Raw genomic sequence first — 277,098 nt, 5'->3', positions numbered from 1 at the left:
CTAATCCAAAATTATTTTTGTATGTACATTAGATTTTTATCATCGTACAAATTAAACAAAAGAGAAAAATGTAGTACACATCTTAAAACATAACCAACCAACAGATATTAATTTTTAATAAAATATTAGTTTTTGTTTTTGCCGGTTGACTTTCTCTTCCGTTGATTTTGGTGACAAGTTTTAGCTCCGGTTGATCTCTTCTGGAATCTGTTCTACATCTTGTTGAACTAGAACGCGACTCCGTTGATGATCAAGTTAATGAGGACTTACTAAAATTTAAGAAGCATTCAGTTTCAGACTCAGAAACCACGTACCTTGACCTGGGGTTTCAAGCCCCTTTAAAGCTTATCCCTTGTGACAACTTTCTCTCACAAGAATCTAATCTCAACTCAAAACATTCCTAACAAGAAACCTTTTTGTTCAAGGGCGCCTTCTCTCGAGGTGCTATAAAGAAATTTTATCTCTAAGGAGAACATAAAATAATAACAGAACAACCACCTGTCAGCAGGGCACCATCTTAGACGCCACCAACAGGGAGATATTCTACTTACGTGGACACCTTACTCATGATACAACGTTATCTTTTATATCTTTTACTACTCATGTACCTTAATCTCCGCATGCCCTAAATACACGAACTTAGGTTAAAGTATGTTTACGTAACTTAACTATTATGTGTCCTAACATGTACCTCTAAGTTAAAAAATGGCTTTTACTAATAGCCCTACATCAACATATAAAAGGTTATTTTAATTACGCTTCAACGGGCTTACCAACAAAACGAGACCCAATCACATGACCCACTTTACTAGCTCAAGAGTCAAACTGACCTGTCTATACCATACACCGAGTCCCAACCAACCACCTGTGCAGTACAGTTTTAAAAAGAAATTTAGTTTTCAAAACCAAATCTCATAAAAACAATTGTATGTTTAATAAATAAGGGTACAATAAGTAAATTGTATAAAAAAAAGTTAAGAGGAGAATATGTTTATACATAAGTATAGATATATAAGAAAATTATGGTAGTATATTTGAAGTTGGGTTTTGAAGGTGACAGTCAGAGGGTTTAGAATTAGAATTTATATACTGAGGGGGTTTTAGGATAGCAAGGGGATGCGTATAGTGGTTATCTGAATGTGAAGATGTTGGTTAAAATGCAAACAAATTGGTTTGTCCCTGTTGCAGTCCCATTCCCAGTGCCACACAAGCTTGAGGGTTGTTTTGTGATGAGTAAGTGCGTGCTATCCACGCATCCTCCCACGCCATTTGAAGTGGGTAATGATAAACCGAGAAGAAGAAGATCAAATTGGCGTTGTGGTTGTGGTTCGGAGGAGGAGGCACAGGCACAGAGACAGGGTCTCTCTGAATCTGAATCTGAATCTGAATCCAAACGGGAATGGGAAGTGCAGGAAGCTCGCAGGGCGATTTCAAGTTATCTGGGAGAATTGGGAGTGACAGAGGAGGAATCGTTGTCCATCGCGTGGAATTGCCCGGGGTATGTGAAGATGTTGATGGAAGGTGTGAGGGATTTGGATGAGTGGGGGTGGGAGGCAGATAAAGAATTTGCAGGGTTGAGCTTCAAGGACAAGATTCTTCGTGTTGCCGCTCAAAAGGGAGACAAGGGGAAAATTGCCTACTTAGAGACTCTTGGTCTCACTATCTCTTGGTCTATCAACGTCGCCGGATATCTCTCCGCTCACACCCTCCCCTCTCTCATACACAAGGTTACACGCATCAAACAACTCTTCTTTTCTCCCGTTGATAACGATAACGATCACTACCCTTCGTTGCTCATTAGAAACATTCGCCTCACGATGCGCCACTTGTCTATTTCAATTGACGAAGACTTGCAACGCACTTTCTCCTTTTTCGAAAAGCTTCAAGCAAAGCCTGGTGGCCTAAACATCTTAGCTTCCCCAGATTCCGCTTTCTGTTTCTTAATCCAATCCTTCCCTCGTCTCCTTCACTTATCCGTAGACAACCACTTAACACACATACTTGATTCTCTCCACAATTTTGGAATTCCCACATCTCGCATCTCAAACATAGTACTGGCTTTTCCTCCTCTTCTCTTCTGGAATCTTCAACTCCTTCAAGCTAGACTCCTCACCTTCAAGCAGGTACCAACCTACCGTCCCTTCCATCTATTCTCCGTTACCTCTTTGCCTTATAATTTATTCCACACATCATGTTAATCTCAGTTTCTACCTTTTGAATTAATATATTAATATTATGTTATTGTCTAGATTAACGTGGCTGATCAAGATTATGCCAAGTTGCTGCTAAAATATCCTTGGCTTCTGTCGACAAGTTTTCAAGAAAATTATGCGGAGCTCCTTTCTTTTTCGTATTCTATCAAGGTACCATTTTGTTCTGTCATGATTACTTGTATCCATTTGATTTCGGATGCATATGTAACTTTAGTTATCATCACTGAAAGGAAACTAAGGACATTTATTTGAATTATTGTTTTTCAATAATTTACATGAAAACATATTCTATAGTGAAATGGAACTAATTATATTTAAATAGTTCAACAACCTTCCATACCACCCTGAATGAGGAATTTATAGAAGGACTGAACTAATAATAGAAGGCTTCAATATAGGTTCCAAAGACACAGATAGACCGTGCAATTGAAAGCCACCCTCATCTATTAAGCTGTTCAACTAGCAAGCTGGAGTTGATGGTAGATCAGTTTGCTAAACTTGGAGTTCGGAATAAAAAGTTAAATCAGGTTATTGCTAGAAGTCCTCAACTACTACTACGGAAGCCCAAAGACTTTCTACAGGTATTTATTTTTAGCTTCAATCAAGTGTTTAATTTGTAACAAATGACATAATGAGAGAAGTGAGAGAATAGGGCAAAGGAATTCCCCACTTTGAAGTGCTTTAAAAAGTATAAGGAGTGGAAAGTTGCATCAACTTTTCCTGAACAACATCATAGGTAGGAATAGTAGAACTAGAGAATATAATTACAAATGACTTCAAGGTTTAGTGAAAGTCTATCAAGAGAAAGTACCATTAAAAATTGATCGCATTTTTAGTAAAATGTATTTGCATCAATAATAAGGGGCATAAGAGTAGAATATTCTGCAATCAAGTTGTTGAGCCCCTAGACAGTCTATGAACCATTGGATGGTCTGATGACCAGGATATCATATGTTGTGCTTATGTTCTTATGTTTTGATGATAACAAAAACTGATTGGATGACTTGTATATTGAAAGATTTGAGCAATGTTCCTTTGAGCAAGGAAAGGAAAACATAACTGACTCAACAACAACAATCATCTAAACCTACTAAATGTTCCTTTGCCCATTCCTTTGAGTAATTTTTCTGTCAGATAGCTTGTCAATTAGCTGATGTGTTTATGAAAGGACTACCTATGAAGATTTTCCATGACCTTCCATGACCTTATTGCCAAGTTCGAAATAATAGATTTCCAATTTCTATTCTCTAGCCTGAAGTGATGTGTTGTAATGTACCCACTAATTGCTTTATAATTATTGTAATTATTAGAAATTAATTAGGATAATTGTTTGTTACTACAAGTCTTTTTAGGAAAGTATTTAAGCTGTTTAGTCTATATAATGCTTCACCCTGTCCAGTTCTATAGAAAATAATGTTCAGAAATTTTCTATTCAAATCTCTTGCTCGTTGTTGTCTGCAGATTGTTACGTTGTTTCAAAATATGGATTTAGATAAAGAAACTATTGGAAGAATACTTGCCCGCTGCCCTGAAATTTTTGCTTCCAGCATTAAAAGAACTTTAGAAAGGAAGATTGAATTCCTTTGTAGGGTTGGCGTTCGTAAGACTTTCCTTCCTGGGGTTATCAGAAAGTATCCTGAATTACTTGTTTCTGACATTGACAAAACTTTACTGCAAAGGTATTGCTCTGACTAATCTATTTTATATATTTTGTACCGTTGTTTCAGTATCATATTTGTTTACTCTTACCCAACTAACGTTTATACATTTACTATGCACCTTGTGTCATTTTCCAGCAGCAAGTATATTCTATTTCAAAATAATTGTGGTGCGTTAGATTTTTTAATGATATAACGATGATATTGTTCTGACGCAAGTTTCAGTTTTGTCTGATGAAAAATAAAAGAAAATAATGATTTCCTAATTGCTTCAACTGTATCATGACCACTCCATAAATGTCACATTTCATCAGCAAAAACGTGAAAATGAACCTGCTTCTCACCTAGTGATTGAGGTGTCATTTTTATTTATAAAACTCAAATAAAACCCGACATCTGAGCAAGTCTGACATCTTAGGTTCCAACTATCATATGTGTCATCACATGAAAGATAACATAAAACAAAAAAAAAGATACAAACAATGTCATTTTGTTTATTATCTAGTAATTTTATCTGTTGATGTTTGCAGGATAATGTACTTGATGAAGTCAGGTCTTTCAGAGGAAGACATTGCATTTATGGTACGTACATTTTCTCCTCTTCTTGGGTACAGTATAGAGGGGGTTCTTAAGCCAAAAATAGAATTCCTTGTGAACTCAATGGAGAGGCCAGTAAGAGATGTGGTGAGTTACCCTCGGTATTTTAGCTATTCACTAGAGAAGAAGATAAAGCCAAGATATTGGGTGTTGAAAAGAAGGGACATCAAATGTAGCTTAAAGGAGATGCTGGGAAAAAATGATGAAGAATTTGCTGCTGAATTTATGGGTATTGGAAGGATGCCCGTCTCTCCTCCCGTGTAATGAAGCCTGTGAATATCAATAGTTGTATTGTAATTTTAGGTTTCCCTTGCAGCCAAGCTTAGCACGTTAGATTTTTGGGTGTTCCTTGTAATTATTTTCAAAGAGATAGAAATTCTTTCAATTACGAAAAAAAGTATTTTTTTTAACAAAAAATTGAACATCAAATGAGAAATTGATGCATAATTAGTCTAATTACGATTATATCATCCATGCAAGGTGCTACGGACTAGCTCTATTCATCAATCTTGCATTCAAGAATGAACATCATTTACCATTGAAGGGTTATGAGTTGATTTGTAAGTAAACTCGCGTTTTTGAGTAAACTCACGCAAACTCGCGAGTTGGATACTGAACATATTAAGTTTAGGGTTAGAGATTTTTAAATTAGATTGAGATTTTGCGTTGGATACTGAACGTATTAAGTTTAGGGTTAGAGATTTTTAAATTAGATTGAGATTTTTTTAGCTGGTTGGGTTTGAGAATTTTTGAACAGATTGTGGGCAAATTAAGATTTTTGGTAGATTAGGGATTTTCTGACAGATTGAAAATTTTGGGGTAAATTTAGATTTTTGACAGATTGTTTAAGAATTTTTTTATTTAGTGGGATTAAAAAAAAATTTGTATGAAGAGTCTACAAGTTGGATTTACAGAACTTGCTTGTATGATTTATTGATAAAAAACAAATCTTCTGAATGATCATCATTGAAAAGACAACGTTACGACTAACAATCTATGGTTCGAGATGGGCACATGTTAAATTCTTTGGGGCACGTGGCTATGATTATTTTAGTTTGATATCTCACCCATTTCTTGAAAAGGCTCTTCTTACTCCACCAATACTGTCTTCATGCATATCTGCGTAGTCTTAGAAAAAGACTAAATTGCCTGTAAGATTTTTAGATTAAAGAATTTAAAAGTATATTTTAAATTATATAATTCAAAATCCGAATACTTTCTTATTTAATACTTTCTTCAAATACAAGGAAGTAGGCAGATTAGTCGAGTAAAATAAGCTGCTCAGAATATTTACCTGTGCATGTTTTTAAGTGATTAGTTGAATTTTGATAAAATTAAAGGCAGATTTTTTTTAGAGAAATGAGCTTGGTTTAAAGTATCACAAACTAAACGAAGACATTGTTTTCAAATAAATATAGGATGTCAAAATCATAGTTGTAATTCTTATTACATAACATACTATTCATTTTATTTTAAAAATATTCCAAGATAATTTTTTTATTTAAAATGATATATTTTTCCTGTTTCCTTTCCCTCAAATTTCTCAATCTTTTCTATGTCACCGGTAAGAATTGAACTCCTTATATATAGTTTACAACCTAAGATGTTAGAGCTAAGTTATTGCAAAAATAAATAATAGCTACCACAATAAATAGGAGCTATATAAAATTGAATGTTGAGTTGTTTGTAAAGTATAAATAACTTAAAAATAAAAACAAAAAAGTTTTCAACATTATGTAGTTTGATTGATTTGATAAAAAAATAAGGAAAGAATAAAGATAAATAGAAATATGTGAGAAATAAATAAAAAAAGTCCTATTCTTCTCTTCTCTCCTATACCAAATAACCAATATAATTTCTCCTTACCTCCTTTCTAACAAACAAGGGCTAAATGATGACCACACAATTGTCGTCAACTCATTTTATGGAATTAAACTATAAATTAAATATTATAAATAATATAATGATTGTTTAACTATATATCTTATAAAATCTTTGAACCACTTAATCTTCTTTCTTTATCCTAACCAACATTGAAAAAATTAAGCTTGTAAAAAGAAACTTGAATAAACTATCATCATTACAAGTGTAATGATAGTTTTCAAGCTCTGTTAGGAATCAAAGAGCAATTTTCTCAGTTGCTGACATTAGACGTTTGGCATCCCTACAATCTTGTAACTGCATCTAAGAAAGTCAAATTGCGAAAGCCATTGTCAGTGATTTAAACTGTAAAACATGAAAACAGCGTTAGTCTTGGGTGCCCGAATAACTAATCTTTAACCCGATACCAAAAGAATATTCTGATAAACGACTATAAAGAATGAAATTCCAAGAACCCCATTGCTTTATATTCTCATGTTGCAATGCCAACGTACAATACATCTCCATAATTTAGGAATCACCCTCACTAATTTGTAGAAGCACACAAATGATATGGACTCTAATGTTAATTCAATTCTTTAGGTAAGGGAGAGAAGGGGTGAGGAGTGTTGGCATCAAAAGTAATAAACGTCTCCGTTACAAGCAATAATCACGGTGGTTTCCAATGAGGATTGGTTTTAGCCAGGATATCAAATAGAAGTAGAAAGCATCTGATGAACCAGAATTCCTCAAATAAATTACTTAAATTTGAGAAACTTAAATAATCCACCGGAACAAAAGGGTAAATAAGTAGTATAATGCATTCAGTTTTTCCTTTTTTTTCGCCCTCAAAGATAAAACATAAACAAAATTTCTTTCATTTACAGAAATCTGTGGCTATTTGTACAGGTAGTTATTATCCCTCGTTGCATGAAATCACTTAAAGTTTCAGTTTTTTCCACATTAATGAACAAATGAAAATTCACTCACCATTACAACATGGATGGGAAATCATCAAATGTGGACAGCAAAATATCTTCACCCAATGTAAGTCAAGGTGGTGATCACAACAAGAACCATGAAAAGCCTCAACCTTAGTCCTCAGAGCAAAATTGTTCCTTCCTTAATCCCAGGCTCATTGATTTGATCTTGCTGAAAAAGTGTTTCAAATTCAGGAGAAGATGCAACAAAAACAAATAGCTTTCATTCACAATCTGAAACATGGCTCTATAACAGATCATATAAGAAAACCAAAAAAGTTTTGATAGAATTTTTTGCCATTAATTGTTGTTATTATTGACTCTAGGTTTGGGCAACACCGGTTTTGGGTGTCTGAAAGAATGGGGAGTTTAATGATGCCAGCAAACCGACCTCAAACGGAGGTAGTTTGCCAAGGCAAACTAATGCAAGACAACCCTTCGCGAAGGGGATCCGTGAACAGGCCCATGGGATGTGGTCTTTTAATAATAACTTTAATTCAAGACTAGGTATGTTGGATGCTTGAGGAAAAAATAATACAAAAGCGAGAAGGATCCGTTTATTGTAAAGATAAAAAGGCAACAAGACACAAGACGGATAATAAAAACTGAAACAAAGGAAATAAGAAAATCTTCTACAAATCTCAACAGGACACAAACCGTTTCCACTGGATTTTACTTATCCAATAATAGACCGTGAAGTTTAAAACAAACATAAATATCATATGCATGCTTCCCATATGAGCCATGTAATATAATCACAGGGAATAGAATTGAAAAGCTAACATCTGAGAAAGACAATGCAATCAACCTGCACCTCCATAGCCACAATTAGGCTTTAACATCTTCCAATCTTTTCTAACGTCTTTGGAGGAACATTATATAAATAAATCACCTTCAAACATATGCAAGTACGGAAGAGAAACCTATGCAAGATATAGTTTAACCAAATTAGTCCTCAATAGGACTTTTAGATGAAAACTGATAATCATCTAATTACACAATGAGACAAATCTTGACACAACGAGGGAATTCTTAAAATTTGGATGTGTCTAACTCCCCTAAAAGCTAGCTTATAGAATAAGAATTGCCCTCTATTTATATATGCTATCCAAGCAATATCTCTACTTTATGTGGGACTCGGGTTTTCCCCAATAGCAATATGATCAGCTGTTGGGATTTGACTAGAGATAGAAACATACCCTAGCAGAATAACATCTGTTATCAAGGATATAGAGTATTACTTTCTTGGCATCCTTGTAATCATTCAACTTAAAGATAAATCATACAAACTAGTCAAAGCAGAAGTTTACCACTTTTTGTCTTAGACGGCTTGATACTCCTACTAGCAACAGATGAGGAAAGGGGCCTTTTTGCCGAAACTTTTGACAATGTGTCGTCATCCTTCTTTGCAGATATCAAAGATGAGTAAAGAATAGCATCTACAGCTTCACGCTGCTGTTTCCTTTTTGAAACTTCATCAACTTTATTTTTAGTAGAAGCAGTACCTTGATCAACCGCATCTCTCTCTTTGTAACAGCCTTTCATTGAGGAAACAGAAATTTCAGTGGAACTGCTCCTAGTCCCTCCAGAATGCATAGTTGGTCTTTTTGACGCCTTGTGCCCACCACCTGCCTCTTCCGCTGGAAAGTCTAAATTGTTCCTTGATTGTTGAAATTTTAATTGTCTTTTACCCAATGCTTTCTTTCCCATGCTAATTTTCGATTTGTCTTTGCCTTCTCTTCCCCCATCACAAATCGGATGACCTGACATTGCAAGCATGTCACTGCAGGAGCTTCTGCTTTCATATTTTGCAACCGGATATCCCATATCCTTAGTATTGGAGAAATGCTCATCTTCAGATTTCCTTCCCTTACATGGAGCATATTTTCCCAAAACTGAAGAAGTATTCTCATCCCCGTTACCCTTATTCCTGTCCCAGACTTCAGAGGCAACACATTTCTTTTTCCTCTCAACAGTATCCTTTCCATGAACCAAAATTTTGTTTACAGTCTGGTCACTTTCCTTAACCCTCTTCTCATGCTCCAGTGGTCTTGCATGATTATCAGAATTTTCAACAAAGCAATTATTTTTATCTGTTTTGAACATTGAATGATATGGCATCCTAGCCCTCATTATCAGGTTTCTTTCTTTAGCATCCTTCACAAGAGCAGCCCAGTTCTGGTTAGTCTGTAGAGTTCTAGCATTACCCAAAATCCAAAGTGATAACTTGGCCCTTGTCAAGGCAACATTCATCCGTCTTACATCAGCAACAAATCCAATAGAGTTTGAGTTTATTTCGGAAGCAATAATACCTGAATGAGCTGCTCTTACAGTAGAAAGTAACAATATGTCCACCTCCCTACCTTGAAAACCATCCACAGTGTTAAATTCAATATCCGCTACACTCAAAGGTCCAAATGCATTAAGAATACGAGATCGCAAAAGAGAAAGTTGAGACTTGTATGGAGTAATCACACCAATTCTTCCACCAACAAATTCAGCAGGGTACCTTAAGAGACATTCGTAGTTTTGTAAGCAAGCATCATGATAAGCAGAGAAGTAAGAGAAACAGAAAGTAAATTTAACCTTTTCTTGAAAAACTTTAGTACTTCAACCGCAGCATCAGCTTCATGTTCATTACAAAGTGACATTACACCAGAACTTTTCCCCCGAACCTCCTGGCCATCAATGATATCATAAAACACATATGGCCCAAGACCACTGATTTGATGAAATGGTGCTGATTTGTTAGACATTTGGCTACCATTCAGTAATTTGTTGTCATAGAAATGCAATGATGGGAACTTGCAAATCTCTGGATGCATTCTATACTGCCATTGTGAGAAAAAAATCATAAAGGAATTCAGCTTTAAATCATAAAACATGGCAATGTAAACATATAACACTCCATGCCTACCAAAAAACAAATAGAGAGGATTGCTTGTAATTGCGTGATTTGTAGACACATGAGTACTCTTAGTTATAATGAAGAAGAAATACGAATAAAGAATAAAATCAATACCTAATAATGGAAAATATTTGATAAGATATTACCCTATCAAATCATATAATATCTCCTATTTAATGTAATCAAAATCATACTTTTAATGCTACCCTTCAAGTTGGAACATATATGTCACATGAACAAAGTTTCTTACATGCACTATCAACACATCATAGGTGTGGGATACTATTCCTGATTTCATTTCCTATGAGCTTTTATAGGGATAGATATCATTGTTTGTTACATACGCTATCAACACATCATAGGTTGTTGTTCCAGTTGTCATTGTTTGTTATCTATCTACACACATTTCTATCCTAAGAGTAGCTTCTATAAATGCTCCCACTGCTTCATGTTTTCATGGGTTGACATGATGAAAAACTCCATTTAGAATTAATCTTCTTCTAAGATGGTATCCAGAGCTCTTAAAGAAATCTGTGGCATGGAATGAAGCATGGAACTAACAGTTTCTAAAGTATACTTTACTCATCTAGGAGCAAACTATGTACCTGTTCAGTAAGCATAATAACAGGATGCCCAGCCTTTTGTAACCGTTCAAACATGCTACACTCATAAAGAAATTTACTAGCAACATTTGAGAGGACAGTTGCAGGAAGCTGCTTTGGGTCACCAACCTTGAATAAATTACAAAAGTCAGTGTTACTATTTACCCTACATCAGTATAAGTTTAAAAGCTTTTGGTTAGTACTCTTACCATAATGCATTTGGTTCCACTTGACTTTAAAAGCTGAAGAGGAATCAAAGTAGCTGGCTCAAGAGCCTATAGCAAGAAAAATAAATAAGAAGGTAAATATAGTTAACTAGAGGATTACAGACAAATTATTTATAGCAGAACTAAGATATATATACTTGGGCAGCTTCATCAATTACAACAGCATCGAAGAGGGTATGTTCAGATGGACTCCCAAACTTGGAGTTTAACATTCTCTCAGAGCATACCCCATAAAGATCCCCACCACATCCACTTAAAGTAGTTACCACTATTTCAGCTTCCTTTAGTATAGCCTTCCGTAGCTTATTCCTAAGAGCCTTGATTTCTTCATTGGCTTTCTTTTCCTGAGTCTGAACATTACAAAGATCTTTATATATTTGTCTTTTTTTATCATACAGTTTCCGTAGCTTCATTTCAATTTCTGTCTCTGACATTTCCTTCTCGTTTGTCATATGAGAGTCATTATACAGATGACTTTTAACATTAGAATTCTGATCCCTTGAGTCAGCACGCTTGGCTTCATAAAACCTAATAGAATCAACTAGTTTCTCTAATTTAGACCGCAGCATGGCTGATGAATCTACCCCCAAATCACTATTCACAACATTTGAATGCATCCTCTCCTCAGCTACACGTTGATCAACTAACGTATCAATAAAGAATGGCAGTGAATTTGAATGAACTGTTTTTGCATTTCCAACCCTCACGAGATAAGGCTTGTACATTTTCCCATTACTGCCATAAAGACCATGGCTAGAAATTCTTGCCACCAACTCATCCACTGCAGCGTTAGATTGAGCACAGATAAGCACTCTTTGTCTCACATAATTTCCAAAAGATGTTGATGAATTTTGCATATCATTGCCCAACTGTCTAGCCAACGCTGCATCCTGCCATGCTCTTGCAATGGCAGCATTCTGACTAACCTTCGGTCTTGAATAGGTAGAAGAAGAATTTTGGTACAAGTTTTCATCAAAAGGATTTTTTAGACAATTCATCTTCGGTTGAGAAACTAGAAGAGCACTGACAATTGCAACAATAGTTCGAGTCTTCCCAGTTCCTGTATTTACATAAGCATACATGCAAATTAACAATTTAAAGAGCTTAAGTAGAAAAATGACAAGATCTTCATGGTTTAGAGATAGCTCGAGGTGGATGAATTACCTGGAGGACCCTGAATAAGACATAATTCAACAGTCTTTTTTGCTTTGGCCCTTCCAATAGCAACACTTATTGCTTGAAGTTGACAGACATTAAATGTTGACCTCAGAGTTTGCCGCAATGACTGGCACAAATTATTTAGATCTACTTCTTTACATTCGTCGAAACAAAATGAATTGCTGACAGGATTCAAAATGAGAGGAAGTAAAGGAATGTCTTTTATTGATGACAATGCATGAAATTCTCGCATTTGTGGGGTAATACTCATTATACGGCAAGCATGCCATTTACTTCGTTCAGTGAGATTCCGTCTAGCTTGATTTAATCGTAAAGAACCATTTTGAAAATACAATTTGATGAGAATAATACTTGACCCTCTTTTATTGTCTTTCTCACGCCTTTCAACCTGCAAAAACACAGATGGCTTTAACATGACATTGATTTGTCTGCACCTCTTCAGGTGGCATTGAGGTGCATAAGTGGCTTGAGGTTAGCTTTTGTCAAACTGAGGAACCAGCACAAATTTTGCTCAACAAAAAGGTAACCCAACGCAAAGCAACTTTAAAATTAATTTGAACAGTTGGCAGGCTTCCAGAATCAACTTTACATGTCATGAATTCTATTTGCCACTAAAACAAGATAAAAAAAATCTGATAAAGGTTGAAAAAGGAGCAAATTAAGATATTAGCAGGAAAATTCTGAGTTAAACCAACTTATCTATTGGCTTGCAATTTTCAACATGGTCAATTATAGAATAAGCAATCAATTATCAGCAAAAAGGACAACAGGCTTACCAATCAAGGACTCACAAATCTTCATACAAGATAAACTTCTCAACAAAACACAATATGACATTTAAGTGGATAAATATGCTAATGATATTATTGAAAATTTTGTACAAGACACTAGGAATAAGCTTGTTTGAGTTGGTTGAAAATAAGGAGAAGAGCCAAATTCGTAGAGATTGAGAGGTTTTAAACTTTTTTTCACGCTGAGTTAAGATAGAAGTGGCAAAAATATGAGTTGGACAACAAAGGTGTTACATTATGCTTTCAAGTTTAGTATGAAGTGGTTTTCCTTAACTTTCAATCTTCACATTTTCCACCCACTCAAGCATGCATAGCTTAAAACAATTAATTGTAGGACATTGTAGATATTGGAGAAAAATATTTAGATGATAGCAATCACACAAGGATAAAAGTATACCTTTCCAACCATATGAACATCTTGAGAAGATTTTTTAGGAGGATCTTTTGTTAGCAAAAGAAAGTCATTTTCTGAAAAGCTCCTACTTTTTGAAGCGCCATCATCATGGACAAAGCGTACAATATGGAAATCATCAATTCTCTCGATTGACATCACAGAAAGGACTCCATAAAACATCTCCTCCCATGAAGACATTTCAAGAAAAGAATTTTGTAGCTGTGCTTTGAACTCCTCCAAAACTAATGGCTGAAATATCTCAACATACTGTTCAGGAGATTGAAAACATACAGGAACTTCCTTTAATTTGTTAACAATTTGGTTTTCATCTTTTCTTGTGGATGACAATCCAATTGTTGCAAAATAATTTATCTCAAGAATAGCTTTATACCAATCATCCAACCTAGGTGGCCTGAATCTTTTCATTGGGTCTTCCAATTTACGAAGACAACCAGATCTGTTTTCAAAAGGTGTTTTGAGTTGAATAACTTGTCTTTTCAAAATTGTAGGCTTTGGTACATGCAACTGGACACGTCCCACAGATTTCAATGCAGTCTCTAGAGGGTCATCTTCTGCATCCTGATCACTTAACATTTTGCTACAAGTACTTGACACAGTGTCAACAGTTTTGGGAGCCATGCCACCACAAGCTTTATTCAAATTTTTAGCACTGGCAGCTTCATCCAAAAGCTTTGTCAAATTCCCCAAATCCTTTGATTTTGAACTTGCTTCTTTCCTACAACTGCCTGGGGCTTTTGAATCAATAAATGAAGTCACCACAGGCTTATCATGTAAATTACCAGAACTGGCCTTTTTCTGGAAGGTCTCCTTGGTTTTTTTCAAAGTTTTCATGAATGAAACATTCTGGCTTGCATGGTCGGAAGCTGGTAAACTATTACCAAAATCATGGGGCATAATATTGCCATCAGAAACATGGTGAACATCCTCACCAAATGATAAAATGTCCTTCTTGGAAGAAACTTTTGGTTCCACTTCATCATCTGAAAGAATAATTACACTGTCAGTGCTTTTGTTGCCAGTCACTATTTTAGAGTCCAGATTTTGTAACTCTATATACTCCATAGATGAAGAATGAACATCTGAAGAAAAACAGTCCTTCTCAAATGACAATCTTTCAGATACCAATGATTCAGAGTTCAGATTTGCCTCCTTCAAATTGTGAGATCCTTCTCTAGATAAAGAAACGGACAGGCGTGACACTTGTTCTGTCAATTCTTCCAAAGTATAACCATCTAAATTGACAATGCATAACATTAGTAAAATATATTGATGTCATAGAACTCACCAAATCATGGAAGGGAAATTGAGTACAGAAATTAAACTCACCCTTCAAAATAAGATTTTCTATGGTAATGATTGTTGAAAGTGAAGTTTTATCACAAGAAGCTTTGAACTGATTCAGTATATAAGTAACAGCACGCTTCCAATATAAAATTACAACTTTATCTGATGACTTCCCCCATTCCATAAGATCATAAAGCCACTTGAAATTCAATTTATTTTGTACAAGCATTGTGAGATCCCCAAGCTCTTTATCACCAGATAGACAAAGTTTATCGACAAGAACAGGGAGAATCTCCAGTAACCGTACACAAGTCATCTGAAAAACAAAGAATTATATTGTTGAAAGTTGTGTGTACACTTATTTAAACTTCAATTTTAAATAAAACTCTAGAATATTTAGGTAGCAAAGAAAAAACAAGAAACTATTGTTGACAGTTGTTAGGAAATTTATTTTAAATTTCAACTTAGGACTCTAGAATATTTAGGTAGTTAAGATCAAGATTGGATTATTAAAATCTCATTTGATTCTCCTTTATATTCTCCCTTGTTTATTTTGTAATCACTAATCAAGGCAGTTAGGCTTTCTCCTGGCAATCTTTGTCCATATAACTCATGTAATTTTGATCAATCAATATAAAGAAAAATTATTCTATTCTCCTAAAATTACATGGTACCAGAGTTTTAGCTCTAATCATGAGTTGGCCTACCAATTTACAATTCCTTTTACTACAGAACAATTAGAGCACTGTTATTAGTTAGGCCCAAACTAAAATTCTAGGACTTTTCAACTAAAATGGCAGTTAATTTATCCTCCTCTCTACACAAATAAGATATTTCCTTTTCTATTGCTCCTTTTTAGTACCAAACAGAATTCCAAAGCTCCATGGATCACTGATTCTAGAGCTACAAGCCACTTGAAAAATTGCTCAAAAAGAGTTCTCCGCATAAAGTCTTTCCACACAGGTTTACATAAATAAAAGGATCAGAATTGCAAATGGTACCTTTTCTACATAGCAACTGTTGGTTCCATTCCTATGTCTAAATCTCTAGCTCTCTGTAATGTCCTTCATATCCCAAATGTGTCATTTAATACTGTGTCAATTTAATTGACAAATAACTTATAGGCTATTTTTCACTCCTCTACTTGCAAATTTAAGGAGTTGAGTTTGAGGAGGATGATTAACAGTGCTAAGGAGGTTGGTGGACTCTTTCTCTGATAATGTTCATTTTTACAGAGAACTCTGGAAATATCTCAATCCAGTCTTTTCATTAAGATAAAAAAATAATGCCACAGAATTGAAGGATGGGTTATCGAACTTTTTGTACTTGAAATGAAACATTTATTTCCTGCACCTTTTAAAAATGAAAATCTTTGGCTCACACCCACCTTCAGTTGTAGAGCAGGGTTTGCATGGTGTATTGAATACACCTTGGACTAGTTACAAGTTAGTTTAGTATTTCAGACTAGCAAGTGACAACTAGATCTAACTGTTTCAGTTCCTTGTAAAGCAAGCTACAGAATGCTATAAATTCTCTAATGTAACAAAATCACCCAATAATTATGAAAAACACTTTTCTCTCTCTCATTTTCTAGTATTCTAACCAAAAATAATTACAAAGAGTAAAGGAAAATAAGGAAAAGCTAAATTAAACACAAATGTGATTTTTAACCTCAATTTTGATACTTGCATAAAAAAATAGAGTATCAAATAATTATTAAACTAGCAGTGTTCATTAATAAAATTTGGATAATAAAAATATATTCATTACAAGCTACTTTAAGCTTAAGTTTGATAACAACAAACAAACAAAATCCCAAAACTGCATGTTGTTAAATGATAAAAAACTATAGAAGTACTATGCTAAATGATATTTTAAATAACAAAGTATTTCAAACAAACTGAACAAAGCAATAGCCAGGGAAACAAAGACAGGATAATACCTGGCAAAGCGTGTAATCAATGAAGTTTTTTCCATTCACCAAGCACCTACAGAAAATATGCCATGCCATTTCACATAGCAAGCATCCAAATTGTTCCTTTGTTCTTTGTTCAACATTGACAGCATTTTTAACAACATTCTCAGGCACAGAACTGGAAGCTGGCTGCTTTAAAAACCCACCCTGTGATGAGAAGTTTGGCATTTTTAAGTCACTATGTGTATTTTCTGGCAACTCTGGAGCAAGTAGATCCTCATCTTTGAGTAGTTTGCATAAAAGAAACCAAAAATGATGTAGAGTATGAAACTTCAACAAAACAGAACCCAGTTGCACCTACATAGATACACGATGGGATTAGTAAAATGGAATACAAAAGGGAAACAGTCAAGACAAAATTCATTTTACACCAACTCAATATTTCACAGGCATGAAGAAGCATGTCCGCAAAATCAGAACACCAAATTCATTGGACACAGAACAAACTTGTAGTCCCAGTCAATAGGCTTAACACAGACAGGATTCTGTTGCAATTAAGTTGACTTTTGCAGTTGCCTGGTGCATTTGATTAAAGGAGATTCTATAAAGAACTAAGCCACTAACATTCCTCCTGCTTGAGGTGTCAATATGCCAGTATTATTAGATATAATATTCTTTTGTTAATAGTCTGTTAAGTTTCTGTCAGCTATAACTGTGTAACATACTGCCGAGTATCAGTCATCAGTAGTATATGGATACCTGTACGTTACATTCTCCATTAGTAATCCTTTATATAAGTTTCAGAATCCCTTTTCTGTTTTGTCTATCTCAAAACTCTACTCTGTGGTCACACACATTTTCAACACAAATGACACTTCCCAGATACTTCTCAATATATGTCCAAGAAATATATTATTTCTAGTCAGCTCAAAGACTAGAACCAACAACACCTTTATACAACTTGAATACTTAAGCTAACACTTCCATAGTGATATACACTTAACGGACACTACTGTTTGTGTGTGTATCCAATTATTTTAACATTCAAAATACACATATTATACATAATGAAAGCATAGTAGTCAAAAGAATATAATAACAGAGGATGCCACAAAAAGCTATAAAAGGATAGTAAATAGTATAATGACCACTATTACGTTACAACAGTTGTCTTATTATATAACAAAAAACTATGTATTAATATTTTTCTCTTAAATATTATAATATACTTCATGGTTTTATAATAGCATAATCCATGATTATTTACAGAAAAATAAACAGCAACAAAGCCCCTTCCCAATTGTAGTACCGTTTAGGGGTGGAGAGCTCCTAATTTGGGGTGCAGGCCAAACACCCACTCACACCCTACAAAAAAACAAAACCCTAGCCTCTTTATCTTTATCCTATCAACTACCAACCCCTATCTCCATTATCTTCTTTCAGAAAAACAATTTGTTATTGCTACTGCAACTCTAGAATAGGGCAGAAAAACCTGACTATACCCCAAAGTTAACACCTCTGCCTTGCAGAAGTTGCAGAACGTTTTTCCCTTCCAAGAAAACTATAAAAACTAAACACCTCAGCAAAGTGATAACTCCACATGTTATTGGCTACAGAAACAGCTACAAAATGTACCATGACTACCACAACAACTCTTTGAGGAGAAATAGAGCACCACTCAACTCCACCACCTTGTGATAATGGCACTATGACACAATAGAGAACTATGAATAAATTATCAAAAGTAATGACTTTGTTATTTTTGTGTGAAGCTAGTTATCATAAAACTTAGAACATTGTTTTGAAAAGGAAACGTTACTGGTCTATAAAGATACAACTCCTCTTTTTGTTTTGAGATTTTTTTAGAGAGGCAAGATGCTTACATTTTTAAAGTAATGTCTCTTCGTACTTTTGGAGAGATTTGCAAATATACAAATCTTAGTTATCTATATAGATATTGTATTATGTTACTCGTTTAATTTTATTTGAGTATCTCTCTTTTTAAATACACACACATACACAATGTCTCAACTGCTACGGAACCATGTTGGAGTATCCACATCTGTGTCTAGGAATCTCTCAACTTCATAGGAGAAGAATGCCCTTGAAGGGCATATATTTGGCCCACAGTAAAAACTACTACAAGTGTTACAGTTTCTCTCTAGGGGACCACTAATGGTTATCTTAAGGGAATTTAGGATCAGGTATGCAGAGAGAATAGATTGCACTGTTTCTGTTTTCAGCCATTTCACTCCTGTTTTAGAGGATCCTTATCCCTCCCCTAAATCATACTTCTCCACTGACATTTCCTTACTCACAAACACACAAAGCAACAAAGGGCAGACACTAACAACATTATTATCAAGAAAACATTTGCAAAAATTATTACCAGTTTCATAGCATGCTTGAGGCCCAGAATAGTTGCATACAATGAGGGTTTTTGAGAACAAAGAAATTTCAATCCACTTGAAAGACCCCGGGTATCTGAAACTTGTTCTAACATAGATTTTCCAAATTGTCTAATGTCCTGAATGGGAAAAACAAAATAAGAAAAAAAAAATAGAATATTCATCACATTCTAACAAGGGTAAACATGAGCTTCAAGTTGTAGGAAAATGTTACATCATTTGGATCTAAAAGTGAAAGGATTAAGCTTTCACTCATCAATGGTTCCCATGTCCACTGACTTCGAAGTTCTCCATGTCGTATCTGAACTAAAAAATGTGCAGTTAACCTGATGTGCAACTCCAGATAATTAGTCAAGAAATTAAAAATTGGCTTTTAACTTAGAACCAGAAAATGCTCAAACTTTATTACATAACGTAAATATAAGGTGAAGATGGCGTTAGGAACCTAATAAATGTTCTTAATAAAGGATAAGACATAGTCAACACTTCAACTGAGTTTTTTGATTTGTTTCCATCTCCACCATCATCAGATCCAGTCGGAACCTTCCACCCAAATGAAGAGGAAATTTCTGGAGCATAAGATGAAAGGAAAGATCTGTTTGGAAACATCATTTCTGCATTATCCTCGTATTCTACCAAAGGAAAACGAGATCGTGCCCAGAAAACAGCTTTGGAAAATGAAATTGGAAGGATTGAGGGATTAATATCAACCAAAACATCAACCCATAACATTGGAATGCATATCCATTCTCGGCAATCTTGAGAAGTTATTCCACTTTGAACTTTGAAGTGACTCCAAGAACTACTACTATCCTTCTCTTTGCTGTCTGGAAAAGTTGGCAGACAAATATCATCATTTTCATCATCCAACTCAATGACGTCTGTAATGCCACGCTCAGTGCTCGGAGTTGTGCAGCAATTCAGCACTGAATACATTAATGCAGTAGCATCTGAAACTATGATGGTCTGTATAAGGTCAAATGCAGGTTGCCTCAAAGAACTGTGGAGCGAGGAGTCCTTCAGAGATGACACAAGGGCAGGCCCCCTGTCCAATACAAATATTGAGAAGTGATCAGGTAACTACACTGATGAATAAAACATCACTCCAAGTACTAGGGTACTACCTCTGGTCTTGTAAAAGATATACACTGATTTCTCATGAAAATTAATGCCTTTTTTGGGATATTAATAATATAAGTCACACTATAAAATATTTATACAATTATGAGTTATGTCATTAAATATAATCAGCACTTTAACCCTTTAATTCTAGGTATTTTTTTAATACAATTTAAAGTAATATTATTAATTAAAATTAGTCAACTTAACTACTTTATTGGTTTTGATAAGTTAGGTATTTGTTTCTTATATATAAGACCAGAAGTGGTATATCATAAATACATAGCTTTGCATTGAACCTCATTCATATTAAATGTTGTAAATAAAGGTTTCTTAGAATTAAAATATCTTCGTGATCTCATTATTCAGATAAAATATCATTAGAATCTTCATATTTACTCATGCATATTTTGTTTCCTTATTATAGAGAGATTGAACAAATCAAACAGTTGTAAGAGGGAAAAAGCTGAATGGATTTTAGCTAAGTTGTTGAATTAAATTAATAGAGCTTCTAGAGATTTTGATATCATCATGTACCAGAAAATAGCAAAATGAGATTGATGTTTATAAATAAAGAGTGATGAGTCACATTTAGTGCCCAAAAGACAAAACTGAAGGAGTGTGAATTTCAATCTCTCAAACCATTGTCTGGTTGCTTGTTTGTTCAACTTACAAACAAGAGATCCCAAGTTCAAATCCAATAGGTTGGGTCATATAAATTGATTCTTCAAGTAGACCATTCAAACAAAACATTATTTACAAATTACATCTAGCTGAAATAATTTCCACCCATGTAAAAGAGCAAGAGTAAGAATAACTCTGAATTTTACCACTAGAGAAATGGTTTCGTGAAAATCAAAATTGTGCACTTCATGAAAACCCTTAGCCACCAACCTCGCTCTGTATTTGCATCCAATAACTTGTCTATGAGGAGTAAAGAAACTAAATCCCATGTATTTTGCTTCAAAACTTGATACATTGCATCAAGACAATTAGCTTAGCATCCTCAAGTGCTTTCTTAGTTGTTTTAGCTTCTAAACGAGTAAGGAACAAGGAAGGATTAATTTTGAACTGATGAATACCAAATTTGGACTGAGTCTGCAAGGGAGGGGCATTGACAACTGGAACTCGATTGGGGACAAAAGCAGACTCAGAAGCAGATAGATCAGGGGTGATAGGTGGTGTGTTGGAAGGTTCAGGTGTGACAGAAGGTACAAGTTAAGGAGTCAGGGAATTGTTAAGTGGTGTAAGATTGGTTTAAACTAAAGTAACAATTAAGATCATAGACAGAATTAGGCACAGTAGGAAAAAGATCAGCATAAAGAAAACAATGTTCACTAAACAGAACATTTTTTATATATATATTTTTCCAGTGGATGAATGACATTTATAGCCCTTGTGTGTGAGAGAGTACCCTAAGAACAAACATTCCTCATATATAAAATCAAGCTTGTGAAAGTGATAAAGTCTTAGTAGTTTAAAGCAAGCACGTCCAAAAGCTTTGAGGAAATGAAAGTCATGATTATTATTCAAAACAATAGTATAAGAAATGGCAAACTTAAGAGAAGTTGCAGGCAACCTGTTAATAAGATATACAGCAGTTGTAAAAGCATAATCCTAAAATTGTAAATGAAGATAAACACGATCCAGCAAGATGAGACTCAAATCAACAATGTGTCGATGTTTTCTTTCAGTTACAAGAGTACAAATCTAACTTGTCTCACTCTAGAGTGAGTCTAATGATGAAAATAAGAGTGAATCTTGCACCACACTTAATAGGAATAAGTTGAACTAAGAACACAACCAAGCACTAAACTTGACAAAGATGATTTAAGTCATGTGAGAAGCAGTTAATGTTGCTTTCCCCAAGCTAGAAACGCTGGATTGATGTGATTTACGTCACGAACAATTCCAAAATAGAAAAACGCAAGTGAATAGAAAGAGAAACAGTTCGATCTTCTGTCACTGCTGCTAGAAAGATTTATCATCAAGCTTTTTGGTGATTTGATGAGAAAATGTAGCCAAAAGCCACTGGAAATGAAGAAGTTTCACCATCAAAACTTGTGCCGGAAGCCATGAAAAAGGGATCAAGAAACTTTGGATACCATGTAGAGAAAATTCACTTTACCTTAATTATGTAAAAGTGTAAAATGATACAAAAGATATTGAGTCTCTCTTTGCATAAAACTATATATACGCATAGCTAAGTTACAAATTAGTTGTTTTGTAACTGTACAAGACAGTTATACTAACCATACAAGAAACTAATTATTGTAATTGCCCAACAAACACAATTACAATTACAAAAACAGAAACCAACAATTGTATTTGTCTAACATATACAATTACTGACCAAAGATAAACTGAAAAGTAGCCTACACTAAGAAATTCATACAATGTGGAGGATTAGACTTACATGAGGAAAACATGCACACCCAAAGACCTTGAGAAATTAATAATGTTGATTCTTTTGAAAGATGGTGGGATAAGGAATGGAACGGTTATGGGAAATGGAGGATAATATGCTTACTAGGTATGAACGGCATGATCAAAATAAGTGAGGGCATAACTTTGTTTGAGATGATAGAGTGAGACCCATTTCAATATTTAACAATGCTTGCACTCAACAACTTTGTTTGGGTGATGCACATGGGCCTGTGGGGTCAAATAAGTCTACGAACAATGCCAAAATCATTACAATAGTGCCTAAAAGGCTTAAATCCAATGCCCAGTTTGTTTTTAAGTGCTTTGATTGGTTTGTTCAATTGTAGATAAATGAGTGATTTGACTTGTTTAAAGATGGAAATTATTTCAGACTTATATTTGACAAAGTAGATACTCAAGCTAATAAACTCTTACAAGTTGCGAACTCTAGCATTTGATGAGTGTTGAGTCAGCTCAACACTTATACACGAGTATAGACAACTGTATAATACCAAGTACAAACTCAATGAATTTCATTTCAACACACAAAAAAGAAGGGGTTCTGACTTCATACCACGTATGTGCACACTCTAAGGGAGGACAAGGCGGGTTCATCTTGTAACCTCGGTGTACAATAAGAAGTGCTATCTGCAAAGACGATCATATATATATAGCATTATAGCAATGGTAATAAGCCAAAACAACTTGCAGTATCAATTATAAAAGCCAAACAGGACATTTTTTATGTGCATCCGTCATGCAAAAATCTAAATGTAATAACCTGACAAGCCAATTTTCTTGTTAGAACGCTGAAGTTACTGCTCACTGGCACTTGATGGAGCAAAAAATAGAGAAAATACCTACGCTGCTTTTCAAGCTCTCCATCTTGCAAAGCTTCAAGAGACTGTAACATGGGATGAAGTATCTCAATAATAATGTCAATACAAGAACAACCCTCCTTCTCCCAATACACATACAACAAAGAAACAAATCAAATCACCATCCATACATGCCTGTAGAAAAGGTTGGAATAGACCAAAAATATCATTATGGATTTTTTCATTGCGAGTATGGAAGCATTGACCAATTAGAGTGTTGCGCATTACACTTGGAGACAATGTAGACCTTAACCAAAGCTTACAACCTCAAACCAAACCAAAACAACAAAACAAAAAGTCAGCAAAAGAAATATAAATGAATTAAAAAAACATGGAAATGGAAAGGAAAAATGGCATACCAAGCATTTCGAAGAGGAGTCTCAAGCAAGCAACAGCATGTGAAAATTCAAGTGAATCACCACTAATATGATTGAGTACAATATCAACAAAAAAGGGATAGCGTTCCAATATCCCTTCTTCAAAAGTTGAAGGATCCAAGAAGCCAAGCCTTCACAAAGCATACATAATGATGTAGCATGTAAATATTAGTAAGGAACATACTGAGATAAAGATTGATGTTAACAAATTCAAAACACACTTCTTACAGTGATTTGATACCAATCCATAAAGACACACGATCCAATTGAGTTCTTGGTGTTGAGGTCTCCAAAGCCACCGGCAAAGCATCTGCCTCTAAACAGCCAATAAATTTCTTAAGCAATGGCTGCAAAGGTTCCAAGTCTGTTGCTCTCCTACATATAAGCAAACATAGATTGTATCAAAAAGGAAAAAAAGGCTTTTGAATATCACACGCCAGAAAACTCAATGTGAACATGGTGATGAAGAAAAGATAAGTAAAGAGGTTCATATCTATGATTTCAATGGTGTTATGGCAATGACCATATGCTACTATGTGTTCCATGTCTTTCTCTATAACAGAACAGCTTTGTTTTGAGACAAGATAAAGATATTCATATGTAATTTTAGGAGGAATTTATAAATACAGAGAATTTGCTCTTACAAAACCCAAGTTCAATGGAGCATCATCGACTTAAACATGAAATCACAATCAGTGAAACTGAAGAACTTTCAGACCAACCAACAATAAGTACCTGAGTTTTCCCATTGATCCTGCTAAGCGATATCCAACCGAACGAACACTTCTCTTGAAAAATAGTAATGCATAAACTCCCTGGAAGAAAATGGGTTCACCATTGAACTAACTGTAAAAGAGAATCTTCTAGCAGAAATACACACCAGAGTACCACAAATAAAACATACCGGAAATTGTTGATGCCCAGACAAAGCCAGCTCATGCTTATTATCAATAGCTTCAACAAACAACTCAAACTCAGTGAATAGAGGCTCAAAATCTAAGAGGATTGGGAACATCAATACCTGTGTCAAATGATGAATGGGGGAAAATAAGCTGATAAACTCTAAACCTCAAATTAGAAAATCCATTCATAAAGACAGTGGAATGAAACTAAGTATAACTACTGCCACATAAAATATCATGAAGAGATAACTATTTTAGCAACAAATAAAACTCACCATTTCCCAGTACAAAAATAATCAATTTGCACTTCCCCATGAGATTTTCAATTGATCTAGTAGTGAAATTTTAAATACAGAAAAAAGATATGTAATAACATACCATGGAAAACAGAAAACATATTTAGATGAAAAATACAGTCAACATATTTCTTGTACTAATTCAGAGGCAAAAAAAAAATATTTATTTATAAAGAGAAATCATAAGATGCGAGCCCAATAAATAAAATGTAAAATATTATATAAATCATAAGTACCTAGAAAACACACCTCATACAAAACATTAACAACTTCTGTATTATCACAGGCAGGATCATACTTTTCCCCTGCTATTTTTGTATTGACATCTCTCAGGTGTAATGTCACCCTTTCACAATCAAGCTTCTGTAAGACATCGAGAAGAGGACCAACAGAGCTAGACTCATACTCCATGTTATACATGTCTTGGGCTTGATGATGCTGAGAAATGCATTGCAGGCACAGTCTCATTTCATCAGAGATTCTCTTCCATAACAGCCTCAGAGGTGAATCTTGACAATCATTTTTGAAGTAATTGTAAAAAGTCTCCAAAAGGGGTCCCATTATATCCCAAAAGCCACACCAAATGTGACTTCCACCAGGCAAACAAATTAGAAAATTATATGCATCTGTAAACCTGGCAATAATAGCAGTTATTATGGAAACTACACCAAGGCTCATCGGATATGAAACCAGCTACGCAACACTGCCTCAGTAACAACATAACTAGTTTTCTTTTTCATGTAGAAGAAAAGAATAACATAATCTGAATAATCACTTATTCTTGAGATACTCACACAAGTATGACTGACGATTATGTTTCATATAATCAATAATTTATTTGCATACTTGTTCTTTAAACTCACCGTGTTTATCGAGTGCTTATACTGAGGACATGAGGAATGTGTATAATGCATAAGAAACAGACAGAGTAAACATCTGTTTTAAGTATTATCACTCTAAACTTATTTTGCTTCAGCAACAAGTCAAAATAATTCCCATTAAAAATAAAGTTGAAATTCAAGGGGAGCTAAAGTTCGGCATTGCAATTCCATTATTATTAAAACGAAGAGGCAATTGTTGACTATAAGTTGGATTCATTCCGGCGCTGAAAATAAAAAGGGAGGAAATAGCGATAACCATTGTTGTTTGAGGAGGTGGAGGTTACGACACTTGGAGGGATCAACATCACCGTCATCGTCGTTCTCCTCTTCTTCCCCGATGCCTCTCCACCGGTCCAGTAGCTCCCGCCTAGCAGCAAGTTTGTTCGCCGTAGCCATTGATTTGTTAGGGTTTATCCTGCAGATTTACATGAACATGAAGATTATGATGATGGTGTCTATCATCCTAATTTTAAAAATGGACTGCAAAATATTAGGGTGAGGGCACGGTTTTTAATCTTCACTTACTCCATCCCATTCCTTCGTAATTGAATTGTGTATTTTTCTCATTTTTTTCGATGGTTGAATTATTATTTTTCTTATTCAAAAGAGATATTAATTTTATTTTATACTGCTTTGAAAGTTTTAAGTCTCAGCTAAAAACAAACTACCTAGTCCCTTTTCATGGTGAATTTTTTAGTTTAATTATTGAAAAACAGTTAAAAGAAGTATAAAAAAATAATTTATAAATTAGTTGATAGGTGATCTCATTCGATTATAACAACCAAAAAAAACATATAACAGAAGACTCATATTCGTTAAAATATATCATATTTAAATTAAATTTTGCATACAATTTGTGTCATAAATAACATTATAGATGTAATAACAAAAATACTTATGTATAATTAAAAAAACAAGGTTGTACATAGTTTAAAGATTCTTAGTCATTATCTTTAAGAGCTTTCTTATTCATTGCTCGAGAGGTACGTCAAAGGGTTGTTTTACTACATTGGGGTTACCACAAAGGAAGTCATAACAACTATCCAATACATCTTCATCTTGTATGTTTATTTGCAGTAATATTTCCCAAATATCATATTCAGAGTATTGGAAAAGGTTAGTACGACAAAGTGTGAGTCTGTTCACGAAATATTTTATTACGTTATTATTTTGCAACTACATGTCGTTTGTTATATTGCAAATTTTCTTCCACATCAGTAGTCACTCATTGCGATGATAAAGAACCTACCTCTGATGACATCTTGTTGGTCAACAATATAACATAACCTATCGATTTGAGTGTTGCCCCTCCCAAGGATATCAGTGAATCCCTCAAACCATGTATTAAGCCTTTCAAATTGTGCATCAATGACGTTCCCTATGGGGTTTTCTTTTTTAACCCATGTAAAAAGAAGTGTCACCTGATGGTTGAGATGGCGCCGATGGGGTGTCAAAGTGGAAGCAAAGTTGTATGAATCGACATCAAAATTCCCTTATAATCGATTATGACTACTCCAACATCGATTGTTCATTCAAAATTAGTTGACAATCGATTTTGCTTTGTGTTAAAGACATGGATAGTTGATAGTCTTGTTGTTGTAATCAAATCAGTTTTTAAATGTTTAACATCTTAACCATGAATTCTTACCTCAATACACACACAAATCAACACCAAACCACCACAGAGGAAGCAACACATCAAGCACCATTTCAACAATAACCCAATTGCACTTTCACTTCACCACGAAACTCACACCATTGACAAACACATAACTCACACACCTTACTCAGCAAGCTCACCGTATTTGTGAGCGTGTAATAAACCTTCAGCTAGATTTTTTGTTCTTCTGCATGCACAGGCTCAGGAATCTTCATTATGCATGAACAAACATTCACGCGACTTTTGAAAATACAAGAGTAACAAAGTAAAAACCAGTCCATCTACTTGACTTTCTTTGTAAATCATGGTACACACACGAATATGACTAAATACGGTTTCTTTGCATTTCCATGTCCCTAAATCTACAACAATATTCGATGGATACAAACACAAAATCGATGTCATTCCATCTAGGTGAATAACACATGTAAGTATTATTTTTTTAACCCCTTACAACTTACAATTGCAAACCCTCTTTTTGAATTTTTTATCATATATATAACATGTTTAGTCTTAATTGGTAGACTCAAAAGATTAAATATGTTAATTAGAAAAGATTAATTATGAAATTTGGAAGTAATTTTTTTGCATAAAAAAACTAAAAACTTATAAATTGTATAATAAAAAAGTTATTTTTGACTTCCAACAATGTGGAAGTAATTTTTGCATGAAAAATGCTTTTGAATTGCACAATATGAAAGTTGTTTTTTCATTAAAAAAGTTTTTTTATTGTGTAATTGGAAGTGTTTTTTGGTTTCCACAATTCAAAAGTCTTTATTTTTTAATAATTTTTTTTTTAAATTGTATAATTTGAAAATCAGTATTAGTACTAGAATTGCAATGGGATATGTTGTCTTATTCATAAGTGGAGAATACATGAGAAGTAGAAAATGTAGAATCAAAAGAAAACATCACCAGAAGAACAACGACAAAAAAGAAGAAGAAGGAAGGACCAGTGCTGACGATATAACAAGGTATGATAGAGGCTAAGAATATTTTTACCTCTTACCATTATATGGGTATAAAAATAAATACCATTTTTTTATTATACATGACTAGTTTAGTTTATGAGAGCTCTATCATGACTTCTCTTAATTTATGATTTGATTTGTGTTATTTTACATTAAGTTATTTAAAAAATATTAATATTTTTTAAAGAATGTATCGTTTTTAATTTATTTATTTAGAATGCCCAAGCTTAATTAATTGATGGACTATATATATAATCATAATTGAAAATTGTGCATAATCAATTTTAATTTCAAATTCTTTATATGTATACTCTTAATAATAATTTTCCAAATATTATTTCTGTATAAATGAATATACTTTGGAGAAAGATCACCTACCATGATCAGGAATAGTTGCTTTAGATAAAATAATCCATTAGAATCAAACTAAAATAGATAAACAGAGAGAGATGAATGAAAAAAACAACTAAAACTGTTAATAATAACTTGATTCTTTAAAAAATTATTCATCTTTTTAAATGTATTTCACTTTATTTTAATTTAAAATTACTTAAATATAAAAAATTAATGTAATAAATTGCGTTAATTTCTTAAAGACAAATACTTCCTACACCCGATCTATTTTAACCTCCACCCAACATATTTTTTTATTTTTCAAAAATATCCTTAATTCTGGATATAAAAATCTGGAATTGAAAATAATATATTTCAGAAAAATAAATTTGAAAGTGATTATTGAGTTTTGAAAATAAAAATCCAGAAAAAAAATTAAAATTCTATTTCGGACAAAAAAAATCTGAAATTAAAAATAATATATTTCGAAAAAAAAAATCTGAAAAATAAATTATTGTATTTTAGAAATGAAAATCTGGAAAAAGAAATGAAAAAATCCATTCTGGATAAAAGAATCAGTAATATAAAATTTCGTTAAAAAAATAAATTCAAAACACATATTTCAATTTTTTTTTTTAAAGAACAGTTTCATTTTTTCGCTGAAATTGGGTGCAGTGATATGGTGCACTAAGCAATTGCATTTTTTAAATATAATATCCAAACTTTTATAAGTATTGTTCGTACTGGTGTCCTAACACATGTATCGTTAGGCATCACTAATAAGAAGTTTGATAGGACCAAAAATAAGTCACAAATTAAGGTTGTTCCATACAATTTCATATTTATTAATATTTTACGAATTTGCAATTATTTAATTTTTTTTAGTAAAAACAAAATAATCAATGATAAATTTGATTCGAGTTTGAGTGAGGTGTGTGTGTGTAATTTTTAGAACCATACAATGTAGGATAGTGCTTTATGAATTGCAACGAGATCGTTGTTGGTGTTGTTGAAAGTGGAAGTGAAATTAAGCGGTGAGGGTGTTGATGAGAAGTCAGTAGTCTGAATCAAAATTGAAAGCAGATGTTATATTGTTGGCAGAGTTTGGGCATTGTGCCAATTTCACAACCCCAATCACTGTTTTCTTTTTCACAAACACATGGTAGGTTCGCGAGGCAGAGGGTTCCTTGTTCACTGCTTCAGGAAATGTCCGTGGCGGAACCATCCTCACAATACAAGTATCAACAACAGAACTACTATACAAATACAAGTAAGAATCCCGGTGTCGGAGGGGATGATAATGGCGGAGACGAAGAAGACGGAATTTCGAAAATACGAGTGCCGAGACAGAAACACATCCCTGTTTCCAAGTCCCAACTCGTGGATGCCATTCTCTCTGTCATGTTTAACCAACCTCAAGATGATGCTCATCACTTTCGCCTTCTCACCTCGTAAGTCTCACATCTTTATCTTTATCTGCTTCTGCATGCATCTCATTTCATTCTCTTAACTCCAGGTTCTGTGTTTCTTCACTCTTTGTTTTTCAACAGATGCTTAGACTCTATACTTCACGTTGAGCACAAAAGCATTTTAGAGGAGATGCGTTCCGATTATCAACTTATCAATTCACTCCAAACACGCGGTTCTCTTACACAACTTGTGAATAATACCAAGGATTCGGACATGCTTACCGATGACAATGACATTACTTCAATTCAGGAGGACGCCAACCTCTATGACTACCAGCAGGATCAGCGGGAAAAGCCTGTGCTCCCTTACCCTGCTCTGGACCTCACCGCTCTTTTACGATCTCTCGACGTAGCAGCTACCAAGAAAGATTATGATAGTGGCTCCAGGTTTGTCTCAACACACACGCCATTATCATTATGCTCCTTTCCAATTAGTATGGGCTAAATATTTCACTTAATTTAATTCAATTCATCATCTATAGATCAAAATACAATGAAAAACCGTACTACCAAGTTCTGCTGTGTATAGTTTAAAATTACCGAGTACAGACATCATTAATGATGATAAAACCTCTCAGTAGGATGACAGGTTGGAAAGGATAAGTACTACATGTCTCTCAAATGACTCATTTTTTGTTTTTCTAATCCTATTTTTCCCCTGAAATGAGTTGGGTTCATTCTAATTTCTAATTAGGTGCCTTAGATCCTTCATTGGCAGACTAAATCAGAAATTTCATACACAGAAGGACAAATACAAACTTGAGAAGATTAGAAGTATGTTCTAAGATATTCTTTTTCTATAATAAGTTAACTTAATGAGGTAATCTTAAAGGCCGGGCTAGGTGTCTTTAAACAATAATAGATGTTTTCTGTAGCTAGGTTTCCATTTTGTTCAAAATGGTGATTGACACATTATTCAAAATTTGTTGACAGGGTTACCATTGCTACTCGTTTCCAACATGCTTTCATGAAGCTTCTTTCAGATGCACAGTTTGAAGAACTATCAGCTAGGGACCTGATGTTAACGTCTGCATTGAACACAGACTATCTCCTTACCTTGCCAATATATGTTGATTGGAAAAGAGCATACGAGTCTAATGCCATAATATTTAGGTAATTCCAGACGCAGTATTTCTGCATGGTTGTTATTTCATATTGAATTTTATATCAAATTTCAAATAATTATTCTTAAATACTTTATGCGCATATATATTATCATTTTGGCTTATTAAAGGATTAGATGAAACATTGCTATGCAATGCTAGCGATCTCTAAATGATAGTTTCAAAATAAATGCTTCATACAATTAAGTGAATTTCCTTCTGCATGATTGATTCCTGATTAGCTAAATAATATACTTAACTTCTGTTTGCTTCATGCTTTTTAATAGTTGCATAGTTACATTCTTCTCATCTTCTTTAGGATCCCAGGTCAAGGGTTGATTTCTGCATTTTTTTTATAGATTTTCTTCAAGCTCTAACGGCCCCTTGCATGAGGAGTTGTGTTAGAAATATTATATAAAATATTCATTTGTTTTCTCCAAATAACTTAAGCTTTTGAGGTAGTTGATTCGTGACATTATTAATATTTTTGAGTGTGCATTGCCTACCTTATGTTTCTAATTGGTCACCAAAAGCTTAAGGATGAAAATGGGATTGGGCGGGTGTAGGTTTAACTATACCTTCCTCGTCGCCAAAGTGAAAAGTCATTCATATATGTTGTCAATATTCAACGGGTATGGAAGGAAATATGCTATCAAGAATTCAATGCCAAAAAGACAAAGTTTTTTTTCTTTTCATTGACAAATAATAATGAAGAAATTATAATTGTGTTGGGATCCCACATCTATAATAGGGGCAAAATATAAATTGACATATTTCTTGTGTTATTTAACAGTAATGTATTGTATTTTTTTATTGTAGGCGTGGTTATGCAACAGAGAAGCAGAAGGGCTTATTAATTGTTGAAAAGTTGGATTACCTACAGTCTAAGATTCTGCGAAGGACCTTCTTTGTTATATCAAAACCACTAACAAAACTTGGCTCCTGGATCAGTGAGGTTAAATTTTGGTGGTAGTTCCTTCATTTACCTTTTTCTATTTGTGTGCAGATATACAGATTCATGGCATTTTTCAGGCATAGGAAAGGGCAGATTCTTTACATAATTTCATGCATAAGTATCTCATTGTTCTTGTATATATACATATTTCAGAAGATGAATCAAACATGGCTTAAATACCCCTTTTGTCAGTAATCTTAGTTTGATATTTAAATGATTAGCAAACAAGAGGTTAGGCAAGGAAATTCAGACTCATAAGGTAAAATAACTTTGAAGACTAAGAAAAATATAACATATGTAGTTATATCAGAAATATCACCCAAAGACATTGTCTTTATATTCATCCACTCAATTCAATTAATCTAGGAGCACAGTTTTTTATCTTCTTATATGTAGAATATGTCCAGGCAAACTAGACACAATAGAAGTATTTTTACGCATTATGTGCTCCATTATTGTATCTGTTGACTTTGGTACAATAAAATGTTAATCTATAGTTAGAGTAAAAAATGGAGATTATGGAAAAACTGATTTCTATACTTCAATACATGCTTCGCATATAACATTTGACTATTTGATGTTTGGAATTCATAACACAAATGTTATAAGAGAGAATTTAGGGAATTCAGAAACATATTTGTGTTTAGGTAATAGATTAGTCCAATTTCAGAAGGATTAGTTAAATAAGCTACCTTGTAATAAATCATCACACACTTTTTCTGACATTCATGCTTCTTGAATTGGGAAAAAATATGTTCATCAGGTTTCTTGAATCATAATTCTCTAGTGTATCAACCTTCAAAGACCCTTGTTCATATTAGAGCTTTTTCCATGTGGTAATTTCGTTCTCCATGTATGCATGCAATGGTTTTTATTTTCAGGATAGAATAGAAGTTGCATTTTAAGGTTGACTGTTGCCTTTTATGGTTATGAGGGCCATAAATAGTCTACTCTTGATTTTTTTCTTAACTGCACAAAATATAAAATATTTTGACATGGTTTATCTGTGAAATGTGTTTAATCAATTTAATCCTTGAGACCAATCTATCCATAAGAGTATGCCTTATGGTTACTTAAGTAATATATCTGGTTTAGTATTTTCATGTTTAGGGTTATGCATGAGATGATGACTATGTCTATCTGATCAAAATTATCTTTAAATTTTGTACCTTAAGTGTTAGGTATAAATAGTATAACATGTTTCTTCCTCTCTGCAGCTTTACAAAAATGCCAATCAGAGACATGAAATACAAAACTGGGCAGAAAGATTGAGGCTTTGGCTAAAGGAATTGTCAGTATTTAAGAAATCACTACTTTATAATGACCCTGCTTCAGATGAGCATATAGGTATAAATCAAGTACCAAATGCAGAACTTCCTATTTGGCTGGCAGCTCAGAGGGCAGTAGCTCGATATGAAGGGATTTTGTCACCAGTTGGTCCTCGTGAAAGGCTTTTGAGGAGAATGCTTTCTTGGATAGGACTTATCCCTCCTTTGCAAGAAACACGTTTTGAGGTTCACAACGATAATAATGCTCCTGAACCTTACCTTAGGTTTGCTCCACCAATCATCATTTTATTACAATCTGTTGCAAGTTCCTAGGTTTGCTCCACAAGTCATCTTTTTTATTACAATCTCTTTGCTAGTTGCTCCACTTATCGTAATGGAATAGATGGATATGAACTCCATAGATGACTTTTCTAGGACTCTAGATACTTACTCAAAATTACGTGAAGATACTCTCAAGTCTCAACAAGTCTTACATGAATGGAATAAGGTGCCACAAAGGAAAGACTTTTGATAAACCAGATATTCTCATGAGAAACCAAGTAACAAGTAACAACTTTAAAATAATTGAATTCATTCAACTCTTCACTTTTTGAGTACACAGGCTTTCCCGATATATTGGCAAAGTAGAGTTACCCATAATCTAACTTAAATCCGGGCTTTAAATACTACGGATATATCCAAGATTGTGTCATTGTAATAAAATAGAGAAAGGAAAAGATAATATATTGTCAATATCTTTAATGAACAGGTTCCTAATTAAAACTGTGAATATGTAGTTGGTAATTGATTATAATTTATTTTAAATGAGTTCATCAATTTATTGATCTAAATCTATGTTTAGTTTGCTAGTTTTAATTTAGGATAATTTAATTGAAGCATCATTGTTTGATATGACCAATCAAGAGATGTCTCCTTCCAGGCCTACTTTTTTATCAAGGATATCACTTAATGATATATGGAGACCTGCAACAAGAAAATACTGTGGAAATGATCCTTGGAAAATGTTGAAAACTTCCATTTCCATACTTTTCTCACAGTCAGTCCTGCAGGTACTCCCCATTGTGTACAATTCTTTGTAGAGCTTCACAAATGTGTATTTAGGAGAGCCATTCTTATTTGACCTATGTGTATTATTTATTTAAAGGCATGCCTTATATCTTTGACCTTCATGTCTTCAATGTTTCTTTCCTTTTGCATAAATTTTCTCAAAAGATTGGAGATAGATTATACATCTATTATTAGTTATAAATATAGCAGTGTCATGATTCTCCTAATGGTTGACATAATTTTTCACCTTTGTAGTCTGGTATTGACTTTATGTTCCTATGTGTAAGAGTTAATAAAGTTTTTTGCTGGCCTTGATTTTTTATCTGTTCATGATACTAATATGATTATGCTGGAAAATTGATCCAAATCCTACATGCTCTGAAAATAGGAGCCAGCATTTGAAGAATTAATTCTACTATATACCAAGGAAGTTGGCGAAACAAATGCTAATGATACAGCTTCCGTTTCATCATTGCAATTAAAGATCTATGAGAGAATTCCTATTCCAGATTTACCGGTAATCATTTTGCCTCTACAGGGACTGACAGGTCCCAGATGAGAAGACCCTTCTTAATGTTGTTCCTGTTGTAACTTTCTATTTCTATATTTATATTCTTTAGAGGATATTGAATTTATTTTCAGGTAATTTTCCCACACAAAAAGCTATCATTCCGTATCATAGACACAGTAAGAAATCGGCTAACATTCTTGCTCTTCATTTTAGAATTAGTTTTAAACTCATTTGAAGTTACATGTTGTGTGTTAAGTATTTTATATTCTTGTTCTGTATATGTTAAAATCGTGATGTAATTTCAGCTTCCTCTCTTTACTAATAATTTATACTAGTGCAAATATTTTTAAATCAGAGTCTGGCCTAATTTGATCAATTAGGATCTTGGCAATCCAGTTATAAAGAACTAAACCTTTCTAAATCAGAACTGATATATATATATATATATATATATATATATATATATATATGTTTGGTTCAACTTTCATGGTGTTAGTATTTATACTTCCTTAATGTATCTTTGGTTGAGATCAGTGCACTGGATAGATAGAGCTTCCATTCTTCATTGAAACAAATTTAATAATAATGGGGAGATAATTATGAGATCGTGAAGGTATCTGTTGGATATAGTTTAAATGGTTGTGAACTCAAGGGATTATGATAATCCAAAAAATAAGGAGTAATTAGTGTATATTTGTAATTATTAAGAGTGTTGTGTCCCTTTTTATAGGATCTGAGTTGTAGGTAATGTTAAGGAATTTATTATTTTTTATCTCCAAATTTTTAACCTGATAGCAACCCATCCGTTGTATATAATGTACCTTGGTTTCATAGTGAAGATACACGCAAAAATTGGTTATTCCCTAGCTGTAAAAGAAACATCATCACCTTGGAAAAAAACAATGAAAGCCCACCCAAGTCTGAAGATAACATAGAAACCCTTCTACCAAATACTGGGTCCAATTTTCAAGAATGGTGCCAATCGGTTCTCCTTGTTATCAAAGGGAAAGGGAAAATGAAGGGATCATGTTAATCCCAACAATAATGGTTGATTATTTGTATATTTGTTGTAATTATTTGGAGAATATTGTTTCCCTTTACAGGAATTGATTTGTAGCCAATGTTTAGGGATTTATTCTTTTTTTTTTATCTCCTTACAAGCTTGATAGCAGCCCATCTGTTATATATAATGTACCTCGGTTTCATAATGAAGATACACACATAAATTATCTCCAATCCTTTTATTTACAGTATCTCTACATTAATTTCCTTACCCTTGTAACGGTTAAATGTAAACTTGCAGGTGCGCTTGGATGTTGCCACAATTTTGGGACTTTTGGCATACTTCATAAACTACAAGTTTGAGAATGTCGTATCTTCCCCGTATGTACATTTCAGTTTCATAAGATAATATTCCTAAATATTTTGTTGCATCTCTATAGGTTATTTTTAATTATGTTTCTAAGTTCTTCATAGTTAAGCTTAACTCTCTCATGCTATAGAGGTTTTTCATTTTTTCCTGGACAAAGTGGATTAGCTCCTTGTATTCTTGAGTGTGTGGGCACGTGTCTATGTATAGATATATATTTATATATTTTCTCCTTTAGCAGTTGTTCAGGAAAATATTATCAAGCATGGTAATTTACTTCTCTAAGAAGGGATTAGGAATTCAAGGTGAGTTGAAAGTCTCACATTTTGTAGAGATGAGTAAGATGAAAAATATGAGTAGAAAGACCCACAAACCTATTTCCTTAAGGTTTTGGGTTGAAAGTGGTGTCTCGATCTCTTGTATGGATTTGTTCATGATTCATTGATGTCAAATCTCCTAGGTGTCTTGCCTCAAAGAACCAACAAAAACATTTTGAGCTGAGCCAACATTTTAAGAACATCTGTGAAGTATCTTACATGGACCATGGTGCATAATATATTAGGATAATTTAAATTATTTTGGGATAGTAATGTTACCTTATTATTAGTGATCTTATTTGGTTAGGAGTCTTATTTTATTCTTAGGAATCTTATTGTATCTTTAATTCAGAAAATTTTTTTCTAATAATTTGATTTGGAGAGCATTTTTTCTTAAATAGAACACATAAGGTCTGATGAAGGTAATTCCTAAACTACAACATATAATTTAGTTCCTAAAAATAAGATTAGATGATTCCCATACAACAAATACAAAATTTGATGGTTAACCTAACCGTAATATAGTATATACAATCAATTACAAAATTTGTCAATTAGCCTAACCTCTTATTATAGTATATAATATACTACTTATACAAGGATTTAGGAACCCTGAAACCAACAAACTAACACACAACACCTACTTTGCTACAAAAACCAAGTAACAAAAAGAGTTTGTATTCCTTCACAAACTTAAGCTAAACCATACACACCAAGGTAAATAAAATTACCCTAGAAGGAGCCCTCTCCTTTTCAAGTTGGAAAATTCTAGTGCATCATTGTAAAAACATAAGCTAAACCACCCCACTACAAGACGACCTATTTATTAGAACAAACTATATACTATTAGATACTTTTTGTATATGGGCTTGGGTTCATACCTATGTAGTGCTTTGTATGTATATATGTTCCTTAGCTATGCTAATTGAAATACTAGAGGATTCATATAAATGTATACCATTTCTCTCTTCATGGTATCTAGATCCTAGTCTAGTCCTTTGAATCGTGTCTTGGATTTTGTTTTTCCTTTAAATACCAATGTATTGTTTACACAACACACACCTAAGCATGCACGCAGACAAAGATCAAATTACATGGGTGTAACTTGTGACCAAATTTTACATCATCGATACCTTTATATAAAATGTTAATTTATCAATCCAACCATTAAATTATTATTTTATAACATTATGATTATTATCCTTGTCAAATTTTGTGAAATTTTAAATTATAGTAAAAAGGTGATTAAATGACTCTTATTTTAGCATATATTGAAAACTCTGTGTGTGTGTGTATATATATATATATATATATATATATATAAAAGAGACATCAAATAATATTATATTAATATAAAATTATGTGTATGTGATAATAATTTTCAATCTAATAGTAAGTTAAAAAAAAACATAATCTATATAAAAGTTGTGTAATCTGATCTCTCCCCTGTATAAAATGAATGAATTCTTTATGATCTAGAAACAGCTGATTTCTGCCTTCCACCAGTAACTTTCTAGCTTAAAAGTTACATCATTTGAAAACTGTTGGACCTCTGGTAATCGATATTTACTTTAACTTTTGTCAGATCAGCAATATTACTTGATGTTGTTGCCATAAGTGCTCTAATAATATATGGGAGTCGTGTGGTTCTTGGTTACAAACAGACATGGGATAGGTATCAGGTAATTAACATTCTCCTGTGCTATCAGAGATTGTGGTAGAACATTGTGAAAGCACAAATCTTTCTTTAAGATTCTGTGGAAAGGAAAATATCTGAACTGTCATGAATGTTATATTGCAGCTGTTAGTCAACAAGACACTCTATGAAAAAACATTGGCAAGTGGCTTTGGCTCAGTGCATTTTCTTCTAGATGCTTCTGAACAGCAGCAAGTGAGAAACTTCCTTTGTTGTGCTTTCTGTGCACCGCGTGGATAACATTGAAAAAATCAATTCTGCTGAATTATTATTTGATAAAGTGGTGCTCAATCTTTTTGGCTTTAATAAAATTATTTGAAGGTCTTGAACGATTTTCTTTGACAATTTTAAGGTGCAATCTCTTTCTAAACTATTGAATCATGTGAATGTTCTAGCATCAACTAGTCATCATGCTAGTTTTTCTTGCATCAACTGGTCCGGAAACATCTTAGAATCATGTAATGGTAAATTTGATAAACTGAAAATCATATCACGAAACACTTAGTAGAATTAATTCAAGTTTTGTAAATAGAAGCCATTATGAATCTATTTTGTGGTTTATGTTGTGAAATTGAACGCCTGAACAGTAGCCCCAGTCATAGTAAGTGGTCAGGGTTATGCACAGTATTTATATCGTAAAATGGGGACTGCCCTTCCAAAATAGGGTTTCTTCTTTAAAACCTCGTTGTTACGTATTTTGATCTTCATTGACATCAATCTCCCTAAACTTTATGCATACAATTGTGCAGTACAAGGAAGCTGTTTTGGCTTATGCCATCCTGCTCAAAGAAGAGAATGGTCAGGTTTGTCAATTGTTCCTCCTAATTAAGCTACTCTGCCTTCAATTGTCTGCAAATCCATCTTATGATATAGCATTCCAAGTGAAACATAAATCATGTGTAACATTCTTGGTTCCAGGTTATTTCTCGGCAAACTGTTGGAGAAAAATGTGAGAGATTCTTGTATGAAATGTTTAAAGTAAAGGTGATGCATATGTAGATAATTTTTTTTTGGGGGTTCTGCTCTCTATATTATAGTCTGTTAGTGCTGTTGATCATAATCATTGCATAATTAGCAGGTTGAAATGCCAATTGACAAGGCACTTAATACATTATTAAGGCTGGGCCTCGCAACTGAAACTTGTATTGATGGAAGGCGGGAATTGCTGGCTATTCCTTGTCTTAAGGCTTATGAGGCCCTTAAAGAACGATGGAATATTTTGCTCAGTTAAAACCTGCACGTCCCATAGAGTACTGGAAACGACCTTCGCAGTTTACCAATAAAGGCATTGTATATAGTAAGTACATAATCCCTCATTTTATCCGGTAATAGTTCTCTGTAGATATATATAGAAGTACTCCCAAACACCTAACGGTTGATAAAATCAAACAATGAGAGGTAATTTGTGAGTGACACATGTATTATAGGTGAGGAGTAGGAGTAAGTTGTTGTTGTTATTACGAAAGAGAATATCTATAAACAAAATGTATTTGAAATTCGCATTTTGTAGTGCTATTTTAAATGTGTTACAGAAAAAAAAATGGGAATGTAGTTCTTTTGGAAGACCTATTCTTCTTTATTGATAATATCATACTTTTATAATTAGAAAATTCAAAAAATAATTACAAAAGAGGCATTTTGGACTCTTATGAAACAATTATTTATTCCATAACTACTGAAACAATTTATAGTGTTCCAAGGTTTGAGAGTGTCCTGACCCAAGAATACGGCAACTTCTTACCTAATAAACTTTTTCCACCAAATTATCAAACTAAACTTTCTCCACCAAATTATAAACTAAATATCCTGTTTTAATCCAATCAATCTAAGATGGATTGCTTTACTATTCTTGGAAAACAACCAAGTTACATACACTCTTTACAGTATGCAACACATTAAAAAATATATAATTTCGTATAGAGCTCAAAATCTACTGCACACTTTAAACCTAGGCACAAAGTTCAATAATAATAATAATAATAAAATAAATGGGTACTATAATCTATTTATGAACTTTTATGGGTAACTTTTATGGATTTGGATTTTGATATTTAATTTTTCATTTTTCATGTTTTAATGTAATATATTATAATATCTTTTCATAAAATTTAAATATTATATATATAGATCGGAGTATTCTGAATATAATCGAAACAAGTAAATCAGTATTTATGTGACGTAATTAGGAATGTTGAGCGGGTAAATCAAGATTATTTACTCTGATATTGTTGCTAACGAGACCTTAAATGACCTTTACAAGGATGCGAAATGAAAGATTGAAAGGCACATTTTTTATTTGACAATTGTTTCCTGTACCCGATCAATTGTGACTGACATCCGACATTTTTTTAAAATTCTATTATGTCCTTGTCTTCTTCATTTTTTAAAATATTGAATGGTGAATGTGCTACGGATGAAAATATCCGGAATGCATGAAATGCGCTACGGATGAAAATATCTTAAAAACATGGAATGTGCTACGGATGAAAATATCCAGAATGCATGGAATGTGCTACGGATAAAAATATCCAGAAGACATGAAATGTGTTACGAATGAAAATATCCAGAATGCATAGAATGTGCTATGGATAAAAATATCCATAACTCAAACCATCAATTTCGGATATTATCCTATATCCAAAGTTGAATAAATATATCCGGTAGATACATATGACTTTGCCGGAACAGATGAGTTTCGGCAAACTGGGTTTATGCCCATTTTACCACGTTTTGAGCCTGTTCAAACAACTTCTGATCCGAGACCCAGCGTCAGACGCTACCAGCGCTAATGGACCACCAAACTGGCCAGCCTACTCGATCATGGGCCGAGCAGGCCCGGATGGTACAGGGATAAAATATAAAAAAAATGAGACTATATTATTAGGATCTATGTTTGAACCATGCAATTTATGGTTGATAATGACCTAGGTGTGTCTACTTGTAAAATTATGTCCATTACATGAGATGCAAAGGAGAAACCAGTTTTGGAGTATAATTAGATAGGGATAAGTTGCTGGGGCAATCAAGTACAATGGCTGAAAAAGATGCTTAAAATTTATGTATGATAATTCTCTTACTAAATTTCAACCTTTAGGGTATTGGGATTATAAGTTTTTGAGGTTGTAAACTTATCAATATTTAAGTTTATTATTTAATATTATTTTTTAAAATATTTAGGATAAAAATCAATAATAATATTTAATTAACAGTTCTAAAAATATAAAATATATTTTATTATTTTCATCTTTAGAGATAATTAAACACAGAAATTGATTAAAGAAGAATGCAGTGAGAGTTAAAAAGAGGGTGGGAAATATGACAGGAAGGAGTAATTAGGGTTTTGAATTGATTGTGAGAGGGAAATGATATGGAGTTGGTTGTGGAGAAGAAAGGGAATAATAGGGTGGAGATTAAGGCCAATGCAATGCCATTCATCTTCTTCTGCTTCGTGGTGTGGGCAGAGACAGAAGCAGAAAGTGAACAGCCAGAGCTTGAAGCGTACCGTCTCTAGATGTCCGTCTGATTTGATTGCCCTCTCCTTTTTCCTCTGGACAGCCCAACGCCGCCGCCACCACTTGCTTCCCCTGGATCACATCGTCACTGTGCTCCGTCGCCTCACTCACCGCTACAACACCGTCTCAGCCATTCTCTCTGAGCTGGACAGCATCGGATGCGCCTCTCTCAGAAACCCTAAATCTCAGTTGGTGTTGTTGAGGGTTTACTGGCGTGCAGGCATGTACGACATGGTTGTTGAAGCGTATGAGCAGATGCAAGGCGCCTACGGTTTTGTCCCCGACACCTTCGCTCGGAATTTGCTCATGGATGTTCTCTTCAGGACTGGGCACTCCCATGTAGCTCTCTCTCTCTCTCTCTTCGACCACACCCATCCCCCTAATTTCTTCACCTTCAACATTGCACTCTTTCATCTTTCCAACTTCAACTTGAAGAAGATGCACACCCACAACACTCTCCCTTACTTCTCTCCTATTCTCAGACTTATGCTCCGCGCCGGCTATTTTCCCTCCCCTCTCTCATTTCGGATGCTTCTCAATTCTTTCTGTAACATTAATGCACTACCGCAGGTTTATCAGCTCCTGGCACTCATCACTGTTCTTGGCATCAATTTCTCTGTCAATATTTGGACCATTCTCATCCATAGCTACTGTAAATTAGGCCACCTTCATCTTGCTACCAACCTCTTCCACAATATGATTCAAACCGGTTGTTCTCCTAATGTTGTAACATATACCACCTTATTTAAGGCTTTTATTCAATCAAACATGCTAACCCATGCTTTCCGTTTGTATAATGCCATGTTATCTACAGGCCAAATTCCGGATTTAGTTTTATCTAATGTATTAATTGATTGCCTTTCAAAGGCTGGAAGATGCCGTGATGCAATCCGAGTTTTTCTTAGTTTGTCCACCCGAAACATAAAACCTGATTCTTATACCTTTACTTCATTGTTATCTGCAATTTGTCGTTCCAGAATGTTTTATCTGTTACCCAAACTAGTTGTAGTCTCCAGACATATCGATACTGATTTAGTGTTCTGCAATGCTCTTTTAAGCTCTCTCACTAAGGCCGACGTTCCTTCTATTGCCATTGAATTCTATGACTACATGATTGATGTAGGTTTTGTGCCAGATAAATATACTTTTGCTGGATTGCTAAGCGCACTCTGTGCTGCGGGAAGAGTTGACGAAGCTGTTAATGTATACCATGTTGTTGTTATGAGTTCTCATGATATTGATGCTCACATACATACAGTAATAACAGGCGCGCTTATAAAGGTCGGAAAGTATCACAAGGCTGTCAATGTTACCAGATTAGCAGTAATGAATAGATATCCACTCGACAGTGTGGCATACTCAGTTGGCCTCTGTGCACTACTTAGAGATGGGAGAACTCAAGAGGCTTGCACATTGTATTACCGGATGAAGGGGAATGGTCTGAAACCTAGTGTTCATACCTATAATATGATGTTTTTCACTTTTTGTAAAGAAAGAGATTTCCTGATGATGAAACAGATACTACATGAGATGATTGAGTCAGGGATACAGTTGACTGACAGAAATTTCTTCAACTTATGTAAATATGGATGTAGATCGGATATATATCTTTCTGTTTCAAAATTGTTGGCTGAAATGAGAGATCTGACTTTGTTATCAGCCAAGGCATCACATGAATTAAACTTTGTTTGGCATGATGTTGGAGTACAAGCAAAGCATAAACATCAGGCTGAAGTTAATACAGAGTGGAACCCAATTCTATATTCATCCAGTTCTGAAGATCTGTCAGATGTAGCTGCTTCAGTTGGTTGAACACTCATGCTCACCACGTAGCCTACTTCTGCTTGACGGGTTCATTAAATTTCTATGCTATGAAATTCATTCTATCATACCCTGGTAATAGTTACTAATCTTATACCTTTTCTTTGTATTTTGTGTTGGGAGGGAGGGGGGATGGGTGTTATAATGTTCCAGCTATTAGTAGAGCACTTGTATCTTCTTGGAACTTATCGCAAACAGTGACAGATTTCAATAATATATTTGATTGGAACGCTACAGATTTGAATATTGCACTGTATACTTAATAATATCTTTTATAGCTAACTTCAAATTTTGTAATTTTGTTTCGCATCCCTGACTAGTAATCTTCTATGGTTATTTTGTCAACTAGGTTACACTTAAGAGAAGGAAGGTCCTTATTCCAGGCAAGTTTACCTGCCTTAGTGAGCATGGCCAACATGAAATCAATTGTTTCTCGCAGATAATTTGCACAAAAGAAATACTACTGGAAAGTAGTTGTATTGTTTATGGACCCAACGTTTTCCATGTGTGTTGTCTTGATATAAGCTGGAATGAGATAGTGAGAAAAAGGCCGGGGAAAGGTATAATTTTTCTAAATACATTATACATTGAGTTTTTTAATGGAAGCTTTCGTTATTATTTTCAATATCTGTGGAAACAAAGTGCACTGGCTGTATTTTTTATGCTTGCACTATCTTTTGTTACATAGTTGCAAGCTGTCACACTGTTCATATATGATCTTGCAAGGGATACCTTCAATATTACCGTATTCGTTGACATTTGTCTCTTTTTCAGGTACAGTCGGAATTTATTCGTGATGAATAAATTAGCGATTTCCTTTATTATCTTGGAAAAGGGACACGTATTATCGGAAAAAAGGAGAACACAAAGCTAGAAATTCTTGTTTCTGGCAAAAACTGAATGCTTTAGGAGAGATCCATCTTTTTTACTAGAATGGCGCCCACTTTAGGTCCTGCGCCATTTTTAAAAATGTGATGACACAAAAAGAAGGAGACGTTACATCAAATCTTGGACATGAAATATATAATGAAGATAATTGTCATGTGTTTATCACATGTTATTCTTTGAGTGAAATCGCATTTGTGAAGTAGTAGGAATGCGAGAATATAGTTTGATATCGTTGGACAGTGACCATATACCAAAAACAGGAATTTGACTAATCTTCGTTTTTATTTTAGTTTATTATGCACCCTTTTATGTTGTGTTTCACCGATTCTTTTCTATTTTATTATATTTTACTATTTTACTATTTTTTTATTATTTTAATAGCAATCCCTTCTGTTTTAAAGCATTATCTGACTGGGGTGGTTGATAACTAGAAATTTCACAAACCAACCCGAAAATTTTAATTAATTTGAATTTAATTTTTCTTAAATTAGGGTATTTATGATTTTGGTTAAGATATGTTTATTTATATTTTAGATTTGTTCAAAATTTTGATAAAGGTTGTTAAAGTTTATTTTATGATAGAATATATTAATGTAATTGTAAAACTTTAGTAATACACAGCTAATATTTAAAATGTGTGTTTTATATAATATATTTTAATATAAATTTTATGGATAAAATATAATATAATGCTACGGAAAATTTTATTTATCAAGTCAAAAAATTATTTTATTAAAATATAAATGTTTGAAAAACTATTAATTTTAAGAGTATATTACATTAAGATGGTTGAATGGATTTCGAATATAATCTAAATTCATCCTAAAATATATAGTCTACTTTTCTTTAAGACTGACTTAGTAGAATAAGTTGACCTCTACAAATAAGATACAAGCAAATTTAAAAATAATTTTAACAAAGAATAAACTTTAAATATAACAATTCTTTTATTTTCTTATCATATTATTATAATAGTTTAAATATAAAAAATTGACTTAAAAAATTAACATTTAATATTGAAAAAAGAAAAAAACAAGAACGGATAGAAAAGGATGGGGGATATGCAGAACATAAAAGGAACAGTAAGACAAAATAGAGAAAACAAACCCCGATAGAAATCCATGTATTTCTCACTAAAACTGAGTGATGTAATTGAGATCCATTCTTCTTGCCTAGAACATGAAATATCAACCTCCATAGGATGCTGCATGGAAGTTCTACTATAATTTGAGACAGAAAAACCCTTTATCTCATTCTTGAGGTCAAAACTTTGGATGCAGGACTAGCGATTTTCAAGTGCTCAACGGCATCAACTCCCAAAGTGTTGGGAACATTTTCGATTTGGATATTGTTCACACTTGACATGAGCTTGTGTATGTGACAGTATGTTAGCTTTAAAATTGTATTTAAAAAATGTCAATATCTTTTTTATTTCAATAGATTTCTTATAATGATTATAAAGTTATTAAAAAACAGTAATACGTGTATACTAAATTGCAAAGATATATGTAACACTCATGAGAGAAACACGAATGTAGGACACGGGGACACATATCTATATATTATATAATTATGAATTATATAAATTGATAATAAAAATTTACATGCACAAATATGTTCTAAATTATTTTTTGAAGAAGAAAAATGTTTTTCATAACTGGTTCAAAATGATTTGTTTCTTATTTTTATAATTATAATAAAAATTTATACAATAAATTTGAATTTTTAGAAAATTAATGTATTTTTTCTTTTTAAAATTGTATTAGAACCGTACTAGAATTGTCAGAAATCCAACAAATACTTTTTAAATTGGACACTTCACGGATACGTGTCCCACAAGTGTCATACGAGTGTTGGTGTCCGATATGAGTATCCGACATCGACATGCTATTTAAGAGAAGTGTCTAAGCTTAGAATGAATGTAACGTGGGATATATATTATGCATGTAAAATGTAAAGTATTTTTTCTGACATAAAAAATATTTTGCCAAAACTTTCTTCTTTTATGGAATCCTAAACTGAAACGAAAAGAGAGACTGGACCCTATTTACAAAATGATTAATACAAATTCTCTCCATGTTGAAAAAGGGCAAAAAAATGGGACAAAATCTGAAAGTCAATCCGAAGCAAGGTTGGGGAAGTAAAGAATGAGTAGCTAGCTAGATAGCTGATGGTTGGCACTTGCCAGGGAATACATATGACCGTTAGGTTGGTTACACCTAAAACTCATGCATGCCCTTAGGATTATTATAGTATTGTTTTATATGTAGTCCATGAAATGAGTTGAGAGAGGAAAGAAGAATGAAAGTGAATTGAAGAGTTTTGTTAAATTAATATGAATTTAGAGAGTGAGTCTCCAACATCATCACCTCCTACACCTCCCTCTCCACTTCCCATTAGTTTTGGACCAGGCAACAGGACATACTCCTTCTCAGTATCTTCCACTCCATCGCCACCTTTCTCTCTTGCTCCTTCATCCCACCCATCTCATGACAATCTTCCTCTTCTGCCCAAGACATTATTAGCCACTACTAATGTTCCTTATGTGTTTTCATTGGATCACCAAGAATTCAAATCCAAGACTACATGCCTCAAGGACTTGTAAGTCTTCCCTTCTCTTAATTTTATACACATTCATAACAAACAATCTTCATTTCAAAACATTAATTTTGTATTCTCTTCTGTTAAATACTGAGTTGAATCATCATGTTGTACTGAGAGTGGGGATGCTAAGCAATGCAAATTATTATTGGTGAGTATGAATCATGATAGTTTAGGATAATGTGCTTCCTTTTGTTCAAGACTAGCACAAGTAATACACATGGCAAATTATCTCTCTTGGACTGGTAGGTATTCAAACAGGTAGTTCTTTGTCATCTGCTAGTCAAAAGCAATTAGCTAGGTGTTTTCCTGCCATTCTTGATGGATGTAAGGCTGAAGATGACACTGATCATTTTTTTTCTCCCCTGGATAAGAACAGGTTGGAATGGTTTATACAAAGATGTTGCAGTTGCCGTGACAAACCTCATTGAATCTCCCAAATGACACAGAACAGCTCAAGGAATTATAAAAGCAGTATTCACCAGAATTTGTTCCTGGTCAGCACATGGTTATTATTTAGGGATTCAATTAAACTGTAAAGTTTCTACCTAGACACCATCTAACATGTCTGCCGAATCACCTTTACCATCGTTACTTTCCGTTTTGTTTTTGGAAAAATTTCATACGAATTCTGATACAATTGAACAATTAACAGATCAGTGGTTCTAGAGATATTATAAGTTGTCCCTCCCTTCTCCCAACTGTTTTGACGTTACTCGGTTCTCGTGTTGCTATAAAAAGCTCGTTTTCTCCCTCTAACAGCTATATTTTCACGAAAGGGACATTTTACTGGGTACACATCTAAAATGACACAGTAACTTCACGTATATTTCAATAAGAGAGTAAATTTAATTTTGCACAATTAAATATAAAAAGAAGTAATATATTTTTGAAATCTTTATTGTAAAAGCAATTTTGTATTTGATCCTAGCATAAAATTTATTCTGCAGTAACGAGGATACACACATCAACCACCACCCATGCTCAAAGCTTGTTTATTCTAACCGCGCTTGCTGATCACCTATTCTCCACAAACAGCGCACATAAAGTCAAAAGAAGATTTCGCAAAAAATTTGGTTTAAGGATCGGTCAAATATTACAATATGCAATTAGACTTTTATCATGGAAAGAGACCAATTCCATCATATGTCTGGGTTTGGTAATAAGAAAACTCAATGAACGACGATTTTGATTATCACCCCAACAAATAGTTTTGAATCAACCAGCCATTTTATGCTCTTCACACAAACTACTTTCTAAATTATATGTTTGCACAATTGTAATGCATTTATACAAGCCTGCCCTATAATTCTAATTAACCTGTCAACCTAACTGGACAAACCAGTTTCTTTTTTCAAGTTCAGTTTTACAGAATTAGAAACAATTTGGTAACCTAAAATATTATTAAAAGTTAGGTTCAGTTTTTGTGAACCACGTATCTAGAGCAACAGTGTTCGGTTCAGGGTTTCAAGCAAAATCATCCTTGCCTAGTCCTAATCACTGCTGATTTTGCTGTCTCTGTTGAGAGAAATTGGGGTGATTCTGTTGTGTGTTTTGAAGTGTCACCATTCCAGATTGAAGATTCTGAGCATTCGATGCCATGCTACCAAATGCTTGTGAGCCATGTTGCTGCTGCTGCTGCTGTATGGGCATCATACCACCGGGATTGCCACCTCCCATGTTAAACACTGCAAGTTAAACCTCACAGTGACGATTTAAGTAAAAACTCGCACACAAATAGATGGAATAAATGACACACCAGGTTCCACAACTAAACAATGAAAAAAATAAGGATATAGGATAAAGTTCATACTCTGATCACTCAACATTTGAGAAGTATGACTTCGCTGAGGGTTGTTTCCAGATAGTCCGAACTGAGGAAATAATAAATGTGGAGCAAAGTTTGAATATGTTATCCTCATGACTTGAAGTCAACCAAAAGCAAGTGGAGACAACTATTCATTCTATGCAGATGATGAAAAATCAGTAAATGCATATACAATTTATTTTATTCAAGAAAGCTGCCAACTGAAAGTGAGTCACAAGGAAATGATAGGGTATAAAGAGAAGCAGAAGTAGTTAGAATATTAATGAATTTTAGTTAATTGAGATTTAGTTATATATAAATAAAGGAAGAAGGATAGAAGAGAGGGAAATATGCGCATTTGTAATTTGAGCATTAGGTCTTTTTAAAAGGAGAAATTCTTTAATAACAGGAAAGAGTACTCTCTTATTTCTTGTTCCTTTCATCCTGCTTAATAAAGATATTTCTTTTCTTTCTTACTTTAATTCTTGGTTCCTGACAATTGGTCTAACTTGCCAGATATTGGTTCCGGACAGTTATAAGGGCATTAGGAGAAGGAAAAGTTAGATAAGATGGTTAGAATATTTCTGAGTTAGTGAGTTAGTTGAGGTGTAGCCAGGTATAAATAGGGGAAGAAAGTTATGAAAGAGGGAAACATGTTCATTTGTAAATTGAGCCTTAGCTCTTTGTGAAGGAGAAATCCTTTCTTTTTCTTTTCACTTCAATTATTGGTTCCTAACAGAGACTAGCCGATCTTATGTAAAATGAAAATCATGATAAAAAATTCCAAAATGCTAAAAGACAATAAAAGCTGCTAAAATAAATTTCATAATTTCGCAAATCAGAACAGCCCCTTAAAGTCATCAATCAGTTTCTATCATAGTTGCAATGATGTACTGATAGACATGAATCATCATGAAGTATAACATCAATGGATTGAGTCAAACAAAACACCGACTAAATTTTACGACAACTAAATAATAGAGTTCCAAACATCCCAGAACACCATAATTTATTGACTTCTTTTCTTGTTTCATTCTAAAAACTAATATACCCCAAATGCCGAAGGCTCTTTACAATGCAAAAGTATGGGGGAGGGTTATTGTAAACATGACCCACAAGACAACAAGGCACAATTTTACAGTAGCACCAATTGCCCTCTTCTTGTTTCATTCTAATCGGACAAAATTTACTTCAATAAAACCATCGAGACATATTGGGAATATCCAATAGGCAAAGAATAACAGACAAACCTGCATCCGAGGAAGAAGAGACTGCGAAGGTAATGTGCCAGAAATGTTTTGAATCTGAGATTATAAAGAAAAAGTCGTCATAGAAGTAATTGTTGAAGTAAGGCTCATTATCAGTAGGGGGAGCACAAAGAAAAATAGCAACAGTGAATCACCAAAGATCCAGAAAAGTAATATTTTCAAAATAGCAAGACAAGAAATCACTTCTCAAAAAACATAAATCATGTCCAGAAACACATTATTATATTTGATCCCAAAAGAGCTTTTTACTATGTTTAGAAAGCTCGACTTCAATTAAATTAAGGAATGACTCTCACCAACACTTTCAAGCTAAGGTTTCTAGCAGAATAGAAATGCTATTTTCTGTGGCTTTTCCAGGCCAAAGAATCTACACCATCAACAAAATTCTTGCTCACATCCCATTTTCCCCGCCCAAGAAGCCAACAAAAATCCCTGTGCCCAAGGGAAGCTCTAGCTCTACACAAATTACCCATAACATATTGTAAATTGTAATACAGAAATACAATAAGGTTATCTGTTTAACACAAAACAAACCATTTCATTTATACACATTTTTTTTATAAAAAAGAGTCATTTTAAAAAGAGAACAGAAGTGAGGATTTCATCAAAAACGCATCCCTTATTCGTAATTTCAGCATCTCTCTCATCCATCCTCTCTTTCGTTTTCTTTTCATCACACTGTCCCATTTTTTGTAGATCCTATTCTTTGAGTTCTGGTGGTATCTTAGAACCTTTTACCCATATTGCTTTTCTCTCCAGAAATTAAGTTATGGTGAATTATGGGTATAAGGATAGTGAAATGGGGAAGGAGGAGAGTTCTCACATCGTCAGGGTTGCCCATTTTGACTCTCTAAGGTTTACCCATAACTCGTAACTTGAAGAATAGGCTATTAGCATGTGTTAGCTTTGGTAGGATTATCCCTTGAGAGCTTTGAGCACCCGTTTTTTGGATTTTATGGTTGATGAACAAAGCTTCAAACAAATTTCTAAATATTTGGATATTTCTGTTGGTGTTCGGATGTGTTAATTTCTACCTCGCACAACACTGTTGGAATTGTTGGGAAGCATTTTGGTTCACTCTCAGTGATGAGTGGTTTAACAGTCAACATGGCCCACTTTAATATTTTTAGAAGTTATGGTTTAAATTATATTGTTGTATTCTAAGACTGGTTATGAAATAAAATTGGGAATAAATATACAAAAGAAATGAGATTCTATTAGGATCTATGTTAGAATCTTTATGTCACTAGCGGATGATAATAACCCAGGCTTGTATGATTCCGGAAGGAGAGGGCTATCCATTACAGGGAGCCACAACAAGGGAGATACCACCCTTGGAGGAGGGAGATATCATCAAGATGTAGCAGCCCCTGGTGATACTGAGACATGGATATATTTTAGCAGCTCCTGGTGCCCAGTCACGGCTTATTAGTTCGAGTCATGACATAACAATATATTGGTCAAACCACAGTCATATATAGAAGATATGCTTTGTTGTATAATAAATAACTAAATTTTGAAACAGTTAATAATGCTTAAGTGTTAAAGCATTTGAAAAGCCATACCTACTCTATACTGGCAGCAATGTACAATTCAAATAATCATATTGCATAATTACCATACCATTTGAGTATTAGGTGTTGTTTGAGCAGCACTGAATAGCGCACTGTTAGCAGGACCAGAAAACTGGCTTAATCGTGTCATTTGATTTCCTTGATTGAGTTGGTTTTGACCAATGCCATGCTGAACGTGTCCTGAAGACAGCTGCCTACCCGGAAATTGCTGATGCCCAAGTGGTTGAGAAAATTGCATCTGATGTCCATGCAACTGATGGCAACCAAAAAAAAAAAGAAAGATACAAAAAAATAACACTAATTTAAATTTTTACTTGGCCAATGAGTCCATGAGTGTATAATGTGTATTCATGGTGGTTAGACTACCCAAACAGTATGTACTCGAGCTTTTCTTATTTTTCTTTTATACTGACCACTCAAAATTTGCTAGTGTCCTGAAGCAAGCAAGCACACAGATAGATAGAAAACAGGGAACAATTTACTAGCCAAAGGACTGATTCCAGGTTAAACTGGTCTAGGTTTCAAAACTACGGTTTTCTCTATAAATAGGACAAAATTTGATACCAAAAGCAGCTCTTTAACACATGGAAAACTGAGAAGCTAGAGCACAAATAATTTTAGAACCATATGTATAATGTACTCGAACCAATGTTTAAGGTTAAATGAACGATGTATTCAGTCAGCGCAAAATTCACTGCTTGAAAATTTACCTGCCCCAGTCCTTGCATTGCAGATTGCCTGAGCTGTTGCTGCTGAGCAAGCATTTGCTGCTGCTGTTGTTGAGGTAACTGCATCAGTTTCTGGCGTTGCTGCTGTTGCTGCTGCACTTGGGGCTGCTGTTGTGGGGTTTGCTGCTGAGGGGATGGTGTATTCATGATATTTGTAGAAGACCTAGGTGAATTGGCATATGGGATGGGTGAAGGTGTTGTATTGTCAAAAGAAGTGGTGGCGGTTGGGGCGGAAGGAGAGGCTGCTGATCTTCCCAAAAGTTGTGATGCTGAGGTCTGTAACATGGGATTCTGGGGCATACTGTTGGATGAGAGAGGGGTATTCTTGATGTACATAGCTGGAAGTAGTAGTAAAAAAAGTGAGTTAGAGGGAGGAGAGAAAGAGAGTGATCATAAGGAATAGCATATAAAGCCTTAACTGTTAGTAACAGAAGATGCATCGTGAGAAGGAGGGTCATTGAGTCCTGGAAGTGCATCTGCCAAATGGATGGGAGGTGCGGTAGTGATCTGCCTCTGGTCAGGTGGAATGCGTAATCCCTCACCAGCATTGACAGCAGCGCGGAGTAGATTTTCCTGTTCTTGGATTTTGGCAGCCTGACCCTTGTCGAGAGTGGGAGCAATGGGGCCCTGACGAGTTCCGAAACAATAGGCTTTGCGTGTGTCGGCCAAGACCTTTTCAGCGCCTTCGCAGGCTGCGGCGATCATGTCGAGTCTGGCCTTCAGCTTCTCAATCTGAGTGGGAATTGGGAGGTTTTGGTTTTGCATACCAACCAGCAATTGCTCTCTCTTCGAGTTCTCCTCCGCCTCCATTTCGGGGAGTAGTTTGGAGGAAAGCATGACCGGGAGTATGGTGGCATTCTCCGCATTCACGTTCTTCGGATGAACCACGAAGGCCTTCGAAACCTTCTTCATGTCGTCCACGATGTTGAAAAGCTCCAGGTTCACCATCGAATACTGACCTAGAATGTCTTGCCATTTCGGCGTGGTGTTCGTGCGACCATAGGCCTCAAAATCTTCCAGAATACGAGATATGGCTTTGAACAGGCTGATGGCGCGGGTCTTCACCTGCTTCAGATTCAGCTGCTGCTGCACTGCCTGGTTCAGCCGATCTTCACCTTCCCCGCCTGCCGCCGCCGCCGCCGCCACCGCTGCTCCTCCTGTGCCCTCCATTCCGATCGCCTCAGACCGTCTTCTCTTGCACTACTCTTCCCCCTCTCTCTCTCTTCAATTATTTATATGTTGTATTTAAATTTATATTACTTTTTTAACCTCAATCGTTGTTTTTAATCAAAATCCATTTTAATTTTTTTATCAAATATATTGATAAAGATAAAAAATAATAATAAGCTTAAAATGATGGAGATTTTTAGAAACAAAATACTTACAGTGGTGTGTGGAAGAAAAAAAGTGAAAAAAATATAAAAACATAAAAATGAAATATTTATAATATGAGTTGGGCCTAGTATATTGGGTGAGTTGGGCTGCGATGGTCCAAACTTGAAAATAGGAAAGGAAAGAGAAGAGAAGGGAAAGGATTGGGGTTGGTTGGTTGGTTGGTTGGTTGATTGGTTGGTTTGTTTGTTTTGTAATGTTCATATCGTTCTTTCGTCAAAGTTAAAACTTGGATTTCGATTCATCTGATTCTGATCTAATCAATGAGATCAAAATTGGGGTTTGATTGCACTTGCACTTGCAGGGCTTTCTCTTTGGTGCTTATTACTATTAAGGTAAGGTAAGTCTTGTCTTTCTGTTTCTGCAATCAATCAATTACCTTAGCTCCAGTTACAGCTTCAGCTCTGTCTCTTCTTTATGCAATAATTCAAGAATTGTTATGATCCACAATCTTCTACTTATCAGATCTTGTTCTTATGGATATGGCTGTTTATGATTATAATATCATATATATATATATATATATATAGCAATAATCTACACTCTATCTTTCATGTAGATATGGCATCAATTGAGACATATATATGACGTTATTGACTGTTCTCCAATTAGGTTTAGAAGAACTTACCCTAACTATCTTTCGCCATTGCAAAATTCTAATTCTGTTGCTATTTCCTCTCCGTTTCTTTCTCAATAATTTGCAGGTTTCTTTCTTCCGTTGAAATGATCAGTAGTAATTATCCTTCTGCCAATGAGTCTCATTGCTTAATCCTGATTATACGTTTCCCGAAATGCAATTAGCGTCGAATGGCGACAAGGAAGAATGTTCAGAAAGCGAACCCATCTTGAATCACCACCATCTTCATTTGCAACCACCTGGAGAACCCTCCTTTTCCTGTGAAATTATTCCTATTTCTCCCAACCATGATGTCGATCATGATTTACAAAATGTTCGGGTTGATGAGACTTGTAATCTCGTAATTGCAGATCAGCCACAATGCCGAATATGCCTCGATATTGGAGGTCTCTCTCTCTATGTGTGTGTGTGTATCCTCATCATACTTCCACTTCTTCATATGCTTTCCCTGAATCTTCTTGATGATTTCACAACTTCAGATATTCTCTGGTTAACCAACTTGCATCTCGTATTACTTATCATCCAAATGATTTTTCAGGAGAAGATTTAATTGCCCCATGCCATTGCAAAGGTACGCAAAAGTACGTCCACAGATCATGTCTTGATAACTGGAGATCCACCAAGGTAAGTTCTTTTTCCTTCTTGGTGTCTCTTTTTGATCAAAATAATACTATTATCTGATTCAAATGCAGTAGAACTATCTATTTTCTATACGAATTTAGTGTCCATCCATTCTCTGTTCCTTCCGTTATCTGTGAAGATGTCCGGGTATACTTATGATCCTGTCATACTAACTGACTTTTCATTTTTGCTGTTTTAGGAGGGCTTCGCCTTTTCTCACTGTACAGAATGCAGAGCTGTCTTCATATTACGTGCAAATGTCCCACCAGATCGGTGGTGGTTGAGATTAAAATTTCAGTTCCTTGTTGCTAGGGATCATGCATTCATTTTCATAATTGTTCAACTGGTATGCTTATCTGTATATTGCAAAATTGGTACTCTGATGCCATAGTATTCGTAGTCATCTTTTGTTTCGTTTTGTGATCTGCAACTAGTTGCAATGATACTAGGAAGAAGTCCTAATTTTCCTCTCTGGTACAAATCATTTTATGAAAATTCAATTCAATTTATTTACTTGATTAGTAGTAGCACTGTAAGGAAGGAAACACCCCTAAGTAATTGAATGTTTTTAGGATCTCTAATTTCTTCCAGAAACATAACTGATAGATCTAGCATATTGCAAGCCTTTTAGTTCCGAAGGTGTAACAGTTTTTATAATACATGAGTGATTCCTATATCTGATAGCTTTCAGGGAAACCGAAACCTAGTTGGTTACTCTGGGTGAAGTGTCACAGTAGAAGACATGTTTTTGTTGATTCTAATATTAAATACCCCACCTAACCCAACCCAAATCTGTATGGAGTGAAAGTGTAAACGGAAGTAACGGAGCAGCAATTTGTCTTGGAGTTTTATGGCAGTTGATTTGATAGACTTTGAATATTCATGCCCATCGAAAGAGATTATTTGATGGAATACTGTTACTATGTATTTTAAATTTATTAAAAATATACACTTGAAAGATTATCTGTTACTTTACCTTTTCTAATTTTAACAGGTTGTTGCTTTCTTGGGAGTGCTTGTGTACAAATTTTATGGAGATGAACTGAGGGAAATGTTTGGTTATGAAGAACATCCATATGGATTTTATACAATGGCTGGTATATACCCATTGCTTACCCGCAAGAAATTTCATGGGCAATGTTTGTATCTTTTTCTTTCACTAGTGACTATTTCATGCTAGGATGTTTATTTCTTCATTAAATTGGTAAACTTAACGGTATATATGAACAGTGGTAACTATCTTAACCTAAAGACATTATTGTAAGCTGTGGGAAATTCATTGTAGTTCTTTGTTTTGCAGTTCTAGCCATTGTTTTGGTGGGATTGCTCTATGGCTTCTTCATAGCGATAATATGTGGCCAAAGAATCAATGAGCGCCACTACCACGTTCTTGCCAAACAAGAATTGACTAAGGTCTACATCCCGAGAACCAAAGTTTTTCATGTAAAACTAGTAATATTACTGCAACTAAACAAGTCTTTTAGTCTAAAGATATGTATTTTCGAGGAAATGCATCATTTAAATTTTTGTTCCTGATTACAATTGACTTTTATGATACAAGGAATATCCTTTATCCTTTATCCTTTAAAAGAAATTTTGTAGGCATTTAACTCTTCACTTTGTTCTTTACCTCTTCAATTTCAGGAATATGTTGTAGAAGATCGAGAACATGTAAAGAGTGTGCCTGAACTTGATCCGAGTCACGTGACGGAGCTAAGGATGTTGGGCCTGTACTAGTTGGTATAATATGCTTATCCCATTCTTTCTCTTTAAAATTTCAATTATTTTTTTAGATGTTAGGTTTGAAACGTCCCGGCTTCATCCTACCCATATCATCCTTATATGTTCTTAGAAAGTAAATGTCGCAAGCTTTCGGTTTCTATTTTCAATTTCATAATCTAATCTAAAAGGCCAATGTTAGTCGTCAAAATCATCCTTCATAAACATTCTTGTGCGTTATTATGTGTACATCCCCATTGTTGGAACCAATATTCTTTGTTCTTTGCTTACAGTATTCTCTAGAACTATTTTCATTGCATCATTACTGTCATAGGGAACCCTGTGTTTCTCTTCTAACTGCAAGATGCATCTTCTGCAGAGTAACGTTGAATTTGTTGTTATACAGGCTTGTCTCCATGGTTCCTTTCACACTTGTAGATCACATTGGTCTGTTTAGAGTGATCACCCACCAATATGGCTGTTTGGACAGTGTGCAGCCACATGGGTGTCGTTTGTCTCCAATACCCTTGTACTCTATTTTGATTCTTTATTTTTAATTTATGTCTTTACAGCAAACTTATGAAGAAATATGCTATAATTCAGCTAGAAAATTTGTGAATCAATGTTGTTTGGTGGAATGTAAAGGAAAAAGAGTGCAGATCCTATAAACCTGTATGTAGCTGCCGAATGGAGATGTTTGTACTTGTAACTTATAAGTCCCTGATGTAACCCACAATTCACCCTTATTTTGCAATCTTTTCTCTCAATTTTATACAAAATATTATAATCCAATGTAGATTTTTCCTGTCCAGGTTTTTAAACCTAATATCGTTCCGGGTATGTTTGGTTATCGTATTGCATTATGCCATAGAAAACTTTTATTTTATGCATTTTTCCTTGAAACTGACAGATATGGAAACATTTCATATTCGAAATATGTTCCTATATCAAATATCTGAAGTGTGAACATACCTACCCCAAAATCTAATGGATAAATGCGACAAACCATTTTTGAAAAGAAAGAAGACTGAAAAGAGATAAAATCAATTTCTCCTTAAATTATATAATAAATTGTTACTGTCCAAGTGGAATGAATAACGAGGGAGTTATAACTGGCTTCATCCATTCTTAGTAGAAATTTCGGCCAATTGGGTTCTTCATCATTGGTTGCAGTTTGTTTTGCTTCTTTTACTCATTTCAAGAGCTTCTTAAACTATTGTTTTACTCATTTTGAAAAGCTTCTCAAACATTTGATGTAAAAGAAAATTAGAGTTTCTTTATGAGATATAAGTGTAGAGTTTCTTTGGGAGTCATACAAATTTTAAGTCGCAAGGAAGTGTAGTGTAGGTTGATTTTTATGGAACTAAAGGAAGAAAAAAAATTAAACTAAACATAAATATTTATTTTGTGGCCAAAGTGAAAAAAACAAGTTTTTTTCCTAGTTAGACAACAAAATAGGTTGATCTCGAGACTTGTTTGTAAATCGATTAAGAAATAAGTTTTTTCGATACGTGAAATCGAATTCCAGATTCATTAGAACATGGATAAAACATTCTTGTTCTCTTGAACTTGTCACTCTATCTTCGTTATATTATTTTTTAGAGTAAAACATTCTTGTTCCTTCTAAAGCATACTAAAATTACGAACTTTTCATTCTAAAAGTGTTACCAATAACTTTATAACTTCATTCAAATATTTTTATCTTTCTTTGTATACTTAAAATACTTTATTTTTAAATTTGCAATGTTGATATTTGATTGTAAAATTTAAATTAGCTAATTACAATATAAAAAATCGTAACAAGAGAAAAATAATTTGTATAAATATTATTTCATTGAAACAAATTAAAGCATAATACTCGTATTTTAAGAAAAAACATATACTTTTTAAATTTTAAATTTTAAGTATTTTTTTTAAACAAGTGTTGTATTTTATTTCATTTGTAGTTTTTGTTTTACTACTTTATTCTTTTAATTCTATCACATTATCACATGCATCATGAGTGCAAGAATTAACAGAAAATGTTTTCAAGTGGCCTTAAGATTTTGAATATATAATTGATTAATAATTTAAGGGCATTTTGTATCCATAATAATTCTACCATACTAGAGTAGTTTGAAAAACAGTTTTTTTTATAAAAAAAAATTAGTATTGCATAATATTTATATTTCTAGTCTGTGCAAAACTGGAATTTTTACTAATACAGCCCTTACATTCACAATTAGACTGATACATTAATTTCAGTATATATGAATCTAAGATTAATCTTGATATCACTTTAAAACATGAGTTAACTCAATTCCATAACACCAAGATATAGGTAAGTGTTATTATCTAACTATATATTATATACTTTAACTATATAAATGAGACTTAATTTCTTTTCCAATAAGACAAATGGTTCATAATGTAAAAATAAAAGACACTGGTATGGTGCAAACTTCAATAACTTCTCTGTCATGCTATGAACCCATTGAAAAGAAAAATGAATTGCGAAATAATAAAGCATGCATATATCATTTTGTTGTTTGTACAATGCATGTCATCTCATCATACCGATTTGAGAACGGTGGACAGAAGAAGCAAAAGTAATTTAATAATCCTTTTTCCAAAACCACTAAACAGCTAAATATATACCATGCATGATATCTTTGAAAATTCAAACCCACTTAAAAAAACCACACCCATTGAAAAGAATGAACTCCTTAGGAATAATAATAAACGAATACGAATTTTCATTAGCTATACAACAAAGTAGGAGTTGAGGGTAGGAAAAAGAAAATGACTGATGTCAGTTGTAGTAGACCCATCACGCTTACCAATAACACTTACAAAAATACAAACTTGTAGCACCATATTTTTAGCTGTCGTAAGAAAATACTTCTTCAAAGAAGAATATCTAAGGTTTCTGCTACACTGGAATGACATCAATCTTTGATGTGTCTTCACATCTCAAAATAATACCCTCAAGGCTAACTGGAAATATACATTTAGCCCATTGGCATCCTGTCGTCAAAGGCTCGGAAGGAGGGACAATCATAAGTACATTGTCATTTCTTTGAACAACTCCCATCACACTAACTGTGCTACCTTCTTTGATGTACCTACAAAAGGAACAATGGAAGTCTCATAAGAATATCCTACCTACCTACCAAGGGTCCCCCCAACTTCAGAGCCTGATGTTGTCACCATTAGTACCATGATGCATAACATGAAACATGAATTATGAATGGACTACAATTAGTATATTACCAATCTGCAGATACGTCACACAAAGCAACAAGCTATAAAAAATAGCTGCTTTTCCCCCTCCTCAACAACTATTGAGAGGGATTTAACCTTAACAGCTTCCCGTTACACAAATACATAACCTGGAGATTTAAACTCTGGCGCAAGGGTAAGAGCTTTACCCTTCTTTTAATTGCATCATTCGATCATCACTTGACAGATTTCTGTTTCGCAACCACCGAAGGAACTCCGGAGACATATCTTTATTGTCAGGGCTAACATCAATTACAATAGAATCGTCAACATAAGGAGTCACTCTTGCACCATAGCCTGTTTTAACCAATGCTCTCAGTCCAGATTGGAAATCAGAAATGTAGAAGTCCACCACATGCCTCTGCATTATATAAATGTCAAGGTAAATATTAAAATACTCGAGATATAATAGATTAAGCCAAAAAAATTCCAAATGCTAGTATAGTACACACAAGAAAACAGTTAAATAGGTGACAAACTTCAATTGACCACATTTATATCTAAAACTTCCCAACACACACAATATTCCTATCACAACAGGCATGAAGTTATTCTTAGTGACAGTAAGAGAATACTTAGATAGTTAATAGCAGATAAAACCTTCAAAGCATGAGCCCAAAGTCCCCAACAAATTAACCGATCAAGAGCAAGGGGAAAAAGGCATTCTATGAATTGCTTACATGGAAAGTTAATAATAATAACTTTTCCCCTTTCAATAGCTTGAAGACTCATGGAACAACAAGCTCCCAAAAACCTTAACAAACCACTCTATATAAGTCATTTATAGGAGTAGTTTTACTACAATGTGATTGAAATAAATATAGAGATATATTGCAGGTTACAAATAAAAGGAGAGATTTCAAATTATGTCAACAGAATATATTATACCCTAGGAAGGAAAAAAATGAAAATGAACAAGCAAAAGAAGTTTCGAATAAACAAAACGTAATGTATCCATTCTGGTCAAGGTATCTCAAGAGTCTTCAAAGGTAATTTTCAATAAAATAGAAAACTGAAAACAGAAGATTTAACATATTGAAATTACCTCAGCTGCTCTGAGTCCCCATGTAAAACAGCGATGCTTTGGATTGGCTGCTTTTGAATCCCACTTTCGATATTCAAATAAGCTAGTAGAAGTATAGACACATCTAGGAACTTTTTGAAAGGATGACTCTAATGGAACATTACCACAGGTAACCACCTTCAAAATGAACAACAGACCATTGGCATTCCTCTCATATATATGTACGCACAACACCAATAACAACGACATAAACAACAGCCAGAACAGTACAATTACAGATTTTTTATTTTTATTTTTTATCGGCACAATACAATTACAGATGAGAGCCACCCGGAAACCATTCAATTCAAGTCACTGATATCCAATACAAAATAATCAGTCCCTTATCCGCATAGAGAAGGGTGGTTAGTTGTGGATGCAATCATGATTTTTGCATGGCTGTGCTTAATTAATCAATAGTATATACATGAATGTGTCAGTATTAATATACATACCCCAGAGACCTTCACAAATTGGCCATTCTTGGCAGTTCTAAGTTCAGCGTCAGGATAATGAGAAATGAAACCAACAACGGCTGTCCTCCCACAGCAACTATTCCAAGTGAATAATGCAGCAACAGCACCAAAAAGAACAATTACAACGACCAGGAGAATGGCATTGTGGACAGCTCCAAGAATAAAAGCACCAGCAATGAATCCCATAATGAAAATCAGAATTACAGACCACAATATTGGCTTTGGGAAGTTCCTCCTGAAGGAATATTGATCGTCTAGGCTAAGAGTGGTTGTGGCTGGATTGTGAGTTACGGAGCTATGTGATTTCATTGATCCTGTAAACTCTAAAGGACCAGATACCTTCCTTGGAGCCCCTGCTGAATTTAGAGGCCCAGATGTAATAAGACCAGTTGTAGGAAGAACAGGTGGAATCGGACCAGAGTTTTGGCGTGTAACTCCGCCAGACTGAGGTCCAGATGACTTCTTCACAGGCTCCCCATGTTTGTTCAGTGGACCAGAGTTGGTCTTTTTCATGGAGACAGAAGCCGACATGCCTCCAGAAGAAATGTTACCTGATGTGGTATAAACAGAACGAGGTGCAGTATTTGGCAAGATAGGTCCAGAATGTGAAGCAGCACCCACAAACGACCCAGTCCGTGAAGGAGCATTATTTAACTGACCAGATTTTCTAGATTTAGAACCATCCATTGGGATATCAAACATTTTGCCTAATTCTCCTGATTTCTTGATGTCTCCACCAGTGTAAGGCATAGCAACTGACCTCATTGTCGGAGTTCTTTCTTTCGGCTGCTCAGGCCGACCTGATACATACAGGCCATTGCTAAGCTGATGAGATGGGAATCCTCTCGAGCCCATCAAGACCTCTCTAAAGCAGCTGCAGGAGGCAACCGATACGAAACAACAGCAGTATACTGAAAAGCAGCAATCAAAGTAATACTGCAACAAAGTGAAATTGACAAGAGAATCAAAGCATAATTTTAGCCACAATTCCAGGTTTTAACGGGAAGATATGCACGCATTGATCTAGATAGAGAGCACATAAAGTATGGTAAACCGTGTATTGATTGCAATGCGCCCTAGGCCTAGAAGAAAAGTGAGAATAAGCACATACATTTGAAGAAATCAAGAGAAAAACATGAATTGGCGATTTTGTAGGAAATAATACTCTAATAAAACCCAATAAAAAAGTTGTGTGCAGTAGATAGAGTGCATTGCAGGGAGGAGTAGGAGGTATCTGAATCTTATCTATCTATGAAAGAAAGGGTAAAGGTGTGAGTGAGTTAGGTGAGGAAGTGATGAATGGAAAATTGAAGATCTCAACAGTCATTTCATTGAGGAGTGAGGGGAGATCCAATAATGATGAATTGAGAGAGTTGTTGGTGTTGCGTTGCAGTGATGGTGATAGTGATGAGATAGACGTAAACAAATGGAATCGAAAGCAGCATCAAAGTTCCATGCAATGCAGTGAAGGGTGAAGGAGATAGACGGATCGATGTAAAAAGTATGAAAGATGAAGATAAAGATAGAAGATTTGATGTACCTTGAAGCATGATTGATATTCACACACAGAAACACAGAAGACTCTCACAGAAACACAGAAGAAGAAACTCTCACAACACAGATCCCATCTTTCTCTTCTTCACTCCTACTGCTCCACTCTCTCACTGCTACCCTTATTCCTCTTTTCAAATTAAATACAAATTATATTATCAAAACCCAACGTTACATAACATAACCATCAAATGCCGCAAATCAAACACTCTTTTTATTTTATTTTATTTATTTGTTTCACAGATATTTCATTTTTTGCTAACAAAATTTGATGAAATGATAACTAAATTTGGAAAACATTGATTAACACAGAATAGATACGTAACCGTACTGTATTAATTAATTTAAATGTAATTTTTGCTTAAACCATAAGAAAAACACTCTCTAACCACATCCACCATATCCATACTTTACGTAAGGATTTCAAATTCCAATACACCATGCCAATTCAAATTAATAAATTTTAATAATTAAGCAACTGTGATGATTTATTATAAAACTAAAATAATTTATTATAATATTATAAATATACTTACACGTCAAGCCCAGCCCACGGAATCAGTTTCACCGCTTCCAATTCTGTAACTGTAACTCGGTTTTAGCTGGCTCCACCTCCACCACCTCCTCCACCTACAACCGCCTTTAATTATACTTTTTTTTTTCATTCATTTTTTTATATTCTACAATTCCATCAACACAGAGCACGTCTTCTTCAAATTTCATAATGTCAATTAAAATTTCTTTTAAAAATCAAAACTACACTTATTCCATAGCCAAAAAAGTTAGTATTTCTTTCATATTTCCCTTGTTCTTTTGCAATGTTTGGTACTGTGACATTTCTCACATTTTTAAATTCTTACAAGTAAAATTTTTATCTTTTTAATTTTCATACTTCGAAATTATACTTTTTAGACTTTATATATACTGCTTTTATTCTAGATTAACTAAGAAGTATTTTGAATATTGCGATGTCTGTGTAACTAGGAGGTTAATATTCACGGTGATATTACAAAAGAAAAAAATAAATATATATTTTTTAATGAGCAAATAATAAATATAAAAGAGATAAAGGGGATATTTCAACTTTTATACATAGAAGATATCGAACAACTATTTTAAACACTATTCGTTAAAAACAAACCTCTCAAATCGCACAAAGTTCAATGTTTTGCTGCCACATACAAGTAGTTGGGCTTTTTGTACCCAATCTGAAAAAGAGAAAAATACCCTTTTAATCTTGTTTTTTAACTAAGTTCACGACTCTACTTGAACTAGAGAGAAAATTTCACTTGCATCCACCTTTGCTTGGTTAAACACTATCCCAAATGTAAACTATCCCAAATGTACCAGATGATGAAAATTCACACTTTTTTCCACAACTTATTATCGTTTTTGCTAAACCAAACACAATAGAATTGTTCAAAGTGTTTCTTCAAAGCAAAATGATTTGCAGAACTGATCCAATCCAAATGTTGACAGAATACTTACAGTTTTGCGGATCTCTCCATAGTCATTTATAGTCCCGACCTGATTTCAAATATTAAAAAAATTGTAAAAATGGTATAAATTATTTTTTAAGTATAAAAATCAAAATGTTAGATTTATATAGTTATGTTTAATATATGAGTAGTTTTTTTTTTCATTTTAGTCTAGTTGCTTCCACCAGAATCCATGTCATTACAAAAATAATATATATATATATATGGTAATTAATTAGAGTATAATAGGTTTTTTGTGAATCTAAGAGCATCATAGTTTCGTAGTGTATGGTTGCTGCAATTATACTATTGATGTACGAAGCAAGCAAGTTTGCGTATCTTGAAAGACATCATTTGTTTCGAAAAAAAAAAGACATCATTTGTGTTTGTCGTTAGGTCTGTCTGTCGAATGGAGCCGATAGAGTAGCCATGAAAGCAAACAGTTATTTATTTATTTATTTGGGTGCAGTTCAAGTATGTTAATTGTTAAAGAAATATAAATCTAAACTAACTAAAATAAAATAAAAATATTGTCATTTTTCTTTTCCTTAAATAAAAATTATTAGTAAAAGTTAATTCTTAACTAATATTTTTCAAGCAATAACTACTAAAGCTTCCAAAATAAAATGTTTAGAATATAATTAATGAAAGACTAAATATTAATAATATACCTTTTTAAACACATACATAAATTGTTTAGTTTAAATTATTAAGATAAAAAGTAAAGAAGTATTTCAGGTTATTTTATATTTAATCAAATTAATTACATGCATGTTTGGATTATATATTTTATGCGTATATTTTCTTATGACAGCTAATTTATTAGCAAAGAGACAGATAAATAAATTCAGTATTCTATTTTTCAATCCCAAATTGATTCAGGAACGAGACATAGAACTCCACATTAACTGAAATTGTTAAAGATTGTAAAAAAAAATATAGATTTCACTTTTGATTTCATGACAAGTCTAACTAATAATTGGTACTGTTTATCATTATTTTTTAAAATTCTTTTCATTAATTGGTGTTATTGATATTTTTTTCTGAATTGTTTATTATATTTAGTGAGCAAAGAATATAACCCAAAAAGATACTCAGATTCACACCATGTATCACCAAGTATACATCATAAAGAATGTGAATTAATACATCCACTAGCTACATGTTGACCAACCAACCATGCTATAATTCTCCATCTGCGAAAAATTGATATGCCTCAACATCTTCTAAGCTAATATTGATGTAGTATTGCAGCAGATGAAGGTCTGATGTTGGCAATGTTGAGGATGCAATTCCTTACACAGTGTGTTCTAGCACCTTGTCATTGTGTTGAAAAATTGGCACTGTCATGAATGATTTCCTCCCATGTTATCACTTGTCTCACTACCATAGAGGTTATCCAACGGTTACAAAATCCGGTTTATAGAGTTCTGGATGTGATGGATAAAAAATTTATTATAAATTTTGTGGAACAAATTTGAGGCTCAAATATCTATCAAAACTCAGTAGACACAATGACAAATGTCTGGTATGAATTTCAAACCTAAATACCTAAGGAGTAAGGCGTAGTAAGTCTTAGACCGAGAGTGAACAAAGTTGGTTTTCCGAAAACAAAACGTCCTGGCTTCTCATCCCTGTATCTTCTTTTTTGTGATTTGTTTACTGACGTGCCTCCTTACCGGGGTGCAAACAACATACGAAAGTACTTGCTTGAATTTTTTTAGAATTTTTCATCACAATACAGACATAGAAAAAAATTGCAGAAAGTAGGACGAAATTTAACAACTTTCGGTAGAGGATAGCCTCGGTTTGCACAAAATTTCTGAAAAATTATCCCGAAATAGTTTTTTCTCTTGAAATTCAACGTAAGAATCTTGACTGAATTTGAGACAAACAGCGACAGATTTGAGGTTAAACAAATTTGTATTCACTTAGAAAAAGAATCAAATAGTTTCACACAAAAATGAACCTTGCTTTCAGCTCTGACACTGATGAATAAAAAATTTATTACAGATCTTGTGGGACGAATTTGGAGCTCAAATCTCAGCCAAAACTTAGTAGACACAATGACGAATGTAAGGCGTAGTAAGTCCCAGACCGAGAGTGAACAAAGTTGATTTTTCGAAAACAAAACGTTCTGGCTTTTCTTCCCTGTATCTTCTTTTTTGTGATTTGTTTACTGACGTGTCTCCTTACCTGGGTGCAAACAACATATGAAAGTACTTGCATGATTTATTTCAAAAAATTTCAACGCAATATGGACCAAGAAAAAATTGTAGAAAGTAGAGCGAAATTTCACAAGTTTCGGTAGAGGATAGCCTTGGTTTACATAAAATTTCTGAAAAATTCTCCCAAAATAGTTTTTTCCTGAAATTCCACGTAAGAATCTTGACTGAATTTGAAACAAAACGCGACAGATTTCAGGTCAAACGGATGAGTATTCACCTAGGAAAAAAATCAAACAGTTTCACACAAAAACAAACATTCCTTTAAGCCCTAACAGTGATGAATAAAAAATGTATTGCAAATCTTGTGAGAGGAATTTGGGGCTCAAATCTCATCCAAAACTCAGTAGACACAATGACGAATGTCTGGTATGAATTTCAGATCTAAATACCCAAGGAGTAAAGGGTAGTAGGTCCCAGACCGAGAGTAAACAAAGTTGGTTTTCCGAAAACAAAATGTCATGCCTTTTCTTTCCTGTATCTTCTTTTTTGGGATTTTTTTACTGACGTACCTCCTTACCAGGGTGCAAAGAACATATGAAAGTACTTACATGAATTTTTTCAGAATTTTGCAACGCAATACGAACCTAGGAAAAAATTGCAGAAAGTAGCCCGAAATTTCACAAGTTTCGGTAGAGGATAGCCTTGGTTTACACAAAATTTCTGAAAAATTCTCCCGAAATAGTTTTTTTCTTGAAATTGCACATAAGAATCTCGACTGAATTTGGGACAAAACGCAACAAATTTCAGGTCAAACGGATGAGTATTCACCTATGAAAAAAAAAATCAAACAGTTTCACACCAAAATGAACCTACCTTTAAGCCCTGACAGTGATGAATAAAACATTTATTGCAAATCTTTTTGGACGAATTTGTGGCTCAAATCTCAGCCAAAACTCAGTAGACAAAATGAAGAATGTCTGGTATGAATTTCAGACCTAAATACGCAAAGAATAAGGCGTAGTAAATCCCAGACTGAGAATGAACAAAGTTGTTTTCCGACTACAAAACGTCCTGGATTTTTTTCCCTGTATCTTCTTTTTTGTGATTTGTTTACCGACGTGCCTCCTTACCTGGGTGCAAGCAACATATGAAACTACTTGCATGAATTTTTTCAAAAATTTTCAACGCAATACGGACCCAGAAAAAAATTGCAGAAAGTAGGGCAAAATTTCACAAGTTTTGTTAGAGGATAGCCTTGGTTTGCACGTGAAAAATTCTCCCGAAATATTTTTTTTCCTGAAATTCCAGGTAAGAGTCTCGACTGAATTTTGGGACAAAACGCAACAAATGTCACGTCAAATGGACTAGTATTCACTTAGGAATAAAATCAAATAGTTTCACTCACAAACGAACTTTCATTTCAACCTTGTAGTGATGAATGAAAAATTTATTTTAAATCTTGCGGAACGAATTTGGGGCTCCAATCTCAGCCAAAACTAAATAAATACAATGACGAATGTTTGGTAAAAATTTCATACCAAAAGACCCAAGGAATAAGGCATAGTAAATCCCAAACCGAAAGTGAACAAAACCGATTTTCTGAAAATAAAATGTTCTTCCTTTTCGTCCCTATATCTCATTTTTGTGATTTCTTTATGGATGTGCTTCCTTAGATGAGTGTAAACAACATATTAAAGTACTTGATTGAATTATTTCGGAATTTTTCAACGCAATATGGATCCAGAATACAATTGTAGAAAGTAGGGCGAAATTTCACAAATTTTTGTAGAGGGATAGCCTTGGTTTGCAAAAAAAAAATTCAAAAATTCTCCCAAAATAATTTTTTGTTGAAGTTTCACGTAAGAATCTCAACAAAATTTGGGACAAAATGCGACAAATTTCACCTCAAACGGATGACTATTTACCTAGAAAAAAAATTAAATAGTTTTACACACAAACAAACCTTCCATTCAACTCTAACAATGATAAATAAAAAATTTATTTCAACTCTTGTGGGACTAATTCAGGGCTCAAATTCCAGAAAAAACTCAATACACACAATGAAGAATGTCTGTTAAAAATTTCATACCAAAAGACCAAGGGAATAAGGCGTAGTAAGTCTCAGTTCGAGAGTGAACAAAACCGGTTTTTCATAAACAAAATGTCCTTACTTTTCTTTCCTATATCTCCTCTTTGTGATTTGTTTATGGATGTGCCTCCTTAGCAGAGTGCAAACAACATATGAAAGTATTTTTGTGAATTTGTTCATAATTTTTTAACGCAATATGGACCCAGAATAAAATTGTAGAAAGTATGACGAAATTTCACAATTTTTGGTAGATGATAGCCTTTGTTTGCACAAAATTTTTGAAAAATTCTCCCAAAATAATTTTTTGTTGAAATTCCATGTAAGAATCTCGACTGAACCTAGGACAAACCCTGACAAATTTCACGTTAAACAGATGAGTATTCACATAGGAAAAAAATCAAACAGTTTTACATACAAACGAACCTTCCTTTCAACCCTGATAGTGATGAATAAAAAATTTATATCAAATATTGTTGGATGAATTTGGAACTCAAATCTCTGTCAAAACTCAATATCACAATGTCGAATGTCTGGTAAAAATTTTAGACCAAAAGACTCAAAAAAACAAGGCATAGTAAGTGTCAGACCGAGAGTAAACAAAATTGTATGCAACTCTTGATATGATGAGTTTAGAAATAAATATATATAATAAAAAATAAGTTTGAAATTAAATGATATAAAAAATATTAAAATAATAGTATTGAGAGTTATAATATAATTTTATAAAAAATGTGAGTTGTCAATGTATCATTACCCTTACCCTTAATCTGCCATACCATACTAGAGAGTACATGCATCCTATTCCTACACCTCATTCATCATAGTCAGTAAAGGGAATCATGTTCACTTCGACCTTTTCTTTCTCTCCAGATCTAGTATTATAGCTATTGATTGAGAAACTGTCCCTCATCATCTCACCAATAATCAAATTAAAATCTTTTAATGAAATGGAAATGTGCATACAAATTATCTTACTCCCAAGAATAGGTGATATAGCTTTTTTATCACACAAAAATTCAATACATGCATTGCTACTATATCATAAACAAATACATATCTTTAGTTTCACCACCAACTATGATAAATAAAAATGAGGCAACCAGAATTTTACAAACAAACTGTGATGAACAGAAACCGCTCTGTACACATTTGACCGTGAGTTGAATAGAAAAGTTCAACCCTTTTGGTGAATGCAAAAAGCCATAAGGGGCGAGTAGTTTTGGGGAACCGTGATTGTCTTGGAGCATAACAAATAAATGCACAGGTTGTTACTAACAGTAACAAGAATAAGCAAAGTGGTTTTTGTTGGAGACATAAGGAGAGAGAAAATTGGAGGCTGAAGCAGATGAAGCTGGAACCAGTATGCGTGTTTTTCCAGAACCTATTCTCTTTCCAACTACATTCGCGTAGAACAGGCCTGAAATTGCTGGTACGAACACATCACTCTCTGCACTAACATAAAAGTCAATCACTTTCTCAAATTCAGAATCTAGGAACTTTTTCTTCTTATCTGCTGGCATTATGGCTTCCTGCACCAACCAACAATCATCAAGGAGTTAATGTCTACTTCCAAGTAAAAAAAATGATTCTAATTTGAATGATAAGAGACAGAAACAACTTATCTCACCTTTGTATACGTCTTAGGGAACAAATCCTTGAGAGAATCAAGGCTGCTATCCCACCTTGATTCAGTCACATAAACTGTGGTATCCTTGTCAAAACCAATCTGCCTCAAAAATACTGCAATCTCTTGTGCATTGTAGCAGCTTTTCTCCCCATCGTTATCACTATTTTGGCAGCCCTTCTTATCCAGCATCTCAACCCTTAAGTCCACAGCTATGAACTTTCCGTCTGAATTTCGGCTTAAAGTTCTTAGTCTTTCAACAATTGAGTCAACCACTTCATGCATTTCTGGCTGCAACTCTAAACTTTCAAACATTGCTAAGCATGCTACAGAATCAGTGTCGCCTTTTTTCCCTGCCTTTCTCATGTTTATTGAAGGGAAGTAAGTTGCAAGTCTTACACTTCCCTTTGTTCGGTATATTGGCTCCACATGTTCAGCTATGTAATCTTCTGTAACCCGATTAGGGACTTTCACAGCAGCAATATTCCGTGTTGATATATGAGCAGGAAGATCCTTTACCACTCTGACTACCCCTTCCATGCTTTTCATGAACACATCAATATCATAAATGTCCTCAAAATTCCTGACATTTCAATTATATTAGTTAGGAACGTCTACACCATTACACTCAAAAGTAAACTAGACTGAATTGAGAATTGAGTTCAAGAGCTATTCATCAATGACATCTACAATTAAGTACGCTCAGATTGGCCCTTGTTTAATGGAGTGCAGGAAGCCATTTTCTATTTTACTTTTAGTCTACAACCACGTAAGGGTGAGGATGGGGGGCATCAAAATGAGTCACGAGTATTAACGAGTAAACCTTATAACAGTACAGATTATATGAGAAGTTTTCTCACCATGCTTTTCAATCATGTGGTTGATATATATCACAAACAGAAACCATCTACCTACACTTTTCCTTGTCATAATTACTTCCATCACTTGTACAATGTTTCTTAATAGTAAAAGAATCATTAATGCAAGATGTCTGGAGAACGACTAATAAAATAAACTAGCATCACTTATTTCAAGGACCAATGATCCAAAAGCCCAAGTTTTTAAGGGAAAGAACAAGGTTGGTTTCTGAGAAAATTTAGACCCTAATTACAGAAACAAAAAGGCAGGAAAAAAAAAATTTAGTCAGCAGTTGAGAAATAAGCCTAATTCACTTTCAGCTTATGGTTTAGAACAAAAGCTTACGCATATTGGTTGATATGATAACAAAAAATGATGATCAACATCAAACACAGGATGCAAGATGCAACATCGCAGACTCGTTTGAAAACAATATTGTCAAATTACTGAAGGAGGAGGGAACCCTATATAGTCTAAGCAAAGCAGAGGTTAAAATATGGACATGGGATTAAAATAAATGCTCTCATCCATAGAGAGACCTCTGCCAAGTATATAGTCTTCTATAGAATAAAATTTAGCACTAACCTCCTGTCACCAGGTTGGCTTCCTCTGATGTCAGGTATCACAAGCGTTGCCCCCAGACTTCTAGCAACAATCACTGCATCTGCTATCTGATAACCATCACTGGAATGTTAGAGAATAAGGAAATCAGGCATATCTATCAGGATCTGAGTACATTTTTTATTGATCATTTGAGTACATCTAAAGCTATGGGCAACAAATAAAGCACTGACGAATATAAATGTTAGCAACTAGCATCGACAGTCAGGAAGGGGGAAAAGAAGAGGCAAAGCAGTCATCACTTTTCGAAAGTGTTCAACTCTATACTTGACTTCAAGGATAAGTTCTAGATTGAACGCACAAAGAATCACATGCAGCGCAATCTACCAATAAGTTACATGAATAAAGATGACATAAATAACATTGTAGCAAAACATAGTAAAACTTCACATAATCATCATCAGTCCGGGCCATACATAAGCAACTTCTCAACAAGTTAACCATAATGATTGAATAAGTTACCTGAGAAATATGGTATTCCGGGCCATTGGTTAATGCAAAAGTAACAAATCCTTCAGTCCGCTCCACATCATCTGCCACCCATGACAACACAAGTGTCTAATATTTACTATTTGGTAGCATTTGTATGATACAAGTTCCTCAACACTTTTGTGAGTCTTAAAACAAAAACTTACCAGCAGATGGCTTAACCCAACACGGTTTTAGGTCATCCATGTCTCCCTTCCAAAGTCCTATATTCTTTCTCACATGAGTAGCATCAAACTTAGCATTCTCAAAGTTGGAATCCTCCGATCCTCCAGGTAGCTTTTCCTTGCAAAGTAAAAGTTAAAAAAATAAGAAATCAGTGTCTTTGAAAATGAGAAGAGTAAAAGTCGAAATAAGCCAGCTCTAGAAACTGGGCTGCTGCTGATGAGAAAAGGTAGAGAGATAGAGTAGATGGGAGAAGAGTGAAATAGAGATCAGAGAGTCTGGGATTTGGCCAGAGTTCATACTTTCTTTCAAAATTCTATCATTAGAGAACACTAATTGACTGCCAATAGGAATTGGAAGTTCAGATACTGAAATGTGGGCTAAATAGTTAACAATAGTTTGACAATCATTGCACAACACAAGTTTCTGTGATGGAATTGAAGAGAATGAATGAGTACAAAGCATTCGTGTGAGTGTTTAATTGAAAATTATCTATAAAACAATTAAGGTCTTCTCTCCAGGCTCAAGTTTGTGAGTGTAGTAAACAAGGGATCTATAAATAAGATATGTGGAAAAGAAAAATAGAAGGGTTATGTGTGTGTTGTGGTGTGAGTGAAGTGTGGAAATGGAAATGGAAATGGAAATGACAATGGCAATGGAAATGAACAAGTAATGGGGAAGGGAAAGAAAGATGTTAGAGAAGAAGGGGTTACTTGAAGTGAATCAAAATGGTCTCTTTTGATCATATTTCCAAGCATGACAAACATTGTGAGGGTGAGAGCAGCCGCAACCACTTGTCTCAAATCCACTCCCATGTCTTCTTTCTTCTCTCCTCTGTTTCAATCCCTCGCCTTTTTAACAAACCCTCTGAAAACAAAAAGGAACCTTGGAACAATGAGATGTGATGAGATGAAGTTGGAAGCTTGAGCACATGGAAGATAACAAAATTCACTCAACAAACACATACAAGTATGCTAATGCCTCATACCAACTTCCTCTTTCTAATTATTATTTATTAACAAAGCTTTCTACTTTTTACACCACCGACACTTCCTCTGCAAAAATCAAATCTTCTCCAACATCCTTACTCTTCCTCTCTCCACTGTCTCTTTTTTTTTTTCCTTCAAATATGTTTTTCTGATTCTTTTCAACCACTGCACAACTTTTGTTGACCCTTTAATTCTGCTTTCACTGTATTTTTAAAATATATGCATACAAACTAATTAATTAAATGTAGACATTATTGCATATAATTTCAAAAAATAAATCTTATTTTATTTTATACATGAATATTTTTATTTTAAATTTCTTCCTCCATGCATAATATATTTTATTTTTATAAAGATGTACTTTAATACCTATATTTCACATATTTACGCGTATAAATACCTATATTTATTTACAAATGTATTTTATAAGAGGCAAGAGATATTCATAATAGAAAACATTTTAACTTACATATGAAAAAGTTATATACTCGATGTTTTAAGTTATATTTACATTAAAATTGGTGGTTCAAACTGCATATTTATTTGTAAGTTATTTCTCTTTTATCACAGATAACGGAAGATTTAAAAAAAACACCTATTTAATTGATACAAAATCTAAATATATAAGTTTAATATAAATATATGCATGTTAACAATTTAAATATGAGATGATTATTTTTATTTGTATATGTGGTGTGGTTAGATGTGATGGTACAAAGATATTGGACATCACAACTTGTTCAGTCTAAAGTTTGAGCTATTTACAAAGACATCTCAACTTGTTCAGTCTAAAGTCTTAACCTTTAGTACATAGATTACTGAAGAGGTATTTGGTATTTGTTATTTTCATATTGGTAGGTAAAAGAAAGTGAGTTTGCTGCAAATCATAAAGAGCATTGTTTTTTTGTGTAAACAATGTGCAGTGAGTTATTGAGATTGACTACAACCTACAAACAACCACTGAGATGAAACAAACACATAATCATTCAATTGATTAGTGACTTAAGACCATGTTGCCTTTTTCTTTTACAAATATAAATATACCATACCATATTTAGAAAATAATTAATTTGTCTTTTATCATCACAACTAAGTTCTTTTATATATATATATGGGATGAGACCATACAATTGAACGATTTGAACAATTAATCTCGTATTTTTTTTATTAATTATTTTTTTTTATTTTTTTTTCTGGTATTTAGGTTTCGGCTCTCGGTTGGAAGTATATTTACAAAAGGTTCTTTAATCTTTAAGTAAGTATTCTATCAACGAAAACAATAAATATTATAATAAATAATGTATCTTTAGCTATTTAGGTGATTGTGATATGATGAACTCTTTTAGTGTTAGATCGTGATTATCATGCATACCATAATTAAAAGTGTATTAGTTAATTTTTTATACGATTTACCATGAGTTAATTATTTTTTTATGTTGATACTGAAATTTTGGGATTTTCGATTCTAGCCGGTACTCTGTATAAAAGTTGAAAACAAAATTATTTAATGTGAGAAGAATAAAATGTGATATCAAATGCTAAAATTTGTAGAGAAAAGTACACTCCACCCCTTCTTAATTAAAGTGAAGTTCAATTTTCAATCTTGATATGAAATTATTATAATTGAACATATAAAAAAAATAATTGTATACTTATAACCGCATAAATGCAACGATTTAGAGTGAAGAGATGGGATTAGATGGAATGTCCTAATATAATGCTTAATTGCTGTTTATTGTGACAGATTTGTGTTAAAATGTTGTGACAGATTTTCAATATATACAATCATAATGTGAAGAACACGAAATATAAACAAATAAACACTTAAACATCAATAAGTAAAAAGATTACACAAAAATAAGATACATAGCTCTTAAAATTTTAGAGAACAGGATATAATTATAGTAAATATATATGCACGCGTGTAATAAATTATAATGCTATTAAAATCTTAATCATTAATTTAAAATAGAAAGTTGCCTTAATTATATTTTACAGTTATCTATTTTATGAGAGCCAAGTCCACTTTATCTCTTCTGAAAACCAGTGATTCATGAGTTTAGAAGACTAAATTGAATAATCTCAACTATTAATAAAAAAAATTAAAACTTAAACTTTGATAAATTCACGATTTTATTATGAATATACAATATATAATTATTTGTGTTTTTCCTATTTAAACCGCTCAGTATATCATGTATTTCACATTATCTACATTATTATTCAAGTTTAATTAGTCTTAAATAATGATTATTAATGAAGATAATGGAGGGTGTAGGAAGGTAAGCAGTCAGATCAAATGATAATTTAGCAGAGCAGTAATTGTACTTATTATTATTATTTGTACTTATTATTATTATTATTATTTTTATTTGTACTTATTATTATTATTATTATTATTTTCATCATCGATGCAGCTTGTGTGTGCAAGGCTCTTGGATCTGTGGATGCCTTAAAGAACATTACTTTGATTCATCCAACATTCCAAATAAACCAAAATTAAGTTACCAAGGTAAGCAACGATACCACACACACCATAACCTATTTAGCAGCAAAGATTCAAATATAAAAAAAGTACAACACTGCTACCATTGTTGTTACTATTAAACATTAGCTAATTTTGCATTGGATTGGTGAGAGAAGGAGTAAAATGCATGCTGCAAAAGCTGTAGAAGCTGTAGCATGATGACAGATAGTTAGATACCCTTTGTGCTTCTTGTCTGTGGATTAGCATCTGATAATTGATTAATAACATCTCTGATTCTGGGTCTCTTGTGTGGATCATTCTCAGTACATCTCAAAGCAATCATAAGCACTTTGGTAACGTTTTCCATTATATGGGTATCTACACATTGGTCAGAAAGGAATGAATCAACAATTTGATGAATTTCTCCTGTTTCCCTCCACACAGACCTAACCCAATCCACCACAACACCACCCTCCAAGTACGAAGGATCTGCTACTGCCTTCTTTCTGGTTATCAGCTCAAGCAGAACAACCCCGTAACTGTACACATCAGACTCCCTACTATTTGTTGTTGTATAAGCATTCTCTGTCCATGTCACAAACAACCCAATGTAAACTTGTTACTTAATCCATAAGAACATTTATTGAATCTGATTTATGAGGGAAACAAAATATCCAATCAATAATGATGTACTAGACTTACCTGGAGCAATATAACCAATTGTACCCGGCACAAAAATGGAAGTATTTGAAGCAGAAGACTGTTCCAGAAGTTTGGCAATTCCAAAGTCAGCAATGTGAGGCTCCATATCAGAGTCCAGAAGTATATTGCTGGGCTTGATGTCTCTGTGCACTATGGGAGGGTCACAGTCATAGTGGAGATAAGCCAATCCATGAGCAATTCCAACAGCTATCTTATACCTGACATTCCACTCTAAGGTTGGTACTGGTGTCCTTTCATGCAAAACGTCATGGAGACTTCCATTTGCCATGTAGCTGTACAAAATTAGACCACACTCTTTTCTAATCCAAAATTCTTCCAACTTGACCAGATTTCTATGCCTAATTTTCCCAAGGGTCTGAATTTCTCTCACCATGCTCAAGTTCTTACCTTTGCTCGCAGCAAATCCTATCTTTTTCACAGCAAAAGCTTTGTCTGGACCCGTCAGAGCTTTATAAACAATTCCATGGGCTCCTCTACCAATAATATACCGATCATTCAGGTTTTCTGTAGCCTCCATGACTTTGTTAAGAAGGGATGAAGAACCCTGTTCAGTAGAGATATGGTTTTCCTGCTTAGCTGTTCTGCCAAAAACAACAATACAAAATACTCCCAGCAACAACAAAACAACAAATATGGCGCATCCAAGAGCTATCATCACAATTTTAACGTTACTGAAGCCTTTCTGTTCACTAGATTTGTCATCACATGATTTTATAGAGCTTCTTTCGGAGCAAGCCAGGCCATCTGAGGCTGAACATCTGATGCATAGGCCAGGATTGCCAAGGAATGATGACAAGGGAGAATTAAGCAACTTCATCAACGTCTTTGGTACAAGACCACGGAAAGAATTGTAAGAAATATTGAGTTCCACTAAGGAGATGAGTTCTCCAAGAACTTCTATGCTTCCTGTCAAATTGTTCTGAGACAGATCCAATGTTTGCAACATTTTCAGGTTCCTAATCTCTACAGGAATTTCACCTGTCAACAAATTTGAACTTAGATTCAAATCATAGATCACTTCCGGCATTGCTCCAACCGATATGGGAATTTTGCCTCCAAACAGATTGCCACCAAGTTGTAGCTCAGAAATCATTTTAAATTCCCACAGAAAAGATGGGAAGCCCCCACTGAAGTGATTCTCGCTCAAAATTAATGTGGTTAGCCTTGTCCAGTTCTGCAGACTTGATGGCAATGAACCATTTAGGAAATTGAACCCCACATCAAACCTGTCCATTTTGGTGCACTTTGATAGCTGAGAAGGCAAAGGACCTTCTAAGTTGTTGTGAGCGAGATTCAAAGTTCGAAGATTCACTAGGTTCCCTAGCTCTGAGGGTATGGGCCCTGTAAATTCGTTCATGGACAAAATCAAGTCTGTGATACGTCTGCAGTTTCCCAAACTTGATGGAATTGCTCCATGAATTTTGTTGTTGCCAATATCCATATAAACGAGATTTTGGCTGCTCTTAAAATGAGGAAGAGGCCCAGTAAAATTATTTTGTTTGAGGATTAATCTTGTAAGGGTTGTACAGCTCCCAAGATCAGAAGGTACACTACCTTGAAGTTGATTCATACCCAAAGTCAGGATCTTTAACTTCTTGCCAAAACACAGATTTGGTGGGATGTTGCCAGTGAATTTATTATTTGTGAAGTCCAATAGAACTAAACTGCTGTTAATTCCCAAGCTTTGAGGTATGACACCGGAAAACTGGTTGTTAAACAACGAGATGTTTTTCAGCTGCCTGAGTTCCGCAATCTCCAATGGCAATTCTCCAGAAAGACTATTATTATACAGATGCAGACTCTCAAGACCCTTAATCTTCCAGATGCTGAGTGGAATTTCACCACTCAATTGATTTGAAAACAATTCCAAGTCCACCAGTTTTCTCAGTTTTCCCAATTCACTTGGAATGTTTCCCTCAAGTCGATTGGAATACAGTTGTAACTCTGTCAGAGACTTGCAGTTTCCAATTTCTGGAGGTATTCTTCCAGATAAATGGTTTTCTGGAAGGTATAGAATAGAAAGCTTGGTGAGTAGACCAAAGGAGGGCGGAATATTCCCAACCAAATTGCAGCTCACAGCAACAAGTTGCGATAAACTACTACAGTTCCCCATGCTTGAGGGAAGGCCACCACTAAAGTCATTGAATGAGAGATCCAAAAATACTAAATTTTGACAACTACTGAAACCCAAAGAAATTGAACCCGTAAGTCTATTCCCGGCCACATCAAAATAAGCCAAATGATTGAGATTATTCAGACTCTGAGGCAGGATACCCTCCAACTCATTCCTATCCAAAAAGAATTCTTGTAATTTACTGCAATTCCCAGTGGATGAAGGAATTGTCCCAGACAAGTGGTTACTCTGAAGATACAACTGAAGGAGCTCAGACATGTTCCCAATACTGGTGGGGATGGACCCGTTTAAAATGTTATATGATAGATCAACCAAATGCAGTGTAGGGATTTGAGTCAAGGAATGTGGAATTTCACCAGATAGCTGATTATTAGCAAGGCTGAGAAACCGGAGGCTATGCAAGTTTTGTAATGAGTGAGGTATTTGGCCATTAAGGTTGTTGTCAGTCAGGTCTAAGTAGTGTAGGCGAGAAAGATTTCCAATTTCAGGACCCAATTGACCAGAAATCTGATAACCTGTGAGGTTAAGGTAGACGACATGGTGGGCATGGTCACATTGGACTCCTACCCAGGAGGAGCATGGAGTGGAGTCAGAGGCAAGCCAGGTGGTGGTCATGGAAGGAGGCAGAGATGCCCAACGGCGCATGAGTGACAACAGGGTGACCCCATCGGAGGTGAGTGCAGAGACAGCATAAAAGAACAAAGAAAAGAAAAAAGACCACCTCGTGAAGATGGTGGAATGCATTTTTAGATGTAGAGGAGCATAAAGGCCTAACCTTGGTGAAGCACTGCTGCCATGGGAAATGAACTATCACTCATGCTTGAATGTGGAATGTGGCAGGACAAGACAAAGGGTCATTTAATGTTGTCAGAAACAAATAAACGGTCTCTGTTGCATTCACATTAATGTACTGGTATGTAGGAGTTTGAACTATTGACTTGTGAACGAAAGAGAGAAAAGACAAGAACAAGAGTGGTGCATGCAAACAAACTAAGTGGATTGATATTCACATTCACCTACTCATATAATAACAGTGATAATAATATTCTTTTTTCATTAGGAATGATTTGTTTAACGTCCAAAAAGTAACCATTAAAATAATATAATAATATTTTAAAATAAAAATAAATTAAATATTATTAAAATATTAATTGATTGAAATGTCAAATGCATATTTTTTATTGTGTATCTGATTTTTATTATAAATATTAATATTTTATTGAGGGTATAAACTAAACAAGATTGTGACTGCATGTGGTGTGGGGGCAAAGTCTCTAGGGAGTGAGCCTTATATAAGGGAGAATACTACCTCTGCAAGATCTATTCAATCTGCAACAGCCAAGGAAACATTTGAGGGAGCAAGATGGCAGTGCAACACCTGCACTTTGTTAAATAAGGTACAATTTGTTATGGTTGTATGATAATGAAACTGATAGATTGTATAAAGCAGTTCTTGTTTTGATTTCATTTTATATTAAATTATGTATGTACAATGTTCTATGAATTCTGATGATTTGGTGTATTGCATGAGAAGCCTGTGGAACAGAGATTATGCAGAAAGATGTTTCCAAGTTCAAAGTTTGGTGTTGCAAATTTTGTACTCTAGAAAACAGGGTTGAGGTAGATAGATGCTTATGTTGTGGAGAATGGAGATATTCATAAATTTCGTGATGTAATCACAACATTTTACCATAATAATGCATCTACTGGTTGAAGTTTTGGTGAGAAATTGGAAAATAACATAAATTTGATTCTGCTTGAAAGAGTTAAATTATAATAAAATCAGTAGTAACGGCTATAATGTTTGTCACCGTCCTATTTATATTTTTTTTATGGTAAATTACACTTTATTTATAATACACAAAATAATAATATTATTTAGTTCGCTAGATAATACTAATATAATTAATTTTGATATGAAAATTTAAAAATTACTCACGCACGAATCAAATTATGAGTTTGAGGAATGTTGACGCGTGTCAATGTCGAAAAGTTTATCTATAAGCTTATATGTATCACAATCTCAATAATTTCGACTTTATCATTTTACTTATTTGCTTCTATCCAAAAACTTAGCATATCTCTCACTGCTCCTCATTAGTTTCTTTCAAACTCTATAACTTTCCAAAAATCAAAGCCACTATAAAAAAGTGTTTTTAAAAGAATTAGATTATATTCTTATCCTACAGAATTATAAATATTATCTTTTACAGTAAAAACTACGATTTCATTCAAGAATACAATGCCGTAATATTGACTTTTACGGAGAAGTTTCAATCGTCACATTCGATTTAAGAAACTGTTAATAATATCATATTATTGAGAGTCAAGCTTAAAAATAATTTTTTTTATCTTTTAGAACTTATTGATATTTATATTTAAAAATATTAATATCGTATTAGTATAAATTAAGGATTTTGAATAATGATAAGAAATAATATTTATTATTAAATTTGGTCAGTAATAACATCAATGTAAAGAAATCAAAGATAAGACTATTCTATATAAAGAAAAAAAAACAACTCATAATAATATAAATTCGTAGTTTATATCATACTCAAGTTGAGTATGAGAGTATCTTAATATCTTCTACTGGTGAAATATTTTCATTTTCTTAATATCCATAAAACTTGTAAAGATACTACCAATAGAATATTTTAGATTTGAAATTGAAATATTTTTTTTTAAAATATTTTTTGAAAAATAAAAGTATAATAGAATTTTAAGTTTTAAGAAAAAGAATATCTTAAATATAATTATTGATTTTAGTAATAGTATGTGTACAGGTTTAAAATGGAAACATCAAATCAAAAGAAAAGTGATTCCACTTTAGATTATTCTAACTCACACATCTGATAAGAATAGAAAGAAATCTCCTTTGATTTAGTTTATTTACGAAGTTAAAGAAAAGAAATAATAGGTTTAGTAAATTTAATTTTAAGGATGAAAAAATGAATGAATGATGTAATGAACAAGAGAAGACACGTGGAGGAGGAGGAGAAAGGAAGACATTGAGATTTGGCGAAGAGAGAGAAAGAGAGAGAAAGAGAGAGAGAGAGAGAGGAGATTTCGCAGAAGGTTCTTCGGAGGTGTGACTGCTGACTTGCCAGGCACAGCGTAGGTGCCGGCCATCGAACGCGAACAGGAAATGATTTGAACGGTGTCGTATCACATCGTCTTTGCCATTTCTGAGTTCGCTCCTTTGCTTCTTCTTCTTCTTCTTCTTCTTCTTCTTCACTCATCGCATCCCTAGATTCCACTTCTCTTCTCTTTTCTTCTCTGTGAGTGGACTCCTCTGCTTGCTGGATCTGTGCTCTCCTCTCCTGTGCTTAGCAGATGGGTCCGGCGGAGGAGAAGATAGAGCGCGATCCTTTCGACAACCTCGAGGATCCCGACCACACTGCCTTCGCCTCCTCCCCATCCGCCTCCAAAGTCCGTCCCTTCAATTTCGAGCCCACCGTTGTTGATTTCCGGAGCTCCTCCGCCTTCAACATTAGACGCATGAGCAGGAGTATATACTTTGTCTTAATCAAGGCCAAGATCAACATCTTGCTTCCCTTTGGTCCATTCGCCATTTTACTTCATTATCTCACCGGACACCATGGATGGGTCTTCTTCTTCACCTTATTGGGTATTGCTCCTTTGGCCGAACGTCTCGGTTATGCCACCGAGTAAGTCTCACTCCTCCACTCAAATCTATGCTAATCTCCTCTCTAATCCATCGCTAACACGCTCAATTTCCTAATCCTTGATCCAGGCAGCTTGCGTTCTTCACGGGACCAACAGGTATACATAGTTGTACCTTTTTTAGTAACTAGTCTTGTATGTATCATCTTACATTACCTTTTCACTATGTTCAATAACGCATCATGCTTTATGATCGATTAATGACATAAAACACTATTTGTTGAGAACGAGTAACGCATACCGTTAAAGTAACACCGTCCTTTATCGTATTAATTTATTCCTTTTCTGTGTAAGCCTTGCATCAAAGTACGTGTCGATTGAACTGACTTGTGTTGGTATTCGCAGTTGGGGGTCTGCTTAATGCCACATTTGGGAATGCAACTGAAATGATTATATCAATTTACGCATTGAAAAGCAATATGATAAGAGTTGTTCAGCAATCTTTGCTTGGTTCTATCCTGTCAAATATGCTTCTAGTTCTTGGCTGTGCTTTCTTTACCGGTGGCATTGCCCATTACCAAAAAGTACAGGTTTTTGATAAGGTACATTTCATGACCTTAGTGAAGATTAGTGCATGTAATTGTTTCTTCGTGTTTTGCTTCACATTGTAGTTTGCCTTTGCAACAGGCTGCTGCCGTTGTCAATTCTGGGTTACTCTTGATGGCTGTAATGGGAATCCTGTTTCCTGCTGTGCTTTACTTTACTCACTCAGAAGTTCATGAAGGGAAGTCAGTGTTGTCTCTATCAAGATTTAGCAGCTGCATAATGCTGGTGGCGTATGCAAGCTACCTTTTCTTTCAACTTGGAAGTCGGCAAAATGTTTATAGTCCAGTTAATGAGGTTAGTTCTTTTGCCCCATTTTTGTAAACTTTTTTTTGCTTTTCCTCTCATGTTTATGATTTATAATTATCATGACATGTACCATGTGATGTGGTTGGGGTGAAGCCCGTCTATGTTTTGCTATCATTGTCTTTCTCAAGGAGAATACGAGGCGTAGTGGCAATTAGATATTTTTAGTTTTCAACTATTTAAGGAGATAAATATGTATTTGGCTCGTGTTAGTTGTCACAACTATGGTCCTTTACTTAATTATCCAGTCATTGTCATTTCCCTGTGTTAATTAGTATTACACATATAACAGTCACCATTTTGCTAGTAGACCCTTATTATACATGTTAAAGTTTTAAAACCTTCAACATACATACGAGTTTGAGTTTAGTGGATGAAAGATATGTATACACGAGAAGAAAGAAAATTGTTTTTGTTTCAATTGCTAGACTCGAATATTTTATTTAATTAAGCATTTTACCAAAAGAGTGTGTGGAAAATATTTTCAAATATGAAGATCTGGGAAAGATGACTACATTGCCATGGTGTGAGGTATAGCTTCTCAGTCAAATTTTGGTGGACTCTCGAAGACCATGGAAACACAGCCACAACCATTATTTTTGTTTCATCAAAGCAGACTCTATCTAATTGGTGTGACCGAACTTCCTTTGCAACTTGCATGATGCAGTGGCAGAGCTTGTATAATAAAAAAAATTGGAAGTGTCAAATAAAAATAATAAGGTTTATAATGTTTAAATTAAATGAAACTGTTATGATAATATCATTCCTTATGGGTGGTGATTTTAAGCATTTCATTATACTATTCAAATATTAAATATTTTCTTAATCAATTTCTTTTTGTGTTATTAAAATATATTTTAATTTATTATTATTAATACTTCCCAATTTTTGTTTTTTATGACTTCTGTTTCTTTGTTTGCTACTGAATAAAAAAAATTAGAGAACTTATCTGCATCTTTTTCTTGTGAAAATTGTCGGAAATATTAAGTATTTTATGCAAAACAAAATTTGTATGAAAATAAGCAAAAGAAAATGTTATGAAATTTTCAACAAATTTAAGGAAATTAATTTTTACCCAAAAATCTTAGCAAAGTTTGCTCAAATTCTGTGTAGAAATAAATTGCGTGAAAAATCCACATGCAAGACATATTTACAGGTTTAAGTCACGTTATATAACCTTCGTATTCGACAAGGATACAAAGGTTTTGCAAAAAGTTAGTTTGACAAGGCAAAACAGTTAATGGTTTGAAAAGGTAATTAACTAATAAAATACTTAACGTGGGAAAAGTGTTATTAATGTTTAAAATCATTCATAAAGAATTAATGTTATCAAAAGATAAAATTTCCAGTAAAATATTAATGTAAAATTTTCTATAATAATAATAATAATCATAAGCAACTTCAATTAAAGTTTACCTGATGTTAATGTTATGCTCTATGTTCTTTCAATGACATAAAATTATTAATAATCTATAAAGCAGGAATATCTCTCTTGTTCAAAGTGTCAAATTGCGGACACCTTTTCTTTAAACACTTCTAGTTTGGTTTCAAATTAAAAAAACATTTTTTTGTTGGCTTTGACACTTGTATCTCTACACAACTCAGACACTTAGCCAACACCGGATTGCCAAACGGTAATGATTTTACAGAATATTCATTTTTTAACTTTTAGACAAGTCAACTTAAAATATAATAAAAAATAATAAAAATATTGTATCCCCTTTTTTTAGGCTTGTTGTCATAGGAAAAACATACTAGATTGGTTTGGTGAAGTGAAAATACCATCAATTTAGATCTAATACTTTATTATTGTATTAAAGTTTCTCTTTGTGCATTGTGCATGTGTATGCCGTTTCCTGGTGTCTGGTGTCCTATATTTTAGACTCTAGTGGCGTTAACTATTGATGTCCATGAAAGAGTTCGCGCCTTGTGTTTCATAGTTAATAATCAAGAAATAGACAACTTTAAAGAGCATTTGAGAATATTATGGAAATCTTATTAGTGTAAAAAGTTGGGGATGACTCCCCTGTCCAAGATCTGCTACTTTACCATGAAGGTGGCTTTGCATTTTGATAGATGTCAACTTGGAGCATTGTTTTGCTTGTATTAGAAAAGGAAAAAGCTTTCTTTTCTTTTATGTTTTCACCCCTCAGGTGGGGGTTTAAATTTTTTTTTTCTGAAGTTGATCAGAATATTGAATCATAACATATATTTCGAAATATCAAAGAATTTACGTCAGTATATTGGTTCCTATTGAATGCATTTTTCTATATCATTCAACAGTGCATTTAAACATAATCTTCTTACTTTATAATGTAGGAAGGAGATAGTGGTGAAAATTCTGATGAGGAAGAAGAGCTTGAATTAAGTCAGTGGGAGGCAATAGCCTGGCTTGCTATTTTGACAGCATGGGTATCTATATTGTCTGGATACCTTGTAGATGCCCTACAGGTATGGCTGTATCATTTCAGAACTTCTTGATCATTAATTTACTATGATTGTATATTCTCTTGGAATCCTGAGTTTGAGCCTTTATATTTTTTTTTTTCTTAATTATGCTTTCATTTTATTTGTTGATTTCTTTTGGCAAGGTGCTCTAATACAAGAGTTTGCAAGATGATTCCAAAAAGAGTCTTACCATGCAATATAAGGTCTTGATATTTGATGTTCATTTTTAGAGCCATAAATAGAAAACTAAGTTACTATTCCAAGAACGTGGTGACAGCTGAAGGGTGATAAGACCTTTAAGAAAAAATATTGCTGTAAGGTAATAGATAATGAAGGTATAATTTCATCTGAAAAAGATGTCTAATAAGCAATCTTGGGTGAATCAAAAGACTTGGACCAATAGATAATAATTCTTGGTGGTGGAATGCGAGTATTTAATAGAAGCTAAGAAACAAAATGGAGTGTTTAAAGTTCTTACACTCTTGCAACCACTAGTACTCAATAGCGGCATGAAGTGGCCACCCTTAAAACGGTTGTAGCAGCATAGTAGATAGCTAGATGACTCACATTGTAATTTTATACAAGTAGAGAAATATATATATATATATATTTGTGTGTGTGTGTGTAATTTCTACTTATTATAATTCTATTTATATATGATTATTGTCTCTATTGTATAATATATCCTTATTTGTTCTTTTTTTGAATATTACAAAGTATCTTATATTATTATAATAGTATAATGTATGATTAATAAAAAAAAGGAAAAAAAAAAATCCTCCCTAGCTGTATTATGTTTCAGGATAGAATGGCATATTTTGGGGGTGCCAGCCACTATCCATCCTCACACAACCAGTTTGCCCCGTCTGATGTTGTATAACTGAGGGTATTCGGTGGTCATGCAGGTTACAGAGTTTCTGCATGGCAAGTTCCTTATGTAAATCGGACATGATAGTGTATATAAGCATTGTAATTTTTCGGAAAAAAAAGAGGACAATGTCTTAGGTAAATCGGAGATGTACCTTAGGTTCTAACTATAAGTATATGTGATCATGTTGCAAAATGATGGAGAAGTTAATGAAGTAGATATCACCCTAGAGATACAACTTGGGTGATTAAATTGGAAGAAGATATTGAGGATTGTTTATGATTTCAAAGTACCTACCGAGCTCAAAACAAAGTTGTATTTATACTGCTATCCACTAATAAGATTTTAAATAATGGTGATATATAATACTGGCCTTGTAGCCTTAATTTGTACTAATCTAATTATATGGATCAAGTACTGTTACAAAATATCTATTTCCTGTCCTTGTTGACAGACAGAAACGCTGATATTCTTATTGTCTGTAAACTGTGTTATAAGTTGATTCATAAACTTATTGTGTTTCTGGTCTCTTACAGGGTGCATCTGAGTCATTAAATATGTCAGTGGCTTTTATTTCTGTCATCTTGCTTCCAATTGTAGGCAACGCGGCAGAACATGCCAGTGCCATAATGTTTGCCGTAAAGGACAAGCTTGTAAGTGCCTTTCAAAGCCTGCTCTTCATTCTTTGAATATTGTTGATCTGTTAACGGATTCAATCTCTCCTCAGGATATTACTATTGGAGTTGCCATTGGATCGTCTACACAGATATCTATGTTTGTGGTATGGCCTTGAACTGTTATTAAATGGTTATTTGGAGTATACATTTAGTGTATCCTTTTGTGAATAAACTATCCTGTTAAAAGAAATGGACTAGAGTTTATTATCTTTTTAAAATTAGTATATCATTGCACAAAGTTAATGATTCTTGTTCTCTTGAAAATTGCAGATTCCCTTCTGTGTGGTTGTTGGATGGTGCATGGGAAAAGAAATGGACTTGAATTTTCAACTCTTTGAGACTGCCACGCTTTTTATCACCGTGTTGGTAGTTGCATTTATGATGCAGGTATTGATTTCTTACCTCTAACTTGTGTTGGTAGTGGTTGTTAATGTTTCCCAACTTATAAGCAATTAATGGTCGGACGCTAGATCTCTTTTAAAGGTGTTTTAGTCAAGCCTATAATCCTATGTTTTAATTTATTGTAGAGTGAAAAAAATAAAAAGTGGCTGAAGAGAGAGTATGGAGATTTAGGAAATTCAGAATTAACACAATTCTTCGTCATTGTCTGATATAAAAAATAATTTGATTCTTGTCACTTTGTTATTGCTTACGAAATCTAATTAAAGAACTAGGCATCAGTAGTAACTTTGTGTGTATGAGTGAATGCCAAATTTTATAGCATTATGCACATCGGCACATGTATTAGATGTTACTAGTTGTATTACATAATAATTATTCAACTTGGTAGAGAGGAGAAACATTAATTATCTCTATCAAAACAGAAGAGAGAGACAGTAATGAGCTGCCAATTTAATCCAGAATTGACTATATCAATTCTTTTAAAGGCAGGTCTTGGTATCTTAGTTAAATGTTTAATAAACACAACCTGTAAATTTATTAAATTTGATGGGCATATTCTCGATTTACATCAATATGTGTTATTTGAATTGGGTTTCTCTACATTTGAAATTTGTTGTTATGGTAGATAACTGAGGCAAAAGGAAACAAGGAAAAGTCCATCTACTACAATAATAAGCTTAATTAACTCTTTGGTCCCATAATATAGGGTTGTTTTGATTTTGGTCCCTACTTTGTTTTTTGTATGGTTTTCGTCCTTAGTTTGTTTTGCTTGTAATGTGATGATAATGGGATTACATGACACATCTACAAAATTGTCAATTTAACATGTCATTATATGATGTCACCAGGGATTAAATTAAAAAGTGATATGTTTATAGGGACTAAACTAAAAGTTATTTTATTTGTGGGAACTAAAATTAAAAGTGAAATATTGATAGGGGCTAAAACAAAAAACATTACAAAGATTTTAAGCAAAAAAATAGCATATTTTTGAAAGAGTAAAATAAAAAGTGACATATTTACAAAATATATTTAAGTGTTACATTAAAAATATAGGTAATATTTTTGTTCTAACTCTAATAATTCGTTTGAAAATTATTAAATCAATAATTTGTAACATAAACATAATTTACCATTTTTTTCGTTTTCTTCAACTGTGATAATTTTTTATAACAAAAGTTCACTATAATAAACTACATGTGAATTTTTTTCTACTTAAAAAAAATAGTTTGTAATTATTAGTCTTTGTTAATGTCATTTTTTAGTTATTTGAAATAGAAGTATCAAAATAAGTCGATGAACTGGTTCTAAATGCTTGTAAATCAAGCAAAGTTAGAGAGAAAAAATTAAGGTTTAAATTGAATTGTGCAATTTTGTGTCTGAAATAATGTCTTAAAATTAAATTACTTTCTCTTCCCAAAAAAGAAAAGCAGATTTAAAATACTTGCAAACGGCATTCTCCACTATCAAAATTCTTGAACCTCTCACATTTGAAGACGCATAAAGCTCAAACATATTACTTTCCCCACACTTTGTGAAGAAGAAACAAGTTGCTGACCATAGAGAGGTGAACTTGTTGTCAACGATCCTATCCTTCATATAACACTTTCAAGCAACAACCCATCCATCTTTGAAATGAAACAAAATTGTGATTTTTTTTAGTCTCTAAATATATCATTTTTTATTTATTTTAGTCCTGGACGACATCATGTTGACGTGACACTTTTAAGGATGTCATAATTGTTGAGGTGATAATTTTGCTACGTGTGTTGTGTGATGACATCATGAGGATGTCATCAAAGTTATAGTTAATGGCAGGGAGTAAAAGAAAAATACCCTATATTATGGGGACTAAAATTTCAATATTTTATAAATGTGTGAATTTTAAGATGACATCAACAAAGAGAGAAAGATATCATTGGAATCCATGTCAGGCATCAGTTTTTCATTCCATTGTATGGAATGTTATTACTACTATCGTTAATGTGTTTGACAACCATTTTAATTTGTTTTTACTTGCAGGAAGGAACCTCAAATTATTTTAAAGGCTTGATGCTTGTGCTGTGTTATCTGATAGTTGCCGCCAGTTTTTTCGTACATGTAGACCCTAAAAGTGGTGAGTTACTTTGGAGTATACTGCATAGTTTCACAATAATTATATAACGAGGAAGAATCTAGATGAATTTCCTCTATTTCTCTTCTAAACTTCGCACAACAAGCTTGCTTAATTTGTTTTTTGACTTTTTTTTTACGTATTTGCCTACCTGTCTCTTCTCCTTCTCATTCTCCTTCTCAAGATACGTATATAGCTTGTTACATGATATGAACTTCTGGATATTGGGGCTCTGTCCCTTCCAGATTTATAACATGTCATCTTTCTGGTTAGAACATGTTATACCAAAAGTGGATTTGCCAGTTCCACAATTCTGCTAAACAGAGTAACTGTCGGACTTAAGTAAAATCCAGAATAGTATATAATATTTTTATTATCCGGTGTTCATTATTGCCTAATCAGTTTGAAATGATTTTCTTGAAAAGATAAAATTCTAGAATCATGGGGAATTTTTATTTCCAAAAGCTTTGGCCAAATAGAACTGCAGCCCCCCACCACACACACACCCCTACCCCACACCCACAAACAAATGTTAGCACTTGGAAATGTATCTTGAATTTTCCCTCTGCAAGCCCAAAGTCGTTGAACCCATATATTTTAGTGACATGACACATCATGTTGCTAATCGCAGTTTGTTTATCAGGTCCATTTAATGAATTGATCTTTGCAGAATATGCTCTGTATTGTTCTCAATTTTTAAGATCTTGGTAGAAGTAAGGGGGCCTCTCATTTGGTTAATACAGTATATCCTCTAGATATGATATTAGGATGTTCATTTTTTGGAGTTTCACACCAATCAATTTTGACTCTAGATCTAATCATGTTCAATCTGTGTAGCCATGATTGGTAGTTGTACATCAGGCTATTTGCTGATAAAAAAGCGAAACTTAGTTAGGATTATGTTTGGTTGTTTGTTTGACATATATGGTTAGGGCCTGGTCTAATGCTCTGTTTGTGGAATCTGGTACAGGTGATGACTAAATATTTAGAGTAGGTGTGGTAGTTGTCAATGTTCCACTTTCTGTACCCAAAACGTAGGAAGCATGGATTTCGAAAGGGTTCAAGAAAACCTTCGACCTGCTTTCAACATGACCCGGAAACCCCTGAAGTGATCACGAGCAATTTGTTGTACTGGAAATTTTCAGCCTTGTATTATATATTGAATTTTGAGAGTATGTTACCTGTATTATTTTCATAGTTTTAATTCATTCACCATAAAATCTTGTAGCCTGTGGGCTTTCATATCTCTAATGAATCACGTTGAAAGTAACAATCATTGTCAAGCTTTCTTTCTTTCATTTATTTGTTTGCAGTGTTCTTTTGACAATATTGAGGGGTTCATTTTTATCTTCAGTTTTTTGGAATTGGTATTGGAAATTTGAAATGTGAGTGAACTTTTCATATTTTATGTCAAATGTGTTCATATGAAATACAAATTTTATGTCAAATGTGTTCATATGAAATACAATGACAGAAATCTAGCACTGGGCCTGTGAAATGAAAAAAAGCAAGAAAAAGTTAGAGGAAAACTAAGGGGGAGGATGGAGATGGTAGCAGTTTGAGTAAGATGAATGAATGGAGGCACGGGAGGAAAAGACCGATGATGAAACCTGGATGCAGCTGCGTCTTCACTGGGAAAAGGATTTCTAAGGTTTCATTACCATTTTATTGACTTTTGAAAGCTTGCTGGGTGGTGGGTGGTAGTTGATGACGTTCAGTCCAAAAAGTCAGTAAAACTTAGACAATATTATTCTAACACCAGACAAGATAAAATTCAAAATAAAAACCTTAAATGCATTTAAAACAACATTACGAACCTATAACTCCTGAGGAGGTTATCTAGTGCTGTGGTATGCCTATTTTTATAGGTTAGACTTCCTCCAAAAAGATGTAAAAGACTGAATAATTCTCTGCTTGCATTTACTGTCAAAGTTTCTCATACATATAGAAAAACAGAAAATACCAAAACAGAAAACAGCGAAACAGTAAGGATGTGCCTCATCAGAAAAACAAATATGAGATTCTAATAACTTGGATAAAATATTATTCTGCCCTCTATTCCAATTCAGATTCTCAACCATTATTTCCTTTTGTTTTTAACAGTGCAGTTATAATCATTAAAATACATAGGCTTGGTGTTTTGTGTTTTGGGCCTGCTTCTTGATATTGGAGTGCTCATTGATGTTCATCATGATCTTCTGTTCCCTCCTCTTATGCATAACATGCTGCGCTTGATAATGGAACCATAACTTTTTAGAATTACTAATTTGAAAATTATGTTTATTGTAAATAATTAAAATATATTTAATTAATCAAAAACATTCTTCGAAATATTTGCATGTGTTTTTGCCCAAAATTTAAGCTTTCATGGGTTTAATATTTTTTTTATAAAATTACTTTATTAAAATTATTAAAACCTTATCATAAATATGACATTTGGCAATTTCTTTTATTGTGAAAACCCAATTACATTTTGAAGAGAATAAAAATGTTTTTGAATGAGTAAAAAGTACACGCTACATGGATTAAAACACTTGTTTATAAAGTGTATGGTTAAATATAATTTGCACCTCTTTTAAAAAAAAATAAAAAATTTGCAGATAGTTATCTTTTTTTACAGCCCTTTATGTATATTGTTATGTTTTCTGATAATAACTTGAATGATCTTTTTTTTAAAAATAATTCTTCTCACGGAATATAGTTGCATAACATGCAACCATTGAAATTAGTCCGAGTGAAGTGCAAGTGGGTTGATCTTGATATCTAACCAATTATGTAACATTCATTAATAAGCCAGCCACATGCATGGTCGACATATTTATAAAATGTTGATAAAATAATTACTGATAACGATTGCTTATTTATAAATAAAATATAGGAACACGAGTTTATTTAAATTTCGTAATTTCAAAATTAAAACTGAAATGATGTTGCTTAAAAAATATTTTGGTATTAGATTGTGAAAATGGTGTACAGAAGAAAATACGAAAGCAAGAGGGTGAAGGCTCTCAATAATCGGTGTTGCTTGTGTGTTGTTGAAGGTTGTTGGGGACATTGTATTGTATAATAACGAGAACGGATTCATTGATGTCACATCATTTTGATACAGCTGCAGGTGCTGCTAGCTTTGCTCGTAGATCCTTACGCAAGATTTTGCCTGATGGTGACTTGGGAATTGCATCAACGAAGAACACTGTGCTTATTCTTTTGTAAAACACCACCTGCACATTTCAGATAAACTACGTGTGTAAACAGTATAGTTATTGCAGTGTAATAAAAGTGCATTGATGAGGAAAAGAGGTACTTGTTTGGAGATAAAGTGTTTGATTTCATCCTGGGTTGTGTCGATGCAAGCATTTGATCTCACCACAAATGCAACAGGTACTTCTCCCGCGGCTTCATCCTTCATTCTGAAATTTATGGTTCATCAGAGGATAATATATAGAATGGTCAGTGAAAGAGATTGAGATGAGATGATGAGATGAGAGAGTTACGGAACGACGGCGGCGTCAGAGATGTTGGGATGAGTGAGAAGAAGGGCTTCAAGTTCAGCCGGAGCCACCTGAAAGCCTTTGTACTTGATCAGTTCCTTTAACCGATCAACTATGAATAACTCATCGTCTTCGTCGATGTAACCGATGTCACCTGTGTGCAACCAACCCTCTTTGTCTATCGTCCTCTCTGTTGCCTCTTTGTCGTTCAGATAACCTGATTCATTCATTCATACATTGTTCATTCATTCATTCACCTTTTTCTTCCAACACACGCCAACAACACAACAACCTTAATCAATGCTGTACATGATTTCAATGTTCGACCACCTTTTCAAACTAAAAATAATGAGGGTAGGTAGATAGGTACCTTTCATGATCTGGTCGCCTCTTATGCAGATTTCACCGGAGTGGTTTCGAGGTAGGGATTGGGCGGTTTCGGGATCCACAATCTTCATCTCCGCGTTTCTCACAACGGTTCCACAAGCCCCTGCTTTCACGTGCATGGCTTCTTTGGCAAAAGCTAAGGACATTGTGAGCACGGGGCCCGCCTCCGTCATGCCGTAACCCTGGCCGAGTCTGGCGGTGGGGAATTTGGACCTCACACTGTCTTCGAGGTCTTTGCCGAGAGGAGCTCCACCGGACTTGAAGAGCCTGATGGAAGAGAGGTCGTAGCTGGCGAGATCGGGTGATCTGGCAATGGCGAGAACGATGGGGGGAACGACGGCTGCAACGGTGACTCTGTGTTTGTGAATGAGGGCGAGGAGGGCTTTGATTTCGAACTTGGGCATGAGGAGAATCGCAGCCTTGGAACGCAAGCCACAGAGCAGAACAGAGTTGAGGGAGTATATGTGGAACAGGGGAAGCACGCAGAGGATGGTGTCGTCGGAGTGGTAGTAGAGGTTCGGATTCTCGCCGTCGACCTGCTGAGCAATGCTCGTCACCAGCCCTTTGTGCGTCAGCATCACACCCTTCGGAAGCCCCGTTGTCCCCGACGAATACGGCAACGCCACCACGTCATCCGCTCTTATATCCACCTCATCCATCTCGCCGCCTCCCTCACACAGCTCCGAGAAATGGATGTGACCACCGCCATCTGCCTCCGCCGCCGGACACGAGTCCACGAACACCAGCTTCACCTCCTCCAGCTCCTTCACCTTTTCGTAGTAAGAGGCCTGCGTGATGAGCACCTTGGCGTTGGACGCCTTGGCCTGCTTCGCAATCTCCGCCGCAGTGAAGAAGGGGTTGGCCGCAGTGGCCATGGCGCCGCGATGAGACGCCCCGAGAAAAGCGAACACGAATTCGGGGCAATTGGGGAGAAGGATCATGATGACCTCGCCCTGTCGCACGCCCAATTTGTGGAGGCCGGCCGCCACTTTGCGGGCGGTGGCGTCGACGTCGGAGTAGGTGTAGACTTCTCCGGTGGGGGCATTGATCAAGCAGGGGCGTGAGGCGTGGTCAGGGAGATTTTGGAAGCAGTAAGCGTGGAGGGGAAGGTGTTTGGGGATGTATATATCCGGAAGCTTGGACCTGAAAATGAAGTCCTTTCCCTGTTGGGTTTCAACCGCCATTTCTGAAACTGTGTTTTCGTTTGTGTATTCGAAGAGAAGAGGAAATCAGAGGTTGTGTATTTGTAATGTAATAGTAATAATAAGAGTAAGATAAGAATAAAGGAGGAGTGAGTTATGAGTTACTGTGGTGGTTGGTGAAGGGCAGGGATGGAAAAAGAGAACAGTGGAAGGGATGATCTGTGATGTGATGGATGGAGGAGAGGGGTTGGGGTTGGTGAAACGGAGACAAAGCAAAGCCTCTTTTTCTTACTTCTCAAGACTTTTTCCACCTACTCCACTCCACCTCTCTTCTCTTCTCCTCCACCTACCACACTCACCCTTCCCACGCCATTTTTCAATCCCATTCTCTCTTTTTCACTCATTCACTCCTCACCCAATCCATTTTTTTGGTTAACCAACCCCCTCACTCCCAAGACAATTTGGGATCCAATTATTATTCTAATCACCTCAAACTTCATGCCATGTTTATTGGATTCCCAGCACCAACACCAAAATGTTGCACTCTCATTTCGACTTTTGGATATTACTGTTCAATAATTTTCACCCAACAACAATTTTAAACTTAACTCTCTTATGTTTCAAATGGTTCAAGTTCAGGGTCGAATAGGTTATTAGTTTTCTTTTCCCTTTGTTTATATATATTTGTTGAAGCAGATACAACTGCATGCATGGAGTGTAGAGAAGTCAACGTGGTTTCTACCGAACCGGTTATATATATATACATAGACACTGAAAGGAAGAAAATGGTAGGAGCATTGCGTGGTTTGACGATGGAGTCAGCAAAAAGTGCAGTGTTGGTGATATTTTGTTCAGTTTGGTTGTGGCGGGTGCAGGGTGGCAGTGGCAGTGTTATCGTATCGAAGGACGGAAATGGAGATTATAGAACGGTGGGAGAAGCCATCTTGAAGGCTCCGGAGATGAGTGAGAAACCTTATACCATTCACGTTCGAGCAGGCACTTATCAAGAATACCTCTTCATTCCTCCTCATAAGACTAATATTAGACTCCTTGGAGATGGACCTCACCTCACCAAAATAGTAGCCTACCAAAAAGGTTCCACCTTAGGTACTAATATTCAACTCTTCTGCTTTTTAATTTTGGTGCCAACACAAACATCACATGCAACCTATATAGTAAACTTAAATTACACCGGTAGGTTCGAACCTATCCTAGCGACTATCCTAGCGACTGTTTATTGGATTTATCGGGCCACCACCCCTAATATGTTCCCTAATATGTTGAGTTAGACTTAAAGTCTATTTATTAACAATTGATTTATTATATTAATTATACGTGGAAAGAGGAAGTGAGAGTGAAATGGGTTGGTTTGTTTGCAGACATTCGTGGAGATGGGTTCATGGCAGTGAAGATGGGGTTTGCGAACTGGGCGGGGCTAAACGCAAGCGGTGCAGTGGCGATTCGGAACGAGGCAGACAAGAGCATATTCTACCAATGCTCCATAGAAGGACTCCAGGACACACTGTGGGCGGTTTCCGGTCGTCAGTTCTACAAAAGGTGCGCCATCTACGGCACAGTCGACTTCATCTACGGCAACGCAGCGGCGGCGTTCCAGGACTGCATGTTATACGCGCGGTACAGAGAGTACGTCACGTTCACGGCTCAGTCGCGAGAGGATCCGAATGAGAAGACTGGGTTCAGCTTCCAAAGATGCGAATTCAGAATGTCCCCGCAGGATGAGAGCAGAAAGAGAGAGGTGCATGCGAGCCTGGGCCGTCCCCTCAGAGCCTACTCCACCGTCGCCATCCTCCACTCCTACATTGACTCCGTCGTGGATCCTGAAGGTTGGGAGCCCATGCCCCACCAGCCCACTAACAAAGTCACCTACATCGAGTTCCACAATACTGGGCCGGGCTCTAACACCGATGGCAGAGTTAAATGGGCTGGCGGTCACCCGGCCCAAGCAGCCCGCTTCACTGCCTCCTCTCTCTTAGACGCTGACTCTTGGATTCCCTCCACCGGAGTTCCCTACCACACTGGACTCTAGTCAAATGTATCAGCTCCAACAAATATTTCATTTTCAATTTAATATTTACTCACTCTTAAAATTACTTTCTCCAAATTTAATCAAAATAAATGAAATAATTAATTTGATAATGATAAGAGGAGAATAATATAGTGAATAATTAATTTTTAATATATGTTAAAATGGGATGTGGTATATAAGAAATGGAAATGCGATTGAGTGGCGGGGAATTGTCATATCGAGATGGCGAGGTGGTTATCACACTCACCACTGTGGCTTCCGATTCCAAATTCAAGTTCAAATTCAAATCCAAACACAAGGCTACTGCAATATCAGCATCATGCATACACAGCTCAATTGCGTGTTCGATGCAGTGATGAGGCTGAGGAGAAGGAGAAGAAGAAGAAGGAGAAGCGATTGTCAGAGCAGTCGTCGTGGGAAGCGAAGGACGCAGAGGGAAGAGACTATCTCTACAGACTTGGCAAAGAGGCTGATAACATGAACATCGCCGTCGGCCAGCGTGCCGGCGTCATCGATTCCCTTTTCGCCGGCAATTTTCTCGGCAAAGATTGTTAGTCTAATCTTATTATTACTCACTTTTTACGTTCAACGTTTTTTCGACAATCATTCCAAATACCGCATTTTCTTTCTCTTGTGCAGCGGACATTGTGTTCGATTATCGTCAAAAAGTGACGAGGTCCTTTCAATACCTTCAGGGCGATTATTACATCGCTCCTCTCTTCATGGTAATTTCTTACTATTTATTCCCCTTTCTCGCAATTCTTCCGGCCACGCTTTAACCTTTGTCACCTTCTCTTCTCTTCCTTTTTACAGGACAAAGTGGGTAAGTTATCTCCAAATGGACCCTTCTGAAGAAACTGTCATAATAACTCATTTTGGTGCAGTATGAGGGATTGGTTAAAAAAAGTTATTTATTATCAGAGAGTGTCACTCTGTCATACTCCTGCTTCCTTATCCTATTCACTTATTACTTATTTCGCGCACTTATCATACCTATTCGATTTTCCCGGCAATTTCTTTCAGAATCATATAGTTAATATGTGGTCCATCCATCTCTCCTTTCCTTATTATAATTCTGTGTTCAAATTTTAAAATGTTGCTTACGTTTTGTGCACATTACTGTAACTTATCTTTTTCTGTGAATGCAGTATGTCACATTGTCAAGAACTACCTAGCTCATCTACTCAACACTAAAGTTCCTTTAATTCTAGGTATAAATCAAACTGCAACTGAATGTTCCTGTAGTCTATCCAAAACCCAAAACAAAGTGAAACTAACTACTTGTTGTTAGGTTCCTGCTGTTACTATGTCTATTTAAAAACGATATTTGTCCCTGTAACGAATGTGATGATTGTGAGATTGATGGTCTCAGAAAACCTGTACCCTGCCCATTTTTAGTCCTATATTACTTCACACTTGTAATTTTAAATTTAATCTGGCTGAAAAAGTGAAACCTATGGCTAAGCGCACAAAGAAATCTTCAGGCTTCAATGTATAATCTATACATTTAATTAGAAATGTTTTGTGCGTTCTATTTTAAAATTTAATCTTTACTTTCAATTTCTTCCAGGTATTTGGGGAGGAAAAGGACAAGGGAAATCATTTCAAACAGAACTTATATTTCAGGCCATGGGAATTGAACCTGTAATTATGTCTGCTGGGGAACTAGAATCAGAGAGAGCTGGTAAGTTGATTGCTTTAATACTTAAAAAATAAATAATTTTACCAATTCATTGAAAAATGACAAAATAATGTCCATTTAACCGATGCAAATTAGTTCTTCCATCTAACACTCAAAAATTATATGTGGGATTATTTGGAAATTGTTTTTTTAATGTAATTTTTGTTTACATTAGTTCTTATCCCATCCTTCTAATTTTTCATTTACAGGAGAGCCAGGAAAATTGATTCGCGAACGTTATAGAACAGCATCTCAAGTGGTCCAGAACCAAGTTAGGAGTTTTAAAGTTTTCAGTATGTGTTGTTTTAAAGTTAATATGTTACTTTATGTGATTAATTACATGACTTTGGCTTTGGAAAATATGTTATTCTATGTTTTATGGAGGTTGTACATTGCAATTTTCTCTTCTTTTAAGGTATTATGAAAATGTTGCATTGAGTTATTATTTCTTTGATGAAGATACTAGAAAGATTTTTTTATTTTTTTTTATAAATGATAACCTAGAAAATGTTTAAAACTAAGCACTGATATTTCCAAATCAAACTTACCAGAGTTTAACCTCCCTGTGCTTTAGGCAGAAAAGAATGCTGGTGTATATGACCTCTTCTGAACAATGTAATGTGTGCTTCAGATTATTCTATTAGAGACTTATGATATTCATCACCTAAAGATTGTTGACTTCATATTCATCTGCTTGTAGTGTTTTTTCTTCCCGCCTTTTTTGCATTCTCCAAATTGCATTGGAACTTGAGCTTTTCATTGGATGCAAGAGTTAATTTTTATGGTAAAACAAACGGTAATAAACGTCTAATTCATATTTTCCATCAAAGGGATCTAATTTACAAGGGAAAGGTCAATCTTCTATGGTGCACAACCTTTAACATGAATATTTCTAAGTATAAAACACTAATTTAGCTCTAGCTTGAATAAGATTGTTCATATTACTGTTACCTCTAGCTTTAATACCTATGTTTTGAGTTGAGCAATGTTATTGCAATTGTTTAATCTTCTGAAATTGTGGAGTAGTGCTTTCCTGATACAGGGGAAAATGAGCTGTTTGATGGTCAATGATATTGATGCTGGACTTGGTAGATATGGTAAGCCAATATCCGATTTAGAATGGAGAAACATAAATACCATTTTTGGTATATACCCCCTTTTTTGCTCACTACACTGTGTATGTCTGTGCTGCATCTTCTAGTGTGGTTGGTATTTGATAAACTATTTACTGAATGTAATGTTGCTACTTTCATACAGGGAATACTCAAATGACGGTCAACAATCAAATTGTTGTTGGGACACTTATGAATCTGTCAGACAATCCTACAAGAGTAAGTGTTGGCCAAGACTGGCGAGATTCAGATATCACAAACAGAATTCCAATCATTGTAACAGGGAATGATTTGTCAACTATTTATGCTCCGCTGATTCGTGATGGAAGGATGGATAAGTTTTACTGGTAAACTGCAAGCCATCTTTCTAGGATTGTTATACTTAACATTTTGAGGAAGTTTTTGAAGGTGCATGTTTAAGTACATGGTTTTAGTTGAAGTTTTACATTAGTGTTGCAGGTGGAATGTTCATGATAGATGTTTTTTTGATAAGGCCATATTTTGGAATGATTACATCATATATATCACATTGTGTATGTTATGAGTTGTAAATATCTGTTTTGATGGAGGCAGGTAACCATTCCACTCTTCCTTAAAATTAAAATGTTGTCTGTAAATGTGGAACAGGCAACCTAACCTTGAAGATATCCTGAATATCGTTCACAGAATGTATGAGAAAGATGGTATCTCTAGGGATGAAGTTGAAGGGATTGTGAACACTTTCCCAAATCAAGGTAACTGATCCGCATCTTAGAGGTTTCTATCACTGCATTACATGTGGGTCCAGAAAAGTTTTAATTAGCAGTTATTTTGTTAAAGCGTGTGGTAACATGTTCTTTATTTCATAAATTAAGTAATATGAAAGAAAGTGTCACGGTTGCCTAATTATTTTTCTTGGATTGGTAGGATATGAGATTTTCATGCTTGTCCACATACAAGCCTATTTAATTCCATGCTTATTAGTTATTATCTGCGGCTGATTTTAAGTAACATACATTACCAATTTTTACAAAGGATAGAATTTTGATGGCATCATCTCTGGGATATCAGGGTTTGTTTATTTTCATTTATTTTGTTGTTGACAGCATTGGACTTTTATGGAGCTCTAAGGTCACGTACTTATGACAGATCTATTTTAAAGGTAAGTTTACATTTAGATCTTAGTTATTTCTATACAATTTACCTTTTCGACAAGGCAAAACTATAATTTTTATTTACCTTTATTATCGAAATACTTACAGTAGGTTTAGGTGCACCAATACAAAATATAAAAAAAGAGAACAAAAAAAGGATTCTCTGTTTATGTGACTCTTGAATGTGTTTGTTTTTTTTGGCACTACATAAATTATTCACCCATTTATCTGAGAGATTTTGTGAGGCGTTATGTTGCTTCATGGCAAACTCCCCATTAGCAAATAATTATTTACTTCAAATCCTATTGGAACTTGGGATGAACAATCTGTTGAAATTCTGTAAGGATCCAATTGCTAGAAATGAAACGCAACTTCCACATTGTTAGTGTGGAGTTTATAGGGCTTTAGGCTCTCAAACTACAATGCATAACTTTTTTGTTGTTCTCCCAAGGTTCAAGGATTGAACTCCTCACCATTTCGTCATAAAGCCTCTCACCAAATGTCACGTAAAGAGAACCAATCTAGAGGAGAACCCTTAGATCTTAATGTGTATGTTTTTATCACCTTACATCTTAATATTATTTATCTAAAGGAATATATTTCCACGCTACAGGAGAATGACTAATCTACAGTAAATAGAAATAAACAAATACCAATAATGCTGATGTTTCAAGTTTCAACAATGATAATTGACAAACGCCTTTATACACGAGATCACAGAGCTGGAATCCAAGTTCAGTATCCAAATTTAATTAATTTTTTCATGAAAGCTGGTTTATAATAACACTATGTGGTCCTTTTTAGTGGATTGATGATATTGGAGGTGTTGAAAATTTCGGAAGCAAAATTCTAAAAAAAAGAAAGGACCAAAGCCTTCCTGTATTTATTCCTCCAGAGGTAAATTTATCATCCTTTTTACCTATTTCTGCATTTATTTTGTATCCAGTTACGGTACAATAACTGACCGGATTGACTGTAGATCAGATTAGTTGTGACCAAATATTGCTCTAGAGCTCCTTTAGCAGTTGAAGATTATTGGAGTTTATGAAATGACGTACTGAATTCTCTATTATAGATAGATTCAAATTGACTTGACTATTCATTCTAGCATTAAATGAAATATTATTTTATTAAAAAAGTAGATAATTATTAGGAACAATAATTGATTTTATTATGCAAGCATATTCTCTGTTTGTAGTTTTCTACGTAGATATAAGATACTAAATGTAGTCTCTTTTTTTTTAATTGAGTTCTTCAAGAAATTCAAATGACCTGTTTGATTGTCTTGTCTTAGTTCTTTCCTTTCTTATTTTCCTACAAACATCTTCATTTGATTTATGTGAAAATATTTGTAATGAAGTTGACTCTGCTTTTGTATTTGGTTGGATAGCAAACGGTGGATGCTTTACTTGAATCGGGTTATTCTCTAGTCAAAGAACAACAGTTGATAATGGAAACTAAACTTTCAAAGGAATACATGAAGAACATAGATGACTAAAATGAAGAATGTTTCCGTTGTGCAAGTCCTTGTTTATTATGATTGGGCCAGTGCGGTCCACTTTCGAACAGTGTTTAGTTTTTTAATAACAATTGTAATTTTATGATGAATTTTAAGATAAGGAAATACATGAAATGTTCAAAGGTGATGTAATTATTCTTTTAACTTAACCTGCTGCAGCTTTATAGTATTCAAATCCAAGAATTAGTATAGGAAACAAACCACAAAAGACCACCAATAACCCTACCTACTCATCATTCATTAAAAGTCTTCAATGTTATCTGCACTACTTACAACTTTTCTTTTATATTCATTTTATTATAATATAAAAAATATATTAATAAAATATTAGTAATTAGTAAATAAATTATAAATATTATATATATATGGGTTACAAATTTACAGCATAATCAATTACGAGTGAATTTCTTCACATAATATTTTTGTTATTACAAAAAATTTAAACGGTTAAATCTGTCTGTTTTTTTGTATTTTTAATATTTTATTATCTTGTTTTTTTTTTTTTTTTTACTTTTCTCGTTCTTTTCTAATCTTCTCCGCTACTCCATCAAAAACACAGTAAAAGTCCTTTACGCAATTTCCCAATTTATCTAGAATGTTTTTAAGTGTCCTCATAAACTTGTCTGGAACTTAATGTTAATGATGTGATTAGTGTGAATGACGCAATGATGTTAACAGAAGCATCAAACTTTTTTGTGAGCTTTATGTCACATAACATAACCAAGCACTCCTATAATCACTTCCTGTTCCAACTTGCAGGTACTTGAGACATTTCAAGGCAATAATCATTTTTGTATCTGAAGCAGGGTTTCACCATGCCCAATATCATTAATTAAGTGCTTCATAGCTCAAGCAACATAGCATAAATCTTTGACCACTTCCTCGCCCACCTCAAAATCACAATATATGCAAATCTCTAAACTGCTCTTTCTGATTATTTTTTCAAAAGAAAAAAACTCTTTTGCTCCTTTTGGTCTTTTGTATGGATACTATCTAATGCATCTATTTAGTACTTTTGAATTTTATATTGCTATGTATGCCAAAGATTCTTGACTGTTTCTGCTTTGAAATCTAACTTTGGCACAGAATTGAATAGAATGGAGAAAAATGATCCAGACCAAACATAGTGCTCTTTGGCAACAAGAGCAGTTGTTGTACATAATAATTATGTACTATTGAAACAGAGGATGCCATTTTCTCTGTTTGTGGTGGTTATGAGAGTCTTGATCTCCAACACTTACCATGTAGAAAAGGTATATTTATTAAACAGAGTTTATGCTCCTCTCTTTTCTAAGACCATCCTTCCATGTTAAGTATTTTGTGCTGATGAAATGTGAAGGTTACATTTTATCTCAGAACAATCCAGATAGTCCACTCTTTATCGGAATCCAATGCTCAGTTATTTTGGAAAGTTGACAACTTTTTGGTGATGCTAACTTTGGGTTGGATAAAAAGCATCCAAAAGAATCACTAATTTTACCATCCTTTACAAGTTGCAAACACTAAAATTTCTTCCGTGGTTAGTGGTGTGAAGTGGAATGTAGGTATTACATTTCTAAAACAAGAAGGACAACCACTCATTTTTGCTCTTATCTTTTGTGATTGGCTTTGGCTAACGAGAGGAGAGAAAGAAGGGTGTGTGATAAAGAAGAATAAACGAATGTGAGATTTATATAACATGATTTTGGATTAAAGAAGGATGATGTGTGTTTGACTTAAGCACAAATTGATTGTGGGTGCCACAACACAACATCACAACATCTATGGCTCACCCAAAAAACAATATTTGAATTGGTTCCAACTTCCCATTTTCACCAGAATATTCGCCTTTTCCAGTCTTATCAATGTGGTTGAGTTCTTTTGTTCTATAATTTATCCACAGTGCCCTTATTCAGCATCACAATTATCTTAGTGCGCCAAACCATATGCATCTGCTGACCTAACTCAGACTTCATCCCAATTAATTTCCCATTACCACATCTCTCAATGTCCTCACCTGCAACAATTTATATGCCAATTATTCATACAATTTACTTTCATTAACTCTTTCTAGAGTACAAAGTTTACACCAAGAAAAAGTACACAAATAATACATCATACTGAATTCCTAATAAATAACACTTACTTTTAAAATTCATTTGAAAAAAGAGTGGAAAGTTGAGTTGAATAAGAAAAAAAAGAGACAACAGAAGTAAAATCAGTTGTAATGATAGAAGGTGAGAAGGGATGAAGAGATGGGTTAAAGAAGGCGTTTATGAAGCAAACAACATTAATCATCGTCATTTCACGAACACAGACACCATCATATGCGCTGCATGTTTTTTTATGAACTTTAGTCATTAAAAACAGAACAACCAACGCTATTCAACCTTCAATTTCAACCTCTCAACATACTATGTAGTGTGAATAAAATTGTTGACTTCTATTATGACTTTCGTAAAAATTTACATCAATTATAACATCTTGTTGGTCGGAAGTGTAAAATTTTCCTCAATATATCATATACCTATCATCATCATTTGTATGAAATTTGGTCAACTATCCTTAAATAGCATGACAGATATCATACCAGATATTATTCCAAATTACTTTTCCTACGATCAGTGCTAAAAATAAGGTATTACATGACAGCTTTGAGGCCTAATTAATAGCTAATAAGTTGGTGAATGGAGATTGCGGGTGCCCAACTTGCCAAGAAAGTAGCAAAATTGTGGCTTGCCTAATGCCTTTTGTAAAAATGCCTACAAGAGACATGTGCAGTTTCATTACGTTACGTTAGAGATCTTGCATCGACTACATATTAGAATATTTTATAGTATATAAGAGAGTGCAAATATCATCTTATAAGTCGGTTTTATCAGTTTTATGAAATTGAGTTAGATTTATAGTTCTCTTCTTAATAGATTATGTACTGGTAGGAGACTTCAGATCAAGCCGTCACCCAAACGATAGAGTCGACCACGTCGCACACGCGGACCGACATATAACGTTCAAGTCAAAGGTTGACCGGATTAGCAAGACTAATCCATAGTTAAGAGTGGCCTAACACGATCCTAAACGCAAACTAACTACCCTAATCTGGCCCAACAGCAAAGGCACATTGAGGTAATATAAATAGGCCGCATTTCAACGTGAAAGGTATGTCATTATCTACCGTACGTACTCTGACGACCGAGTGTCGATACCCCCACTGACTTGAGCGTTAGACTGCCTTCTGCAAGTACCCAGCCTGAGGAGTAGGACGATCGAGGAAAGGGAAGCACAGCCGGGAGGACGAGCGCATTGAGGAGCAATAGTTTTCTGGATCCCAAAAAACCAGTTCGAGAACAGATTACTTCCTTTGATGACGAACACACTTAGAATACACTTTGAGTCTTGTTCGTTTATGATAAGCAGAATTGATTGCAATGTGTAAAACAGGTTGATTGTGACAGAGCACAGTTGCATGGACTGATACCTGCATAATTCAAAGATTGGATAAAAGAGCAACCATTTTAGCTCACACGCTGAATCCTCCTTAGTAATAGACATAGAGAAAAAAATATAAAATTACTTGCAATCTTATAAAACCTTCATGGCAAAGTCGTGTTAAGAACCTAATGCTTTTATTACTGTACATATACAAAAACCCTTTACCCTATCCAAAAACTTCCATAATTTGCCTGTTAGTTTAGACCTGCCAATACACTTAAGGTATCTCTAATTATATACCCTAATCTCACATCTTTCACATTACGTATAGTTTTATTTGCTATTACTGATTTGTTATCAGCGGTAACAGAAGATTCGATAATATGACGTACTAACATCAATCAATATTCAACACATACCTACGTCTTCAAGCCAAAAGTGTAAGCTAACTTTAAGTAACACCACTTCCTAAATTATGTTTTTTTTTTCTCATATATATATAAAGAGGAAAAAAGTAGTTTATTTTAACACCTCCCTTTTTTGGTAGTGATACTTAATATGCAAGGTTGTATGTCACATCCAAGGTTGGTTTTTGTTACTCCTAGGAAGATGAGACCTATAAAACTATTGAAGTCTTCTTCTCCTTACTTCGGTCGGTCAGATTGCTGGGTGATGAACTGAGGTTCTTCTCGTCCTCCTATTTCTCCTTCGACACTTGGTTTCGAGTGAACATCGGATGGTGGGTACCTGCAAAGGCACTACGACGCTCAAGTCAGTAAAGCGGGTGGTCAGCTTTTCTGATAGGTGAATAGTAATAAATGACATCCCTTACTCCTTGGGATGCGTGTTATTTATATTATTCTAATGGGTCTACCTTGTTGGGCCCGTTTACCGAAGTGGATACCGCTTAGGATTGTATTACCTAATTTTTAATGATAGATTAACTTCACTCACCTTGGTTTGAGCATAAATGGTAATATGGGTTGGCCGTCGGCCAGGATTCCATGGTCTCGGTCGTCTCGACCAAGTCTCTAAGGTCTCGGCCAGGTTTTCGTGGTCTCAATTCGGTAGGCTGTCGGCCTCGGCCTTTCGGCCAAGTCTTAGGTCTCGACCAAGGTTCTCTGGTTTCGATCAGGTAGACCAAGTCTCGGGCAGCCAGGTGGGTCTCGGTCAGGGAGACGAGAGGTCTCGCCCATACCGGTACAGTTTCCTATATTAGTGTCATGTATTTAGGGTTTTGTTATATGTGACATTCATTTTGGGTCAATTAGTATAAGGATGGGAGGAGAAGAGTCATGGCTGAGTATGTGGGAAAAATGTCAAAAGACATTAATCTAAAATTGCAATAATGACTTTGAGTATAATATTTTAATTAAATTTATTTTATTTTTTATTTATATTCCTAAAAATTAAATTTTTATATTAATTTTTTTTATAATTTTTTATTTTATCATATCAATCAAATTATCTATAAATTTTATAGTGAAATATACTTATTTTTCTAATGTAATCAACCTCACCTTCATTCCACACACACTATATATAATAATATAATAAAATAAAGAATCTTAAACTTCTGGATCTATGTTCCCATTTCTGAAGTTTGAAGAAGGTGAGTTGGTGAATTTTGATGAGATAATAAAAAAAGATTTAAAACCGATATTTTGGTTACAGAGAGTAAAAATTGATTGAGAAGACCAAAAGTTTGTTGTGCCTGAAATAGAGCAATAACATATGTACCGTCATTCAACCAACCACCTTCTTATAATTGCTGCTCAACCAACCACCTTTCTTTTTCTTCTCCTTCACCACACTTCACCGACACCAACCTTTTTCTTCATTTCCCTCTACACTTAATTGAATCATTTATTCTTAAAATTATTTTCTGAATATTTTTATTTTTTATCCATATTTCAATAATTTTACTACCAGATAGTTGAAAAGATTGTTATTTCAATAATTATATTACTGGATAGTTGAAAAAGTTGATATCTTATAGTTAAAAAGGTTGTCATGACCCCAAAGAAAATCGAATAATTCACTAATCCAAACATAACCCGTAAAATCTCAATTAACTATAATTAAACAACTTATACGTAAAACATGACTAAGTTTTTTTTTTAACCCATGAACGGACCCATAATAATTGAGATTCACCCAAAAAGTATGAATATCAGAAAAAAACCAAATTCTTGAAGTAATTTTTCTCTTCCAACTTACATATATATGATACTCGAATCGTGAGAGTTTCTTTACAAGTCTCATACTCATTAAGTGAAAAAGTAGAACCAATAAAAAACTATCACACCTAAAAACCATAAAAATAGAAAACAGAAGATAGAAGTCTTCTAAGAGAAATCGATCTTGTAAAAACAATAAATCATTTTTATACAGTACAAAAAAAGTAAGAGACTTTAATATTTGTGTATGGATGTCTGAATAAAAAAAAGAAGAAAATGTGAAGTGAAATGTGAGTACGGGATAAACATTCGAAATGGTATGAATAATGAGGATGTTGTATTTTAAGAATGAAAGAGGACAACAGAATATGAATAACGTGTTTGTTCCTATTTTGGTACTCACAACTTCAAATATTCATGAATAAAACGACAAAGAGTGCCGCTTTTCTTGAATTACCTTTTTCTCAATTTCTAATCATTTAAGGGAAATCACTCAATTATTATCAATATTTTGCTTTCAAAAATTAAATAACTCACAAAACAAATGAAAGAACTACCATTCTTTACCCTTATTTATTCATTCACAAATTATTTTTTAATAATTATATAAATATATATTATATATATTCAGTCGTCATCAACAAAACATAAGAATGTAAATAGTGAGTCACGTGGTGGAATGTAATTTTTAATTATAAAAACGTGTTTAATTATTAGTATATTATTAGGCAGTGACAGTGTGGTGAGTTAAATAAGCATAGCGGGAAATGATTATATGCAATCTGAAGCAACGGCAATAAATAAATACAACAGGGTATCTATCTGTACACATGAATTTTCGACTTTTTCTATTAATTGTGAATGATGAAAAATAGTAAATAAATAAGATTATTTAATTTGAAATTGGATGAGGTTTTAGTATTTTGAAAAGAAAAATAAAAAATGAGATGAGGTGGATGGTAGTGTTAATAATGGAAGGGTGATGAATAGCAGTAGTGGGTGGTGCGTGAATAAATAAAAGAAAAGAAAAAGAGTGAAAGGAGAATAATTAAAGATCACGTGTCGGTGGTGTGCGAGTTTTATAAGACAGAGAGAAACGAGGAATGGTGAAGGTTTTGGTTTTGGTTTGGTTTGGTTTGAAGATGAAATGATATGCTAACAGTAGAAAGAGAAGAAAGAAGAATAGTAGCGGTGGTGCCACTGGTGCAGAGGACAAAGAGAACAAAGAAGAAGAAGAAGAAGAATAAGAAGAATAAGAAGAAACAGCAGTTCATGGATGTCTGGCGCAACATCATCTTCCCTGTCAGGCGTGTCTGGCTTGCTCTCTCTGCTCGCCTCAAGGCTCGCAAAAACGGTTCGTTCATCGTCCAAAACCTCTTTTTTTTTTCTTTTCTTTTCTTTTCTTTTCCCTCACATCATCATATAGACTCAATCGATGCTACTTTTTCATAAACCAAATGGATCTTCCCAGTCATCCTTAGTCATCATCAAGCATGATAAAGTTGGATATCTGATATCTGATATTAGATGGTCTAAATAATCCGATAGTGGATGATTTAATAAGTAAAAAAACAATCATTAGGATAGGTTTAAAATGACTTTGCAAATATATTAAGAAGTGGACTCGAAATGAGTTTGTGAAAGTATTAAGAAGTGAATTTTAAGTTTAACTCAACTTTGAATAATATTACTATAACGAGTGACCTAATAAGTTCACGAAATAAAAAATCATTAGGATAGAAACGAACAATCAAATGACTCTCAGATAAAGATAAGTTCGAAATGACTCTAAGATAAGTTCGAAAGGACTCTACGATTATATTAATTAAAAAGTAAATTTTAAATCTAGCTCAAACTCATAAAACTTACCTCTAAAATAAATTTTGTATACATTTATGAATTTATAGTTTGTATACATTTATATACTATGTTTTAATTTCTATTTCTAGTCGATAGTGCACGCATCTCATATTTTCTTTTTTATCATGTGTTGTTCTAACATGAATCTGTTATCTGGTGCAGGAGCAGGACTGCTGAAGCTTCAGGATGATGTACAGACTTGTGGATATGAAGATGTACAAGTGATGTGGGAAATGCTACAAAGAACCGAAAGCGATGTTGTAGAAAACCACCATAAGCGTAAGCAATTGCCGTTCTGGAGGATCTTTGTATGGTCCAACCACAGTGAAGTTTCATCAGAATCTGCAAATCACACTTGAAACCAGACACGGGTTTTCAGTTTACAAATAAAACCTCCACCGATGTATTGCAGTATGCATCTGGCAAGCCACCGTTCTTTTTATCTCCCCATTGCCAGCACGGCGGAGGCATGGTTCTTGGCCGCTAAAACCAAGTACATGTCACTGTCATAACAAAATCATTTGAGGTTTCTCTTTTACAACCCAAACTGTACTGCGTATGACAATAGTATGTAAATATGCCAGTAGTTTCTCAAAAGTCACACCCGGGTTTCTCTAACCGCAAACCAAGTAAATTTCACTTGTCAATGACTATAACATTAACTGTGTTCACTGTTAGTAACAAGCAGCAGAGTGTTTAATTTTCATGCGATCATAAGATTATTATCTCAAATTTTGTCTGTATGCCTACAAGTGAGACAGAAATCCTGAGTCAAACTTACACATACATTGTTCCTCCAATTATATACGGTTTTAATCTATTCTAAAAGATTTTATTTTATCACACAGATGTCCTTTTACCCCTGCAGTCTGATGAAAATATGCTAGCCCACATACTATTTAGGCTACAATGAAGATCAATATCATCATCTTCACTTTAGATTGATTGGTTTTAACTACTAACCGTCCTAAAGTATAGTCTTTGGTTGAATGATTCATGAGAATGTCAAAACTAAATTACTTCTTGAATACAACTCCTATGCTTAAAAGTAAACAAGTTGAATAACATGTAACTGAGAAAACTTATTCTTGAAGGTCATGTTATCCTAAGAAATGCTCGCACTTGAGGAGAAATGTATACTACTGCTATAGAGACTTGGGTACATTTAAGATGATGAGACTTGGGTATGACAAGCTACATTGAAATGGACAACTTGGTTATGATAAGCTAGTCTATACATGAGTTCTTTCAAAACTTCAAATCATATGAAAGTGGCACTTTTAAATGTGTATTCAATAGAAAAGGGCATGCCTGAATAGACAGTTTATGAAAAAAAGTTGAAAAAACATTTAATTAAGAAGGTCCGTAAGTTACTTTTCTAAGCTTTATTATACAAACTCTTGTCTCAAAATGCTCCCAAGATTTTAATTTTCGCATTGCAATGATAGGCATCTTTGTGTAAGGAGATTTAACATGGACAAACTTTCAGTTCATCTTTGTTATAACATCCCTGGAAAGGAGGGACAGAATGACCTCAGTGATTTTTTGATGCAGTATGAATTATGAAAAACGTAGTTTAAAACTGAAATTGTTGTATCAAACAGGAGGCTAATTAACATTAACACGAGACACTCTGACACTCTTGGTAAAACGAAGGCTATTAGTTTAATCCACTCACCCAAAGTGTTGTACCAAAAACATGTTAAAAGATAAAAAAACCAGAGGTGGTGATGTAAAGAATTGCAGGGTGTGGAGAAGGTTTGGGAGTTTTAAAACGGTAAAAGTTAAAGAAGAGAAGAGTAGAAGAAGGAAGTATGAAGGAATGAAAGTATTATTCTGCAATGCATGCGAATTATATGGTAAAGAAACATTACAAGAATAATAGTATGAAGGTAAAGAAAGGAATGAATTAATTGTCCTAGTCTATATCTACTGCTGGAACGCTCATACTATTCATCCATGAATACTCATATTCATAGTTAAGAAATAGTGAAGAGGAGAAAGCAAGAAAAAATAGCAAAAGACCAATGCACGCCAAACGGGACCACCCCTGAATTTGAACCACCATCGGCACCGGAACCCCCATCATCGGGAGACAAACCACCGGAACTCGGAGAACCAGAACTCCCATCACCTGGAATCGCAGAACCAGAACCTCCACCACCTGGACTTGGAGAACCGGAGCTCCCATCACCTGGACTTGCAGAACCAGAACCTCCACCACCTGGACTGGGAGAACCAGAACCTCCACCACCTGGAATCACAGAACCAGAACCGCCACCACCTGGACTCGGAGAACCAGAACTCCCATCACCTGGACTCGCAGAACCAGAACCCCCAGGTCCTGGTGCCATTACTGGCACTGCGACTGGCACTGACACTGGCACTGTCACAGGTGTTACTACCGGAATCGTTGTAGTTTCCGGCGTCGGTGAGACTACTGGTGCCGTGGGGTTAATCGGAATGACGGGAGAGACTGCCGGCGCCGGGGGGTCGACCAGAACCGGAGTGATTATTGGGACGGGTGCTACGACCGGGACAGGGGAGATGACCGGAACCGGTGAGATTACAGGGACGGGTGTTAGGACCGGGACGGGGGTGTTGACCGGAACGGGGGAGATTACAGGGACGGGTGATGGAATATCGGCGGGAATTGGTGTTAGCAGAGGAGTAGGTGTTGGAACAAAGGATATTACTGGGACGGGTGATTTTACTGGAACAGGGGACATGACAGGAATTGGAGTGAATATTGGTACCGGTGATATCACCGGCACCGGTGACTTCACTGGGATTAGAGCCTCCGGAATGGTGATCCTCATGAGGCTGTTTACCTGCACCACCGATATATTACTCTGTTTCTGGGATTCTGCCAGAAGGGGTTTCACGAGTTTGGCTCTCACCACGCCGTTGGGGTTGGCGGCGGACACTAAGGTGACGTCGCCATTGTTGATCTTCAGGAGCACTCCCTGGTCCTGGGACAGCGTGGTGACGTTGATGGTTTGATTCTGGGGAACATCCAGGTAGGCCAGCGCCACGTGGAGGCTCAAGATGGTCTTAATGTGGTGGAGTGATTTCCCAGAGAGTGGGGCAATGGCAGTGTTATCCACCGCGAACACCGTTGCGGTCTGCCGGGCGTTTATTGCGGCGGCGAGGTGCGTTCGTGTGAGGTAGTTGGAGAAGGAAGAGTAAGCGGGATATTCCGACAAGATTTTGGTTATGTCGAAAGCCGCCACAGGGCAGGGCTCGAGCATTGCAATGGAGAGAAGCAGCAGCATTGTCCAGTAGGACCGACACGAAGTTGTCCTGAACATCATCATCGTTGTTTTTGTTCTTGTTCTTGTTTTTTTGTTCCTCAGGTCCCTGGAAGCATGCATTCAAACATGACAGTCTCCAACCAGCCAACACACTGTGACATGTCTTATAAACAGAGTTGAGATCCGTATCTCAAGTACTCTGATCTGTTCCACCTCTTTTTCAGCAACTTTACTCTCTCTTCATATTACTTCTTCATTCTCTTCATCCTCCACCATCCATTCATCTTACTATTTTCATTTCTCTCTAACAAATCAGAACATAATCTAATCACGCAAATCAGAACATATCACACTTCAATCCTTTCGATCTTCTTTTTTATTTTAGGATCATTTTCTTCACACTTCTACACTTATTTAAGACCTTTTTCTTTCATTCTCTCCACCACTTTATTTTTATTTAAAAATCAAATCATTTTCATCAAGCTAAATCTGTTAATATTCATTAATGAGTACAGAAAATTTCAAAAACGCTATCATAAAATTAAAGAAGTATAACTATTTTAAAAATTAAATTAACACAAATTAAAAAAACTAGTTGGTTTTTTTAAAAAGAAGTTACATCTTTTATATTTTTCTACTTGAATCTTTTCTTTTACACAACAAGTGAATAAACGAGTGGGAGTATCATCTAAGGCGTAAAAAGAAAAAAAGAAAAAAAAGTAGAAAAAAGGAAAAGAAAAAAGCGTTGGTTTGTGGGAGTGAGTGAGAGGGTAAACTCTAGGGTTTGGCGGGGCGGTGTTGACGATCGACGGCGAGGAGGCATGAAGCTCACCGTGAAAACTTTGAAAGGCAGCCATTTCGAAATCAGGGTTCAGCCCTCAGACACTGTTAGTAATATCTCTCATTCCAATTTCTCCTTTACCTGCACCATTACATTTCTGGTGTTTTTTCTATCCAAAGTACGACTACAATGCTTTATAATGTCAAGCTGCTACTATTACATGAAGGGTCATTCAAATTTTTTTCTTTGTTAGCTGACATTGCCCTACTATTCATTTCCCCCTCAGATTATGGCTGTCAAGAAAAATATTGAAGATGTACAAGGCAAAGATAATTACCCATGTGGACAGCAATTGCTGATTCACAATGGTAAGGTTTTGAAAGATGAAACTACATTAGCAGACAATAAGGTCTCTGAGGATGGCTTTCTTGTTGTAATGCTTAGTAAGGTATATTTCCTTAATGACAAATTCTGTTAAAATAGTATTATCATTGATTTTTAGAAAAAAAATCAATAAGAACTTCATCTGAGCTGCGTTCTGAACTGCAATGATGTGATGAGAATGACTCTGAACATGCCTCAAACGGTTGTTGTGTTGGAATCCTTCTTCCTCTAAGGTTATATAGTAGGTGGAGCGTGGGAAGGGTGTGTGTGCTTCTCATGGCACTCCATTAAGTTGGCATGATAGTTTAGGGGTTAGTTGATGATTACGTGGGTGGTGGAAGGTGTTTGCCCTGAATTTATAGGAAGTGAGGTGTTTATAATCACCCAACAAATAATGATTTAAAGTACTGCTGATTGGGATAAGTCAGTGCATCTTGAATGGCCATTTGAACTGGTTGAGGGATTGTGAGGTTTGAGGAGGCTGCCTAGAGCATAACTGAATAGATTGGGTTGTTTGGTGTGAATAATGTGCTAGGTTGATTTAGCTTGGTCCTAGGTTGAGTATCCACCATCTTCACTTCCGGTAGATCAAAATGAGCCAAACATGACTGATTAACTCAATTAAAATGTTAGTTAAATTAATGATTATATTATTCTGTTTGGATTATTTAATAATTAGTATATAAAAAAAATTGAATAAGAGATTGATAGTTTTTTAAGCTTTAGATCTTGTATCTACGCAGTAGAAGTGGAATTGAATTTAGATTTTGAATTATACTTCCATAGTAGTTAATGGCCATGTGAAGTGGCCATACACCGCTATACAGACACGACTGAGTTTTGGTTTGGTGAAGTGGTTGGAGTGGCCACGATCCTGGTGCAGCAGAGCAGCAATCCTGCTCTTAGAGCAGTTTCTTGTCCGTGGCACTGAAGATGTCATTTTCTCTTTCCGCTCTCTCTGTCTTTTCTCCTTCCCTGCCGTTCCACACTATCACGCAGTCAAGCCATTGGCGATGATTTTACTAATGTGCTCCCATCTCACATTATTTTATTGTTCTATTTGTCTTCATTTATGATCAGTCACATACACAGATGTTGATATTGGTGCATTTTTTTTAATTAAAGATATTAATAAATATATTCTTGCAAGCATTTGTTTGAGAAAGAAAAGTTAAAATAATATTTATTATATTAAAAACTATATGTTTCTAAATAATATGCAGCACTATGATATTTTCTATAAAAAAATACTATTAAACAGTTTCTGAACGATCTAATGATTATTTTAATTTTTCAGAACTTTTGTCACCATAATGGTGAATATGATGATAATTTAAGTTTTTAAAGAACCAATTTAATTTAAGTTAAACTTTGATAGACTATTTTGGTAATAAAACCTTTAAGTCTAATATAATGAAATTTTAAGCAAAAGTAGTTTAGATTTTTCACCTTTCTAGATTGTAATGGAAGTTATGTGTGTTATGACATTCTTGTTGACAATATGTGAAAGCATTAGATGTTTGATTTTTGTCCATGTTATGTTTGATAAACCTAATTCCATGTTCATTTTTGTCCTTTCAATAGTTACCTTTTCTTATGCTTCGGTATGTTTTGTTTATGATTCCTTTTTACTTCTGTAAGCATTCTTTTTCCATGTTTCTTCAATTGCAGAGTAAAACCTCGGGATCTGCTGGTACTTCATCAAGTCAGGCATGCTCCTTGCTCATTTTATTTCTTCTTTTTGGCATTTGAGTTTTATTTCTTTTTCCTTTGTATGAGCTGGTGATTGGGCATGTGTGACAGCTTGCTAGCAACCCACCTACAACTGTATCAACACCAAATTCCCCGTCTCTAGTTCAAACCCAGTGAGTTTATCTGAAATAGCTTTTTATGTGGTTGTTTTTGTATCAACTGAATTTTTTTTCCTAACTTACTGGTTATGCAGATCTACAAACAACAATGCACCTGCAAGAGATGTCACAACTACGGAGTATGACTTTTATCTCTAATGTTGCCTGAATAATATACTGCTCTTTATGCCTTGATGTTCCTTTAAGAGGTTTCCGTCTAATGTAGGTTGATAATGAGGGATCCTTTTCATTTATTGTAATAAATTCAAGAGGTAAAATGCATGTGTAGTAATCTGAATTTGGTCTGATGCTGCTGATTTGGCCGACCTGATTACTTTGGGTAACTCAAACCCTAACTTGCTCAAATAGATCGATGTGGTGCACAATCCTTTGATTTCACGTACAATCGTGTGACCCCGTTTTAATCGACACTTCTCCCAATTGACTGTGCGACCCCGCTTTAGTTGACGCTTCTCCTGATCCACTTGCTGATCACCACATTGCGTCTCCCTTACTCACACGATTGCATGATTATACTTGCACACTTAACAATATTGCTCGTAATTATAGTTATGTACTAAATTAATATAACATCACCCTCTTGTTTCAATTAACAAATTGAGTTGTCTGCCATTTTCCCATTTCCTGTAATCAAGTCTTCTGAAAAACCATTTGGTATCATTTTTTCAGTGTCACTACGGATACTTATGGCCTGTCTGCTTCAAATTTAGTTGCTGGTAGTAATCTTGAGCAGACTATTCAGCATATTATGGACATGGGTGGTGGCAGTTGGGACAGAGATACAGTTAGTCGTGCCCTCCGAGCAGCTTACAATAACCCAGAGCGTGCTGTGGACTACCTGTATTCTGTATGCATAAAGTGCTCATTGTAGAATTTACTGCATACATTTTCTGCTGTAACTTCTTTTGGTTTTAGCATTTGTTTATTTTGTTTTTTGTTTGCAGGGAATTCCTGAAGCCGCAGAAATTGCTGTGCCAGCTGCTCCTTACCCAGATAGTCGGACAACTGAAACAGGTGGGGTCACTGCCGGAGCTGTTCCTGGGGTCCCTAACTCATCTCCCTTGAATATGTTTCCACAGGTAAACCTTGTCTTTACATTTTATGCTGTTAGCTTTTGAGCTTTATTTTAAGTAGATATACCTTTTTCAGGAGGCTATTTCTGGTGTTGGAGCTGGAATTGGGTCGCTTGACTTTCTTAGAAACAATCCCCAGGTGGTTTTTGGTTCTGTAAATTGCTTTGCTCTTAACGTTAGTAAACATTTATGTTCTGCATATCCTTGTTGCAAGAAATAGTTTTAGTATCTTGAACTTTCTACACTAAATATCTGGGATTATAATACCATGAATACTTTTAAAGAGTTGGATTTAAGCCTCACCTTACAATCCAATTTTATGAGATTGAGTAATGTTTAAATTCCATTTTCTTAAGAAATACAATTAACCCTGTGGAAATTGAAATATAAATTTGGACCATCAGGTTGGCTTATCCCCCGTCCCTCAATTGGTAATATGTTTGAAAAAAAAAACGAAGCATAAAGAACTTCATGAAAGTAAACAATAAATTTGATGTTGTGTTTTTATTTCATTTTGTCATAATTTTAGCTTATATGAAAAGTGCAGTGACATTAAGCAAAATAGTTGTCGTTGGGTTCTCTTGTGTGTTAATACTGTGTTTGTATGATGGGAGCTATTTGGAAATGTAATATGAATTTGCTTATGTTTAATCAATATAATGCAGGGTTGGCATTTTAGTATTGCAATTGGTTTGTTATTCTTATCTTGCTTCTAGCTTTAAATTGTTTTAGTAACCGTGTCTTTGTTTGCGTTATTAGTTTCAAGTATTGAGATCAATGGTGCAATCCAATCCACAAATTCTGCAGGTATCTAATTAACTATTTTCTCAATCATCAAATACCTGATGAAGTAGTCACTTTTTAATGTCTTACGAAGATTTCTATTGCAGCCTGTACTTCAGGAGCTTGGAAAGCAGAATCCTGGTCTCTTAAGAGTAATTCAAGAACATCATGCTGAGTTTCTGCAGTTGATTAATGAACCTATTGAGGGTTCAGAAGGGTGAGTGTACTGCTCGCCATATGTGGTATCTGCTTGGCAATTTTATTTTCACCGTGTTTTACTAACATCGATACTTTGTAATGTCTGTTTCATCATTTGCTATTCAATTGGTTTTAGTCTTTTGCCATTTTGTGACATGAAAGTAACCTTTTGACTCGTCAGCTTGATGCCCTATCCAGGAATCATTTTTGACACGCGACATTGAAGTACTAGTTTATTATCTTCACCAGAATATGTATTCTCAGAAATTTTTTATTTAAAAATGTAACCCATTTCTTTTACTAGTGATATATTTGATCAACCTGAGCAAGACATGCCTCATGCTATCAATGTGACGCCAGCTGAGCAGGAGGCAATTGGAAGGGTATGTCTTAAATATGTTAAGTCTGATATTTTCTCTTTTCATTTCCACTGACGTATCCATTAGCTTCATTTCTGCTGATTGGTTTTACTTATGATACATATAGCTTGAAGCTATGGGATTTGATAGAGCCTCAGTCATAGAGGCATTTTTAGCATGTGACCGTGACGAGCAATTGGCAGCCAACTACTTATTAGAAAATGCTGGAGATTTTGAGGATTAATTCACTAACCTACATTAATTTGGGGGCTGTTGCATTTTTTTTCCCTTTGATAATGTCTTGGGAAATTTACGAAGGTATAGTTTTAGATTGGGTTTGACGTATTTAACCGGGACAATGGACAATTAGTCTTGATTTTAGAATGGTTAGTTTATTCAACAGTGTTTCTAGTTATCTTCCTCGATGAAATAGCAAAAAGCTCTAATTGTAAGTTGATTTATTGCCACCAAAGCTAGATTTCTGTATTGCAGTAGATTCTGGTATAGCTATTTTGGTTGTGTTTGCCCATTACCCTCTCCTTTTTTTATTTGCTTTATATTTGGGTAGGGAAAAAGAGGTGAACAGAAACCATTGTTAGCATCACGATATTTGGTTCTAGTACTGTTGTTCCTTATTTGTTGACATGTGTCGTTAATAACATACAACTGCAATGACAATGATATCGTGAGAACCTAACAAATTTATACAGCTATTTTACTGATCTTCCTTTTTCTTTACACATTTACTAAAATTTATTTTTTTAATGACTCCATTATTTTTAAAACAGATTGTTACGTGGGTTATGTGATTGTCAAAATATATTTAATATATAATTTTAATTCTTCATTTATGATTTATTGAATGTTCGAGAAAATCAGATATGCAAATGTGTAGTTTATACTTGTCATATCCTCTCGTCTCCGTCTCTTCGATTGCTCTTAATAATTCATAGGTTTAATAAATCAAGTTTCTTACACGCAGATAAAATGTTAATAATTTTTTCCTTCAGTGGAATCTTGAATTCTCTCACCTTCACTAGAAAGTTTTAATGATAAATTATTCATTTTATTTTGTCGATAGAAAAAATGATTAAGTTGGAGGAACCAAATATTGGCGTGAAAAGATTACAATATGAAGTCTCAAATATAGAATGTGGATGGCCTAGTTATTCGGACATGAATTCTTGTACATTAGTTTGTGAGGATCCTCAACGTTTAGAATATGAAGCTTCCTCAATATATTCTCCATTGCTTGTAGTGCAGTCCTGTAATGATCATCAGATTTCTTACCTTCCTCTACAACCTTTACAATCTGTTTGTACAAATGATCATACCTATGAACTGGATTACTGATATCAATGCCACTGCAGTTGTGATCATAAACGCTGCCACGCTTCATATCTTTTCTCCACCGCGAAACAATGTACTGAGCTGGGATCTCTTTTATCCCATTTTGGCTCAAAATAAATAAAGCATGCCTGCACAACCAACCTCTGAAATTGAACAGACCACAGATGCAAAACACCTCCATTTCAGGTTCATTATAACACACCTCATAATCTCTTGCACCTCTCTGATTTCCCTCAACTTCAACTTGTTCTTCCACAATGTAGGTGATGACCGCTCCATCAACATTTATCTGTCTGGAGTTAAAGCAAGAAAACATCCCTTCCACTTCCCTTTCAAACATTCTTAATATTTCATTGGTATATAACTTTGAAACCTGCAACTCAAAGTAAGACCTCGATTTTGGAACAAAGCTGCAAGATTTTGAATCCAAATCTGCCAAAGCTTCAAGTTGTCGCTTTGTCTGTAAAGTCTGATCATATTTTTCTAAAAATTCTTTCAGAGAAGTCTGTTCATCGAGGCACCCCTCAAAGAAAAATGATACAACATCACTTTGTGGAATTGAAAATATTCCTGCCAAGAAGATTTCCTTCAGATAAACTGGAGCCCACCGTTTACGTTCCTCGTATAAAGATTGGAGCCATTTATTGCCTCTAATTTCGTTGCTTTTCATCATGTCCTCCCAAGTTGCTTCAAATTCCTCAGCCCTTAGAGAGGAATACACTGCTCTGCTCAAAACTGCACTGATTGCTTCATACTGTACGCAGGCTCCCAGCTTTTCTGGAACTTTTTGCATGATATTAAACAAACAAAGGCAGTGTGTAGATCTTGGAAAGACATCAGCAACCACAGTTTGCAAGATTCCACATTGGTGGGTAATGATAACTTGTGGAGGGCGTCCCAAGATACATGTAAGCCACGCTCTGAACAGCCAAGTGTATGATTCAACCGTATCACTAGCAAGGAGTCCACACCCAAACAAGATAGATTGTTTATGGTGGTTTATCCCAAGGAACATAACCAGGGGAACTTGATATGCACCGTTCAAACATGCTGTGTCAATGGCTACAACATCACTAAAATAACTGTATGCCACCCTGGACTTTGCATCAGCCCAGAACAAATTCCTGAAACATCCCCTCTCATTCACATCGACCACATAGAAGAAATCTGGATCTGCCAGTTGCTGGTGACTGAAAAAGTTCAAAATTGCTTCAGCATCACCTTTCTTCAGCTTCAACTGAGTGTTGGAGTAGAGCCCTTTTGGGGATTCCCCTTCATCAGGATGCACACTAGAATCATCCTCAGCATCGACTATGACAGTTCGAAACATCCTAATTTTGTGAACCTGTTGAGTAGCAGCAGCAGCATCTAAGTGGAAGGTTCTTTTGGTGCCAAGAGCAACTTGCTTATGGGACTTGTAAAACTTGGCACTGGTGGGGTTGATCAAGTGGTTGTGGTCAAGCTCAACTTCAATAATTCTCCATCTTGTGGAATCCATCAACCTGAACTTGATCATAGCAGGACAACCAGTTCTGGTTTCGGGTCTGGGGCGATTAGCTTCGGTTCTTTTCTTGAAGCCTGCGCTGCTGCAGCTAAGTTTTGCTCTGTAACGTTCCTTAGTCTTGCGGTACCAGGTATTTGTGACCCTAACCCCAAATCCCTGTTCCTTGGCATACCAATTATAGAAGTAATAGACATCCTCGTAACTCTCAAATTCCATCCCAACCACAGGAGCAACAGGGGCATCGCCTTCTTCATCTCCTACACCCTCACTGTTCAGACAAACTATATCCATCCAAATCCAAATCCAACACAAACCCTAAACACCACACCCCTTCACACTACACCATTATTCTTCACTACAATTAACTACACTACACAAGAAACAACGCAATTACCTTGTTGTGATTACTTTCGACTTGGCAGATTCCACCTCACACCTTCATTTCAGGGATCCCAATTGCAATTTGGAGATTCCATTCCACACCACACCCTCTCCATTTTTCTTCCTTTTTCTTTTCAATTCACTTTCTGCTTCTGACCTAGTCCAATTGGAGTCAACTAAAACTAATTTGTATGCCCTTTTCATCTGCAATTTAAAATACAGGGTTCATAATTCCCTTAAAAAATGTTTTTTTTCTCTCATTTTTGAAGTTTTACTTTACCAAGCTATCATCTTGCTCACTCGCATATGTAACAAAAATATATCACGATTTCTAACACCAAAAATCACATCTTTAAAATTAAAAATTCAAGATTTTCTATAAAAAAAAAATACTTAATTGAATTCTAGATAAGTTTGTGAACCCTCGGATCAAATTTATTATGCATGCGGGTTTCAAGAACCGAGTTCGTTTTTTATGATAGTCATGAATGTTAAAAAAATGTCTTATTCGTAAGGTTTGTAGAGTTCATGGACCTATTCAAAAACCTGATGTGCAACAAATGGTTAATTTGTTGAACTAAGGTTGAATTATCTTAGCACTATTCCAACTCCACCTTTAACACAAACAATCCTTAACTAAATTTTAGTTATCTTCTAATCAAGAAGATTAGTTTGAGATGATTAATTTGTTGAATTAAGGTCAAATTATCTTAGCACTGTTCGAGTTTTATGATTAGCATTAACAATCATTAACTAAATTTTAGTTATTCAGAATGGCTTGGGATGAAATATTGAGACACTGGTTAATCATATCTAGAATAAAACAAGTAAAATTGACAGTATTAGATTCAATAAACCAAAAATTATGAAAACTCAACATTCTACCAATAATAATTTGTTTTCTATTTGAAAAAGTAACATAAAAAAGGTTCATAAAAGGTTTTCCTTTCTAATGGCAACACTTGTTAAACCTTTTCCCATATAGAATATACTATTTCTATTATTATATATTATAAATTACAAATTATAGGTGATGTAATAAAAACGAAAAGAAAAGTAAAAGTGTAAGCAAGCTTATGATATCATAATGAAAAGAAGACTAAATTTTGATTTTAGTTTCCTTTTAATATTTGGTTATATTTCTAGTCCTAGTACTTTTGTTGTAATTTTAGTTCTTAAAAAATTATGATTTTGATCAAATTTTTAAAATAAGCTTTTCTTTGTTTTTTATAGTTTGATTAATTAAATAAAATTTAATGAATACTTTATCCTCTACCGAAACTTGTGAAATTTCGGTATAATTTCTGTAATTTCATTCTGGGTCCGTATTGCGTTGAAAAAAATTCACACAAACACTTTCGTATGTTGTTTGCACCCAGGCAAGGAGGCACGTCCACAAACGAATCACAAAAGGAAGATACGGGGAAGAAAAGTCAGGATGTTTTGTTTTCGGAAAACCGGTTTTGTTCACTCTCGGTCTGGGACTTACTACGCCTTACTCCTTGGGTATTTTGGTCAGAAATTTTTACCAGACATTCGTCACTGTGTCTATTAAGTTTTGGCTGAGGTTTGAGTCCCAGATTCGTCCCACATGATTGACAATAAATTTTGTATTCGTCAATGCCAGGGCTGAAAAGAAGGTTCGTTTGTGTGTAAAACTGTTTGATTTTTTTCGTGGGTGAATACTCGTCCGTTTGACCTGAAATTTGTCGCGTTTTGTCCCAAATTCAGTGGAGATTCTTGGGTGGAATTTCAGGAAAAAACTATTCCGGGAGAATTTTTTAGAAATTTTGTGCAAACCAAGGCTTTCCTCTACCGAAACTTGTAAAATTTCGGCCTAATTTCTACAATTTCATTCTGGGTCCGTATTGCGCTGAAAAAAATTCACACAAGCACTTTCGTATGTTGTTTGCACCCAGGCAAGGAGGCACGTTCATAAACGAATCACAAAAGGAAGATACGGGGAAGAAAAGCCAGGACGTTTTGTTTTCGGAAAACCGGATTTGTTCACTCTCGGTCTAGGACTTACTACGCCTTACTCCTTGGGTATTTTGGTCTGGAATTTTTACCAGACATTCGTCACTGTGTCTATTGAGTTTTGGCTGAGGTTTGAGCCCCAGATTCGTCCCACAAGATTGGCATTAAATTTTTTATTCGTCACTGCCAGGGCTGAAAGGAAGGTTCGTTTGTGTGTGAAACTGTTTGATTTTTTTCGTGGGTGAATACTCGTCCGTTTGACCTGAAATTTGTCGCGTTTTGTCCCAAATTCAGTGGAGATTCTTGGGTGGAATTTCAGGAAAAACTATTCTGGGAGAATTTTTTAGAAATTTTGTGCAAACCAAGGCTATCCTCTATCGAAACTTGTGAAATTCCGGCCTAATTTATGCAATTTCATTCTGGGTCCGTATTGCGCTGAAAAAAATTCACACAAGCACTTTCGTATGTTGTTTTCACCCAGGCAAGGAGGCACGTCCAGAAACGAATCACAAAAGGAAGATACGGGGAAGAAAAGTCAGGACGCTTTGTTTTCGGAAAACCGGTTTCGTTCACTCTCGGTATGGGACTTACTACGCCTTACTCCTTGGGTATTTTTGTCTGAAATTTTTACCAGACATTCGTCACTGTGTCTATTGAGTTTTGGCTGAGGTTTGAGCCCCAGATTCGTCCCACAAGTTTGGATATAAATTTTTAATTCGTCACTGTCAAGGCTGAAAGGAAGGTTCGTTTGTGTGTGAAACTGTTTGATTTTTTTCGTGGGTGAATACTCGTCCATTTGACCTGAAATTTGTCGCGTTTTGTCCCAAATTCAGTGGATATTCTTGGGTGGAATTTCAGGAAAAAACTATTCTGGGAGAATTATTCAGAAGTTTTGTGCAAACCAAGGCTATCCTCAACCGAAACATGTGAAATTTCAGCCTAATTTCTGCAATTTCATTATGGGTCCGTGTTGCGTTGAAAAAAATTCACACAAGTATTTTCGTATGTTTTTTGCACCCAGGCAAGGAGGCACATCCATAAACGAATCACAAAAGGAAGATACGGGGAAGAAAAGTCAGGACGTTTTGTTTTCGGAAAACCGGTTTTGTTCACTCTCGGTATGGGACTTACTACGCCTTACTCCTTGGATATTTTGGTCTTGAATTTTTACCAGACATTCTTCACTGTGTCTATTGAGTTTTGGCTGAGGTTTGAGCCCCAGATTCGTCCCACAAGACTGGCAATAAAATTTTTATTCGTCACTGCCAGGGCTGAAAGGAAGGTTCGTTTGTGTGTGAAACTGTTTTATTTTTTTCGTGGGTGAATACTCGTCCGTTTGACCTGAAATTTGCCGCGTTTTGTCCCAAATTCAGTGGAGATTCTTGGGTGGAATTTCAGGAAAAACTATTCTGGGAGAATTTTTCAGAAATTTTGTGCAAACCAAGGCTATCCTGTACCGAAACTTGTGAAATTCCGGCCTAATTTATGCAATTTCATTTTGGGTCCGTATTGCGCTGAAAAAAATTCACACAAGCACTTTCGTATGTTGTTTGCACCCAGGCAAGGAGGCACGTCCAGAAACGAATCACAAAAGGAAGATACGGGGAAGAAAAGTCAGGACGCTTTGTTTTCGGAAAACCGGTTTCGTTCACTCTCGGTATGGGACTTACTATGCCTTACTCCTTGGGTATTTTTGTCTGAAATTTTTACCAGACATTCGTCACTGTGTCTATTGAGTTTTGGCTGAGGTTTGAGCCCCAGATTCGTCCCACAAGTTTGGATATAAATTTTTTATTCGTCACTGCCAGGGCTGAAAGGAAGGTTCGTTTGTGTGTGAAACTGTTTGATTTTTTTCGTGGGTGAATACTCGTCCGTTTGACCTGAAATTTGTCGCGTTTTGTCCCAAATTCAGTGGCGATTCTTGGGGTGAATATTTCAGGAAAAAACTATTCCGGGAGAATTTTTCAGAAATTTTGTGCAAACCAAGGCTATCTTCTACCAAAACTTGTGAAATTCCGGCCTAATTTATGCAATTTCATTCTGGGTCCGTATTGCGCTGAATAAAATTCACACAAGCACTTTCGTATGTTGTTTGCACCCAGGCAAGGAGGCACGTCCATAAACGAATCACAAAAGGAAGATACGGGGAAGAAAAGTCAGGACGTTTTGTTTTCGGAAAACCGGTTTTGTTCACTCTCGGTCTGGGACTTACTACGCCTTACTCCTTGTGTATTTTGGTCTGAAATTTTTACCAGACATTCGTCACTGTGTCTATTGAGTTTTGGCTGAGGTTTGAGCCCCAGATTCGTCCCACAAGATTGGCAATAAATTTTTTATTCGTCACTGCCATGGCTGAAAGGAAGGTTCGTTTGTGTGTGAAACTGTTTCATTTTTTTCGTGGGTGAATACTCGTCCGTTTGACCTGAAATTTGTTGTGTTTTGTCCCAAATTCAGTGGAGATTCTTGGGTGGAATTTCTGGAAAAAACTATTCCAGGATAAATTTTCAGAAATTTTGTGCAAACCAAGTCTATCCTCTACCGAAACTTGTGAAATTCCGGCCTAATTTCTGCAATTTCATTCTGGGTCCGTATTGCGCTGAAAAAAATTCACACAAGCACTTTCGAATGTTGTTTGCACCAGGAAAGGAGGCACGTCCATAAACGAATCCCAAAATGAAGATAGGGGGAAGAAAACCGAGGACGTTATGTTTTCGGAAAACCGGTTTTGTTCACTCTCGGTCTGGGACTTACTACGCCTTACTCCTTGGGTATTTTGGTCTGAATTTTTTACCACACATTCGTCACTGTGTCTATTGAGTTTTGGATGAGGTTTGAGCCCCAAATTCGTCCCACAAGATTGGCAATAAATTTTTTATTCGTCACTGCCAGGGCTGAAAGGAAGGTTCGTTTGTGTGTGAAACTGTTTGATTTTTTTCGTGGGTGAATACTCGTCCGTTTGACCTGAAATTTGTCGTGTTTTGTCTCAAATTCAGTGGAGATTCTTGGGTGGAATTTCAGGAAAAAACTATTCCGGGAGAATTTGTCAGAAATTTTGTGCAAACCAAGGCTATCCTGTACCGAAACTTGTGAAATTCCGGCCTAATTTCTGCAATTTCATTCTGGCTCCGTATTGCGCTGAAAAAAATTCACACAAGCACTTTTGTATGTTGTTTGCACCCAGGCAAGAAGGCACGTCCATAAACGAATCACAAAAGGAAGATACGGGGAAGAAAATCCAGGACGTTTTGTTTTCGGAAAACCGGTTTTGTTCACTCTCGGTCTGGGACTTACTACGCCTTACTCCTTGGGTATTTTGGTCTGAAATTTTTACCAGACATTCGTCACTGTGTCTATTGAGTTTTGGCTGAGGTTTGAGCCCTAGATTCGTCCCACAAGATTGACAATAAATTTTTTATTCGTCACTGCCAGGGCTGAAAGGAAGGTTCGTTTGTGTGTGAAACTTTTTGATTTTTTTCGTGGGTGAATACTCATCCGTTTGACCTGAAATTTGTCGCGTTTTGTCCCAAATTCAATGAAGATTCTTGGGTGGAATTTCAGGAAAAAACTATTCCGAAATTTTTTTTCAAAAATTTTGTGCAAACCAAGAATTATTCAATTAGATCAATATAAATAAACATATATACACAATTAAAAAATAAAAATTAAGAATTTTATAAAATTAAGAATCATAAATTAAAAACTGAAAGCAAACACGATTATAACTTAACCTAAAACAAAATTTAAATTCTTTGAACATTTTTTTGGGGAGCTATGCTGACACAAGAGTGGGTGGAAGTTTGAATTTTTTGTTCAAGTTTTGGATTTTTTTTCTGCACATACAAAAAAATGATGAAAGTTTGAATAGTAGAATAGTTACCGTTAGGCGTGAGTGGGTAGTAAAATAAAAATGGGGGAAAGAAAATAATAGTGCGTTTCCCAAAGCTTGATTTTGAAATTCAAACATGGTGAAGGGACCCACTGGCAGAGAGATTGAAACAATAATCTAGTATTTACCCAATTCATGATCATGGGTAGCTGTTACATCGTCCCTGTGTTGTGTTTGTGTTGTGTTTTGTGTGAAGATTGTTTCTTTTTCCTAATCTAAAATCTGGAACAACAATTGTGGAGTGGCAACGATGAAGAAGACGAATGAGTTTTCAGTCTCAACCACACGCACTTACAGTTCTCTCTATTTGAATCCTCTGAACCACCCCAGCCACTGCCGGAGCTACAGCTCCGACTATGTCCCCAAACCTCACTTTGAATTTCAGGATCACCACCCCGACAAGGAAAACCAAGATGCCAATGCCACCATGCCCAAGCCCTTCAGGTCTCTCTCCACTCACAGGGTCTTCAAGCCCTCTTCCCTTCAATTCTGCATGCAAATGAACAACCTTCAAACTTCCCTCAACATTTGGGACTACTCTGATTCCGAGTCAGCTCCTGCTTCCTCTTGGTCTACACTGCCCAACAAGTCACTCTCTCTTCTCTTTTCTTTTCTTTTCATTTCCCACTCTCGTTTTCATCTTACTTAACCACTATGCATGCGTGCATGCTGAATCAACAATGTGCAGGTACTTGATCTGTAGACCCTTGCCATTAGATGTTGGAAGGTGCACTTGCTTTATTCTCAAGGAGCCAACGCCCCATGGAATTTCAGGGGGCAATTTCTTCTCTCTTTATACCAATGTAATTCAACTCAACTACTCTGCTCATAATCATTTCTTTAGACTATGTGGTGGTATGAATTAGTACATTGTTGTGTATGGTCAATGTTCATTGCATTTTTTGGTTGCTGCTTCTCACTTGGGCAACACCATCATCACCGTTGAGTTGTAGGAAGGCCAGGGACGGCAGAATAGGAAACTTGCTGTTGCCCTCCACAAACGGCGGAATGGGAGGTCTTACTTCACCATTGCTCAGAAAGTAAAAGGACTACTCTCCCATTCTGATGATACTTTTCTTGGCACTGTAACAGCTAACCTCATCGGCTCAAAATACTACATTTGGGATCAGGTTCCCTTTCAAAACTAAGAGCTCATGTTTGTGAGTAGTAGAAAATGTTTGCAGTATTAGTGTTGATTTCAACCATCATTCTCTGTTTGATTATTAGGCGTATCGTCATAATTCCCGTGCTGAACAACCAAAGCCACCTCTTGCTGTTGTGAGGTAAGCCAATATCTTTTTCATCTTTCTCCATCCCCCCACCAACTCTCATTATCCTCTGCCTAAGTTCAAGACTTGGTTTTTCCTAGCAGCTACATACCTACCATAACAACATGTACAGGAAGTCACAGAAGCATGAGGGCATATGTACCCAAACATCAATATATGCCACTCAAGAACACAACCCAGGTTAACTATAAACATTCTATAATGTGTTGGGTCTTTTCCATCATCAATAATGCTTATGTATATGGTAAAAATGGGGTTCTTTTGGTACAGGTACAACATGTAAAAGGATTGCCAATGAAGTGGGAGGGAAAGCTGGACAAAGTCCATCAACTGTTCTCAAAGGCTCCACTTTACAACAAGGTATGTAGGAGTCTGAAAGGCAGTTTCTTTGTGTCTACAATCAGGCATATGCATCTGGACTTGATTTAATTTTTTATTGGTTTTTTTCAGATTTCAAAGCAATATGAGCTTGACTTTAGAGATAAAGGAAAGACGGGCCTCAAAATCCAAAGATCGGTTAAAAATTTTCAGCTAACTTTAGAGGTATGTGACTTTCTGTGGTGGTGAATCATACATTTGAAACTAAATGCAGACCAATAGACGATATAGCTGACTTGTCTTCACTGCGATCAGGAGAATGGGAGTCAGACGATACTGCAGCTAGGGAGGGCAGGAAAATCAAAATTCGTTATGGACTACAGGTATCACTGAAGCAAATATAGCTCAAAAACTTTTGTTATGGTAACCTAAATTCTGAATTTGGTTTGACAGCAATTACATTTTCCTCTGCAATTCCACAGGTACCCTTTGACAGGTTACCAGGCGTTTTGCATGTGCTTGGCTTCCATGGATGCAAAGCTTTGTTGCACAGTATAATGGGGAATTTCTGTTATCAAACTTGGTTCAATCTCTGAACTGCTAGGCAAACAAACACTAGTTAATAGATCGTGTCGTTTTCCAAAAGGAAATTGAATATTTTGCCGGATTTGTTTTTGTTGTATTTGGTATCTCCAAGATTCAGCTCGGAAGACAAAGATACCAGGTCATCAAATCCCGCAACAAAAGATTCCAATGTATAAATCGTTGTCCCACTTTTACGTCTCAACTTTCAAGTGTTCTAAACATGGCCAACGTTGTTTCTGAAGCATTAATGATTTATCTAATCTAATGCTGAAATCGTTGTCTCTGCTTTCAAGTGTTATTCTGAACTTGGCTAACTTTGTTTCTTAAGCTCGTACAATCCTAATGAAGCAGTTGCATGAGTTCAAAATCCTATTGGCTTCTCTCAGATGATAAGCAAAATTCTGAAAGAAAATTACATGGGCAACAATAATTAAATTATTTTATTTTAATGTTTCATATATTTTTTGCCTTTCATAAATAATAAATTAAGTAAACATAAGATTAACATCTATTTTAAATAGGTATATATTAAAATAAAATCTTTAAAAAGAAACATAAAAAAATATTATCTGTTATTAAATACATATTACATGTTCTGTGACCAAAAAAGAATAATATTACATTTTTCTCTGATCTTTGTAATTATTGTTCTCCATGGACGTTTTGTAAGTGATATCTGTGGTTCGGTTTGTATCAAAAGGAAAAAAAAAAAAGAATCTTACATGGCATTTGGTTTTAGCATAACTAATAAAAAAATAGTAATGTGTTTAAGTTAAAGAATGAAATAATAATGTATTTATGCATGTGAAGCAATTATCTAAGCAAAGGAAGCAATGAAAATCGTTGTTGAAATTAATAATTAAGCATTAAGGTCACAATGAAAAATTGGTGAAGCAATGGAGGTCAAGTCGCCAAATATAATGTCATCAGTGTCTGTGTAGATTCCAGCTGAATCTTGAGTTTCGAAAAAGGTTTGAATATCTTCAGGGAATGTGCGAGGAGGAGGAGGAGGAGGATTTGAGGTAGGTGGAGGCGGTGGCTGTGGAGGGCCCAATGTTACGGTGGCATTGCAAGATTCAGACCCAGAAGGTGTGGTTGGGCTTGGGCTTGGGCTTGGGCTGGCATGGTGGGCTTGAGGTTGGTCTTTGGGACGTAGCCCTTTCATATAACGACTGAGGTGAAAGTTGGTAACAGCATTAAGTCCACGGTACTCTATGGCCGCCAAATCGTACGCCATCGCTGCTTCTTCTTCTGTACCTGCCTTGCATAAAACATACCAAACACTCCATAAAATTATTAAACCTATATACTAAAAATACACAATATTTTTTCTATTATTTATTTATTTATTTATTGCCATTAATATTATTTTATTTGTTTGTTTTAGAAGTACTGGTAATAGGGGTTTGAAAGAAAATATGATATTTAAATAAGCAGTTGAGTTTGGTGATCTACTTCCTAACTTACTTCCTAACTAACTCTATTTCATTGCACATTTTCATTGTCTTCTTGATTTGACATGTCAAGTGGATTTAGATAATTTGTTAATTTATACTTTTATTATTTGTACATACGTAGTATAATTAATAATCATCGAATGCAATCTTTATGCACTTCTTCCGTCTTAAAATATAGTTTTATTTCAACCTTTAAAAACATTTTGAACTATTGATATCTTCAATCCTCTATACACTTTAGAATATTTTCAACCAAATAGTATTCATTTTGTTCTTAATCTGTTCGAATAAGTTAAATCACTGTTTAAAAGTAATGTATTCGTAGCCTAGTAAAACTATTGTTGGTTTTATTCACGTGAAAAAATTAAATCACAATTATTTTGGGATATCCTTAAAAATTATGTGTTGAGTATTAATGCATTCATACATTCTCTATAAAAAAAGTTAAACATTTTAATTAAAAAAAAATTATATATGTGTGCATGAGGTTTAGAATTTTGAGCAATTTGTACTAATAAATAGTAGTTATTAGTATACATATTTAGTTTATGAATTTCTTGGTGAGTGTTTGATTACTGAACAAAATAAGAAAAATTAGACTTAATTTATTGATAAGAGAAGTGAAAGGAAGGAAGAAGAATCTAAGCAGCAGCTATGAATGGAAGGAAAATTACCGTAAGTTCCAAGATATAGATATTTATTGCCCAACACTCTGCCAATTCGTGCTTCCCATCTTCCATTCTGATGGTGTCTATAAGTTGGAGACAACAACATTTCAGACTCATTTTCAACTTATGTATTCAACTTGCTTCTTTTTTCATGTATGGTAAATATTCAATACATTGTTTTAAACCTAACCTACTCCAGAAAAATTAAATCAAACAATGTTATTTAAAGATTGATGTCATTAGTTATCTTAAAGAACATTAGCAGGATTGTTTAATCAAAATTTTATTAGACATAGTGTTGAATTAAAGACGTTTAGGTTTTGATTTTGGTTGAAAAGTAGCAGGGGAAAGATTTGCAAGTGAATAAAAAGATTATTCCCGAAAAATGGCCCTCCATTGCCCATATCGATTAAGTTATTACTCCATTAATGTTCATTATTAAGAACCGAAGTTGTGGATGAAAAGAAAGAGAGAGGGATGAAAGAAAGCTACAGATCCAGAGCAATGCCTATCCTACAGATAATGCTTTGCAGAATATTGGGTCCTTGATTGCACCCAGAACTTCTTTTATTCAACACAACATGACCCACACAAATTCAATGTGTCTCCAAATCCGTTTCCTTTTTCAACAAAAGTTAAATCAAATATGTCTCGTTAATTAAGTGGCAAAGAGAAGAGATGCAAGTACGTATATACCTTGCTACGCCTCTGAATTTGGAGACTCCACGGGAGAAGCCGCTACTTTTTCTGCAAATTAAAGATTAATTCATGGTGGAATACATGGCATAACATAACAGTACATAGAATTCACAAATTAATAGGGAAAAACCTTCTTAACGATCCGATATACTCTTCCTTCGATTGATCCTCCATCTCCTTAAGCTGCTCTTCATAATTCGATACCTACATGTATGTATATGTATATGTATACGTATATTGATAAGCAACGAAAGTTGGTTTGAAGGATTGATGAACGGAAGATGAGAAGATTTACGGGGAAATTGAGGAGGGTTTCCGAACCCCAATACTTCAATGCTGCCAAATCATACGCACGTGCTGCAGCATCTTCATCGTCGTATGCCCCTGCAAAATCAACAATCATTCATTCCACTCCCTACTTCTTGTTACGAATCCAACTGCTATGTATGCATCATGTCATTACGTACCGAGATATACTGCACCCACCGCCATGGATCCATGGTGAAGCCAGACCATGAAAATCAAGAATCAGACAACAAATTGGTAATATATACAGAGAAAGAGAGAGGAATGGAGAACCTTGTCTTCCTTTCTTGTTCTGCGATTGATTCCAGGAAGTCTTGTCCCAGAGATGAGCCTCGTATCGACCTGTCCATCGATGCCTGCGAATGAATGTATATAGAAGATTGATGAGGTTGTGGTGTGGAAGATGAGGAATAGCAATGAAGAATGAAGAATTGACCTGGTAACACCCCTGTAGGGTGAGGTGCGTGGCAAGGGGGTGTCTCTTGGAAGCTTCTTCTTCTTCTTCATCTTCATCTTCTTCACGATGCCACTCTCCACGTTCAGGCCATTGGAGCTCATAAGGAGAAAACGGTTGGAAGTTGAGGAGCTTCTGAGTGAGTGAGTGAAGTGTTTGTTTCTCATTAACACAATTTATCATTATTTCGTATATTTAATAATATCAATAATAATAATAATAATTTCAAAAATATAATAACCCGCCGGCTACAAATAAAAACATGGTTTTTATTACGTCGCCGTCTTTGGGCTGTCTCTGCTGTAAAGTAAATCCATCCTATTTTCTTTTTAATCAATATTCATAAAATACATTTATATTTTATTTTACTAAATTACACTTTTTTATTGGATTAAAAATGAAATTAGTTTCTTTCTTGTACGCTTTTAAATTGTGAATTTGATTGGGATGTAATTACAGCGTGAAGACTTTTTTTACAGCATGATGCGCATACAAGAACACAAAGTTGGTTGGATCATATTGATATAAAAATATGGTATGATCAGGAGTTACAATAAACACCAAATTAATACAACGTTAATCCGGCATAAGCTATTTCATTCTTATGGGATAAGGATGTTTCTTTTCTTCATAAAGAACGAGAGATAAATAGACATTTATTAACGTTTATGTTTATTCATCAATTGGGTGTGGAAAAAACCTTGTGATTAAGAGGTGGGGGAGAGTGTGAATTTAGGATTTAAGGTTTAGAAAAGTTTTGGCAATTTTATATTTAGAACTCTCTATTACTAAAAATAAATATAATCTTAATCGTGTTAATCACTTAATCGATGTCTGTATTTTTTTTATGTGTTTTTTTTTTAAGTAAGTTACTAAGAAAGAAACTAATATAAAACAATTAAATGGATGGTCTCTACTAAAGTATCTTCAATTTAATTTCAAGTTAAAGATTTTAAAAAATTTATTTCGTCAGATTCATTCTACTTCAATCCTATCAAAGTACATAGTGGTGGAAAAAACACACGCGGAAACAACACACAATCACGAATCAACTGCAGAAAAATAAACGACGATTCGGTGAGCAACTGCAACCTACATCCACACGGGCAAGTATTAGGTTTTCATTCTATCCTATTGCACACAAATTACAAGTACAATGATATCTTTAAATAGAGATAAATAGATATTATAAAGAGACACAGTGATTAAGCCCACTCACTAAAACATGATGGTTATTCAACCCAACTCAATTGGTTCTGACTTCATACCCAACACATATATATATATATAGTCTATCTTCTTAATAATTTTTAGTTCGATCTTGACCAAAGTAATTTCAATTCAGTTTCAAAAATAATTTTAACTTAGTTTCAATGTATCTTTAATTAACTTAGTATTAATTAGTGTATTTTTTTTTGGTTATGGGGTATCTACAATTTGGTTATAACACGAGAACTTTCAATCCAACCTCAATTAAAGTAATTTCATTTGAAAATGTGAAAAGTATATTCAACTTGTCTTGTTTAGAGAAATTTCATCTATCAAAGATACCTGAAAGTGACTTTGTCCATTTTATGGATTCTTTATCAACTATGAAAAGTTTGATAGGGTTTAAAGCAGACACTACAATACTTTATATGTTAACAACATTGATAGTGAAAGAAGTTTATGAAATAACAGATCTTGAAGGAATGATATTTTTTTTGTATGCAAGTATATTAAAATCATAGTGAAATATTTCTTCATGAAGAAAAATCTGCAAAATGAAATTCTTAAGAAGTTTAACATGGAAGAGAACATACCAGTTGCAACTTCAATGAATCAAAAGAAGAGTTTTTACAAGGAAGATGATGCTGAAAAGTTATACAAGAGTTTTATAAATGTATTTAAGTTCAACAAAACCTCTCATCTTACATGCACTAAACTTGTTATCGAGATACATGAGTTGTAATAAGTTACTTTAATGGTGATTTTGCTAGATGTGTTAACTTTGGATTTTGGACTTTTTTATGGCTGCAATTTCAAGATAAAGTTTGATTTTCTCAAAAAAGAAGCATGGGGAAAAAGAAGTGAAATTAATAAAGGAAGAAGAAAACATTTATAACCTAACAGACGTGTCTCCCAAAGTTAGATTTATGTTCTTGTTTTTAGGGCATAGGCTTGGAGAATGCATTTTCAAAGTCAAAGAGGAGTGTTTCATGACACTGAATTTTAATGTGTTCCTTTTATTGGATTGGTCTGGTTTTAATGAATTGGTTGTTACAAGAAACTTGTTAATGTTCCTCAAGAGTTAGGCTTTTCTAATACTTTATATTAGGTGAATAAAGAAATATACATAACCTGTTAAAAATGATAAAATCAACAACAAAATAACAAATTAAAATTCATTCTCATTAGTCATCGTTAATGAGCACAAATTTTGAAAAAAGACGTTGAAAAATACGTGTTTCTCAGTCAATATTTTTGGTTTCGGTGGAAAAGTGACTCAAGTTGCTTTTCGTCAGTGGGAGCCGACACGCGAGGCCATTTTTAAATATTTCTCTGTAAGATCAGTTTTACAATATCTATTTTCTTTCAACAAATTTTTCCATAAACATTTTAAATAAATTTCTTCATTTTGAAAATAATTTAAACTTATTGAAAGCTAACTAAGTAGAGTGTGATGTGATTGATTTGAGATGAGGTGGATTGGTTTGTGGCTGGAAACAATTCATAATTCATTCAACATGGCGATGATGATTGTTATGCAATGAAAGACATACCACCAGACATACTCTGCTGGCTATAGTAAATAAGAAACCACCTCAGTTCAACAAACTTCGAATGGAACAAAACAAAACACAAAACACAAAACACCAAACACCATAAAAAGTCTTATTCACTGGTTTTATTCTTTAGGTCCCCTTCAGAAGGCAGCAACACCAAATGCACCTACTTCGTGTATTCCTTTCTTGGCCTGAGTTTTACTTGCAGGGGTTGGAGTCTGTGGGTGGTAAGGCACATTGTATCCACATTCTCCTCCTGCCCCTGTCCCAGATCCCACTCATATTGCTGAACAAATCTCCCAATTGCTGTGCAGGCTATCAACATGGCCTGAAGAGAACCTGCACACACCCTCTTCCCAGCTCCAAAGGCCATGGTCTTGTATAAATCTGAGGGGTCATATTTCTCATCAAGAAATCTCTCAGGCTTCCACTCAAGAGGATTTTCCCACTTATTCTTGTCCATGTTGCATCCATATATATTTATTGCAATCTGTTAACACCACCCTGTCAATAATGGCAATCATATAGAGAAGAACAACAAGGATGTTGAAGTTGAATTCAGAAAATGAATCAATAGAATAGACCTGGCTTCCAGCAGGAATGTGATATCCTCCCAATTCTGTATTTTCATGAGCATATCTTATTGGCACGATTGGAGCTGGATTATGCTTCCTTAATGTTTCATGGAATACTGCTCCCAAGTAAGGTAGCTTAGATAAGTGCTCTTCTGTAACCTTTTCTTGTCCACAAACATTTTGGAGCTCCTTGTACAAACGGGCCTGCCATTACATAATAAACACATGCTACCATTACAGTTCTACCAATCAATAAAATACATGGTTAGCCAGCCGGAGACAGGAAAACAAATTACCTGACGAGTTTTGTCTTTAGCAAGTTCATACATAGCCCATTCTGATGTCACTAATGTAGTATCAGATGTCTCAACAATTGTCTCCCAGAGTAGCATGGAAATTTGATGTTCATTCAGTTCTTTGGCTTCGGTTACCAGGTAGTCATAAAAACAATTTTCTACCTGTCACATCCCAAACAATCAAACTATTAGGATAACTCTATCAATCATAAGCTTCCAACAGATTTCACTTTGTGCTCAAGATAAACCTACCTTTCCTGAAGCCATTCTCTTCTTCTGCTCATTCATCAAGGCCCTCATGACAACTCCTCTCCGGAAATTCAAATTCTGAATTCTCTTCTCCACGCTCCTATTAGGAATCCACTTCAAGTATGGAAAGAAATCTCTCCAATCCACCTCAATGGCTCCCTCCATCATATCAAGCACTAGAATCTTGTATATGTCATCTCTTGATAATGTGCGCTCAAGCTCCTCAACATAAATGGACTCTATATTACGTCCCAGACCCTGCCAATTTTCCATCCACACTCTTAATATTCCACTCTCAGAAAAATGGCTATTTAATCTTTGTTTAAGAAGGAGAGACTTACTTGCTTCAGTGCTAATATAAAAAGTTGAGATACGAAAACATTTCTAAAATCAACTGCCTGATCAGAGAACCTCTTCACATGTTCACTGAAACTGCTCAGAATATTTTCCAACATGTCTTCTCTGTGGAGACGGTGCCGCTTCTGAACATTGAAAAATAGACACTCAGCAACCAAACCACACACAAAAAAATGATTTCTATTTACTCAAACACTCATGATAAGTAAACCATGAAGTTGTCTGACCAACCAACCTGTGCATTGGCTCCCAAAACGTTTGCAAGAATATGTTTTTTGACCGTTTTGTGAAAATCATTGTAGTCGCTTGTGGCAACCATACATTTATCAGAAGTCAGAATCGTCAGGGCCTTTGATAGCTTCCTTGTTGAAATCGAATTAAACCTGGTCACCATGGCCTGAAATAACCATAACACTTTATAATCCAATTAGCCTGAAACAAGAATAATTACATGGACATGCCAACCAAAGTTACTTCAGTGGATCGATCATAAAACCAGTTATCGCCTTAACAACCGTTTGTGATTGCATCCTTCCAACCAACCCTCGATTAACAGATCGGTATAAATTCATCTAAAATAGCAACATGAAAAGAAAAAAAAAAAACATTTTGAAAGACACGACAGTGAAAAAAGGTAAGCTTTTTAACTTGCCCGATCATCCACCGCATAGGAAGGTGAGTAACAGAATCAGCTAAGGAGGGTGTTGTAATTTGCAGGTAAAAGGGTCCAAGAGAAGATGAATTAAAAGGGTAAAGATTTAATTGAAGAAGCATGCATGCGTGAAGTGAAAAGAGTGGAAGTGGAGACCTCCTTGGCAATAGCGGCGGAGTTGACAACAATGATAGTGGAAGAACCGGCTCTGATGGAATAGATGGGTCCATGTTCCTCAGCCATCCGTGCGAAGGTCTTGTAAGGTTTCTTCTCCTTCAACTGCAGAAGATTCCCTACGACGGGAAGTCCAGGAACAGCTGCAACCACTCAACCAGTTCATATGCCATTCTTCTTCTTTTCATTTATATGAAACACAGAATAAAATAAAACAAAGTGCATGCATGCGCGGTGATGTAAAGATGATACCTGGTACTGAAGGAAGTCTTGCATGTCTGCCAGTGAGTCGGAGTTTGAGGATGAGGAACAGAAGAGATGAAGCACCCACAGCAAGCACAGTTGCAAAGGAGTGTGACTGAAGAACTTGGAGGAGAGAGAGAGGGTCCATGGTAGAAGCAGCACAGCACAGCACAGTGTTCTCTGCTTTCTTTGCTTTGGTGTTGTGGAATCCTTATCAATCTTTATATATAGAAGAAAATCCGTCAAAATCTTGGAATTTGGAAGCTATAGTCAGAAGCACCTTTCCCCCTCAGATTCCTACCCTGTCACCGTCACCGTCAGCTTCGCAATCAATTACTATAGGCCAAATCAAAATACACAAGTTATATCTCACAGATAATATTGGATAATTCATGTCGAATAATTATTAAAAAACTAAGCTTTTGTAAAAGGGGTATATCCCAAAAAGAAATACTTGTTGACACTTCTTAAATAGTTTATTATCTAACTTTTCTGAACTCAAATACAAATAAAAATAGCTAGTTTGTATTCATTAATGAATGATAGTAATCCTTTTAACTTCCTTTTATTAAAAATTGATATTATAAAGTAAGTAATTGAAAATATTTAATTCTAAACTTAGTGACTTTGACATGACAGACAAAGATATGTGAAAGTGTAATAGAAAAAAGAGCTTCCTTTTAACTACAAAACTCACTTGATTGGGTAAGGAGGGTGAAGAGGTAAAGAGAAAGAGGGAAGAGGAAGTATGGGGACATGGATGTTGACTGGAGCATTGGGATGCAGTGCAAGGGAGGGGAAGATATAAATGTGTAGCAGAGAGAGAGAGATTGTGAGTGATGGAATTTGCATCGAGAAGAGAAGAAAAGAGGAAGCGGTGGTTTTGAGAACCCACTTGTGTTGTGTGTGCATGAGAAATTATTGATGTTTCACTGTGCTTCTTTTGTTGGTGCAGTGGATCAGGGTATTGGATTGGATCGGATAAATGCTGCTGTCTTCACGGACTATCTATCAATAAAACTATTTTTTTATAGGCTATGCTGTGTATGGCACACACTCATATCAACACAAGGGTATTTTGCATGTGACTGCTAAAGCAATGTATTGTTTAATGAATGATTGCCATCAATGAAAAATCGACTTATTGTGAACACTTTATAATGATAAATAAATAAAATACAAAGCGTGTTTTGCACAGACGATTTCCTAGACTTGAAATTGGACTTTGGTGTTATTGTCAAAGTCATATCGAACGATCAAGACTTTAATTAGTTAAAACATTTGTTAATTATGTGGAATTTGTGCATATATGTAGGTACATCAATTCTTTTAAAATCTTCATAAATTATTTTAAAACCAAACGGACAAATTCTTCACAACTGGAATTTGTTTAGCGTGTTATTGACCAACTGTGTTTAAAAAATCGCAAATGTGAAGTGATAATTATGTAACTATGTGTAATTGGTATCAATCTAAAATATAAATATAATTAATAACCTCAAGAGATGGTCGGAGATGACGATGATACTCATGTAAATAATATAACCTCATTATACCTTTCCTACTCCAAAATCTGTTTTCTTTCTACTTAGCACTAAGAACCTTTTGAGATAATAATGTATGACTAAATTCACTACTCGCCAAGAGCACAAGGAATACATGGAGGGTCTTTGTATTGGTTGCAAGGGGTTATTCGCCCCAAACAAGAATCATGAAAGGTGTGGCCACATGATAGTACAGCAACAACAGGCGAAGCAGATGGCAAGGAAATTGGTCCTTCTGGTTTGTAGGAGAGATCCCTCTTGCACAAAAAGCACTTGTAACCAACTGGTTCTGGTGTTTGATCTGATCCATAAGAAGGTTAACACACTAGCACATACTACGTACATAATGCTCAACAAAATCCATATATACAAAGGCAACAACTTACTAATTCTATCACTGTTAAATTAATATTCATAGATAAATAAGCTTTAAAAATTTATCGTGAATTTCTTTATTCTTTTCCCAGTGCTAGAAGCACTTGATATCCGTTCATATATTTGATAGACCAGATTTTAAAGGAAAGGCAGAGATTTTGCCCACGAAAGCCTATCTACAATTGATGTTATATTCGAAATAAAGTATAATGGACTTGAAGGAAAGAATATCAGAAGGCAAGGAATGAGTATCAAGACTCACGAATTAAGGTTTAATTTTTGTATGAATTTCAGTGATCTCTCAGTTTGTTTTGACCAGGGATTCTCAGTTGACGAAATTGTTGGCTTCACTGCAAATATATATACGTACGTATGTATGTTGTATATGAATATATGTGTGTATGTATATGTATATATGGAAGATATTTAGGCCATACCTCTCTATGAATATACTCAATTAAAACAATCGTACCGGCAAAATGATTCTCCTGGGATTCTTTTTAAGGAAAGGAATTCCGATACGAACAATTCGTGAAAAGCATTTTTTAATTGAGCAATCTCACTGGAAAATAAAATATAATAATCATGCTCTCCTAATCAGAATAATGAACATATTTTCAATGCCTATTTAAATGCACCAGTAAGGTAGATGCAAATCAAACTCGATATATTGTGAAGAAGAAAAACAAAACAAATAAATTAACTTCCGGAAAGAACTCACGAAGGACACAAGGAATTTGTTAAATACGCAAGAAATAATGAAGCTCCAAGAGATACCTTTAAATTTAATGTGATTGGAAGCAATTCTAGGAACAGCTGGTATACTTGAAGCTTTCAAACGCTTGGGACACAAAGCCTGAGCTAACAGTTGATGCTGATTAGATAGGTTCGTACGAGGTGATGTGTAGGATGACGGGTGGTGCGAAGATGAGATTCTCTTGTAATTAGGCGGGGGGTGCATTTTAGGAGGAATTGCCTGGGTTGTGTTTGGGGCTGGTAGAGCAGATTTAGTCCAATTTGTTGGGAAGAATGGAGGAACAACAGACTGAGTATCTCGGGGCGTGATATATTGGGCTGGGTGGGCTAAGGGAGAAATTGCTCGGGATGTAATTGGGACTGATGGAGCCAATCTGGTCCTTGTTGGAATTGATGGACGTATGAACTGAGTTGCCATTGTCTTCCTGTGTTGATTCTGGTCAGTGGATGACAGTGGTTGGGAAGCAGATCTCTTTAGAGATGACATGATGGATGACCTTGAAACTTGACCGGCCATATTTCCACTTCCAGTTTGTATTCCTATATCTGAAAAAGCTAGTTTATTGCTTCCATTGTATACAAATAAAGAAATATCAAATAGTGAGTGGATATAATGATATATGTTGTTTAAGAAGGTAATCACCAGAAGTAGATTGTGGTTGAAGACGAGAGTTTGATTGCTGAATAGAACCACCTGCCTGAGATTGACTATGATTACCTACAAAATGAATCTTAATAAATAAATAGCAATTGACAATTCACTTCACCTGCAATTTTCTAAAATCTACAGACATGCAATGTCAGTCTATATGCATCAAATGAAATGCTAACATTTGAAACAATCCTACATTATAAATGATCAGGGCACTTGTTGATACTTGTTTATGCCACATTACATGAAAACTAAAACAAATACTTGATGGAAGGAAGCACCTGAAGTAAACCAAGTAAAAAGGTTTGTAAAAATCCATAAGATATTCCTTAAACAAGCAGCCAATACAGTTAAATGAAGATCTTTCAACAAACATGAACAATGCTAAATTCATTACTGGAAAGTGCAGGTTGCAGAGTGTGTTTAAAGGGTTGTTTGATTTGAGGTACTTCATAACTATCCATTTGAATCATTTCAAACACAAAGAAATGTGTAGGCAAGAAACAGTTAGAGGTACCACCCGAGAAGTTGGAGATGCAGTCCTTTCACAAGTTAATAATCCTGTTTGTTTTACTTTTATTTATGTAAAAGAAAGTATAAAAAGATAATTCAGATATCAGCAGATACAGAAAATAATTTTAAACCCAAAAGATGAGTCTTACTGAAGCATTTAGTCACTGAAAATCAGTGGCAAACAATTTATCTAATTATCTGTGCTGAATAGCATACCAAGATAATAAAAGGAAGAATGTGGTCTACTAGAACATGAGAAATCAAGAGCCCAAAACATCTATAAAAGCAAGAGAAAGTAGCTTAAAAAATAACACTTTAAGACCGAGATAAAAAAACACCTGCTACATTCGAAATGGATTTTATGTTAACTAATAAAAAGCAAAGAAGCAAAAGACTAAATTCCATTTAGTATTAACAAAAACTGCTAAAGATGATCAAATATGTTTATGCTCATTACGAACGAGGTGAAATTTAAGGAGATTTCATTGACATATATCAGTTTATGAGCAGAAAATAAGGAATTTAGCTGTAGAACACATACTTGAAAGACCCTGCCCTCTGGTGCTTCTAGAGACCATGGCTACGGGAGGAGTAGAAAAAAACTGTGATGAGAACTTATCACTATTTTTATGTAACAGCTCAGTGGGCAACTTATCAGTTATCATTTTGCTTGAAGAGGGAACTAGCTGTCCATTCACACTGTTCTGTCCACTTTCAAAAGACATAGTTTGACTGGCAACAATTGGCAATGAATTTAGATCCATGCATCTTTCAAGGCTATTTTTGCGACCTTTGTCCGTAAATTCCATGCTTATGCCTTTCACACATCCAAGACCTAAATCCCTGCTGACCTGTCCTAAATAATGGTTTTGATCATCAGCTGCTGGCCTTTGAAAAGCATATGATGGTCCCAAACATAAACCAGGTCTAGAATCAAGAAGAGCTTCGTGGTTGCCTGCAGGAGCTAAATCAGATATGATTTCTCTTTCATTCTGAAAACCAGACAAAGCAACATTCGTGTGTAAACCAGAATTTAAGGGGCCTCTGCTACCCTGTTGGTTGTGATAAGTACTGATTGGAGGAAGAAATGCCCTATCAGGATGACCAATCACGTTGAATTTTGGCATCTCAGCACCTGATGTGAACTCATTGATATTACTTCCAGAACCAATGGTCATAAATCTTTCATCAGGTTTTCCAATAGCAAGCAATGGTTCTGCACCACCTTGATTTGGATTACACAGTGTCATTCCCAGATTCATATCTAGTGAAGGTTGATCAATATTACCTCTCATTGCTGTTCCTCTAGGGTTGAACATTTGTGGCCTGCTGGTTAAACGATAACCTGGGGTCACAAACATCCCACCACTATCAGGCTTCTCAAAGCTATTTAGATTGAAGGCAGCATTCCTCACATTAGCAGGGATTGTTAAATTGTTGTGCCTATCATATTGATATGTGCACCCTATGTATCTTTCTGGACATGAATAATAAGAATCTGGTCTGCTTGAAAGGAAACTATGTTCTTCTGCGCTGTGCGAGTAATTATGGTTCATATGGTCCCTCTGATAACTTCTCAACTGAGAGGAATCAATCATTGAAGTTCCTCCAGCTGGTTCATCGCTAAGAGACTGAGATGTTTTATTCAAATTCCAGTGGGGAGAAGGAGATGGTGAAACCACAGGCAGAGGTGTAGTTGTATCACTACACTGACAATCACTGGGACCCTCATCATGGTTAGCAGAATCAGTGTTCATTAAACTGAATCCAAGTTTTTCACTGAGTTCTGCCATGGAGGCAGAAGAAAAGGGCATTTTCTTGTTCTTTCAACTGCCTAAAAGGATAATTCTGTCATGTTCAAAGTAAGAAAGATAACCCCAGTTAATTAAAACTCATAAAAGCTGAGGATAACCACAGAATAGATAGCAGTGATTCCACAAAGCATACTAAGTAACTGACAGAATGAGGAAAGAAAAGTCTGGCATTCTTTTGAGCATGAACAAAACTATTGAAATCAGCACAGCATACACAAGGAAACTGCCCATTCATGCTCTCCCCAATATTGAAATAACAAAACAGCAAGAAACAAGCAGAGACGCTAAGCACTACAAAGAACTTGAAACATGCAAACTTGAGCCAGAAAATGTCAGTGCAAGACAAATTTACTGACATTCCGGCAGCAGTAGTTTCCCTTCCCCCAATTTAGACGGACCCTTTCCTCCCTAATGCAAGAGCACACATTGATAGATAATGAGCATGGTGAAAAAGGTTAATCTGAGTGAGAAAATAACGATTTTTCCAAAGGCGAGAACATAGAGCTCCAAAAATGGTAAAAAAATCCTAAATCTTGAAGAAAGATATTTAAAAAAAAAGAAAAAAAAGAAAGAATAGGTGGAATGAAAGTGGTGAAGAGTTGAGAAGAAAAGAAATGTGAAGAATGGGAAGAGGAGAGAAGAAAAGAATGTTAGGGTTAGGGTTAGGGTTAGGAAAAACAGATGAAGATAGAGACATACCAGTGAGGTGGTGGAATTGCGGTGAAGGTGGTGAAGGTGGTGAGGTCGGAGAGAAATGGGAGAGTTTTGGCGCCCTAGTGAGGTAGACATTTTAAAGGGTTCGGTGTGGGACCTACCACTATCTGCACACGTGTTTCCTTCTCCTCTTTACTTCACTTTTCACATTCAAAACTATTACTAATATTAGCATACACCATACTTCAAAATAAATAATTATAGTAACAATTATTATAAAAACATATTATAGCAAAATGTGTGAAATAGTAATATTTAATTTTTCATCTTCTTTCTTTCTAAATTTTACTTTTACATACTAAAAAAAATAAGATATGTACAAAAGTAAATGTTTAGATGAAAAATAACATACATAAGTAATTTCATTTTATTTAAAAGAAAATTAAAACATTTGTATTTGTAATCTCACTCTATTTTAATTAATTTTGAATTTTTAAAACCATAAAATAATGTAGAATAAATTTGTTTAGATGATCATCTATTCTATTACTGTTTTTATCTGTTCAATAATGAACAAACTCTATACTTTATCAGAAAATTGTTTCATGTTAAGTTTTTTTTATCAATTAACCTTTACTTAAGCAATTTTTTTTTTCTAAAATTCTTAATAACAAGAAACTATGACATTTAGCTACTATAACTTGAATTTAAGAAATAAATTTATTTTGAATTAAAAACAATTTTATGATTTAATGATGGTGAACTCTATTGTATAATAATAATATAATATTACTATGACTTTATAATATTATAATTTTATCAACATTAAGCAAATGAAAAAAATTATATATTTTTAAAATTCAAAAGCACACACAAACTTCAAAAATAAATAAATTTAATTTTAAACGTTACAAAATCATATTTATTAACAATAATAAAATTATGTTATTGTTTTAAAAAAAATCAAAAAGATGAAATAGTCTTTTTTAAGTTTTCTCAACTTTGAATTAATTATTTTTAAGTTGATTATGTAATTTATTTGAATCAAATTCAGCCCTTTCTAGAAGTGTCTTATATTAAGATTAAGATAGAGTTATATATATATATATATATATATATATATATATATATATATATATATATATATATATAATTTGTTGTCACAGATATAACTACTTTTTTTAATCAATGTTAAGAGTTAAATCATATAAGTTAGTGCATTAGGAATCTAAGTTACAAAACATGGAATGGTATATAAACTTAATTAATTAACACTGATGAACTTCAAAATCACTCCAAGCAATACTTGATACATACACACAAACAGAAGATAATTCACAAGAAGCTGTTATCTATTCATACAAGCTTCATAGGTTTATCCTCACCAAATTAATCACAGCAAGAACTTCAAGTCTTTATTTCTGTGTACACAGAAAAACATTAATTCACACACGTACATACACCTATATAAATAATATGCTGATGCAGAAGAATCATGCTGATGCAGAAGAAAGAGAGATGGTAGCTGCTGGTACAACAATGAAAGGTGTTGGAGGAGATCTTTGTTGAGTTCTTCCTGGACCAGGTTCAGGAGAATACCCTGGAGTTGGTGGTGGTGGTGAGTGTCTTCGTGGACGTGTTGGTGGCCTCATCTTCATCACTTCCATACTTGATCCACCTGAAGAGCCTGAAAACACCATGAAATAATAATATATATTTCATCACAAACTTTGCTGCACCTTTTATTTCTCTTCATAGTACACTATTTTGACTTTGGTTTATTACTTTTTATCTTATAGTACCAATAGTATTGAATTAGAAAGTAATTAATACCTAGAATTGTAGCTTGTGCAGAAACAGTAGAAGAAAACAGCAGCAGCAGGTGGAAAGCAAAGAGAGAAAGTAGGAGAAGATGAAGAGTCTTCATGCTATATACCTTAACTCACCAGATCTTAAATTGATGCTTCTTCTTCACCTTTAGGTCACATACCTTATATATATACACTCACCCTTCACAACATGACAATTGAGAAACATATGGAAGTAGTTTATGGGTCGAGATCACAGTAGAAAAGATGCATTCTCATTTGCTATTTTGCATATATAAGACACAACTTTGAACCAAATGTAATGATTTAAAAAATCTAACTATATCCTGCATTAGATACTGGACAAAAAAGAATACTAGATAGCCTAAACCTTAAACAGAAGCACATAAAAAAATGATAACACATTCACTCACTCCTTTAACAGTGCATGGTAATATAATATTTGCCTAAAAGTTCACACGTGATATTATTCAGGTGTGGCTTGTAATGCGTCTTATTAAAATGGTAACCTCATGTATTAGGCAACCAAAACCTTTAAAACAACTAAAAAATGGGGTTTCTTAAACAAACCCTATGTCATTCAACAACAAGAGAGTGGTTGTGATGACCAAACACCAACCTAAAAATAATAAGAACATGGACTTTGCTTACATTATACCACTCAGGATGAGATTTGTTTTTCATTAAACTTAGGCATTTTTTAAAAAAAATGATTGAAATCGACAGATTTTTCAAAACTATAGAAATAATTTGAAGTCATGTAAGTAGGACTTCATCAAAACATAGCTTGTTCATTTATGTAACTTTTTAAAAATCTATTTATTTGAGTAAATTGAACAAAAAAAAACCAAGATTAGGTACATTTTCACAGGACTGATGTCATCTAGTAAGTTATATAAACATGGTATTAACAAATACAAAACAATATTAAAAAAAAATCATTCACCAAATATAATATATATAATTTTTGTCTTATTTTTTCTGTTTTATTTTCTTTTTTGTCTTAATTTTATTGTCTTATGTCATTGTCTTTGTGTTTGAGTTCCTTTCTTTGGTGCCTTTTGCTTCAACCATTTATGCAACCATCGCTATCACCAATATTTTCCTTTGTTGTAGATGTTTGTTGAATTGTCTTAATTCAAATTGATTTTTCTTGTGTTTTTTTTTTAAAAATCAAGTTATGCATTGTAGAGTTTTCTTTATATTATCTTTAATTTTGAATTATATTATATTGTGGTTTTTTTATTAATCAATTCCTTGAATGGTATTGGGTCGTATCACCCTAACTAAATGTATTATTTTTGAGTAGTCTGTAATTTAGGCTTTATGCTACTAACATTTTAGAAAAACTACATAAACTTAGAAATAGATTTTTAATCTCATAAACACATAAGAGTTCATTTATATTAGAAATTACATTGTTTAATTTAGCTGCTTATTATAATAATTGGATTCTTGAATGTGAGAAGTTTGTTGGTTTTATATAGAACATTTAGATTACACTAATAATTATTTGTTTGATAATAATCTATTACCGCTGCTCAAATTTTTTTTATCTAGATTGAGTAAATTTTAATTTTTCATTTTAGATTCATTAAAAAAATAAAATGTTATTTTACTTGACCATAGTCCAAGATAACATTGTTTCTTCTCTTAAATAAATACGAAAAAATGTGTATTTAAATATATAAATATATTCACTCTTAAAGAATGTGGGACTACATTTTAACTGTAGCGGAACATTATCCATAATTTTAAATGGGTAATTTGTTTGTTTAAAGTAGTGACATGAAAAAATTCCACTGAGACAGTGAACCCAAGCAATTGCTTTGACATCTTAAGATTGTCAACTTGGTTTGCATACGTTGGTATGTGACGTTTGTGACAATCGCATTGCTTTGCACAAAGAAAAAAAATCTGCTATTTCTTTTAATAATTTTGGAGTGTGTGTGTGAGTGCGCCACTGTTGGAAGCAGAAGCAAAGATTGCAAGCTGCTTTGGAAATGTCATGCGCAAAACAACATGCTTGAGTTGAGATCATGTCCATGTTGAGAATCTACTCAACTCAGTTGAGAATCTACTCATCTCCAATCATGGATTTTTCTTCTTCAAATCATCAGAGTTTTCCACCATGCCACCATTCCCACCTCGACAAACAACATGGTTTTCTCAGAAACCTTGTTCTTCCTTTTACTTGTAACATTTGGTCACTCCTTTCCAAGCCGCCACCACCCTTCTCATTCTTTACTCACCGATAGAGCTGCGCTTCTGGAATTCAGGAAAACAATCGTATCAGACCCTCTTTCCTCACTTGCAAACTGGGATGAAGCCGTTCCTGTATGCAACTTCACGGGTGTTCAATGTGACACGTCCCATAACCGTGTTACACGACTCATCCTATATGATAAACCTCTTCTGGGGCCTCTTTCACCTGTTCTTTCCAATCTCACTGGACTGCACAACCTTGAGATTGTTCGCACTCAATTATTTGGCACTATTTCTCCTGAATTTTCCAACCTCAGACGCATTCACTGCATCATTCTTGAGGGCAATAATTTGCATGGCTCAATACCACACTCCTTTTCCATGCTTTCCAAGCTCAACATTCTAGTGATCAAGGAAAATAACATATCAGGTTCGCTTCCTCCATCTCTCTTTTCTAACTGCACTCTGCTAAATGTTGTGGACTTCTCCAGCAACACATTAAGTGGTAAAATCCCTGAAGAGATTGGAAACTGCAAAATCCTGTGGAGTATCAGTTTATACAACAATCAATTTACTGGGCAGCTTCCTCTCTCGCTCACCAATCTATCGCTTCAACATTTAGATGTGGAGAACAATTATCTATCTGGCGAATTGCCTGCTAAGTTTGTAAGCAGTTGGCCATATCTTCTTTACCTTCATTTGTCATACAACAACATGGTAAGCCATGATAGCAACACCAATCTCGATCCATTTTTCACTGCTCTCAGAAACAACAGTAATCTAGAGGAGCTTGAATTGGCAGGAATGGACCTTGGGGGAAGGTTCACAGATACCTTCCCCAGCCAACTCACCAACCTAAGAACCCTGCTACTGCAGGAAAACCAAATTTTTGGATCAATTCCTTGCAGCTTAGCAAACCTTTCTAGTCTTTTCATTCTGAATTTAACATCCAATCTTCTAAATGGAACTATATCCTCAGATATATTCAGATTGCCAAGGTTGGAACAACTTTTCTTATCAGACAACCATTTCAAAATTCCAATTCCAGAAGCAATAGGCAAGTGTCTCAATCTGGGTCTATTGGATCTGTCACACAACCAATTCTCAGGTAGGATTCCAGACAGTTTGGGAAATTTGGTGAGACTAAATTCTTTGTTTCTCAACAATAACCTTCTCTCAGGAACAATACCCCCCACATTGGGACGGTGCACTAATCTATACAGGCTTGACTTGTCCCACAACAGATTAACAGGAAGCATCCCACTGAAATTGGCAGGCTTGCATGAGATCAGAATTTTCATAAATGTCTCCCATAACCACCTTGAAGGTGACCTGCCAATTGAGCTCAGCAAATTAGAGAAGGTTCAGGAGATAGATCTTTCCTCCAACTACCTCACTGGAAGCATCTTCCCTCAGATATCAGGATGCATTGCTGTTTCAATGATTAACTTTTCGAACAACTTTCTTCAAGGAGAGCTCCCTCAGTCCCTGGGCGATCTGAAGAACCTTGAATCTTTTGATGTTTCACGAAATCAGTTATCTGGATTGATACCAGCAAAAATTGGTAAAATTGAAACGCTTACTTTTCTCAACTTATCATTTAACAATCTGGAAGGAAAGATTCCATCTGGGGGTATCTTTAATTCAGTTTCAAACTTGTCATTCTTAGGGAATCCAAAACTTTGTGGGACAATTGCAGGCATATCCTTGTGCTATCAAAGGAGAAGATGGATTCATGCTCGTTTGTTATTGATTTTATTGATTTTGGTGATCTTCGTATCGACCTTGTTGTCAGTAATTTGCTGTGTAATTGGATGCAAGCGTCTTAAAGTAATCATCATCTCTCAGAGGACAGAGGCAAGCAAAAATTCAGCTAGAACAGATTTGATCAGTAACTTCCCAAGAATCTCGTATAAGGAACTGTCAGATGCCACTGGAGGATTTGACAATGAGAGACTTGTTGGATCAGGTAGTTATGGACATGTCTATAGAGGTGTTCTCTTGGAGGGGACACCAATAGCAGTGAAGGTGCTGCATTTGCAATCTGGAAATTCTACCAAGAGCTTCAACAGAGAATGCCAAGTTTTGAAGAGAATTAGACACAGAAATCTTATGAGGATTATTACAGCATGTAGCCTACCCGATTTCAAGGCTCTTGTTCTACCTTATATGGCCAATGGCAGCTTGGAGAGCATCCTCTATCCTTCTTCTGGATCATCACACTTGAGTATTGTCCAGCGGGTCAATATTTGCAGTGATATAGCTGAAGGGATGGCCTATTTGCATCATCATTCTCCTGTCAGAGTCATACACTGTGATCTAAAACCAAGCAATTGTCTTCTCAATGATGACATGACAGCTCTCGTCTCTGATTTTGGTGTTGCAAGGCTAATCATGAGTGCTGGAGGTGGGGCTATTGATAATATGGCCAACTCTAGTGCAAATTTGTTCTTTGGATCTATTGGATACATTGCACCAGGTAATGTGTATCTTGCAAAATTGCTGCCATAAGATGAAAAGCGTAAGAAGCAACATTAAACCAAGCAATTCAATTAGTCTAAATCAGTCACAATTTAACTCTAATGAAATATGTTACATCATGTTTTGGTGACAGTATTATCTCATACATATACTAGAAAGGTGACACTCTTGTTATGCATTTGATGCAAATATTTTGCACTAGTTCACGTAATAAGTCTTCAGTACTCTTCCATAATTTCTCATGCAGAATATGGATTTGGATCCAGTTCATCTATCAAAGGAGATGTCTATAGCTTTGGCATTCTAGTTCTTGAGATGGTGACTAGAAGAAGACCAATAGATGACATGTTTGTTGGAGGGTTAAGTCTGCAGAAATGGGTAAAGATTCATTTTCACGGAAGGGTAGAAAAAGTGGTAGATCCTGCTTTGGTGACAGCTTCAAGAGATGAATCCCAAGAGGTTAGAAAGACGTGGGAGGTTGCTATTTCAGAGTTAATCGAGTTGGGACTTCTCTGCACACAGGAGTCACCTTCGACAAGACCAACCATGCTTGATGCAGCAGATGACTTAGATCGTCTCAAGAGATACCTTAATGGGGACACTGCAGGAACTTTTGCCTCGTCTCTAGGAATTTCATCTTCCACTATAGCTGGTGGTGACTGGTGATTATACCTCTGGTCACAGATACTATTTATACCGTATCCGTGTCTGAACTTCTTAGGCTACAATTGACATTATTAAAACTTGCCAACAAATGAAGATTATGAAAAGATTCAGGTAGATTAGCACATATATGGAATTTTGAAATAGAAAAGGAACCACTAATCTTGAATAACTATATCTGGAATTGTAAGTGTGATCTGATATTATGAAAGTATTTGAGAAATGAAGTAAAGTTGAAGCGCATATATAATGGTTTGGTTATAGCAGCATATGATTAAGGAGAAAGAAAAAAGAATAGTGATAAGGTGTAAGCATTGAGTAGTGGGTGAGATAAAATGCATGTTGCTGTATTCTCACCCTTCATCATCATTCCACTTAGGCATTGCGAAAATTCAAGTTAAAGTAATGCAAATCAAAATACAGTATTCATTAATTAAGAAGGAAATTTCGCAGTTTATTAAGATACAATCCAATGCAACAAGTTCAAGAAATAAAAAAGCAGATTAGCTCGAATCCTATAATTTTACTTTCTTCGAAAAAACCTTTTTTAATTTATACATAGGATATTTTTAGTATATTTAAATTATTATTATTTTAGGAAATATTATGAAAACAAGTAATAGAACCTAAAATCTCAACATAAGAAAATAGAACCATATTAAACATGAAAAAGCATTGACAACCCGAAAAAATAAGTATAAAAATAATAATGTAAAACCCACCTTATTAATAAAAGAAGTAAAAATAAATAATATTTTATGTGAATGAAAATATGGATTCTAATGTGCGATAAAATATTTGTAATTAGGTTGTTAGGTATCGATAAATTGTAATAAACAAGAGCATCCTCATAGTATTTATTAGAGTTTTTTTTTATTATGATGGGTTATTTTTTTTGTTTTTTATCAAAATGGACTCCGTTTAAAAAAAATTACAAATTTAGTCAAGTCGTGTATGAATCATGGTTGAATTGAATGAATAAATACATAGAAGGTCATAGCTTGGCAGGTTTGCTTTGTCAGGTTTGGTTTGTATTTTCATAACACTCTTAGAATATTCATTTTGGATACACAATTATCCAATTTTTTGTTCCTTAAAACTAACATTCTTAAAAAATTATGTATCAAATTAATTTTTAATATTACATAACTTACTACCTAATGCATAAACAATAAAATTAAAAAAAAATAAAAAATTATGACGTGGAAGAAGTCGTGCCAAGTTGGCACGATTTCAGTATGACATGACAGAGTTGTGTCTAATTGAGACGATTTGTGCATACGAAGTCGTGTCGAATTGTCGCCTAAATTTGTAATTTTTTTTAAATATACCCCATTTTGATAAAAAAAAAAAAAAACTCATTATGCTAAAAGCCCTATTTATTACCACCTTACGTAAACTCTGCATCTTTTTCCACCATATTTCTTAGAACTGGTATCTGCAAGCAACTGCAGAGAACCATGGAATCGTAACTGAAGCACTAAGGATGAACATAGACGTATCGATCATGGCTCAAAAACAGAGAGGAAAAGGAGAAAACAGAAAAATCTTTTACCATACATACATGTGACATCAAATGTACACTTGTTTCGAAGTTCATTTGTATTAACGGATTATGACTCCTTGCCACTGTTATCAACATTCATACATTTATGGAAAAAAAAGCACTTAAATGAACTAAGAAGTAACACAACCTCAGAATCGCAGTGACCATATTGAACCGAGAGTTCAAAAGTCATAAAACAAATCCTGAAACACTTTCATTCGGTCAGGAGGAAGAGCGATTGCCACAGACATGGTGCCATCGTTCGTTGAGCTGGGAATAATGAAAGATAGCCCCTCGTATGCAATCCCACCAGGTCCCATGAAAACGGGTCTTCCCCAACCAAAGTCAGCATCATGAATTGGAAGCCTCACCCAGCTAGTGATGCCAAGGTTTGGGCACCTGAAAGTGTGTGATCCACGAACAAGCGCTTTCAGATCAGGCTGCACCTCTAGATAGTCAAGAGCTGACCTCAAATACTCGTTGTCCATTCTCATCAATGCATCGTGGATTCTGCTTGCAGCATACCATGTTGGTTTTGAGATGAGATCGCCAGCCACCGCTACAGGGGTGGTGGTGAAGATGACATTGCCGAAGTAACCAGGGGGCAGGGGAGGTTGCAGCCTTGACCTTCCATCAGTTGCAATATACAGTTTTGTTTCTTGTTCATCAGGTAGTTCTCTTGCCCTGCACACACTTCTCCATACATGACCAGCCAGCATCTCATAGGAGCTGTAGCTGATTGAGTTGCCATCTTCTCTGGACTTACCCTTGAGGGTGTTCAGTTGGTCACGGCTCAGTTTGAAAGTGGAGACGGCAACAGCACCGTCAGAGCCTGGTTTTGGTGGTTGCAGGGTGGTGGTGTTCATGGCTGGTGGAGGCCTGTATTCAATGTGATCAAAAACAGGACGAGGTGGATCCCGGGAACAGAGCAGTGTTCTGTCGATGAATGGAGGGAGGGAAATATCGAAGCCGCGAGCAAGATCTGACCATGCATTGATGAAGTGAAGACCAGAAGCTCCATCTGCTACATGGTGTTGCATACCAACACCCAGTGACACACCTCCACATTTGAAATATGTTACCTGTTCATACTCTGTTACTATTCTTTATCATCTTCTCAAATGTTTCAGAAACACTACAAACTTGTAAACGTTCAAAAACCAGAATCATACACACTAAAATGTATACACTTCACATACTATAATAAACTGATATTTTAATTATATTATATTTTTTTTAATTTAAAATATTATTATATTATTATATTATTATAATGGTTTTTTAAGCTTTTTGGGTGTTAAAAGAAATTTTTTCCAATATCGAATTGCAGGTGAGAGTGGTTGGAACGCTCTCAATTGATTGTATACTATTTAATGTTTTTCATAGAAAAAGAAAAAGTTAAGTATGGCCCAAATTCATGCTTCTCATGTGCATTCTCACTTTTCTTTATATATATTATCCCACGTATTTCTTCATTTATATATTTAAAAGACAGTATGTAAATTAATTAATATATTTATTTATAAGAAAATTATGTTAAAAGGCATAAAATATGTAAATACAAAGATATAATTAAAATTAATTTTCAAATGGACAAATAATAGAAGTGAAATTTTATTTTCAGTGTTAATGGATAAAAAAAATACAATAATGTTAGTATATTGGTTAAATAAAAAATGAAAAAGTTAAACAAATATTCCAAATTTACCATAGGCCGTGTTAAATGCATTGTAAGAGTAATAATCAACCATTTATTTTCATTTATCAATGGTGTGTTTAAGACAGTGCAAACCTAAATTATACATTATTCATGTACCCTCTTTTAATCCTTGTTCGGAAACTTCTAAACATTGTTTTTCCTCATAGAAATTAAGAAGAAGTGGAAAAATTATAACAATTCACGTAAATTTATGAACCATCAAGTTTAAATATTGTTTAAAACAAATTTAGGTAAATCAAGATGAGTGTTTCTGTCTAACAAGTTCGGATACGTCTCTTAAATAATGTGTCCGTCGTATTGATACCGACACGAAAATACAAATTGATGAAGTGTTTAATTCAAACAAATATTTGTTGTTTGAATATCTGACAATTCTAACACATTCTAATAGAATTTTAAAAAAATATATATTAATTTTCTAAAAATTCAAATTTATTGTATAAAATTTTATTATTGTAAAAACAAAGAATAATTTTTTTTGAGAAGAAACATCTTTCTATTAAAAAAATTGAAACATTATTTATTTATTCATTCATATAAACTTTTATTAACAATTTATATAATTTATAATTATATATTATATATATTCGTGTTCCCTTATCTTACATCTTAAAATTATATATATCTCTGTGTCCGTGTCATATCAAATGTAAAATTTATTTATATCTCTGTGTCCGTGTCATATCAGTGTAAAAATTATATATATCTCTGTGTCCGTGTATTATATCAGTGTAAAAATTATATATATCTCTGTGTCCATGTCATATCAGTGTGAATCTCGGATAGGTTTGTGTGTGCCAAAAAAAAAAGGCAAAACTCATGAATAAACTAAACCTAAATATCAACGTGAAGGCTGAATGAGAAAACAAAAGAAGTGTGGGAAAGGCACGTGTTAAGTGTGAATGAAACAACATACCTGTAGAACTAGGAGCGGATACGTTTCGATCCCGGCAGAATAATCCACGGCGGGGATGAGCTGCCGGAGCTCAAGGCTGGGTGAGAAGTCGCCGAAGTCGTCGATGGCGGCGGTGGTGTCAGCCTCGACGAAGAGCACTCCCTGACCGTCGCAGAAAATCTCGATGCGCCCGTCGTCGTCGCGGCGGAGGCGGGCGGCCATTGGGTAGAAAGGGACGAGGGCCTTGCTGAGTGCCGCCTTCATGACGGCGGTGTCGAAGAAATTGGAGGCTCCGCTTGGCCTATAGAAATAGACGCTGGGCGTGTGGAAGTTTGGCACCACCAAATCGACGTTGGAATTCCACAGCGGCCTCCGCGGCGTCTCCTCCGCCGGACGCACCATGGTGGATTGCTTGATGTTGATGATCATCTTTCTTCCCTCCAAATCACAATGATACGTTGTATTATGTGACTTGCTTTTTAAGGTTTCCATTTCAATGCAGTGATCGGTTGGGCCCACTTACTGCAACTACTTGGTTGTGGGTGATGTATTGTTATCATAATACTTTCTATTTTTTTTTATTGGAAACTGCTATTTTAATCAATGCAATTTTAAAATTGGTCCAATTTTGGTGCAGTTTGGTCCATTTCAGAAAAAGTTATGAGAAAAGTTTATTTAACATTAACAGTGAAATACATGCACCTAACATTATTTAAAATAATATAATAATATTTTAAACTACAAAATAAAATATTTATTTATTAGAGTGTGAAGTGTATGTATATACTATTTGTTAATATATTAGGATTCAAAATTATTTATCTTTTTAATTGTAATTATAATATGGTGCATTGTTAATAATATCAAATTATTATTTTTTTCATTCACTTTTCAACTCAAATATTATTGAAAAATGGTTTTTAAATTAGTTTTTATTATTGATAAATAAATTTTAAACTGATATCTAATTAGTTACCAAGGTTTTGACTACTATTTAGATTTTAAATTTGGTAGAAAAACTTTGGTAGCTAATTAGATATCAATTTAGAAATTATTTATCAATAATAGAAACTAATTTAAAAATTAATAATTTTTTAATTCTCTAGAATGATCTCGTCAATATAACAATTAATTATTTATGATCTCTAAAAGAAGTAGGATAGTTAATATATCGTTACCTGAGTAGTATCTCTCTTTTAATACCTATATGAATTGAATTGAAGACCAATTTGTAGTAACACATGCATGCTTATCTAACAAAAATAAATTAATGAATTTAACATTGAGTCAATAATTTTACTTTCCTTCTAAAAAACACCAAAATGTGTGTTTATTGGCACATGAACATCATCCAACAATAGAGTTGTTGGAAGGAACTCTAAGAAAGTGCATATATTTTGTAAGCATTTCCCTTAAGAGTTTATCAATGTGATGAGTGAATGAGGCAGTTTGCCAACTCAACTAAAAATGACATGTTGTTTTTTTATCCTTATGTTAGAAAAATAATACAATTTTTTTTAATAATCCCACACAACATTGAAAATAAGTTTTTTGGTAACTTGTAAAAGTTTTAGTGATGATAGAAAATGAATTGGAGAGGTGATAAATAAGAGTAGGGCATGCACCGATTTTTGGGTTTAACTTCAATTTATTGTGTGTAAGTTTTTTCAAACTACTTTCCCATCACTTTCTAGGTTGCTTCAACCAGCCACCTACTCAACCACAACAATTTATTGGTTAACTATTCGGCCCTTAAATGTCACTCTTATCACCAAAACTTATCCAAAAATATCACACATTCCCAAAAATTTATAAATCATATAAAATATTGTGCTATTAAAATAGTATTTTATATTTTTTAAAACTATAGTTTTGAAAATATGCTTTTAATATTTTACAAATATTATATATATGAGATCATTTATAATTGAGTGATAACATAGTGATTAAACAATTCATTTTTTTCTTATAAAAAATCCTTGAATTTGTGTAATTTAAAAATTAATTTTTAATTTTCATTATTTTAATTCTTTTCAATCCTACTCAACATATCATTCATAACACTTATTACTTTTTATTTAACCATTAATATTGATATATTATATTTTTCTTGAAACATAAAGAGGCATTTCCCACTAGTAACTATAAATAACATATATGCTACTTGGAATTGGAATAGTGATGTGGAGCTCATGAAATGGGGTTACTACTGGTTTGTATGATTTGATAAATTTTACTTGGATCATAGTTTTTAGCAGAATTTAGATTGTGTGATGAAAGTTCAAGACCCTTTTATTTATGTTGATTGTGATGGGAAATTTGAGAGGAGAATCTGAAGGTAGTGAAGTGCAGGAGTGTGATGATAAGACATTGAAGAGGCAATGAGAGGAAATAATGAGCCAGATGGGGACTTGTGGGAAGAATGGATATTCACCCTTACATACCAATTCAAATCTCCTCTTAGTACATTATTAACTACATAATCCAAGTTGTTGAAAAGTAATTTCCATCTTCACCTTAATTGTGTCCATAAACAATCAACTCATTTATTAGTAAAATTTATCCCTTTTCTCAATCCCATAATCATTATAATTGTATCAATAATGGATTTTCTATATACCATTTGTGTTGAAGATTGTAGATCTTCAACATAGTTTGGAGGTGGTTAAAATAGGTCAATAGTGAATGAGATAATAGATATCTAAAAAGGGTAATCTTTAAGGGGAGACAACATGGGTCAATCACTGTATTTGAGATATTGTTCGTTTTAAAAATCGGTGTTCCATCACGGTTTTATCCTTAAAAGGCGGTGGGTTGGAGGAGAAAGACATATATATATTATCTTTGGCATCGACTCCTAAAATATATTAGACTTACTGGGACAACCCGCAATTGATATATCGATAATGTCATTAAATTAAAAGAAATGTAAAATATAAAAACAAGAGTAAGACCAAAGACATAAAAGATAAATTATTTAAATTTATAGTTAAAGAGTTTTATTTTTATTCTTGTTTAACCTAGTAACATATATGTGCATTCTCAACAAAACATGTCATCTCTATAAATATCGTTTTCTAAAATATCCGTATTTTTTCTCTGTTCTATACATTTGATTTTTCTATTTTTAATCATAAGAAACTAGCTTTACACAAAAAGGATAACTACAACTAAAATAAGATGAGACAATTAACTTATGTAATGAATAGATAAGATAATTGCTAAAGAACAAGTTACCAACTTATCAAATCTCTAACTCCATGTCCTCTTTGCAAAAATGACATTGAAAAGGTAAGTGATAAGTCAATTCAAAGTTGGCACCACACTTGTTGCAATGAGAAGCAATAATGCACTCTTTCTTTTGTAAGTGGGAAGTTATCAAGCAAGATTATGTATGTCTCTTTTAATTGATGCAATCATGGATAGAAAAGAAATAATTCAATCTATAAAGAATATTATAGATTGAAGTGTAGGATTAACCAAAAAGAATATTATTAAAATTATTAATTATTGGTTTCATGTATAAAAAGAAGAATGATTAATTTTATTTTCTTCTTGTTTTCATGTTAGAAGAATCATAACTTTGCATACACTTTTATTTTGGAATAAAACTCGTCTGAGAACATTTATATTTAAGCTTAAAAGTTTGTGAGAAGTAAATAAAATGTGGAATCTGTAAGAAGATCAAGAAGACCCAGTGATGTCTACAAATTCATAGAGAAGAAACTCGTCCATAAAAACTGACCCGAAATATTTATGATAAACAGTGCAGCAAAGGTGTATGAGATAAAGTTTCCAGATGAATTTTGTATTCTAAGTATCAATTTTGTCCATAAATATAGACATTGCTGAATCAGATTGTCGTCATAAATAACCTAAAAACTGATACAAAATTGAATTGAAAGAATTGCTCTGTGTAGGCTTTCCTTTGAATTTTATGTTTGCGTACCAAACATGGAACATTAGTAGAGAGGACGCAATTATTTAATCTTCTTCATGGTGTAGCTTTCTATAGGGGCATGAGTCTTCTGTACTTGAAGAACCACACGAATGCAGAAAATATAAATGCTCCACAAATTCCTGTTATTATTAGGACCCACTGGAAAGCAGAAGGGACATTAAATAATGCAATTTCAAAATTCATCCCAAATATTCCTGCTACCACACCAAAGATGGCAACCACAAATGTTGCAGTTGTGAGTAAAAGCTCAAACTGGATAAGCTGATTCCGCACATTATCCTGTGAGAAAAAAAAATTGAGGTATTCATCAGAAAAAATGTCTTATAGTTTTTGTTCTTTTGGAGCCACACAACATGATAGTCAGAAATACTAAGAGAGTTTGTTTCAAGGTACATATTTATATCCCCAGAGTAATCACATTCCCCAATAATATCATCCCTAAAATATGATTCACATAACATGTTTCATTGGCACTTAGTAATTTCAGAAAATAGAATAGATTTATTTAACTAAAAAGGTGAAAAACTAAAATTGGAAAAAAAGTGAAAGAGTGAAGTGGAGATTGGTGGTTATTGAAGAAACTAATTTCTCTTCCCATGAAATGTAAGATACACAACTTTCACTGAGGCAATAAGAGGCCATTGTCCCATAAACCAACAATCTTAGAGCAACAAAATTCACAATACTCCGACCTCTCCCCACTGTGAGTTGTTTGTGTGAGCATGTTCAGTAATTTGCATTTGCATATGTATGATCAGACATAAGAAACACTACCAAAATATGATAAATAAAATTGACATAAACCCCAGGGAAAGAAAACAAACCAGTTGGATGTTTATGAAATCTTCTGTGTCATCAATGTATTCTTTCAACTGAAACAAAAACCAAGAAACAGTGGTTGATAAACAGTTATGAAAAAAGAATGAAAAGGGTGGGTGTATATAACAGTGTTTACCGATGTCAACTTGTTTAGAGTGCTGTCAATGACAACAAAGTATGCTTCCAGCAACATCTCAAGTTCCTCTATACTTTCTGTAGTACTTTCAGAACTTCGCATGCTCTCATGTCGACTCCTAGCAATACTGAAGCTCTTTTCAAGCTTCCGAGAATCAGGTGGTGATGAAACAGGAGAAACTGGGGCAGAAATGGATGCACCATCAACTGATTTATATCCAACCATAGACTGATCTCCATAAAATGACAACTCCATCCGTCTTTTCTTCTCAGTAAGATACATTTCAGCCATGTCACCATCATCGTCCATAAGCTGCTCTATTTCATCTCTAACCTGAATATATGCATTTGCAAAGCAAATACTAATAAGATACAGAAAATATGGTAACTGTTACTTCCAATAAAAAGGAAAGAAGAAAATATAACCCAGCATCACCTTCTGAACCCTCCTGGTCAGGGCAACAAGTCTGCTTTTTAATCGACGAACACGTTCCAAATTTAGTGTACTGATCTTTGATGTCAGTTCATCTAACAAGGGATAAGCTTCGATTTCTAACTCTGCTGCCTTTTTGTAAATGGCCATAACAGAATTGCAAATGTCACATTAATTTATCCAAACCAAATGAACAAGAATATCAAAGAAGAAAATATTCTACACAAGCACATGGATCAAGAATTCTTCTGTTTGAGTACAATATGAAAGAATTAGTTTTGAACATTAAGGCTATTATAGGACTTCTAATGCCGCCATATCATATAATTTATTCAATATAAATGAAGACCATGTGAAGAAAGTGTTGGCCACTGTTGCCTTCAATAACTTTCCATCATACCTCTCGACAATTATATAGGATCTATGGTTGTCCTCCATGGCATACAATAATATGCAAATCTCCATCGTATCTACTGCCAACTACTGTTTCCCACTTTTCACCATAATGAACCTAACATTAACATGTAGAAACTCCCGAAGAGATGCACAGTTTCATATTTAATTCCTATCTTTCTCTCTCTTTAGTTCTCACTCGTAAGTTTGAAACACCCAGACAACTTTACCACCAACAAAACCACATAAGCTACATGATACATCAAATTGAAATCATCCAATTACTGCACAGTCAAGTGATCCTCCTACATCTTTCTCAACAATAGGATAAAAAAACAACTAATGGATTAATGCAGTGGAGAAGGGAGGAAATTGCAATAACCAAATCTTTTAGTGCCAACAGGAAACAACATACTGGCTTTCTCTAAAAAAAATAATCCTACAGAACATTCAAAAGATTTTATAAACTGTTGCCACAAAAGGGCAGTTTGGCCTTAATCAGTAGGTAGGTACACATCAAAACAATAATTACCTATAAGTTCACTTAACCGTATACTTCCCCCATATGGCATAGATTAATATTGATAGAAAATCAATGCTATCATATAAAAATACTAGATCTCTGTTCAATAGCAACCAAAAAAAGAAATGAAGAACGAGTTAAATTAAAAAAATAAATCAGCACTTGTTAGTCTCTGACATAAACATGTACTTCTACTAACCTGAGAATCAAGAAATGTGCATGCCGCCTCCAGGGCAACTTCAAGAGCCCTGAACTCAAAAGGTAAATAATCAGGGGAAGAGTTGCTAAATACATTATCAAGACTCCTACTTCCTCTCCTTCGGTTCATGTCAGAACCATCTGACTGCCAAACCTCCCCTGCCCCAGTTGCTGTCAACCGTCGCTGTAGTTCCATTACATAATGCAATACATAACTATCAAGGGAATTCAAGAGAAGAACTTCATCTGCTGTAATGATACACCGTATCTGCTCCAGATTTACAACAATAGCTTTTTCCCTACCGAGGATTGTTGATGGGTAGACAAACAAAGGATCTAGTAGGCGAAGATCACGTGCAGGTAGATCACAACGTCTCATCATGGTAAACTTGTCTACTTCAATGGCTTGAGAGTTGCCAGCTGTATCAACACGAATCCATGATCGGAGACCTTGGCCTCGCTTCTTTAGCCCCAGAACATCAACCCCTTGGAAACCTTGCCTTCCAGAGGCAGATGGTCGATTGGCAATCTCTCTTACATTAAGAGCCGAAGCAGGTTTTGGTGGTAGCAGCCTCTCCTTGAGATCTGCCATTGTGAAGTTTCACTAATAACTGAAAAAACATATGAGATAAGAGCTTTAACCACCCATTGATTCCAACAATATTACACAAACAAATTATCACTCCTATGATAGACAGTATTGATCTATCTACCTAGACACACATCAATCTCTCAACATATTTGTGGCCCCAACAGATGAAGAATGCATCAATTAGGAATCTCCCACAATACATTCAATGACATCTTGGTCTGAACAAAAACTACAAGATAGGGGGAGGAAGAGGGTCATCCCCTAATTGACCCCTCACAAGTCGGCTTTGGCCACATCATAACTGCACAATGATCTTTACTAACTATCTCCTATATGCATCTCAAGGTGAAGTGATCAATCAAGTTACTAATACAAATACTATGCACTACACTACGATTATTAACTTACTCTATCAAAAGGAAATATCCAGGTTTCGGAAAAATAACAAGCCCAGGTACCTGATACTGTTGGAATAACGCATGCATATCATACCCCAAGCAAAGCATCCATGCTAATATATTTCATCCGATAATAAAAGACATACAAAAATTAAAAAAAAAAAATCACGCCTTTTTGAAGAAGAAGACAAAATCTTCACCCCACAAGGCATTCATAGACTTTATACTAAGATTCATACCTCCGACTTTACTTCAACAGAAATCGGATAATTGCCGAGATTTGCAACAAATCCAACAAGGTAATCTATCTCAAATTATGCGAGAAAACCGACCGTGAATGTCCTTTTACCGAAGAACTCGAAACAGAGGAAGGGGGAAAAGTAAGAAGATCAAAACCCTTGAAAGGGTTGGGGAAAATACATGAAATATATAGAAATTGTGATTGAATAGCGCCGAATTATGAAGAAAAAGAAAATAGTTGAGAGCGAAGTGTGCAGTGTTTGTGTGTGAAGTTCATCACACACTGCGCAGAAGAAGATAACAACAGGCCACAGAAACAGAAAATTCAAGTAATCTTGTGATAATAATTAATAAATCACTGATTAATTATTCTGAAGATAATTAACTGAATCTGCCAGAACATAAAAAAATGTTAATTGTGAATTTCACGTACCCAACCAATTTACGATGATCCATTATTGGTGAAAACAAACTTTAAAAGAGAAAGAGAAGAATAAAATAGTTTAATTTTAATATAAAAATTAGTTATCCACATTCATCTAATAAATCAGTAACAAATTGTGAATATAAATTTATAATTGAATTGGCAAAATAAAATCTGAACAATATATAAACAATTAAGTACATTCTTATTATTTTTCTCATTCGGTTATACCAGGTACCGAGTTCGTACATTAAAAAAAAACATGATGTTTTTAAGTATCCAATATAAAAAACACGTTTTTTTCTTGGTGAAATATAAAAAGGAATTTATAATTGCAAAATATTAAATTTTCAAATAATAATTTTATAAAGATTAAATAATTAAAAAAAATTAAATTTTTTTTTAATAATTTATACATATTTATTTTTAAAATTTTCATACTCTTTTAAGAAATCAATCGAATCAATACCAAAATTCTCCATTCAAATAGGAAGGATTTGATTAATGCTTTATAAGAATTAAAGTAATTGTATATAGGTTAAATTTTTTAACAATTTTTATATTATTAGTTCATCATAGACTCTTATCCTCATTTTTCTAACTTCAATTTTATAATTATTATACTTATTTTTACTTTAACAACTTCTTATTTTTAAAAGTCTCAAATAATTTAAAACTAAAATTAAAAATAATCTATATACATTATTCTTCTTACTTATATTTTAAGAACAAAATCACAAACCAATGATAAATCTTTATAATACTTATAAAATTGGATGAATTTGAAATTATTTTTATCTCTTAGTTCTTGTTTAAATAATATTTATATACATCTAAAATTTTTGCGTGATTTACAAGTTCAAGTCATTATCTTTCCTAAACAAATTCATTGAGGTTTTTTAGAAAAAATTATAATGAAAGTTTCTAAATTAAAAAAAAAATTCTACTGATCAGATTTAACTGAGTCACGTCACTTGATCTTAGTAACAACCGGTAGGTTAGAATTACATTAATTACTATAATTGTAATAAATAACAGTTAAGACAGTTATGAAAACTTGTTACGAGATATACATCCTATCAAATTTGAATGATATTTTGAAAAAATAGTTACTTATTTATTCAAGATATCAATATAAATAAGGTATTTACAATGAGTAATGTCTACTTTAATTAATTTTATTATACATTAATATAGAGTACTTACTTGATCGTTAGATAATCTTCTTTCAATTGAGTACTGAGAAGATTAGTACCGAAGAATTAAGAATAGTGAGTTTGAATACTCATCAAGAAAGAGTTTGAAGCATTACAATTCCTAAAACTTAAAGTGAAGTTGTTATATATACACCTTTATCTTTAATCTATAATAAAAATAACTTTAATATCTAATAATATGATATTATGGTTGTTGTGTTATATATTTGTTTTGAGGTGTCTTGTTATATTATCAGGAGTTGTTATTTCTTTTCAGAATATTACATTTAGAAATTATATTCCTATAAACAGATTTTGTTGATATTTAATCATTTAAAAAAAATAAAACTTATTTAAACAACAACTTTTATTTCCATGAAAATATTATATACCTACCCTTTTCATAAATGAGTTATTTTACAGAGATACTGAAAATATATTTTGATAACCATGTAAAAAAAAAAGTAGAATTGTTGGAATTAAAAAAGATCACGTAAAATAAACGCTCTCTAATAGTATTTCAAACAATAAAGCTTTAAAAAAAATATATATATAACAGTTCTTAAATGATTAAAATTAATAATTTTGAATTTAATTATTTAAAAAAAAACACTTCTAACATTTTTAAAATATAATTTTTTCTCTAAAAAAATTATTATAGTGTTGAAATAATTAAAATGAATAATTTGGAATTTAATTATTTAATGAAAGAAAAAGTATATTCTCACAGTGATAGAATCTTATAAAGGACAAGGTGCACTGACTGATTGAAAGGGATGTGTTGCATTGGATTCCTCATTATATCATTAGTTTTTAATTTTCATTAACATTTTTAATCTGTACTTATTTCAGTGGCTTCAAATTTTATAAACTTTACTCATCTTTTTTAAACTATATTTTTAACAATTTAACATAATAATAAAATTCTTAGTTTAATGGATACAAAATTTATATATATATTACCTTATTTAATAGTTTTTTTAGAGATATTTTTAATAGAATATACTTATTTTTATAAATTTTAAATTGTAATTATACAATAATATTTAGAAAAATACAAATTTTGTTTATGTAATAAAATTATGTACTTATGTCATTTTAATTTATGAATTAGCTTATCAATTAATTTATGCATAACTTTTCTAATCTAATAATTTAGAAAAGTTTTTTTGGGTTGAATATTTTTTTAAAAGACTTGAATTGAAAGTTTGCAATTTATTAAATACACAATTCAAAAAAATATATTAGGACTTACAAATTATTTAACCATAAATTTAATTGGTAAGTGTGTTTTTTAAGAACATGAACTTTTTTGGCATTCAATTGAAGTAAGGTTTGATGATAGCATAGGTTGTGAAGGTTGAGAGTTGAAGTTCCAATGGCTGCGTCTCTCCGGTTACGCTGCTACAATTCCTACTTCTCCGGCGGTTTTCATGGCATCGCAAAACGAAATTCCCAATGCACTGTGCCTGTAATCGGAATTGCAAGTAGGTGTAAATTTTTCTCTGAGGCATTACATCAAACAGTTTCATTACACTCTCGGTCTCAGAACGAGTACCATGCGCCTTTCGACTTCGACTTCAACTTGAATGACCCATCACTACCAAAGTTCCTGGAATTGCTAAAAAAGATTGCCCATTCGTCATCGCAAGCAGAGGGTCTCCACTTATCAAGTTTCCAAGCAAACAGGGATTTGATAGGTTCCGCTATTTGGGCATTGAGGGAGGAATGGAAACCTGCATTGCTTGCTTTTAAATGGAATTGCCATCATAACGACGAGAAAGTTTGCAACTTGATGATATGGGTCTCGGCAACTCATGGAAAGTTCTCCACTGCTTGGTGCATCATTCGAGATATGCATCTTTCCTCTCTCTCCACGCGTCAGGCTATGCTTATTATGATTGATAGGTAAGCTACTTCAAGATTCAAACTCCAAATAATTGTTACTCTAAATGGCCTTAGTTTTACAAATTTATCTTCATACATTTGGAATGTTAGTTGATAGCAAATAAAGTGTACAGCGTGTTCTCCTTCGATCTATTGTGGATATGACATTGCACTTGTGGCCATCTTAGGAATATTTGTCTGTGTATTGTTGTAGGACTTCTTACTTGCTTATGGCTGATGAGAATATCTACTGCGACGAATTCTTAGCGTTAGATTGTTGAGGCCAGTCTTGCATTGATTTTTTCTGATTCTTGACATGAGTAACCGTGATTGTTTTCTCGTGGATCATAAATTTTGTCGATTCTTGATAGTGTCATGTCAATTCTGTTGATAACAGATAATTTCAATCCTTTTTACTTATGGTATTTTGTTTCGATCAGATATGCATCTGTAAACAACACAGCCAAGGCTATTCAAACATTCAACTTTATGGACAAGTTCAGACTTACTCCTGATCAGGAAGCACTCCATGCACTTTTGGCTGCTCTTTGTAAGTATGGAAACGTTGAAGAGGCGGAAGAGTTTATGCTAGTGAATAAGAAGCTCTTCCCACTTGAGACTACGAGCTTTAACATTATTCTTAATGGATGGTGTAACATAACAAAGGATGTATATGAAGCAAAAAGAGTTTGGAGAGATATGTCAAAATACTGTATAACACCCAATGATACTTCATATAGCTACATGATTTCCTGCTTCTCAAAGGAAGGGAACCTCTTTGACTCTCTAAGACTCTATGATCAGATGAAGAAAAGGGGATGGACCCCTGGGATAGAGATATACAATTCATTGGTATATGTTTTAACTCGTGCCAATTGCTTGAAGGAAGCTCTTAGGACAATAGATAAGTTGAAAGAACAAGGTTTGCAGCCTGATTCATCCACCTTCAACTCCATGATACTCCCTCTTTGTGAAACTGGAAAACTAGCGGAGGCAAGGATAGTATTTAACACAATGGTAGAAGAGAATGTTAGTCCAACCACTGAAACCTTCCATGCATTTTTTGAGGGAACAGATTATCAAGGATCATTGGAATTTCTGAGTAGAATGAAAGATTCTGGTCTGGGTCCAAATAAGGATTCTTTTCTCATAATTCTGGCAAAATTCTTAAAGTTGAAGCAACCTGTAAATGCACTGAAAATTTGGACAGAAATGAAGGCATATGATGTGGTCCCTGGTTGTGTGCATTACAGAGTAATGGTTGAAGGGCTTGTAACTTGTAGGTGGTTCATAAAGGCCAGATATTTTTATGAGGATATGATTTCAAATGGATGTTCTGCAGATCCAAAGCTTAATAAGCTCTTGCAGAAAGAAGTACTAGTTAGTGGTGATAAAGGAAAACAGAATGTTAAAAAGGCTATTAGTAGTAAAAGTGTGAAATATTCTATAAAATGAATAGATGAAGTAGAAAAATTATTGAGATCGGTGAAGAAAGAGGACATTCTGTAACTTGTAACAGAGAAGCAGATGCTCCCCATATTTACCATTCCACATTCTACCACTGTGCATACCATATAAGCACTTACTGCTAGTATTGTTAACTATGGCAAGATATCTTGAGAAGTTCACTTTGGCATGTCATAGTCCTTACAGTTGATGCAGTTTGGCTGTGGCCCCTTGACCTCCTACCAAGTTTTGAGTTACAGGAGCAGCAGATGTACTGAGGACTTGGGAAAATATTGAGCACACCAATTTTATCTGATCATTAAGTAAAATGCTTGATGATTTTGGTTGCTGCTGCATGTTCCAAACCTCATACATCTTTGTTTTGATGGTCATGGTTCAGGATACAAAGTCATACAAAACTCATATTTTTGGTTGTCTTCCTGGTGTTCTCCATTGATTGTAAAAACGAGCCGAATAACATTTCAGTCCAACCAAAAATCTACATAAAAACAGCTCCTTATGCCAAAAACAATAACTAGTATGTTTTCTTACACTATATTTGAAGGGAAAATCAATTTATAATTAAAGAAGCAGAAGACCAGAAGACTGGACCATTGAATCGGTGCTTTCTACTTCAATCATCCTTAGTTATTCTTTGGTGAAGTTAGCATATCTGAGTGCCTTATAATTGTTTAGCCTTTTATACTTTTGTGTATGTTTAATGTTCTCTGTATCTTTATGTTGATCAATGCTTCAAAATATGAATATGGAAGGTTGATATTGTAACATCCAAAATTTATAATAGTAATAATTTCGACATTAATGCCAATTTCCCAAGTATCGTGAGGAGTTGCAAAGTTCTTGTTCTAACTTTTCCTTTTTCTTAATGCTAAATTTTGTAAGTGCCATGTGTCCAAGCTTATATCAATTACATTATCTTTTAGAGCATTTTAAATATAATTCTTTTCGTGAGGATCTTATTTTAAGATATAATGTCTTGGTTTTTTTTTCTTTGTCAGGTTCTTGAAAACAATCCTTTATGGTTGCTTGTAAATAAAAATTTATTTTTTTGTTTTTAATTAAAAATAAAGAATTGGTATTTTAATTTGAAACAAAATAAATATTTTTTAATTAAAAATACAGAATTAATATTTTAGTATGAAACTAAATTATTTAAGTGCAAAAAAAAAGTTACAAAAACATGAGTTGTTAAACCTTTTTATGATTAAAATTATACCAGATGTACTTAATATATGAGGTGATTACATGAATAACTTAAATTGTTTTTAACTGTGGTAGTGTGAGAAGACTACTGTGTGATGTAAGAAGGCAAGTTCAACTTTTTGAAATCTTCACTCACGTTTCCCTATTTATTCTTTTCAGAAAAAAGTAAAGTGCAGCAATTAAAAAAATTAAACACTAATCTTTAATAATACCTATATGAAGCAGTGATGATCTTTATCTTATATCTTATATTCTTAAAGGAATAAAGTTGGGATGAAAACTTTCCTCCTAAAATTAATATTATTGTTACAAATATAATTAAAATAAAATCAGTTAATTAATTAATAAACATAAAGTACAAATTAAAAGTGTAAAGAGATGCAAATGATGCAACATTGGTGTGTTAGTATATGCTTTTTCAGTGGTGTAGCTTATACACCAGAATGATATGATTACTTTTATGCATGTATTCAAGTATTGATAACAATCTCTGTTACTTGGTTTTGTCCTTATACACGAATTTTTGGGATTGCGTGGTGTTTGATATGGCTTTGTCCTCTTTAACAAACGTTCAGAATAAAGACAGCAAGATGATTGCATGTCGTGCAAAATCATGGAAAAGAAAATATTGTCAACGACATTATCACACATTCATACTTTTACTGAGGAATAGAACAAGCACAATGCAGAGTTAATCATGCTGTTTTAATAGTGACTCACTTTAGTCTCTGATTATGACTTCTATGGACCATCCTCAAACCACCAATAAATTATTATAAACATGCTGTACAATTAAAGCTTTGGTGGTTCTGCAACAACATTCAGAAGCTTGAATCGGATGAACTACTGCTTCTAATATATATCAAACAGGATATAATATACCTATTTTAACAAGAATACAAATCACTACAATAAATAGGTAAATGCTTTCTGAAGACGGAAAACAAATAAACAAATCAGTCCATCTTAGAAAAGCTAGTGAGTGACTTAGAATGCATTTGTGAAGAAGTCAAAGAACTCAGTCTCTCAAAAACAAATGCAACTAATAGATACCCTTTTGCTCTTATCTATTACAATGAAGAGTTAAGCTAATCAGTAACCATCCTATACACAGTTCAGCTGCAACCATGCACCATCAAGGGAGACAGTCAACATAGTGCTCTAATAAAGCCACCACTGAGAACAATCAGTGGAAATTGAGTCATCTGAAAGAACAAATTCAACATAAATCTAACAACTGGCGTGTATTCAGGCTCCAAATGCAAACATATCCACTGATTCATCCCGTAGAGCACTCAGCATACCTGATCTAACATGGTGAGCAGATGACTTATGAATCACAAAACCTATTCTGCAGTGCTCTTCTGTTTTCTCCTTGATTTGCCGTATAACTTGGAAGGTGGAGAAGGGGAGAGCTCAAATGGAAGTGGTGGAAGATCCATCTCCCTCTTCAAAATCTTAACAATATCCCCAATATCAAGCCTCAACTCAGGAATTTTCTGTAAGCAAGTGAGTGCCAAGTTGATACACAGGCTTGCTTGGTCCTTGTTGAAATCTTCTTTCAATCTCTCATCCACAAGTTCTAAAATGTTACCAGCTTGAGCCAAGTGTCTACACCAGCTTATTAGGTTAGCTTTCTCTAGCTTCATAGGTGATGCAAGAACATGTAACGGTCTCCTACCTGACACAATTACAAGAATCAAAACTCCAAAACTATAAATATCAGCTTTCTCCATCAAGAATCCACACCCTCCATATTCTGGTGCCACATAACAGAGTGTCCCCCTCATGCTAGTTGTGCTGCTGAGCTCGCGGCTGAAAAGATCTCCACTCCACATGTCACTACCAATGGAACGAGTACTTTTTTTCTTCCAGCCTCTTCTGAAGCTAAACTCCCCATTTTGATCACATTCATCCTCAACCTCCTCTCCAAACTTCTTACGTTTGCAAATATAAAACCTTCTACCCAAATCAAAATGGGGCACTTTCATGCCTTTCTTCCATTTAGTGTGAAGATTTTTCAGTTTATTTGTCTTCTTGCTTAATTCAGCGAGATGCTCTTCTCTCCACCACTCTTGCATCTTCCTGTGTTTCTTTTTGTGATTTTTCTTTCCCCTTGACTCTTTTTTCTCAATCCCATTTTCTGTAGTATTGTTTCCTATCCCAAACACCTGTGATTGAGGTGCAATTGCATCTTGATCTTTATCCTTTGGACTTGAAGTTTCTAACTCTACTTTCTCGTGAACATTGTTCTTACCATGATCCCAATCAGGGTTCGATGGACAAATCTGACTCCCAATCCACTCCATAACATAGTCTTTACTACATAACTCTCCACTTCCATCCTGTCTCCACCACCAGTCCTTTCCCCATTGTTTCCCATTTGCCTTCTCATCATCCACCAAAGGAGAAGCATTCACTGTTAACTCCTTACTATAATCAATGCTAGAAAGCTCATCATCACAAGGAAAAAACTTACCATTCCAATCATCTCTTTCCAAAGCTGAAATTTCCTTACCCTTTGCATTCACACTCCTGATTTCACTTTCACTGGAAATATTGGCATTATAATTCAAAGAACTCAAATTCAAAGCTTTAACTTTAAAGCAAGTCCTACTATTTTTAGATGAAGAAGAGGCTTGCAAAGCTAGAGCAAAATCTACTTCACTGACACTCTCAACTGGAGTACCAATAGCAGGAGTTTCTGCAGTCAAATTAGTCAGATTACCTGAAAGATCTTGGCTTTTCCATAGATCCTGGCTCCTCCCAAGGTCCTGGCTAAACAAGTCAACACCAAACTCACCCTCCACCTTAATCCTTGACAAGCCAAAATCGGAGATCTTTCCACGCCACTCTGAATCAAGCAGAACATTGCTTGGCTTTATATCACCATGGATCACTGGAGGATCACATCCAAGGTGCAAGAACTCCATAGCTCTAGCAACATCCAATATTATACAAAACCTGCTCTCCCAACTCAAACTCGAACCCTCATCTCCAAAGAGAGACTCCTGCAAGCTTCTGTTGGGCATGTACTCATACACCAACAGTCTTTTGTTCTTTTCCACACAGTAACCCAAAAGGGTCACCAAGAATGGTGACCTTAACCCTCCAAGAATCTGCAGTTCGTTTTGAAACTCTCTCTCTGACTGCAAAGACAATGCGTCCAGGCGCTTGATGGCAATAAACTTGCCGTCTTTAAGTACGCCTCTGAAAACAGTGCCAGAGCCGCCTTTGCCAATTACATTGGCAGTGTCAAAGCCATTGGTGGCTTGCTTTAAATCTTTGTATGAGAATCTTTGGAGCTTCAAGGGAGCACTTGCATCAAAGGGGATGGTCTTAGCCCTGTGAACTAGAGAAAGCCACAGATGGTAGAGGAAGTAGAGTATTGAGCAGAAAATCACAACACAAGCTGAAATGGTGAGTGCTAGGAAGAGGGCCTTGGTTTTGGTGGGACTTGTGGGAGGGAAGGGTCTTGAAGGCATGGCGTGTTGTGTGGACGAGTGAATGCTGATAACAGAAACCAGTGATGAAGAAAAAGTGAGTTAAGAGTAATAGGGAGATGGGCATTCTGGTTTTTCCTTTCCTTCTCTTTGAGTTATCAAAGGGTATCCAAAGTGGATTGCTTTACGATTAGATAATCATCAGAGGAGGAGCTGTCTTCTACTATTCTTAACTCTCTTTTGTTTTTCTCGTTTTCCTTGATTTATGCTATCGTTTCTATGCACTCATTTATTCAAATGATATGAGTTTAGCGATTGGGAAATGAGGATTAGAAAAAAGGAAGAGATGGAGGGGACCCAAGGTGCTTTTGACTAAAGAGAAAGTTTTGCGGCAAAGTCTTTGGATCACTTACGTGAAGACCAGCGAGAGACAAGGAAAAGGAAAGGGATGCAAATACTACTCGGAGTGTGATAATGTTGGTGGGAAATGTACATTATTCTTATTATTATGCATTGCATTACAGATGTTAATTGGTTTGAAAACGTGAACATTATTTTATGCGCAGTTATTTTGTCTCATAGGCCATCATCACTAGGCCACGTGCACTGCTTAGAATCTAGAGATACTACTCTTTTTAATTCTTTCTTGTTCAGTAATTTTTTAGCAGAACCATATCTTGTCTTCAATCATTCTTTACATTGCAGCTCCACTCCAATGTCGTACTAAAATACAGCATCATATCTATACAACTTTCATTAAGTAATCCTTTTTATTCGGGTCATGGTTGAAGATAGATATTATGCTACACATGTAGATATAAAGATAACGTGATTTTCTGTAAAAAATTATTTGAAGTATAAGTTTACTGTAAAAAGAATTTAAAACTCTATTATCTATTAAGCAACTGTGTTATTTATAGTTAAAGTAAATTAGGATGTGCAGAAAAAATATACGTCCAACAAATAAAGGTAAAGTAAATTCTCTAGCTTTACTTTTGCTCAGTTTATTTTCAACACAGTCATGAAACCTTTGGTCGAGTTGATCGTTGTTCATATCAGACCAAGTTGTGGCAGAAAAGGGGTGAAATAACTCAGAACTTGGAATATCTTAGAATAAAGAAACTCTTGTTCTTCCTTCTCTTTGCATGCTATAGCAGACCTATGATTGACCTTTAATCGTCGACCCTTTGCTTTCTGCTTTCTACTTTCTACTTTTTTGGATATCAATTTCATTAGGACGCAAACAGCTCACAAACTCACGTTTTGTTATTGATCCAAACCCAATGTAAGAAACAAAATTAAAGGGTAATATATGTATGTTAGAGTGGTGTTCACATCAGTCCAAAGGGTCATCTGCAATTGCACTTGCAATAAACATCATAGTCATGTGTGTGTTACTTTAGTTCCCCACAGTCCCACTTCCAAACCCAGAAAAGGGAAGTGCACATAGACATAATTAGCTGTCTTAAGAGAATAACAGGTGGAATGTTGCTCTTCTTAATGCACTGCACGCAAACATAGTTAACTTTTTGTGTGCTTCAGCAGTTAGGGAGCAAAAGAACATGGGTGCTGGTACAACGCGTGGGACCTCTTTCAACTCCATTCCACCAATACCATATCTCTTGTTTGCTTCAATTTCTCTCAATTATCTCATTCTTTTATTTTGAATAAATCATATGTCACCCTAATATTCCTCTGCAGTTCAAGCACATTAATTATTGTTGAAGAAGACCAAACACCGCATACCGTTTTCTTTCTAAACTTAGGTTGTTTGTGTTGAGGATGTTTTTCATTTTTTCAGAAGTTTGTACAGAAAATAGCAAAAACTACTTTTTATGGTCTTATGTTTTCACTTTTTCATTTATAAACTTCAAAAAACAGGAAATGAGTACAAAATTTCTGTGTTTTATATATCACTATATATACACATCATCAAATGATTGTGTTACTTCATTAGCCTAGGCTTTGGTAGATGCTGATAAAAAAAAAAGGCTTTGGTGGATGCTTTGGGTGCTGCTTTCATTATTAGTTAATGTTTCCCTTTCATCTGCTCTGCACCTAAAATTGATTTTAAATTTTCGAAGTACGACCAATTTTCAACATGTTCATACCTATTTTATCCGCAGGTAGAAAACGACCTGCAACCATAAGTTATTTTATATGATAAAACATGCTTCAAACTGAAAGTGAAACTTTTAAGTGCATCGCTGCTATACTTTCCACTTAAGATACTTTAATAATAGAGATGATATTGAACAATGGGTTAATCAGAGAGGAATACTGTACTTGAGGGTGTAGACAAAATATAATTTTAAAATTGTGTCTCAACAGAATTCATCACGATAACCATAAAATGTAATCATTAATGAAGTTGAATACATTCAATCCAACATTGCTAAATAAACTGTTCGATGCCATGCCTGATATCCATCCAAAAACTGGAGGATTGGCCTTTTAAGAAGAAAAGATTTAATCAGTAACCAATACACTTAATGTGGGTCAATCCCATAACTATTTCCATAAGGACTCTTTCTGAGGTCGCTTCTTTTAAGATTACCCTTTCTACGTTAGATGGGTTATAAAGGAAAAACAATAATAATAATGACGACAAGATCTCATCCCAAAAAATTAGCCTTTTGAGAGGAGATCATCATGATTTAAATTAACCTTCCATGTTTGTTAAATGTGAAACATACCAATACATACTGAAAAGAGGATGGCATGGGTAAAAAATTGTGTACATTTACAAGAGGCACAAGTAAAGAACAATAACAAATAAGTCTTGTAACTGTATGCATTGGTATACATAATAAGCGTACATGAAAAATCAGAGTCCACCAAAATAGTAGAGTCGTCATGTTAACTTGTTAAACCAGAAATTCAAATGCACACCAAAAATATTTGTTATCAGGCCCGTAAATTGAATATTAAATACAACTCTCATGACCATGAAACAGATTTCTGGCCTGAAGCTATCTTATCTTCCAGTCTCCCAGATTTAAGAAACTGGGTATATGATACCTTTTAACTCTGTCTCAGCGTAAGATTCAGATCAGGAAGACTGCGGAAGAATGAGAATGATTCCTAAAGGACAAAATAATGAGCAAATAACTGCTAAGAATGCTTCCATAAAAACAATAATCTGACTCCAATATGGCACCAATTACAAACTAAGCATCATCATCATCCCTCTTATTGGGCTTGCGGTATTTTTCCTCCACAACTTTTGCCATGAACAAGGCAGTGTCAGCTAACTTCGTGACGTTAGGAACTTGATAATTCTGAGCTATGTAAACCCCACATACTGTCCCTGCTATGAAAGAGAAGCAACTCCTAAATATACCCATAGTTGCTCAAGTGCTTGCTATGAATTTCTGCTATTGAGAAATCACTTTAGCAAGAATGGCTGTCAAAAATAGGCAAATTAGCATTTAGTTAAAATCATATGAGAAGTAATTTTAGATATTTTGGTAAGCCGATGGTTGTGAAAAAGTTCCACTGGCATGTAGTAAAGATCACTAACATAAGATAAAAATCATAAACAGCTTCAAGTCTTTAAGTGATATACATGATTTAGAAAACATTATGATAAACAATTCCAAATTAGTTCTTCTAATCTATCATTCACAAAACAGAAGTTGCTAATTGTGAATAGCTCATTTGCCTATAGGTTACTGGATTGATTGGAACAAAATATGCCAGTATGTCAAATTGAATCTATTCTAAGATATAGGTCATACTATATTATATTCAAAGCACAATATCTAAAATGAGAACCATGTAAAACAGAAGTGCAAATATATATGAAAAACTATGGCCTTGTCTAGTCTCCCTCAATGGGTATATTTTGGATCTAAAATGAAAAATATATCTATGTTCTGGAAGCATATAAGCAGATATCCAACCTGAGTAACAACACATTAATAGAGAAGCCACAGTAGCCCAGGAGAAAATACATACAGAAAACAATTTAGCATAGCTCAGGCCCAGAATGGATATGCAATCACATAGCAACACAGCCAAGGAAAATACAAAGTGAAACTCAGATAACCAAATCAAGAAGAAAAGAGGATAAACCATAGGTGCGGTGGAGGAAGCAAGGGAAAAGCATAAAGGAGATAGCAAGGGGCTGTAGTTGAGGCCTTGAGTTCCTAGATGCTTCAGCAAATCATAAGGAAGTTTGTTTGATTAAGATTACGTACACCTATTGTTTTAAAGGATGCACTATTTGAACATGCTCCTATGTAGGACTCACATTTGCATGAAAATGTATGAAAGTTTAATCACAAGTATGAATAGAATGTCCAAACTACCAAACTCAGCCCACAGACAATACAGAAATGCTGCAGTTTAGATTATTGCTTTATTTGCAATAAAAAATTGTTGAGTAGTATGCTGTAATAAATGCTTAGTTCTGTTTTTTTTATTTAGTAGAATTCATCTCATGTGATCTTTTCTATTGGCAACTGTTATAGTCTTCCAAGAGTTACTTTTCAGCCTATAAATGTCTATGAATGTAATGCAGAAACTAAGAAAAATAATAATCAAAACAGAGACCATTCCACTTTCAAATTTTATCCTTCACTTGTTTTAAATCCTCTGCCCAATTTGGAGTAGCTATAGTTCCCCATAAAACTTTGTTGAGTGTTAGATACCAACATCACCTCTAGAGTACAAAAGTAAATAAGAAAATGAAAAAAAGGGTGCCACACAGAACAGAATATTTTACTTCACTCTACTACTCTACGCACGAATAAGAAGAAACAGTAAAGAATATGAAAACTGAAAAAAAAAATAGTAATTATTGTTTATAATTGCATGATTGAATCAAAATATTAATGTAATGCTGCAAACCATGGACACTAAAACAAACATGCAAGTGCATAAAAAATCAACAATACCATGTCGCCTAGAACAGTTGATACGCAAACCCCAGCCCCAACAACAAATACAAGTCCAAATGCCTGTTAATGCAACATTCTCCTGTTCTATTGAACTCAACACGCAACTTTGCACACTTTTTTTCCTAAAGGGTGGTTATTTCATTAAAAAGGAATTAGGAAAAGGCTCTAAAGTGAGGAAGAAGATTCGGGTTCTACGATTGAGACCCAAATGAAGCAATAAAACATGATAGAAACTAGAAACATAGGAGGTGTGAGATGCAATCAATCTTATTATTAAGTATTAGTGATGAGTTCACAGCAATTGAAGTAAAATGAATGTAAAACAGAAAAAAGAGTGTAATTTGTGGAAGAAGAAATTGAATTATGAGGAACAGAAAGGGTAAAGGTGAAGGATGAAAGAGAAAGTTTGAATACCTAAAGATATTCCGATCGATGCTCGTCGACTCACAAATGTCTGCAATCTTCACTCATCCCCAAATGCTTCCTTTTTTAATCCTCCAATAAAAAACGTATTTTTACTATTTAACACATTTCAAATATTCCAATGATGCAAAAAAAAAAATTTACTGTTTAATGTAACTGCCTTTTATTTTATTCACTTTGAAATTCAAATGTATAATCAAAATTAAAAATTAATAATCTTTTTATCAAATTGAAAATAAATACTTACCTTTTAATTAACTATTAAATATCATTGGGTGTTGTTGAGATGAATTTATGCACAAATACTTAAAGGAAGAAAAATTTATATATATATATATACATATATTCTCAGAAATTAAAACCTAAAAAAGTGAAATGCAATATAGAGATGTTTTTTTGAGAGGGTTGAATAGGAAAAGCGGAGTCTTTTATTTTTATTTTTTATTTTTTTTAATAATAATAGCAGTTAAAACTCATCATTGTATAAAATAAAATTATTTTTAAAAATTATTTATGATGAATTTTATTTATCAATATTTAAAAGTATTAATGGAATTAATTCTAAACTTATATTTTGACATTTTTTAATATATATACATATAGAGAGAGAGAATAAACTTCTTAAAAGATAAGATAGCAAACTGAATCTAAATATAAAAAAAATATTACTTTGATAATTTAACCTAAAAATATCACTCCAATATATATATATATATATATATATATATATATATATGATTTCTATTAATTTTGATTTGATTTATACTGGGGGATTACACGAGCGTGAAGGAATTCAAATTAGGCAGAAGTTTATTCTTAATCAAATTGTGAAAGTAACAATGCATTTTTTCACCTCAGTTTTTCGGACTAGATAGATTTTTTTACTTAAAGATATTAAAGTCAAAATAGCCTTTCAATTTATATATTCATATTCATCGTATATTTATATACGTGCTATAATTATTATGAAACTATTCATCATTTATTTGAATCCAAATTTCTAGAAAGAATATTTTGATATATAACTTTTATCATAAAAAACAACAGCATTAAAAACCGTTCTTCATTTTCAACCTTCTGTTTATAATTTACTTCCCTTCCTCCACCAATTGAACCAGACATTTCCCTTTCTTTGATGAGATTATTTCCTAGGTAATAGTAAGAATAATAATGTTATCTATTTTCAGTTTCATTGTTATCGTCCTTCTAATTGAGTTCTCTGTTAATTTCATGGGTCTTCAAAAGTGTGATTCTTCTAAGTTTTGTTCAATTAGTTTATACCTTTAATCATTATGTGAGAAAAGCTTAATACTGTGTCCATAATTTGAATGATAAAAACAAGTCAATTTTGACAATGGTTTGTCATGTTGATTATCATACTTCAATATAGAATAAAAAGTATCAAACACGAAAGCTAAAGTATATATAAAGCAAGCCTAGAACTTTCTTTGAAAAATTCATGACATGTTCTACAGTCGATCAAGGAGAGATAGGGAAACTGGTAGTATACAAGCAGATCACATTCATTCTTCTCACAAGGCATCACGAGCAGCTATTCGGCAAACTATTGCATCAGCAAGTGATGATACTCCAAGTTCCGATGCAGATATCTTGTAATGCTGAATGATAACAAATTACTGAATATGCTATACATGCACAAAAAGATACAAAGCCATTTGGATCAGAGCTATTACAAACCTTCTGTATCTGCGATAGGTTTGCTCTCCCTTCTAGCTCCTCCAGGTCAATCTCTTTGCCATTGATGAGCTTCTGTATAGCTTGTACCTAGTAAAGATACAGAGATCACTTGAGTTATGTGGGTGAAAGAAATAAATGTGTGCCATATTTTAATGTAGAATTATCTCACCTCATCAGGAGAAGCATCAAGTCGAGCAGCAAGGATATAAGTTGTGCTGTCAGAGATGCCACATCTTTTCAAAGATTCAGTAATCTAGTCACAAGAAACGCCAAAGTAAGTACTCTAATTTGAAATATGAATAATAACAGGTTAAAGAGAAATGCATAATTACATGCTTGGACCCTGAGTAGTTGTAAACGAGCTCTGAATGAGGAGTGCGTGTGGTCAATGAGTCTCGTGACTTGGCTACAAGTGTCTTGTGTGCAGCCGCTAGAACAGGGAAAATATTTGGAATCTGGTTCAGTTGATAAGAATGGTAGCATCAGAAAGAAGCAAAAGTGTTGTTAATTGTCATTGCTAAAAGTTTAAGCACCAGCATCATTAGGATCTTCTCATGTTATATACTCACATGAGATGGTAGTCACAGATTGAAAGAGAAAGAAACGAATAAAACTATTAAATCCTCTTTAGAAATTGGTGGATCCAACCATAAATACTTCTGCATACTTTTCTCTAATAGCATCACCTTCTAGTGTTAGTAAATAACATAAAAAATGGTTTTGATCCTCTTGTAAATGTTACTGAAGATGACATAAAATACAAAAAATAAGAAATCATACAAGTAAAGCATTGAGGAATGCAACTTCTGGCTCCAGAGTCCCGGTTTGCATACTTTCCAAGAGTTCTCTGTGAGAACATCAATTACATAACACACTTTAGCTATGAGCAGCTTCACAATCTTTTGAATCAACTACAGATAAATAGATAAAGTTTTTACAATGTGTTTTGTATATTTACTTTTATAGATTGGCATATGACCATAAATAGCAAAAATTTTGCAATCAGCCAAACGCCATCTGGAAACAATTATCTAAGAGCAACTGGCTCATCAATTATCACACATTAACTAATGTAACTGCACTACTAGTGCATAATGTTCTTACTTGTTATAACAAGCAAATGCAAATCAAACTCTAACTACGTATAAACTGAATTTTGAGGTGAAGTGATCCCTTCTGTTGTGTTTTATATAGACAGCAATATTTCAAAGTTACCCCAAAAAAATCATTCCCCTTATATCCATGCCTGATGGCACAACAAAGAAATTTGACTTCAACATAATTCAGTTAATAACAAATACCTTTTAGATAGCTGGCATGATAAAAGAAAATCTTAAATTTAGTTCTAAATGACAAGCATGCTGATCACAGTATCTTGGCTTATACTTAATGGTAACTAACAACCCCGTGACAGAGAGAGAAAGACTAACTTTGAATTGGCTACATCAGTGTAGAGTGCAAGAGAGAGAGTACTTCCATTTATATTGAACGACTTCATAGCTTCTTCTGGCTTGAATATGTAACTATATCAAAAGGAAAGAAACACAAAAATGAGATTTCCTGAACCTATCAATTCTCTTCTCCACTTCACTTTAAATTTGTCTTATTTTCTTAACAACGAAAATTATTTTCACTGCCCCATTTATTCATTTCCCTCCACATTTTTTTCTTCCCCATTTTTTCCCAGCCTTTGACCAATGAAGTATATATACACACACACACTTTACACTTGATCAATGAATAACGTTCATAAACCCTGGCGAGAAAAATAATTCCCAAACCTCAACTAAAAACTAGAAAAGAAGCATGTGATGTTCCAAACAATATCAACCCTCATAGAAGGAAATCACAGTAAAACGCACACAATTCCTCCCCCAAATAAAACCCAAATTGTTCTAAAACAAGGTCAATTTCAAAATCATTAACAGAATTTCCACAAACCATGCTCAACATCCAAATTATGAAGTAGGAGGGTAATGAAGCGAAGAAACAATGTCGAAAGGGTGGAGAAAGACGAGCACAGAGATACCAAGGAAGTAAGAAAAAAGGCTTACCATATAGAGACGAGAAACAGTGCAAGTGAGGCGAAACCCTAAAAACGTCTATGAAAGAAAAAAATAAGACGAAAAAATATCAATAATCTATTACAATTAATAATAACTAACACGTGTATCCATATTTTTTATTATATTATATATATAATTTTATCATCTTTTCAATTATTAATGAAAAAATTAAAAAATAATATAATTTAAATTTTATATACATATATAATTTTATAGAAATAATATTAAAAAAATTATGTAACCGTTATTTTTTAAAAGAAAAATATTAATTGTTTATTTTATTAATTAAAAATGTCTATGAAAGAAAAACATAAGACGAAAAAATATCAATAATCTATTACAATTAATAATAACTAACACGTGTATCCATATATAATTTTATTATCTTTTCAATTATTAATTATAAAATTTTAAATTTTATATACACATAATTTTATAGAAATAATATTAAAAAAATTATGTAACCGTTATTTTTTAAACTAAAAATATTTAATTGTTATTTTACTAATTAAAAAAATAAATTATTTTTATTTATTAGAGGATAAAAAATTCAATTAAAAGATTCCATCAACAAAAATTACCAAATAATATATCCTCTTTATACAATGGTATAAATAATTATTAAAGCAAAATATATTATTAAATTATAAAAAAAAATCATAAAAACTAATTATAAAAATAAATATAAGTAAATTTTTATAATTTTATTGTAAGTAATTTTTATTCATTTTGTACATAAATTTTTTATTACAGGTACTTATTTTAGTTTTAAAAAATAATTACTCAAAAAGACACTAAAAAGGATAATTTCCTTTATTAATGTGTATAGTTGCAAAAATATGTCTCTAACTTCATGTCTTAAAGGGTGCTTCTCTAGTTTAAAAAAGCAAAAGAGTTAAAAATGTATGAAATTTATAGCAACCATAAGATAAAAATCATAAACAGCTTCAAGTCTTTTTAAGTGATAAATAATTTCCCTAAGCAAGAGTTAATCTTTGTATAATTCACTGGCAGAAATATGACTAATTTTTTCAGAAAAATATGAAACATTTTATATTCCCCAATTCATCTGCTGTGCATCCTGCCATATTTAGTTCCGAGTCATGGAGTAAATATTTTATCTTGAATCAGATATGTTAACGTTTGTGGCACTTGTCATCAAGTTATTTATGCATATAACAACTAAAATTGATTGTTTAAATACAACAAAAATCCTAAATTTACAATTCAATAATGTAAGATATGGAATGAATACAGTTAAAGCAAGAAAGGTAGATGTTTGCAAGAAAAGTTCTAGCTAAACTAATGCCTTGAGATAGTTCAGCAGCAAAATTGGCAGAGACCTGCAGAATTCCTGGAATCAACTAAGGAAGTTTGCCACAGCAATATTGAATAATGCATATACCTTGTGTGGTTTTCTGTTGACAAACCATGCTTCCCAGATTGAATTATATATATCTACAATGGCCTTTCTAAGAATGGAGAACCAACACCATCACACCCTGCTGTAAAAAAAATCCATAAATATAACCTTGATGTTGTCATTGATGATATATTAGAATTTCACCTCCAATACCACTCATTCAATATGGTGAAACTGGTTTGATCCAAGGCAACCCTTTTGTAATCAGTTGCAGTCTATTTGCTACAACTGGAAATTTGTTTATATATATTAGCACTGGCACTGGCAGAAAATTTCAGTTGCTTGATGCACAACACTATAATTACATACATGGGGGGTATACAAATGCTCAACTTTAATTCGTCTTGCAAATAACGCACAACAGAGTGAACAACACCTATTGTACTGATGAAACAGGATGCAAAGTTTTTTTCCATAACAAAATCTTTAGCCTCTATCCAAGAGATTTAGAAATAGGATCCCTGAATGACTGGAAATAGTGAAAAGTGAGAACGAACTTACAAAACCAAGGGCTATTTCTCTCTGTTCTTGACAATCTCAAAAACTGTGCAAAGTAGTAATATATTAGAGCAAAGAGGGAGTATTGAAAAGTTGGCAAAGCAATTGACCCAGTTCTTGCATCAAGTTTGTGTGTTACCTAGTGATTACCATTAACCAGCTTCAATCCACCAGATACATCTTCACAATGCTTCATATGATGAAAAAGGGAAGTAAAATCTACTGTGCTATTGGCCCTACAATCATTTTTGGGAGGGTAATGGAAACAAGGCTCCATGGACTTGGCTTGTCGACAAGGTGGATCTGGGACGGTTTCATTATATGCCCTCCGCAAAATCCATGGCTTCAAACCTCCAAGACTATGAGCAACATAACCAAAAGTAGATTTCGGGCTTGTAACCAATGCATCACACAAACTCAGCAAATATATTTCGGTCCATGCCTTAATGTTGTGCATGTCATCATTTGACTTTTGACGCTCTTCATGACTGGGCTGATAAACTCTTATTACCTCCCTGGTCACAGTTCTATTTGCCTGATACATAGTCTTCAGCTTCTCCCCGTATTCTGAGAATAAAGATGCCACTAAAACAGCTTTTGAGGTCTTCTTCAAAGGAGAAGTTACTAACTTTTGTGTGTTGAACTTGAAATCAGGCAGCAACTTATGCTGAAGGGTGCATGATACTATTTCATTAATAACAGTTTGATGTGGAGGTCGATGAGTATTAAAAAGCCTAATCTGCAGGCCAATCCTCTCATTTGCCTTGGCTAGATGCGCCTCATAGAATTTTCTAATAATTTCCCATGCTTCATTTGATGGGTGAAGAAGGTAACGTCCAAGATGGTGAAAAACAGTGTCTTTCTCAGGGAACATTTTACTTAGACCTTCACTAAATGATGGAATCATAAAAAGGGAAGGAACAAAGTATTGATCTGACCGTAAAATCAGCACGGAAATTTTTCGAAGAAGATCTTGACTTGGATCACAATGAAAAAAATTATTGTGATGGTCATGGGTGTGCTGTAGATTAAGAATAAGAAATGGTGGCAAAAGTACCTGTGAACTGTTTACCTTGTAACTATTTAATATGTTTTCATATGTTTCAATATGTTTCTGATCTCTCCAATAAGGAAAACTCCTGGGCAATAACCACGAGGAATCAGGAAATGGCTCACAAAAAAGACCAAACATATCGGCCCCAAATTTGACAAGCAGAACACGATCTGTAAGGATAGCATAAAGAAATGCTGCAACCAAGGTTACTATCCTGTTCCCTAATCCATTTGCAGCTGTCCAAACAAGATATTTGCACTTTGTACTAACATCACTTTTGCTAAACTTTGTGCCCTTTCTCATGATTTTGTTGTAGAATTTGGTAGAAGGTCCACAACTTCGATGAAGATGTTCATACTTTCGTAGCTTGGAAATCAGATATTTAGAAGGTTTGTGAGGGGAACTTTTGCGGTACAAGTAAGATCGATATCTACTAAAGCATGATGCTTCATCAAATGATGAAACCAGAAGCCCATCAAGGAGTTTGTCTTTAGAAATGGTGGCAGTAGATAGGGACAAAACATTCTCCCCATCTTCAAATGAATTATTCTTTGGCCCTGTAGATGCATAAATAAACAAACAAAAAGCCATACAATTTTATGTAACATTTATATCCAGATAACAATGCATTGAAATTTAGTCGATTTATGGTATAGCTTTAATCCATGAAAATGAACAAATCATATGAAATCATCTAGTACCTCATTTTAATATATGATCTTGCTAGATATAAAAAAAAAACTGAGCGTTTTAACCAATGGTAATTGGTAACCTACCATTGCAAGTATTAATTGGTTTTTTTCTCAATTCTTCAACTGCATAATTATGGGGTAGCTCTGAGTACATGAAGTCATAAATGCTTGTTATAAGCAGACCCTTATAGTGATCTTGAAACTAATCCTTTGTATATATATGCATCAGATAAATATTCAATTAATAACAAGGAAAATGAAAAAAAGGGGCTGAAATTAAGGTAGAACGAAGAGAATAACATACCAATATCTAAGAGAGGTAGTGTCTGAGCTGGTTCTTCTAAGATCCCAGGCGTAGCATTCTGATTTTTGCTTCCCAACACCTTATCTAACATATAATTTAGAGAGCTCAGATCAGATGTTAAGGATATGAGACAAAGTAACTAGTGATGAATTAAAGGCATAGATTGAAGAAGTTGGCAGTTCTAAGACGATTCAAAACAGTGGAATTACCAACAGGAGCTGAGTCTGCAACAATATTATGATCCTTTTCCCCAGTTTTAACTGTAGCATTTTGAAGCCCTTGTTTTAAGGCATTTTGAGCTTCTTCTTGTAGGACATTAGTAGTGGTAGCATTTTGAGTTCCTTGTTTCAAGACAACATTAGAAGCATTGTGAGCTCTTGCAGCCAAAACGTTAAATCCTTGGACGAGATCAAAAACTGAGGTTTGGTGTATGAGAGTAAATGTGATTAAAATAGGAAGGGTTATAGAAGCCACAACCAAAAATGTTCTGAAGCTCTTGAAACCCCACCCCACTTTATCCATCGTCACTTGGTGGCATGAAGCAGCTTCAGATATCAATGAAGTAATTCACAAATTGTCTTCGCTGCAAGAACATGCACATTCAAAAATTAGGAAAAACAAACCAAAATAAATTGTTAGTTGTAGGGGATTCAGATCCTCAGAGTTTACCTACTCGTTTGTGTCAAAATCGAATTTGATCGGTAGAAAAAAATCGAGAATGCGAGAAAGAAGCAATTACGAACAGATTCACCAATAATTCAACTTCGCTCTGTTACAATACAACTGCTCCTGTAACTATTACTGCAACATATGTTTCAAAATCTGTCGGTAAGACAGTAAAATGGAGAAATCTTTCCGACAACTGTGATCTCACACATATTTTCGCGAAATGTTCTTTTGAAACGTTTTTTATTTATTTTAATTAATAAAAAATATAATTTTCGTAAACCACGATGAATATTTCAAGGTGAATGCTAACAATTATCATGAGAATATTGATTAACAAATTGAAAGATAATATAGTTAAAGTGTATTACGATGGTTTTGTTTTGAGGGTATGTATAGAAAATACTTTCTAGAAGAAAAACAACTTTTTTTTATGAAATTAACTTATTTATAAACCTAAAACTAGTTTACACATGAGTTAAAAGTTAAATTTTAGAGAAATTAATGTGAAATAACTTTTATGGATTATAAATTAGTTTCAATTCATAAAGTTGATTTTATTTTATCTTTTATTTTTTCAAATGTTTATACAAAAAATTATAACAAACATTAAATGAGACTTTTGAAAGCATTTTTATTATAACTTCCATTCTACCCTTCTAATTTGATTTGAATTTTTTTTATAAAAATAAAATAAAATAAAATATATATATATATATATAAACTACTCCAAATCAAATCGGAAAAAACTATTTACTTCACTTAAATAAACTTAAGCTATTAAATAGAAAAATATAATAACATCACTTAAGTGTCCTATTGACACTAAAAACTTGTAAAGTCAAGAATTTTAATCATAAACAAACACGTCAATGGGTCTAGACATCAATCCGATCATAAAAAACAAGGTTGGAACATTACACAAAGTGCATAAAATGTAAAACATAATCAATATGATCTACCCATATCATCCCCAAGTTAAGCATAATACTTATTCCAAACTAATAAAACAATTTTAAATTCGAAAAACAAATGTTTTGTGATCTCCTCTGTCTCCTCACACAAACAACAAGACATACATTCAACCACAATCCCCTCTTCTTAAGATTGATTTTAGAAATAATTTTATTACCCAAGACTCTCCAACCAGTAATCCAACTGTAATTTGATTTGAACTTAGATAGTTATGAATTGTAGTTATATAACTTTAGAAGAAATTTAAATTATATTTGATATTATATATATATATATATATATAATTTGTATTTGTAATAAATCAGTGTTAATCTATCATAATATTATAACTTAATAGTAATTTGATGAATATACTTTCATTTCATGACTTTATTATGTATAATATAAATTTTAACACTTTTTTAACTAAACAAGATCTTCACTAAAAAGCATAACAAATTAAAGAAATTAAAAAAATTATTACAATAGTTCATAACTTTTTATGTGTATTTATAAATAAGAGTGAGTTGGTTATGGATGAAGAGGATTACCTACTATTTGAAGGTGAGTAGTCTCTTTAGTGTTTTTTTGACATATAATGATTTTGAGATAAACATTTAAAATGAGTTATAAATCATATAGAATTCTTTAAATATAATGCGTATTATTTACAAATTAACATGGAAAAATTTAAACTTCAACTTAGAAAATAAATGTAAGAATTCTTGATTTAAGAAAATAAATGTAAGAACCCTTTTTGAACTCTTTTATTTAAAACAACATATTTATCCTTATTTCTCTTTCTTGTTCATGTCCCAAAAAATATTTTTCGTAAGGTTTAAGAAAATAAAATAGGTTACAAACTTTTTTGTTAAAAACGAAATTTTTGACAACAGAGAGAGTGGGGAAGAAGAAGGGAAATTGCAATGGAGGAAGAAGAAGGAGTCTCAGACCCATGGCTGGGAACGGACAAGCTCTACCACCTTCTCATCTCTTTCTTTCTCACTTTTCTCTTCTACGCCTTCGCTTCTCTCACTCCGTTCCGCCGCCACGCGATTTCCATCGGATCTATCTTCTCCCTCCTCGCCGGCGCCGCCAAAGAGGCCGCCGATCACCTCGGCTATTTCCGCTCTTCGGGGGCTTCTCTCAGGGACGCCCTTGCCGACATCCTCGGCGTCTTCATCGCTTCCCTCGCTCTCTCTCTCTTTCCCTTCTCACTCCGATCCCCTCCGCCTCCTCACACGCGCGCCCTTTCCCTTGTTTGATCTCGCTAACTCTCCATTAGGTAATTCCTCGCCTTTTCAAACCCTAAACCATAATTTTACTCTTCTTCTTCTCTTCAATGTGCAATTCATTTTCATACATTTACGCATTACCACTGTCTCACTCAACAGAGCTACCTACATTCATCAAATTCTGTAACTGTTATTTAGGTAGATTGGAACTGTTATTTGTACACACTCTTGTGTAAAATTCAACAAATCCCTATGCTTTTGTGCCATCAAATTGAACATATCTTCAAGGTTTTATCTACTTGGACATGAACTTGGTCATTTTTACAGACTAATCGGTCTTATCTTTGTTCGTTCCTTTTCTTTTTATGTTTTATCACATTAGGAAAAAGAGAGCCAAAAAGGAAATGATACTGTACTTTTTATGCACGAAACACCACTTCGTTTTTTGCCATAATACATTAAATACACCAACACTTTCAGCTCACATTTTATACATCTAACATTTGCACAAACCTTCTCTTTTTTGCTTGCTTTCTACAATATTTATATATTATCATTTGAAAGTAAAAACATCACATCATGTTGCAGTGTTCAAGTTGGATCCTTAGAGTTCTGATGACTGATGGCAACAGGGACAAGTCACCTTCTGAAGCTGATTGAAGCCTTTGCTTTGGCGTCATCGTCTTCTTCGGGCAGCTTCACTGCAGTGTAGGTACCTGCCCCGGCTAAAGCTCCAAGAACGGGAGCTACCAAATAAACCCATATGGCTTTGTAGTTGTTTGCGGCGATGGCAGGACCCAGTGTTCTTACTGGGTTCATTGAGCCCCCTGATACTGGCCTGCATTTCAAGGTTAAGTATGTTTAACAAAAGTCCACTTTTTAGGGCCAATTTTAGATAACTCTACTTTGTTTTTGTAATTTGTTGAAGAAATAGCTTTTGAGGAAGTTGAAAGAATTCTTTTCAATTAAGGTGATGACGAGACTGGGAAAATTGGAAAAGTGCTAACAGGAAACAATGGAGTGAAAGCTTCTTTATTTTTCACCCGAAGGATTAGAATAAGGTCATGTATTTTCTAAGCTTTACTACAATAATGATAAACATACTCTTTTAAGCTCATTTTAGATCAAACTTGTATACCGAAATCAAAGCCTGTTAAGAGACAGGTACACTAGTTTGTGATTCATTTTATAATTTTCGAACGGAGATTAGAAAAGCATAGTTTAGAAGATTACTGGGATGTTTGGAACTCATTAAGGATAGAAGAATTGTGTTTCAGAAGTGAACCTGTGACTATTAGGTTTTTAGAAGTCACTTTTTGAAACATAAAACATATACACTGGAAATGTTTACAGAGTCATATATCTTCTGTGCTAAGTGTATTTCGACTTATAGGAAAGTTGCACAGAAATATGAAAGAACATGAAATAATACTTCAAACTTAAAAGAGGAAAAATGCATCTTGTATTTCAAGTCTATTTCAGCTTATAAGAGTAATTGGTTCAAATGGGAGGTCGAGAGGAATTTTAATATGAATCCTCTCCACTTTGGTAGGATAAACAAAAGTAAATAGACATTTTACTCTCTTCTTATCATTTAGAGGATTTTTAGTGGTAAATCTTGATAAGATTTATTATTTATAATATCTTGTATTAAAGGGAAAGATAAGATTTTCACCAGGAAGAATGAATTATTTTATAAAATCTCTCAAAAAGTTTAAAAATAAAAAGTATTATATTTTAAATTATCTTTTATTAAAAAAAATCTTTGTAAGACTTACAGAAACTTAATTAAAATCTTAAACTCAAATATACTATTAGATAAAAAATTGGATGAAATCTTATATCCTATTTGATACTAAGGAAAGAGTAATGTAAGATCTCAAAATAAGGTCTTCCACTAAAAATAGTAAAATCCTCTCTATTTTTCTAACGGAAAAAAAAATGTATTATTCTCCTTTTCTCTCCATAATTCTTTAATAAAAGTTATGGGCAATTGTAAAATTATGAGAAGTTTATAATTGGTTGACTTTATTATAAAAAAAGGAATTATTTGTTTTCGTGAGACGGAATGTTTAAAAACAAGTAACTATTTCTTAGAATTTAGGTATACTTAACGTACTAAGAACCTCTAAATTAACATCTGAAATTGTAAGTGTGAATCATTTTAAGATTTTCTCTTTCAAAAATTATTAAATTTGTAAGAAATCATTAGTTTTACCATTTACTTAAATTTCTCATTTTTTATTTAGTTTTTAATATTATAAAAAATTCAATTTAATCTCTCCAGTTAATAAAATTGAGAAAATGAGTATCATGAATGGCAATTTCACGTACTAATTTTGGAATAATTTAAAAATAATATTGAGTGATTATAAGTACGTGTAAACACAAAACAATTTTGTAAAAGAAAATGATACTTTTACAATACATTGAGTTGTATTATACCATTTTTTATACGATGGATTTTGAAATAAATATGTAGTAATTTTTGTTGTTCCTTTTTTAGGTACGTTACTATAAACATATACGGTGACATACCCTGCTATGAGTATATTGAGCATGACGGTGGCACCCACCGCGATTCCCGCGAGTTCTCCCACCTGCAATTCATCAATCATTCATCAATCAATGCAGCTGCTGCACATGCATGGAATTCGTATATACTGTTATACTTATACACACAAATACAAGTACATGAACACCCTTCTACGTATCTTTGACAGTATAATTCTATCATCTTGTAGTTTGAAAAGAAAAAAATATTACAAAGCTTTGAGTTTGTGTATCATAGTTTATTTCCTAAAACAGGTGTGAGCTTTGTTTTTTCTGCAGAAACTGCTACGTATTAAATGTTATTTATTCCCGGTAATTGTACGTTTCTAGATCTGTGCTTTATTGTTAAATAAATGATGTTGGTGTTTTTATGGTGAAAGTAGGAAAATATTATTGTGTGGTGCAAAGCAGCAAGATTCCAAATCCTTAAAACGCGGACAAAATCTCAGTGCAAATTAAGCATAAACTTATTATATACAGCTTCACATCTCAAACACTTTCATGTGGCTCACAACACCCAACATATCTCTTCCTTTCACTCTCACAACCATAATGTTTCTGGATTTGTCCTTCATTTTCATGCATACACTCACATAGATGAGGTTTATACATTTATATATTTTTTTAAAATTTAATTTCTAGCTGATGTGACGTAAGATTTCTAATATTTTTCATAATAATGATTATTTTCAGTTTATGTGGCATAGAAGAGTCTAAAAAGTTTATGGAAGTAGCAAAAGTGCTTTTTGTTGTGCCTCTAGAGATCATGTAACATAAAGTAAATAACGTGTAAGGAGACTCACAGCTCTGGTGTCGGTGGCGACTGCAGTGACAACGAACATGAGATTGAAGGCAATGATGAACTCCAAAGCAAAAGCCTGGGCATATCCTCCTGAAGGAACAGTGACTCCACCACTCATGAAAGGGTGATAAACCCCTTTCAGAGCAAATGCGGCACAAATAGATGCCAAAACTTGTGCACCAATATACATAGGCACCTACAACAGTTAATTAATTTTGATTACATATGAATCAAGATTAACCTGTTTTTGTGTATTGTGTGAAATAAGTAACTAAGATCAAAAACATATAAAGATATATACATTAAACCTGATTCAACCTCATAAAATACTCTTCAACACATCTTACTCACGTGAAAAGTGTGAGCTTGTGTGGGAGACGACATATAATGAGTGATTCCATCCGATAGCGGATGACCATAAGTCCAACAAACTCTCAATAAAATAGGTTTGAGACTATAATACCATATTCAGAAATAGACTTTAAGTCTAATTCAACTTCATAAATCCGATTTATAAGATAAAGTTTATATTTATTTATATATTATGAAATGTTTTAATATGTACTCGATGAATATAACCGGTAGATAATTAATGATGATGAGAGTTGTACATACGTGCTTCCAGGGGAAGTGCTTCAATGCAGCAAAGGAAAGAGTGACAGCAGGGTTGAGATGAGCACCGGAGATGTGGCCGGTGGCGAGGATGACGATCATAACGGCGAGGCCAGTGGTGGCAGCGCACCCTATGAGGGTCTCAGAGCCGTTTGTCTTTTGGTTGACAATGGCGGCGGCAGTGGCGGCGAACATGAGAATGAAGGTCCCTATGAACTCGGCACCAACCTTTCTTGCAAGAGGGACAGGAGGAGGGGGTGGCAATGAGCAGGAGACAGCAGGTAAGGCTCCATCTTCTATGCTCCAATCCTCCACACTGAAGCACCTACAACTCTTGAGAAGGGAGTTTTTGTTAGTGTTATTAGTCCTATTTCTGCCATTGTTGAAACCACCAAAAAGAGGTGCACCAGGAGTGCTTGGTGTTGCAGGTGTTGAGGGGATTTCCTCATTGTTGTCCATACCCCACCAAGAGATCAGAATTGTTTGTTTGTGATGAGATGAGATGAGATGAGAGGTATGTATATATAGGGTGTAGGAGATGAGGGTACAGTTGTTGGTTGACTTGGTTGCAGAATGAGAAAGGAAAAAGGAGTGAGTGAAGAAGTGGTGGATCAAAGTGCAGTGGTAGGGTAGGCATCAGATGAATCAATTTAACAAATAGATGGTGGGCATTGGGCATCAAATTTCAAATTATATCTTCTTTTCTTTTTGATTGACTCCTATATTTTGGAAACATGGTATCATATTAACAACATAATATCATACTAACAAGTGAAAAGATAAAATAATAGTTTTTCACCTAAATTAAAAATATTTAGAGCATAATATAGGCAAATGATTTAACATTTAATTCAGAAATATGAGTCACAGCCACAAGTGTGTGAACATGCCTTTGTCAAAATTAACATCCATCTCACTCAAACTAAGGAATAAAGTCATCCATATTTAAGTATATAATTAATGATCTCATATTTTTCAAGTAAAAAAATATTTCGTGTTTATTAATTAAATTAGTTATTGTTACACTATTGACACAAACCTGTAAGAGATACATATTAATTGAAATCTTTCTATTGATGTGAAAATAAAAATAACAAAACCAAAAATATATAAATATTCATGAATTTTTAAAATTAAAAATTATTGCGGGCAGCAAAATGGGTCCTCTTCACAAAATGCTCCTTTCAGATGCAATTCTTCTATAATACTTTCTTTAGCTTTCAAAAAAAAATTATATTCTATAAAATGTTATTTTTTTTCGTATAAAAGAGACACAATAAAAAGAGCTAATGGGATGTAAATAAATAAATAAAAAATAGTTAATAATCTAAAATAATAAAGACAGGAAAAAAGAAAAAAAATTGCCTGTATATAAGTGAAAATATTGTTTATCATGTTGGAATCCTATAATTATATATATATATGTGAAGAAAATAAAAGTTAAAATATATATATATATATATATATATATATATATATATACTCTTTTGAGATATATATAAGTATGAGTCTAAATTTTACATTAAATGAAAAAATAATAAGGGTTAAACATCAATAAGTAAAAATACCCATAAATTTATTAATTTAGAGTTTTGGATTTAGAGGTTTTCTTCCTAAGTTTAGTTCATGTATCTTTCTAATCTCTCCTCCACCAAAAAGAGCCATCACAGTCTATCTATAAAAGTAGAGAAATATTTTGTTGACACTATAACAGTAAAAAAAACATACATCTGACATTGATATACTAATATAATAATATTTTTAAATTAAAAAAAAATATTAATTTATTAAAGTTACTATTTAGAGTGTTAATATATTACCATCATAAAAGTAACCAGATTTTTAGATAAGAATAAAAATCTTTGGTAACTGAGTGACATATACAACTTTGACAATGTTTGTTACAAAACAATATATAAGTCCAATGTATCTCATAAATGTGATGAAAACATTCTAGTTTTAATTCGAATTTGTTGTGGTTAGGCTAAACACATAGTTAATGGTGGAGGTAAAAAAGGAAGAGAGGGTTCTGGCAGCAACTATGGAATGCTATGTACAAACTGATGAATATGACTCATCATCACCAAAAGCTTTGTGGGCAGCATGCCATTTAAGATTACATGGCGATCATTGTTGTGTTACTGCTCAAGAATCAGCATAATGATTAATCAGATTTATGTCTCAACTCTGAAATTCTATGCTGTCATTGGAACATCAAATCATACAGGGAAAGATAGAAGAACACCCTATTAATTCTTTCCTTTTAACATCTGTGGTTTTCTTCCTCTTTCATATCCTTTTCGACTCTCGGAATTAATGAACAATTATCAGGAAATACCCCTCAGATTTTACTTCTCAAATTGCTGCTTCAGAAACCTTACTGCAACTTGAATAGAATAGAATAGCATATATATAAGAAGAAGAAACGAATGGACTATCATTAGTTATTATTAGACAAAACTTAGGTATATAGATTTTAAAGTGTTTTTTCAGTGTTAGTTTTTTCATTAGGATTTTAATGACTCTGATACTCATACGGATACTTATATAGTAGGATATCGTATATCGATGAGAGATTAGGATATTTCATGATATATAATTAGATGAAACTCATCTTATAAGTTAGTTTTATAAAGTTGAATTAAGCTTAACTTGACTTCTTATATCAGAAACTATCCTAACGAGAATTTGTTGATCCTATCAACACTAGTTATTGGTTATCAGACCATCCATAAATATATAATATCACGTATAAGTCAGTATTCTTAATTCTAACTAGAGAATACCTGAGGACCTGAGAGTTATGTGTCGAGTTATTGCAATGTTGAAAGGTGGACTCCAACAAAAAATGAAATCAAGAAGGGTCAAAATGAGTTGGCATTTTGTATCATTTTGTCCTCCACTTCATCCACTCCACATCAATTGGTCAACTTACTTCAAATATAGAATTCTTCCTGCACACGTATGTAGCATGTTGTTTCAATGTGCACCGTTCCTTTCTTTCTTTTCTTCTCTCATTAGCTTCAATAATGTACTCCCTTTAATCTTAGCTAATTGTGTTATAAATCAAAAAGCTGATTTGACCGAAACAAGATACCTTAGACGTAGGAAACTGCATAAAAAATTGTATAGATTCTGCAGCTGCAATAGATAAGTTAACAAGAGGTTTCAATGAGCATGTTTGCAGTGCTAATAAAGTTAAGCAGGAAAGGAACCTTTCACATTTCGTTTCACCATATATTTCAAAATGGCCCAAACTTAATTATTATCTCAGTTTTTTGGTCTTCAAGGAAATTTCACTGTCATTCCCTACTCATTAATGATGAGTTTTACAGTGTGTAATAGACTACTTTTCACTCACTTGGACATCAGAAAAAGCACTGGCTCTAATTGCTCCATGTTTCGCCCTCACATTTCATTGCTTGGAACCAGATATGTGGAAGATTGAAAGTTTGGCCCCACGCCAATCCCAACCTTATGAATCAGTTGAGACTCAATAACTAGCATTGTTTTGGTTTAACCTGAAACTGAAAGATATACGGATTAATTGTTATTCAGCCAACTAAACCAAAGGTTGTAATGTATCAGCAAATCTGCTCCTTAAATCATGGTAACAATAAGTATTACTCTTGGCCGAATGAACAATTATCTCCCAGATTACTTAAATCCAAAAAAAATTCAACCAAAACGTATAAATAGGAGAGACAGTCAAACAGTGTCGGAGTATTTTTTTCAGATTTTCCAGTTATCGAATAAAAGTGGAAGAATTGAGACTGAAAGACCATTAAATTTTGGAGGTTGAGAACACCAAAAACAAAAGATAAAGAAGTCACTTTATGAGGAATCTAATCTTGTAAGAACAACCCTTTAAAGAAAAACTGATCAGCCTTGAAAATTCAGCCAGTAATGTCTATAATTTATTGCAGAAAAACACAATAATCAACAATCTGGTTGCTTCCTCGTGTATAGTTTAAGGAATGATATGATTCACAGATAATCATACACTTTAAATTAAGTGGCCAGATTTATATTTTCAGGTTAATATGCTTTTTTTTCAGGAGGAGGTTCGTATGCTCAGAAGAGTATCTATCAGCAGTAGAAATGAATTCCTTAATTAAATATTCTGCATGGGAAAAAAAGTAGTTCATGAGTCAGAAGAGAATGAAATAATTTCTTTTTTTGGTTTAAGCATTCTTTGTCAAAGTCTTCCTGAAATTTGCCATTATTAGTAGATAATTGGGGAAGGGCGTTCATTAATATTTTTTGTCACTGGAAAATTCAAAGTGAAGCTTTTGCTCTTATTCAATCCTTTGAATTTGGAAAAGAAAAGGAGAAGATTCCTACTAAAGAAGAACATGTGCTTGCTTGTGTTGAGCAAATTAGTGGAATGGGAAAAGGAAGTGAAAGAGAAGGGCTAGCAAATTAATGTGGATGCAGAAGTGGAGAGAATATGATTAAGTGCAGTTCTTATTATTATATTTTTCTGATTACTTTATAATTCAGAGAAAGAAAAGACAAAAGATGAGAGGTAATGGGTTGTTGCATATATAAGCCTTCCCTAGGTTATTGGCTATGGTGTTTGGACAAAGATTCTGCTAAGATAATATAAATATGACATATTCCAACTTCATAGCCAACACTTTATCTAACCTAGTATGTCTTGTTTAATTCATGCTGCACTGTTCCACTGTACTTTCATTATATTTACAAAATTTGTGAGTATTCTCTTTCAACTTCATATGCATGTTCAAATGTTTCATTAAGGCATTATCTTTTCAATGGTGCATATCAAACTGTTTTATTCATATATCTACCATGAAAGAGACAAGAGGTAAGCAAAACGACACGAGTATTGATTATACCATTGACTATTATTTAGATAGTGCTGCTTAAATTCATAATCAATTTTTTTCTTTCCTTTCATCTGTAATAAATAGGGTAAAACTCAAAATTACAATTTGTTGATATGAATAAAAACTAAAACATGTACTTTCATTGAGATAGTTGTCCTATTTGATTTCTGAGGCTCGAGAAATCGGTAAAGTAAACGGTCACACGCCTCTCGATCAAGTTAATAAGGTGATATTTCAGTTAATTAAATACATTAACTTAGGGTTAATAAATAACTAAATGTTATTAAGAGTTATTAGGTCTGGACCAACATAATTAAGAAAGAAAGTCCAATAGAAAGTTATAAATAGGACAAGAGTCTCATGATAAAAGGTAATGACTTTTTTAGTTTTTTTTTTATCAGCAATAAGAAATGAATAACATGAATTACTTAAGGGGTGATTCAACCCTTATACATACTTATACAATATAATTCAGCTTCTCAAGCCACCCAAACCAGCACAATGAAAGAGCCCATATTAATCTACCACTAAAAACCCCATATTAGCACAATACCAACCTAGTACAAACTCACTACGAACATATCAAGGAGCAAAAGAACAACAAGCCTTAACCACCAACCCAACTACCAACCCAACAACCCATAGACACCATCATCCAACAAAATAAATAAACTTGTCACCCTAAACTGTAAGAAGCCATTTATATCGAATTCAAACAAGACAAGGGTGCAAGACACCAATCAGAGAAGGAAAAACAAGCAGAGGGTATTTTAGAAGTTACCTAAACCAAGCCTTCAATGACTTTTCTAGTTCTAAACTAACTTGAGCACTCCAATATCTAAGCAGAATTGATTAGAGTGACTTTGGAAGAATTCCACCCACGAAGAAGATAAGACAATTAGTAAGAGATATTCGATTAGAAATTGTAAAAACAATAGTAATCACTAGTATATTGTTTGTTTTGAAACTTTGAATTTAGTCATAATTTTCAATTTCTAAATAATATAATTTCTAAATAATATAATTTTTAAATAATATGAAGTGAGAAACCAATCAAATATTAAAAATTATAGCAGTTTAAAAATAATATATGACAATAATTGAGGATTCAACTAGTTAAAAATAGAATACCTGAGTAAATTAAGAATTCAAAATCTCGTTTAACCAACATTTTATATCTTCCCTTGCTATCTAATCATTCAGAATATAATCATTATTCATCAACTTTAAGAAGTGCAACGCATGATGATAGAAAAAAAGGACAGATCGTGCTGATAACTTAATCGTGTTTTTTTTTTCAATAATTAAACTCTCATAAACTTTAAAAATAAGTATTAAAATACATAGTTTTAACTTTAATTCAAACTTCAAGAAGTCTTGATCACCCATTAAAAGAAGTTTCTAAACTTACTTAAGAAATAAACTACTATTTATCAGAAATTTTTCAAAAAATTGAAAAATAATTAGCCACTAAGAATTTAATTTTGAATGCACTAATTTTATATATATATATATATATATTACTATTTTAAAGTATATTTATTATTAATTAGTTGATAGTAAAAGTCTTAAGAATTAATTCCAATTAAGCATATATCTTAAGGGAGAAATCATTTTATCAGGTGTTAGTTTAGTTTTTATGTGGTTCACCTCATATTATTCCACTTTTATTATTTTTTTACAATTTATAGGATTCAAGTTTTCATTAATGTTTTATTTGATTGTTGGATTTATATTTTCTAAGGCAGATTATTTATTATTCTTACAAACCTGAGTCTTATTTTTATGATATGTCAGCCTATTCTAATGAAAAGGTCTTATAATAATTAAAATTTAATCTTACTACCCGGTATTTAATCAATAGAGGATAGTCTTGGTTTGCACAAAATTTCTAAAAAATTCTCCCGAAATAGTTTTTTCCTGAAATTCCAAATAAGAATCTTCACTGAATTAAGGACAAAACTCGAAAAATTTCAAGCCAAACGAATGAATATTCACCTAGGAAAGAAATCAAACAGTTTCACACACAAACGAACCTTCATTTCAGCCCTGACAGTGATGATTAAAAAATTTATTGCAAATCTTTTTGGACGAATTTGAGCCTCAAATCTCAGCCAAAACTCATTAGACACAATGACGAATGTCTGGTTAAAATTTCAGACCAAAATACCCTAGGAGTAAGGCGTAGTAAGTCCTAAACCGAGAGTGAAAAAAATTGGTTTTCTGAAAACAAAATGTTCTAGCTTTTCTTCCCCGTATCTTCTTCTTTTTTATTTCTTTATGGACGTGCCTCTTTACCTGGGTGCAAACAGCATATGAAAGTACTTTTACAGTGCAATACGGACCCAAAATAAAATTGCAGAAAGTAGAGCGAAATTTCACAAGTTTCGGTATAGGATAGCATTGGTTTGCACAAAATTTCTGAAAAATTCTCCCGAAATAGTTTCTTCCTGAAATTCCACGTAAGAATCTCCATTGAATTTTGGACAAAACGCGACAAATTTCAGGTCAAACGAATGAGTACTCGACCACGAAAAAAATCAAACAGTTTTGCACACAAACGATCTTTCCTTTCAGCACTGTCAGTGATGAATAAAAAATTTATTGTCAATCTTGTGTGACGAATCTGCAGTTCAAATCTCAACCAAAACTCAATAGACACAACGACAAACGTCTCGTAAAAATTTCAGACCAAAATACCCAAGGAGTAAGGCGTAGTAAGTCAAAGACCGATAGTGAACAAAACTAGTTTTCCGAAAACAAAACGTTCTGGCTTTTCTTCCCTGTAACTTCTTTTTGTGATTTGTTTACCGACGTGCCTCCTTACCTGGGTGCAAACAACATATGAAAGTACATTTGTGAATTTTTCAGGGCAATACGGACCCAGAATAAAATTGCAGAAAGTAGGGTGAAATTTCACAAGTTTCAGTAGAGGATAGCCTTTATTTGCAAAAAATTTCTGAAAAATTCTCCCGAAATAGTTTCTTCCTAAAATTCTACGTAAAAATCTCCATTGAATTTGGGACAAAACGCGACAAATTTCAGGTCCAACGAATGAGTATTCGACCACGAAAAAAATGAAACAGTTTCGAACACAAACGAACCTTCTCTTCAGCCCTGGCAGTGATGAATAAAAAATTTATTGTCAATCTTTTAGGACGAATCTGTGGCTCAAATTTCAACCAAAACTCAACAGACACAGAGATGAACTTCTGGTAAAAATTTCAGACCAAAATACTCAAGGAGTAAGGTGTAGTAAGTCCTAAACCGAGAGTGAACAAAACTGATTTTCCGAAAACAAAACGTCCTGGCTTTTCTTCCCCGTATCTTCTTTTTGTGATTTGTTTATCGACGTGCCTCCTTACCTGGGTGCAAACAACATATGCAAGTACTTGTGTGAATTTTTTCAGCGCAATACGGACCTATAATAAAATTGCAGAAATTAGGGCAAAATGTCACAAGTTTCGGTAGAGGATAGTCTTGGTTTGCACAAATTTTCTGAAAAATTCTCCCGAAATAGTTTCTTCCTGAAATTCCACATAAGAATCTCCACTGAATTTGGGACAAAAGGTCACAAATTTCAGGTCGAACGAATGAGTATTCGAGTACGAAAAAAATCAAACAGTTTCGCACACAAACGAACCTTCTCTTCAGCTCTAGCAGTGATAAATAAAAAATTTATTGTCAATCTTGTGGGACGAATCTGGGGCTAAAATCTCAACCAAAACTCAACAGACACAGTGACAAACGTCTGGTAAAAATTTCAGACCAAAATACTCAAGGAATAAGGCGTAGTAAGTCCCAAATTCAGAGTGAATCAAACTGGTTTTCCGAAAACAAAACGTCATATATTTTTTTTCTCCGTATCTTCTTTTTGTGATTTGTTTACAAACGTGCCTCCTTACCTGAGTGCAAACAACATATGAATGTACTTGTGTGAATTTTTTCAGCGCAATACGGACCCAAAATAAAATTGCAGAAAGTAGGGCGAAATTTCACAAGTTTCGGTAGAGGATAGTCTTGGTTTGCACAAAATTTATGAAAAATTCTCCCTAAATAGTTTCTTCCTGAAATTCCATGTAAGAAACTCCACTGAATTTGGGACAAAACGCGACAAATTTCAGGTCCAACGAATGAGTATTCGATCACGTAAAAAATCAAACAGTTTCGCACACAAACGAACCTTCTCTTCAGCCCTGACAGTGATGATTAAAAAATTTATTGTCAATCTTTTGGGACGAATCTAGAGCTCAAATCTCAGCCAAAACTCAACAGACACAGTGACGAACGTCTCGTAAAAATTTCAGACAAAAATACCCAAGGAGTAAGGCGTAGTAAGTCCCAGACCGAGAGTGAACAAAACAGGTTTTCTGAAAACAAAACGTCCTGGCTTTTCTTCCCCGTATCTTCTTTTTGTGATTTTTTTACCGACGTGCCTCCTTACCTAGGTGCAAATAACATATGAAAGTACTTGTGTGAAATTTTTTTAGCGCAATACGGACCCAGAATAAAATTGCAGAAGTTATGGCGAAATTTCACAAGTTTCGGTAGAGGATAACCTTGGTTTGCACAAAATTTCTGAAAAATTCTCCCGAAGTAGTTTCTTCCTGAAATTCCACGTAAGAATATCCACTTAATTTGGAACAAAACGCCACAAATTTTAGGTCGAACGAATGAGTATTCGACCACAAAAAAAATCAAACAGTTTTGCACACAAACGAACCTTCTCTTCAACTCTGGCAGTGATGAATAAAAAATTTATTGTTAATCTTGTGGGATGAATCTGGGGCTCAAATCTAATCCAAAACTCAACAGACACAGTGACAAACGTCTGGTAAAAATTTCAGGCCAAAATACCAAAGGAGTAAGGCGTAGTAAGTCCCAAATCGAGTGTGAACAAAACTGGTTTTCCGAAAACAAAACGTCATAGCTTTTCTTCCCCGTATCTTCTTTTTGTGATTTGTTTACGGACGTGCCTTCTTACCTGGGTGCAAACACCATATGAAAGTACTTGTGTAAATTTTTTCAGCGCAATACAGACCCAAAATAAAATTGTAGAAAGTAGGACGAAATTTCACAAGTTTCGGTAAAGGATAGCCTTGGTTTGCACAATATTTCTGAAAATTCTCCCAAAATAATTTCTTCCTGAAATTCCACGTAAGAATCTCCACTGAATTTGGAACAAAACGCGACAAGTTTCAGGTCAAACGGATGAGTATTCGACAAAGAGAAATATCAAACAGTTTTACACACAAACGAATCTTCCTTTCAGCTCTGACAGTGATGAATAAAATATTTTTTGTCAATGTTGTGGGACGAATCTGGGGCTCAAATTTCAACCAAAACTCAACAGACACAGAGATGAACGTCTGGTAAAAGTTTCAGACCAATACTCAAGGAGTAAGGTGTAGTAAGTCCTAAACCGAGAGTGAACAAAACTGGTTTTCCGAAAACAAAACGTCCTCGCTTTTCTTCCCTGTATCTTCTATTTGTGATTTTTTTTACTGAAGTGCCTCCTTATCTGGGTGCAAACAACATATGAAAGTACTTGTGTAATTTTTTCGGCCCAATACGGACCCAGAATAAAATTGAAGAAATTAGGGCAAAATTTCACAAGTTTCGGTAGAAGATAGCCTTTGTTTGCACTAAATTTCTGAAAAATTCTCCCGAAATAGTTTCTTCCTGAAATTCAACATAAGAATCTCCACTGAATTTGGGACAAAATGTGACAAATTTCACGTCCAACGAATGAGTATTGCACAACAACAAAATCAAACAGTTTCGCACACAAACGTACCCTATCTTCAGCCCTGGCAGTGATGAATAAAAAATTTATTGTCAATCTTGTGGGACGAATTTGGGTTTCAAATCTCAGCTAAAACTCAACAGACCCAGTAACGAACGTCTTGTAAAAATTTCAGACCAAATTACCAAAGGAGTAAGGTGTAGTAAGTCCCAGACCGAGAGTGAACAAAACTGGTTTTCAGAAAACAAAATGTCCTGGCTTTTCTTCCCCGTATCTTCTTTTTATGATTTGTTTACCGACGTGCCTCCTTACCTTGTTGCAAACAACATATGAAAGTACTTGTGTGAATTTTTTCAGTGCAATACGGATCCAGAATAAAATTGCAGAAATTAGGGCGAAATTTCACAAGTTTGGGTATAGTATAGCCTTGGTTTGCACAAAATTTCTGAAAAATTCTCCTGAAATAGTTTCTTCCTGAAATTCCACGTAAGAATCTCCACTTTATTTGGGACAAAACGCGACAAATTTCAGGTCAAAGGATGAGTATTCGACAAAGAAAAAAATCAAACAGTTTCGCACACAAACGAACCTTTCTTTCAGCTGTGGCTGTGATGAATAAAAAATTTATTGTCAATCTTTTGGGACGAATCTGGGGCTCAAATCTCAGCCAAAACTCAATAGACACAGTGACGAACTTCTGATAAAAATTTGAGGCCAAAATACCCAAGGAATAAGGCGTAGTAAGTCCCAGACCGAGAGTGAACAAAATTGGTTTTCCAAAAACAAAACGTCATGGCTTTTCTTCTCCGTATCTTCCTTTTGTGATTTGTTTACCGTCGTGCCTCCTTACCTGGGTGCAAACAACATATGAAAGTACTTGTGTGAATTTTTTCAGCGCAATACGGTCCTAGAATAATATTGCAGAAAGTAGGGCGAAATTTCACAAGTTTCTGTAGAGGATAGCCTTGGTTTGCACAAAATTTCTGAAAAATTCTCCCAAAATAGTTTCTTCCTGAAATTCCACGTAAGAATCTCCACTGAATTTGGGACAAAACACGACAAGTTTCAGGTCAAACGGATGAGTATTCGACAAAGAAAAATATCAAACAGTTTCACACACAAACGAATATTCCTTTCAGCTCTGACAGTGATGAATAAATTTTTTTTTGTCAATCTTGTGGGACGAATTTGGGGCTCAAATCTCAGCCAAAACTCAACAGACACAGAGATGAACGTTTGGTAAAAATTTCAGATCAAAATACTCAAGGAGTAAGGTGTAGTAAGTCCTAAACCGAGAGTGAACAAAACTGGTTTTCCCAAAACAAAACGTCCTTTCTTTTCTTCCCCGTATCTTCTTTTTGTGATTTGTTTACCGACGTGCCTCCTTACCTGGGTGCAAACAACATATGCAAGTACTTGTGTGAATTTTTTCAGCGCAATACGGACCTATAATAAAATTGCAGAAAGTAGGGTGAAATTTCACAAGTTTCTGTAGAGGATAGCCTTGATTTGCACAAAATTTCTGAAAAATTCTCCCAAAATAGTTTCTTCCTGAAATTCCACATAAGAATATCCACTGAATTTGGGACAAAACGCGACAAATTTCAAGTCAAACGGATGAGTATGCGACCACGAAAAAAATCAAACAATTTAGCACACAAACGAACCTTCATTTCAGCCTTGGGAGTGATGAATAAAAATTTATTGTCAATCTTGTGGGACGAATCTGGAGCTCAAATCTCAGCCAAAACTCAACAGACACAGTGACGAACGTCTAGTAAAAATTTCAGACCAAAATACCCAAGGAGTAAGGCGCAGTAAGTCCCAAACCGAGAGTGAACAAAACTGGTTTTCCGAAAACAAAACGTACTGGCTTTTCTTTCCCGTATCTTCTTTTTGTGATTTGTTTACGGACGTGCCTCCTTACCTTGGTACAAAAAACATATGAAAGTACTTATGTGGTGCATGGTCTTCTTTTTATTCTTATCTTGAAGAATGGATCTTTTTATCTATTGGAAGTGATATGAACAAAAGAGATAAAGTGAGAAAGAAGGAGGAGAGAAAAACGATAATAAAAATTCCAAATATAAATTCAAATTGAAGAAATAAACAAATATTTCAAAAAACTTAATTCAGAAGTGTTTTACGTTAAAAAATTAACTGTTTTAATATTTACAGTTATAGAGGAAAATATAAAATAGATATAAATATATAAAGATAATATATATATATATATATATATATATATATACCAAAAGTAATTACAGAAAGAGTAATTTCTTTATAGGTGTAGACTATGTATCACTTTATCTTTGAATTATTATTTTAATTGCTCATTCACTTAGTTTTTTCTATTATTATATTTTCCCTAATTGGAATGATTTATTTGATAATTCTAATGCGATTTGTAATTTGAAGAAAGTGACATGAAGCATTATCCATGTGACGAATTTTAAGCTATAAGTAAGTTTACAACTTTCGTTTTTAAATTATGTTCAAAGTTTAATTCTAACTTCATTGTTCAACATGTTGCATATATTTAAAGATTTCCAACTACCTTTCCCAAACAGATTTGAGAAAATGTTGTAAATGAGAATAAAAATTTATATAATTTAAATTATTTATGAGCTTTTGTATATCTTTCAAATATTGCAAAAATGTAACATTTATTTGTGTAAAATTGTACTCTTTCGCATATAATTCGTGTGAATTTTTCTATTTTCTAATGAAATGTCTCTAAAAGGGAGAATTAATTTTGAAAAAAAAAAGGTATAGCTTATATAACAATAGTCAACTTTTATTACAATTGATTTGATTATTATTAATTATTACTATTAAAAAAATTAACTTCAATAAACTATTTTTATTATATACTATTGTTCTAACTAAAAGAGTGAATTTTCCATATTACAACATACAATTAAATCAGAAACAGTAATTTTCAGTCTTAGTGTCCTATTTTATGAATCGACTTTTGTCCTTTTTTAATCTAGATTGTTCCTTTCCATTGTCTAGTCATATTTAACTTTAATGATTCCGATTTGAAGTATTTGTCAAATTCCATAATTCCTGTTTCCTCATTCCTATCTAAAAGTAAATACAAGTTTTCATAAACATTATGGTCAAAAATAAACCATAAACCCTAAACCTTAAACTCCCTCCACAATATTATTAGGTTCAGTCCATAACCATACAACCGTCGAATATCTAACAAAAACCAATAAAACTTAAGAATAATCCTTCTTACATGAGATCGGCCCATGACACCATAACTATGAATCAAACACAATTTTGTAAATCTTTCATTTTTTTGGAATAGTTGAAAAACTTAGCAAAATAGGAGGTTATAATAGCAACTGTCTTGTGATTGTTCTCTTCTGATAGAGTGTAATAATTTGGAGTCCAAATAGAGGTTTCTTTGATTGAGTGAAGAACAGTGAGGAAAATGCGTCGCTTCATTTCGATTTCATCACGTTCAAATCTCCCTCAACCTTTTCAATTTCAAACCCTATCCACAACCACCGTCACAGAGAGCCCTCTTCCTCCTCCTCCTCCTCCTCCTCCTCCTCCTCCTCCCGATGAAGCCGACGTTCGCCAAACGCTGCTCTCCTTCAACAACGATTGGAAGCGAGCCATGGAGTTCTTCGACTGGGTGGAGGAATCTCACTCCCACTGCAACTTCCGCCACTCCACCGACACCTTCAACCTCATGCTCGACATCCTCGCCAAGTTCTTCGAGTTCGATCTCTGTTGGCACCTCATTCGCCGCATGCACTCCCGCGCCTCCTCTCCCCCCAACCACACCACATTCCGTGTCCTCTTCAAGCGCTACGTCTCCGCCCACCTCGTCCAAGACGCCATCCACGCGTTCCACCGCCTCGGAGAGTTCAACCTCAACGACCACACCTCCTTCTCCCACCTCATAGACGCTCTCTGCGAGTACAAGCACGTCATCGAGGCACAGGACCTTGTCTTCTCCAAAGACGCGCCCGTCGACGCAATTGGGAACACCAAGATCCACAACATGGTTCTCCGAGGTTGGTTCAAATTGGGGTGGTGGAGCAAATGCAACGAGTTTTGGGAGGAGATGGATAGAAAAGGTGTTCAGAAGGACTTGCACTCGTATTCAATTTACATGGATATTCTGTGCAAAGGGGGAAAGCCTTGGAAGGCTGTCAAATTGTTCAAAGAGGTTAAGCGGAAGGGTTTCCAATTAGATGTTGTGGTTTATAACATTCTCATTCGAGCCATTGGTCTATCTGAAGGGGTTGATTTCTCAATTGGGGTTTTCCGCGAAATGAAGGACTTGGGTATTAACCCCACTGTTGTCACTTACAACACCTTGATTAGGCTTTTGTGTGATTGCTACAGACACAAGGAGGCACTTGCCTTGCTTCAAACCATGGCTCGGGATGGTTGCCACCCCACTGCCATTTCTTACCATTGTTTTTTTGCCTCCTTGGAGAAGCCTAAAGAGATACTTGTTATGTTTGATAACATGATAGAGAGTGGGGTCAGGCCCAGCATGGACACCTATGTCATGCTCCTGAACAAGTTTGGTCGGTGGGGGTTTCTTCGCCCAGTTTTTATGGTGTGGAATAGAATGGAACAACTGGGGTGTAGTCCTGATGCAGCAGCTTACAATGCCTTGATAGATGCTCTTGTGGACAAAGGGTTGATAGAAATGGCTAGGAAGTACGATGAGGAGATGTTAGCGAAAGGACTTTCTCCTAAGCCAAGAAAAGAGTTGGGGACAAAGCTGTTGGGGGGAGAATCTGATGATTTATTGGATAGGTCTTCTCAAAGTACCATACAGACACACAACGTACCACTAGTCTAGATAATGTACTTCAGTGGCTTAAGGTTTGGTTTTTCAAAGATTCTATAGTATTTTGTATTTATGAATGTAGCACACTTTTGCAAATTGGATTCGAGTATTATCAACTAACCATACCATTTCATTCTCTTACATGGATGCCAACATGCAGTTACTTTACACAAGTCTTCAAGTTGTTCAATCAATCTTAAAATATTCTGTAATGTTTAGTGCTTTACCGTGTTAGATATAATACTAATAGTGTAGCTTCTTTACATAGGTCTTTCCCTTTTATAAATACAGGTTATGTTTAACTTTCTGTAAACTGGTTGTTGGATTTCATTTTGCAAACGCGCTTGCGAGAAAGTGCTCTGGTTTCATTACCCTGTATTGTTCTTAATTGTGTTTATCCACATAAATGCTCTGCTGTGCAAATGGAGAGTAGGTTTGTCAGTGAAAGTTTAATTTAGAAGAAGCAAGCTGATTAGATTTGTGAATTCTTTAGTTCGGAGTGTGAGTATATTTTTGCACCAAGATGGAGTATATGTATATGCCTAGGTATATTTTGATTAGTTGTTTAATTAAGCTATGTTCTCGCAAAAGCATAAATATAAATGGACTAATTATAGTCTTGGTTTTACAGATCGCAGATGAACTGGAAAGTTTGTTGGTCATAATAATGACATGTCTGAAATGTACTTGATCCAAAAGCTTAATGCTCGTTTATTTGATCAGACATCAGTAGAATAAGGGCACAATTCCGAAGTTGAGGATATTGATGAAAGGTAAAAGCCATCCATTTTTGTCTGTTTGATAACAGCTTTATTTTGACAAACAAGACTGAAGTTGAAATTAACAAAATGGTTGATTTTTTTCTTTGGTGACAAATCAAATTAGAAAAGTTTGAAAATTCTGTTAGGACTTAAGTACAAGTGGAGAGTCCAAATAAAAGACTAGTCCATCAGTCGAGAGAGAGTCCCATGACTTAGGTACCACCTCAAGTAGGTCATCCTATAATGTGGGACTCCTAACATTATTACTTCCTTTAAGGGGCTGAGCAGTGGGTTGGAAAGAAAGAGTTGTAGAAAGAGAGGAATTGAGATAAAGTGCACTAATCCGGTAGTACCCATTTTTTCTTTAGACGGCTTCACTCATGTTATTATTAAGATTGCACCTCAGTCCAGTCTATAGGCAGTTCTTTCCATGGTCAAACTCTCAGTGGCAGTACCATCGTTGCCAAAATCGCTATTCGGTGTTGGACTTCTAACGATTCCCTAGTCCTAAGCCTGATGTTCAGGAATTGGAGACGCTTCTAGCAATATATTTTGTGCAGACAATTGGAATCTAGCAAAGATTGTCAGTGTAAGTATCTATTGAACTCTTCTATCCTGAGTAATGTGTTGTGACTGCATTTAAAAATTAAACTTCTTGTCTGAAATACCGAGTGATGTATGTGTTTGTGATTTGCTTAAGTTGAGTGATTGATTATGCATGGAGGACTACATAATAATGTTGGATGTTAAACAAAATTAGCTTATGCAGGCAGCGATAACACTGGGCACCCTAAACATGATAGTTAATGCTGGTATTTGTGGTGGTGGGATTGTTTGGCATGAATATTCAGATTAATCTCTTTGATGGAAAACCTCGTCAATTTTGGGCCACAACCTGGGGTACTTTGGGATGATTTATGATAATATTCCTTGTATGTTACTGGTGGGGGAAGAAGATATATTTTGTCTTTGAATAGAGCCTAGTTACTTGTAATCACTTTACTGATTTATTTGCTAGAATGCAAGCTTAATAATGTCGGTGTTACTGTTGTAAAGGGGGAAATTAAGTAATAACTGTTGCATTTCTTGAAAAAAAAGAAAAAAGGAAAAAGGTTTTGATATTCGTACCCTTGTGCTGTGCTAAACATGTTAAATCAAAATATTTTGTGCAGTTAATTATAGTGATTAACTAAAAAAGTTAATTTAAAAAACTTAATTAAAATGGATTTTGATTTTGTTGATTTTATTAAAATTGTACTTTAAAAAAATAAATAAACGTTGGAATTTTTTTTGAAATTGATATTGTTTTAAACTGTGGAATGAAATTACCAAAAGAACCTAGTTTCTAAAGTAGTTGCAAGTACAAAGTAAATAAAGTCCATGACAAAATAAAACCTATTTAATTATAATTAAAAGATATAAAATGAACTCTTCATATAATAATTAGAGGTGGGTATATGGACGTTCGTTTAATATGATTTGCAATTTTTTTTAGTAGTAGAAAAGAAAAGCAATATAAAAGTGAAATTACAATTTTACTCTTCTCTTTACACGCAATAATCAGTGCAGTAGTCTTCACCTTCTATATGAAAAATAAAATATTTTAGAATATAAAATTATGAATACAATATATTCTTCGTAATTTATATTAAACAATTCATAGTACAAATTTTATATTTTGAATTGTAAAATTCAAAATCAACCATTTTGACATTTTTGAGATATGGGATGGTAGAAGAAACTAGGAAGAAATTGACTTGATTCAACAAATTTATGAAATTAAAATATATTTTTATTTTTATTTTATTTGTGAAAGATAAAATATATTAAATTACATATAAAGATAAAATAGGAAAATATTTGTATGAAAAAAACAGTTTTAAAAGGAATCTCATAAGATTCAAAAAACTGCTCTATTAATTGCTTTATTTTTAATTATTCTATTCAAATCCAAAAAATTGTTTTGTAACTACTCTATTAATTATTTTTTATAATTTTTCATTTAATCTAAAAAATTGATAACTATTTTATTAATTATTAATAAAATAAAATAATGATATAAGGATAAAATAGAAAAAAAATTGTGTTTAGTAAGGATTTTTACATTGAATGACAAAAAAATGATAAATTTATGTGTATCTATAGATAATAATAAAAATAAAAAAATATGAATTTTGAGATAATATAAACCATAAAAATACATATAGACATAGCACCCCTATGTTATCGCTAGTTTATTATAATTTCTTTTGTTAAAAATATTACAATTTTGAAGTTCACATATTCATGGACCATGTCAGCAAAAGCCCACAAGTTTAATAGGTGAAATCTAAAATTATGTTATACAAAATTTTAAAATAATCTATTCATAATGAAATATGTGGTCAATTTATTTTAAAATAAACCCACCCTCAAAAATTATTTTATGATATAAAATTTATATTTATGGTCAATTTAAAAGTATTTTTTCACGTCAAATCATAGGATTTAACCATATTTAACCATAATTTGAAAATTTTAATTTAATTTAACCATATATTCATAAACATTAAAATCTTATTTTATCCAAAAGTCCATTTTCAATTATATTAGGAAATTAAAATTAGCAACAGACAAGTAAAATTTAAAATTTTTATTTAATAGAAAATTAAAACAAAGAGGGACAATTCGGACTTTTCATGCTAAATTGTTAGGGTTTATGGTTTCTCATATAAATTTCCAATATTTTCGTATCAGAACCACAGAGCTAAGGATTTCGGCTGTTACTCATCAACAAGGTCTCCTCTCTCGTTCTCTCTGAGACCTAATTTTCGTTCTCTCTGAGACCTAATTTTCGTTCTCTCTCACATCCTTTGAGTATTGACGTGTTTGAACAACCTCTGATTTGTATAGTTATTTTTGTTTTCGCAGGAAGCAAAGCGTGTCTTTTGAATTCAACAAGGAAAGATGTCAGGGTATGTTCAATTTTTCCTCATTGATCCTCTTAGTTGGTTTATGGTTTATGGATGCAACACTTTTCCCCCTTGATTTTTTATTCAATATTTAGTAGAAACACCTATTCGTAGCTTTTATTGATGCCTGAGAATGGTTCCTCAGAATGAAATTTGGTAGTGAGGATATACATACTAATTATATTGTCTGTTCGTAGTTGTTTCTTGCCTTGAGGTTCGATTTGGTAGTTTCAGGTTTCGATTGTAACACATTGATGGTTCAAAACTGAAATGGTTTTATCATGTCATGTTGTTTAAATTAATTAATTGTAGTTGGATTTTGATATTGGAGCCTGATGGAGTATTTGTTCTAATTTCCAATTTCTGATTCACTCCTAACATGATTCTGTGTTGAAAATAAATGAAGTGAAGTATATACAATGGTCTATTATAGTCCTGGGCAGTCTTGGCAAATTTGTAAGGACTGCTTTGTATAAGCACTGCTAATCAGTTTAACTTGATTTGTGGATAATTGAATGATAGGACTCCCCCTTTGTCTTGACTAGAAGTTAAGAGGGTTAGAAAAACTGAATGTATAATGTATCACACATTTAGTATGGAAATAATTCTTGTAAAAGCTGCTGGTATAACTTGTTCACATGCTTCTAATTTTATGTGTATTGCTCTACTCCTGTTTCTGAGTAATAGCTTTTCCTTGATGAGTTTAAGATTCTTGTATGGGTTTATCCTGACAGTTTAGAATACTTTTATATGCAGTGAAGAAGTAGTAGCTGTTCCAGCTGAGGCACCTGCATCCATTCCCGGTGAGCCCATGGATATCATGACTGCTTTACAGCTTGTGCTGAGAAAATCTCTGGCTTACGGTGGTCTTGCAAGAGGTCTTCATGAAAGTGCTAAGATCATTGAGAAGCATACCGCACAGCTCTGCGTTCTAGCAGAAGATTGTGACCAACCTGATTATGTGAAACTGGTGAAAGCCCTTTGCGCAGAGCACAATGTTAGCCTTTTGACAGTTCCAAGTGCAAAGACCCTTGGAGAATGGGCTGGTGTAAGTGCCTTAGAGACTCTTAACCATTTTACTTAAATTCTTTGTACTATTCGTTTACTCCCAATTCCCAAATTCAGTCGGTGAATGGAATTTTTTTCCCATAGGGATTTTATTCTTTATTTAGATCAACAAATGGGATGTTGTAATAATTTTTGTTGAATATTTTTTTCAGTTGTGTAAGATTGATTCCGAGGGAAAGGCTAGGAAGGTAACTGGTTGCTCATGTGTGGTTGTTAAGGTATGGCTTCATTAACTTGTATTTGAAGTGGTGATGTTTTGAAGTGCCTTGTGTACATGTATGTTAATGTATTTGCATTTTGCAGGATTTTGGGGAGGAACACGAAGCCTATAATGTTGTTCTGCAGCACGTGAAAGCTAACTGAGTTAAATACCCAGATTTGTGGGTTTCAGTTTGAAGTTATGCCTACATTTGTGGGTTCAGTTTGAAGTTATTTTATTAGTTTTTGAGGAATATTTTTGCCTCTCTGGGTATCTGCATAGGGATTTTACGATTTAGTACAATTATACCCATTCTCATTGTTGCTGAGTGAATGGTTTTTTATTACTACTAATTTTCAGTGTTTTTTAGATTGACAAGTTGAGTTAATTGCTTTAGCTTAAACGTATCAAATTATGTTACGTTTCTTATGAACCAGTAAACCCTAAACCAAAAATGGAAACCAGTAATCAATTAATCATGTTAATGATTAATAATCAATCTATTGAATCGAGTCATTGAACTAGGAGAAGAGGTTTATCTACCATTATGCAATACTCTTGATGTGTCTGCTGGACGGTATCGAAGGAACTGGATTCAGAAGAAATGACAATTTTGGTCACCTTCATCTTCTTTGGGTCCTTTTACATCGTTGTTAAGCTTCCCATAGACAATTCTTACAAATCAGTGGTAAGAGACTCTATTCTTAGAATTGGGGACCATACAAGAACTTTATTTCATAGTTAGTCAATAGAAGATAAACAAATGTATGTGAAATATCGTGTAAGCCGACATTTATAGGAACTTGGTCCCTATAGGCCAAAAGGCCAACCGATTCAAATAATGTTTTTCATTGCACAAATTGAACATTTTTTATAAAATTGTTTTGAACAAGAGAGATGTCTTCTTGATGAGCTAAATAGTGATTTTTAGTCTTAGAGAACATTGTGTCTGTTTTTTATTAGTCTTCTTTTTTTCTTATATTTAGTTTTTCTCTTTTTTCTTTTTCTAGTATTTATTGTGTATTATCCCATATATCTGTCAACTACCATAATTCCTGCCTTTTTCTCCTAGTTAAAGATAAAGACAAGATCTTCATTAATTTTTCATATCAGAATTAAACCATTCTATCCTAGTAATGGAATCGACCAATGATCTTAAAAAATGAAGAAAAAAGAAGTACGTTTTTACTATGTTATTGTTATTATTTCAACCTAAGTCTTTAGTATACATTATTCACATTAAATTAACACACAAATTAAAAAAAGTTCTTTGCACAACTTTAAAGCTTGATTGTTTTTAAAATCACACTGAAAGAATAATAGTCCATTTTAAATTATGGCATTTGTGCAAATATTTAATTTTTGAACATGTTTTGGTATTTTAGTAAAATTAATTGTTATTTAAACCGTGAAAAATGAAAGTTGGGTGAAGACCGGCATTACGCGAAGGTTGGTGATCACTAGAGAGAGTCAAAACTCCAAAGGGAAAGAAAGAAAGTAAGTAATAAATGATTTATCAACCTTCGGTGCTGATGAAAAACCAAACAAAAGTGTACAAATAACTCAATAATTCTATCTCTTCCCTCACCAACCAAACTCAAGGACAACACCACAGAAGGAGTACCATTATCATCTCATATTTTAAAACACACCAATTTTAGCAGGCAGAGATGTTTGACCAAAAGGGTACATAGACAAATGTGAAGTATATAAGTCAGCATAAACCTACTTAAGTAATATTCTTTCTTTTTTATCAACCTTCAAAACCTTAAGGCATAAGAATCTCTTCATAACGTTTGAGCATGATCAATGTGCAATTCAAAGGGATTAAAAGTAGTAGGAAAATGATACATCCAAAATTTCAATTTTTATATCAATTAAAACTCTCAATATTGTTATTTTAATATTTTTTTCATATCACTTAATTATAAATTTACTCTTAATTATATATGACTCCAAGAGTTGTGGAAACTGTCATTTTTCATATAATAAAAAGGTAAGTTTAAAACTAAAAGATATAAATAATAATATAGGAAGGTATGAGGTGATTTTATATAAAAATTGTGGATTATGATAGTATGATTACCAAGAAAAAATGATGTGCATGAATGAAAAAGAAATGAGAAAAAAAGTATGGTTGAAGGGTTGTGTTAGGTGAGTGGGGTTGGCATCCATTTTCCCTATAAAAGCCACTATCCATGTATCTTTGTCACCATCCATTTCTTCTACTTTCCCTTCATCATGCCTTCTGCGGATTCATCGTCACCTTCCTCCCAAACCATCTGTGTCACCGGCGCCGGTGGCTTCATCGCATCATGGATGGTCAAACTTCTCTTGGAGAAAGGCTACACTGTGAGAGGAACCCTCAGAAACCCAGGCATGTGAATTCACTACGTTACACTTACACACCAACACACACACACACACTTAGTTTTAACTTTGATTTACTTATATAGCTCAAGTTAAAGTTGTGTGAAGTTGTTTGTGACCATGCATGAATTTTGGATTTCACTCTTCAGATGATCCCAAGAACGGACACTTGAAAGAGTTTGAAGGAGCCTCCCAGAGACTAACTCTGCATAAGGTTGACCTCCTTGACCTTCACTCCGTTAGATCAGTAATTCACGGCTGCCATGGCGTCTTTCACACAGCTTCTCCCGTCACTGATAACCCCGTCAGTTTCTCTTTCTTCTTTGCTTTACATGTTAGTTCTTGGAAAATTCCGTGTTCATGTGTGTCCGTGAGTAACGACATAAATAGGAGTTACCACTAACACCACCAACTCCAACTCTAGTATATGGATAAATTCATAAATAATTTAGCATATTTTATTTTTAAATTTTCAATTATTATTTGCATCTTTTTTTATTATTATCAATTTTTTGTGACTGAAAATTATGAAGGCAACAAGCTGTATTATGTGCATCTGTATGTGGGTGCAAATGGCTGCTGGTGGATGCGGATTACTGCTGCATGATAGTGACTTTCTGTTTGTTCATCTATTTGTTGTAAATGGTTTATTTGCAACTTTGATTTGGTGACAAAAGGAATTAGTTAGATGGGCCCTTGAATTAATTATGCAGGAAGAAATGGTGGAGCCAGCGGTGAATGGAGCGAAGAATGTGATCATAGCAGCTGAAGAGGCAAAAGTGCGACGTGTGGTGTTCACCTCATCAATTGGTGCCGTCTATATGGACCCCAAAAGGAGCATTGATTTGGTAGTGGACGAGTCTTGTTGGAGTGATTTAGAATATTGCAAGAACACTAAGGTACTATTTACCTACCCAACAGTACTGTTTAATGATAATTTCTATTGACAGAGTTTGAGTAACTTGAAGGGGATAAAAGTGTTTGGTGACAAATGGTATTTTTGAATAATATTGCAGAATTGGTATTGCTATGGGAAGGCTGTGGCTGAGCAAGCAGCATGGGACACTGCAAAAGAGAAAGGGGTGGACTTGGTTGTAGTGAACCCAGTATTGGTTCTTGGACCATTACTACAACCAACCATCAATGCTAGCACCATTCACATCCTCAAGTACCTCACTGGCTCTGCCAAGACCTATGCAAATGCCACACAGGCTTATGTGCATGTGAGGGATGTGGCATTAGCCCACATACTTGTTTATGAGAAGTCTTCTGCCTCTGGTAGATACTTATGTGCTGAAAGCTCCCTGCACCGTGGAGAACTGGTTGAAATTCTGGCAAAGTATTTCCCTGAGTACCCAGTTCCCACCAAGTAAGACACTCTGCCATCATATTTACTATGAATGAATGGTTAACAACTATGATAACACACAAGCCGTTGGGGAATGGGTGGTGATGGACCACCATATCAGAATTGGGTAAAAGAATATTTTGGGTCATAGATGGTGTTAATGTGCATGGAACATGATTATTGCAATATCATCTATGATTTTAATTTCTTTTACTAGTGCATTGAATTTGTCGATTCTGTATGTTTTTCAGCACATCATATCCATAGGTAGGAATTTTTCTTTAATTTCATCTTTAAATGAGTTGAGTTCATCTTAATCCACAGAGACCAGATGTTGAGGTTATGCATGACCTACAGCTTTTACATTTTGCATTTTCGTGTCCCACACGAGTGTTGGAAAATGACATTTAAACTTATTTGTTTGCCCCTAAAACTGAGTTTGCGTCTGCATGATCTCAGGCTGTCGTATGGACAGTTAGGTAAAAATAAAGATCCCATTGCAATGGCATACTTTTCTTCCAAAATAATGTATATTGGAAAATCTGTCTCCTTATATTTTACTGAAGAGTAATGACAGTTTTAGTTGTTGAAAAATGTCCAATTCTGATATGCAATGATATGTCTACACCTGGTGGTGGTCATATATCATTTGAGGTTTTTTCTTGGGTAAAGTGGCTGTGAATGAAAATGTGTTTGGAGTAGGTATACCAACTTTGACTTGTCTATGTAATCATCCACTCACGCATGCCAGAAAAAAAATCGATTATTGCATTTGTAAAAAGAAGTGGAGCATACGAGTCCTTACCAAACCCAATGTCACTGTCACTTGTTAGAGTGTAAACCCCTTGTGACTCTCATATGTGACCCACCTCTTCCACTATCATTTTGGCATGCTAAATAATTTTGTTTGTATAGTGACGAAATATTTGAACATGTGCAGGTGTTCTGATGAAAAGAATCCCAGGGCAAAACCCTACATCTTTTCAAATCAGAAGCTGAAAGATTTGGGATTGGAATTCACTCCAGTGAGTCAGTGTCTATATGAAACAGTTAAGAGTCTGCAGGAGAAAGGCCACCTTCCTGTTCCTGCACAGCAGGAAGATTCAACTACAGTGAAATCATAAACAAGCTACCCCTTCTATTTAATTTGTCAACACAATCTTAATTCAGGACAAGAAGCTGTAGCTTTTGGCAATATGGGCTAGGTCATGTTATGTTTTAAGAGAATCCTGCAACAGAAAACTGTATTTCAATTTTTGTAAAAAAGCCATCAACCAAATTGTTGCCATTTATGGACTTTATAATATTAATGGAACTCATTTCCCTTGTTGACTTTACTTCTCTGTTCCTCAAATGGTTTATCTTTCTTTAAACTCTTTGTATTCTTAAATATGTTTTTAAATAACATTGTCCCCAGCAACAATCTCCGACCTCCCTGATGAGGAGAAAAAAGTTAGCTAACCTCTGAATTCCAAAGAAAGAGACTCCTTTATTAGAAAGAACTCTGGAAGAAAGATTCCTTCGTTGTTAAAAGAAATAGAGTGGAAGGGAAAGATTTAATAAAAAAAAAACTTGATATACTTGATTGAAGAAAAGTTAAAAGAACAAATAAAGAATTTCAAACTATGAAAATCATTTTTTTCTTAAATCAAACAATTACTTATTTCTATCTATTTACCTTTCTTTCATTTACCTTTTTTCCTTCTCTTTTTCATTTCCTTTTACTAATGAAAGAAAATGATAATCAACATGAGTGGCCTTTACCAGTACTGATAGACCAATACAGAAGAGAGAGAGAGATTCTTGAGTTTGACATGAGGGTGATGGTGACACTGTTGACTGTTTTGATGTGAGAGTTGTGTACTTTTCAACTTTGAAATTTGCTGATTCAGGCTTCAGTAAATGCAAGAGCTTTGTATTTGTGGGTAATAAAACAGGGTTGAAAAATGAGACTTTGGAATCTTTGAGTTGGACTACAATACAGTAAAGTTAAATTTAATATATTCAAAAAAAAATTATTTAACAAGTTGATTAATAAAATTTAATATGTACAGTGTTAATGAAAAAAAAAATCTCTCTTACACAATTGTTTAATAACTCTTTTCATAACACATTACCCTTGATCAATGAGAAGAATGTGGAGAAAGGAGAAAAGCACCTCCTTCCACACAAGTTTCAAACCACAAGAAATAGGTATGAGATGAAAATCAAAAGGCTTAACAATTCTAATCAAGTGATACCTTAAGACAGTCTGATACTAGTGATTCTAGAGATTAACAGAATGATATTTATTTGTTTGTTTATCTAAGTCTATATTGCTATTCTACTCTACTGAGACATATTTGTCAGTCAAGATCAGCAGGAGTACTTCTTTGAGGCAATTGCATGCTTACTATGTCTTCTCTTGGAAGAGAATAGATTGATCCATTGCCTTGTTCATTTGTCATTTGTTGATTTTCTGATGCTGTTAGAGCCAAAAGGTGTGTAGCCTCTGTATTTTTGCGGATTACTAGGTACGTTATACCCGCCAAATATATCGCAATGCCTGAAAATCCTAACATCCCAAGAAGCACCTTAGCCACAATTTTTATGTGGCTTTGAAGAAGCAGCTTGATGAAGCCAGTTATCAAGTAGTATATGTTAATGACCATAATGAGGGAACCGATTATCCATGTAACAGCTGAAATCTGCAATATGTAAGGTAATGATTAATTCAGCCAAAATGCACAAGAGACAGTTTATTTTTAATTTTATAATTAGGATTTTCACCCTCCTCAAATTTTCCATGCTTGTTTCTCTATTTAATCAATCTCTCTTCATTCTTGTATGATGTGTGATGCCAGATGTGAATTTGTTAGTTTCTTTTATTATAGATCTTTTCACAACAATCTAGAACTGCAAATTTCATGTTATTAAAAAAAATTACCATGGTGGAGTTGACATGTGTCCCCATCTTAGTTTTGCAGCTTGTAAACTTGAGGAGTGGAACCAAAGCAAAAGGAAGTTCAAATGATAAGATCATCTGATCAGAAGAAAAAGAAGGGCTTCAGCACAAGCTATGACACCAACTTTTTTTACAGCAAAAATATGTGCAGGCATAAACAGCAAGAAATATAAAACAATGCCATGCAGACAATTTTTCATGCAGATCAAGTGGTGCATATGTAGCTGCATGTTACCATATTTGTTTCCCTACTTAATCCTTTTTGAACTAAGTTGAAACAAACAGAGCAGTTATGCATACCAGTGACCATTATGCAGTTGAGTTAAAAATATGTGAGAAATTTCCATGATTTTAGTATGACAATTTAAACAAAATATTGACTTCAATCCAAGCATATTCCCAAGTGACAAAATCAAAGAAAATTTGATCGAAATGATATCTTACGGATGCAATTATTATCAGCTTCCCAGCCCCCGCAGATCCACCAATGACTGCAACAATCAAGCTAGGAACTATGGCTAAGCAACGAGTTAACATATTCCGAATCCATGGCTCCAGTCGTAAATTAAGAAATCCCTGAAAGAAGAAATAATTCATGGGGAAATACAAAATCTAGAAACAGATAAAGATCACTAATGCTTCAAAATATGTAAGTGGACCACAGAAACACTAAGATAATTTTTAACCCAAAGGACCATTGGGAACAATTATTACTGCTATTAAAGGTCTTAAAGGATGTGGTAGGTTTATTGAACATTAAAATACCACAAAATTAGTGCATGACCCATCTATACTTAAATCTGATGAATTGTCATTTCGAACTTTTATCTTTAATAGAGAAGTAAATTACATTAAGATATGTGTAGATAACTATTTCTAAGAGCGATTTATTGCCATTTGCTAAGATCAACAGTGGTTTCTTTTCTTTCTAGTTAAGATGTAAACATGCTCTATCATCTTCTATGCAAAAAAAAAAAAAATGTAAGAAAATCCATAAAACAAACTACCTGCATGACATACTGCCCAGCATATGTTCCTGTTATGGTAGAACTTTGACCCGATGCAAGCAAAGCAATTCCAAACAGTTTTGAACTCCATTTCCCCAAGACATTCTGAGTATGGCACACATCAGATATATCAGCTATGATTTTACTAGCACCTTACAATGAATAACCATTATATATGAAGCTTAAGGATAGGGTACTTGGAGGAATCAATAACTAAACTTAGCACTACAATACACCCAAGGTAAGAAAGACATCTCCAGATTTCACATACTCTAAGTAGGAAGGAGGCTTCGTTCAGATCCAAATCCTGACAGCTCATCCGATCTTCTGCATTCAAATTCGAAGAATTGCAAACAGCGCCACTTACAGAAATAACAGAAACATTTATGAGGAAGGCCACCATGAGAGCGAAGGCACTTTCTATCATGTAAAACCTACAAGCCTCCTGTCGAAGGAAATAGTTGAATGAAACACAAGATACTGCTTTACCATAATCACACTTAATGCTTGGTTTTAACTTGGACCCTTTTGTCTGAACGTTTACAAGGTTAAAAACTAGACAGGACCTTCCAACAATAATTCAAATTCCAATAAGATTTGTTGTTTTAAACTATTATTGTCAAAGAGGATGAAATGGGAAAATTCAGTATTAATGAAAAAATAAACTTTGAAAGCTCAACGCAAAAGAAGAGAGGTGGAGAAAGAAGAGAATTTTTTCATATTTATCAACCAACTGAGGTATTAGAATCACATGGAAAAACCCATTGAAAGAAGTAGAATAAGGTAATAAGGGTCCAACAATTAAAAAGAGAAACATTATTGTTGAAAATTTTACTACATCTTAAACATCAACCACATCGATAAAGAAACTGGTCTGCAAGGCAGTATCCAGAGGCAAACAACACTGAGATATTACTTGGATCAGAGATAAATCTTTAAAGGGGAAAAATTGAAGCATGCATGCAAAAATAAAGTTGTTTTTACATTGATTCCTCGAACCGATCGTGGTATTTTCCTAGACAGCACCAGTGCTGAGTGCAGGAAGAGATTGTGCCTGAGGAAAATTCATAAAGAAGCATGTCATGAAATTATATTTTAAAAGAAAAGAAAAATCAAATGGTTGAATAAGACATGAAGAACCCACGGCATAACCATAGCTCCAAGGAGTGAAATTGCAAGACCAGTTGCACCATTTCCTTTTAGTTCTGGCACAAATAGACCCTTTATAACTTCTTTAGCATCAGGCTTTGCATATCCAAGCTCAGCCATAAAACATGCAGCAATTGTAAATACAAGAAATGCAATCAAGAATTCGAGTTTCCTAACCTGTCCAACAACAATACAAAAAAGGCTCGTATTGTTTTTACATAGATAGTACCTAATATAACATGCAATGACAACCATGTTTTTTTCCAGGATAAAAGCAGAATATGGTAAACTACCCCATATTGCTGTAATGCTAAGAGGATCAGTGTGCTGAGTCCTGTCAGAAGAACACCAATCCAAACGGGTATGTTGAAGAGCATGTTCAGTGCAAAGGCTGTCCCAATTACTGCACGTGTACAATAAAAAATTCATGGTAAAGATGAATAAGATAAAGAAAAGGCAGAAAAAAAAATTGTATGGTTTGTTTTAAAAACTAGATAATTTGCCAGTTTGACTTTCACTCTTTCCTCGAGTAGAATTTCTAGTATCCTGACCAGCATTTATTTTTTAATGCACTGTTTGCAGCTCAAACGAGAGGAGGAAAGAAATGGAATGTGATATTGCATCACTTCCTTTGACTATAAAACTTCACTGGTCTTGATTTAGTGAGTCAATTTAGTTAACAGTGAACTCATTGAATATTTGAATATAAAACTTATAGTCACTTCCTTTGACTATAAAACTTCACTGGTCTTGATTTAGTGAGTCAATTTAGTTAACAGTGAACTCTTTGAATATTTGAATCTATATAATATCTTGGTTATTAAATATGTTTTGATCACTGCACTCCAATTACCATCCTAAGTACAAATAAATCCAAAAAATCCCCATACTATTTACATGGATAAATAAAATAATGAAACAATTCCAAATGCACAATTCATCTCAATACCTTCAGGAATGTCACAGGCCACTATAGCAATTTCAGCAATAATCCAAAGGATGAAGTTGGGCACCCGGGGATATTCAGTTCTACAATGCTCTGCTAAGTGTTTTCCTGAAAACAGCAAAATAAATTGAAGGAATCCAGAACAAAAAAACTAAAATTTACAACTCGCATACATTCCAAATTTATTCAATAGAAATAAACTTGATTATCAAATCAAGTACCAGTGACCACCCCAAGATTGGCTGCCATTGATTGAATTACAAGAGCAGCACATGATGCCACCAATATGATCCAAAGTAACTGAAAAAAAAAACAACAAAAGTGTAAAAGAGATGAAGGAAGGATTGACTATCACAAGAAATGTCTCAAAGCACCTCATATTTATATTGTGCCCCAGCCTGAAGATCCGTCTCAACTGCAAGTTATTAAAAGAATACCGTAAGTATACCGTGACATAAGTTTTTCCTTCATTACAGAAGAAAATTAAGAATAGTGTGATCTTACAGTTCCCTGGGTCTATGTATGCAATGGATACAAGAAACCCAGGCCCCATGTAGGCAAATAAATTTTTCCAGCTTCTCTTCTGCAAAATAGAAGCTTGCATGAATGGTGATTATCAAGTACACAACACTTATAAGATGAAGTATATGTATTAATGCAGTACACTCCACAACCAAAGGACTTTGGTTGCACCATCATTTAACTCTGCAATTAAACAAAATGCTAAAAAATACAGTTTTGTGAAGGGTTGTTTTTAACCAACTAAAAGTGTAAGTTTTATCATTGGAAAGAAAACATTTATCACCTTGGAAACACTAACGTAAAATACGTGCTTTCTTCTCAACAAAAAACCTTACATTTTTAGTTGCTTAAAATCATCTCCAGAGACTGGTGTCAACAAAATCATACAAGAAATAAATAAAACACATGAAAAATTAAAGGTTAAAGAAAAAGAATCATTGGTTAGAATCCATAATCCAGATATTCTTTTCATTTCATAAAGTGTCAAATGAAAAATGATATTGTCCCAAGGCAGGTGGTTGGATGGGGATGTTCTTCAATTCATATCAGTCTATCCCCTCTATTTTGTTTTCCGTTTCATAAGCCAAATCAAATGCTACACAGATTGAATACAAAGCAGCTATTAACATAGTGTCATGAACTGGTAATAGATTTCTCTACCCAGAGAAAATAATAGCTTTTTGTCACTAATTGAAAACTCTAACACGCATTTTACCATACACTCCAGCCCGTTCACGCGAATACTCAAAAACCAATAGTACTGTAATTCATACGTGACATGACCAAACAACAAACAAAACCCTGAAAATACTCATCAGTCATCTCAAACACATGTTAACAGACCAAAAATTTCGGTCACTTGTTATCTCTTTCAATTCTCCACGACACTTTTCAATTTCAGGTACGACATCATGGTTTGGCAGAGAAACAAAAATGACTTACCCATATAACTAATTTTCAATCTTAAACATAGGTGGGAAGGTAAAAGTAATGATCGTACCATGCATGCAATACTGACTAAAAACTGAATACATAATTGAAAAAAAATGAAGGGATATTCAATGAGAGCCGAAACTCACATCAGGCACAACAATTTGATTAGTCTCTGAGTTCTCAATGAGTGGCGCATTGGAAAAGCTTCGGTTGCCAGTGCTCGAAATGAATTGTGGCTGTCCGGAACCAGAACCTGTGACAGCCATGTTATCTGTTTCCTTTTCGCTTCTGCAAACAGAAAACGAAGGCAAATATGTCAGTAAGACAAAGTCACACAAATGGGATCCAATCAAAACGAATCTTCAATCTCATGGTCCTTAGTTTGGGGCAAGACGTAGTGAAAAACCACCCCAGTTGTAGATTAAGATAAAAAAAACAACCTTTGTGAAGAAAAATTAATTTAGATGAAGAGGGTGCAGAAGTGAACTCTTGAGTTGCACTGCAACAGAAGAAAAGTGAAAGATTTAAAATTTTCATTTTTGAAGGAAAGAAGAGAGAAGAGAGAGATTGCGTACGAAAGAGGAGGAAAAATGAAACTGCGCAGCCCAATACAACACAACACAGCAGTGAATGTCCCTTCGATTTTATAGTATCATCTTATTTTTCTTTTGGCACCTCCACCCAACTATATTATTACAGGTTCTATCATATAGTAAAAACTATATCTATATATATAAATATCATTTTCATTATTTTAACAATGGAGAGAAAATGAGTGAAATAAGTACAAAAATGAAACCTTTAACATGGACAGTGGAAGGTGTGGTGAGGAACCATCGTGTCTGTTCTGCAGTGGAGAAAAAAGCAGGCGAAGACACGTTGCCACGTAAGATCAAAAGTTTCTTCTTGGGACCGACAAAGATGTAGCAGTTAATACATTATATTATGTTCCACTTATTGTTTTTACGTTTTGTTTTGACTTCTGCAGTTCGAAGAATAAGATTATTAATTTATTATTTTTCCATGAAAATGTTAGAGACTATCATGATATTGATACTATAGAGATATTAGTTACGTGTCTAATTCAAAAAGTATTTATTGAGTTTTAGATAATTTTAATACGATTCAAACACAATTTTAAAACTGAAAAATACATTAATTTTTTAAAAATTTAAATTTATTGTATAAATTTTATTATGATTACAAAAATAGAAACAAATTCTTCTTTTTGAATCCATTATGGAAAACATTTTATGTTAAAAAAATTGAAATATAGTTATACACATAAATATTTATTGTCAATTTATATATTTTAAAATTATATAATATATAGATTTGTGTTCCGTATCCTACATTTTAGAAATTATATATATATATCTCTATGTCACTATCCGTATCGTTTCTAAAATTATACATATCTCTATGTCAGTATCGTATTGTTTTCCTGTGTTGTACTCTCTCTCTGGGGCCCGTTTGGATTGTGCTAAAGGGACATGTCCACCATAACTGATTGAACAATGGCCCTTACTTTATAAAGTTTGAAATCAGTGAGAATGGAATGGGCCCATAACGCATGCTTCACGGTTGTGGGCTAAAGACTGATCCATTCCCAGAACATTCTTTCTTTTCCACCCAATCTCCAGTTTTGACCCCCAAACAACAGCCCAAAATAGTTTTCTCTTTCCACCACAAACACAAGAATATCTTTTATTCTTTTCCAATATTTTATCTATTAAGCAATTAATTACAATTTAAATGCATATAATTCGATTTTTTATATTTCATATTGTTATATTTTGTTATTACTGGACAACATTAATAGAAAATAAAAAAATGTGCGACGAATCAAGTAATATATTATAAATTCGATAAATATATGATAAATTATATAATATTGTTTTATTAAAAATACTTTTAGATACTATTCCACAAACGAATTAGTGCACTATTATAAACATTGTTATAGAATAATAAGATACGTTTTTATCAATATATTATTCAATTTTATACAAATTACTTACTTTCTTTTATAGGATTTAAGGTGTCAAAAAGAGTGGTGTTGGTCTGAGAGATAAGCCTGCAATTGTTCTATTAATATTCTCACGTTAAAAGAGGTTTATTATAAATATTAAAAAAGATGTTGGAGGAAAAACGATCCAAACAATTGTCAATAGAGAAAACTTGAGAATGGAATCCAATATTGAGATTGAAATGAATACATATTTATTCCCTAATTCCACATATAGTTTCTAGAGTCTTAGGTCTATGGATTCTCCATCAAAACATATTCAACTTTATCATTTTAAGCGCAGATTTTTTCTTTTTTTTTTATTGGTGAGTATTCAAAGATAGGTTGTGCACTAAATCTTAGAAAAAGATGTTGAATGTTGTGAGGAGTTATTATGCATATGTGTAGGAGTGTGATTAATGAATCACTAGATATGTTACATGTAATTTAATACGTGTGAAAGAAATGTTATGTTTGGTCTATTTACATAGGTTATTAATTGTATAATTAATGGACTTTTTTTTTATCAATTTAATAGATAATAGTCACTACCTCAAACATCTTCAATGGTTATTCATGTAAAATATCAATGTTTCATTTTTTGAATAACAGGGAAAACATTGGATAAACACCCTAACTATGGAGGGATGGGTTTAGGGTTTAAAGAACCATGAGTTGAATCCAACTCCACACCAGTGTCTTAAATCACTTGTAACACCAACATTTTCAGAAAGAGAGGAAGAGAGTGTTGGAAACTATGACCAATGAATCATAGTAATTGATTCATTGAATATATTCAATAATACACATTTCAAAGTCTTTTAATTATAACTCTTTTGAAAACTATGAAATTCGACCTAGAAAGATAAAAATAATTTTTCAAGATATCTTGAAAATGTAACAAATATTAACTATTCATTATCTCTTTATGAGAAAGTCTTTTTAACCTTCTTTATATAAAGGAAACTTGTAAGAAATAGATACAAGTAAAGGAGATGCTAGAGAGATTTTGTATTCTATCCTTGTTTAACTGAAATTAAATGTTATCCTCACATATTAAAATAAACAAATGTTGTAATCATACTTTCATAGTGAAAACAGTTTCTAAATTAGGTTATGTGGATTTTACTTCTTAAGTTGAAGAGATGTTCTTACGTTATAATTTTCGGTGTCTTTCTCACATGCTTCAATAATGTAATGGTTATTGAAGAATATTTTTTTAATTATTATTATTATTATTATTATATTATAGCTAACTGAAAAAGAACCATTTGTGATGCACAAACAATGCTCCCTTTTACATGGAGTGTGTCTCTTTGATTATAAAGGAATGGAAAGGAAAATTACTCAAACAAAAAAAAGTTGGGAAGAAAGAAACAAAAAACTAAGTGACAACTTTAATAGTTTTCTTTCTGTCTTGTAAAAAAAATGCTTTTATTTCATTAATTAATCATGCTAACTCTGAAAAAATATGATTTTAAATTTGACGTAAAATATTATAAAAAAAACTTATGAATATTGAAAACATCAATGAAAGCTTTACAAGTATATACAACTAATTCAAGAAAAAATAACAAATAATTAAACTTTTATACAGCCAAATAAAGAACATAACTTAAAGTTAATATAAAAAGCAAATGTTAACATAAACAAAATTTAAGTTTTTTTTGTTATTAAGTAATACATAAAGAAGGAGAAAGACCTGTGTTTTTTTTTCTAGCATAATAAATGTATTTAATTAGCATAATATCATGAAACAAAAGGACATTATCTATATTAATGTTACTATCACTCCTCACACCATCATCACTTAAACCACCAATAGATTAAAGAAAATCTCACATCTCACATATGAGACATGTTTGGTAGTGCATCATCTCAATATACATATAATTGTTGTTTTCTTCATTTGTAGTTGAATTTGAATTGCCAACTATCACCGTATGATTAATGAATATGTCTAGGTATATTCTCTGCTACTAAAAATCTTCAATAGAATTAGGGCAAGTCTGATATTGTATATAAAGATATCTTTTATTAATATTTATATTTAAATATATTAATATCGTATCAGTGTGTAAATTAAAGGATTTCGAATAATCAATCTTAAATAGAAAACAACATTTATTATTGAATTAAATCAATAATAAAACCACATGCTGGGAGAAAGAGAAGAGCATTACCATATATAAGGAAAAAAAAACAACTCACATAACACAAAAGACAGAGAGTACTTTCAACTCATATTTTACACTATACTTATTATATGTTATGTTCTTAATAATTTAAGCGTCGAAAGATCTTCTACGTGTGGAGTCCCTTCATTTTCTTAAAATTCATAAAACTAACAAAGATATAATCAGTGTCGATCTCAAAATTTAACCAACCTCAACTTAATGTTTTAGTAGATATAGAGAAAACTCTAATAACAAATCTTCTACACTCATCTTTTTCTCTCCATATACTTATCTTGTACTCAATATTTTCAGTCATGCAAAATCAATACACAATTCTAGTCTATCTTCTTCACTTTTTGATTTATTTTAACTTATATGTATGCAACGACAAAAAAAAAAACCATGGATATTAAACGGTGTACGTCTTGAAGCTGTGAAGCAAACAAAAAAGATAATGGAGAATTTGAAAACAAATTTTGTTGGTGTAAGTACATCATCTTAAATGTCAAGTTGGCCATGGATGGAACCAAAAATATCTTTTTTTCCTTCTTCACTTTCACTGTATTTGTCGTTTTCCAAGCTTCTAAAATTAAACTAAACGCTGTTTATGCATTATTAATCACAACTTTATTAAGTACATTTATATAAAAATAAATAATTTTTTTTCTAAATACAAAAAATTATGTTGGTCTATATATGCAGACTTTAAGATCTAGTGTAGAAAAATATTCTAATTATATTTTTAGACATTTTAATTCTATTTTTAAAAAAATATCGTAATTATTCATAACAAGAAATTTGTTGTATTAAAATTATCTATATTCGTTCAAACAAAAAAATAGTCATAAATGTAGTGAAATTCATATAAAAAGTAAAATTAAAACATCACACAAATATAAATCATTAAGGTGCAGGGAGAATTTGTCTCACTAAAAATATTTCTTACTATTATAAGTAACACTTATAAAATGTATCCGACTAAAATTTGAGGCTTGGATTTTGAAGAAAAACAGTGAAAATATTTTATAAAAAAAATATAATTTATAATTAATAGAAAAAAATCTTTCTTTTAATTATTTTTTTGATGAACACGAATTTTTACTAATTTAACATTTAAGTAACTTTAAGTAACTGTTATTTTATCATATAGAAAGGATTCTCATTTTTAATTGTTCTTTTAGTATATGCAACTCAAATTACTATTCACACTAAAAAAACATATAAGATTTTTTATAAATATTTCAATTTATATCTAAAAACATATAAATATATATCAGTTCCATTTAATTTCTCTAATTTTCACTAATTTGAATATAAAATAAAATAAAATTGTACGTATAAATCCTTCTCAACCTTCATTAACAATTGAACAAAGAACTTAATTTTGGAAGATATAATATGGGTGTGTTAGAAATATCATTTTTCCAAGTTGAAAAGAGCGGTGCCCTTTCTTGCTTTCTCTTAATAACATAAACTATGAATTGTTCATTATCTCTACCAATTTTTATATTTAAAGTTAATTATATATATAGTACCATTTGATCATGATTGAATTGAAAATATCACTTACAAAATTGTTATAATCTTTTAAGATATATATGAGTTGATGTATGACTAACAAAATTGTTATAATCTTTTAAGATATATATGACTTATGAGACTTTAATACTAGCTCTCTCTTTTATTACAAACAACATCTATCAACAACTATTAACACATTATAATCCTATTATTTTCTTATAAAATAAAAAAATGTAGTATTTTTACTATGATTCATCGAATATTGAATGACGGATGACCTTACGATTCACTTAAATCCAAACAAAATTCTTAAATATCATTTAATCAGTATTAAACCAGTTTATCTACAAAATATAATTAAGGTGTAATTGGGTCTTCTTTAAGTCTTACGAGTGGATCCATGACAACAAAGATCTAACCAAAAGATATAAATAGTAAAGACAGTCACGTGTCACGTGTAACTTTTTCAACTCTCACACCTGCAGATCCTACTCGGACTATCTTGAACGTCAAAGTATATTTATAGGTTCCCTCAGTCATTCAGCAGAAGCGAAAGGATTGAGACTGAAAGACCATTTAACTTGAAGACTAAGACCGAAAGAAGAAGATAAGAAAGTCACTACTGGAGGACTCCAACCACGTAAGAACAATATTATTTACAAGTAAATTCTTCACAATGGCAAAGCCTTGTAGTACCCTCTTAACACGTAATCAAAAGAGTCACAAAAGAGTCACAAGGAAGACTTAATGCAGCGAGGTGCGAACATAAAAAGAAAAGCATTAATGATAGCCTAATTATACATGAATTAGTGGGATCACGTTACGTCAGAACTTGCATCCACCAACCAATATTGGTATGTATGCATGGAATAAGCTAGAAAGGCGAACAACAGCATGTCCGTACAAAACGCTAGATCGCAATATGAAGAGGTCTTTGTTAGTTCTAGTTTGTTGCGGAGCCTTTAGTTTTCAGTTTCGATAAGTCCTTATTAGTAGGAAAACTAGTTATCTTTAATTTGTTCTTTTTAGCTTTTTATCTTTAGCTATTTTCTTGTAATATGTTATCTTGTAAAGGCTATATAATGCCAGTTTGAGATTGAATAAGATATTGAGATCAGTTTGCTAACAAATTTACTTGTAGCAGCAATTCTATTTTTACAAATTGATTCTACACAATAGAGGAAATGGCAAAATGGAGATAGTGGAGGGGGTAAGAAAGTGGTGTGTATAATTGGGCTGAAAAGCTGTGTGATATCTTAAGGAATACACGGATAAGGGATAAATGAACAGTGCAACTTGGGTGAAAAGAGAAATGATACACGGAAAACCTTGCTCCACTGTACAACCGTATTTCTATACTTAAAATTTCAAATTTTACATGAAATGACAAAAATATCCTTTATTATATCATTAATAAGAAGTTGTATAATAGAGCAAGATCTCATCATATCATCTTAATTTAGGTTTTTCCAGATATTTTGTGGTGTACATATAAATCCTTCTCAGCCTTCATTAACAATTGAACAATAAACTTAATTTTGGAAGATATAATCTGGGTGTGTTAGAAATATCATTTTTCCAAGTTGAGAAGAGTCGTACTCTTTCTTGCTTTCTCTTAATAATATAAACTATTTTCTGTTTGATTATCTCTACCAATTTTTATATTTTAAGTTAATTATATATATTGTACCATTTGATCACGATTGAATTGAAAATATCACTAACAAAAATGTTATAATCTTTTAAGATATATATATATATATATATATATATATATGTGATGAGACTCTAATTGAAGGTAAGTATAATTCTATATAATATATACTATACTTATGTTTTTATTAACTTCATTGTCGAAGTTTTGTCAACAGATTGAATTTTCTTTATCGTAAAACTATCTATTAAAATTCTCAAAAGATTGATCAGCAACATTTTCTCCAAGATCTAACTTCTAATTTTAGCGAGAACATTGTTAACATATTTAATTTTCTATTTTAAATTATTTAGCTTTGTTTGTTTGGCCCAACTTTCCTTTTCTGTTTCAGCTAGGTTTTAATCTTTCTCTTATATATACACCATGTATTTTACTCTTTAATATACAAGTGAATAAAAGTTTATTTTATATTTAGTTTTCTCTTACAATTAGGGTTTATCAAAACCTTTTTTTCTCCATTACGATTGCGTACGCTACATTAAAGCATCACATCAGGCAAGGAATATTCATCTTCATTTACTGTAATATGGTATCAGAGTCATTTAAAGTCTATCCTATCGAGTGTTTGTTGGGCCTATCGTGTCACCCGCTATCAAGCCGCTATCGGACCACCCATAATATATAGTCCCACACACGAGTTGGCAATCTCGGTGTGAGGGGGTGTGTTGGAGATCTCACATCGACCAGAGATTAGAGTCTTTCATTGTATATAAGTGGGTGCAAACCTCAACCCTATGAGCCGGTTTTATGGGGTTGAGTTAGGCTTAAAGTCCACTTCGTAACATGGTATCAGAGAAGAGCTCTGTTGAGCTCTGTTGCGCTTCTCTCTGATTTTCATGTCCCTCTTTGTTGTTCTTGGTTTTTTTTTTCTTTCTTTAAAACCTTGTAGGCGATGGCTGATGAAAATTCCACACCGGCTTCCTCTTCAAATGGAAACCCTACACCGATGCCCCTTTTGGAACAGCCCATGAACAACTTAGTACACTCTGTTTCAATCCCTATTAGGCAAAGCATTGTTTGGATGGACATAGCCTTTGACATCTGGAATGATTTAAAAGTTAGATATTCACAAGGGATTTATCTCGCATTTCTGATTTGCAATTTGAGGCTATTTCTTTAAACCAGGGGATATGTCTGTCACTGGATATTCCATCTACTTAGGAGACTCCCTAATATCATGGAAATCAAAAAAGCAGTCAACTATCTCCCGCAGCTCCTCTGAAGCCGAGTATAGAGTACTTGTCACCACCACATGTGAGCTACAATGGTGGTCTTACCTCCTTCAGGATTTACATCTTCCTCTCTCCCAGCCTGCAACCCAGTATTGTGACAACAAATCTGCCCTTCAAATAGCTTTCAATCAAGTTTTTCATGAACGAACCAAGCACATCGAAATTGATTGCCACCTAGTTCGTGAAAAACTTAACTTTGGTCTCCTCAAACTGCTGCCCATTACTTCTGCAATGCAAGTTGCTGACATATTCACCAAGCCCCTTGTTTCCGCACAATTCTCTACTCTCAAATCCAAGCTGGGTCTGACAAATATCTATTCCCCAGCTTGAGGGGTTAACATATTTAATTTTCTATTTTAAATTATTGGGCTTTGTTTGCTTGGCCCAACTTTACTTTTTTGTTTCAGCTAGGTCTTAATCTTTCTCTTATATGTACACCATGTATTTTACTCTTTAATATACAAGTGAATAAAAGTTTATTTTATATTTAATTTTCTTTACAATTAGGTTTATCAAAACCTTTTTTTCTCCATTACGATTACGTGCACACTACATTAAAGCATCACATCATGCAAGGAATATCATCTTCATTTACTCATTTACTGTAATAAACATATATAAAAAAATTAAAGTAAAAATTAACAGCATCTAATTAAATGTGCTGTAAATTAGTGGGAATTATGAACCAAAAGGTAGTTGGAAAGTAGGTCAAATTTTGTATCCAAACAGGGTAGCCATTGAAATTGGAAATTGATATGCTATCTCTTAGTAGTTGTGATGAACATGAATGAGGCACACTATTTGTTTTGAAGAGAAAAATATAAATATTTTATATTTTTTTATGTTGGAGAATTATCCAGATAATGTTCAACAGTAGACAGACATAACAGAGACAATGAATTGCCTCCTCAGTCACTACTTTCTCCTTCTATTTATATATTTATTTTTCCCGATAAAACCTAAATTTGTGTGGAACATCGCAACCTCATACATTAAATCGTGTTTACCTTTGATAGACAGCAGAATACGACCCTTGTTTTACCCTTTCTTAACAAACATTTATTTATTTAGGCTGCGATTCGATTAGACGTGAGAGATCTCAAAGGAGAAAAAAAAACTCATTTATTTATTCAATTTTTCATGGTGTTTGTCTTTTAGGACTTATGTATTTTTACCTTTTTATTTTTATTTTTTTTATTTAGTATCATTTTAAAAGTTAAAAAAAATTAATAACGTTAATTTTAAATATATTAAAAATAAATATTTTTAATATTTAAAATAATTATTAATAAATAAATAAATAATTTTTAAAAAAAATAAATTAAAAATATTTAGTTTAATTTCTTATTTTAAGTGAATAAAATAAAAAATTAAACCTACAACAACATAAAAGTTGAATTTATAAACACGATTTTAATATATCAAGAGAATAACACGATCGAAAAAAATATTCATTGTCAAATATCAAGAGAACATATTCCAACATTACTGAATGTTCTATTTCTCATCATTAATTATGTTTAATTTACCATTGTAAAAAAATATTAAATAAATAATTATCTCTCATTTTTTTTTATGTTTAATATATACTTATTTAATATTCTTTTACTTCTCTTATTTTTATCTTATTTAGATTTATTTTTATTTTTTATCTTTATTTTATTTTGTCCAACATTTATTTTATTTTTCTGTCCTTCTTTATTTATTTATTTTTTATTTTTATTGTTGTTTTTATTTTTTATATTTATTTAACATTTGTATTAATTTTTTTATTTTAGAATTACTAATTAATACTAATACTAATTGACTTTAGTTTCTATTAATTAATATTAATTAACTTTAATTTCTACTAATTAATATTAATTAACTTTAGTTTTTTTATAATTGATTATATCATCAATAATACTAAAAATAAATATTAAAGAAGAAACATGACTTTAATTATCTGAATAAAGTGATTATATTAATGTGGATTCCAAAAATGGCAGAAGCGTGAAGTAAAATTGACAGAGAGATGCATGAGAAAGAGGGAGAAAAGAAGTTGAAGTTTCTGATTCATCCCAAACTCCAAATACTTGTTTATCTGTTACATGCTGCTACTCATAAATCTAACATAACAGAAACAACTATCATAATTCACCATCTTTTCAATGGAATCATCAAACAAAATAATAAGAACAATCATAATCACTGCTGGGAATGGGAATTGCAGTCTCCTTGCCAACTCCAAACAATGTCTTTCAGTGAAGGCCTCACCTCTTCCTCACACAGCTTTATGTATTCAAGAGTGTCTCCGGCTGACTTCCAGAACTCCACCACCGCAACCTCCGGCGCCACCTCGAACACCTCCACTGTCATCCCCACCTTCCCCTTCCTCCCTTCCGTCTCCCCCTGCATCCTCACCGTGAACTCCTTCTTCCCCGTCACCCTAAACTTCAGCTTCTTCGCCACCGCCTCCACCTTCGCCATCACCGTCGACGCCGAGTGCTTCGATATGAACATCGACGGCGACCGCTTCCTCGTCTCGAACAAATTCCGAAGATCAAACCCGTGCGACAACGAGGATATTATCTCAAATGCATTGTAAGACGGACGAGCCGGCGCCACTTCCCCACGATCGTTGTTGCTGCCGTTGCCATCTTCGCTACCATCTTCCTCCCCGTTGAAGTCGATGTTATCCTCCAGAGCCGTCTCCTTCATGGAGAACGCAATGGGGCGCAGGAACCCTACTTGGAACCAGGGATCCTTCATGATGTCAGCGATGGAATACCTCTTCTGTGGGTCCACAACCAGCAAATTCGAGATCAAGCGTTTGGCCCCCGGTGAAATCCATTCCGGGAATGCATAATCAGCTTTGAAAGACTTGCTGTAGATCCTCATCACATTCTCACCCTGAAAGGGCAAATACCCCGAAAGCAGAGCGAAGAGGATCACCCCACACGACCATATATCAGCCTTCGACCCGTCGTAGCCCTTCTTCTTCAGAACCTCCGGCGCCACGTAGGCCGGCGTGCCGCACGGCGTGACGAGCATCCCGTCGGATCGGCGCTGGTCCGGCAGCGCCGACAGGCCGAAGTCCGAGACTTTGAGGTCCTCGTTCTCGTCGAGGAGAAGATTTTCCGGCTTCAGATCACGGTGGGTGACGCCGCGGCTGTGGCAGAAGTCGACGGCGCTGATGAGCTGTTGGAAGTACTTCCGGGCGATGTTTTCCTTCATCTTTCCCTTGGCCACCTTGGCGAAGAGTTCTCCTCCCTTGACGTACTCCACGACCATGAAGATTTTTGCTTTGTTGGCCATGACCTCCGTGAGCTGCACGATGTGGGGGTGGCGCACCAGGCGCATGACGGAGACCTCGCGTTTGATCTGTTTCACCAGCTTATCCTTCTGGAGCCTCTCTTTCTTGATGACCTTCACGGCCACGCTCTCGTTGGTGCTGAGGTTTCTCCCGTGGTAGACTTTGGCGAAGTTCCCCTGCCCCAGGATCTTCCCTATCTCGTACTTGTTGAACAGGATGTTCCTGCTGCTACCCGTGCCCGTTCCCGTGCCGTTGGATCCGCGATCCATCTTGGCGGCGGGTTTGTTGACTGAACCAGTGTCTGCGCTAACGCTATTAGTGGTTTAGGTATCTACCTTCTCTAGGGGGGGTCAATTGTAGGCTTCGAATTGGGATTGGTGGAGGTGGGAGAGACCCAGATCGAAGGGCTTCACCCTTATGATGAAGAGGGTGTCGAACGGACACACCACGCTCTGGAGAAAGGATTTGGAAGGGTTGAAAATCTTCATGGTTGCATGCAGGGGAGGAGGAGGAGGAAACAGAGTGTGGTTAGATTTATGTTTGAGACCCGATTGGGGGAACAATCCCGAACTGAAAGAAGGGTGTAAAAGCAGAATAAATAAGATATCGTAAAGGGTGGAAGACGGTGGAGGAGGGCGGAGAACGCGGGTATCACGGTGAAACAGAAAGATTGTGTTTTTTGTTTGAGGTTTGTGTGTTTGTGTTGTGTGGTGGTGGTGGTGGGAGAGAAGAGAAGAATGCGGTTTTATGAGGATCAGAACACCACAAAATATCTGGAAAAACCTAAATTAAGATAAACGAAAACAACTGGACCCATGTGGGACCAAAATACCCACTGTTTTACTTCCTTTCTTCAAAATTCATTGCTTTTTTTCCTTTCACTTTTTCTAACCCATATGAAAAATAATTGTTTTGAAATATTAAAAATATGATAAAAAAAGAGTAAAATATTTGACAGATATGATATGATAAAAAAAAAGGAAAATGGTATTAATGAAGATAATAAATAATAAATGGAAGAAATAAAAATTAGGAAAGGAGGGAAATGGAGAGAGATAAGAATGAGGATGATTGGAGGTGAATGATGGTGGTGACGTGGATGTGAGTCGAATACAGCTGGCTATGTATCTGTTTGTGGTTTCTGTAAGGTTTGACCAAACAAATACCTTTTTTATTCATGCCAAAACCTATGCGCGTGTTTTAAACGCCCCTTGGAACGTGAACCCATCATCACGATAAATATAATTGAATACAAATATATAAAATATAGAAAAATATTTTTGTTTATATATTAATTTATAATATGTAAACAAATTTTGAAGGGGTCAAAGACTTGACCCTCTTCACGTACCACTAAGCTTCGCTATTGCTGCCATGTCATTACTTCATTCAGTGTGTGTATTCAAATAGCAGTCATATCTTGAAAAAACAATCACTTCACATAATATTTTAATCCTTTTTTTTTTATTTCGTGTAATAATATATTATTATGTTTTTAGAATATAAAAACTTTTTTTTTATATTATTTGCATTAGAATAATCAATAGGTAAATAAATATGACGAGTTGATGTATTGATTTAATGTTTTGTACTCGCATATTATATAAACAATTTATTTTATGAGAAATTCCGTACGTAAACTTTTTTTAGGAAGCAACAGATATTTCGAGCAGAATAAGTATATATACGTAGAGAATACGTATGATTGAAAAATAAAAAAATAAAGAATGAAGGAAGAAAATGTTAACATATTTAATATTATTGGGCTTGGTTCCAACTTTCTTTCTCTATTCAGTCTTAATCTTTTTCTTATATATACATCATGTATTTTACTCTATTTTCTTTCTCTATTCAGTCTTAATCTTTTTCTTATATATACACCATGTATTTTACTCTTTAATATACAAGTGAATATTTTTTATATTTATTTTTTCTTTACCATTAGGGTTAGTCAAAACTTCTTTTTCTCTGTTACGAGCGATTATGTACAAAGGTTGTCTTACCTCTTTCAGGATTTACATCTTCCTCTCTCCCAGTCTGCTGTGATAACAAATCTGCCATTCAAATAACTTCTAATCAAGTTTTTCATGAACGAATAAACACATCGAAATTGATTGTCATCTAGTTCATGAAAAACTTAACTCTGGTCTCCTCAAACTACTGCCCATTACTTAAAGTTGCTGACATATTCACTAAACTTTTTGCTTCCGCACAGTTCTCTACTCTCAAATCCAAACTGGGTCTGACAAATATCTACTCCCTAGCTTGTGGGGTGTTAACATATTTAGTTTTCTATTTCGAATTATTGGGTTTTGTTTGTTTGGCCTAACTTTTCTTCTCTGTTTCAGTTAGGTCTTAATTTTTTTCTTATATATACACCATGTATTTTACTCTCTAATATATAAGTGAATAAAAGTTTCTTTTATATTTATTTTTCCTCTACAATTAGGGTTCATCAAAACCTCTCTTTCTCCATTACGATTACGTGCGATTACGAATGTTACATTAAAGCATCACATCAAACAAAAAATATTATTCATCTTCATTTACTGTAATACAAAATGTACAAAATGTTCTTTATGCCAATTTATGTTCTGTCTTTCAATATTTGTATATAGATAAAGAAACATAGTAAAATTTTCAATCTTAATAAATATTTATTATTTTTTTTTCTTATATTACAATAAATAATTTATAAAATAACTAAATATTTCATAAAAGTAAAATTATAATTAATAAAAGAGTAACTAATGTTAGGTTTAATTTTTATAAATGAAAGTTGAATAGATTATTTTTTAAAAAATCTGATGACAGCATTGTTAAATAAAATATTCCACTTAACTAAATTAAAGTAGTTAAGGAAAAGTTTATTTTAATAACTTAGGTTGAGTTGATCTGTTTTTTAAAATAAGAATTATATTAAAAATATTTATTAGAGACACATAGTGATTTATATAAAATTATTATATGTAAAATTAAAATTAATTTAATTGATATGACATAAATTTTAAATGTATACCATTTAAAAATTATTTTACTTTTTAAGATAAACCAAAATGATTAATTAGTCTGATATAGGATCAAATTAGTAGATTAATACAAACTTATTATCTCACCTGTTAAATGATTTTTTTTTTCTTGTGTAATTAATATTTCCAATCTATTAACCAAATTTGAAATGAACATTTAAGTGATTAAAAGTGTGACTTAATATAATTACACACATATAATATATATATATATATATATATATATATATATATATATTCAATGTGTATTTGTTATTTATGTTTAAATAATAAATAATTAAAACAATTACGATACGGATATAACTAAAAACAATATATATTGTAATAGGTTTGATATATATAGGAGAAAAACCAAACAATATTATGATTGTACAATTCATTTTATATTATAAAGAATAAATTTTGTAATTATGCAATTCAAAAATATATTTAAAATTGTACAGTTTGAAAGGTTTTCTAATAATCTAAAATATATTTTAAACTTTAAAAATATATTTTAGATTATATAATCAATAACAATTTATAACATTAAGAAAAGTTAATCATAAAATGTAAAATCTATATGCAAATTAAGAATGTTTTTACTTTTCTCACACATATGAGAATACACACGAAGAAGATTTTTAGAGATGTTGAAAGAAATACCCCTGTTTATAAAAGGATCATTAGCTCTATCCCAAAACTAGTTATATTGGGCCAGTAAGTACCTTTTAATGGGCTTGGTAAGACTACAATCTAATAAAAAAAACATTATGCAATGACTGTTTCTTCCTGCACCTCCATATATTTTTATGACACCCCATACAAAACATGAAAATATTTTTGTATCCTTCTTATGTAACCTCCATATTTTGGATTACAAAATTGAGAATGATATTCCGGATTATATAATACAAAATTATGGATTTGATAGTAGTTTCCAAATTGTGTAATCCGGATACGCATTTGAAAAAAGGTTTCCAGATTACATAATCCGGAAGCTAGAAAAGACTTATGGATTATGTAATGCAGAAGCTAATCATGTATATGAAAAAAGAGTTTTAGATTATGTAATCCAAAAGCTAATTACGAATGTGAAAAATGACTTCCAGATTACATAATCCAAAATATTACAAAAAGACATTTTTGGAAATACGAAAATTTAGGAAGGTGGAAGAATAACATATGGAGGTGCAGGAAGAAACAGTCTTGTGCAAGATCAAACTAGTGGACAAAATAATCTGGAACTACAAAATCCATGACTAATTTGATTAGGTGTTTCTTTCTACACCCCTACATTTCTTGAAATACTAAAATTACTCTTAACAATTTTGGATGATTTCGGAATAAAAAGTGTTTTGTAAGTAAAATATGTTTCTGGAATAGGAAATAAAAAAAAAAATCATTTCAAAATGTTTTTTTCGAAGCACATTTTTACTTTTGGAATGATAAATCCAGAATTCATTACGGAAAATATATTTCGAAAATATTCTAGAAAGAATACTTATGAAGTCATTTTTATAAAGGATAAAAGAGTTCTTTTAAAAAATGACGAGATGTTGCTGGGGTGCATAAAGAAACACCCATTTAATTTGTGGGATTAAGCTTATGGACGTGGATCCTATTTTCAACGTACTCACCACTACTTTTCATTTTGGTCAGATAACTTTTTAAATAAAACTAGAAATATGCTTGTTTATTGAGAAGCAACCAACTATCTTCCACAGCTCCTCTGAAACCGAGTATAGAACCCTTGCCATCACCACATGTGAGCTACAATGGTTGTTTACATCTTCTTCTCTCCCAGCCTGCAATCCTGTAGTGTGACAACAAATCCGTCCTCCAAATAGCTTCCAATCAAGTTTTTCATGAACGAACCAAGCCCATCGAAATTGATTGTCACCTAGTTCGTGAAAAACTTAACTCTGGTCTCCTCAAACTACTGCCCATTACTTCTGCAATGCAAGTTGCTGACATATTCACCAAGCCCCTTGCTTCCGCAGTTCTCTACTCTCAACTGACAAATATCTACTCCCCAGTTTGAGGGATGTTAACATATTTAATTTTCTATTTTAAATTATTGGGCTTTGTTTGTTTGGCCCAACTTTCCTTTTCTATTTCAGCTAGGTCTTAATCTTTTTCTTATATATACACCATGTATTTTATTCTCTAATATACAAGTGAATAAAAGTTTCTTTTATATTTATTTTTCTCTACAATATCAAAACCTTTTTTTCTTCATTGTACGCTACATTAAAGCACCACATTAGACAAGGAATATTATTCATCTTCATTTACACATCTTTCTTATTTGTAAATGATATTATTTGTAAGATACAATGGAAAAGATATTAAAAGTTTTTCGAATCAAAGTGTCCATTTTATTATTTAAAAGCATGTGTCATTTTTATTATACATGAACTTTTAGTGTGATGTAAATATGGTTAATGATAATCGTGGTATCTTTCACCCATATTGTCATCGTTTTCTTTTATTTGTTTGGGATTACAATGTTTCCCTGTTTCAAACCATGATTCGATACAAGAAAATTGAAATATTTTTTTCTGAGATGTGTGTTGTAATTAGAAAATTATAATATGGAATACAAACCAATGTGGGTGTTTGTAATGAATTTAATGAATTCCAAATTCTACCTGGAGATAGAAGAAATCAATCAATGGTTATATATATATACATGTTATTGCTGAAGTTGATAAAAAAAATATGTTATTGTTGAAACATGATTATGATTAGAATATTAAAAAAATTGGAAAATTTAGTGTCCATCTTACTAGAAATACTAAAAATAAAATTATTTTATAGTAATTAAGGGTTTACAAATTTTATTTTATAAAATTTTTTATTATATTAAATTAAATTTAAAATCTAATTCTTAATATAGTTTTAGTGGTAAATTATCATTTCCAAGTAATTTGAGAATGAGCCGTCATAGAAATTTAGACGATTTTGAAAGTTGATATTTATTTTACTAAACACATTAGGAAGATTCAATTTTGTTTCTTTAAATGGTTTGGTTATATACTTTGGTTTTTCTCATATATATATATATATCAAACCTATGACAATATATATTGTTTTTAGTTATATCCGTATCGTAATTGTTTTAATTATTTATTATTTAAACTTAAATAACAAATACACATTGAATATTCTTACGAAGTGGACTTTAAGTCTAACTCAACTCCATAAAACCGGCTCATGAGGTTAAGGTTTGCACCCACTTATATACAATGAAATGTCTTCATCGATGTGGGATCTCCAACACACCTCCCTCAGAGTGACAGCTCGTGCGTGGGATAACATATTATGGGTGGTCCGATAATGGCCCGATAGCGGGTGGCACGATAGGCCAACAAACACTCGCTAGGATAGGATCGAAATGGCTCTGATACCATATTACAGTAAATGAAGATGAATAATATTCATTGGCTAATGTGATGCTTTAATGTAGCGTACGTAATCGCACATAATCATAATGGAGAAATAGAGGTTTTGATGAACCCCAATTGTAGAGAAAAATAAATATCAAATAAACTTTTATTCACTTATATATTAGAGAGTAAAATACATGGTGAATATATAAGAAAAAGATTAAGACCTAACTGAATCAGAAAAGGAAAGTTGGGTCAAACAAACAAAACTCAATAATTTAAAATAGAAAATTAAATATGTTAACAATGTGAATGACACTTAAGTGGTGTTTTACCAAAAATAATCACTTACAACTAAGAAAGATGTGAGTCATATTTAAGTGATGTTTTATAAAAAATCGGAAGGTCGAGTAATTGGCCACCATGTAGTCTAACGACTTCTCACTAAAAGAGTAACAGTCATGTCAAATAATAGATTATAAATATTAATCATAATTAAAACATACAAAAACATAATTAAATAATTATTTGACATACACTAATTCTTCTGACAGTACAAGACTCCGTAGACAAATATAAATAAGAGGAAATTCAATAATAAAAGATAATGATTGTTAAATTTTAAAATGTACCGATTAAACTTATCTCATCTGACTTAAATTTCAGATTATCTTTGCAGATATCTCATCTTCTCTAAACTAAAAAAAAACATCTGAAATTGAAGAAAAGACTGTATCTCGAATAAGTTGTAAGAAGAAATGATAATTTGAATTTGTGTTACCAGAGTTACTTATTTTTGCAAAGAAGAAAAAGTATTTAGAAATATAATTTGAAGAATGTGTTAGGTATGTTAAAATTAGAGTAATGTGCCGACAAAAGAAAGTGACAGACAGGAATAATGAGGTTTGGTGAGTCATAGAGAAGTCAATCCTCGTGCACATTCCTTGTTTGTTTGTTTGTTTCCCATTCTTTTTTTCTTCTTCTTTCTTTCTTTAATTACTTTTTGCCTTTCTTCACTGGTTGTTAAAATTAAACACAAGAGGAAAGTTCTTCCCATTTGGAGTTCTCACAAACTGGGCCCACCACAACTTGCCAAATCCTCTTCTTGCTACTTGCATCTGCATTTTGCATTTGCACCCAAAGAATAATAATAATAATGCTTATTCCAAACACGTGCTAAGAAATAAGACCAGAATTTAAATCTTCTTCCCACTTTTGAATCCATGCACACAATTAATACACGAATGGAATGTCAAAGTCATACACCATTTTTCCTACTTCACTAATCTCAATCCATAAAATTAATTACTATTAATATGTTGTGATTTACAAAAATTAGTTCATATTATTAATTAGTGGATATGATGAACGCACGTAAACATATAAAAAGAAGATATCACATGAGACACGGAACTCAATAATAATATTACTATTATGTACACGTGACTCTTCCCACCTCTTTCTTTCCCACTTTTTTATTTATTTTTTTATTACACTAGTAACGTTACTAATACGTTCCTTTGCCCTAACCTTTACTTTTACATGCACTTCTGTTTCTTCCATTTTTTAAAAATTCATTTCATATCTTTTAAAAAGTTGTGATTTTAGTTTAATCCTTAATTTCACATATGTTTCATTTCATTTTACACTACATACTCTGTTAAAGGAAGGTTGTTAATATGCGTTCATATTTTTAGAGACACCTATGCCTTCTAAACATGTTAAAACACCTATCTTTATATTTTAAATTTTTGGTAACAGTAAATATTACTATGCGGTTGAATTCTTCCTGACTTTCTTATATTTTTCTTTTGGTCTTCTTGGTCTCCAGGTTGAATGATCTTTTAGTCTCGATCCTTTTACTTCTACTAAATGACTCGACAAATATGCAAAAATACTTCGATGCGTAAATAATATTGTTTTTACGTGGTTGGATTCCTCTTGTACTGACTTTCTTATCTTCTTCTTTCGGTCTTCTCGGTTTCCAGGTTGAATGATATTTCAGTTTCGATCCTTTCGTTTATGCTAAATGACTGAAGGAACCTATAAATATACTTTGATGCTCAAGTTAGTCCGAGTAGGATCTGCAGGTGTGAGACTTGAAAAAATTACATGTAACGCTTGACTATTGTTACTATTTATATCTTTTGGTTAGATCTTCGTTATTATGGATACACTCGTAAAACTCAAAGGAAGCCCAATTACACCTTAATTATGTTTTACAGATAAACTGACTTAATACTGATTAAATCAATAGTAAAAATACTACGCTTTTATTATCCTATAAGAAAATAATAGAATTATTATGTGTTAATAGTTGTTAGATGTTGTTTGTAATATAAGAGAGAGCTAGTATGCATAAATGAGAATGATGATCAATTTTTTTTTTATTAAAACACTCTGATAGGGATTTGTTTGTTCTTATATTATAGTGTAGAGTAGAGACAAGTGTAGTTATAGGAAGGATGAATTGTTAACAAATTTATTTAATATATTCTGAAGTATTATTCTACAAAGGTAAAGTAAAAAAATATAAATAACTATTTTCATAAAATTTATATTTTTGAGAAAAGCCATATTTGATAAATACAATTTGGCGTGTGGCCTGAAATAGTAATGAGATGGAAAAAATGTTTGGTAAAAAAGAGTGTGAGAATAATATGCAGAAAGTGATGGCGTTTGCGTCGGTTACATCATGCATGGCATCACTCTGCAACAAGTTGTGTTGTGTTTTTGATATTTGAGTTTGAATTTGAATTTGAAGAGATGAAAAGTATCTGGAAAAGCAGTCTTGGGTGTAGATTCACACACGTTACTTATCCACTACCTTCCAATCACTACGTTTTTCTCTGTTTCACCCATCATTCACTTCATCCACCTCAAAAAACAACTATTGTCTTGTTTTTTGTTTTTTTTTTTGGAAAATGATGTTTTTGTCAACTTTTAAAGTATTATGTAAGATGAATTTAAAAATAAATATATATAATAAAAAAATTGTAATTAAATGATAAAAAAATTAAAAAAATGATAGTTTCAAATTTTTTTGAAGTTGTATACCATTCTTGATGTGATAAGTTTAGAAATAAATATATATATATATATATATATATAATAATAATAAAGGATAAATTTGTAAGATAAATTATATACTCACAACCTGCTTCAGTATACAACCTGATGATATGAAAAAAAAAGATATTTTTATCATTTTACGCAAAAAATAAAATTTTAGATAGAGAAATGGGGTTGTATATTAGAGTAGGTTGTCAATATATCATTTATCAATTTGTTCTTAAATAATATAAAAAAAGTATTAAAATAATAGCAATGGAAGTTGTAATGTGGTTGTATAAAAAATTGAGATTGTCAATGTATCATTATTCAATATTAAAATAATAGTATTAGAAGTTGTAAGATGGTTGTATAAAAAATTTAGATTTTCAATATATTATTATTCCTTTTAGTATATATACCTTTTCATATTCTAATAGTCTCTCTTACTTTTTAATCTCCTACACTTCTAATTTTTATTCGTATTTTTCAAAAAATTAAAATTGTTTTTCTAAACAATTTAAGTCTAAAATTGGAAGAAGCCCCATCTTTACCATAAAAAAATATATAAAAAGAAAAAGTCTTAAGAAATACAAATAATTAACTTTCTCTTTAAGTAATTTTAACTCGTTTTTTCTTATCAAGTCCTTCATTTTGTTTATTTTTTTAACGTGTTTATGATTTAAAAGCATGAAGCTAAGTCTAAAGAAATTAGCAACCACAAACCTTTGTTAAATATTATTGATTTGCTAATTTATAGTCAATAGAAATGTAAAGTTTTGCGTGATCACTTCCATATACGTGGTACTTTTTTTTATCATCATAAGTTATAACTACTAAGTCTAATTTTATCCAAACTGAAGATGATTTGACGTACACAAATTATAAATTAAATGTAAAACCTATCCCGTAAAATGTTAAAGTTGCTTTAAATTTTCTCAACAATATCATATTTATGTTGTTTTACAATAAATAGAAAATAAGAAATTTACGAAAATATCAATTACAATTATTTATATTTAAAAATATATAAAAAAACAATAATTTTTTATTTTTTTTAGAGTTAAGGATGAGAAAGTGGATCAGATCAACGGGTAGATTTGTGAACTCATCTTCATTTAGGCAGTAGGACAATTTAACTTTTTGAGTCCATCAATTTGTATTGATCTGACTCACTTAACTTGCCAACTCGTCTTCATTTAGATGAGGTGAGTTAATTTTTTTAGTTCACCAATTCGTATTTATTTGACCCACCTAACTTATCTTCATTTAGGTAAAATGTGTTAACCTTTTGAGTCCATCGATTCACATTGGTCTGACTCACCTAACTCCTCGGACTATAGACAATGCAGACTAGTCCAAATTTATTTATGGTATTTTTTAAGAGAGATGTCATACTTTTATAATCAAAATTGGTAGTTGTTAATATTTTACATGAAATTTTATTTATATTATTTTTTTTATGTATCATTTGATTCATTTGAATATTGTTGATATCTACTCTGTTTTGTCAGATATTAAATCTAGTCTAATTATAATATTAAAGTTTGATTTAATGTTATTGATGTTTATTGCATTTTTATGTTAATTTTTTAAAAAACATTTTGATCTAAAATTAACTTTTAGATCAGTCTAAATTTAATTTATATATAAATAGCAAAAGATTATTTATTTCACTTGATGTAAAAATGAAATTGAGTTTGGAAAGAGGATTTTGATGTGTGTTTAAAGTGGGTGGGTTGGTGCAAGATGAACCCTAACTGGTTTGAGCTGGAAAAGGTAATTGTCCATGATTAGGTGGCGTAATTAATTGGAGATGGGAGAAAAAATAAAATAAAGGCATTCATGAATGTGAACTTGAAGAAAACAAAAATGAGGTTTGTTTTGGGTTGAGTTCAATGGATTGACTAATGTGCTGAATCTGGGTCCTCTTCATTAAATTTGGTCATGGTCAATTTGTGGGTCTCACTTCTTGTACTTTTTTCCATTACCTTTCTCACTTTTCCCTTTAATCATTCCATTTTTCCCACACACTTAGATCTTAGATAAGATAACACCCTTTACATTTTTCAATCCTTCATTCATTTACAACTATACCACACCACAACAAAATCTATTTCTATCATATAAAAGATTAAAAAAATTCTATTGGATTTGTAAGGTGAAATTTGCATCCAATTTTTAGTTCAAATGAGATTTTCAACCTAATTTTACATCAAGACCAGCTAACTCGTATATGTGACTATATATTTATGAATAGTCTAATAGTAGTTGTTGAAATCTGCTTGAGACTATATTTATGGATGATTCAATAGCGATCTAAATGCGAATGATATAATAAAACCAACAAACTCTGGCTATAATAAACTCTAAATTAATCGAATATCATCTTAAGAAGTGAACCTTAAACCTAACTCGATTTGTAAAGCCAATTTATTTATGAAGTGAACTTGAATTGTGAAATTTCATTATCTTGATTTGAAATATGAGATTTTTCACATATTTTCACATCAAGATCACTTAACTCTCACATCTAGATCACTTAACTCATGTATCTGACTATATATTTATAGATAGTATGACAACGATCGTTAAGATCAACGTGAAACTATATATTTATGGATGATTCAATAGCTATCTAAGAGCGAATGTTTTAATAAATTAACAAACTCGGGTTAGAATAAACTCTAAATTAATCTAACATAATTTTAAAAAATAAAATTTAAATTTAATTTAATTTTTTAAAATTAATTTATCAAATGAATTAGAAGTGTGAAATGTCATTATCTTTTTCATAATAATCGTGTGTGGACATGAAATATAAGTGATTATTATTACAAAATTAAAGCTTATTTTGTAGTGATGTTTGGAGTGAAGAAAAAATAACACGGTTGAGACACTTGCACCGAAAGTATGACCAAATGATCCACGTGGAACTCTCATTTCTCCCAAAACTACTTGCTTTCTTCCTGCTCTTTCACTACCAAACGTTTTTCATATCAACACTCTTTTATAATATAACCTAAATAACAACGTCTCTCTCACTTATATATAACTTTTTTAATTAAAATAGCTTCATAAATTTCACTTTTAAAAAATATATATTTAATAAAACACTAATAAGAATGTAGATCTTTTAAAACTATTTTACTGAAAGTGATATAATAAAATTCACAAAAACTAAATTAAGATCTCATAAAATAATTTCTTTAATAAAAACAAAGCTAAAAATATATTATAATTTTTTATTCGACTTAGCAATAAAAAATCACTTTCTATTTTACATTTACCGTCTATAAATATTATAAATGTTGTATGTTTTTAAAGAAATCTACACATGCAAAAGATAATTAAAATATACATTCATAAAGCTTCAATAAATTTTATGGTAATTCTCTTATTTTACTCCTATCTATGTTTAGTTGAATACTTTTTTGTTTGGCTTGTTTGATGCAGCTTCTTTTAATAAAATTACGTTTTTATCATATGGAAGTATCTTTCTTCTATCTTTATAGTCATTGTTAAATAATTGTTACGAGAAAGAGATGTATTTTGAGACATAAAGGATAAAGTTAGCCAATTAATACTTGCACCATTTAAGATTTGAAAGATTTATTAACATTTAAATAAATGAAAGAATGTAGTATACAAATTAAAAGTTGAAACTCTATTTTTCGAAATAATCAATCTTAAACAAAAGTTTAATACTTTTTTTTAAATCATTTAATCATTAATCGTTCTTATTGATATTTGTTATTGTATATGAGATTGAGATAGTAAGGGTATCCGATTTTACAATTACTTTCTTCTCTTTAGTTGTCTTTCACTTCTTCTTTTCTTCATGTTCCGAAGTCTCAAGCTTCGACTCTCCGTCAAAGTTGTATATGCAAAAGAGATACTATGATGTTCAAGTAGTGCTCAATATTTAATGTGTAATGAGTATTGTATTGATTACGTATCTTTGTTTTGTCTGATGAGCCTATTTACACAGTTTGTTATGAACTATATTATCAATGAGTCATATTTAAGTGCATCATCGTAAAAATAAAAATACTTGATTTGTTGTTGTGAGATCATGGATAACAAAACAATATTAATACCGAGTTAATGAAAAAGAAAATCTCATTTACTTTTCATAAATAGAAGAGAGTATTAATTGTGAATATGAATTGAATATTGGACATTATAATTAATTTAAAAATATACATTATAATCATATATAAAGGAAGAGGAAGGGAGAAAAACAAAATAACAATTTGACTAAAAAAAACTGTTTATAATTAAACTAAATATTCTAATTAAGAAAAATAAGAACATCTTCTAAATAACTCTTATTATTTTTACTAATTTTGCATTTAGTAAATTTCGAATGAGTCTTCAATGTTTGAAAACACTATTCAATATAAAACACAACACTTATATTATATAAAAAATAAATAAAGTATAATGAGTTTATTCGGATTGAAGTGCGATAATTGAAATGATAGATGACGCAACGTGGAAAATGTTTGAAATAGGAACTGCGACAAGAAATAAAAAAGTGGACCCCACTCACAAACAAACTATGACCAGGACAAATTAAGACGACTTCGGGTCAACATAGAACTTCTCTCCACCGCACGCTGTCAAACTTCATTTTTCACCATTTTTTTTTTTAATGCCAATAATCAAATATTTTAAATAACTATCATAAAATAGATATTTATGGTAGATTTGGAAAATGTAAAAAAATAAATAAATAAATAAATTTAGTGCAGAATTTTCAAGGCGGGCTTGACTTTGAAATTTGAATTCCATTCCATGTACTCACAATTTCACCGACATATATTTCTCACGTCAAACATGTTATTTTTAATAATAATAATAATAAAATAATAATAATAAATTATTATTATTAAAATAATAATAAATGGAGTGACACGCTCTTCTTATCTTGTTTAGGAGTATAGTGTATATAATAAGGACGTGTTGAAATCGAAATAATAATAATAATAATAATAATAATTAATTAATTAATTAAAATGCCAGCTCTGGATAGATTGGTGTGTCTTCTTCTTCTCTCTGCTTCCTCTCAGTTTCCTTCTTCAACTTGTGCTCCTTTCAACTTGCGCTCTACCTTTCTTCCTCTTATATAACCCTCTCTCAAATTCCTTCACTACCAACTTCACCAATTTTCAACCTTTCACCTTCTTCTGTATTCTCTTCATCTGGGTATTGTTTGATTTCAAAAAAATTTAAAATTTAGCTACAGTTTGACTTTTGCGTCCAACAATTGAAGCTTTACACAAGAGTACTTATTGCCGGGAATCTGCTTCTTCTTTGACTTTGTTATTTGTCTGTCATGGATTATTCATCACGGATTAACACTTCCTTGGATCTCAATATTATTCCTCTCAGGCTTCATCAAGAACTTCCCGTAAGTCTAAACAATCCATTCCGATGATGTTTGATATTGCGTGGAAGATGTTCGTCAATTGTCCCCCCTCAGAATAATGTTTGATATGGGAAATAATTTTCTTCTCTGTGTGTTCATTTCAGAAAAAGGAGGTGGAACATAATTTTTTCTCTCTGGGGCTGAAGAAATCTTCTGTAAAAGAACAGGTTTGTTCTGCCAATTCTACTTCTTTAATTTGTGTTCTTCTGTCAGCAATCTATATATATTATTCTAGCTTCGATATTGCTCCCTGTGGCACCATTTGGTTGAGCGATTCTCTTGTTAATAATTTAGTTCAGTGAGGAAACTAGATATAAGCTATTTTCCTCTTTTTAAAGCTGCATAATGATCATGTGTGTGCTGCCATTTCAGTCTTCTGGTGCCTTGGTGGAGGAGCTGAAGCGGGTGAGTGCAGAAAACAAGAAATTGAGCGAAATGCTCACGGAGATGTGTGAGAACTACAACGCTTTGCGAAACAATCTGATGGAATATATGAGGAAGAATCCTGAGAAAGAGCTCAGCTCATCCAAGAAAAGGAAGTCTGAAAGCAGCAACAATAATAGCACTCCGATGGGCATCAACGGAAACTCTGAGAGCAGCTCAACCGATGAAGAATCATGCAAGAAACCAAAGGAGGAAATCAAGACAACAGTTTCAAGAGTTTACGTGAGGACGGAAGCATCTGATACAAGCCTGGTAAGATTTTCTTAACAGCAAAACTGAGCATAAAACTCATTTGAGTCATAACCATTAAGATTGTTGTGCATTAGTTTGACAGGCTTTTCATCATTTTTTCGTGTCTCCAGATTGTGAAAGATGGGTATCAATGGAGGAAATATGGACAAAAGGTGACCAGGGATAACCCTTCTCCAAGAGCTTACTTCAAGTGCTCTTTTGCTCCAAGTTGCCCGGTCAAAAAGAAGGTAAATCCATGGGCTAATCAAGAATAACCAAGCATTAAAACTCCACTAAGAAACTGGATCTCAAGCTAAATTTGTGTTTGTAATTCAATATTCAGGTGCAAAGAAGTGTGGATGATCAATCTGTTCTGGTTGCAACTTATGAAGGAGAGCACAATCATCCCCACCCATCTCAAATGGAGGTAACAACAGGCTCCAACCGTGGTGTGGCCCCATGTTCAGGGTCTCTTGGCTCTTCCGCACCAACAGTTACCCTTGACTGGACAAAATCCAAGTCCAGCAGCGATTCCAAGAATGCAACTCCCAAAATTGATGCACCAGAAGTCCCTCAGGTTTTGGTAGAACAGATGGCCACTTCCTTGACTAAGGATCCTAACTTCAGAGCAGCACTAGTTGCCGCAATCTCAGGAAAAATGTTGCACAATAATTGAGTATAGAAAATGAGTGAACTGTATTTAAGTCGGTGTCAAGTTTTCTATAGATGAATCATGTTTAGAGCATAGGATCTCTATGTAAATACAACATAGGACATTGAGACATATTCCTCAATTTAGGCAATCCTTTTAGTGGGAATCAAACTCCACTCATGATAGCAAGTCTAGCTGATTATGCATTTGCTGATCAGGCTCGGATCAAGCTTTTCTATTCTTCTGCATCGAGGTAAACTAGGATAGTTAAAATCAAGTTTCGGTTAAGTTCTTGCGAATTTTCCATAGCATACAAAAGCAAACAAAAACTTTGCTTCAAAAAGTGCAATTCTATTGATAATACAATATCTCCTTTTCATTTAGCAACTCTATTTGGAACACTGCTTCTCCCTTTTTATACCAGAAAGATTAATAAAAAAGGGATGCAACGATCTCCAGTTCTCAAGCTACTTAATACATTATATGTAGATTCAGACTCCTAGTCTGAGTTTTTCTCTCATCACAAACTATATTCCACATCATAATAAGTATCGTAAGCGATGGGAATTATCTATAAATCGAACAAGGAGGGAAAAATGACTTGCTATTATCACTTCTTAGACAGTTCAGCTAGTAGTCGATTCTACCAAAGTTAATTTGAAAGATTATTTTGTTTATACCAGTTGTTCCCAACTACATATGATTTTCTAAACAAGTTGAAGAAGTATTTAAACAAAACCACGTTGAATCCAATTTCAGAATATATGAATGTCAGACAATTGAAGAAGACGGTTTATTCTTGACTACATCAATCTTCCCATCTCACAAACTAAAGATGGTAGTTTTCTTCCAACACCTACGTTGGACAAAGTTTTAACAAAACCCCAATATAAAATAAGGAAAAGTTCTTTAAGTTGTAGACTGATAGTTGGTTAATTGTGTATGATATATAGCAAGACTAATGTTGAGCCTTTCTAGAATACGAGCAAGTATGGTATTTCAAGTCTTCACTCAACTTAGCTGTTTCAATAATGATACATTGACAACTGTTACAGTATACAACCTGTGATTCATGATATTAAGAAAATGTATTTTTGTCACTACTTCATGCAAGTTGTTAATATATCACTTATCTGATTGTTTTAATAGTCTCATGATTTTAATACTTTTACATCCTCTTAAACTCTATTGGATGTCACTCCTACACTGATTGCACTTTATCCAACATTTCAGGTCCAAAACCTATGGCTATATTCATAAACCAAACCAGTGAGAATGACCAGCTAGAGCAATATTTTAAGTCTGGGTTCCTGAAAGTAGGTAGGAGTAAATAGAAAGTATAAAAAGCAGCACAATCCTGAAGCATTCAACCAATACTGCAAACGAATCCAGAATTGTTACATTGATGACTACTGACCAGGTAGGTAATGCAGCTGTTGGGGTGTACTAAGTTGACCCTAAAACACCATTCGGGATTCTTAATTACCAAAAAATAGAAAACACAGTTGCAGAGGGAATATTATACCTCTATAGCAGAAGGAAACTCTTCCATGACCGAATCAAGAAAGAGAACAACTAGGTAAGGTGACAAAACCAGACCATTTCTATTTGAACATTCCACAACCATCCATGTCATTCTATACTTCATGAAGAGAAAGAGAAAGAATAGAGAAAAGTTTGAATATGATATGCATTATGACTTGATGAATAAAAAGATAGAAATAAAATAAACAAAAAGTGCTGATATAAAGAATTTAACCAAATTTGTAACATGGATATTCACTCCTCAGACTTAGTATAAACATTCATGCTTCCTTTCGATCAACACATGCAATCATTCAGACAATGGAATAAGGGTAATTTGAGAGATACAATTGTGTTTAGATCAATAAAAAAGCACACACAAATAATGGTAGATTCCACCTTGAATTTTTCAGCAGCGAAATGAGTTTTCTCTTCTCCAAATTACCCTTAGTTGTCCTCAATTTGTTTTCGATATAAGTGATTTTTTCACAAATTTGAAACCTTCTTCTTTCACCAATTTTCTTTGATACAATCTTTAAATTTTAAGAAAGAGAAGAAAGACAATTCATACTTTAAAAAGCATTGAACAACTCTATTCAGTTCTATCAAATTAATTACATTTATCAACAATTTCTTCATAAGTTTCTACTCATTTTATAGTAATTCAAACAGTTTTACTTTTTAATATTTCTTCATTCATTGTTCTACATTCCATTATCCTTTCCAAGCAAAGGCTAGAGAAGCTACTTATGGCATGAACTGAACTTGTTGATATGGTTTTTAATGTTGATGTGACTATTGTGAGGCCCATTTATCAGCAGAGTTAGTCACTGCATAATAGACCTCCTCATTTTCTTTGCATTGATTTTAGAGCTTTTGAGATTGAATCTAGAGCAAGTGATGAGGTGGTCATTTGTTGGCCAAGTCACTTGCATGAATCATCTTCTTGCTTTGGCAGATTTGACATCAAAATAAATGTTGAAGGACCCAGACCTGTCAATCTCTCATAGCAGACAGAAACTGCAATGCTTACAATAACCATGTTGTAGTATTATGGATTGATTTGATGAATAAGTATATCGTATTTTGATACTGTGATTTAAAGTTATTAATTCTCGATACTTATATCGAAAGACATTAATCCCTCTATTAACATAAATCAAGAGATACGGAGTCATTAATTTTTATTTCTGAAATAGGTCAATAACAAGATTAAATACAAGAAAGATAAGAGGGACATTCTAATATATGGAAAGAAATATACAAGAAAAAAAGAAAAATTACACACTCAACTAAGAATACATTTATTATTAACTACACTAAATATTCTAAATTTGAAATCATAACTATAATTAGATTAGATACATAAAGTTGCATACCCTCTTAGTTATTTTATCAAATAATTAAGATACTCATGCTTTACTTGTCTGTGAGACTAGCACAAGTTGATTTTCTCAACTACCTTTCCTTTCAATACTCCAAATTGGGTCTTAGAATCAGGTTCCTTTCATATTTCATAATAATTTCTCAGTGGTAGGTAGCAGATAAGTTTGAAAAAAAAATTCAATTGTTTAAGGCTGTCCCTCACTCACCTCATTCATTGCTTTTTTAATGATACACATGACATGTAAGTGTACTTTGAATTATATTTCGCAATCTTATATTCTTATGTAAGTGAAGCTATCTTTGCCACATTCATTGGACAAACATTACTGCAATGAAAATCCAGGAAGATACACATGAAAAGTTTTAATCCAAAGCTGAGTCAGAAAATTATAGATCGTTTTTCACATGAAAAATTTCCAAAAAATAAAAAAACCTAACAGAAGCACTACAAACATGGGGGCTTCCTACCCTATGTATAAAAAACCAGAATATAGGCATTGCTGAAACTAGGGATGGCGCATTAGCTCGTCTGCATTTCCATAAAAAAATAATTTTTTAAATATAAATTTTAAATAGTATATAAGTAGGTGCAAATCTCAATCTCTTTAGCTGATTTTATATGATTTTATATGATTGAGTTATTTAGATAAATTAGTTAGTTAAATTGTGTTATAATATCATTATTATGAAACTCAATATGGATTAAAAAATATTACAATATTATTATTTTTAATAAATTTTAAATTTTAATGGTACTAATAAATTATTATTCTAATTAAATAATATAAATTAATATATATATATATATATTAATTATGTATATATAATATTACATTTAATTTTTATAATAAAATGAGTTAGATTTGACTATTACATTATATATGAATATTGAAATTGAAATAATTTATGTATTTTATAAAGACAAAAAATATTATTAAATATAAAAAAATCATTGAACTTTACCAAATTTTATGGATGTGTTATGAATTAGGTATTGATGGAAGTTTTTTTCTTGCAACTCCATGACTTTCTTCCTATACCACATTCTTTAAAAATACTCACCTTTGATATTTTTTATTAAATATTTTTTTTAATTTCAGAATATGAAAGACTTCACGAGTTATAGAATTTGAAATTCACGAATTATAGAATCTGAAAGTATAATTGTGTGTTTCAGATTGTACACTCCATAATACATCTCAATTCAAAATACAAATTTTGTATTATAGATTGTGGAATCTGAAATAGATAATTTTGGAATTTTTTAAAGTATAAGAGTGAATGAAGAAGTTATGGGGTGCAAAATTCCATAACACATCTCAATTCAAAATACAAATTTTGTATTGTAGATGGTGGAATCTGACATAGATAATTTTGGAATTTTTAAAGTATAAGATTGAATGAAAAAGTTATGGGGTGCAAAAAGTAATTTCCAAAATTTTAAAACATATGCATAGAAACTATGTATTATATAGGACGAATCTAAGAGACTAACAAGTTAAAACAGGAAAGATTATGTGTAAAACAGAGAAGAGGAAGGATTGCAGTGCTTTTTTGTAGCAGCAGAAGATTTATATAAAGTGATCAAAAGTCATGCCAATTTAGAAAGAAGACACAAGAGTAAATTAGTAATTTATCAACTATCCTTTTTAATCCTTCATTTTCTTCTCATCTAACACTCATTTTTTTACTTTCTTTACAAAACATTTCAAATAATCTATTCTAAACATACACAATCCTCACAAAATAAACTCAAATAATTCCTTTTAAATTATCTCAACCAAACAATACATTAGTTCACCACTTTAAGAGATACTCTTGATAATTGATAATTGTTGTCTTTGTAAAGTCATTGTTGTGTGATTATGGCTGTGCTCATTCCATTTTCTGATGATAATTTTTTTTGTGTTCAATATAATTTTTAGAATATATATTAATTTTGAATTATTATTTTATTTAGAGATACAAGCATCATTGATTATTTGTTCTTTTAACAATTTTTTTTATAATTTTTATATTATTAAGTAACCAATATTAATTATCTATTATCTCTTTATAAGGGAGTTTTCTCTCCTTCTCTATACAAAGAAGACTAGTGAGGAAAAAAAATGCAAACAAGTGAGATAAACAACATAGAAAATTGATATTCCCAATAGTGTGAGATTAAAAATCTTAGTAAAAAACTGGAAAAGGTTTTCTTTTGATAAAAATTTCTTGATATCCTTATTCTATTTTGCTCTATTTTCTTTTGTGTGTTTATTATTTTGTATGTACACAAATGAGGAATGGTAAAAAAAACCAAAAAAGTCAACCCTAATATCCTCTGTTCTTATATATGTCTAATTAAGTAAGAGGAAGCAAATCAATCTAAAATGTAAAAAAACAGGACAACCTTAAAATGATAAATTGACAATGTTCACTTTGCAAAGATATGTTGGTTTATTAGATTTGATGAGTAAAAGCAGGATAAATGGAGAAGAATAGATGCATGGTGCAATTATATTGGAGAGGGAATATAAGATTTGTTGCAGTTGTTGAAACTTGTGATGATTGCCACTCAAAAACTGGATTCCTCAGTTGTAGGTCGCCTCAAGAAATATCTCAAACTGTTAACAAGAACCTACAATATAATAACCACATCACTTTAATCACAATCCATGAATGCTGCAACAAATTCAAAGAAAAAGTGTTTACCTGCTGAAGAGGCTTGATGAGAGCTTTATCCTTGTAATTCACATGAAACTTTGCCTTAGCCAAGAGCCCCTAAGTTTGATTTGAAGTTCAATGTTTAGCAGTGGAAAAGTAATTAATATATGATTAGTTTAGTTAGCTTATTACCTCTGTGTCAAATTCTCCTGATTCAACAGCAATGTTAATGTCAGTAATGATCTTTACAAGATCCACCAGTAATCCAGGTCGATCAGCTGTTTCCACATACAGCAAACTGCAAAAACAAAACCCAAATTCATTGATAAAATTATGCTTCTCTTGCTGCTAATTAATGTGAGTTTCCACTAAGCAGCACCTTCGATCAGGGCCATCATCAAATATGGTTATGTGGGTTGCTATCTCTACATCAACCTGAAATATGTTAACAAAATTTAGACCAGGTTCCACCATTAACAAAGCAAGGGATCTCAAATAACCAATTTTGCATATATGATATGGATAGTCCGAAAATGACATGAAAGGGATGACACGATACAACAAATAACGATAAGTTTTAAATGATATCATATTAAAAAGTGAACTTTAAGTATAATTCAATTAAATAAAACCAATTTATGTGGTGAGGTTGGTATGCAGATATAAAGAATGAAATATATAATCGATGTGGATCTCCAATAGGATTTCAAATCCTAAAACTACAGAATTTCGTTTAGGGTGGAAGTTTTAATTGAAGAGTAAGAGTTTTGATCATCACCTGCTGCAATGGAGCCACAAGTCCAAAAGCTGCTCCCAGAGCTAATTGGGCGCTTGATTCCTTCACCACCATTTTGAATCAAATTAACTCTAATTCCTCTTTCTTTCTAACCAAACCATGCATGCATGCTTCATTCAAGATAAGACAAGAATGAGTAGAGTTTCTGAAAACACATACCGGGTGATACTGAATCATTTGATTTAAAATTGTCAAACGGATTGCCTCTAATAACTCTGGATCTTCCACTTTTCTACCGGAATCACTGCAAACAAAGCTCCACTAACACAGTCAATCAAATATACAGTTTAATTTAATTTCAGAAGCCAATTCTGAAGGCTATTTCACTGTAAATATTAGACATGATTAGAAGCTATCTCGACAACTTCTACTATGATAAAGGGTTATTTGCAATCTAGCTATGATGAATGGTAGAGCATTGAATTTGAAACCTACCCTCTTGCTTTTTAAACAAATAATTGGTTCTACAATGTTGTATGCATTATTACTGACACAGTCCTTACGCTTTTGTGATGGAAAACTTGTTGTGCTTGCCAGAAGAATCCAAAAACACATTTGCCTTAACAACATTCAGCCCCAAGTTTTTCAACGCATTCATCTGCAATATTCTCAGTACATAGCTTATACTCAGTTTCATCATCCAAAAATGAAAGTACATAGAAAGAGAGTGAGAGTGAGTGAATTCAATTACAGTATCAAGAAGGGCCCCAAGACGATCACCAAAGGTTATCTCGACCACCGTTGCATCAGGATCAGAATCTTGATCAATTATAACTATCGGAGTTGGAATTGTATCAGCCTCTCCCTGACTCCCATCCTGTTCTCCACCACACAAAAGTTGAATCAAATGTGATGAGACTCATCAGCAAGCATCAGAAAAATGAACTAGTTTGTGCCTATATATTCACATGCAATACATATATATTGTTTGATTTTGCTAGATATATACCTCCACAGTACCAGTAACTGTTGATGCTCGTGGGATGATTGTTATTCCTGAAGATGATAATCTGACAAAATGGTACATACAATTAACACAAATCATTGGGGTCCACTCCTAGCAGCTTTACACTCACTTCACTTGCCAACTTTTACAATTCTTCCACAAATTGAACATATCTTTCAGCCTAACCATTAACTTAATTATGAGATCATACTTTTGATTGAACTATTACATGAAGTGAAGCATTAAGCCGAAACTGTGAACACAACAGAAGCAACCGAAAGCTAGAGTTAGAATATATACCTTGTTTTGTGAGTAATGTAACATAGTTTGGCAACATCAGAAACAGAGGAGGGCTTGAAGACAGTGGTTTTTTCAGCACCCAAATGAAGTCCAAGACTGCAAGGAGCCATGGCTACAGCCATTATGAAGTTGAGGAAGAGAGAAGAAGGGAGAAGTTAGATAATGAAATGGGAGGGCATAAAAATGGTTTCTTTATCCGTTGGGACATCAACCGATAATGTTGTTGGGTGGGACTTTATACATTTGGACAGAACAAAAACAGCGAAGTGTGTGAAGCAGAGTAGCATGAGATAAAACCGGTCCCTCTTCTCTTTAATGTTGTAATTGTATATCCACAAATATCACATACAAACTTATCCCCATTTGGTAACACACTCAAATTATTATTCTTTCACCCTTTCCATGGAAAACACTCACATTGGAGGATAATATACCAATCAAGTATAAAAACATCTAAAGACAACTATTTTCAAGTTTTAAATCAAACTTCAAACATAAATAAATTCATTAAATAACAATCAAAATTAATTAATCACTATATTAACTAAATTAAATATCATTTTAATAACTAAAAAATTATTTGTATTTAAAATAATTTTTATTATTAATAAAAATATATAAAATAAATTTTACATTAGTATTTAAATTAATTATCAAAATTTTAATTGTTAATATTTTAGATTTTAAATTAATCTTTTAAAAACTTATTTAGAATCTAAGCTAAAACTTAGTAACTAATGGTTAGATACTAATTTAAAAACTACTTTATAAATTTTTATTAATAATAAAAACTATTTTAGATACCAATAATTTTTTTAATTTTTAAAATGATCTCTAATTAAATTAAATAGTAACTAATTATTTTGGTTTCTAAAATTTATTATAATTTGATGGTTTTTGTAGTGTTTAAACATAAAATTAAAGAACATTGAGATAAAAAATACAAAATTCTACGAGTTACAGAATTATACGTAAATAAAATATAAATTATTTCAGGAAACAAATTTATAAATAAGATGAAGCAGAAAAAAGGTTGCATCTTTAAAGATTTACTTGCTATCCACACTTTCTTTAATATAATTCATTTGTATCGGGACAAAGACTGTTAAAAAAAATCTTTAAAACAATAAAATAGTACGTAAAAAAAAATACAAATTCCGCGACTTTCATATATTATATATAATAGCAATATAATAAGATGAATATGAAAAATTAGGAGATTATCCTTCACTATGATAACTTTTCTCAATCATTATTTGATATATTATTTGGTTATTTTATCATAATTTTACTTATAATAACAAACGTTCTTTCTTAACTTTGATGGATGATTGTAATTGTTTTATTTGGTACTTTTACTTGTACATAAATATGAAGTTGTCAGTTTTATAAAACATTTTTTCAAATGGTTAAGTGTTTCGGGTTTGATAATGCAAAAGAGCTTGCTCTATCTGATTTTCTAGAAGAACAAGACACTCTACAACAAATTTTGTGCGTGGAGACGCCTTAATAAAACTCAATAGTTGAGAGAAAACATCAATATCTATTGAATGTGGCATAAACTTTATTTTTTCAATTCAATTGTGATAGGGGATGTGTATTCACTTTTGTCTTTCTAAGTAATAGGGTTTCCTCTAGTATTATAATAAAAACCATCTTATCAGGTTCTATATGGATCTAAACCTGATTAAAAATCATTAAAATTTGTCCACTTTAAGAAACAAATTTAGTTGCATCATTCCATCCATTTTTTTGGTTATCCCAAAGGCTACAAGGGATACAAATTCTACAATCTAGAAACCGAATAATTTTATTTTTTTTATTTCAAGGGACATTTTTTTTTCATGAAATAATATTTCCTTCAAAATCTATAGATTGTTCATTTTTTAATGATGATACAACAATTCCTTTACCCATTAGTGACAATTTGTCTTCAAATATAACTATTGTTCATCACTCTAATGAGTCTCATTATTCATTTAAAACATCAATGTCTAATATTGATGAATTTGAAGTCCATATTCGAATATCATTTGGAGTATCCAAAAAACACTCCTATTTGTTTGACTATGTGTGATTTAACACTTCACACCCTTATCCATTCAAAAAATTTATTCCGTGGACAAACTCAATCAAAAGTACAAAACATTTATCAATCAATTTTCACTACTTATGAGCATCAGCTTATCATCATGTAGTTTCTTATCCTAAATAGAGAGATGTCATGACTTAAAAGATTAAGGTTTTGGAAGATAATGATAGTTGGTCTTTGGTTAATAAAGTAAACATTTCATAGGATGCAAATAAGTTTTTAAATTGAAATACAATGTTGATGGTTCAATTGATAGACACAAAGCTTGATTAGCAGCCAAAGACTAGATACAACACGATGAGATAAATTTCTCACCATTGGTTCAACTTAAAGACAAACCTATAAATAATGGTTTTACAACTTTTCCTCAACATTAATGCAACATGGTTTACTTAATCTAAAAGTTATTACTTCACTCGTGATTTTAGTTCTTCATTGGTCATTTTGTTAGTCTTTGTGGACAACATCATTCTATCATACTCTAATTTCTCATACTAATAAAGCACAATTAATATTAAGTTTCTTATTCAAATTGGAGGTCCTTGATTATCTCAAATACTTCTTAGACTTAGAAATTTACAAACTATTTGAAATCAAAATTACAAAATATTTTTAAAAATAATTTCATTTTTAAAAAATCTTTTAAAAATCTATATATTCATACATATATAGTGAAATATAGCCTTGATGCAGTCAATTATTATATAGGTTATTAATTTTTATTAAAAAAATTATTCTATTAAATATTTAAAATATTATTTAGTTATTTTTAAAGAAAAAACCGAATTAAGAGATAAATTAGAAATGGAAAAAATGAAAATAATATTCACACCATTTTATTAAGACAAAATCAAAGCTCAATATATTTAAATAAAATTGAAAAATGTTTTAAATATTCAATAAAATATATTTTTTTAATAATGATTCAAATAAAAATAGCCAAACTGTGTTTCTTCATACCGAAAGGGGGAAGAAAGAAGAGTCCTTAACCTTGAGTTGAGTGAGGCAAAATTGTTGTGAATCGAGAAGAAAACGAAAATGGCTGCTTCTCTGCAACTTCTCCAATTCAAACCACTGAAACCCTCTCTTTCATTCTCGTTACGGAGGTTCACTCCTCTCAGTTGCTCCGGCGCGCCCCCTCCGTCGAAGTCGCCGCGTTCCTACACCATCACTCTCCTTCCCGGCGACGGTATCGGCCCCGAAGTCATCTCCGTCGCCAAAGACGTTCTTCTCCTCGCCGGTTCTCTCGAAGGTACGGCACGCTCTCTCTTCGTAACCTCAACATTTTCAATTTGGAGTAGGTAACTATTGCTGTGTTGTCAAAGCAGGGATCAAATACGATTTCCGAGAGAGGCTTATAGGTGGAGCTGCGTTGGATGCCACGGGAGTGCCGTTACCCGATGAGACACTTTCTGCCGCCAAGGAATCTGATGCTGTTCTGCTTGGTGCTGTTGGAGGGTACTTCACTTTTTTTTTTCTTTACCTATTTTTTTTTGTTATTGCTTTGTGCCTCCTCATTTTGAATTGAATTTGCTTGAAGTTATAAATGGGATAACAACGAGAAGCATCTCAAGCCAGAGACTGCGTTGCTCGGGCTTCGTAAAGAGCTTCAAGTATTTGCAAATCTCAGACCGGCGTCTGTATTTCCTCAGGTAACAACTTCTTCATACTGCATTTTCTCATGCATGCAGTCTGATGGATGAGAAATAAAGGGTACACTTTATGATGTGATAAATGCGTGTTAATGAAGATTTTTTTTGCTGTTTCCTAATAGTTTTCAACCCATCTCTGGTGTGGCTTTACTTTGTGTTAATTCTTCTGTAGTTAGTGGATGCTTCAACTTTGAAGAGAGAGGTTGCTGAAGGGGTCGATCTCATGGTTGTAAGGGAGCTCACTGGAGGTCTGTGGTGATGTGATTCTATAATATTTAGAATTTGGAGTGTTAAATCTTCATCCATTTTCTTTAAATGTGGATATGTGCACTTAATTTGCTGGCTAATCTTGTTGCTGCTCTGTTGTTATTTAGGTATCTATTTTGGAAAACCCAGGGGCTTTGACACCAATGAAAATGGTGAAGAGATTGGTTTTAATACTGAGATTTATGCTGCACATGAGGTATCTATATATAATGCATGCTTACCACTGAGCTATAAAAATATATGTATTACAACAGATTAATAAGGGTTACTGACCCTTGTTGGATATTTCTGCGGAAGGGAATTTGGGTGAAGAATTTGAGTGGAGTTTCTTGTGCAATCATTCCAAGAAAATTGAAAAATATCTCTAATTTGATTAAAAATATTAGTAGCTGGAGTCCTCAAGATCTATAGTTAAAACATGTAAACATTGTGTTAGGAGTTTGGGAAGATGAAGGGAAGTTAGCTGAAACAGTTAGGTTAGGATACTAGTTAGTTAAGGGAGGGGGTAAAGAAATAGACGAATGTAGAGGAAGGGGATTCATTCAATCTTGTATCCATTGAGAATTGAGCTTTGCACATGATCAAAGAAGACATTCTCTGTGAAAGGAAATCTTTGGGGGAGGGGTTTCTGTCAATTCAATTAAATCTTTTTCTTCAACACATTTCTTGTCTAGGAGGAGGGATAAGAGACTTTTACCTCTCAAGTGACTTTTACATACAGATGTGAATTTTCACTTTTTTCTTTCCCTTCTAGTTTTCTTTCGGATCTGTTTCTTTAACTAATTAATGTATTACCTCTGGATCTATGATTCTCTGATCAACAATAATTTCTGTACCAGATTGATCGCATAGCTCATGCTGCATTTAAGATTGCTCGGAAGCGTAGTGGGAAACTTTGCTCTGTTGACAAAGCTAATGTACTAGAGGTTTGTATTACTGGATTATGCCATGAAACTTACTCAGGAATACTGTGAAGCTTTTGCCGTAGTATGATGTGTGTACAGACAGAAAAGAGAGTTCATGGCAGATGCCTTCCAATTGAATATGGCGTTGTTTGGTATAGTGAGAATGTTAGTGATAATATTCACTTACATTCTCTAACTTTATGAATGCCTCAAATTGCTTAAACATGAAATTGAAAAATTCAATCATGCTGCAAAGAAAATTCTTAGTTTTGTCTTTTTTAAGATTCATTTTGGATTAGGTGTTATGGATAACATTTGTGACAACTTGGGTTTAAAACATGGCTACACTCTTTCTGTTCATATTTTTTACATTTTTCAAATAAATGCAAATTTCTATTGATCTATATTTGTGAATAGTTTAGAAGCACAGATATATCTGCATATGTCTAGCTTATTCCTCAGAAATATTGTTGTTGATTAGGTTGAGATATGCAGTGATAGGTTTTACTCGGTCCCAAGTTACCTACATAAGGAAATCAAGAACTAAATAATGGAAACTATGAAGGTTTTTGAAGATGCAACTAACGTTATATTTGGAATTTCCACGTTAACCAAATAATTAAGATTTGTGCATTTTTGGTATCTTGGGGAATGAACATGAAGATAATAGTGACAGATTTAGTCCAGTTCCTGCTTACTATATTTTAAATTCTCCAGGCTTCAATGTTATGGAGGAAGAGAGTGACGGCAATAGCACAAGAATATCCTGATGTTGAACTCTCTCACATGTATGTTGATAATGCCTCAATGCAACTAATTCGAAATCCAAAACAGGTTTGCTTATGGAATAAATTACTGTAATTCGTCTTTCACTTTATTTATGGCTAGGCAAATTTATACTCACAAACGACAAAATTGTTTGATCATAAAAATGCAAGTGCTGCAATATCTAACCCTGAATTTTTTGCAGTTCGACACCATTGTGACAAACAATATTTTTGGCGATATATTATCAGATGAGGCCTCAATGATCACTGGAAGTATTGGGATGCTTCCTTCTGCTAGCCTTGGGGCTTCTGTATGTAAAAAAATATTCATTATCAATTATAATTTAGATCTCGAGCACGTTTCTCAAGTTTATCTAGCAATGCTTTGTGTTATATTATATGGCAAGTAACACTATCGATTTCCCTTTGCATATTGGATCAGGGGCCTGGACTTTTTGAACCCATACATGGTTCGGCACCTGATATTGCTGGACAGGTTGGTTTCTTGTAGTTACATTTTTTTTTCATTTGCTTCAAACGACATGCTTAAACAACAGCATAATTATTTGTATACAGGACAAGGCAAATCCATTTGCTACTGTTCTTAGTGCTGCTATGCTTTTGAAATATGGCCTAGAAGAAGAAAAGGCAGCTCAACGAATAGAAAATGCAGTCCTGGACACTTTGAACAGGGGATTTCGAACTGGCGACATATATTCTACTGGAACAGTAAGCAACTCTTTCATTACAACATGAATGTTGTAAAAACTTCGGTCCCGTTTTAATCACACATCAGATTATTTTGCGTTTGATTAATTAGCATTGGAGGCTAGAGAAATATTTTGCTAAATTAGGTTGGTGTTTGGATTATGTGTTGATGCAGAAGCTGGTAGGGTGCAAACAGCTAGGTGAAGAGATAATGAAGTCAGTGGAATCTAACGTTCCTGCTGGTGCTACAGTGTGATTCTAGAATTGAGACGAAATTGGCGTAGAGGATCTTGGCATCTGATGTATCTTGGAAGTCACTACCAAAGCTGGAAAAGTCTCCCTAGTTGGGAGAGTTAAGGCTTCCTTCTGCATTATGCATGTATTTCAGTTTCCAACCAGCCTATGTATGAATGAATGTACTTTCGAAAGTGTCAAGGTTGTTTTCTTGTACCCGGGATTTTGTTGCATAATTTAATGCAGTTTTAAATTTTCATCCATCTTCTAATTTGGAAAGCTATTTTGCAACCATTTGTGGATTGATGTTCATTCGTTTGCCTCCAATCTATGGGGATAAAGCTTCTGAAACTGAGGATCTGTATCTTTTTAAGAGCTTGCCATTTTATTTACAGAAAGAATCACTCGTTCTGCAGATCATGAAAACAGACCTTGACAAAAGAGACTCTTTTTAAGGGTGACAACATAGATCTGTAAAGACTTCTGAATGTTATGATCTAAACTGATTTTGACATAAACAGAGAAATCCTCAACCCTTTGCTTTGACGTGTGATTAACAATAAGAATTCTGTTATGTAATTAACATTGTTTGTACTGCCAAATATTCTCATGCTTTGTGGTCTTCAATTATCACAAGTGAAAAGATGCAAACCCTGGTTTTAATCCTTCTTGAGCTATAGTATTCAAATGGTAGTGTTTTGCACCAAACAGGTGCAATTTTTTTAATTCAATTAGATTGTATTTTTTTTGAAGATTACAAGGGCAGCACAAATTACAATAATAAATTTGTTTTTTTTTTTCTAATTTCGAAGAAATCGTCCTATGCATAATTTATATATATTTTTTATTTTCTACTGAAAGAGATCATTTCTTATTTTTTATTGAAAAAATCATAGATGGACATATATTTTTTTTCCTTTAAATTGAACAAGTCATACAAAGACGACTTTTGTTTTTGTTCGTTTTATAATCTGCTTTTTTTAACAAATCTTTATTGTATTCATTGTATAAATTTAAAATATAATATTTTAAAACACTTTTACATATTTTGATTGTAATTGCTTATTAAAATTATAGATAGAGAGATTATAAAATTTAAAAATTTATAAGATCTTGATATCACTCACATATGTTGTCCCGTTTATTACACTACCATAGATAAAGGAGATAAAAGTTAAATATATGTAATGAAGTATTTAAATAATAATATTAATTTAATTATAGAAAAAAATATTCTCTTTATTTCCTTTAGATAAATAGTTTTAATTGATTTTAACTTAGAAAATGGAACTTTTATTTCGAATATAAGAAATTACACCTCAGATTCCAATGTAGTTTAAAGAAATAATTAATAAAATACATTATAAATATTATTATTTCAGCTTCCTTCTTCACTGGGAAATTTTTTAAGCATTACACAATTAGGAAGTTTACAAAAAACTTATTTATTTTATTTTCTCTAATAAATTAAATTAAAGTGAATAATAAAGCTTTGTAAAGATAAAGATTAAAATAAAAATGTTAGAAAATTGATAATGAAGATTTGGGGATTAGATGATGAAATTGAGAAGATTAGGTTAAAATAGTTTAGTTTTAAAGTAAGTGTGTTCTTGTGCTGGTGCCGGTGCTGTAAAGCGATGTGGAGTTCAACTTCAAGCGTAGCGATTGCAATTGCAGCACCTTCCTCCGACGAGGATCCCACCGAATCCTCTTCGTTTTCCTTCTCCACCGCTCTCTTCAATTTCTCTTCTGGAAACCCTAGAATCGAGGAGACGCGCGGCCTCATGCATCTCTTCCCCGACGACACTCCGGCTACTCTTCCGGTATCCTTTTATTCGTCTTCTATTCCATCTCTCTTCGCATTATCAATCAACCAATCCGTTTCCATTTCGTGTTAGGTTGGACGCAAACCTCTGGTTTGCGTTGTTGGCGTTCCCAATCACATGACCTATGCGGATTTCTGTCAGTTCAGTGGTTCCTTCATTCAGCACATGCTGGAGATGCGCATTGTTAGGTATGCAACTATGTTGTTCTCGCAATCGCAATCGCAATCGCAATCGCATCTCAGCAATCATCGCATGCTCACGTCTTCTTTTGTTTTTCTTTCTCAGGATGGATGGTATGGAGGATCAGTACAGTGTCTTGATTCGCTTTGACTCCCAAGAATCCACCGACACCTTCTACAAGCACTACCATGGCCGCCGATTCTCCTCTCTCGAGGTTCCTTTTCTTTCTTTAATTATCATCCATTCTTTTCAATGTTTTTTACTCGTTTTATGAATGAATTGAATTGAATTCCCTTGCTGTGTATTTATTAATCATAGGTTGAGGTTTGCCGAGTTCTTTTCACGTTAGACGTGCAGTACACTGGTTCCATTGAACACGCACAACCCTCAAATGCTAGTTCAACTGAACAGCCTACTTGTCCTGTTTGTCTTGGTACATTTTGCATCCCTTTTTCCTTGCCTTGTCTTGTCTACTGCTACTCAATGCATGGACTAAGTGTTTTAGTTATTTATGATTTCTTGCAGAACGATTAGATCAGGACACCGGTGGAATTCTTACAACTATATGCAACCATTCTTTCCATTGTTCTTGTATTTCAAAATGGGCAGATTCTTCTTGTCCTGTAAGTGGTTTCATTCAGTCTTTCTATGCAACTTCAAACAATTCAAATGAATTGTATGCTTTATAATTTATAATTATAATAATAATAATTTCTTATGGCGTGTTTATTTCAGGTATGCCGCTATTGCCAGCAGCAAGCTGAAAAATCGATATGTTTTGTTTGTCAAACCACCGAGAACCTGTGGATATGTGTTATATGTGGGTATGTTGGCTGCGGAAGGTGAGACTGACATTTTTCTCCACCAACCCTTATTTTATAATAATTCTTTCTTTTTTAATTTGTGTATGATTACAACCATATGGATCTTCTGAACTCCTAGGAAATCTTGTTTCAGATATAAGGGAGGTCATGCTATAATACACTGGAAAGAGACACAGCATTGCTACTCCCTGGAAGTGGAGACCAAACGTGTGTGGGATTATGTGGGAGACAACTATGTTCATAGACTTATTCAGTCCAAAACTGATGGGAAATTGGTTGAGCTGAACACTAACTGTGCACATGCAGACAATGGATGCGGAAGTTGCAGCTGTGAAGATAATGCCATGAGTGAGGCTATGCTTAATAGTAAAGTTGAAGCTGTAATGTTTTTAAGACTATTAGATTTATTTACTTTTTACAAGGAGTTTTAATTTTTCATACATTAAATAAATACCTTTTCTTTTCACAGATTGTCAATGAGTACAATGAATTGCTTGCTACTCAACTTGAAAACCAAAAAATAGTAAGTGGACTCCATTTGTCATTTGCTGTGAATCTGCTAATATCTCTAAATTTGTATTGATTAATCTTTTTCTGTTTTAAACTAAATTAAATCTAGTATTTCGAATCCTTATTACAAGAAGTAAAAGAAGAATCGGAAAGAAAAATTTCCAAAGCTGTTCAGAAGGCTATCAGTCTTAAACAGCAGAAGATTCAGTCCAAGGTTGACAGATGTAAGAAAGAGAAGAAATTTCTGGATGATGTAAGTTGTATTCCAATCTTGGAAATTCTCTTTTGGAGAATTCGTAGTATTATGCCATATAAGTTATAACCGTGCCAAAAGATTCTCTGTGGTCCCATTAATATTATCTGCGTGTGTATTGGCAAATGTTCATATTGTCTGTTTATTTGCAGCTTAATGAGAATCTTGTGAAAAATGAGGACATTTGGAAAGCAAAGATACTTGAGATTGAAGAGAGGTATGTATTTACCCTTTATTTCTTATTCATGACGGTGTTTTCTATGGAGTGTTGTATGAAGGTGTCTTGTGTCCAATAAAACCAAAGGTCTGCAGTTGCTGCTTTAATGGGCGTTTGGCATTTTAAGCGATGCTCGTATTCTCAGTTTTGTAATTGCTATGGATTTTCATTTGTTGAACTCAAGTAATTGCAATTGCTATGGATTTCCATTTCTTTAACTCTAGTAGTTGCAATTGCTATAGATTTCCATTTCTTTAACTCTAGTAATTGCAATTGCCATGGATTTCAATTTCTTGAACTCAAGTAATTGCAAACTTGGCCAAACGGTTTGTAAACTGACGTGTGAAGTACTATTTTCCAGGGAGAGAAAAGCTACGAGAGTGATGGAGGATAGAGTAGCGGACCTGGAAAAGCAGGTGAAGGATACCGTTTTCCAAATTTGTCATTTTTCTTAGTGAATTGTAGTGTGCATTGAAAACTGATGGAACTAAAGTTTTTGATACATTCATAACCCTTGCAGCTTGGAGATCTCATGGTTTGTCTTGAGGGGGGGAAGATGGAAGGAGAGCTACCCGTTTCAGATGATGAGATTAAAGAAGGGACTGTCTTTCAAAAATCGAAAGAATCATCCTCAGTTAGTACTTCTCAAGCATGCATAACAGAAGAATGAGTTATTTCATTTTTCCGAAGTATCTGTTTGTACTTGTAAATATTGAGATTTCAAACTAGTAAAATGACTGCATCCAACTAAAGGCAAAATGCAACCATTGTGAGCATTACTGAGTGATTAAAGTAAGGTATAATTCCATAGAAGATAGTTTACCTTTTGGAATATTCAACCAACAACCTGATCTGAGACAGAGTAAATGCAGTTTCATAAATAAATGAACAAATACAGATTCAAGGCACCTGCATGCAGATTAGTACTCTAAACTCAAAAGGTAACAGCTTAGGGTGCAACATTTTCCACCCATCTAACTCTTCATTCTTACACCCTTTATAACATGTTTTGTTGCTTATTTTAAATATGTAAAATGCTTAACCAAGAACAAACACACCAAATTTGTTTTGCACAATGTCTATACATTCTGAATAATCTTATGTTAAATAACCAACAAATTCACATCAGATCATTCAATAATCTTATCAGACTGCTATAAATAATAGAATCAAAGACTCTTATTCTAACATCTATATTTGACTTTTTATTTCCTAAAAACTACGAAAATTAAAAACTGAGATATTTGATAGGTGTCAACCCATTCAACATGTTTACATACAAAAATTAAAATAATTTTTCAGAGACATTCGCTATTTTCATTAAAAAGGTTATTATTGTTAATAATAAGTTATTACTATTATTATTAATACAATCAATCACATAATAATAAAAAATAAAACCCAACAATTCTCGACATTGTAATTGGTGAAAACAATATAAACAAAAAAAAAATATACAAAAAATCAGAAGACAATCTTTTTTTTTTAGAAACAATTCTTCCAATTCTTCTCATAAATCAAACGTAGAAAGAAAAGGAGAACTTCAAAAGGTAAAAAAAAAACACGAATTTTCATAAATTGGAGGATTCCTCAAACTCGTTCAATCTCTCGTCCTTCTTCCTCCTCAATTCAGCCTCATAATTTCTCAGCCTCAGAAGACAATCTTTAAAAGTTCAAAAGTTATTTTTAATATATTTAATCAACTCATAGGAAAAGATCCTGTTCACAAACTTATACATAGATATTCACCCCAACTCACTTCCTCTTACTTAATATTCATTATAGTTTTATTCACGTATTCATACAATGTATTTGACAATGGAACTCCATTACTCCTAATTATCCAAAACAAAATATCAACCTCATTAAGTAACTCGACGAAAAAATATTCACTTTTAAAGTCATAACATCACCAAACAAAAACAAACCTTAAATGTAAGACAAATTAATAGTCTTTTTATTCTTATTTTTTGTGTGATTAATTTCATGTAGTTTTGTCCTAAGCACTCAAGTTCATTTAGAGGATAAAATAGAAGAACAAAAAATGTACTTAGAGAAATAATTTATTAACACCTTTAATTTTATTATTGTTATAAATAATAGATCCTCGTATTGGTGATCTTGTATCATCCAAAACTAACATATGATAATAAAGTAGGCGTGAGACAAATATAATACTTAACAAAAGCAAACATAAATCAAATTTTATTGACTCAACATAGAGCAAAACAAGCCATTGTATTAAAGCAAAACAACTTCATAAGTTGTCATTCTCAAGTCCTTAAACTAAAATGAGTGGACTCGTCAAACATAATAGCTCTCATCATTGTGACACACACAACTTCATCATAGCCACTCGTCTCAATTCTTTCACTAGATCCTTCACTACCATGTTGTATTTATCACCCATCTGCGATACAATTATAAAATAATCAAAATACATTTAGTTGCATAATAATATTTAACATAAAAGTTTTTATAAAAGAAAAACACAAGTTTAAACAACAAACTAATCATATCATACATTACTAGAAAATCATTAAATAGAAACTAATTTTAGACACTAAAAATAATTAGTTGTTATATTGACTAAATTAGATATTATTTTAAAGACTAAAAAAATTATTGGATTCTAAATTAGTTTCTAAATTAACATTTAATTATCTACTAAAATTTTAACTAACAATTATTTAGATTCTAAATTTGGTTGCAGTGATATGATATACTGTGTAATTTACCTGAGCAATTATGGTGATGTCAATGGTATTTCCAAGGGGCAAGACATTGCTAGTGGATATGTAGAGATGAAGATGTTCAAGCTGAGACATTATTTTAAGCAGAATTCCCTTTTGTTTGCCACAATGAATCTTGATCAACACTTGCTTCCCAAGGACTCTGGCTTCAACTTCAGGAGGAACTGCTTCATTGGAGCCATAGCATTCATCACTGTTTGTGTCATCAATGCAGAGATGAGATCTTGTTATGGTGATCGCTGATTCTGCATTGTTCTTCTGGATATCTTCTTCCAGCACTTCCACACGTTCTTGCAGCTGCTTCACGTAATTCATTGCTTCTCTTAGCACATGTGCCTTGTCCATCTACACACATTTTATTATCAGACCTATTTCATTCACATATCTTACTTTGAAAATGTACAAATATGATTGAAAACGGACCTTCTTCAAGCCAGGGATGGTGGAAGCAAGTGCTATGAATTTCCTGGTGAGTTCCTGTCTCCTTTTTCTCTCCGACATGATGTGATCCATTGATTCAGAAGCGCTTCGAGTCTTCTTCGTTCCTTGGTTGCTCCTTGTTGTTGAGTTCGAGTTCTCAGACACGTCTTTCCAACCAGTCAAACCCTCAAAAGACAGTATATAACCAGATTTCTTCTTATTCTCTTCACCACAAAGATTCATCATGGATGATGAGTTACTGTTCTTGTTCTTCATCATCATCATCATGTCATCACCACCCTCTTCTGCCTCCGGCTGCTGCAGAATATCCCTAAGAAACTCTTCGTCGAAGGGGTTCGTCTGGCACAAACATTCATTCAACACCTCGTCCTCCATTTCCTAGGGTTCGATCCCAACAATTTTCACAAACAATAATTAATCAACCTACACTTACTTATATGTATTAATACTGTTCATGTTCATGTGTGCGCATACATACTTATGATTATGATACATATGATAGTGTATATGAAAGATTTGCTAATTACCATGTGAGAGGAGCAGTTCCCCCACTGGTTTTCCTCCATTATTTGGATACGGATGAAGCTCAACTCTACAGCGGAATGTGGTGGGGACCCATGCGTGTGCCTTTTCTGCTCCAATGAGAAGATGCTTCTTTTATGTTTATAAGGAAAAAGTTCCTCTCATTGTCGATCAATAACAAAAATCTTATTTTTCATAACTAAAAAATCAAATTATTGTTCGAATATCTCAACTCATGTATTAAGGAGAATTACTGTCTTCCTTCTCGGTTGGTCTACTTAGAAACGGTCATTTTGTCTTTTTTTAATTCTTCACTTTTCGTCTTGTGAACTTTCTGTTTGGATGGTATTTATAAAAGACACTTCGACAATCAAGTGAGAATTCGATGTTCGGCATTCGGTGCTATTAGTACTAGATGATGACGTACCTAATTCTTGAAATCTAAATCTATTTATATGATTATTTGTTATTTGATCGAATTAGGAATCTTGATTATGATTAATAGTGTATTACCTAGTATTTGATAACTGATTACTCTCATTAATCTTCTGTGTGAGCGTAATGATTTTGATCGTGTCGATCGATCTGACTGAGTATCGGACCTCCAAATATCGTTCCGACCCAACACAGAAATGTGAATCAAATGACTTAACCATAAAAATCTAATTAAAAGTTAAAAAAATCACGTAATCAATAGTTAAGATTTAAATTTGAAAAAAGGTGAGGTTTAATTAGTGTGGTATTAGGTTAAAATAATTTGAAAGGTTGATTATTAAAGATGAGAAAAGAGATATTTAGTGTATGTAGTAGATTGTGGTGACAAGTCTATCGTATTTGGTTGTCAGGAATAAAGTCACTGCCCCTTTCACACTGTGGCCCTTCCCCTTATAACAGCTGTTCCGATTGCAACCTTCAACATTCTCAACTCAATTATTTTAATAAACACACAAAAAAACAATTATCTTTTCTTTTTACATCTTTTACAAAAAAAACTCTGATATATACCTACATTCATATTTTTCCTAAGAATTTAATTATAATTATTTAAAAAAAATATTAACAAATTGTATCTATATATTATCACTCTTTTGTTAAATGACACAAAGATCGAAATGTTCCGGGCCCTACCCCATGATTAAGGGTAGCTACCCTTCTCTTCGTTGCTTTCACTGACATGTTTTACAAAATCCCACTGTGAACATCATGCAGATTGTACCAACTCTTTTTTCACATCAAAATTCTCTTTTTTATTATTTTTCTAAATAACCCCACACCAATTATTTTCCTGTCTAACCCTAACACAACTACACGCCAATTTATTCAAGTTTTTTAATAAGTACAAAGTGTTATTTAAAAATACTTTTTCAACAAAATGAAACTAAAATAATTGAGAATCTGAGTTTCAGACATGAAGAAGTATAAAGAGGTTTCAAAATAATTACAATATTAGCGTAAAAAAAATGGATTCTGGT

General features: G+C 33.6%; 39 protein-coding genes and 2 long non-coding RNA genes across 79 annotated transcripts; 19 read left to right on the top strand and 22 right to left on the bottom strand.

Moving 5' to 3' along the window:
- Positions 1–145: 145 nt before the first annotated feature.
- On the top strand, positions 146–4,924 carry LOC137836108 (transcription termination factor MTERF4, chloroplastic). The gene is made up of 5 exons (XM_068644959.1): positions 146–2,123; positions 2,250–2,363; positions 2,612–2,794; positions 3,675–3,892; positions 4,402–4,924. The coding sequence occupies exons 1-5, from the start codon at positions 1,146–1,148 to the stop codon at positions 4,730–4,732; spliced, it is 1,824 nt and encodes a 607-aa protein (XP_068501060.1). The 5' UTR covers positions 146–1,145; the 3' UTR covers positions 4,733–4,924.
- A 1,474-nt stretch (positions 4,925–6,398) lies between these two features.
- Positions 6,399–26,523, bottom strand: LOC137836105 (helicase SEN1). Of its 5 annotated transcripts, XR_011085199.1 has the most exons (24): positions 26,440–26,523; positions 26,171–26,329; positions 25,283–25,667; positions 24,740–24,856; positions 24,571–24,650; positions 24,064–24,210; positions 23,818–23,966; positions 23,594–23,724; positions 23,362–23,484; positions 23,155–23,228; positions 19,483–20,082; positions 19,252–19,363; positions 19,019–19,156; positions 16,657–16,986; positions 14,757–15,030; positions 13,413–14,662; positions 12,210–12,612; positions 11,183–12,105; positions 11,028–11,093; positions 10,822–10,947; positions 9,895–10,139; positions 8,619–9,817; positions 7,319–7,480; positions 6,399–6,694 (listed from the first exon to the last, which is right to left on the bottom strand). XR_011085199.1 is itself a non-coding variant. In XM_068644949.1 (23 exons), the coding sequence occupies exons 1-23, from the start codon at positions 26,442–26,444 to the stop codon at positions 7,464–7,466; spliced, it is 7,053 nt and encodes a 2,350-aa protein (XP_068501050.1). In that variant the 5' UTR covers positions 26,445–26,523; the 3' UTR covers positions 7,184–7,463. The 5 variants fall into 5 exon arrangements, 4 of the variants coding, with proteins under 4 accessions (XP_068501050.1, XP_068501053.1, XP_068501051.1 ...); XM_068644949.1 differs by lacking the exon at positions 6,399–6,694 and having other exon boundaries at positions 7,184–7,480; XM_068644952.1 differs by lacking the exons at positions 6,399–6,694; positions 26,171–26,329; positions 26,440–26,523 and having other exon boundaries at positions 7,184–7,480; positions 23,590–23,724.
- A 3,153-nt stretch (positions 26,524–29,676) lies between these two features.
- On the top strand, positions 29,677–40,197 carry LOC137836103 (uncharacterized). 7 transcript variants are annotated; one of them, XM_068644947.1, is made up of 14 exons: positions 29,677–30,329; positions 30,429–30,734; positions 31,281–31,460; positions 32,270–32,405; positions 33,623–33,957; positions 34,614–34,743; positions 35,130–35,258; positions 35,384–35,428; positions 36,556–36,635; positions 38,524–38,620; positions 38,740–38,829; positions 39,384–39,437; positions 39,553–39,618; positions 39,713–40,197. In XM_068644947.1, the coding sequence occupies exons 1-14, from the start codon at positions 29,962–29,964 to the stop codon at positions 39,863–39,865; spliced, it is 2,169 nt and encodes a 722-aa protein (XP_068501048.1). In that variant the 5' UTR covers positions 29,677–29,961; the 3' UTR covers positions 39,866–40,197. The 7 variants fall into 7 exon arrangements, 3 of the variants coding, with proteins under 3 accessions (XP_068501048.1, XP_068501049.1, XP_068501047.1); XR_011085196.1 differs by having other exon boundaries at positions 29,814–30,329; positions 38,740–38,986; positions 39,384–39,432; XR_011085195.1 differs by having other exon boundaries at positions 29,814–30,329; positions 38,740–38,986.
- Positions 40,198–41,914: 1,717 nt separating this feature from the next.
- LOC137836102 (putative pentatricopeptide repeat-containing protein At1g16830) lies at positions 41,915–45,149 on the top strand. 2 transcript variants are annotated; one of them, XM_068644944.1, is made up of 3 exons: positions 41,915–44,042; positions 44,317–44,527; positions 44,742–45,149. In XM_068644944.1, exon 1 carries the CDS (start codon positions 41,997–41,999, stop codon positions 43,956–43,958), a length of 1,962 nt encoding a protein of 653 aa, XP_068501045.1. In that variant the 5' UTR covers positions 41,915–41,996; the 3' UTR covers positions 43,959–44,042; positions 44,317–44,527; positions 44,742–45,149. The 2 variants fall into 2 exon arrangements, with proteins under 2 accessions (XP_068501045.1, XP_068501046.1); XM_068644945.1 differs by having other exon boundaries at positions 41,939–44,042; positions 44,748–45,149.
- Positions 45,150–48,667: 3,518 nt separating this feature from the next.
- LOC137836100 (mediator of RNA polymerase II transcription subunit 8) lies at positions 48,668–54,207 on the bottom strand. 2 transcript variants are annotated; one of them, XM_068644940.1, is made up of 6 exons: positions 53,253–54,207; positions 52,816–53,171; positions 52,155–52,358; positions 50,514–50,567; positions 49,270–49,330; positions 48,668–49,144 (listed from the first exon to the last, which is right to left on the bottom strand). In XM_068644940.1, exons 1-6 carry the CDS (start codon positions 54,001–54,003, stop codon positions 48,954–48,956), a joined length of 1,617 nt encoding a protein of 538 aa, XP_068501041.1. In that variant the 5' UTR covers positions 54,004–54,207; the 3' UTR covers positions 48,668–48,953. The 2 variants fall into 2 exon arrangements, with proteins under 2 accessions (XP_068501041.1, XP_068501042.1); XM_068644941.1 differs by lacking the exon at positions 50,514–50,567 and having other exon boundaries at positions 53,253–54,174.
- A 76-nt stretch (positions 54,208–54,283) lies between these two features.
- LOC137836101 (uncharacterized) lies at positions 54,284–57,994 on the top strand. 2 transcript variants are annotated; one of them, XM_068644942.1, is made up of 8 exons: positions 54,284–54,560; positions 54,930–55,248; positions 55,401–55,486; positions 55,683–55,829; positions 56,478–56,580; positions 56,784–56,896; positions 57,128–57,223; positions 57,609–57,994. In XM_068644942.1, the coding sequence occupies exons 2-7, from the start codon at positions 55,017–55,019 to the stop codon at positions 57,218–57,220; spliced, it is 774 nt and encodes a 257-aa protein (XP_068501043.1). In that variant the 5' UTR covers positions 54,284–54,560; positions 54,930–55,016; the 3' UTR covers positions 57,221–57,223; positions 57,609–57,994. The 2 variants fall into 2 exon arrangements, with proteins under 2 accessions (XP_068501043.1, XP_068501044.1); XM_068644943.1 differs by having other exon boundaries at positions 54,302–54,565.
- A 1,895-nt stretch (positions 57,995–59,889) lies between these two features.
- Positions 59,890–63,978, bottom strand: LOC137836098 (uncharacterized membrane protein At1g16860-like). 2 transcript variants are annotated; one of them, XR_011085194.1, is made up of 5 exons: positions 63,543–63,813; positions 61,982–62,938; positions 61,509–61,664; positions 60,455–60,824; positions 59,890–60,306 (listed from the first exon to the last, which is right to left on the bottom strand). XR_011085194.1 is itself a non-coding variant. In XM_068644935.1 (5 exons), the coding sequence occupies exons 2-5, from the start codon at positions 62,855–62,857 to the stop codon at positions 60,114–60,116; spliced, it is 1,437 nt and encodes a 478-aa protein (XP_068501036.1). In that variant the 5' UTR covers positions 62,858–62,938; positions 63,543–63,978; the 3' UTR covers positions 59,890–60,113. The 2 variants fall into 2 exon arrangements, 1 of the variants encoding a protein (XP_068501036.1); XM_068644935.1 differs by having other exon boundaries at positions 60,613–60,824; positions 63,543–63,978.
- A 6,224-nt stretch (positions 63,979–70,202) lies between these two features.
- LOC137836099 (protein MANNAN SYNTHESIS-RELATED 1-like) lies at positions 70,203–74,202 on the bottom strand. 4 transcript variants are annotated; one of them, XM_068644936.1, is made up of 7 exons: positions 74,010–74,202; positions 73,756–73,909; positions 73,027–73,162; positions 72,854–72,924; positions 72,356–72,441; positions 70,916–71,495; positions 70,203–70,817 (listed from the first exon to the last, which is right to left on the bottom strand). In XM_068644936.1, exons 2-7 carry the CDS (start codon positions 73,855–73,857, stop codon positions 70,560–70,562), a joined length of 1,233 nt encoding a protein of 410 aa, XP_068501037.1. In that variant the 5' UTR covers positions 73,858–73,909; positions 74,010–74,202; the 3' UTR covers positions 70,203–70,559. The 4 variants fall into 4 exon arrangements, with proteins under 4 accessions (XP_068501037.1, XP_068501038.1, XP_068501040.1 ...); XM_068644937.1 differs by having other exon boundaries at positions 74,031–74,195; XM_068644939.1 differs by having other exon boundaries at positions 73,027–73,156; positions 74,031–74,163.
- A 2,277-nt stretch (positions 74,203–76,479) lies between these two features.
- LOC137836106 (receptor-like protein kinase) lies at positions 76,480–80,356 on the bottom strand. The gene is made up of 2 exons (XM_068644954.1): positions 77,201–80,356; positions 76,480–77,083 (listed from the first exon to the last, which is right to left on the bottom strand). Exons 1-2 carry the CDS (start codon positions 80,097–80,099, stop codon positions 76,728–76,730), a joined length of 3,255 nt encoding a protein of 1,084 aa, XP_068501055.1. The 5' UTR covers positions 80,100–80,356; the 3' UTR covers positions 76,480–76,727.
- A 269-nt stretch (positions 80,357–80,625) lies between these two features.
- LOC137834556 (uncharacterized) lies at positions 80,626–81,084 on the top strand. Its single transcript, XR_011084921.1, has 2 exons — positions 80,626–80,752; positions 80,890–81,084. It is a non-coding gene; the product is annotated as an uncharacterized lncRNA (long non-coding RNA).
- Positions 81,085–82,273: 1,189 nt separating this feature from the next.
- Positions 82,274–91,672, top strand: LOC137836111 (vacuolar cation/proton exchanger 3-like). The gene is made up of 10 exons (XM_068644961.1): positions 82,274–83,026; positions 83,113–83,141; positions 83,388–83,584; positions 83,670–83,882; positions 86,211–86,342; positions 87,744–87,860; positions 87,935–87,988; positions 88,155–88,271; positions 90,309–90,402; positions 91,370–91,672. The coding sequence occupies exons 1-10, from the start codon at positions 82,692–82,694 to the stop codon at positions 91,378–91,380; spliced, it is 1,299 nt and encodes a 432-aa protein (XP_068501062.1). The 5' UTR covers positions 82,274–82,691; the 3' UTR covers positions 91,381–91,672.
- A 1,657-nt stretch (positions 91,673–93,329) lies between these two features.
- On the bottom strand, positions 93,330–95,767 carry LOC137836109 (4-coumarate--CoA ligase 1-like). Its single transcript, XM_068644960.1, has 4 exons — positions 94,261–95,767; positions 93,894–94,107; positions 93,704–93,809; positions 93,330–93,620 (listed from the first exon to the last, which is right to left on the bottom strand). The coding sequence occupies exons 1-4, from the start codon at positions 95,459–95,461 to the stop codon at positions 93,495–93,497; spliced, it is 1,647 nt and encodes a 548-aa protein (XP_068501061.1). The 5' UTR covers positions 95,462–95,767; the 3' UTR covers positions 93,330–93,494.
- Positions 95,739–97,530, top strand: LOC137836113 (pectinesterase-like). Its single transcript, XM_068644963.1, has 2 exons — positions 95,739–96,526; positions 96,799–97,530. The coding sequence occupies exons 1-2, from the start codon at positions 96,130–96,132 to the stop codon at positions 97,464–97,466; spliced, it is 1,065 nt and encodes a 354-aa protein (XP_068501064.1). The 5' UTR covers positions 95,739–96,129; the 3' UTR covers positions 97,467–97,530.
- A 134-nt stretch (positions 97,531–97,664) lies between these two features.
- Positions 97,665–103,060, top strand: LOC137836112 (ribulose bisphosphate carboxylase/oxygenase activase, chloroplastic). Its single transcript, XM_068644962.1, has 12 exons — positions 97,665–98,016; positions 98,106–98,191; positions 98,280–98,289; positions 98,615–98,677; positions 99,037–99,150; positions 99,357–99,418; positions 100,190–100,244; positions 100,405–100,606; positions 100,887–100,993; positions 101,345–101,400; positions 102,197–102,289; positions 102,783–103,060. The coding sequence occupies exons 1-12, from the start codon at positions 97,689–97,691 to the stop codon at positions 102,888–102,890; spliced, it is 1,284 nt and encodes a 427-aa protein (XP_068501063.1). The 5' UTR covers positions 97,665–97,688; the 3' UTR covers positions 102,891–103,060.
- Positions 103,061–113,862: 10,802 nt separating this feature from the next.
- LOC137836097 (ubiquitin receptor RAD23b-like) lies at positions 113,863–119,594 on the top strand. 4 transcript variants are annotated; one of them, XR_011085193.1, is made up of 13 exons: positions 113,863–114,503; positions 114,684–114,845; positions 116,453–116,491; positions 116,585–116,646; positions 116,727–116,771; positions 117,322–117,499; positions 117,597–117,731; positions 117,802–117,864; positions 118,485–118,532; positions 118,616–118,725; positions 118,888–118,931; positions 119,011–119,089; positions 119,193–119,594. XR_011085193.1 is itself a non-coding variant. In XM_068644932.1 (12 exons), the coding sequence occupies exons 1-12, from the start codon at positions 114,438–114,440 to the stop codon at positions 119,307–119,309; spliced, it is 1,104 nt and encodes a 367-aa protein (XP_068501033.1). In that variant the 5' UTR covers positions 113,863–114,437; the 3' UTR covers positions 119,310–119,594. The 4 variants fall into 4 exon arrangements, 3 of the variants coding, with proteins under 3 accessions (XP_068501033.1, XP_068501035.1, XP_068501034.1); XM_068644932.1 differs by lacking the exon at positions 118,888–118,931; XM_068644933.1 differs by lacking the exon at positions 118,888–118,931 and having other exon boundaries at positions 114,312–114,507.
- Positions 119,595–120,155: 561 nt separating this feature from the next.
- On the bottom strand, positions 120,156–122,700 carry LOC137836096 (protein FAR1-RELATED SEQUENCE 6-like). Its single transcript, XM_068644931.1, has one exon. It carries the CDS (start codon positions 122,208–122,210, stop codon positions 120,228–120,230), a length of 1,983 nt encoding a protein of 660 aa, XP_068501032.1. The 5' UTR covers positions 122,211–122,700; the 3' UTR covers positions 120,156–120,227.
- A 5,506-nt stretch (positions 122,701–128,206) lies between these two features.
- Positions 128,207–130,725, top strand: LOC137836095 (tubby-like protein 8). 2 transcript variants are annotated; one of them, XM_068644930.1, is made up of 9 exons: positions 128,207–128,751; positions 128,852–128,966; positions 129,117–129,293; positions 129,391–129,446; positions 129,536–129,632; positions 129,723–129,812; positions 129,903–129,995; positions 130,086–130,153; positions 130,253–130,725. In XM_068644930.1, exons 1-9 carry the CDS (start codon positions 128,414–128,416, stop codon positions 130,326–130,328), a joined length of 1,110 nt encoding a protein of 369 aa, XP_068501031.1. In that variant the 5' UTR covers positions 128,207–128,413; the 3' UTR covers positions 130,329–130,725. The 2 variants fall into 2 exon arrangements, with proteins under 2 accessions (XP_068501031.1, XP_068501030.1); XM_068644929.1 differs by having other exon boundaries at positions 128,288–128,751; positions 129,533–129,632.
- Positions 130,726–131,168: 443 nt separating this feature from the next.
- Positions 131,169–134,111, bottom strand: LOC137836094 (AP2-like ethylene-responsive transcription factor At1g16060). The gene is made up of 8 exons (XM_068644928.1): positions 133,922–134,111; positions 133,759–133,841; positions 133,647–133,655; positions 133,475–133,563; positions 133,310–133,383; positions 133,177–133,227; positions 132,487–132,563; positions 131,169–131,612 (listed from the first exon to the last, which is right to left on the bottom strand). Exons 1-8 carry the CDS (start codon positions 134,104–134,106, stop codon positions 131,215–131,217), a joined length of 966 nt encoding a protein of 321 aa, XP_068501029.1. The 5' UTR covers positions 134,107–134,111; the 3' UTR covers positions 131,169–131,214.
- A 2,520-nt stretch (positions 134,112–136,631) lies between these two features.
- On the bottom strand, positions 136,632–140,251 carry LOC137836093 (ent-kaurene oxidase). Of its 2 annotated transcripts, none has more exons than XM_068644926.1 (9): positions 139,948–140,251; positions 139,260–139,586; positions 138,990–139,150; positions 138,417–138,578; positions 138,166–138,306; positions 137,828–138,082; positions 137,576–137,737; positions 137,289–137,483; positions 136,632–137,194 (listed from the first exon to the last, which is right to left on the bottom strand). In XM_068644926.1, the coding sequence occupies exons 2-9, from the start codon at positions 139,396–139,398 to the stop codon at positions 136,871–136,873; spliced, it is 1,539 nt and encodes a 512-aa protein (XP_068501027.1). In that variant the 5' UTR covers positions 139,399–139,586; positions 139,948–140,251; the 3' UTR covers positions 136,632–136,870. The 2 variants fall into 2 exon arrangements, with proteins under 2 accessions (XP_068501027.1, XP_068501028.1); XM_068644927.1 differs by having other exon boundaries at positions 139,260–139,552; positions 139,948–140,216.
- A 515-nt stretch (positions 140,252–140,766) lies between these two features.
- LOC137836092 (uncharacterized) lies at positions 140,767–145,723 on the bottom strand. The gene is made up of 5 exons (XM_068644925.1): positions 145,604–145,723; positions 143,632–144,938; positions 142,569–142,643; positions 141,947–142,471; positions 140,767–141,095 (listed from the first exon to the last, which is right to left on the bottom strand). The coding sequence occupies exons 2-5, from the start codon at positions 144,902–144,904 to the stop codon at positions 140,884–140,886; spliced, it is 2,085 nt and encodes a 694-aa protein (XP_068501026.1). The 5' UTR covers positions 144,905–144,938; positions 145,604–145,723; the 3' UTR covers positions 140,767–140,883.
- Positions 145,724–146,806: 1,083 nt separating this feature from the next.
- On the bottom strand, positions 146,807–147,531 carry LOC137834555 (uncharacterized). The gene is made up of 2 exons (XR_011084920.1): positions 147,392–147,531; positions 146,807–147,245 (listed from the first exon to the last, which is right to left on the bottom strand). It is a non-coding gene; the product is annotated as an uncharacterized lncRNA (long non-coding RNA).
- Positions 147,532–149,338: 1,807 nt separating this feature from the next.
- On the top strand, positions 149,339–152,980 carry LOC137836091 (putative leucine-rich repeat receptor-like serine/threonine-protein kinase At2g24130). 2 transcript variants are annotated; one of them, XM_068644924.1, is made up of 3 exons: positions 149,339–151,156; positions 151,262–152,071; positions 152,321–152,980. In XM_068644924.1, the coding sequence occupies exons 1-3, from the start codon at positions 149,548–149,550 to the stop codon at positions 152,737–152,739; spliced, it is 2,838 nt and encodes a 945-aa protein (XP_068501025.1). In that variant the 5' UTR covers positions 149,339–149,547; the 3' UTR covers positions 152,740–152,980. The 2 variants fall into 2 exon arrangements, with proteins under 2 accessions (XP_068501025.1, XP_068501024.1); XM_068644923.1 differs by having other exon boundaries at positions 149,540–152,071; positions 152,321–152,855.
- Positions 152,981–154,272: 1,292 nt separating this feature from the next.
- LOC137836090 (shikimate O-hydroxycinnamoyltransferase-like) lies at positions 154,273–157,432 on the bottom strand. Its single transcript, XM_068644922.1, has 2 exons — positions 156,919–157,432; positions 154,273–155,364 (listed from the first exon to the last, which is right to left on the bottom strand). The coding sequence occupies exons 1-2, from the start codon at positions 157,387–157,389 to the stop codon at positions 154,465–154,467; spliced, it is 1,371 nt and encodes a 456-aa protein (XP_068501023.1). The 5' UTR covers positions 157,390–157,432; the 3' UTR covers positions 154,273–154,464.
- A 3,245-nt stretch (positions 157,433–160,677) lies between these two features.
- LOC137836089 (magnesium transporter MRS2-1) lies at positions 160,678–164,982 on the bottom strand. The gene is made up of 6 exons (XM_068644921.1): positions 164,589–164,982; positions 163,361–163,970; positions 162,249–162,377; positions 161,814–162,146; positions 161,683–161,730; positions 160,678–161,137 (listed from the first exon to the last, which is right to left on the bottom strand). Exons 2-6 carry the CDS (start codon positions 163,949–163,951, stop codon positions 160,907–160,909), a joined length of 1,332 nt encoding a protein of 443 aa, XP_068501022.1. The 5' UTR covers positions 163,952–163,970; positions 164,589–164,982; the 3' UTR covers positions 160,678–160,906.
- A 2,473-nt stretch (positions 164,983–167,455) lies between these two features.
- LOC137836087 (pentatricopeptide repeat-containing protein At1g80880, mitochondrial) lies at positions 167,456–170,399 on the top strand. The gene is made up of 2 exons (XM_068644919.1): positions 167,456–168,117; positions 168,537–170,399. The coding sequence occupies exons 1-2, from the start codon at positions 167,588–167,590 to the stop codon at positions 169,549–169,551; spliced, it is 1,545 nt and encodes a 514-aa protein (XP_068501020.1). The 5' UTR covers positions 167,456–167,587; the 3' UTR covers positions 169,552–170,399.
- Positions 170,400–171,423: 1,024 nt separating this feature from the next.
- LOC137836086 (putative receptor-like protein kinase At1g80870) lies at positions 171,424–174,888 on the bottom strand. The gene has a single exon (XM_068644918.1). The coding sequence runs from the start codon at positions 174,249–174,251 to the stop codon at positions 172,113–172,115; it is 2,139 nt and encodes a 712-aa protein (XP_068501019.1). The 5' UTR covers positions 174,252–174,888; the 3' UTR covers positions 171,424–172,112.
- A 2,080-nt stretch (positions 174,889–176,968) lies between these two features.
- Positions 176,969–179,612, bottom strand: LOC137836088 (uncharacterized). Its single transcript, XM_068644920.1, has 2 exons — positions 179,528–179,612; positions 176,969–177,615 (listed from the first exon to the last, which is right to left on the bottom strand). The coding sequence occupies exon 2, from the start codon at positions 177,554–177,556 to the stop codon at positions 177,380–177,382; it is 177 nt and encodes a 58-aa protein (XP_068501021.1). The 5' UTR covers positions 177,557–177,615; positions 179,528–179,612; the 3' UTR covers positions 176,969–177,379.
- Positions 179,613–180,882: 1,270 nt separating this feature from the next.
- Positions 180,883–183,364, bottom strand: LOC137836085 (uncharacterized). 3 transcript variants are annotated; one of them, XM_068644915.1, is made up of 7 exons: positions 183,289–183,364; positions 182,665–182,757; positions 182,015–182,081; positions 181,567–181,689; positions 181,404–181,487; positions 181,235–181,321; positions 180,883–181,155 (listed from the first exon to the last, which is right to left on the bottom strand). In XM_068644915.1, exons 2-7 carry the CDS (start codon positions 182,730–182,732, stop codon positions 181,069–181,071), a joined length of 516 nt encoding a protein of 171 aa, XP_068501016.1. In that variant the 5' UTR covers positions 182,733–182,757; positions 183,289–183,364; the 3' UTR covers positions 180,883–181,068. The 3 variants fall into 3 exon arrangements, with proteins under 3 accessions (XP_068501016.1, XP_068501018.1, XP_068501017.1); XM_068644917.1 differs by having other exon boundaries at positions 182,015–182,145; positions 183,289–183,358; XM_068644916.1 differs by having other exon boundaries at positions 183,176–183,300.
- A 1,088-nt stretch (positions 183,365–184,452) lies between these two features.
- On the bottom strand, positions 184,453–188,157 carry LOC137836082 (galactoside 2-alpha-L-fucosyltransferase-like). 6 transcript variants are annotated; one of them, XM_068644908.1, is made up of 5 exons: positions 187,945–188,157; positions 187,481–187,854; positions 187,272–187,355; positions 185,361–186,832; positions 184,453–185,267 (listed from the first exon to the last, which is right to left on the bottom strand). In XM_068644908.1, the coding sequence occupies exons 2-4, from the start codon at positions 187,791–187,793 to the stop codon at positions 185,361–185,363; spliced, it is 1,869 nt and encodes a 622-aa protein (XP_068501009.1). In that variant the 5' UTR covers positions 187,794–187,854; positions 187,945–188,157; the 3' UTR covers positions 184,453–185,267. The 6 variants fall into 6 exon arrangements, with proteins under 6 accessions (XP_068501009.1, XP_068501008.1, XP_068501011.1 ...); XM_068644907.1 differs by having other exon boundaries at positions 187,941–188,155; XM_068644910.1 differs by having other exon boundaries at positions 184,453–186,832; positions 187,272–187,350; positions 187,481–187,612; positions 187,749–187,854; positions 187,941–187,956.
- A 1,517-nt stretch (positions 188,158–189,674) lies between these two features.
- Positions 189,675–193,008, top strand: LOC137836084 (uncharacterized). Of its 3 annotated transcripts, none has more exons than XR_011085192.1 (3): positions 189,675–190,176; positions 190,715–190,976; positions 192,633–193,008. XR_011085192.1 is itself a non-coding variant. In XM_068644913.1 (2 exons), the coding sequence occupies exon 1, from the start codon at positions 189,818–189,820 to the stop codon at positions 190,154–190,156; it is 339 nt and encodes a 112-aa protein (XP_068501014.1). In that variant the 5' UTR covers positions 189,675–189,817; the 3' UTR covers positions 190,157–190,176; positions 190,715–191,358. The 3 variants fall into 3 exon arrangements, 1 of the variants encoding a protein (XP_068501014.1); XR_011085191.1 differs by lacking the exon at positions 192,633–193,008 and adding an exon at positions 191,097–191,358; XM_068644913.1 differs by lacking the exon at positions 192,633–193,008 and having other exon boundaries at positions 190,715–191,358.
- On the bottom strand, positions 190,543–195,012 carry LOC137836083 (aquaporin NIP6-1-like). The gene is made up of 4 exons (XM_068644912.1): positions 194,097–195,012; positions 193,483–193,677; positions 192,665–192,726; positions 190,543–190,964 (listed from the first exon to the last, which is right to left on the bottom strand). The coding sequence occupies exons 1-4, from the start codon at positions 194,550–194,552 to the stop codon at positions 190,766–190,768; spliced, it is 912 nt and encodes a 303-aa protein (XP_068501013.1). The 5' UTR covers positions 194,553–195,012; the 3' UTR covers positions 190,543–190,765.
- Positions 195,013–207,911: 12,899 nt separating this feature from the next.
- Positions 207,912–211,402, top strand: LOC137836080 (pentatricopeptide repeat-containing protein At1g80550, mitochondrial-like). 5 transcript variants are annotated; one of them, XR_011085187.1, is made up of 3 exons: positions 207,912–209,555; positions 210,152–210,870; positions 211,051–211,402. XR_011085187.1 is itself a non-coding variant. In XM_068644903.1 (2 exons), exon 1 carries the CDS (start codon positions 208,138–208,140, stop codon positions 209,530–209,532), a length of 1,395 nt encoding a protein of 464 aa, XP_068501004.1. In that variant the 5' UTR covers positions 207,963–208,137; the 3' UTR covers positions 209,533–209,555; positions 210,152–211,402. The 5 variants fall into 5 exon arrangements, 1 of the variants encoding a protein (XP_068501004.1); XR_011085189.1 differs by having other exon boundaries at positions 208,045–209,555; positions 210,152–210,293; XR_011085190.1 differs by having other exon boundaries at positions 208,045–209,555; positions 210,152–210,293; positions 211,042–211,402.
- A 1,545-nt stretch (positions 211,403–212,947) lies between these two features.
- Positions 212,948–214,877, top strand: LOC137836081 (small ribosomal subunit protein eS12-like). The gene is made up of 5 exons (XM_068644904.1): positions 212,948–213,058; positions 213,192–213,235; positions 213,989–214,280; positions 214,453–214,518; positions 214,604–214,877. The coding sequence occupies exons 2-5, from the start codon at positions 213,228–213,230 to the stop codon at positions 214,661–214,663; spliced, it is 426 nt and encodes a 141-aa protein (XP_068501005.1). The 5' UTR covers positions 212,948–213,058; positions 213,192–213,227; the 3' UTR covers positions 214,664–214,877.
- A 1,639-nt stretch (positions 214,878–216,516) lies between these two features.
- On the top strand, positions 216,517–219,554 carry LOC137836078 (cinnamoyl-CoA reductase 1). Its single transcript, XM_068644902.1, has 5 exons — positions 216,517–216,876; positions 217,019–217,173; positions 217,583–217,768; positions 217,886–218,238; positions 219,158–219,554. Exons 1-5 carry the CDS (start codon positions 216,741–216,743, stop codon positions 219,339–219,341), a joined length of 1,014 nt encoding a protein of 337 aa, XP_068501003.1. The 5' UTR covers positions 216,517–216,740; the 3' UTR covers positions 219,342–219,554.
- Positions 219,555–220,303: 749 nt separating this feature from the next.
- Positions 220,304–226,491, bottom strand: LOC137836077 (metal transporter Nramp1-like). 2 transcript variants are annotated; one of them, XM_068644901.1, is made up of 15 exons: positions 226,294–226,373; positions 226,159–226,217; positions 225,865–226,006; positions 224,768–224,846; positions 224,638–224,678; positions 224,485–224,563; positions 224,267–224,371; positions 223,611–223,720; positions 223,313–223,494; positions 223,153–223,222; positions 222,440–222,613; positions 222,169–222,273; positions 221,606–221,737; positions 221,144–221,239; positions 220,304–220,904 (listed from the first exon to the last, which is right to left on the bottom strand). In XM_068644901.1, the coding sequence occupies exons 3-15, from the start codon at positions 225,982–225,984 to the stop codon at positions 220,563–220,565; spliced, it is 1,635 nt and encodes a 544-aa protein (XP_068501002.1). In that variant the 5' UTR covers positions 225,985–226,006; positions 226,159–226,217; positions 226,294–226,373; the 3' UTR covers positions 220,304–220,562. The 2 variants fall into 2 exon arrangements, with proteins under 2 accessions (XP_068501002.1, XP_068501001.1); XM_068644900.1 differs by lacking the exon at positions 226,159–226,217 and having other exon boundaries at positions 226,294–226,491.
- A 9,911-nt stretch (positions 226,492–236,402) lies between these two features.
- On the bottom strand, positions 236,403–238,455 carry LOC137836076 (CBL-interacting serine/threonine-protein kinase 5-like). The gene has a single exon (XM_068644899.1). It carries the CDS (start codon positions 237,932–237,934, stop codon positions 236,558–236,560), a length of 1,377 nt encoding a protein of 458 aa, XP_068501000.1. The 5' UTR covers positions 237,935–238,455; the 3' UTR covers positions 236,403–236,557.
- Positions 238,456–252,103: 13,648 nt separating this feature from the next.
- On the top strand, positions 252,104–254,264 carry LOC137836074 (probable WRKY transcription factor 40). Its single transcript, XM_068644896.1, has 5 exons — positions 252,104–252,532; positions 252,655–252,717; positions 252,923–253,246; positions 253,357–253,473; positions 253,569–254,264. Exons 1-5 carry the CDS (start codon positions 252,458–252,460, stop codon positions 253,899–253,901), a joined length of 912 nt encoding a protein of 303 aa, XP_068500997.1. The 5' UTR covers positions 252,104–252,457; the 3' UTR covers positions 253,902–254,264.
- Positions 254,265–259,207: 4,943 nt separating this feature from the next.
- On the bottom strand, positions 259,208–261,762 carry LOC137836075 (ACT domain-containing protein ACR11-like). Of its 2 annotated transcripts, XM_068644897.1 has the most exons (10): positions 261,476–261,762; positions 261,179–261,239; positions 260,921–261,046; positions 260,733–260,827; positions 260,389–260,473; positions 260,212–260,271; positions 259,813–259,868; positions 259,626–259,731; positions 259,482–259,550; positions 259,208–259,407 (listed from the first exon to the last, which is right to left on the bottom strand). In XM_068644897.1, exons 1-10 carry the CDS (start codon positions 261,595–261,597, stop codon positions 259,345–259,347), a joined length of 843 nt encoding a protein of 280 aa, XP_068500998.1. In that variant the 5' UTR covers positions 261,598–261,762; the 3' UTR covers positions 259,208–259,344. The 2 variants fall into 2 exon arrangements, with proteins under 2 accessions (XP_068500998.1, XP_068500999.1); XM_068644898.1 differs by lacking the exon at positions 261,179–261,239 and having other exon boundaries at positions 261,476–261,684.
- Positions 261,763–264,494: 2,732 nt separating this feature from the next.
- Positions 264,495–268,363, top strand: LOC137836073 (3-isopropylmalate dehydrogenase 2, chloroplastic-like). The gene is made up of 11 exons (XM_068644895.1): positions 264,495–264,819; positions 264,896–265,025; positions 265,108–265,219; positions 265,392–265,467; positions 265,594–265,682; positions 266,326–266,412; positions 267,109–267,225; positions 267,362–267,469; positions 267,601–267,654; positions 267,735–267,887; positions 268,042–268,363. The coding sequence occupies exons 1-11, from the start codon at positions 264,606–264,608 to the stop codon at positions 268,120–268,122; spliced, it is 1,221 nt and encodes a 406-aa protein (XP_068500996.1). The 5' UTR covers positions 264,495–264,605; the 3' UTR covers positions 268,123–268,363.
- A 1,130-nt stretch (positions 268,364–269,493) lies between these two features.
- On the top strand, positions 269,494–272,689 carry LOC137836072 (BRAP2 RING ZnF UBP domain-containing protein 2). The gene is made up of 12 exons (XM_068644894.1): positions 269,494–269,923; positions 269,999–270,114; positions 270,212–270,320; positions 270,425–270,539; positions 270,632–270,729; positions 270,842–270,948; positions 271,064–271,310; positions 271,400–271,453; positions 271,550–271,693; positions 271,846–271,910; positions 272,272–272,326; positions 272,431–272,689. The coding sequence occupies exons 1-12, from the start codon at positions 269,738–269,740 to the stop codon at positions 272,578–272,580; spliced, it is 1,446 nt and encodes a 481-aa protein (XP_068500995.1). The 5' UTR covers positions 269,494–269,737; the 3' UTR covers positions 272,581–272,689.
- Positions 272,690–274,088: 1,399 nt separating this feature from the next.
- Positions 274,089–275,788, bottom strand: LOC137836065 (transcription factor bHLH18-like). The gene is made up of 4 exons (XM_068644884.1): positions 275,632–275,788; positions 275,087–275,482; positions 274,649–275,008; positions 274,089–274,320 (listed from the first exon to the last, which is right to left on the bottom strand). Exons 1-4 carry the CDS (start codon positions 275,668–275,670, stop codon positions 274,234–274,236), a joined length of 882 nt encoding a protein of 293 aa, XP_068500985.1. The 5' UTR covers positions 275,671–275,788; the 3' UTR covers positions 274,089–274,233.
- Positions 275,789–277,098: the final 1,310 nt, after the last annotated feature.

The sequence above is a fragment of the Phaseolus vulgaris genome, chromosome 5 (assembly GCF_000499845.2).
Source record: "Phaseolus vulgaris cultivar G19833 chromosome 5, P. vulgaris v2.0, whole genome shotgun sequence".
NCBI lineage: Eukaryota > Viridiplantae > Streptophyta > Magnoliopsida > Fabales > Fabaceae > Phaseolus > Phaseolus vulgaris.
Note: the sequence above shows the minus strand (reverse complement) of the source record. Positions and strands in the feature narration are given on the sequence as shown.

Excerpts from the sequence above, each read along its gene's own strand:
- LOC137836101 (XM_068644942.1), top strand. The coding sequence starts at position 55,017 with ATGCAATTAGCGTCGAATGGCGACAAGGAAGAATGTTCAGAAAGCGAA. Across the intron at positions 55,830-56,477 it reads TTTTCATAATTGTTCAACTG|GTTGTTGCTTTCTTGGGAGT; the intron begins GTATGCTTATCT and ends TAATTTTAACAG. Across the intron at positions 56,897-57,127 it reads CCAAACAAGAATTGACTAAG|GAATATGTTGTAGAAGATCG; the intron begins GTCTACATCCCG and ends CTTCAATTTCAG.
- LOC137836089 (XM_068644921.1), bottom strand. The coding sequence starts at position 163,951 with ATGGCAGATCTCAAGGAGAGGCTGCTACCACCAAAACCTGCTTCGGCT. Across the intron at positions 162,147-162,248 it reads TGACCAGGAGGGTTCAGAAG|GTTAGAGATGAAATAGAGCA; the intron begins GTGATGCTGGGT and ends GCATATATTCAG. Across the intron at positions 161,138-161,682 it reads ATTTCATAAACATCCAACTG|GATAATGTGCGGAATCAGCT; the intron begins GTTTGTTTTCTT and ends TTTTTCTCACAG.
- LOC137836080 (XM_068644903.1), top strand. The coding sequence starts at position 208,138 with ATGCGTCGCTTCATTTCGATTTCATCACGTTCAAATCTCCCTCAACCT.
- LOC137836098 (XM_068644935.1), bottom strand. The coding sequence starts at position 62,857 with ATGGGCTCGAGAGGATTCCCATCTCATCAGCTTAGCAATGGCCTGTAT. Across the intron at positions 60,825-61,508 it reads GGGGACTCAGAGCAGCTGAG|AGGCATGTGGTGGACTTCTA; the intron begins GTAATTTCAATA and ends TATATAATGCAG. Across the intron at positions 60,307-60,612 it reads ATGATGCAATTAAAAGAAGG|GTACATCAAAGAAGGTAGCA; the intron begins GTAAAGCTCTTA and ends TTCCTTTTGTAG.
- LOC137836077 (XM_068644900.1), bottom strand. The coding sequence starts at position 225,984 with ATGGCTGTCACAGGTTCTGGTTCCGGACAGCCACAATTCATTTCGAGC. Across the intron at positions 223,721-224,266 it reads GGCCTGTGACATTCCTGAAG|TAATTGGGACAGCCTTTGCA; the intron begins GTATTGAGATGA and ends GTACACGTGCAG. Across the intron at positions 221,240-221,605 it reads AGCTGATAATAATTGCATCC|ATGATCTTATCATTTGAACT; the intron begins GTAAGATATCAT and ends TCTTCTGATCAG.
- LOC137836094 (XM_068644928.1), bottom strand. The coding sequence starts at position 134,106 with ATGAGAAACAAACACTTCACTCACTCACTCAGAAGCTCCTCAACTTCC. Across the intron at positions 133,842-133,921 it reads CCCTACAGGGGTGTTACCAG|GCATCGATGGACAGGTCGAT; the intron begins GTCAATTCTTCA and ends ATTCATTCGCAG. Across the intron at positions 132,564-133,176 it reads AAATTCAGAGGCGTAGCAAG|ACACCATCAGAATGGAAGAT; the intron begins GTATATACGTAC and ends TCCAACTTATAG.
- LOC137836065 (XM_068644884.1), bottom strand. The coding sequence starts at position 275,670 with ATGGAGGAAAACCAGTGGGGGAACTGCTCCTCTCACATG. Across the intron at positions 275,483-275,631 it reads GGAACTGCTCCTCTCACATG|GAAATGGAGGACGAGGTGTT; the intron begins GTAATTAGCAAA and ends ATCGAACCCTAG. Across the intron at positions 275,009-275,086 it reads CCATCCCTGGCTTGAAGAAG|ATGGACAAGGCACATGTGCT; the intron begins GTCCGTTTTCAA and ends AAATGTGTGTAG.
- LOC137836093 (XM_068644926.1), bottom strand. The coding sequence starts at position 139,398 with ATGGACCCTCTCTCTCTCCTCCAAGTTCTTCAGTCACACTCCTTTGCA. Across the intron at positions 138,307-138,416 it reads TTTTGGGAGCCAATGCACAG|AAGCGGCACCGTCTCCACAG; the intron begins GTTGGTTGGTCA and ends TTCAATGTTCAG. Across the intron at positions 137,484-137,575 it reads CTAAAGACAAAACTCGTCAG|GCCCGTTTGTACAAGGAGCT; the intron begins GTAATTTGTTTT and ends ATGTAATGGCAG.
- LOC137836109 (XM_068644960.1), bottom strand. The coding sequence starts at position 95,461 with ATGGCGGTTGAAACCCAACAGGGAAAGGACTTCATTTTCAGGTCCAAG. Across the intron at positions 94,108-94,260 it reads AGGCGACCAGATCATGAAAG|GTTATCTGAACGACAAAGAG; the intron begins GTACCTATCTAC and ends TGAATGAATCAG. Across the intron at positions 93,621-93,703 it reads AACACTTTATCTCCAAACAA|GTGGTGTTTTACAAAAGAAT; the intron begins GTACCTCTTTTC and ends TGAAATGTGCAG.
- LOC137836095 (XM_068644929.1), top strand. The coding sequence starts at position 128,414 with ATGAAGAAGACGAATGAGTTTTCAGTCTCAACCACACGCACTTACAGT. Across the intron at positions 128,967-129,116 it reads TCTTCTCTCTTTATACCAAT|GAAGGCCAGGGACGGCAGAA; the intron begins GTAATTCAACTC and ends GTTGAGTTGTAG. Across the intron at positions 129,996-130,085 it reads ATTTTCAGCTAACTTTAGAG|GAGAATGGGAGTCAGACGAT; the intron begins GTATGTGACTTT and ends CACTGCGATCAG.
- LOC137836105 (XM_068644949.1), bottom strand. Across the intron at positions 24,857-25,282 it reads TTGTTAATGTTTTGTATGAG|GTATTGATGTTCCCAATCCT; the intron begins GTGTGTTTTCTA and ends CATTTGACACAG. Across the intron at positions 9,818-9,894 it reads CTAAAGTTTTTCAAGAAAAG|GTACCCTGCTGAATTTGTTG; the intron begins GTTAAATTTACT and ends ATGTCTCTTAAG.
- LOC137836082 (XM_068644906.1), bottom strand. The coding sequence starts at position 187,793 with ATGGATAAAGTGGGGTGGGGTTTCAAGAGCTTCAGAACATTTTTGGTT. Across the intron at positions 187,356-187,480 it reads TGCAGACTCAGCTCCTGTTG|ATAAGGTGTTGGGAAGCAAA; the intron begins GTAATTCCACTG and ends ATTATATGTTAG. Across the intron at positions 186,833-187,271 it reads ACTACCTCTCTTAGATATTG|GGCCAAAGAATAATTCATTT; the intron begins GTATGTTATTCT and ends ATGCATCTACAG.
- LOC137836073 (XM_068644895.1), top strand. The coding sequence starts at position 264,606 with ATGGCTGCTTCTCTGCAACTTCTCCAATTCAAACCACTGAAACCCTCT. Across the intron at positions 264,820-264,895 it reads CCTCGCCGGTTCTCTCGAAG|GGATCAAATACGATTTCCGA; the intron begins GTACGGCACGCT and ends TTGTCAAAGCAG. Across the intron at positions 266,413-267,108 it reads ACAAAGCTAATGTACTAGAG|GCTTCAATGTTATGGAGGAA; the intron begins GTTTGTATTACT and ends TAAATTCTCCAG.
- LOC137836096 (XM_068644931.1), bottom strand. The coding sequence starts at position 122,210 with ATGGATATAGTTTGTCTGAACAGTGAGGGTGTAGGAGATGAAGAAGGC.
- LOC137836092 (XM_068644925.1), bottom strand. The coding sequence starts at position 144,904 with ATGCCCTTTTCTTCTGCCTCCATGGCAGAACTCAGTGAAAAACTTGGA. Across the intron at positions 142,472-142,568 it reads TCAACCACAATCTACTTCTG|ATATAGGAATACAAACTGGA; the intron begins GTGATTACCTTC and ends TAGCTTTTTCAG. Across the intron at positions 141,096-141,946 it reads CAATCACATTAAATTTAAAG|ATCAAACACCAGAACCAGTT; the intron begins GTATCTCTTGGA and ends CTTATGGATCAG.
- LOC137836087 (XM_068644919.1), top strand. The coding sequence starts at position 167,588 with ATGGCTGCGTCTCTCCGGTTACGCTGCTACAATTCCTACTTCTCCGGC. Across the intron at positions 168,118-168,536 it reads ATGCTTATTATGATTGATAG|ATATGCATCTGTAAACAACA; the intron begins GTAAGCTACTTC and ends TGTTTCGATCAG.
- LOC137836081 (XM_068644904.1), top strand. Across the intron at positions 214,281-214,452 it reads CCCTTGGAGAATGGGCTGGT|TTGTGTAAGATTGATTCCGA; the intron begins GTAAGTGCCTTA and ends TATTTTTTTCAG. Across the intron at positions 214,519-214,603 it reads GCTCATGTGTGGTTGTTAAG|GATTTTGGGGAGGAACACGA; the intron begins GTATGGCTTCAT and ends TGCATTTTGCAG.
- LOC137836090 (XM_068644922.1), bottom strand. The coding sequence starts at position 157,389 with ATGGAAACCTTAAAAAGCAAGTCACATAATACAACGTATCATTGTGAT. Across the intron at positions 155,365-156,918 it reads ATCCGCTCCTAGTTCTACAG|GTAACATATTTCAAATGTGG; the intron begins GTATGTTGTTTC and ends GAGTATGAACAG.
- LOC137836108 (XM_068644959.1), top strand. The coding sequence starts at position 1,146 with ATGTTGGTTAAAATGCAAACAAATTGGTTTGTCCCTGTTGCAGTCCCA. Across the intron at positions 2,124-2,249 it reads GACTCCTCACCTTCAAGCAG|ATTAACGTGGCTGATCAAGA; the intron begins GTACCAACCTAC and ends GTTATTGTCTAG. Across the intron at positions 3,893-4,401 it reads GACAAAACTTTACTGCAAAG|GATAATGTACTTGATGAAGT; the intron begins GTATTGCTCTGA and ends TGATGTTTGCAG.
- LOC137836072 (XM_068644894.1), top strand. The coding sequence starts at position 269,738 with ATGTGGAGTTCAACTTCAAGCGTAGCGATTGCAATTGCAGCACCTTCC. Across the intron at positions 270,540-270,631 it reads TACTTGTCCTGTTTGTCTTG|AACGATTAGATCAGGACACC; the intron begins GTACATTTTGCA and ends GATTTCTTGCAG. Across the intron at positions 271,911-272,271 it reads ATACTTGAGATTGAAGAGAG|GGAGAGAAAAGCTACGAGAG; the intron begins GTATGTATTTAC and ends ACTATTTTCCAG.
- LOC137836083 (XM_068644912.1), bottom strand. The coding sequence starts at position 194,552 with ATGGACAACAATGAGGAAATCCCCTCAACACCTGCAACACCAAGCACT. Across the intron at positions 192,727-193,482 it reads TCGCCACCGACACCAGAGCT|GTGGGAGAACTCGCGGGAAT; the intron begins GTGAGTCTCCTT and ends GATGAATTGCAG. Across the intron at positions 190,965-192,664 it reads CTCAATATACTCATAGCAGG|GCCAGTATCAGGGGGCTCAA; the intron begins GTATGTCACCGT and ends CTTGAAATGCAG.
- LOC137836103 (XM_068644947.1), top strand. The coding sequence starts at position 29,962 with ATGTTATATTGTTGGCAGAGTTTGGGCATTGTGCCAATTTCACAACCC. Across the intron at positions 34,744-35,129 it reads TCTCACAGTCAGTCCTGCAG|GAGCCAGCATTTGAAGAATT; the intron begins GTACTCCCCATT and ends CTCTGAAAATAG. Across the intron at positions 36,636-38,523 it reads GAGAATGTCGTATCTTCCCC|ATCAGCAATATTACTTGATG; the intron begins GTATGTACATTT and ends AACTTTTGTCAG.
- LOC137836076 (XM_068644899.1), bottom strand. The coding sequence starts at position 237,934 with ATGGATCGCGGATCCAACGGCACGGGAACGGGCACGGGTAGCAGCAGG.
- LOC137836102 (XM_068644944.1), top strand. The coding sequence starts at position 41,997 with ATGATATGGAGTTGGTTGTGGAGAAGAAAGGGAATAATAGGGTGGAGA.
- LOC137836099 (XM_068644936.1), bottom strand. The coding sequence starts at position 73,857 with ATGGGAGTGGATTTGAGACAAGTGGTTGCGGCTGCTCTCACCCTCACA. Across the intron at positions 71,496-72,355 it reads AGCCAACCTGGTGACAGGAG|GAATTTTGAGGACATTTATG; the intron begins GTTAGTGCTAAA and ends TTGAAATGTCAG. Across the intron at positions 70,818-70,915 it reads TCCCTAAGACGTATACAAAG|GAAGCCATAATGCCAGCAGA; the intron begins GTGAGATAAGTT and ends TGGTTGGTGCAG.
- LOC137836106 (XM_068644954.1), bottom strand. The coding sequence starts at position 80,099 with ATGCATTCCACCATCTTCACGAGGTGGTCTTTTTTCTTTTCTTTGTTC. Across the intron at positions 77,084-77,200 it reads AATTGGTTATATTGCTCCAG|AGAATGCTTATACAACAACA; the intron begins GTAAGTCTAGTA and ends TGACATGGACAG.
- LOC137836085 (XM_068644915.1), bottom strand. The coding sequence starts at position 182,732 with ATGAAGTCGTTCAATATAAATGGAAGTACTCTCTCTCTTGCACTCTAC. Across the intron at positions 181,322-181,403 it reads TTGATGCTTCTCCTGATGAG|GTACAAGCTATACAGAAGCT; the intron begins GTGAGATAATTC and ends TATCTTTACTAG. Across the intron at positions 181,156-181,234 it reads ACCTATCGCAGATACAGAAG|CATTACAAGATATCTGCATC; the intron begins GTTTGTAATAGC and ends GTTATCATTCAG.
- LOC137836075 (XM_068644897.1), bottom strand. The coding sequence starts at position 261,597 with ATGGCTGTAGCCATGGCTCCTTGCAGTCTTGGACTTCATTTGGGTGCT. Across the intron at positions 261,047-261,178 it reads CAGTTACTGGTACTGTGGAG|GATGGGAGTCAGGGAGAGGC; the intron begins GTATATATCTAG and ends GGTGGAGAACAG. Across the intron at positions 259,732-259,812 it reads GATGATGGCCCTGATCGAAG|TTTGCTGTATGTGGAAACAG; the intron begins GTGCTGCTTAGT and ends TTGTTTTTGCAG.
- LOC137836112 (XM_068644962.1), top strand. The coding sequence starts at position 97,689 with ATGGCGAGGTGGTTATCACACTCACCACTGTGGCTTCCGATTCCAAAT. Across the intron at positions 98,678-99,036 it reads TAAAGTTCCTTTAATTCTAG|GTATTTGGGGAGGAAAAGGA; the intron begins GTATAAATCAAA and ends AATTTCTTCCAG. Across the intron at positions 102,290-102,782 it reads CTGTATTTATTCCTCCAGAG|CAAACGGTGGATGCTTTACT; the intron begins GTAAATTTATCA and ends TTGGTTGGATAG.
- LOC137836078 (XM_068644902.1), top strand. The coding sequence starts at position 216,741 with ATGCCTTCTGCGGATTCATCGTCACCTTCCTCCCAAACCATCTGTGTC. Across the intron at positions 216,877-217,018 it reads AGGAACCCTCAGAAACCCAG|ATGATCCCAAGAACGGACAC; the intron begins GCATGTGAATTC and ends TTCACTCTTCAG. Across the intron at positions 218,239-219,157 it reads GAGTACCCAGTTCCCACCAA|GTGTTCTGATGAAAAGAATC; the intron begins GTAAGACACTCT and ends GAACATGTGCAG.
- LOC137836074 (XM_068644896.1), top strand. The coding sequence starts at position 252,458 with ATGGATTATTCATCACGGATTAACACTTCCTTGGATCTCAATATTATT. Across the intron at positions 252,533-252,654 it reads GGCTTCATCAAGAACTTCCC|AAAAAGGAGGTGGAACATAA; the intron begins GTAAGTCTAAAC and ends TGTTCATTTCAG. Across the intron at positions 252,718-252,922 it reads AATCTTCTGTAAAAGAACAG|TCTTCTGGTGCCTTGGTGGA; the intron begins GTTTGTTCTGCC and ends CTGCCATTTCAG.
- LOC137836097 (XM_068644932.1), top strand. The coding sequence starts at position 114,438 with ATGAAGCTCACCGTGAAAACTTTGAAAGGCAGCCATTTCGAAATCAGG. Across the intron at positions 116,772-117,321 it reads AGAGATGTCACAACTACGGA|TGTCACTACGGATACTTATG; the intron begins GTATGACTTTTA and ends TCATTTTTTCAG. Across the intron at positions 117,500-117,596 it reads CTGTGGACTACCTGTATTCT|GGAATTCCTGAAGCCGCAGA; the intron begins GTATGCATAAAG and ends TTTTGTTTGCAG.
- LOC137836091 (XM_068644923.1), top strand. The coding sequence starts at position 149,548 with ATGGTTTTCTCAGAAACCTTGTTCTTCCTTTTACTTGTAACATTTGGT. Across the intron at positions 152,072-152,320 it reads TATTGGATACATTGCACCAG|AATATGGATTTGGATCCAGT; the intron begins GTAATGTGTATC and ends TTTCTCATGCAG.
- LOC137836088 (XM_068644920.1), bottom strand. The coding sequence starts at position 177,556 with ATGGGTATATTTAGGAGTTGCTTCTCTTTCATAGCAGGGACAGTATGT.
- LOC137836086 (XM_068644918.1), bottom strand. The coding sequence starts at position 174,251 with ATGCCTTCAAGACCCTTCCCTCCCACAAGTCCCACCAAAACCAAGGCC.
- LOC137836100 (XM_068644940.1), bottom strand. The coding sequence starts at position 54,003 with ATGGAGGGCACAGGAGGAGCAGCGGTGGCGGCGGCGGCGGCGGCAGGC. Across the intron at positions 49,331-50,513 it reads CTCTTCTTCCTCGGATGCAG|TTCGGACTATCTGGAAACAA; the intron begins GTTTGTCTGTTA and ends TTATTTCCTCAG. Across the intron at positions 49,145-49,269 it reads TCAAATGTTGAGTGATCAGA|TGTTTAACATGGGAGGTGGC; the intron begins GTATGAACTTTA and ends TTTAACTTGCAG.
- LOC137836111 (XM_068644961.1), top strand. The coding sequence starts at position 82,692 with ATGGGTCCGGCGGAGGAGAAGATAGAGCGCGATCCTTTCGACAACCTC. Across the intron at positions 83,027-83,112 it reads CGTCTCGGTTATGCCACCGA|GCAGCTTGCGTTCTTCACGG; the intron begins GTAAGTCTCACT and ends TCCTTGATCCAG. Across the intron at positions 87,989-88,154 it reads CACAGATATCTATGTTTGTG|ATTCCCTTCTGTGTGGTTGT; the intron begins GTATGGCCTTGA and ends TGAAAATTGCAG.
- LOC137836113 (XM_068644963.1), top strand. The coding sequence starts at position 96,130 with ATGGAGTGTAGAGAAGTCAACGTGGTTTCTACCGAACCGGTTATATAT. Across the intron at positions 96,527-96,798 it reads CCAAAAAGGTTCCACCTTAG|ACATTCGTGGAGATGGGTTC; the intron begins GTACTAATATTC and ends GTTTGTTTGCAG.
- LOC137836084 (XM_068644913.1), top strand. The coding sequence starts at position 189,818 with ATGGAGGAAGAAGAAGGAGTCTCAGACCCATGGCTGGGAACGGACAAG.